Source organism: Rissa tridactyla, chromosome 2 (assembly GCF_028500815.1).
Source record: "Rissa tridactyla isolate bRisTri1 chromosome 2, bRisTri1.patW.cur.20221130, whole genome shotgun sequence".
Taxonomy (NCBI): domain Eukaryota; kingdom Metazoa; phylum Chordata; class Aves; order Charadriiformes; family Laridae; genus Rissa; species Rissa tridactyla.
Genome location: NC_071467.1, coordinates 25,293,654 through 25,582,011, shown reverse-complemented (window position 1 = coordinate 25,582,011; position 288,358 = coordinate 25,293,654). Strand labels below are relative to the sequence as shown.

General features: G+C 42.1%; 2 protein-coding genes across 5 annotated transcripts; both read left to right on the top strand.

Annotated features, from left to right (window-relative positions):
• Window positions 1-48,228: 48,228 nt before the first annotated feature.
• Window positions 48,229-108,930, top strand: SDC2 (syndecan 2). Its single transcript, XM_054191831.1, has 5 exons — window positions 48,229-48,522; window positions 97,403-97,514; window positions 104,370-104,503; window positions 105,297-105,432; window positions 106,688-108,930. Exons 1-5 carry the CDS (start codon window positions 48,463-48,465, stop codon window positions 106,849-106,851), a joined length of 606 nt encoding a protein of 201 aa, XP_054047806.1. The 5' UTR covers window positions 48,229-48,462; the 3' UTR covers window positions 106,852-108,930.
• Window positions 108,931-119,167: 10,237 nt separating this feature from the next.
• Window positions 119,168-281,258, top strand: CPQ (carboxypeptidase Q). 4 transcript variants are annotated; one of them, XM_054192635.1, is made up of 10 exons: window positions 119,281-119,324; window positions 127,261-127,325; window positions 141,948-142,402; window positions 154,073-154,280; window positions 158,318-158,473; window positions 178,830-179,037; window positions 219,666-219,777; window positions 236,742-236,833; window positions 246,864-247,065; window positions 278,801-281,258. In XM_054192635.1, the coding sequence occupies exons 2-10, from the start codon at window positions 127,294-127,296 to the stop codon at window positions 278,959-278,961; spliced, it is 1,626 nt and encodes a 541-aa protein (XP_054048610.1). In that variant the 5' UTR covers window positions 119,281-119,324; window positions 127,261-127,293; the 3' UTR covers window positions 278,962-281,258. The 4 variants fall into 4 exon arrangements, with proteins under 4 accessions (XP_054048612.1, XP_054048610.1, XP_054048613.1 ...); XM_054192636.1 differs by lacking the exon at window positions 119,281-119,324 and adding an exon at window positions 126,109-126,255; XM_054192637.1 differs by lacking the exon at window positions 127,261-127,325 and having other exon boundaries at window positions 119,168-119,324.
• The last annotated feature ends 7,100 nt before the right edge of the window (window positions 281,259-288,358 follow it).

Sequence of the window (288,358 nt, the reverse complement as noted above, 5' to 3'; positions counted from 1 at the left end):
ATCAGGGAGTGTAGTGATAAGACGAGGCGTAACAGTTTTAAACTGAAAGAGGGGAGATTTAAATTAGATATAAGGAAGAAATTCTTTACTGTGAGGGTGGTGAGACACTGGAACAGGTTGCCCAGAGAAGCTGTGGATGCCCCATCCCTGGAAGTGTTCAAGGCCAGGCTGGATGGGGCTTTGAGCAGCCTGGTCTGGTGGGAGGTGTCCCTGCCCATGGCAGGGGGATTGGAGCTACATGATCTTTAAGGTCCCTTCCAACCTAAACCATTCCATGATTCTATGATTTTGGCCTGGTTTCACATGCCACTTGTCATGGCTTTGGCTGGGATGGGGTTGACTTTCTGGCTGGCACCTGGTGTGTGGCTGGGTTTTGTGTTTGGGATGAGAGCCGTGTTGATAGTGCACTAGTGTTCTTAGTTGTTGCTAACCTCTCAAGGCCTTTTCTGCTCCTCACACCGCCCCACCAGCGAGCAGGCTGGTAGGGTACAGGAAGCTTGAAGGGGACACAGCCGGGACAGCTGACCCCAGCTAACCACAGGGATATTCCAACCATGTAATGTCATGCTCAGCATATAAAGCTGAGGGAAGAAGAAGGAAGCGGGGACGTTTGGAGTGATGGCATTTGTCTTTGTAAGTAACCGTTACGCATGATGGAGCCCGGCTTTCTTGGAGATGGCTGAACACCTGCCTGCCAACAGGAAGCAGTGAATGAATTCCTTGTTTTACTTTGCTTGCGTGTGCAGCTTTTGCTTTACCTATTACACTGTCTTCGTCTCAACTCATGAGTTTTTCCTCCCTTCCAATTCTCTCCCCCATCCCAACTGGAGGGAGTGAGCGAGTGCCTGCATGGCTGGGGTTAAACCATGACACCACCTCTGCCAGCTCGCTGGCTGCCTGAAAGCCAGAGGATGCCAGTTGACAAACTGTGGCAGGACAGACAGACAGAGAGATGAGCAGACAGAAGGGGAGAGGAAAGAATGGCAGATACAGGTTGCAGTTAACAGCTCCCTCGCCATCAGCTGTAGGCATCGCTGCCCATGGGTCAGGACCATTCATTTCACTTGTTTTTTATAAAGTGTCTTAAAAAAATCTGACAGCACTGGGAAAACAAACCTTGGGAATGATTTGCAATTATTTATTGTTCTGATGTTGCATGTGAACGGGTGACTCTGCAGAAGAGCCCACAAACGGTTAGCATTTATGATCTGGAGAAGACATATGGGAGGCTGGAAGATAATGACTGACACTGAGGAGGAGGGGGAAATATTATTATACCGATGTTGTGTGAGCACTGTAGAGGAAGTGAGCCTTTAAAGTGTGAAACCTCCAGCACTTGAAATGATAAGCAGTGCCTACAGAAATCAGCTTGTGGGATCTGTTTCTCTTGCTAAGCTGCCTTTGAAGGTTGTGGGGTTGTTTTGCTTTCAGTTCTCCCGAGGAAGTTTTCCCGCCTTTCTAGTCTTGCCCACTGATCAGAGCTACACCCCCAGATCCGTAGGCGTCTGTATTCCCCTGGCAGGCTATGATAAAGCCCAGTGGTTTTTTGCACAGTAGAAATGATTGTACTTCCCTGTAGGTCTCGAGTTCAACAGCCACAGGAGACTGAGCCTGTCAGCAAACGAGCCCTTCGTGGCTTCTGCTTTCTTATTGAAGTGTTGGTTTCGTGGCTCCTGACAAGTGCATCTCAATATAAAAATCATGTGTGCAAGCTGACTTTTTTCCCCCTTTTTTTTTTCCCCTATGAAAAACTTTTCTTTGCCTTCCTGTATTTATTCTCTGGCTTAGGGATCGAGGACTGAACACCCACCTGCCGGCTCCCCTGCTGAGCCCAGGACTCCATCTTCCTTCCAGGAACTGCACATACTTTAAGCAACAGGTTGATGTTCAAGTGGCCTTGGACAGACTAAAGATCTGGAGAAGCTCCTCCATCACATCCTGTTTCAGCCTTTCCAGCTGTCGCCAAGCTGGAATGAGATGTGGGCAGGTGCTGATCTAGGATAAGGCCACCAAAGCTGGGGGAGTTTTGCCAAAGGTGGATCCATCCATCCATTTAAGTGAATCTAAGGCCAAGTTACTCAGGTTACTTATTTACACCTATGATTTACTAGGTTTGCTTCAAACAATGAACTAAAAAATTGGCTGTCCTGGAGATGATCTGGGTACCCAACTCTTTTAAATCCCAGCTTCCCACCGGGAGGGAGTTGTTTAATGCAAAGCTGGCAGCTGGCCCCTGTGACACTTGACTGATCTCACAGCTCAGTATCTCCAGCAAGAGCAAACCCACCAGCTCAACAGGGATGACTACATCAGCTCCCCCAGCCTACAGCCACATAAACGCCTTTTCCTTGCAGAGCAGCCACTGCCTTCCTGAGCTGGCCTGGCTGGAACACAGGAGTCAGACATGCTGGGAAAACATAGGACCTGCTCTTCCCGTGCTGCCCTGGATATTGCATGTCACCAGCACTGCGGGATGTCACAGCCCAGCTGCCACTCCTGCTCTCCGCTGACAGCCAGGCACATGTATGGAGCCTTGAAACTCAACTCAGGCAACAAACATGGGGGTGGAAAGCAGACAAATCCCAGACATATGGCATTCCCCCTCTTTTCTATCCCCTAATCTTTCCTCTGGCAGCCTGTGTTTGACCACTAGCAGGTCCACATCAGCTAATCAGCTCTCACTGTGTGCCCTGAGTATCTCCAGCTGGTCCTCACCAAATGGTGAAGGAAATTGTGGAGCTTGGACTTCATCACAGAGACCCCTGGGCCCCCCTGGACTTCCCTACGAGGGGATGGAGGCAGCAAGCGGGACACTCAGCCTCTGTCAGAGGCGGAGAGGCTCTCCCCAGCACAGCACACGCAGCACCATGGCAGTAATGGGAAGTCCCATCAGGGAGCCCCAAACCATGCTTGACATATTCTCCAGGTCGGCCGGAGACTGCAGGAAAGAAGCACAGAGCCAGCTACCTCCAGGGGCGGGCAGTCATGCTCTGAGTGCTGGATAAGCCTAGAGCAGCCAAAGAGGACACCAGCTCCATCAGAAAAGCCTACGTGAACAGTCAGGATGGAGCCGGAACTTGAAGCCACATCTCCAGACGAGAAACTACAGACCTTGAGAGACTGATTCGGAAATGGGACAAAAGGTAGCAATTGTGTTTGTTTATCGTTGTAATGATCTGCCTCACCCTCTGACTTCACCCTTCCTGTTTCAGATGGGTCACCCTGACCTAATTTTCAGACAATATTTTTGGATTTCACAGAGCCACGATGAAATCTGGATAAGTAAGAGCACAGAGGGCTTTCCTAGGGGGTTTGCAAATGTCGGCAGGCTTGGATTCAGGTCTGGAGAACAACATGGTGGGAAAAGTCCTCAACTGCATTTCTTTCCCCTGGTCCTGGAGTATGGCATTTTCTTTACAAATCTCTCTGTTACGGAGGTGGCCGGTGGCAGGTTGCAGTGATGTGACCTAAAGGGCCAGTACGGGATAGCATGGGGCTACTGCTGGAGAAGCCTGACCTGGGATTTCCCGTTTAAGCTAAATTTCTTCCTCCCCAGCAGGGATGAAGGTTAACTCAGCTGCGCAAACTGATTTATATTCAGCTGCATGTGGTTGTAAACTGTACTTTTTGCTCCTGACAAATATGGATATGGTATTTGCTCCAAAAATTCACCATTTCTCATGCAAAATCTTTCCCCTTGCCATTTGTCTCTGAGATGTTGAATTGTGCTTGGCAGATGGATGGTGCAGGAGGGTGGCCAGGCTACATGAGAAAGAGTGAGTGCCCAGGATATGGAGAATCCTCTTTTCCTTTGAACTTATGTGCAAGTTTTACTCATTTAACTTGGTGAAATGCAAATGGGAAAAAAAAAAATCTTCTTCCAAACCGTTGAGCGCAAAGGGAAGATGTTCTCCAGTGAGAAGATGGACAGGACAGTGGTGGATACAGCCTGTGACAGAAAACTTGTTTCAAGTCATTTTCCAGCTTGGAGATTGGATTTAAATAAGGGAGCTGTCAGGACTTAGAGCTGTTATTCTAAGGCACAGTGTATTTTTTCAGCTGCCCTCCCTGTATTGCTGTGACTTTGTTCTGGATGTAAGGGCTTGGCGTGCAGACTTTCCTAACTAACTGGAAGGAAGCACCCACTTTCACTCAATGGATGGTTGTTACCAAAGAGCATCCATCGTGACCAGCATGTCACAGGACTCACAGGAATTTTTGGTAGCATTAAGGGAGGCATCTCAGGCACCTCTCTCAGTTACTCAGCCAGCTTTGCTACTGCATGACAGAGCTAGTTGAAATGGGTCTTTCTCAGTCTGGAAGCCACTCAATGAAGAATTTGTCAAGGATTTGAAAATTTAGTTTTTAAAAGCTTCCCACTCTCTCTCAAAATCGGCTGGCTCTGGCACCCTCTTTTTCTGGAGTTATCATCTCTATCCCGTAAAAACTATGAAATGACCTACATAATGTCAATCAGAAAAACTGTTCTAAGAAATTTCTGCTCGAGCTTGGGAAATAATGGGAAAACTCTCCACATGAATATTTTATGTTGTAATGTCAAAAAATGCATATATATATATGTGTGTGTGTGTGTGTATATATATATGAACATTTGCAAATCATTTCCCTTGCTCTGTGAGCTGGGAAAATGATGAAGAAAAATGATTAGATAATATTATGCTGTTGGCCACAGAGCTGTTTTGAGGTTATTATCCAGCCTGTTGCCCTCGGCACAGAAGAGCTGACTTTACATTCTGCCTGTTCCCAAACCCGTCACGTTAAACACAGGACTAAACCACAGGCTCAGAACTGAGGAGCACGGGAGACATGGAAAAGCTATTCAAGAAGCTGGCAGTTGACAGCAGGATCTTGAAAAATTATTTCCTTGGATGCAACAGAATTTCTTCTTCCCCTGCTCCAGACAGGGCTCGGCTAGGAGACAGCTTGGTCCACTGTGGTTAAACCAGCTGTTGGAACCCCAGCCAGCTCCTGAGTGAGCGAAAAACTAATCAGAAGCTGCCTTCAGCAAGTTCTGCTTTCCTGAGCACCGCCATCTCCTTGCCTGGGCAATGTGCTGCCCATCACCAAATCAATAGGTAGCTTATTCCTCCTTGGGTCTCAAGCAGATGCCTCTGCCTCCTGGCTCCATGCTATGCCCTGATTGCACACCCATGCAGCACACCCATACCTCCAAATGTCGTTGTCCCTCAGCATGGGGAACTTACCATGCTGGTAGAATCACACCTACTAGTTTGATGAGCTCTCTTTGAGGTGGGATGATCAAGGGATGCTGGGAGTTTTGTATCAGCACTATATCACACTTCAGCAGGTCAGCCCTTGAGGTCCTGTTGCAACCTTTAGGATGTATGTCAGGTCTAGGGCACCATTCTCAAAAGCACCATAGACATGGGTGCAGCTGGAAAGCTGGAGGAGATGTCTAATCTGAGGGTGCCTCTCCAGGAGTACCTTTATTCAGCCAGGAAAGCTCTTCTGATATTGGCACAGCTCTATTGGAAAAGCTTGGTGTTCTGCTAGGCTGGTAACGTGAGTGTGAGCCAAGTCATCTTCATCAGTGAAAACTTTCTGATATTCCTTGGTTTACTCACTAGATTTCTGCCATCACAAGACTATTGATCTAGGACCAGGGCTGTCTGCAGACCTGACCAGTGGTACATCTTTGTCCAAGAGACCAAGGGGCAGGAGGCAGAGCCACCTGCTCCAGGCTTTGATCTGATGATGGGCAGTGTATTACCTGGGCGAGGAGGTGGCGGTGCTCAGGAAAGCAGAGCTTACTGAAGGCAGTTTCTGATTATTTTTATCTCATTCAGGAGCTGGCTGGGATTTCAACAGTAGGTTACAAAACCTATTCAGAAGACGTCAGTTCTGCCTGCTCCTTTGCCTTAGTGTTAGGTATGGCTGCACACCCTGAAGATCAGTGCCAGCCCCAGGGCAGCCCTGGGTTCAAAGGCTGAGGCAGAATTGAGGCTTTTGAAGTATGAGCTCTCACTCCCATTAGTGTTTTCTGGCAATCCCAACCCCTGTCCTCACCTTTAAGCAAATGGAGGGCACTTCAAGGCAGTGGGACGACGATGGATGTTCCCTCTCTGTGCCATTGTTTGCAAGACCGATGTGGATGAAAAGGGCCCAGTGTTTCCCTGGTTGGCTGCCCGCCCTGGCTCGCTGCGTGGGTGTCCCCGCTGTGGCAGAACAGGGCACGGCGAAGCCGCCCCGTCTCTTCCAGCTGCACAAAGAGCCGAGCTCAAGCTTGCCTTGCCATATGGCTCTGCTGCTAATCCCGTGGAAACAACGGAGAAGCTGAGGCTGGACCTGTGGTTTTAGCAGTTTAAACATAAGCCCAGCTAGGGCTTATGCTGAAGTCCTGGCCCTGAAGTAGCACCCAACACGAGGACACCTGCGGCTGGCATACTTGGGGTCCTCCTGCCGCAGAGGGGGCCCCAACTGCAGCCCTCCAGCGGGGTCCTTCTCACTCACATGTGCTGCAAAGTCTTCTTCAATGATTAGATAAGAGGAATTGCCCATTTACTTTCATTTCAGTTGTGCGTGACTGGATCAAAGGATGTATGCTCTCTTTGCTTCAATTACGCATTTTGCTCTAATGTAGTCCAGATGGCTATTTCATCTCAGCCTTTATATTTATTCATGGCCTTTCCATTTAACTTTCCTAAAACAAATACTCACTCGTAGGCGTATATTAATTCAGGGACAAGAACTGCCTCAATCAATATGTTGAGGTTAAGTTTCTATACCACAATAGGTCCTATGTACATAATTTCTATTTTTATTACCCCACTGCTAGCCTCAAATATATGAGCAATTTCTTTAAAGGGTTTACTTTGGCTTTTTCCTAAATTTAAACAAATTACATCTTCCCCGATTATTAGATTTACAATATGCAGATATTCTTTCATTGACCTTTCAGTTAAACTCTTCTGCAAACTTCGGCTGAATATGAGTAAATTTACAAAAATACCAAGGAGCCCAAATGTTTGCCAACATGATATTGCACCACCTCTGACCGCGGCTCGCGTGTCCAGCAGAGGATAAACTTTGTCATTGAATTTAAGTGCAATCCTGTGACCAATATGTGAACGCAAAGAGTGGGAAATCTCCAGAGACCAGCGAGGCAAGATACCCAGACTTTTCAGTTGACATCTACATGCTCTTTTAAATGGGAGCTGAAGGCTGGGTGAATTAACTGAGATGCTGGTGGTGGAGACCCAAAGGCAAGAGACGCGAAGGCTGGAGATGTCCGAGGAGGGGCAGTGCCTGGCTCTGGGCTCAGCATCGAGACGAGTGCACGTGGCAGAGGGGACATGGGAAGTCACTCTTTAATGTGTCTGGCATTTGATTTGGGCTTTTGGTCCTTGTTTGGATAATGGGATTGCAATTCCTCTCCGTACACTTACAATAAGAACACCTGAAACTCGGCGGCAGCCAGGCAACAGACTTTCATTTCGGGTAATCTGATTTTAGCTTCGGTGATTAGCTGCTCCATTGTCAATGGCCAAATCTAATTGTCATTGTAGTTTCTCTTCTGGAGCCAATACCTGCTAACGTCTTACAAGCAGGGCTTTGTTTCACACCTTCTTTTCTCAAGTAAAGTCTCCCAAGGCATTTGCAAACACAGCAGAGGCGATTTCAGACTTAAGCGTTAGGAAGCTAGTAGCAATCACAGGTCAGTTTTTCTGTCGCATAAAATGGACAATGAGCCCCTTTTTAACATTCTGGGCGTTAATAACGGCCTGATACATAAACATAAAAATATATGTATTATATATATGTTATATTTTTATATATATATTTAACATTCCTAATACAAACCTACTTTTCGTGACATACATTAGATGAAGAGTTCCAGAATCAGCAGTGCTCTGCAGCATTTTACACTCGTATTTTCATGTGTGCGACTGACTGCTCCAGAAATCACTGTGAAACTGAGACTAGATGGGTCGTTCCCCTCCTGACCAAGTTGCTTTGGAGATTGAATGAAGCTTTAGGTTTAGATCTGTAGCCCAGCCTCCAGGCCCACCGGCTGCTCCCGGGAGAAACTATTCCAGCCTTTTCCTTGGCTAAAAGCAGAAAAAAAATGCTGTGATGGCTTGGAAGGGCAGATGAAAGACAGCCTGCTCTGTTGCATGTGGTGGGATAGCATTGCTAACACCACATGTGTATAAAACAGCATCCGTACAGCCCTGCTCAACAGCCTTTGGACTCTCCGCCCATGGAGCTCCCTTTGGGAAACCTTTAAAAGCCAGAAAAAAGTCACTCACAGTCCATGCTTCAAAGAAAACCCGAAAAAACCACACGTGAGAAAACAAGCGCTTTCCAATTAAATGACCTTGGACTCGCTGGAAAAGCGGGAACAGTACACAATCACCCTCCATACAGCGGCACAAGAGTTTGCCTGCACAAATTAAAGTCCATCCATCTGTCAATGTTCCTCCAAGTTCTAGGCCACCAGCGTGCTCGCCTATCCCCACCGCCACACCGGCCACTGCAGGCGAGCACATGCTGTGTAGGGCTACCAGGATGGACGGAGGCAGGACCTGCTGGGCTGGGCGCCATCCCCACCAGCCCGCTGAAGTTTCTGGGTGGCTAAACCACTCCTACCCCACTGCTAACGAACCTGAATGAGGCATCTTGTTTGCTTACAACGGCATGGGTAAGGCTGGGGCTGGCCTCAGGTGCTTGGGCCTGAGCAATCTTTTCCCCATCATCTGGGGACTGCTCCGCTCACATCCATTGGTCTGCCACGGGCAAGGGACCACCGGTCTTGGTGGCAGCATGCGCAGAGACGGTGTGGGAACAAGAGGGGAAAGATTTTGAGGGCTTATGAGATCGTCTTTCTAAAGGAAGGACAGGGAGATCGTTTCACTCCAAAAGTTCCATTGGCAAAGGACTCGGTGAAGAGCCTGGGCTAGAAATGCAAACTGTAGCTTGGCTTTGGAGTCGCTGTACATACCCTGAGCAGTCCAAATGCTTTCAGTTGCTGTGGCTATAAGAAGAACTGTTAATTAGTCAATTTTCTGGGTAAACAATAAATACACATGTTACGATCGAATCTGACCACAAATTTGCTGGTTAGAAATTCTGTCCCTTAAATAACATCTTTGTGAACATGTTTGTTTTCCAGATCCCTCTCCAGACCTACCCACACCAAACCACCCGGTATTTTGGAGGGCGTAGGCTCACGCGGGGCCAGCAGCGCAGGAGGACAGCGCGGCATTTTGGGTTACGGCCACCAGTCCCTGCATTAACAGCTGAAACCTCCTGCAAGAACTTGGGTTATAACTGTTTGATGCATCCTGCACACACGCCTGTAATGATCACATAGAAATTTAATAACTGTTAATGGTGTCAAAAAGAGGAACCACGTTTCTCACTGTTTGCTGTTATGCATGTTATCTTGGATTCACTTTCCTTTACTGATTTTCTTTTCTCCATTTTAACTTGGCCCCATGGGCCATCTTTAGCCAGAATATTGACAACTGATTTAATCGGGATGAACTCTGGGAGAGTCTGATGGTATAACGTGAGTTGCCTGGAGCTGGCAACCAGTCGTAACGTACCCCACTTAATTTTCCTTTTCTATTTATTTCCATATTGTTGAGCAATGGTACTCTTCTTCCTAAACAGAGGGTTTTTGGACAGCACCAGGATGCTACACGGTTTTGAGAGTTTGTTATTGTTTTTAATGAACATCACTGTAGTGCCAGATGGGAATTTAACTCACGGTTGGAAATCAAGAGGCCATCAGTCCTACACCCAGCTTGGCTGGACAGGCTGAGTCAGTTCTTCTTTTGGGTGGCTCTATGTGGCGTAAGACAGTGCGAGCACAGCGCTAAGGAGTTTGAGGTAAAGCAGGTCATTAGGAGCCACGTGTAGGGTGCTGGGGAATGGACTCTGTGCCGGGCTCCCTTGCACCCGGGGACAGGTTTGACTCCTTCTGGCAAGGAGGATCTCCACAGCATCACTGGGGAGAGCGACGCATGTGGGTGGTGCTGAGTCAGTGGTATCGCTGGCTCTTCAGGCAGGAGATCAGTATCTAGGAAGCATCAATTTTAGCAACAGAAAGTGACTTCGTGCTAAGCGGAAGTACACCGAGAACTTTGAGTAAAAGGCACATGACTACAAAGGAGGGTGATTGCTTCCGACTTGTGAAATAAATGAAAGTGGATTGTATATTGTCTCTCTTCGGTGGTACTTATAGACAGCAGTGGTACAGCGGCACTTGAGTTTCCTCTCTGTAAATATGCAGTAGACTCCAGGAAATTGCTAAGTCTAGATAAATGGGCTTATTAACTAAATAGGAAAGCTACCAAGTCTGGGCTCCCTGTGATCACATTTCCCGTTACGTTCTGGTAACTGTTTGAAACTCAGGCAAAAATCCTCAAACTCCAAGTAGCTGGAGCCATGTGGACTGTCCCCAACTTCAGCACAGCTGCACGAGGACGTGAGGAGGGACGGAAGCGTTGAGTCATGCAGCCTTACTAATAGATATCTCGCCCAACCTTCACAGCGTGGGATCTCACACGGCTCTGACTACCCAAAATTTTAAATTGCAACTCTCCCATTCCCTTGCCATTTTCTCACTTGTTACCGAGGCTAACTTCACACTGCGGAGCTAATTGCTGCTGGCACGTTGGAATGCGGTGCTTGTCATGTGCCAGAAATTGCTGCAAGCGAGCATGCCTGCTTCTGAGATCCCACCGAAATGACTTGACTCACCTTGGAAACACTGCAGGTAACGGCAGGATTGTATTAACTTAGTCCTGCCATGAGGGGAAAAACGAATCCCAGGGAGACAGGCACAAGAGGCTGGTAAAAGCAACTGCTGCCCACAAGACATATTGGAAAAATATCATGCTGAAAAAATGTTCTTTTAAAGCCATTTGATTCATTCGTTTCTTCCTTGGAAATGTGAAAGAAGTGGAGAAAAATAACCCAGAAATAGAACAGAACTAGGCAATACTTAAGTTCAGGAATAAGAAGGAACCTTTTGGTGCCATAGTGTGAGCAAGGATTGACTAAATGCCATCATCAAAGGCTAATATCTGAAAACAGCACTGACCAGCGTTTCTGTAGCTCTGCACAACACTCCAGGAGTTGGCTGTTTGATGCCGCTGTGGTCCACTGGGAGTACAGCTGGTACTGTACTGATGGGAAAAATATGGACCCTAAAGCTTCCTAGGACCTTGAGGCTCCCAAGTCACTGAGAAGTGATTCAACAACTCATTAAAGTCTTTTACTAAATGGATCAAGCTCCATGTTAAAACTCATCAGCGTCTTTTGTCCCCACTGCCCTGACTAGGAAGCTGACCCACAGCCTCCATGTCCTTGGCTAGAAAAGGATTTATAGGCAGCAGATGTCAAGGCCTTGCTTTGGTGGGTTGGAGGAGCCAGTCCCATGCGGTCCTGTCTAGTGAGGAGACTCAGGCAGCCAGAAAGCCAGAATGGTGGAAATGCTCTTCAGGAAGCTCTTGAGGTGTCATTCCCCTCATTACCCAGGTCAAGGAGCTGCCCAGCTCTGCTGCAGCTCCCCCATCTCATTCCTCCAAAACCCACAGTGTGGAAAGGAGGGGTGCGTGCTGCCAGCTCCCGCCCTGCTGTGGGTCGGGATGTGCCTGGCACATGCACCGAAGCCAGGAGCTGAAGTCCTCCTGGTTTGGACAAGTTAGATGTGGCCCGTTGCTCCTTCCTTGCACTTTTTCCAGGCTTAGTTCATCGTTTATGACTGCTGGTAGACAGAATTGGACACACACCTCTGGGTTACATCTTACCAACACCCTGAAAAATAGTATCAACAATTCCCATTTCTACTGGTCTCTACTGGTGTCTCACTCCTTACTGCTTTGTCATTCACATTGCACTTGTGATTTACAACCTGCTGGTAACTGAGACACCTACATCTTTCCCTTCCCCTATTCCATTTAATTCCTGGTTTATTGTACAAATCCTCATTTGTTATCCCTAAAATCCTGAATTTGCACCTTTCATTCGATTTCTTTAAGTCCCATCTATTACCTGTGCCTTCAAAGTCACCTCGTTCTCCCCATCCAATATCCCATTCCAACTTGGCAATATTCTGGGGCTCTATGTCACAATTAGGCTTTTTAAAGCCAATTCTGTGTTTTGTGTCAAGAACATTCATGAAGATATTAAAGAAATAATTAAAAAGTCAGCTCTCAGTCTCATGTCTTAATTCACCATTCATGCTTTTCCATTACCTATTTCTTTTTCTTTGTCATTGAGATTTCTCACTGAGATTCCCTCTTCCCCTTGTATTCAACAAATAATTCCCCTTGTGTCCTCCCATCAACTGGTTCACTGAAGTTCAGACAGATGAGATCTGTGATCCGTAAAAATTCCATCATCCATATGGTCGGCTCCTTATTAAAGAAGATTGTCAGCATCTACCATTTCATCCCATTTTCCAGTTACCTCCATGCTTGTAAATACCTTTCCTTGCAAAAAGTGTTTTAGATCGTGCAGAGCCTTCCAGAACTGGACTTAATGGGGGTTAGGGAAATAGCCTGGGGACTACCTCAATTGTTTTCCCCTCTGGTCCCTTTTTAAATATAGGGCTTTCATTCTCTTAATTCTCCAGCCGTCCAGTGCCCTTTCAAGTAGTTGTAGAGAGTGATGAGGTCTCTCCCCAGCCTCCTCTTCCTCAAACTATCAAATCATCACTTTTGCAGGGCAGGTCTTGGAAGAGAACTTGAGCAGACTGAGCTCTCCGCGTACTGCTTCTCCTCCTGACATCACGGGTGGCTAAACGATGCAAAAGGTGGGTTGACCGAGTATCTTCGATCAAAACTTGGAGGGGATATCTACACCCTGCAGGGAGAAGACAAAGCACAGAGCGGGTGGGAAAGGGCATGGCTCTGCCAGGATGGCACAGGGCCAGCCAAGAGGCTGTCCCTGGTCACCTTCAGGCTTCCACTGATTCTGCTCATCATCCTGGTCTAAGCTGTGATGGAGACCAACGCACCCATCTGCGTGCCGTCCTGTGAAGCACATGGCCGCGGAGGGCAGAGCCGAGCCCTGTGCTGCCGAACAAGACCAAGTCTCTGGCTCTGCCAAAGAGGAAATGAGTTCAGGCCTTAAAGATGACAGTGGCAGGTCACTCTTCCTTGGTGGAAAGGAGCTTTGATGTGCAGCTATCTCTCTGTCCAATTAAGAAGCAAGGCTAATGAGGACTGCCCTGCCAGAAGGCTTCTGTCCATCTGCAGAGCCCAGAAGCGCAGCTTTGGGGACGAACCCGATGGGACTTGGCTGACGTTTACCTAAACGCCCCGCAAACCCCTACGGAGTCAGCCTCTTACAGCCACTTTTTAAAGAGCCGGATCTTGACATTGATTTCAAAGGAGGTTTGAATCACTTACAATTTTGTATTACAGCCACGTTACGCTTGAAGGCAGAAGTGTCCACGAGGGCTGTTCAAATGCTATTTTTGCTTTGGCAAACAAAGGAGCCCTTGATACTAAATGAATGACTATATCCCCCAAGTATGCTGGCCTGTCTAAATATGGAGATATTAGTAAGCATTTGTTTTCATTGTCCGAAAAAGGAGGAATTACTGTTTCCATTTTTTTTTTCTTCTACATTTTAATGGAGAGAGGAAAAAAAAGCCTTTTGGACAAGGACACTTTTATATTTTCCCAAGAAAAATTACTTTTCTGTGTGCAATACTGGCCTTGCTTCTGCAACAGAAATATTCTTTCAGGATATTTTGATTATGTCCCTTGGGGGGACATCATCATCAGCTGTTTTCCAGATGTTTTAGTCTTTCTTAATCATACTTTCTCACTAGCTGCAAGATCTGATTCAAAGCTGAGGAACGTCATTCCATCCGGCACAGCTCTTCTGAGTCCCCAGGAAGTGTTTGGTTTTTGCAGCTTACAGATATGAATTTAATTAAAAGATAAACTGAAATAAATCTATTTACAGTGTAGTTATACAGATGACACGCCATTGGCAGTCTAGAGCTACCAGCATTGCCACTAGGAGATACATGTTCAGGAGTTTACCTCCTAAGTTTTAAGCATCGGGTTGAACTTTGCTACTCTGCCCTGGGGAATGCAGGCTGCCTTGCAATCGGAATACTTGCTCTCATCGGAAAACGCTTTCACCTTGCTGGCCACCTCCTTGTGCCAGCCTACTGAGCAGCAGATCCCAGCACAAATTGCAGAAGTCTCTTGGCCACCTTCCTCCAAAAGTTATGTTTTGTTTGCTCTTGTAACCAAGCCTGCAGTTTCCCCCAGGCACTGGTGAGGGGTTTTGTCAGAAGCCCTTGGTCAAGAAGGTCTGATTCTCTGCATCTGCCAGGAGTCAGTGTGCAGCGCTTCCTCCACCGGCTCCACCACGCAGGGAACTGCCTTTACCCCAAACACCAGACTTCGGCTTTTAGACTGAAGTTCTCCATCAAAAAGACTGTTCTCCCAACCACCCCACTCTCTGAGTAGTCATTTATTCCTGCACGTAATAGACGTAAACTGCTCCTTAATCAAAACCGTACCCTCCGCATCCATTTCCTATGGTATAATAATAACGACTCATTGTATACTTCTGCTCTTAAAAGTAAATTGGCTGTGCATGTCTCAGGGAGTTTACACAGGGCCTTGTTCAGTGGGGTCCAAGCTGTGAATGAGGCCTTTGGGATCCCCCTGAAAGCCTACCAAGCAGATGACAGCCCTTCTGTGTGACTCAGATCGCGTCTGCTGCACACATTGCCATCCCCACATTTTCCTTGCTCCATAGAGGGATGTAGTCCCCAACCAGCAAAACAAAATGTAGGAGAATTTTTGAAAAATTAAGCTCTGACTATTTCCTGAAAAGGGTGTTGGGTTTTTTTTTGGAAAAGTAGTTTTTTCCATTAGTTTCTGTAAAAATTGAAGTATTTTGTTTCCATTGTTCTTACATTATTCCTCCAGGGATCTTTGTTTTGAGGCGTGTTGAGTTCAATGAATTTCTCTTGTTTTCATTCATAAAGGACCAAGTGTTATAGGAAGCAGACACATACAGCTTCGTACTGTCACTCCCTGTTAGCTTCCTAGAAACATATCACCCAATATTTTATTTTCTTTCAGAAGGGAGGATTCTGTTTATGTGGACATTGAAAATAAATACTTTTTAAATGGATACCAAATGTTAGGCTAACAACCTTGAGAGCTTGGTCATGCCTCCTAAAAAAGCAGATGAAGGGAAAACTCTCTAAGAAGTTTCCCCATGTTTTACTTTGGGTTTTCCCAGTTATCAGACCCCTGGGATTTGCAGTTTTGGGAAGAAGGATGTGGTGTGGCCCCTTGGCTTTGCAGAGCCTGAGAGCGCATGAGGTGTCCTTTTGCCAGACTGAAGACAAGACCTACCACCTCCTTCCCACTCCCCCACCCCCTCGGCTGGGCAGAGCATGGCAGAGTGACCACAGCTGAGGTCATGATGCCACCAGCTTCCAGGGATGAGCCGAGAAATCCTGGCACTGACTGTAAGTACCTGTGTGGATGGACTGGGGAACTGCCTGGGAAACACGGCCCTGCTGGGCTGGTCTCAGCTGATGTCGTTGCTCATGTTTCTCTTCTTTTCCTCTGCCATATGTAGACACATGCGAATACCTTCCCAAGGCTTGTTACTAGCCTGGTCTGAGCACATACGCTGTCAAGGTTTCATCTTCCCCAGCCATCTCGTTGCCCAGGGAAGCTGTCGATGCCCCATCCCTGGAAGTGTTCAAGACCAGGCTGGATGAGGCTTTGAGCAGCCTGTTCCAGCGGGAGATGGCCCTGCCCACAGCAGGGGGCTTGGAACTAAATGATCTTGGTCCCTTGGTCTCTTCCAACCCGAACCATTCTATGATTCTATGATTCTTTGTCTTCAAATACACGTTGGCAGCCAGCTGGGGTAGCAGGTCTTATTTGTGAGTCCATACTGCCCTGGGGTTGTGACCCCATCTACTCCTGCCTTCCCCTTGACAGAATCGGAGAGGAGAAAAGATTCTCAACATTCTCAAAAGTATAAGGTAGAATAATTAACTTTCTGCCATTTATTTTTGTCGTCAGTCAACCACTGCTGTGGGAGGAGAAGCCCGCAGAAGCGGACGGCAAAGTAGGTGGATTATGAGATCCTGTGTTCAGTTCCCATTACTGCCAACCCACCTCTGGGGGCTGCAGAGTCCCACAGAATCGGAAAGGGAAGTTTTCCTGACGTGGGAATGCCTGAAATTTTTTGGGCACCTGCTCGCATACTTCCACGAGTCTCGGTTAGGGGGAGAAAGAACCACAAGCCACAGGAAGAAAACATATACATTGGAAAGTAAGAATTGCTGGATTCTTTTTGCTTTTGCAAAGGAAGCGGATGCAGGTAAGTGAAGAAAGGAATGCAGTTTCTAATTTCTTGACATTTGATTACTCAAGTGCATAAGAGGTACAGCAAAAAACTAACCTGCAGCTTGGCAGAGCACAATACCATTACCCCATAGGAAGTATAGACCATTTATTTCAGTGCCATGTCTTTCTGATTTACAACTCCCATGTAAATGCTATGCAGACTTCACAGAGCAGGACTGTGGCGGGTTCAAGGATTAAGGTCTTAACTGTACAGTTACATTAAAACAAACCTCACATTTGCCAGGGGCAGCCTCCAGTTTGTTTTCATATAGAGGAAGTGCAGTGAACTTCTTCATGGAGACTTCACTTACGATCTTCCTCATTCGATTTCCCCTTCGTCTTAAAATAGACCTTTTGGGCTGAAAGTTGATGGTTCCACTTTGTACATGGAAAGCATAACAGAACAGGGTGAGATGAAATGTAGGAGCTAGTCCAGAATGACGCAAGGAAGAAAACAGCTTCAGCTGCAAATGCTGAACCAGTCAGGATGTGAAAATCATTTCTCTCCTTCAAGCTGAAACAAAAATGTAACTGAAAATATCATTTTTGGGCGACGTGAGCAATAGTCCAGGGATCAGTTGTAAAAAAAGGAAATTCTTTAAATATGAAGTTTGTATTAGGAGCTGTTGGAGGGCAGACGAGCAGAAATTATTTGCTAATCTTGCCATACATTTTAGAGGTTCTCCTCATTTATTCTAGTCACATACGTATGCACCGATTCTTTTACTATGAAGAGCTATTTAGCCCACAGAGACCCACATTTCAACATGCATGCATTGTAAAACCACTATAGGAAGAGTGTTTAGTGAACAGTTAATGACTTCCTTAAAAGGATAATACAGTTAACAGTTGAGAGGATGTACAGCTAAATATGGCCCTTATAAAACTTAGCAGATTCCATTAAAAAACAGACGTGCAGGAAGTGTCTAGTTCCTATTAGAACTGATTGTACACAGTTGCATGGGAAGAAATAAATTTAGTGTACAGAATTTTACATCACATCCTTTGAAAGTGCTGAAATTCTCTGGGGTCCACAAATCTGTGCATCTGGTCCACATACACATACATACATACACACACAAACAATTAGCTGGCGTGCAATTACTTTAAAGGAAAATAGGCATCTAAAAGTCAGAGCCTACACATTCTGAAGCATCCTACTGCAACAGTCCAGGGTCTGGTTGCACCTGAATCTGTAAGTTGGGCTCTTCTCTTAATTGATACCTCAAAGTCATTCCATTCTCTTCTTGGATCTAATTTTCTATTTTGGATATTAAAACAGAGGTAATGCTAAGGTTTCGTTCATTAGATTCATCATTTATTATGAACAGCAATAATGCATTCAGCCTTACTCAACCGATTTTATGGGATTCTGCATGTTTATTTTCAAGGTATTTTCAAGACAAAAGATCTGGAGCCAGAATCATCTAGCATTGAAAGGTAGCTGTTCACGGGAGCCTGAACAACCTTTCTCAACTCCACTTGAAAAGATTTTTTAATTCATTTGCAAGGACATCAGACAATAATTTTGCCTCTAGCCACAGTCCTTACGCCGGCGGGTAAAGCCAAGGAAATGACCCAGAGAGCATCAAGACAAAACCCTGATGAAATTCAAGGCAAAATTGCCTACCAGAAGCCTGAAGAACTGGACCCAGAGGATGTTCATGGACCCCAAACCTGTGTTTTATTCCCCAGAGAAGACTCACTTTCCATCAACACTCAGTGAAGCTTCGAGCCTATGCTGTGGGGATGCTCCAGCTGGGATCAGGACCTCAGGAGGAGGGAGGTTTCAGGCGTTTGGGCTGCCTGCAGACTGTGCGGGCTCTCACCTTTGAGCGGTCACTCGGGCTGCTCTGCCGTTCACAGTGGGGACAGGAGTCCTGAGGGTCTTCCTTGCTCCTCATGCTGCCCTGTGGCCTGGGAGCTGAGAGTTCATCAAGGAAAGAAATATATAAACCCGAATATCCTTGAAACCTCTTACTCTGCAGCACCCCAAAATAATCCCCACCCTTTAGTGCCCCCTCTGTCACAAAGAGAGGAGTTAAAAATTCAGATTGACAGGAGAAAGCAGCAGCAGCTATCGTACCACGGAAAAGCCCTTCTTTGGCAGGTTGATAACAACGTATCTTCGGTAGTGAATTTTTTTTCACAACCTAAGAAGAAAATTAAACCAGTGGGGCAGACCCATCTGGGCTCGCAGTATCAGTAGGCAAGAGGGAAGTGAAGACTATCACTGTTGAGAAGAAGAAGGTTTAAAAAATGAAAAGAAGAGCGCTTTTTCATTGTGAGGTCTGGGTTTTATGTTGTATTTTTATTACTACAGATGGTTTTGTGTGGAATATGATGGCTATCCTGCTGTGTTGGAAGAATTATGTTCAATTTAAAAGCCTGAATTTCCAGTCTACAGTTTTTGTAGGAAATAAATAAACAGTTTCACACAGGAAATGAGCAAGTCTCTCTGCGGCACACAGCATTTACAAATCATTGATTTGTCATCTGATATTTAATGGACTACCTTGCATCAAGAAGGTAGAAAACAAAAAGGGAAACTGAGTGAATGACAGCGTCCAGCACTGGCTATCAGGGCAGAATTAGTCTTTTCTCTGACCAAAGGTGCTTGTTCCAGCCGTGCCTTGGCTGTTCCAAAGTCCATTAGCTGACAGCAAAGGGCTACAAAGATGATTAGGGGACTGGAACACCTCTCTCATGAAGAAAGACTGAGGGATTTGGGTCTTTATAGTCTGGAAAAAAGACGACTGAGGGGGGACCTTATCAACACTTATAAATACTTAAAGGGTGGGTGTCAGGAGGATGGGGCCAGGCTCTTTTCAGTGGTGCCTGGGGACAGGACAAGAGGTAATGGGCACAAACTTGAGCATAGGAAGTTCCACCTAAACACGAGGAGGAACTTCTTTACTTTGAGGGTGGCAGAGCACTGGCACAGGCTGCCCAGAGAGGTGGTGGAGTCTCCGTCTCTGGAGACATTCCAAACCCGCCTGGACGCGTTCCTGTGCAACCTGCTCTGGGTGACCCTGCTCTGGCAGGGGGTTGGACTAGGTGATCTCCAGAGGTCCCTTCCAACCCTACGATTCTGTGATTCTGTGATATGGGATTGTTTCCATTGGCATCTGCTGGCTTTGGTACAAGCCTGCACAGCAAAGCCTCCGTCCATGGCACTAGTAGGCATTTCTTTAAAATGATGATACTTTAAAGCTTTGGGGGCACGCTATGTTACAAGAATTCAAAGCAGTAGCAGAACATTATTGAACAGCATGCCCAACTCATTGCTATTATTTACCATGTGGTGAATGTTAAATATTATTAATAAATATTATTATTTACCATGGATTTCCAGAGCCCCTGAAGAACCACAGGAAAAGAGCTGCAGCAAGTTTTTTTCGTGTTCTTTATAACTGTTTCTTTAAAAAGCCTAAACAATTCTCCTGTTTAATACTACCCAAGCAACAGAAATGTTCAGTAACAGGAATATGTTTAATTTTGTACAGTGTTGCTTATAAGATTCCTCAGTTGAATTTATCAGGTGAGTACGTGATACTGCCATGTTAGAAGTATGACCTCCCTACATCAGCTAACCCATGTTGCTTCTTCAGACATCAGTAGATTAGAAAGAAATTTTAGGTTTACCCATTAACAGCAGCATCAAGCTTTTAATGAGCAAGCTTGTCTTCACAAACAGCACCGACAACCAGCTTCCTAAAAGCTCGTGTAAAATGAGTGGAGTCCCCAGCATTTCTTGTCACGTCCTTTTTCCAACTCTGTTGAAGTGCCTGGGCTAACCTGGGCTCTACCTGTGACTTTTGCATAGTTTGTCCTGAGCTGGAGTGATACCTTTATGTATTTCCATCTATAAAAATACAGGCAGGTTGTAGAGGTGTTGGTCAGAAACCTCCTTTAGCAACAGAATTGACAGAGATCTGCTTCTGCTGAGGCCGAGTCATAACTACTTCATGAAGGCTAACATGAGCTGCTGCACAAGGTGGCAACTAGCTCTGGTGTGACTCTTGTAGGGCTGTCACCAATCTCTTCCTTGCCCTTCCCATCCAAACCTAAAGGCCACTAACATTGCTGTTAGCACAACAGAAGTCCTAGCACACATGAAAAACATTATGATTTGCCATATTTGCCCAAGATGTCAGTGCAGGCTCAGGAGTTTCTTGCCTCTTCCTCCCCAACATCGGCATTTCTGGTGTGATTCAGGTTCATGGTCCAAGGGCAGGCAGCGGCTGTCCCAGTCCTGCATCAGCGCTGCTGCCTTCTGCAGTCCTCTGCCACGGCTTGGGCCTGCGAGGTTTCCCCAGTGTCATCAGGGAAGGAGTTCATGAGCTCCATTCTGTAACGTCACATCACATCATGTTCCCAGGCACAAGGACACCAGCGGCCACAGCTGTCTCTGAAGCCTTCTCAGATAGAGTGGCTGTCTCAGCAGCATTTCCTCCACCTCTTGGGGTCTGGAGAAGTTGCCACTTTGCCCACCCAAAGTGACATCCTCATATAGTCTGAGCAAGGTCCCCCAAGCACGTTCTCCAGCTTTGGTGCAGGAGATGTTAATTTTCTTTTCAGCCAATGGTTTGTTCATCTTGTCTTGCACCATTAGCTGTTGGTTGAAGCCAGCAGACCTCAGAATGGGTGCATGACAGCCATGCCCCAGGCTCATGTCATGCTCTTCACAATGTCCTTGATTTGTGGAGAACCTGTTCCGCCCTTGTGCTTTCCACGGTTCTGTGTAGGGCAACGTGGCTTTTCCCAGAATGGGAATGGCACCATTTGGTGACATTTCTGTGTGTAATCCCACTTCAGGTTTTCCAGACTTTTCTGCCTGATGCCTCTTTCTGACAGAGCCGTAGGGGCACCTGCTCTGGTTGCAGGACCGGGGCAACGCCTTTCCTCTGTAAAGCTAATTCTGCATTGAATGATTTCTTTTGCCTTTGACAAGATAAACCTGGGGCTTCCAGCTCCCTATTACAAATGTCTTCAAGACACGGGTCCTCTCAGTAAAGGTGATGAGGATCATAAATGTGTGGCATTCTTCCTCAGGGGTCAGTACTGGGACCGGTGCTGTTTAACATCTTTGTCGGTGACATGGAGTGGGATTGAGTGCACCCTCAGCAAGTTGTCTGATGGCACCAAGCTGTGTGGCGTGGTTGACACACTGGAGGGAAGGGATGCCATCCAGAGGGACCTGGACAGGTTTGAGAGGTGGGCCTGCGTGAACTTCATGAAGTTCAACAAGGCCAAGTGCAAGGTTCTGCACCTGGGTTAGGGCAGTCCCAAGCACAAATAGGGGCTGAGCAGAGAATGGATTGAGAACAGCCCTGAGGAGAAGGACTTGGAAGTGTTCGTTGGTGAGAACATCAACATGAGCTGGCAACATGTATTTGCACCCCAGAAAGCTAGCCATATCCTGGGCTGCATCAAAAGAAGCATGGCCAGCAGTTAGAGGGAGGTGATTCTGCCCCGCTACTCTGCTCTGGTGAGACCCCACCTGGAGCACTGTGTCCAGCTCTGGAGTCCTCAGCACAGGAAGGGCATGGACCTGTTGGAGTGAGTCCAGAGGAGGGCCACAATCATCAGAGGGGTGAAGCACCTCTCCTCTGAAGACAGGTTGAGAGAGTTGGGGTTGTTCAGCCTGGAGAAGAGAAGGCTCCAGGGAGATATTTTAGCCCCTTCCAGTACCTAAAGGGGGCTTACATGAAAGATGGGGAGGAAGTCTTTATCAGGGAATGGAGTGATAGCATGAGGGGTAATGGTTTTAAACTGAAAGAGGGGAAATTTAGATTAGATATAAGGAAGAAATTCTTTACTGTGAGGTGGTGAGACACTGGAACGGATTGCCCAGGGAAGCTATGGATGCCCCTTCCCTGGAAGTGTTCAAGCCCAGGCTGGATGGCACTTTGAGCAACCTGGTCTAGCGGGAGGTGTCCCTGGCCATGGCAGGGGGGTTGGAACTAGATGATCTTTAAAGTCCCTTCCAACCCAAACCATTCTATGATTCTATGATTCTGTGCCTGTGACCTCCTTGGAACCAGACACAGTGGGTGAAGATGTTGACTAAAGCAGTTATTGCAAAGACAACATAAAGCAAGCTACCCATCTGAGAACAACTGTGAAATGGGACAAGGAGGAGAAGGTGCTGGCCACTGGTGGTCATCCGTACAGCAGAGGCTGTCCCAGCAGCCCAGGCTCCAGGGCTTGGCTAAGGAAAGACTGGTAAGAAATCAGAGCTTTGCTCTGATCCCTGAGGAGCTCCTGGAGGAGGACGAGAGGAGCAATGTCTGAGGTCTCCCCCAAAGACAGTATCCAAGAGCCAGACCTACATGACACTGTGGGTCTCCACTGGCATTTCAGTTGAGAAGGAGGTTGGAAACTAGGATGTGGTGCAGTGACAGACCCTGACTCTAATGGCAGCAGATACGTTGACTGAGCATAAAACGTGGTCATCTCTTCTGTCTTCAACTTGCTCTTATATTCACTCTCTCTTGCTTATAATAGATGAATAGAGCCAACCTCTGCTAGACTGGGAATATAAACACATATTTTCATGCATATAAATTTAAGGCCAAGGAGTGTGGCCATGAAATTGGAGATGAATGGAACAAGCCATTGCAAGAAAAGAGACGAGACCCCCCCACCCAGGTCCTCAGAGGCCACTGGCTCCTGAGGGCACTGAGAGGGAGGCGGCATGCCCCTCCCGCCACCCTCCAGATGTGCCACCATCTGCATGTGTCCCAGGACTGGTGACAGCGTCAGCCCTTACCCCAGGCTGGCTGGGGCTCCTGTCCTTGCAGCAGCCACCCGGCCCCAGTGTCCTCAGCCCCACGTGCCCAGCTCCTTGCCCCTGAGCACAGGCAGCAGGGGCAGCACTTCGCCTTCACGCTTCAGAGCCCAAGCACACACAGGGTGTTGAGGGTCTCCCTCAAGGAACTGCTAATGACATTAACGGGTGCCTCCAAGAGGAAAATAGCTGCAGCACTGCACATTAGAGGCGGATCAGCCACTCAGGTGCTGCAGCTGCACCTCCGCGGCGTGTCACCCACACCGGGTCCCTGGGGAGCACATCAGGTACGGTCCTGGCTAATTACTGGTGACATCTGCGCTTAACACGGGTCAAGCCCTAGCCCTGCCTTTCTCAAAACAGGCTTAATAATTATTAACCTCAGGCTGGAGGAGGAGAAAACAAACGTTAACTAATAACCTTGATTTCCTAGTATACACAAAACCAGAGTGTTTTTTTAATGCTGGCTCCGCTTGACTTTCTATTTGCCTGGGAAACGCCGATCAGATGCTTTGCCTCCTTCCTGCAGTTTTATAGCGAGGGAAGGACAGAAAACCTGGAGTGATGAATCAATGATGCAAAGTGAAGTCAGACACATGGCCAAGTCAGCGGCTGCACGGCCGTGCTGACGGAACCGGGGCTTCTTTTCTTCCCCTTACCTTATGAATTAGTTTGCCATCATGTCAGTTCAATTGTAACTAACCTGGCTTCTTTTCTTCCTTTTTTTTTAATTTTTTTTTTTATTTTTTTATGATGCACTCTGCAGTGCTTCGCCTAGCCTGAGGGTCCGGAATGGCACATAAATGGATATTGCCCTGCAAGCTGCATTCTGCCATACAATCGCCAGCGTCTCCTAAGTCTTAAAAGCCAGAGCACGATGTGAATTATAGGCTTTTCTTCTCCATGTGGGGCTCACAGCTTATAGTCCTAAATTACATTTTGTCAGCCCGTTAACAAAGCAAGATAGAAGACCATTAAAAATAAGCTGCGGTTATGTAAGTGTTCATGAGTGCCTAAATATTAATGTCAGGACGCTGCATAATGGAAGTGCTCTAAATAATCCTTTTTAGCCTTTGTAGTTTAATCTTTATTCATATTTTATCCATTAGTTACCTTTAAATAGCAGGGTTCTTTTGATAAGTAAGAGGCTGCGAACGACATTCACTGAAATTTCAACATTCTCGTCTTTCCCTGCTGCAGTCGAAAATGACTGTATTCCCGGGGCTGCTCGGTCTTTGGTATTTTAGTTGCAAATGAACTACACAACCTGCAGCAGTTTAAACAAACAAACAAACAAACAAACAAAAAAGCAAGCATCCCTGTGACCATCTCCTGCCTCTATCTACCGTCTGCGGAGGTATTGGAAATCTCAGCCCACTCGCATTACCAGCGCTTAACTCATACCGCTTTTCTACATGCTGTTATTTACTGGCTTCCAAAGCTTACCGATAAAATGCTGCCTCAATGATGTCCAGGTGATGAGATAAAATGATAAAAGGCAGGAATTAGAAGCTTTCACGCTGTGCCTAACTGATCTATTATGTCAATGAATTGCCGGGCTTGGCTGGAGGCCCCAGCGGTGGGCACCACGGATGCTGCAGCATCCAGCTGTGGAAAAGGAGGGTTTCATTTATTTTCTGTGCTCTCTCTATGGTACAATCCCTACACTACCAAGGCTTTCAGCTAAAAATAAAATACATGAGCAATACCTGAATGCAAGGGGTGTAATATTTGCACACTGAAAAAAGGACCTGAGGCGATAATTCACCATGTCACGGTAGCAGGCTGGACCCTGTGCACGGGCGGCCAAAGCACCTGCTGGGGCCCAATAGGTCCTTCTCCTCCCATCCTCCTTACCTCTCAGCACACCAATTTACCATATTGTCACAGCTCTGCCATGACAGGGGGGTCCTGCAGGCTTCATCCTGCTGCATGGGCAAAGCACGTGGCCACCAAAGAGGGTTTCCCCCTGCCCACCACCTGGTGCTCTCCACCACGGCACCCAGAGACGTGCCAATATCCCCAGCACTACCTGAGGGCTTCTGGCTGGAGGCTTGGCAAGGGGGATGCATGGGAAGGAGCAGAGGCAAGACCTGGATGCGGCCAGGGGCTGGGTCTAACGGGAGAAGAGCTGAATTTGGCTCATGGCCCCATTTGCAGCTCTTGCTTGTAGCCCTGCTCAGCGAGGACAGAGTATGTGGGGCGGCACTGCCAGCAACTGACATCGAGTACTCCTGGGTTTGGTAAGATGAAAATGAATTCCATAAGTATCCCAGCCCTCCATTCCTCAACAAATGCAGGGAGAATCATAACTGAGTAAATAACTGATGATATCAGCTGGTTATAAAGTTTTGAAATCTGTTTCAAAATGCTCAATAACTTATTTGTTAATTTAGATTGCACTTACTTAAATAAAAATAGCCAAGCAAGAAGGATTTAAAACCTGCAAGAGGACTTACAGTGGGGGAACTGATACTGTTTAACTTTCTCCATCATCGTTGTTTGGGGCCATAGCCTTTCTCCTGTCCCCCCAGTGCCATGGGAATGCCTGAGAAATAGCTGTCGTTAAGGAATTCCTCACCGTTAGATTTATGGACAAGGGTATTTTCCAGGTTGAGACACAGTCTCGTGTCTGAAGATCCTATTGTGAAAGCTTTGCCGTTGGAGTTGGGTTTCTAAGGAAGTTGTGACAACAATACGCACCGATGAGAAAGTACTACAGGCTGGTGCCCAATGATTCACGGTGTCACGCTGGGGCCTGTTGCAGAAATAGCTACTGGTAGCAAAGAGCATCCCAAACTGTGGCCTACAAAGCAGATCCTACGGCGTGAATCACATGGCAGTGATTCTCCCTCCTTACTTCCAGCTGGTCAATTGCTTAAAACTTTGCTAAAAATATGACCATTGCTTAATAGTACCCTTATATGTACTCTCTCTGCAATATCATCTTGTAAGCTGTATGGGGAAATCCTCCCACCCATGTGACAAAAATTTTTGATAACTCTTCAGAATCTAAATTTTCCAGTGAAGGCATTCACTTTCCTTGTTTTAAACACATCCTTCCTAGTTTGGTAAAATGAATGTGATCATTAGATCACCAACGAGGTGAAAAGGAACCCTCAAAAGAAAACACGCCCAAACCCCCGCTTTTTGTTATCCCTGAAACGTGCTGGTGTGGGATGGACGTACTTGTGGGATGGATGCGCGGCTGAGCTTTGCTTCTCCACAGCCTCGAAATCCCGCTGGGCACCGGACCTGCCCAGCCTTTGGTGGGAAGAGTTGTGGAGCACTGAGGGAACACGGTGCGTTGCTGCCCTGCCCCAAAATGCCTGGGATCAATATCACCGTTTTTTGGAAATATCCATTTTTATGAATATGTTTTATGGTTTTATATTATATCAGGGCTTCTGTTGATGGTAATAACTTTAAATGACAACACAAATCTTCACTATCATTATCCAAGCTCTCTAGAGCACCCCAAAGTCCTGAATTAAAGCAGAAATAATTAGGTACCATTGCAGTGTCTAAATGTTGTTTGATTTTGAGCACCAACATTAAGGAAATCAATGACAAATAAAAATTCAGCGCTCTGATTTTTTCTGCCAGCACTAAATCAAGGCAGCATTCAGAGATTTGGTACCGTAACGGGTGACACTAAACATTTCTTCAAACATTTCTTCAAACACTGCAGAGGGGTTGCAATCACAGCAAAAGCCTAGAAGTTGCCCGTGCACACAGTATTTGCACAAGGTTAATACTTTCTTTTTATGTTTGTGTGTCCGCATGCACCCCTACACAAACGTGCACACGTGTATGCACACACTCAAGGCTCATTGGTAAAACAAATCTACATTTTTAATATATTTTTTAATACCCTGGGCTCAGTTTGCTGCGAATGGTGGAATTATCTTACTGACATTTTGACAGTGTTTAGACCCCTGTCGGTGCCTACAAAAATCCCGGGTAAGTTGATGATGAATTGTAGAAGAAATGTGTCTTCGCAGCAGAACGGCATTGTTTTCTGTCTGCCATTCTCGCCTCTTCTCTTTAAAATACTTCAGCCGCTTAATCCGGGATCAGAAATGACACCATGTCACTTAAATTGCCAATCCCACAAAACAAGTCCTGAGTAGGCATTGGCTGAAACAAAAAAAAACTTTATGTACAACCCGTAATCTGCAAATCTTCTGTCCAAGCAGTTCCGTGACCGCTTACAAATAAGAAATACATACGAAGAAATAGGTGGGGGCTCACACGCTGCCCTGCTAACCACCCTCCAGGACAAGGTATCCACAGCCCGCAGCAACAACCACTTTATTAGCATGGAAAAATCGGAGTGTGGTACCTAGGAAATACTTCTAGGGCAGCCTGCCGTGACCTTTCTGAGCTGCCTGAGATTCTGAGTTGGGCAAGGTTTTTGCGGTCATCTCCTATAAAGCTCTGATACCTCCCCGACGTGCCCCTGCCTTGGGGAGCAGGGCTGCGGGATAGAGGACAGCCGGCCACCACGTGCTTCAACACAGCTGGAAGCAGAGGAGCGACGATGCTCACCCCATGCGTTTGGATGTTACCAGCACTGGGCAGGATTTTTTGCTGAGAAATGCTGGCAAAAGGTACCGGAGACCTTTGCAGGAGGCACGGGGAGGGATGGTGAGGGAGGAGGGATGCAGGGAGAGGTTCAGCAGCACGGGCATGCGAGGAAGAGCTATCGCCGAAGCAAGGTCTGAAGCACTGTGCCTTCCGCGCAGCTCTAACCCACACCCCGGGGCAAGGAAACCGCTTCCTTTCTTATCGTCATGTCTTACACACGGCCTGCAAAAAGCATACACGAAGAAGCACGGAGTAGTTGCATTTTTCATCAACTGCTGCTTGCCTGCCAGAAATAGGCTTTAGCTCTTCGCCAGCTTCCAGTTCGTGTTAACAAAATCCAGTGAAAGCGATTGCTGAGCAAAGGCAGAACCGGAGCGAGCCGCAGAGGGCTGAGAGACTGTGAAAAATGAATGGCATCCCTGCCCTGCTACCCAGCACGAGTGTTGGCTGCACGGTACCTCTGGGATCCTACCAAGTACAATCACTGACCAGGCATCACGTATTTTTCACCTCCCTAACAAAAAAAAAAAAAAAAAAATTCACTATTTTCTCTTTGAAATCCTTGGAAACCCTGCTAGAATAAACTCTCTAATCCTGTTTGAACAAGTGTGATTTTATATTCTCGGTGTTTGCTTTGCGTTGCATTACAAACCCCCATAGCCACTCACTTGGAAAAATGCTTGTGGCTCAAATACATTGAATAGCTAAAAACAAACACTGTTTACTTTTCTGATTGAATTAAAAGCATTTTATTTAAAGTGTTTACAAAATCTCCTACACGTAATAGGAATTCACTGCAAAGTTGGAACCGCGCTTTTAGGACTTTTTGAAATCGTTGCCGAGTAATCATGGTAATTTGATTATGTTAGCAAGACCATTTAAAAATTCAGGAAATTGGGTCTCTATTCAGTAAAATGAAAATAGGTTGTAGGAAAGAGATACTCAGGCTTTAAATGCTACAAGACGTTCTGCTGTAAATTGCCAGATGTTCCCATGCAGCGTACCGAGCGTAGTGAAAAGTTTTGATTGAGAATTGCAACATGCTGTACGGAATAATCAAACCGCCCTCAGGCAGTGGGATGAAACTCCTCGTACCGTTCCCTGCTGGAATTACCCAGTGCAGCAAGTTCCCGTAATCTCCTGGCTCAGCGCGTGGAAGCGGCTCACACAACCGACTCAGCGCACACACATAGTTTGTCACTTTGGGTTTCATCAGCCTGTGCATGCGCTTGGCTATAGGTATCGGTTCTGGACAAACGTTTCTCATTCAAATTCTTGTTTATGTGACTGAATGCCCTATGCCTTGAGTTCACCTTCTGTACCTGCCCTGCCTGCATGCAGGAGCCATTTGTAATTAAAATTGCTGTGAAATAAGTCATGAGGAATTTGGCTTCTATTGCATTTTTCGCACTTGAGGTATGTAGAACTGCGGTGGAAATTCATCAGCTGGTAGCAATCATACAACAATGTTGTGTAGGTAATTCTCGGGCGCAGCAGCTCTGATGACTTTGGATGCCTATTTCAGCTTGATAAATGGTCAGAAGGAATTTCGGCGACATCGCTGGGGTTACACATTCGGTCTTCTTTTTTTTTTTAAGGAATGCCATGGGATTGATCTCTGACCTGGAGGGCAAGACAGAGGCAACCTCCACCTCTGACCCCCCTTCCTCCAAAGGACCCAGCTGGGTGATGGTCGGAGCAGCAGCACACCAGCCCTGGGATGCTCTGTGAGTGCTGCCCTCAAGCACAGCGATCTTGAAGCAAATTTTCCCACTTGCTTATGCTTCAGTTTTAGTAGCAGAGATACTGATGCAGGCCAGCCCTTTTCCCTGGTGCAGCCTGAGACCCTCAGCAGTTTGGCAAAGGTGTATCACCAGGAGGATTTTTATGCAACGAGCACAGGTGGAGAAGATACCCCTGCATTGTGCCTACTGTGGTTTTGGCCCCATTTCCAGCTGGGATAATTAACAGAGCTTCTGGAAATGCTCTGCGCCTGTGTGGTGTCTGGAAGGGCAGAACCAAGGTCGGGGAATGCCCAACAGGAGAGGAGCAGGGGTTTCAGCTGCCCTCTTGAAGACACTCAGAGTCTGGTTTTGGTACTAGAGGGCGAGTGAGGACTACCTGAGCTGGACGCCACTGAAATCCAGAAATCTATAAGAAAAGGTAATTATTCCCTGGGATAACTGTGGACATGGGCTGCCTGGGTCTCTTTTGAATCCTTCTTGCTGGTGTCCATTTCCACGGGAGGCTGAACCTTTCCCTGTCCCCAGCTGTACAGGTTTTGGGAACCTCTGCAGGAAAACCTCCGGTTTCCCTTAGGTCAGCTTGCCATCACTTGTACCTTCCCCGTGTCCAGCGTGGTGTGAGCAGGCATTTCTGGCTCCCAGTGATGCTTACGCACTCTCTCATCAAAGTGTACTCTTTGCTGGGTAAAAAAATGGATGGCCGTGCCCAGAGAGTTGTGATTAGTGGGGTGAAATCCTCTTGGCGGCCGGTCACCAGTGGTGTCCCTCAGGGCTCAGTTTTGGGGCCGGTTTTGTTTAATATCTTTATCAATGATCTGGATGAGGGGACTGAGTGCACCCTCAGTAAGTTTGCAGATGACACCAAACTAGGTGGGAGTGTTGATCTGCTTGAGGGTAGGAAGGCTCTACAGAGGGACCTGGACAGACTGGATCGATGGGCCAAGGCCAACTGTATGAGGTTTAATAAGGCCAAGTGCTGGTCCTGCATTTTGGTCACAACAACCCCAAGCAACGCTACAGGCTTGGGGAAGAGTGGCTGGAAAGCTGCCCAGCAGAAAAGGACCTGGGAGTGCTGGTGGACGGCCAGCTTGACATGAGCCAGCAGTGTGCCCAGGTGGCCAAGAAGGCCAACAGCATTCTGGCTTGTATCAGGAATAGCGTGGCCAGCAGGAGCAGGGAAGTGATCGTGCCTCTGTACTCGGCACTGGTGAGGCCTCACCTCGAGTGCTGTGTTCAGTTCTGGGCCCCTCTGTACCAGAGGGACATTGAAGTGCTGGAGCGTGTCCAGAGGAGAGCTACCAGGCTGGTGAGGGGTCTGGAGACCAGGTCATATGAGGAGAGGCTGAGGGAGCTGGGCATGTTTAGCTTGGAGAAGAGGAGGCTGAGGGGAGACCTCATTGCCCTCTACAACTACCTGAAAAGAGGTTGGAGAGAGGTGGGTGTTGGCCTCTTCTCCCAGGTGAATAATGACAGGACCAGAGGAAATGGTCTGAAGTTGTGGCAGGGGAGGTTTAGGTTAGATATTAGGAGGAATCACTTTACTGAAAGAGTGGTCAGGCACTGGAACAGCCTGCCCAGGGAGGTGGTTGAGTCACCATCCCTAGAGGTGTTTAAGAAACGTCTAGATGTGGCACTTCAGGGCATGCTCTAGTGGCAGAGATTGTAGGGGGGATGTGTTTTGGTTTGGGTTGGGTTTTTTTGTGTGTGTATGGTTAGACTCGATGATCTCAAAGGTCCTTTCCAACCATGAAGGTTCTATGATTCTCTAATCTCAGTTTCTACCTGTTTATCGAAATTTATTGTGAAGCTGATATACATGTGCATCTCTACCCACCAGCCCATAAGTGATGAAAATCCCTGCACCATTTATACTTACCAATGTTTTTTCTTTAGGCGCTCTTGTAAGAAGCACATTCGGCATCAATTTCAGATTTTCATTAAAAAGGCATACGCTTTATCTGTTATAGTGTCACTACTTGGTAAATCTTTCTAATACTCTTCAAAAAGCAGGTCCAGACTAGAAATATGTGATTTTTGTAGTATACCCTTTAATAGTTTCATCATGGAGTTGTATCGTGGTAGGGTTATTTTTCTTTATTCCTTTTCATTGCTGTTATGACCATAAACCCCAGCAAACTCTTGTGAGACAGGCAGGCAGGGAGGGCACCCCAGAAGAGCAGGTTGGCAGAGGAGGGCAGGAGGCCCAGTCTCCATGGCTGTCTTCATATTGCGCTGCACCATGAACCATGCAATACCTGGGCATCGAAAGCACAGTAACAGAGGCAGAAAAATACAGCATGAATTTACAAACATGGGTGTTTGTAAATGTTGCCATCACAAAGAGCTGGGGGTGCAGGAAGCTGCTCTCAGACATTGATATGGAGAAAAGCATCGTCGTGTGGCATTCATGGAGTTCATCCGTCCTCTCTCCTGCCATTGACACCAACCATTCAGTGGGGTTTGGGAGTCTCTCTAGGCAGAAGGGAACCATAGTAGCCTGCAGTGGAGAAGGACTCCCTGCAGGGGCTTGCCTGGCCATTGCATGTCAAGTCAGATTCTCAGCCAGCTACAGGTGGAGGGACTGAGTCCATCTTGGTCTCCAGCCTTTCCTGTAGTATAAACCCAACATGGATCCTAGCAGCAGCTCATTCTCTGCAAAGCTCTTCAGCTGCCAGTACTTGAGGGGGCTTGAAATCAGGCTAAATGTGGTCATTCAGCCTTGTCTTCTCCAGGCAGGACTGACTGGCGAAGGGGGTTGGAGTCACACACCACCGCTGCCCAATGCCACGACATTAAGGACTCGACACTTTACAAAGCCCTTTGAAGGCATCAGTTATACAGTGCTTCTCGGGCACAGAGCGATGTGCACACAGCTTTTTATTGATGTGGTACTGGAGCATCAAGAGCTAGCAAATTGAATTTAGCCTCTTAATAGCATTTATTTAGATTTGCTTTAGTAAGAGGCAAGAAAAAGGGCCTGAGAGCCCAGGAGACTATAATCCTTTTAGACACTCAAGCTCCCAAGCAGAGCGAGGTGAGTCTCCAAATGTCATGTAGAAGGCATGATTCAGGACTGCGTCCTGACCATGGGAAATATGGGGAATCCTGTTGCCTCTGAAGGAGGTGAGAAGATGATGGCTCAGAGGTGTTTTCTCTCCTGGCTTTTGGGTACTACTGGGCTTAAGAACAGGGGTCATAAAGACAGGGACCAAAATGGCATGAAAATTAACTTTCTACTTATCTATAATAAGCTGCCTCTCTTTTCCAACAATGTTGTGAGAAGCAAGGGAGATTTTGCAAAACCTGCACCTTGACTGTGAAGGCTCGAAGATGAGGTGTTCTAAGCTGCTGAAAAAACATCAAATCCTTCACCAATGGATTTATCAAAATGCTTAAGTGAACTCTTTGTAATGTGGAGCCAGTATCCTTGATAATATGGTTTCTTACTGAGATAAATAATGTAAGATTTTTGAAGCAAATCAACTCCTGGAGCCTACTCCTGTCACTGTGCTTTTTCATCTCAGGAAATTCTGGGGACTATAACTGGTGAAGATTTATTTCACTGTGTACTTCTGAAGAAAAATCCATGTTAGAAAACAAGGGCTGGAGCTGTGGCAGATGGTGCTTTTCTGGAGAAGAAATTAGTGTTTAATAAAGATTGTAATAGTGTGAACCAGATGTTCATCTCACATTTTATCTTTGAAAAGATTTGGGAGGATGCCAGATAGATACATGTGTGCATCACAGATCTTGAAAAAATACACAACTGGATCCCTGGGGGCTCATTAAGGGAGGAGTAACTTTCTGTGAGCCATCAAACCCAACTGAAAAAGCAAGGTCTGTTTAAGCTGTGACTAAATATCTCCTAGGAACTCCCTTTCACACGGACAGAGCAGCACTCCAGAAGAATAAGGGTAGCAGTGATCTGGTTTTCCAAGGACAATGGTGACTCTAGTTTCACGAAGTATTTTGGAAAATAATACTTAACTAAGTAAGGAAAGCTTCTAATGAAATGCTACTTTTATCGGTCTTTGTCTAGCTCTCTGCTGGCACGCAGAGGTAAGTCCCTAGCTATACAGGACAACATTTTCACGTGCCTTAGGTATTAGGCCTTCCGGCAAAGCACGGCTATATTTATCGTGCTTGAATTGCTCCTGCTACGTGACAGCCTCCCATTCTTCAGTGAGCTGCCCCAGTTTCCTCTCGCGTGCTGGAGAAGCGCTCCCACCCCTGCGCTCTCCACCTGCAGCTGAGCTACCTGAAGGCTCACCCTCACGCAAGGTGCTCCTGGCGGAGCGGAGGCGGGAGGTGAGAGGTCCCAGTCTGGTGCTGAGGTCTCGCACAGGATTATTTTAAATCCTGTGTGCCTGGTGCTGCCCTGCCTGTGTCACGCACGGTCTCCCAGCTGTGCCTGTACTTCTCCTCAGGCACGAGGTCCTCCCTCTGCCCGTTCCCCAGGGCTGGCTGGTGTGAGAGTGACTTCACTGGACGTGGCTGTAGCAGATCAGTTATCTTGACCTCGTTTCCCTTTCTCACTTACAGTAAGACTGCTTCCTTGATTCCAACCAAGATCTCCTGCCTTACTACCTTCACTTAGCAAATATACACCTTGCTGTAGAAAAAAAGCATGGATAAGAGATGGATAAATGCTTACAAATGCCTTCCCATGCTGTGACTGAGCCACTTGTGGTCCCAAGCCAAGGATGCTGGCATTGATGTCTCTAGGAGTTGGATGCAATACCCTTATTTTTAGGCGGAGGGTCACTCCCAAAAGAGCATGTGCAGTAAGCACCGATGATGGCAGCCGTGTTACCGCAGCTAGAGCGGCTGCCCATCGTAGGATGTAGCATTTATTATGGGGTCCTGTTGTTACCGTAAATGCTGTAAATTCTACATGTATCTGCGAAAGGTGGGGTTAATCAATGACCTGTGCGGTGGTTATTTAGCATTATCATCTGTGTATGTGTACATGTGACTATCCAACTGGGAAAAACCCAACCAAAAGTGCAGGTGGCAAATATTTCAGCTGCAGCGCAGCCTTGCAGTGCTGGGAGCAGCATCCCAGGAGCAGGCATCGGTGGGACAGAGGCACCAATGCACCCTCTGAAGCAGAGCTACTCCTTTGGTTGGGCTGCAGACCTGGCTCCTGGTGGGATGGGGACAATTCAGGGGTGTTGCCTTATTGTCAGGGGCCCAGCAGCACCCATGGCTGCAGGCCTGGGAGTTGGGGGAGCCGGGAGCCCTGCGGGAAGAGGCTGCTCCTCCAGCCATGGCTGCCGACCTGCTTCGGTCCTTCCAGCTGCAGCAGCAAGAGCTGTTCTTCATTCCCAGTTTTTTGAACAAGGATTTTGTCATAGCACTAAAATAATGACCAAGGGACTGCACATTTCTGTTAGGCCTGCTGTGATTTTGGGTCTCTTTCCTGCAAGCCAACAGGGAGACCAAGTGGGTACATGCAGGAGGGTCTCCATTATGTTGGGGGACATCCTCTGAGTTCCTGCTGCCCTCCTTTAGGACATCTCTGCAGGCCTGCCTCAGCATGCAAACAAACTCAGAAAGCGAGGATGCTCAAATTAAATGAGGCACATCGGATAAGCACATGGGAAATTATCTTACCTTAAGCCCATGGTGGACATAATCGCCAGGATCTTTTTTCTGGGCATGGCATTTGTACTTCTGCATACTGCTGGGGGATTCAATGCCACCACCATTTTTGCTGTTGGAGTTCAAGGTGTGCTACCTGAAGAACTTCACAATGTGTTTTGTATAAACACATGAATTGCATTAATTAATAGGATTTTAATTAAGAGGATGAGCCACATCGTGCAGACTGAAATTGCTTTAGAACTGATTTACATCAATTTCTTTGCTATTAGTCAGTTGTAAACCAATTAAATATGTCCACACAGAGGACCTGACTGGTATAAAACGCAAGACTGATTCACAGATTGCTTGTACTTACATTCCAGTTCAAGGTCTCCTCACAGTAGGGCCAGACGCTATCCTGTAAACAACACGCTTATCTTTTCCAGCTTATTGTTTTCTTGTGGCTCAGCTACAAAACTGAACAACTGCCATTCAGTTGTGGAGGAAAAGCTTTAGCTTAAAACTCTCCCACCAGTGTCCATGCTGGGTTGCCTCACCTTGCAATTAGAGCAGGTGAGAAGTGCATGTAAATGATTATTGACATCCCTGGGAGCTCAGCTGATGCAAGGTTAGTTACTTAACTGGGTTGTCTGCTGGAGCCCTTGAACTGAAATAAAGGTTATTCTCACTGACAGCATCTTTTGTGTATGCAAAAGCACAGGAGAACTCATTAAGGACTTTATTCTTTGAAATTCTTAGGAGTCACACCAAAACCCTGTGGCTGCTAGATGTGGCCTTCCAGAGTTGGAAGTTAATGAATTTAAAATGTCGTTCGTTACAGAAAAGAAGAAAGAGGGGGAAAAATCATAAGTGTCATCATATAACGTTAGTGAAGAGCTTGGAAGGGAAATAGAAATTTTTTTTCAATGTGAAGATATTTGCAAGGTTTTTCCATCTTTCCTGTGCTACTACAGAGACATTGCAGCTTGTACTGTCAAGCCAATCCTACTTCTATGAAGAATTTCATAAGAATATTAGAGTAAAAGGACCTCTGCAGTGAGGTTCGCTTGAGAGAGCGCACAGATATTCAGAGCCCTCCGGCACAACCTGGGAACATGGGCTCACGTTGACCAAGGCACAGCTAGCATTACACCAGGAAATCGGACACATCATCTACCTAAACCATCTGCGTGTCTCTAAGGCTTCAAAAAGGACAGTGAGATTCTCTTTCTTTGTGCCCATTGCTAACTGTTAACATGGGAAAGTCATACCTAATTTAAACTGTTTAGAACTGCGCAGAGACATCCTTCTCTGCTTGTTCTTGCCAGTCACGGTTGTCCATTATCCCCGATACTTGTTCGTGCAATGTCCAAACAGAGAACCCTGTGGGACAGAAGTAACAATTTTCCTTGAGCTGTTGCAGCATTTCAGGCAAAGTCTAAGGAGATAATTTGAATAGCACGTGTGTTTACAATTTTCTTGCCCACAGAAGACCTCTTTGTCACCTTTGTCCCAGGTTCTGTCCTGAAGGAACACGTCCAACGCTGCCCAGTGCCCAATGCACGCTAACGTGCTGGCAGGGCCAGCTACTGCAAGCCAGCGTGCAGAGGAAGTCACTCACAGAGCAATCCTCCTGGCACACACGTGGGAATATTCAAGGGACTTCTGTTACTCATATGGGTTGCCATTAACAAAACTGGGCCTTTATGATAGTGTTTATGACTGTGCCTACTGCCCCACATAAAGAAAGAGGGGAAGGAAGAAAGCACCCGCTGCCTTTGTCAAGGTGCAAGAGATAATTCCCACTCTAGTGCATGTTACTCTTTTTTTTCCTCCCTGCCGCTTGTGCCCTTCTCCCTCCCTCCTAGCCTCCCATTTCCTTCCGCCACTACAAAGCCCTTCAAAGATCAAAGTCATCATTGACCATGAGTTTGCACAATGTTTCTGCTTCAACACTGGCTGGGAGCCAGCTGGCATGTGTTAAAAACCATCATCAGAATCTGTTTAATTACTGTTCCCAATGCAGTATTTTAACAAAACACTGGAATGGACGCAGTTCCAGCAAGCTGATGCCGAATGATGGGACACTGCAGCAACGCAGCCATGACTTTGATGTTGGCTGTTTTAATTCTTTTTCGTTTCGTACTATTAATTCACTTTTTGTCCCACTTTGAAAAGATGCCTTTGCAAACACAGTAAAAGGAGATCTTTATGATTTTTCCGAATTTAGTATAAATTTATCACTAAAAGAGGTCCCGTGTAGATTTGGATTAAAAATATATCACTCACCCAAAAAAGCCCTCTTTCTGCTAGGGCTCCCCCCATCTGTGACCTGGTGATGGATGAGGATGCTCTCCTGGCCAGCTTTGGGGCTGAGGGTTAGAATGATGATCAGCTGCTCCAGGCAGTGCTTGCAATTAATCTACCTGTTAAATTAAACCTATTGTGGCTGCTTCTGAGCCTTTTCCTGACCTTTGATATATGTCTTGACTTCTGGTCCTGCCCAGAACCATTGGGTGGTTCCTCTGGATCACACCTTCCCTGGGTTCTTCCCTGATCCGTGACCATGTGTTCTTGCTGACTCTAGGGGATGACACACAACACGGGGCAGGTCAGTTGTGCCCCAGGTGGCCAGTGGCTACCTGCATTGAAGGACCTCATGCTGTGCATCTCTCTATCCAATGGCACACACTTTCCTGCCACCCACGGTCTCAACTACCTGCAGTCAGCCAGCCTGGGCATGTGCCAGCCATCCCGGTGAGCAATGCAGTCTGGCACAGGGGTGCTCACAGCTGCTGCTGCCATTGTAACAGGACAAAAAAAAAGCTCTACCCTCCTCAAACTGTGCAGCTGGGCACCCTCCACGTCATTCCCCGTTTTGTGTCTAAGATGTTGCACCTCTGGTGACTTTGCCCACACACCTCTGTGGTCAGACTCACTTGATCAGACTTGATCTCCTCGACTGGAGGAGGAAAGATCCAAAAAATCTGCAGGTGTATCACCTGTACTATCACCCAGAATTACACCACAGGGCTGACAGTCACAACACTCCAACCGAGTGCAGTTAAAATGTGGAAATGCAAAGACTGCATGGGGCAGGAGAAGTCTGAACTCTCTGGTACCAGAAGAGCACCCAGACCAATGTGCAAGGGAAAGGCAACAGCCTCGCTGTGCCACTTAAGTTGGAAATGACTTCTGTGATGCTGCAGCAGGGTCCACTGAGAGACATAATTGGGGTGGTCTCTGGCCGATGCATAAGTTGTCACTGTTTTGAGGAGTGTTATCACGACCACTTTGACCATGGCTAGGTACCTGTCGATCTTCCTGGCACCCAGGAATCTGAACTGCAAGTGCCCAGGGCTGGATGGGGATGACAAGGCAAGTCCCGCGGCCAAGGCCGTTGCTGTCCTGGCAGACGTGTCCTACAGCCGAGGCCATTGCTGTCCTGGCAGACGTGTCCTCCCGTGAGCCAGGGAACTACTCCTGCTGCTCTGCAGTGGACGGCCTCTTTGGCAGCTCAAGGGACTGTGAATAATTCTTTTGAGCTCCTGCCACCGGTCCCAAAATGTGATCAGTGTGCGATGACGCCAATGACATAGTCTGAACCTTCTTCCGCTTCAAGTGGCTGGGTTTGAACAACAGTGACAAGAAACAGCCGGGATGCAGGGGACATTCGAAAGGACTCTCCCCTTCACACAGGAGCTGTGAGAGGAACGCAGTCACCCCATCGGATCACAGGACAGTGTGGCACACAGATCATGCGTTAGGGATATATTGTGGCATCCCCACCTTGCCCCTGCCTCATGTGACAAGTGTGTCTTCTTGCCCCACTTCCCTCGTCCCATCACACAGCCTGATGTGGACCTCAGCCCCGAGAGGCCTGACTCCCAGTCTCTTGCTGCAGGGCGCTTGTCAATGCCCAAAGCAAAAGGCAGGTGGGGCAATTATTCATCCTACTCATCACTGCTAAAGCCGGGGGCCAAAACCTGTCTTCAGGATCTCCAGGATGCTGGACCGGGAGCCTCAGCATCCAGGGTCCCCCAGCAGGACGTGGCACGAGCGCTGGCTGGGGCACACAGCACTGTCCCCTGTGACGTGGTCATGTTTTCACTTCTCACTGATAACTCCTCTGCTGTTCTTCTTTTTGTCTATTAATAAGCTTCATCTCCTCCGTGGTGGATTAAATAGAGGGTTAACTGCTCAGGGCTTTTGTTCAAAAAGACATCAGGAGCTTCAAATACTTGGTCACCATATCTCAGCAACTGGGGTCTGCAAAACTAGCTGGGAATTATCGTGAGCATGAGGGTAAAATCTTGCCCTCAGAGAGGTCAAATGAGAATTTTACCATAGATTTTATCATATCCCTGGAGCTGGGATTTTCTCCAGTGAGATTTCTAGCACTTTAATCGAGTGTTCAGTTAGAAAGACCGCACATGATGCTGTCGGAATGGTGTTTAGCTTTTCTGCTTCCAAGCCTGGCTTGACCTAAGACGAGAGCCGTGAGTGGAGGGGAGGAAGGGGAGACAGGCTGGGCAGGAAACAGAGTCCAGTGAACTTTTACAAACCTTAAACAACTGCAGTTGGCTGGGATTCAGTGTGTGAGATGGACCGAGGTTCATGGTGATTTATTTTATCTGGAATTGTTTCACATCTCTGGACGTAATGTGTGGGGTTGGCTCCCCCTCCGAAAGAAAGTAGGCCTTCCGAAGAAGGCTTTCAAAACCACCATCCATTTATCTGTAGTGCAGCATTCGCCTCCTCTGAATTCACAAATTTGGAACTAATTCCCTGTACGACATAGCATTTAATGAGTTTGTCTCCTGAGTTCTGCAAAGCATTTAAAATCCTTTTGATGGCATTTTCTCCTTAGTAATTAATGTCTTATCAGTGAGTTTTGCAGAGAACAATGGCCTGATTCTCCTCCGATGCCATTTTACATCTCTGTAGCTTCACTGACTACAAATGACTTACTCCTGCTTTGCATAGTGGGAGAGGAGAATTAAGACCTTAAGCCTACCACCATTTAATCACATGCTTTGAACTCATTTTCTCTCATTCAGAATTTGTCCTTTGCTTGCAGCCCTGAATAATTCCCATTTTACTATCATTAGGAAGCTGGTCATTACTGAGAATTTGTGTATTACACTTTGATTTCAGAAACCCCAAACGAGGGATGCTCCAGCCAGGGGAAACCCCACACGGCGTCGTCTCATGGCAGTAGGTGGTGGCTCTTCTCCTCACCTGGGTGTCAGGCTTCCCTTGGGGACTGCTCTACAACCACTGAGGGACACTGGTCATTATTTCATTCCACCCCTAATAAGCAGCCTCTTCTACGTACCTGATGAGTTTGCAACTACACTTAAAAGAAGAAAAGCTTGTAACATGAAAATGAAGCTTTTCTCTAGCATAAGAAGTCCAGCTGCATTTTCTCTTAGAAACAGTCAGACCATTGCCTCTCCTTGTGCTGCAGACTAATTTGTTTTGATGCTCACAGGATGTGTATCCTGAGATTGGAATAAATATGCTGAAACGTGTATGACCTGGACACATCTTTATTTTATTCTTTCAGCTCCGGATCCAGTTCCATCCTGAGAAGGTAAAAACAACACCAATAGAGAGAGACGGAGAAATGCGAAAATCCTCCGGAGCTGTGATAAGGCTTGATATAGACAGATGCTCCCTTGCTGTCGGAATATATGTTTATTTTAAAAATATTTATATATTTATATCTGAACAATGAACTATGAGCAGGCAAGAGGTAGCAGATACTGTTTTAAAGTACTTTCATCAATTATACACAAATCTGGACTACCTTTAGCATGCTCGGTATATTATATGGCCAAGTCCTGCAATATCTGTTTACTCCCATAAGTCAGGAGGTGATAAGTGGTGTCAATTAATTCCAGTGATTTTTTCATGTGTGCAAGCATTACTCATATGGGTACAGATTTCCAGGGCCAGACAATAGAAATCAGTTAACCCAGCTATGACATGATGTGCATTATATTTTAAGAGTACCATTAAGAAGTACCATTTGCTATAAAAACATTTAAGCTACAAGGCAAAGTGCTTGGAGTTGAGAAACATCAGAATTAAGGTTGTCCTTGCAGCTAACACCTCATGATACCATCTTTAATTACAGTCATCTTTGTCATTGTCTCCGTAGCTTTCAACTTCTACGACAAAACGCTGCATGGATCTTACTGACAACATTATCTCTCACTACACAGACTATTATTTATGCTGATCAGCCAATGCAGAGCGTCAGGGCAGACATCTTCCCATTGCTATTTGCTGACAGCAGAAGAACGTGGAGCCTTAATGCCCAGCGATGGTAATTTTGAAGTCTGGAGAACGCAGTTGTCCGATGATGGGCAGTTATCACCCTTGTCTTTGGAAGGACCACCTCCCTCCCCTTCTTCTCCTGCCCACCCTGCCTTCCTCCTGCGGGTATCCCATACCGTGGGTTTGATGCCCTTCTCTGCCAGCGCCTTCCTTCACCCTTGCTCTTGTCCTTCCCCCACCGCGCTGCTTCCTCCCCACATCACCCCTCTTCCTCCTCACTCTCCGGCTCTTACAACCACTGCCCCTCTCTTTATTCCTCCCTGAGTAAATCAAATCCCCTTCTCCTCCCCCTGCCCATGCAGGCACACACAGCAGACCTTGTCTTGCAAGTGCCGAGAGGAAACCAACGGCCAGCCCTTTTATTTGGAGACCAACCACAGAAAGATTTCTGTGGCTCTGAGCTGGAACATGCCCGGCCTAGATGGGATTTTTAGATGTCAGAATTTAACAAGTCTCTACCGAGCACGTACAAACTGCAAAGACAGTAACGCTTAGACATGGTCCAAATTTGGGAATAATTTCCCAAATGTGTTGAAAAGCAAACTTCCGGTGTTTGGTTGACTCCCCTTGCCAAATTTTTGCCCTTTTACTTCCTTGCATGGAGGTAAAACATCTTCTCAGATAAATGTTTCAAGGAATTTTGCTTACCATAGACAAAATAACATACTTTCTCCTAACCTTGCTTTTGAATACAGCTGTACCATTCTTGATAAAACTTGCAAAACAAAAATAAAACGAAACAAATAAAGTCATCTGGAGGCTGATACCCAGCATAGGAAATTTCAGCTTGATGCATTAAACTTTGGCAAATATATAAGCAACTGACAACAAGATATAATAATGAAAAAGTGTTGTGTAATCTCTGCACCTATAATTCATAACTCCTACACATTTTAAGATAATGGAAATTACTCATGTTCATCAGGAATTGAATAGATGCCTGTGTTATTACTTGTATTATTCAGTTAGTAACAGCAGCCAAATGTATGTCTAACTGACTTTCATTAACTTCAGCAGTATACCTGGCAGAATTAAAATCTATTTCAATTCAACCCTTCCGTATTTTTCTCCTGATGTACCACGTACAAACCTTAACCATGATATCATCTTTTGGGATAATAAACTAAATCAACAATGCATTTCATTTGCAGGGATTATCACGTATGAGACACTTCCAGGTATGCAAATGTCCCAGGCAAATATTGGGACATGGCTCTAAATGAAACTTTCAGAGATAAAGAACTATCTTTTGTATTTTAAAGGTACATTTTGTCCCAATAAAAAAAAAAAAGAAAAGTGTAATAGCTTTGGCTAGAATGGCAGAGTGGTAAATTTTACCCTGTTCAGGACGCCAGCATGAACTGACACTGAATTTCTTACAGCAGTTAACATCCAGCGCCAAAAGTGGGAATATAATATTTTTTTGGCCCAGTTTCATAATTTTTGGTGGTCTTAGCTGTCAGTATTGTGTCATTGGCTAATAGGTTATGGTGCTTGGTAGGCCCTTCCCCTGGAAAAGAGACCCTCAAATCAGCATGGCCCTGGAGGCACGCGTTTTACATCTAAAAGCTTCAACGACTTGCTGAATAGCAGGGAAGGAGACCTGCTCCAGGAGCACTGCCAACGCCGGGCTTTAATGCCAGGTGTAAAGGCCATCTTTGAACCTGGATGAGTGATGGGTTCAGCTGTCCCCCTCTAGGCAGGGGTCATGGCTTCCTGAATATAACTCCTCTGGAAAGCTGGGTAACGCCGTTCTCTGGTGGAGCAGGAGGTTACACCAGGTCCCCCCCCGCCCGCCCCACCTGCAGCATCTCCCTCCGCAGCCACCCACACTCCCTCCTTTTGTTGCAATGCACAATGACAAACAGAAACCAGCCCCGTTTCCAGCCTGCTCCTGGACTGCTTCACCCAACCCACCATCTCTTAAGGAGGCCGCTGCTTGCGCTCTGCCCGTAATGCCAGCCTTTTATCGTCTTCTTTATTAGGCCTCCCTACCACTATTCTTTTCCAAGGAAAAGAAGCGAAAAAGTTTTGCTTGCCGCAAGTTTTCTGTCGCCCAGCAAAGTTGCAGGCCAAGCTCAGATCTTCCGTTGCATTCGTGTAAAGCCCAGCATTATAAACCACCTTATAAACCACACACAGTCCAACTGTTATGGCCCTGGTGGTGCCACAGCAGACACAACAAGCACTGGTTGCTTAATGGTGCCCTTAGCTCCTGCCCTGCTGTTGTTTTGGCTATCAGGGAGCGCCCGGTTCTGTGCAGACATATTTTGTATCTAACCAAAATAAACAGATAGAGGGAATAAAAAAGAGATAACCTGCCTAAGTCTATGCTTCAGCAGCTGCATGCAGAAGAGGCCTTTGAATGAAAGAGAAACAAAGATGTCCCAGGGTATTTTGGGGATGCTTAGAAGAGGTACCGTTGGAACAAGAGCCTGTTGAAGAAGGATGCATGTTGATATTGTTACACTGTTAAGAACTGATGCAGAAAAGAACCATTCAGTGTCACGTTACCAAAAATTGCTGCCACCTCTCCTGTGGCAGGTCCCATAAGCACCAGTCCCATCCTACTACATCCCTGAATTCAGATTATAATATAGAAATGAACACGACTGCACTTGCAAATACTTAGTGAGACGTTTTTATGGAAGAGATGGGGAGTTCTATTGTTCTTAAATTAGAAGCATAAAATTTGGGAGTTTAGGGATATAGAAATAAATCTTACCCTGAACTGTCCTACCGACATATTTTAGCAAGTTAATTTCAGATCATTGCTGGCATGGGTTCAAACAGATTTAATGTCAGATGCTTTCTTCCTTTTCACAGGTTCTGCTCCACTTTCAATAAGTTATTTGGGAAAACTTGCCGCTTCTTATGACTTTTGAAGGTGATGCCAAGCCTTTCCCATCCTGGGCACAAACACAGCCACTGATCATTTACACAACAAACGTCAGCTCCAGCCAAGGCCACCTCATCACCCACTTGACCGCAGCGTGAGGCTCAGGGTTTTGCTGTGTTTGCTGGTGCTTTGGGCCAAGCGTTCTCAGTCACACCTTGCATTATTGGCCAAATCTTAATGGGGAAATGGCATTATTAGGAGCTCTCCTCCCCATGTAGATCTCTTTACTTAGCCCTGCTAGTTCTGCAAGTCACCTGAAGGACTTGGCTACGCAGGATTGAATGTTTGGGAAGCACTTCGGAACTTGTTAAGCACACTTATCCTTGGCCATAGGCTGGAAATCTTTTCCCCAGTATTTCCAAACTTGTTTTTTGCAGAGCTCCCATCTCTTTCTAGCCATGACTCTTCCCTAAAATTCCAGTAAATCCGTGCCACATCGCACTAAAAGGGTCCTGCAAAGCCCTGTCTGTAGTCTGTGGTACTCCTAGATTTAGAAACATTTGCGTTTGTGTGAAATCACTCAGTGCTTTGACTGCACAGTGCGAATGAGCCAGAGCCAGGAACACACGCTACAAATCCAGAAGGTTTATTTCCCCTTAGGAGAGATCCAGAGCTGAATTTTCAAATTTGGTGGACACTTGGGTTGTAGTAGGAGCTTTTCTGTAGTTGATAACCACATTGCAAATGCTATATATGGGGTCCTCTTGCATCTTTCCAGCATATAACATATTTTGGAAAAATCATAGAATCATAGAATGGTTTGGGTTGGAAGGGACCTTAAAGATCATGTAGTTCCAACCCCCCTGCCATGGGGGACCTTAAAGATCATGCCATCCAACCCCCCAACACCTCCCACCAGACCAGGCTGCTCAAAGCCCCATCCAGCCTGGCCTTGAACGCTTCCAGGGAAGGGGCCTTTGGTGAAGTTTGTCACTTAATCCCACTCCATCCTGGTTTAACTCCACGTCGGCGTTGTGAATGGGTGGCTGGTGCCCGTCGAAGGGCTGGGGGGACTCGGGGTGGCACAAAGGCAGTGTGGTGATCGCGGCCTGACAGTCTGCATCAGAAACGCCCAGGCCTGCAGCTTTCTCTTGGCAGCTCTCTCTCATCGCCTGGCTCCGATTACCCTCTCGTTGCAGTTCTTATTACATAACTCCTTTGGGTTAAAAACACTTGGTTTCAGCTTCGTGCTGGGCTTTCTGATTGCCTCTATCCCTGTAAAATCAGGGCGACAAGAACAGGTGCCAGGGTGCTTGGTTGTGATAAGGGGGCACAGCCGTTCTCCATGGGTCCACGCGTGGAAATGCTCCTACCGCAGTGCGGTGTTCCCAGTCACACGGCTCAGGAGTGTGGGGAGGCAGCAAGTGGGTCCCAAGACAATCTTTTGTTATTTCTGTGACCTACAAGCGTTATTTCTTTTCTCTTCTTTCCTCTTTACACTCATTTCTATCTGTCCAACTTATCTGTCTGGCTTCTGGTCTTCAGTTCTGCTCTTCCTAGTATTAATGCGTGTGCTCAGCTTTGTGCTGGGCATCAGAGATTGCCCCCGCACAGGTTTAAGGATGTGTGTAGGCATTTGGAGGTTTTGCAGGTCTTAGCTCCGAGTTCTTCATGGGCACTGTCCGTATGGACACTCGTGGTCCACGAGGAGCCCATTAGTTGGTGTTGTCTTTGCCTGAGGAAGGCCTTCCCTTCGCTGTTTGCACATGTTTTGGTCTTGGATAGATTCTACCAAGTACATAAATCCCTGATAATCGTGGATTGCCACGTGAAAGAAAAGGTGAGACGGTTTATTTGTTAAAGACATGCCTGAAAGGTCTGAATGCTAAAAAAAACCCCTGCTGTAGTAAATCACCTGCCCCTTAGTGTCTGACAACCCTTAGGATGCTTCCTGTACTCAGCTCCTCTGTCTTCACATTTGCTCTTTTATGTTATTTGTTTCTAATGTGGCGTTCTGTTTTCCTGCTGTTAAGGATCCTGCCAGCATAAGGAATGCTATTGCTGGTTTCCGCTTTGACTTGGGGCAAGTTGCAACCTCTTTATCTCTCCCAGCCCTGCAGACGGGGGTGCCTGTAAGACCCCGTGCCTATGTGAGGTCCTACAGATTTGGCCCAACTGGAGTTTTCCTCCCTTTGCTTCACTGCGCTTCACTCACCCACATCAAACAGCGCTGAAACTGTTGCTTGGTTGGATTGCAATCCTGCTGCCTACAAAGGAAGAGGATACACAGAATAAGGTCCTAAGCATTTTCAACTTACTTTAAAGGAGAAGGATTATATTAAACAATCTGTTTAATATAAGGAATATATTAAGCAATCTGTGTATGACACCCACGAGGAGCAGACCATTGAAAATCTGATAAGAATTCAGTGGGGAATACAGCCTAAAAACCAATGACATGGCATGTCTGGAAGGTGGATCTAGAAATAGCAAGTGTGGTAACCATTGAGAGGTATCACGTTCCTGGGACTGGGCGGCGCGCAGGGAGAGCACTCTAGGCATGGCCATCGACCAATCTGGGGACAAGGGTCCCGCCGCTCCCCAGCACAGAGTCAGCCGCTGCACCCACACTGCACAGGGAGCTCCAAGCACGCGTGTTTGGCTGGGAGAGGCTGGGAAAGCGATGAGCGGGGTGAGAGATGGCTTGTGCCAAATTAACTTGATTTTATTTTCTTACATGGCATTCCTGTTTTGATAGGAAGGCAACCAGGGCGGGAACCAAAGGTGGTTGGGATCTCAACACCACCCGTCTGCTGAAGGGTTCCACAGAGCCCAGGGGAATAAAGGCAAAGGGTGTGGAAAACCAAAAACATCTGCCCATGGGATGTCCCTGGGCCAGGGTCCTCTAAGAGGGATAGGTTTTGCTGAAGCAAAAGAGACCATTACAGTCCTTGTGACCATTTGGCTCGGGCTATAAAACGCTGCCTACAGCCTTCTGAATTTAATCACAAGCGGTAGTTTGTAAGCGAGACTGATAGATTTTGCTGTCTTGGTTGTTGCTCCTTTCCCATGTCCAATGACTGATGTAATATATGGATGTGTTCAGCGGTGGAAACATGCTGGCATAGGCAAGTGGATCGGGCTGAGGCTCCTCAGCTCTGCAATACCACCATTTTCCCCAGTTGAGAAATACCATGGACTAGTCATAGCAAGACCTCTTGGTTTGGCTCCTGGAGCGCACATTCTTGGGGCTGTCAATTCCTGCAATATTTATTTTGAAGACATAGCTCCTGGATCCATGTAACTAGGTGCAAATTGCAGCCCTCTCTTGCTTGCCACCCCCTCACCCCTAAAAGTTTCTTGCCTTCTTGTTAAGGGAGAAAAGCCTGAAAAATGGAACCGTGGGGCCGAAAGCCAAGTGGGGATCCAAAGTGGGCTGGCATTTTGGGATATCCCCCCTCCCCGTGATTTTTAACCCCTCCGTTCTGCTTTTTTTCCGACACTTGAGGCTGCCACCCGGGCTAACCGGGGAGGGTGGCGCGGAGCAGCGATGCGAAAGCCGGCGGCCGAGCGCTAAGAGCAGGCGGCAGCGGCCAGATTTCCCTTGAAAAGCGGGAGCTTTTCCACGTCCCCGCTATAAACACCGGGCCCTCGCTCCGTCGGCCCGCGGCGCTGCTCATGTTTTCCACTGGGGGCGGGGGGGGGGGGGGGGAAGACGAGAGAGGGGAGACCGGGGCGGAGGAGGAGAGCGACAGGGGTGGTGTGTGTGTGGGGGGGAAAGTTGCTTGAATTTGCGAGGGGCGAGAGCCGGCGGCGGCGGCGCGCCGCCTCCTTCCACTGGCTGGGGGAGCTGCCAATCTGTGTTGTAATCCTGCAGGAATTTCTGCGGGGTTTAACTGGGAGCCGCGCCGCCGCCGCCGCGCACTCGGGGCGGAGGGAGGGAGGAGGGCGGCGGAGCCGGCACCGCGCAGCCTGCAGCCCGGGCGCCCCAGCGCCGCGCAGCACCGGGCCCGCCGGCCAGCGGCGGAGCGGAGCGCGGAGAGGAGCGGAAAGAGCGCGGCGGGGCCGGAGGGCGCCCGCGGCCCTGCCCCGCGCCCCCCCGGGCGCCCCCGCCGCCCCCCGGTTTCTCCTTTGTGGCCGGCCCCAGGCGGCTCCGCGGGAATAATGCGGGGCGTGTGGCTAGCGCTCACCGTCAGCTTCGTGGCCTGCGCCTCCGGGCAGCCGGTGAGTACCGGGGCGAGCGGAGGTGAGGTGGGGGGGCCGGCAGCCCCGCGGGGCGGGACGGGACGGGGCAGCCGCCTGGGCATCGCTGCTCACCGGTTGGCGGGGGCATCTGTTGATAGCTAAGCGCTCTGCAAACAGCAGACACCCCCCCCAAAAGAAAAAAAAAAAAAAAGAGACACCCCCCCCCAAAAAAAAAAAAAAGCCCACGAAGCCAAGCGGAGCACCCTGCCGCCCTCCAGCGAGCCTCATACGAAGTTTGCCGCGACGACCCAGCCGCCTGCCGGCCCCGGAGCCCCCCCGGTGCCGCTTTCCCTGCCGCCCCGGAGGGAGGGGGGCTGCCCGGCGGCCGTGGGGCGCCCGAGGGGCGGCAGCGCCGCGGGGCTGGCTCCGGGAGCCCTCGGGGCGCCGCGTCCCGCGGGGCTTTGTGCCCGTCCCGGCCCCGCTGGGAGAAACGCCGCCTCCCCCCGGCTTCGCGGGCGGTGAGGCGGGAGCGTCTCCGTGCAAGATCAACCCACCCCGGCCGGTTGCTAAAAAGATAAAGAAAAGAGGGGAAAAAAAAAAAGCCGTGACTAGCTTTGGCTGCGCGGCTCAGGACGCCCCAGAAGCTTCGCTGCTGCGCCTCTCCCTGCGCGGGTGCGCAGCGCTGCGCGCCTCCCGGGCAGCAGCCTGTCCCGGCCGCGGAGCCGCCGCTCGGCGGAGCCCCAGCCTGCCCTGTCACCGCCAGCCCTTTTCCTCCGCTCTTGCCGCGGGATGCTCGGGGTAATGCCGCTGTTGACACTTTGTCCGAGCCACAAGTGTATTTGCTAACCGGGGGCCTCTGCTTAATGCAATTAACTCGGTTGCCGGGATTTGTACCTCTGGAAGAGCCACTCTCCGGAGAAGCGCTCCCACTCTTCCGCGGAGCGGAGCTGGTGAGGGCCGGCTGGAGGGGTTTTCGTCTTTTCCATCGCTGGATCTGAGATTGTCTTGAGGGAAGGGGGCGTGCAGATGACACGGTTGCAGTGTTGGGCAAATATTAGGAAATAATAAATTGAGGTTTCAGTATGAAATTAAAAAACCATGACAATTTAATCCAATTAAAATGAGCTGCTCCACTGAACTAAATAATGTCACTAGCTTGGGTTAACTTTTGAAGTTGTCTAGCTATTGTATAAATTAGCCCAGTCGCAGCCTTCGTGAAATCTGACTCATCATTAGGGATTTCTAAGGATACAATTGCAAAACACTTTTCTTAAGGACTAATTAAAAAAGGGTTGTGTAGAACACTGACTCCTGTTTCCGCTAAGTATAACTGCGCTGCAGAAACACCCTGGCTAATGAGGTACAATATACTTTAATTTTATAGAAATGCTGTTATTACGAAGTCCTCTGATGGTGTAGTAACTATTAAACTGCCACAGTAATTAGTAAAGTATTAAGTTTTATGTGTTTTTGCCTTAGGATGAAGGTGCTGCGGCAGCGGGAGGCGGGTTGTCAGGGCGTACGGGGGCAGCGCGGTTCGGGGAGCAGGGGGGGAGCCTGCCCGGCCCTGCTGCAGCGCCCTCGCTGCTGCCAGAAAGTTGTGGAGAGACTGGAAAAGTAAAGGCGGGGTGGATTTTTTCCTTTTCTTTTTTTCCCCCCTCCTTTTTTCTTTTTTTTTCTTCTTTTTTTTTTTTTTTTTTTCCCCCACTATGCAGCAGCTACGTGGTCCTTTAAGGTGGATTTTGTAGACCGGTCTCTGGGAAAAGGTAGATGCTGAAACTGTTGTCTTCTGCAGAAGGCTGTCCTGATCATAAGAGAAGTTTTATGTGGATGCTGAAGAAAACCTGCTGGCTCTCTGGAGCACTGTCAGGTGGTTTTAGCTCTAAATTTCTTCCGCTTTGTTTGATTCTGCTATTTGTTATTATTATCTAGGCAAAGCTGCAAGGTAAAAATATAACTTCCGATGAAGTAAATTATACAGGAGTTTTTTGAGCAGGGAAGGGGAAGGCAGCAGGAGATTTTGTTTCCTAAGGCAGTGGGTTCCCTGTGTTCCCTTCGTGTAAGCAACAAGACTCTTCGTGGGGTGGGCCAAGTAGATGTCGGAGCCCTGTTAAAAATGCACTGGAACCCAGAGCTGCCCGTGCTGGGCACGCGCTTTGTGTGCCCTGGGGTGGGCTGTGGTGCCGCAGATGGGTTCCGCTGTGCTGTGCCAGCTCCCCCGAGGGAGTCGCCCTTTGGGGACACGGTGGGGACACGGAGGGTGAGGGGGAGCCCGACCTGTTCGTGCCGACCTGCGCATGGTGGTAAGCGTTGCCCACATCAGAGCTGGCGGATCGCAGCCAGGGCTCGCGGGGTGGTTTGCTGCCATCAGCGCAGCGTGTGGTGAGATGCCAGATTAGAGCGGGGTCCGGTAACCCCAGCGGGCCTGGAAGGATGTGGGGCGGTTCACCCAGGCTTGGCTAAATGGCAAAAAAATGTACTTTTTAGGTACTTTCAAGGCTTCCTGGTTTGCTTTTAGGAGAGGGGAAAAAGAGTGGCATGAAACCTCTGGAAAGAAAAGGCAAACTCTGTAATAGTGAGAGGCCTGATGTGCCTTTTAAGAGGTTGGGTCTGGTTCTGATGATAGCAGGAGTCAGCTCTTGCTGATTTTAATAGCACCAGGGAGCAGCGCCAAGCATCCAGCTGTACTTGTCAGCTCCCATTCGGAAGAGACTGGTAAACCTTTCCGTTTCATCCTGGGTCACGGCAGCGGGACGAACGGTTTTCCAGAGCTGGTGCAATAGTCTCATCCTCCCTGCAAGCCCAAGCGGGCGCTGGGGAACTTTGCTGGCTGGCAGGTTGCGCTGCTCTCCTCACAGAAGGCTGATTCTGGCTCTTCTCTTCCTCAGTGAGGTTTCTGGAGCCTGGAGACTTTGCTTCACGTCAGCAACGCGTGTGTGGGGTTGGTTTTTAGGCTTTCAGTAAAATAGAGCACTGAGGCATCAACAGCAACTGGGTGGTCTTTTTGTTTCTTCTGTAAGCTCTGAGCACTGATTTGTTGACATAAACGTTATTGAAAGATGATACAAAGATAATATTGGGTATTTTTTTCAGAAATATTTAGTATTTCAGAAGCACAGTGCTATAATTTTCCTGCATTTGTTCCTAATGTTTACTTTGCTTTTGGAATTTGGAAAATCAATAGTGTGTTGGAGAGGAGAAATGTTAGTTTTTTGAAAAATGCAGCTAAACTTTGGAGATAGTAATTAGAGGAGAAGAGAGATGAAGGGCTGAAGAGGTAGGGGGCGTTTCAGATGTATATGCTGTGCGTGTCTCCCCTAAGCATGTTAAATCTGCATTGCCAAGTAAGTTCCAAAGAAAGGTAGGAAATTTTTTTCGCCTTGATTTATTTCCACCCTTCCCCAACTCACGTGAGCTTTTTCTTCTCACTGGAGAATTAATAAATATCTGTCCGTTGCTTTTTGTGGCTTGGCAGCCCCTGCAATCAGCCAGCAGCATCTGCCATGGCTGCTCCCCTTGCTCTGGCTGAACATCTGGGTGCTCCCATGCAACATCTGCCTGCGCTGCCGTACGCTGGAAATTCGGGGGAGCTCTGGGTTTTGCCACCAGTTTTGGGTATTACAATTCTGGTGCTGCAATGAAGCCGCCCCTTATCTGGATGTTCTCAGGAGCCACTTTCTGGGAATAGGTTTCCCTCCCAGGTTAGCTTATCTTTTAAAAATTAAAGAACAGATGAATCTTGACCCAAGATCAAACACTGAAGCAGTTTCTCTTTTTAATATCTTAGCCCCGAGGTCTGCATTGGAACTGACTTACTATTCAGGCCCAAAGTGCAGAGATGTTTTCTCTGCATTTTTTTCTAGATCCTTATCGGGGAAGTAGATGAGAGCCTCGTCGTCGGGAGCAAGTCGGGACAAATATCTCAGGGTTTGAAGTCGGGTAGTGGGATTGTGGTTCTTGGGCAGACGATACCTCTGTGGTAGGTTTGAGGCAACCGCTGCAGCTAATGGTATAAAGATGGTGGACTAGGGAGAATGAGCTGTAAGCCTTGGGTTTGTTTGAAGTTTTGATGGATCTAAGTCTCTGTGGTCCTAATCTTAAATGTAATCTCAGGGTGACCAGATCAAGGCCTAATTTCTTGACTAGCAGAGGTCGAAGCCTAATTGCTTGGCTAGCAGAGGTGCGAGTTATGAAAAGCCCCACTTCAAACATACAGCTAGGATCTAAAGCCTCTGGAGGGGATGGTGGAGAGCTACCTGCCGTCCTTGGTGGGGAACATGGTGTTTTGGCAGGGAATCCTGAGCCTGGAGGAGAGCTCGTTCCTCCCTGCCACAGCTGAGCTCTCCGTGGAGCAGACAGTCGTTTGCAGAAAGGTCCGTTCGCCCTGCTCTTAGTGGCCAATTGTCTTTATAAAACGTCAAGCAGAGGCATATGGGTGGCATTTATTAATTACATTATCTCACCAAATTGACTTTTGCCATTGACCAGTTTAAACATTTTCCTTATGGCGAAGAATTACGGGCTTTAGTAAGGCTCAGTGGCTGAACAAAGGGCTGTTGTCTAGTTACGGAAAAGTACCCTTTTGTCTTCTCAATAGATTTGACTGACTCTGATTTTTAACAGAAATGTTGTGTTTGAGACTGGCGAGCTTATCTGAGGCCCCGTGTAAGAAGCTACTTGAATGTAAGTCATAAAGATGCCCTCTGTGCTGCTGTCTTTGAGAGAGGATGCCCAAGTCACGAGCAAGCAATTTGGTCCTCATTCAAGTTGCTTTGCTCTCCGTGTTGTAGCAAGCATGAGAGAATTCCTTTAGGCGGTTCTGCAAACAGCTTGTTGTTTGGTTATCTTTGGTTCATGCTTACAAGACGACAATAAACTGCTATCTATAATCTTTTCAGGACTATTAATTTATTCATAGGTTACATGGCACTATTCAGCAGTTTGGGAGCGAAATTTCTCTTGCTCACATTGAAGTATAATTTGCAGTCTCTCGAGTAAAGACCGCATTAGTGTTTGACCCTGTAGTAATGACAGTTCTCTGTATGTATGTTGTTTTCTTGATTAGCTCAGCCCTGAGGGATGCTTTCAAAAGCATACTAGATATTTAGGCAGAAATACAAAATACGTGTAATCCTCAAAAGTATTGGAAAACTGATTGCAGCAGGAGCGTTTAACAACAATTTGCAACAAGTACTTTTGCGCTGCACAGAAGATTTCTGTTGGCGTCTCAGGTAGGGGGTTCATTTAAAATGAAATAATGACTAATGGGGTGGTGATGAATCTGCAGAACTTGGCCTTGTCTGTAGATAGGCTCTTAGTGTTTACTTAAGCCGTGCTTAACTAAAACCTGAGCTGGACGCTCCATCTGAAATCACTATTTGTAGTTTATATATAAACAACTTCTTCAGAAATCTGCCTTCTAGGCTAAATTGTTTTGTTCCAAAGGTGAATTGATTTGGGAAAGTTCAAATAAAAACCTGTTTGTCTGTGTTTGAGTTGAGCGTGAAGAAAAATACATACTTTGTACTCTTATTAAGGGTGAGGAGACAAAGGGACTTGCAGAAGGTCAAAGAGCCTGTGGTATACACAGGAACTGAATCAAAATGGTTAGAAACCGGCATTGTGATTAACAACCGGAATGTGTTGTCTGTTTTTAAATATTATGTTGTCAGACATGTGTTGTTCCTGCTTGATTAGCCGTAATAAGGCATAATTTTCTCTAGAGGTGCTTCCACACTAATGGAGGTCGCTTGTCACCTTTCAGATCAGTGTGAAGTGGCCTATCCTTATTTTTTGAAAGGTATTGCAGAAGTGTAACCGTAATGGCCTCGCAGAGCTGTAGAAAACGGTGCTGCTAAAGTAATACAGCCTGGCATGTAAAGTATTTTTCGGGGGGGCAGTTGGGTGCATGACTGGTGTGGCCTCAAGACGAAGGATATTTTGAGAGAAGAAAAAACGTAATGTGCCTGCCACCACATGAATGAATAACCCAACTGGGTCTTCCATCTTTCCTACCTGCCCCAGGATCCTCTTAGGTATGTCTGCTGATGTGCCTCCATTAGTTACACAAATAGAAGTAAGCCTTCCTCTCTCTCGGGGCTGAGCTGCCTTAATTCCAGCTGTGGTGACCCTGCAGTACCTTCAGGAACAGCTGGCTGGATGCAGCAGCTGGAGGGCACAGCTGTGACCAGCCAAGCCCCGTGCGCTTGATCTCTTTTAGCTTTAAGAGCCAAGTCTTGTTTGCTTTTCGGACTGGGGTCTGCAGGGGAAGGCTAATGACGGGTTTGAATACATGCTGTATCTCGCGGGCCGAGGAGAGGAGATGTGTCCAGGAGACAGATCCTTCCTTTGCTCAGTTGTTTAGCCGTGCTCATTCTGGGAGTGGAGATCCCAGAATCAGTGCGTCACTTAAACTGATTACCAGGTGAAAGCCTCCGCAAAGCCTTTCCTTTCAAATCCCTTTCAAGTGCTGTGAGATTCCGCATTCAAATATGCAGGCGCGGAGGTGTGACATTGATGGTGTTCTTATTATTTAAAATGGAAACCTGCAAGGGAAGCAAAGCGGAAAGGTGAAGCCAGTTCAAAGTAATGGAAATACATCATTATTGGGACATCCGAAAATTGAGCTTCCATTGAATATAAATTTGTGACATTGCATAAATAAAACTAGGTATGGCTTAGCCCTATAAATAATAATAGTGTATAATTCCCGCAGCAAGAATGTGCATAGAATAACGTTGCTGAGAAGCAAGATTCTGAGTTTTCCGTGGAAGGAGGGTTGCAGAACATCCAGGTCCTGTCCTGGCTGTGGCACCGCGTCTCCTCCCAGTCAGGAGCTCAGGGGCGCTCGGTACTTGCCACGGGTGGCAGCACAAGCACAGGGAATGGAAGTGTGTGTGCAGCAAGGAGAAGGGGCATCCATGAACAGGGTGTGTGAAATTTGGTTGTGTTAGTGAGTGGCTTGCATAAGTCTCACTGAAAGAAGGTGAAAAGTTCTCAAGAACTGTTGTGGCAGCATACGATGTTAGAAGATTAATGCTTTAGGATCATTAGTGACTTGAGCATCTGTAGCATGTGGGAACTCACAAATCTCTTTCTCCATGGTAGAAGAAAGATGACTAGTCCTGGAGGTAGAAAGGAAAAGTTACTAAAGTGCCGTGAATATCTTCTAAAGTCTTGTCTTTGGTGGAGTTGCTTGTAATTTTCCAGTCGCGTGCTCTTTGGTTATTTCTCATCTGTGAAGGCTGATTTTTTTGAATGTAACAATTACATTGTCTTGAAATGAAACTTTTGGGAGTATGTTTGAAATTACATATTCCTGGAGACTGTCTTCCACAGAACGTTCAGCACTGAGCTCTCTGCAGCTGTTGCAGTTCTATCTCGGAAGGGCTTTGAAACTTTGTGTGTATTATATATAGGTTTTTATTCTACATACATCTCTATTTTACATATATTTTAATTTTATATACTTTTGTGTGCATGTCTTTTACGAAAGACAGTGTGTCTTTCAAGTGTCAGGAAACGAAGTGCCACGCAGAACATGAGGAGGACTCCCAGTTGAATAAACAGAACAAAATTGCTCTCAAAATCATCTTAATAATTCTCCTGGCCTGAATTAGGATAGGAAGAGCAGCTTCTCTGATATTACTTACTAGGAAAAAAGGCCTTAAACAGAAGGTGGTCTTTACAAATCGTTTTCCTCTTGTTTCTCCACTGGTGATTTAATACAGCAATTTCATAACAGTTTTCCTCCATAAGTATGATTTGATCCTCCGTGGCTCCCACAGGTGCTTTTGATTTGGTTCTCCAGCACAGCCTTCCCTTTGCCCTCAGAGCCCTGGTAGCGGGACAGGCATGTTCATCACTGTGAAATGTGAATGAATTGGAAAAATACCATTCTAAAGAGAAAAACTGGGAATAATGGTTAACATAGGTCTGGACCTGACCTGGCCAGGCTGGGAGGTCACACCAGAACTGTTGTGGCCTGAAGGGACTCCTGGCTCAGCTAAAATTGTCTCTCCGTGTTGAAGCTTGGGTTGATTGAATTTGTCTTTTGGTCTCCTGAGCAAAACGCCTTTGGTGGACGACACATCTGTCTGCTGCATGAAAACATGGCAGAGGTCTCCAGAAGTTTCCAGAGAGTTTGGCAGTGAATGAGAGGTGGGTGAGGAAGCCCTGTGGCAAACCATGAGATAGTTTCTGCTCTTCTGGTGGGAGCTGTGGTCCTCCCTGCAGAGCAGCATAGAGCATCCGTTGGGGTGCAGAGGGCACGGATGACATGAGGGCACTGAAGAAGTTGGCAACTCTGAAAACTGACCATAAAAAGGTATATTGATACCATTTAACAGCCTTACCTCCAACATGCTGAGTAACGATTGGAAACCTCATTGCAGCTTAATGGCCTGGCTGTGCAGGGTTTGAGGGGTGAGGGGAGTATGTACCATGGCCACAAGTTAAAAACAGATGTACCTGCCTAAACCGCACAGGTACAATAGTTACTGGAGGAGACTGGAGGAGACTGGAGGAGACGGAACGTTAAAGCCGAGTATGGCTGGCTGTGTCTCCAGCTGTGTTGCATATCAGAAATGCTTTTCTCTCTGGTGGCATTTAGCCCAAGCAGCCATGGCCAGTTGAAGAGCAAGGGGGGATCGCTATGGCTTTGCCGAGTCTCAGGCTCAGTAATAAATAGCCTTTCTGCTGGGGTGGGGAGGTGGAGGTGTGCCCATGCCACCGTGCCGGGGCTCACCGGCTGGAGGGAACTCCTGAGCTCCTGGTAACACAGGAGCATTGGGTCTAAAATGGTTTGGGACAGTACCCTCAATAGTATTGCCGTGCTGAAAATGCCACTTCTTGTCTGCTTTGTAACCGTAGGGCATTAGAAAGGGGAAATGACCTTTCTTCCCTTTTGTTCCTGTTCTTACTGTGATTCCAATCCTGAAAAGCTTATTCTACCCTTGGCTGCTTTGGGGTTTTGTGCTTTCACTAATGCTGCTTGCTTGACTGTGTCTCTCCCACTTAACCAAGAGCTGGAGACTTGGTATCTTGATGTAGGTTTCTTCTGGTGGACACCTGTAATTGGTCTTCTGCCTGGTGGAGTAAATTGTCATATGCCAAAGGCCAAATAAAATTAATAGTGATGAAGGTTCGCTGATACTTTTTTTGAGAACCATGAGTCTTGTCTGTGGGTTAAAGAAATCTGGACTTGCGAATATTTAGTAATGCTACCGAGGTCATGTGCCTATCATTTTTTTTTTTTTTCTGACCTTCTCTATATGCACTGGAAGAATTAGGCAGTTTTGTGTTATGATATAAAAAAAACTCAGCTTGGGAAAAAAATCTGGTGCTTCTATAATATACAGTTAGGAACCTCTGTGATACTTTCTCACTATGTTACTTCTTGCTGTCTCACATAACATCTGAGGATCTCCACTGGTTTAAGCGTGTAAAGGTATTTGACGAGAGGAACCTAAAGAAAACTGGGGAGAAAACTTCTTCTGGCAGATGCTGTCAGTCTCAAAAAAAATAGGTAGGATCCCTTGTCTTGAAGATTGTGGCTGTACAGACAGTCAGAGCTGGCACGGTTCCCGTGTAGTAGCGTAGCTCACATGGCATTTCTGTATTTGTGATCAGAGATGAAGGGGTCCTAAGGGAGGATTAGCAAGAGTATTTTTTTGGAATTTCTCTTTGGCTTCGTAGAGATGCATAGAAAAAGCTAATCTCTCTCTCTCTCTCTCTCTCTCTCTTGTTATTTAATTCAGCTAACCTAATTGGAAAACCTCCTTAGCGCAGTCGCTGGCAGCTAGCTGTAGCAGCTGTACAATTAGTAGTGTCACCTAACGGGAGAGCGAAACAAGGAGTGGTAGGAGACTGGAGGTGGATATTTCTGTGTATCTTAACAACCCTCCCAACAGCCAAGCTTGCTAGAGTGAACTCAGCTGTGAATGTTAAGAGTTTAAAAAAAGAAAGAAAGGAAAAGTCTGAGTTTTTAAAGACTTAAAATTCTGAATGCCTTGATTTTTCTTACCGCCGCTCTTGTTATGCGGTTAAGCTCCACAAAAGGAGCCAGAGTTACTGTTTTGGCTATGTAACCCCCTCTTACTCCTTGAAGCATTCAGCTTTGGGGTTTGGGCATTGTTGCAGTTAATTTACGGATGAATTTTTAATGAAATTTTACACAAACATGAGGGGATGTGGGGACTGGTGGGCTCTATTGGCCATTCCTTGAGGTGTAAGCAGTCAAGCTGCGTGGGGAAGAGGCGTATTATTAACTGCTTTATGTATCTGCGGAGAGTTCTTTGGCATTTGCCCTCCCAGCTGGGCTACTAGAGTGTGGTTTATCTGGGGATAGCCCTGGAACCCATTAAGATCAGGAGCTGGCGTGGAGGAGAGCATCATCCCCGGGGCTGACCGTGCTCCAGCAGGGCAGGAGGTGGCAGAGCCGGTGGCAGTGATGCTCCCTGGCCACACCGTTCAGGGCTGTACGGAGGCACCAGAGGGCAGAGACAGGTTTGCATTTGAATCGCCAGCTGGGCACTTCCCAGCTTCACATGATTAATTACCGCGATGCTAATTACGTATATTCCAGGGAGCATTTAGTTAAAGAGTATGTGTGGGGCAAGCCGTAATTTCCCAATCTGTGCAGAGTTATGTGGTCATCATATCTGAAATGTGTGACCCATGGTTATAAAGGATGGGTTTTGGAAGGGCTATTAACCGTGTGGCATATGTCAGGGACTGGAAAATGTAGGCTATTTATAATTATCCACAGGTGGAGAGGGAGGCAGCAATGCACAGCACTAGTAATAATTATCGGCAGTATAGAAGTTCATCTCTTAAGCCGTTGGGTCTAATGCACTAAAAAGTATTTGATCTGAAGTCTGGCACAGCCTTCAAATGGAGCCGTTCAAAGGCGTCCTGACCTAATTTTGCTGCGGAAGCGTGCGAGCCTTCCTCATTCCCCTAATTTCTTGCAGAAGGTTTCAATGATAAAGTCCTCATCCCCTACACGTGCATATATTTTACCGCAGAGCATTTGAATAAAAGCAGCCATTACAAGCCAGGTGGTAAATATAGCATGCAGCTTAGCAGAAATGACCTTCGATTAAGCAGAGGCGGAACCTTCTCCTGCGCTTTGCAGTTGTCAATTAGCTTTCCTTAAGACTTTTTTTTTTTTATTTGCTGGGTCTTTTTGTGACTAATAGCAAAGCCTGAAGTGCAGTGCTGGCTCTAAACGTACGGTAGAGACTTCGTGTTACACTGAAGTCCTATTTCAGTGAACATTTCAAAAATGTGAAGCAGCTTATAAATAAGAAGTTTGCTTGCTTTTCCAGGGAAATAAATCATTAGATTTTAAAACATTGTCCATGGAGCTGTGTAAATGTATCAGTTAAAGCACATAGCATAATTGCTTTGACTTTCCTTTGGATAAATCAAAGCAGATGTAATGATGTTATGTCACAATGGGCTTCTGTCTTCTAGAGAAAATGGGGAAAAAAGGAGTCTATTTTTCAGCAGCGGTACGATAGAGCGTGCTGCAGCGATGGGTAGTGCTCCGTGCTATTGTCTGCGTAGGTGTAGGCTGTTTTTATCAGAAGATAAAAACAAACAAAGCGACTCGAACTGAGGGCTTTTAAATTCTGTCTAACCTGTCACTTGTACGTTTTCTCATGCCATTATCACCACAGTGGTGGTGTAAGACTACCAGTTTCCTACCAGAAATGTCGCTTTTTGTTCAGCGTGGGTTTTTTGACTTGTGCTAATGGTATTTCTGAGCAATATTGCGCAGTACGTAGTAACTACAGTGCACTTAATTGTAATTTGTATCTTATATTCATTATTTGCTCTTTTTTTCTCCAATCTCTTGTGCTTCCAACCTCATTAGGCTGATTTTTTAATGTTTTTTTTCCCCTCTCTGCTGCTTTTGTGCTGTCAGGCAAGCCAGGTAACTGTTAGCATTGGCACCGCTCTTCAGTCTCGTGTTGCAAGTACAAGATCCAAGAGCAGAAGAAAAGGTAGATGAAAATCTGGGCCTGCCTTGGTCCTTTGCCCACCCTCCAGAATCCTTCTGCTCGCTCAGCTCGCCGCCATGAACTGGGGGAAGTGGGGAGGGGACGGCTGGGGGTGACTGAAGCACTGGCAGAGCTCTTGGCAGTGAGGGGATGCTGGGCTGCTGGCACATCTTGGGCAGACCATAATTCAAGGAAAAATCCTGGAGGTGACTGGTCTGGGGTGGAAAGGAGTCCCTGTATCAGGGATACTGGCTCCATTTTTGACTTGTAATCTGTGTCTGACAGTGCTGGAGCACATGAACCAAGTGTTTAAGCAGACGTGGATGATCTGAGCACTGCATCCCTCATCCCCTTTGGTTTTTGGAAAGTGAGTGTGTGGAGCCAAACTTTGCAGTTTGGCATTTCTTTCTGCTCTTCAGGTCGCCTTGGAAGCCTTTGTATTCTCCTCGGGGCCTGGGGAAGGACAGGAATGGTGGGTGCAAGGTGCTGAGGAAGCCAGTGCTCCTCCTCCGACCTACAGCATCACTTCAAAACTTATTTTTGTGCAAATCACCATTTGACTGTTTAAGTGATCAGTAAGTGTGCTGGCCCGAATGGAGGGGGAGCCGGCTGAAGTTGGGATTAGTTGGAGAAGTATCAGGTTGCTGAGGGCACTGTAATCAAGGTGACAGCTGCTTTCCTTATGCTGTACTGAAACAAAATATCCCAAACCCTTCGACAGAGCCTTACCAAATACATTAACCTCGTCGCTTTTACTCTTTCCACAAGTTGGTGGAATACTTAGCGCTGCTGGCTAATGAAACATTGGAGTGCTAATCTCTTTCCATGGATACCGGAGGGGAAAATGTTGAATATTGCTACCCTGAGAGGACAGGCATGGGCATATGCTTGCACCGGGGGACATTTTGGAGGCAGGCAGTGCAGGGAGCATTTTCTCCCAGGAGAAGTTTGTGCACCCTCAGGAGGTGCTGAGGGTGGCTGGGGCCAGGGGGGCAAGAGGAAGGGTGGGCTCCATCGTGCCCGGTGGGATTATCTATGGCCCAGCAGCTGCTGTCTGGATGCTCGCTTCTCCATACCCTGCATGGTGAGCATCCTGTTAACACAACCGTCTCCCTCCCACCCCTTCCCGAAGTATTTACACTTGCCCTTAAGTAACCATTTCTTTCTTTGGCTGCTTAAGCTGACACACTTCGAGATGCTCAGGAGTGAAAAATGGGAGGTGCTAACTTGAAATAGCCTTGATGTGCTGCTCAGGAGAAGCGTGTTTGAGGAGCAGGCTATGAGAGACCTCTCTGAGCTCTATTTATACCTCCCTTCTAATAATACCAGTTTATTTTATTTTATTTTAAACAAAAACTCCTCTGGGTATCTTAACCACAGAAAAAACACAAAAATACCTTGCTGGGTTTTGGGTGCAGTTTGTTTCCAGTGATGAAGGGCAAGCATGTGTGGGAAAGGGGTTTATGGGAAAGAATAAGATAAATGAAGACCAGGAGAAATTGCTAGTCCTGGGCTTTATTTTGGGACTGTGACTAAAGTTTTAGGAATTGTTCTCTGGTACAAAGCCTTTTCTTAATGGGCTTCTTTTCAGAGAAAGCTAGTCTTGGGCTTAGTTTTTGGATTGCCAGAGGCTTGCTCCCAGAGCTGTCAGAGGGCTGTAAGCCCTGGCTTTCTTCAAGGCAGAGGGACCTTCTCCCAGGCCCCTGCGGAAGGGTCTGCTGCGACAGCCAGCATCAGAGAAAGGGAGGTTGAACTGGGAAGCCTGAATCTGTAAAGGCAGCCGGGATGAGAGACTTAAAAATTGCGGAGAGGAAAGATGGGAGTAATCTTCTAATTGCTGAGTCTCACTCGATGGAAAGTGTAGCTTTAGCTGTTATGTGTCCACTGCCACATCCCCTTTCTGGTTAGGAAAAGCAAGAACAAAGAGTGAAAGGACTCCGAGAAAATCATCTTGATTAAACTTGACTGACACAGGTCTGATAAAATGCACCAGGAATTTGCCTGAGTGCATGTTAAGAGATGGCTGTAAAAGGCTGAGGCAGGTGATCTGCAGTAGGAGGAAGGTGGTCAGGCTCCAGGCTCCTTCCCCACCACGAGCTCCCTCTCCGCAGCCCCCCATTCTACCAGGCTGCCAGTGGGACTGGAAACCGCCCCTTTCCCTGGCTGCAGAGCCTTCTCCAGCTTATGGAAAAACATGCCTGTATCACTTCATTTGTGGTCAATGACGTGAAATGTTTCCAGAGTTGAGAGCACGCTCTGGGCAGTGCTGATGCTCCCGTCAGGGCAAAGAAACGGGGTGAGAGTTAAGGTATTGGTAGAGCAGGAACTCCCTATTCCCTGGCTTGCAGCTGCTTGGTTGTTGCAAAGCATCTAGTTTAGCCTTTTATCTTTTCTCGGTTGCACCTGGCTGGGGTGACAAAGCCTGTGCTGTGTGGAGACAGTGTTGGAAAATGTGCATTTTGAAGCAGAGAAACTGCTCAGTAGTGAGGGGGCGTGAATATCTGAGAAACAGCTTTTTACCTCGTGATTTTTACTCTTAGAAAGTCTGGAGCACTAGGTGCCCCATAACACATCTCCCACAAGCAGAAGGCTAAGTGGTGTAGGCCATGACAATCATGGTTACATCCAGGCTTTCCCAGGGGGACTAGTTAACCTGAACCCTTGCAAGAGGATGGCTGGGCTGTGCGAAGTCCCCACCATGCAGCAGAGATCCTGCACAGCTCCATTTTCAAAATTCTTGAGGTTCTTTTTTTCCTTTCAGTGCAAGTAGAGGCTGAAACTGCTAAGGGTGACCTCTTGCATGAGGTGACAGCTTCTTCCAAGGGAGAAGGAACAAACACCAAGGAAATTAAAAGGAGAAGTGTTCCAGTATTTTCCCTAAAATATTTTCTTTTTCCATAATTATTTTTAATCCTCTCCTGCTGACAGCGTAAGAGGCATCAGAAGAAGGCAGTGTGTTCATGAGGTGTGGTGCAGGACTTGTGAAGTCTGACGAAAATGAATAGGCTTCACCGGGTGGTCATTGAGTACATGCTCTGGAAATAACTCCTTCATTTTCTCTTGGGGTTTGGGAGATGAAGGGGCCCTTTCTTTCAGCCCTCCTACTTATTTGAAATAATATGCTGGGATGCCAATCAGAGCAGGATTATTTTTTCTGATGCTGGAAGAAGCAGCTCATGATTAAGAAACTCTGGCAGTTTGTGACTCTTACGTTTGTTTTCATTTATTTTTGATGCTTGTGTTTGTATGCGTTCAGAAAAGCATAAGAAAGTGTATTTTCGGGAAAGTTATGAAACGGGTGACATTTTCCAGAAGGACAGTGTATCTCTTTTGGCAGCGTCATGGTCAAACAAGTAAATATGTATTTTGGTAAGGAGCCTAATTTTGAAAACATCTATGGATCTGCCCCATCGTTCCCTCCTCAGTGTGTTTGTAACAGTCTTGGAAACACCACAGATGTCAAATCCAAGTATTTTTGTTCATATTTCATGAACTTAGAATTACTTTTTAATTCAGTGATAAAGGTCTGGATTGCTGCACAGTAAATACACTGTATTTCTAGTATATTTAGCACAAGTTAGGGATGAAGTAGCCCAGAACTCCAGTAGTGGTGTCTCAGCACTTTCTGTGGAGGAAAAGGGAGCCGAGTACCGAGTTCTGATCATTTTTTTACCTCTCAGCTGAAGCTGTTGCTAAACAGGGTGTATTTGGGTGCTTGTATTTCCGATGTGGAGGGATCTGCCCTCAACTAATGAAAAATGTCAAGCTTTCCTCTGCTGAAAATTTGGTAGAGGGGGATGGAGTAATGGTGCACTGCTGCTGCTGATCTCTTGTGGGTACGGAGCATATAAAGAAAGTCGGATGGAGAGACACAGGGAGAGGGGAGAGAAGAGCCACGGTGTGACTTTGCATGCTGAAAATCATTCTGTCACTGCTCCCAACCAACTAACGCCGTTCCAGAAAATTATGTGTGCTTTGGAAGTGGTTGCAGCAATGGATGGGAGAGTGGCAGCTTTCCCTGAAAGGAGGAAAAACCCTCAAGAAAACCCGCTTGCTGTAGCTTTTGATTACTTCTACTTCTCGTTTTTGTTGGGTTTTGGTTTTCTTTCGTTACATGGAGGATGTGACTACAGTCAGTTCCTCGTTGTACTCTGCCCAAGAGCCAAGGGAAGCGCTGATGGAGAGTGAGCGGGTACCTGGTGCTGTCACTCCCAGCAGAGGTGCCGGGAGGTGAAGGAGTTCCATCATCTCACCCGTCCCTGAGCCGCTCACCTCCTCCAAACCAGGGCTTCGTCAGGAAGGCATGGTAGTGTTGCAAGTAACGCTGTGGGAGAAGAGGGCGAAGGTAATGGTGGATTTATTTGTGGGACTCCAGAAAGATGACCCAGGGAGGTGGAGGTGCTCTTGTGTAGAGCTTGTGAAAGCAGAAGGCTGCTTTCACTAGGAGAAGCAGGGCAGAGTGGCAGGTTGGAGCTGACTGTTTGGGTGGAAAAAGACCAAATACTCTTTTTAGTATTTCACATCTGAACTGGTGTGAAAATACGCAAACCGATATGGCTGTTAATGTCCATAATTCAGCATAACATAAGAAATTTCTAGCTCCTACGGCAACAGCAGCAAATGAGTTACTGCTTTGTTACGGTCATGTATGAAGTAAAGTACCTGTATTTTATCGGTTTATCTTTGGAAGTCTGTATGATCGAGGGCTTTCGGCATATGAATTAACCAAGTTAAAGGTTATGCATCGCAGTGCATATGGTTGTAACATTCTTACTTACATGATGAAAATTAGCTAATATTTTATATGAGCTATTAAAACTTATTTAGCTTTTACCTAGTAAATATTTATTAGCTGCTAAACGTCAGTCATTCATGCCTGATAATTGAGGTTCTCCAGGAGGCAGCTTCAGCTGGGAAGGCATCTCTCTGCTGCCCTCTTTGCACAGTTCTACATTAAGTGACATCTTTTCCACCTGCTGCTTTTTGCCTGTGGTTGGAATGTACCTTTTCAGTGATTGTCACCGAGTCTGGATGGAGATGTGGGTATCTTGCACTTCCCAGCACTGAGAAACGGACCAGTTCTCCAGGACAAATCCTCTTAGAGATGTGAATTGGTTTGCTTCGCAGGGAGGATTGAAATGGATCATCTACTCAAGCGATGCTGTGATTTCTTCTTGGGAATTTAGGTGGATATTATGCATGTCACACAGCTGAGTTTCTGAACATGTTTTTCTTTTTAAAATCTGCTTTTAAATGTCAGTCTACTCATCTCTGAAGCTTAAGTATCCAGAATTGACATGTGGGTTTTTTTGGACTAGACAGTCTTTGTGGAGAGGCAAGAAGGAAGACAGTAGTAAAATAAAGCATTAGACTGTTTGGGATTGCTGGTTCAGCTTTAGTATCAGGGGATGAAAAGTCTGGGAGTACTATGGATGCCATTTTCCAGGACACTATGTGCCATGCGAATGCATGTAGAATTCGGGATGGAGGGGACAGGATTTTCTACAGAATAGGAAAACAAGAATTCGTGTCTATGCATTATGGCTTTTTTGATGGCAAGGGCAAATCTCCCTTTATATGTGAGAGCATCGTAAGTTGCAATGGGGATAAAGGCAGGACAAGGGGGAGCTAAAAAAAATTGGCCAGAATTGTATTGGTTTGTTGGTTAAGAAACAAGAGATTAGGTAAAACGCACCAAAAGAAAAGATCCATGTCAAAGTCCAAATGATTTTATCATGATCAGCGACGGCCTAGCAGGCTGGCCTCAAACAACAGCTTGGGATATGCTACTGGGTCTTTTCAAAAGAAATGATTGGTAAGTGGTATTTTGCTGATGTATTAAGTGGCGGTTTGCTGCAGAATTGCCTTGGGGAATCAAAACAAGTTAGGGACTTTACTTTTTCAAATGTAAAGTTTCTATTGCCTAGCAGTTCAGGGATTTCCATGCATCAGCATGATCTGCACGGATTATGGAGCTGGATTTAGTTATATGCTTTTACCATTTAAAAAAGTCAACGCTTCTTAGCAATTTTATATAAGGAATGCTAGATACTGTATTAATTTACTTTTCAGTCTGTGTGTTCTGTGTGAGGTTTTATTGATTTTTTTTTTAAAGAGACCACAGCATATGAAACTTTGTAAAAGTAACTTTCAAGGGTGTAATTATTACGCAGTTCTTCGATGCATTACACTTGTTTTGTAAACTGTCGCTATGCAGCTGAACGTATGCTTTGAATGAAGCCTTATGTACCACCAGAGTTAATATTTAAACCAAACCACCCGCTTAAAATTGGCTACCCATTACCCCAGTTACATTAAATTAGAAACTCCGGTAACAAAGTGAAAAGGTTCTTGTTTTATAGCATGAGCCGCTTTCCCACCCTCAGGCAGCAAACTTATTTTAAATCTCTTGCTCTGAAGAAAATAGAGTTCAGTCCTCCCGCTGCACGTGGCTGTCTCAGTGCTGCGAAAATAGAAACCAGTGCTATCCCAAATGCATAATTCATCCGGTAGCTAGCCGGCATTTGTGCCATACGGTCAGTGGCGATGGCTCCTTTGAGCGTGCCGTGGGTGAACAGTGGCACCAGAGCTGCGGTGCCTGCGCCAACGTGCCCCTTCCCGGCTCAGCCTCTTCCATCCTGCGCCCAGTGGGATGGGTGCCCTAAGGATGATGTGGGCAGCTCGGCAGCCTCACCGGGGCACCCAGGGACCTCTCTGCTTTTGGTGAAGTAAAGGATGACCATGCAGCCACTTACGTTATGGGGAAATTTAACCTGATGTGGTCTTGGTTGAATGCGAAACACAGAGTTGAAGAAATGAACAGACCTCAGCTCTGTTGGTATCCTTTGGATGAAAGTATATCGCTTGAAGCTTTACTGAGCATGCTTATGTTCTGAATTTGTATAGGAAAAAGCAGTTTTGTAAGCTGTATAAGTGCTGTGTAATGTCTTTTTCTTCCTTCCCTCTTTCCCACAAACCAGTATTTGTTTCTTCCCCTCCATCACATCAGTGTTGCTCGTTACTGCCATCAAAAACAGAGTTGTGATCAAGGTTGTGTTCACAGTTGAATATTTGAGAAGCGCAGCATAACATAGCTCATATTAATAGTGTCCTTTTCCTCATCTACTTCTGAGCAAAATTTTCTAGAGCATTTCTTAATTTCCATTCAGAAATTTGGGATACTCTTGCTTTTAGTGTTGGTTTTATCTGAGCAAATGCCATCATTGACTTGAGAGAAGTTTGTAGTAATTGGAGATCTTACTCCAGCATACAAAAAAAAAAATAAATAAAAAAAAGAACCTGTAGCTTTGGAGACACTGAAGGGTGGAATAATCTCAGGTAGAAAGGGGAATACAGAAAGGTGGTGGTGTTTTTCTTACAGAGTGAAAGCATGACAAAGGTAGCTGACCTGCTACTTGTTTTGATAATAGACACATACACATCTGTTTCTCTACTACTTTGATTTTTAGAGGAATAAACATTGAGCAATGAAAATAAAGGTGGTATGTCAGAGAACTGTAGAAGTTTAGGTGGCTTCACGGCAGAGAGGAAATGCTTTGAAGTCTGTCCTGTACAGGTGCAGAGTGACAAGCACGCAAGACTTTTTATTCATTATGATGCCTTTCAAATGAGATTCTTTTTAAAAAGGCTTCACCAAAGTGATTCTTAAAAAAAAAGGGGGAAAAAAAAGAGTAGTTCTTCACTTGCTCACAGCTCTCTTCATCCCTTTTCCAAGCTGTTTTTGTTGCTGTATCTCTGTGTGCACACAGGATGTAGATTCGGCAGCGCTTCATTTATTTAGGAAAGGTAAGTGCTTCGGTCATGCTAGGTATCTATCAGTGACTGTGGTGGATGCAGAGAGGTGTTGACTGTTTCATGGTTATGGCTTCAGGAAATTAATCCCCAGATTAAGCGGATGCTTGAACCAGTGGGAGAAGGGCATTCAGAGAAGTGTGGCTGTCTTCATTTCCCAAGTATGTCCCTAGTGCCAGCAGTGGGGTGGGCAGCCCTTCTGCCTAGAGCCCTGCCACCAGCTCCCCCTAGGGCTGGTGCCCCAAGTGCCTCTGTGGCACCTCTGCAGAGGTGGAGGAGGGCTGGGTTGGCTTGGAGGCTCCCCAGCTCTGCTGCCAGCTGGGTCCTTGCTGGGGAGCAGGTGGGCCAGGCACGTGGCCAGGAGCCCCACGCTGCCCTATGGTCCCTGTTCGGTTGCCCCACTGACCCTTTCGTTCTCCCACGGCAGAGGGTCTGGGTGGCCCTGCTGTTGGTGTGTGATGGCCAGGGGGGACGAGTGCTGCCTGGGGTCTGCCTGTGGGCCAGGGGGCATGGCTTGGCCATGTGGCCTCAGTAGCTGAAGCCAAGCTAAACTAGGGGGCTTGAGGATTTCAGTCATCAAGGGAGAGAGGTCAAGTTGGCAGCCATTCCTTGTTGCAGGAGTCTACATCTGTTAGTGCATGTGCTTTGCTCTGCTGGGTGATGGTCTTTGTTTTGCTGGGATTTAGGACAACCCCAGTCTCTACTTTACTTAGGACTAGGTGCTGCTGAAGAAAGTGTTTTGGTTGCATAACACTAAATAGTAGTTGATCCATCGCCTCCCTTATCTCTCTTCAGCTTCTGGTGATTGTTGACCTTTAAACAAAACTTTTTGCGACTGTGATACAGGTTGTATTGTGACAGCTATTAGCTGGGCTCCAGCTGTGCCTCGTGTTAGATATGTGCAGTACATGCTGACTCAGGGTGTTGGTGGTGAAGTTCAGGTTAGATGGATCCCATGTCTTATTCTTTGTTACTCTTCCATCTACCTCATTTTCTAGAGCCCCTTAATTTTTAATAGTGCCAAAAAAAAAAAAAGTGTAGGGGTTTAAATTACAGGCATGTACTCGTATAGTGTCCTAAAGTATTTTAGAGCTGCAAATAAAACAAAAAATGGAGAGAACTGGTGTTTTCAGAGCAGCCCTGTACATCATGAATTAAAAAAAAAAAAGTCAAATTGTGTTCCTTGGAGGGTTTGTTGGCACTGTTAAAATGCTCCATGAAGTGGTTTCACGGTTTTGGATTGATCCAAGGCAGGCCAGAACATACTTTTGTCTGCTGGAGATCTGTTTACTTATTTATAAATTTACAAAATAATGTCATCAATTGTAGTGCTCTGGAGGGAGGAGACAATGGTAAAAAATTCTGTATAAGCACTGAATGGCGCGAACACTTAGACTAACACTGCAGAGGTTGCTTTATTCGGTTCTGTATCTCAGTGAAAAGACTGTGAAGGAAGCAAAATCCACCAAGTGTTGCATTGGGAGGAGCAGCCTGCATGGCCCAGGCTGAGCAGGAGGAGACAAATGCAGAGAAGAGGCAGCTGGCTGCCTTGCAAGTTTGTCCTAGGAACTGTTGCTTCTTTTAAAAAATAAAATATGAATTGAATTATACATACCAACGGCAGTTTACACGCTGTGTTTGGCCATAAAAGTTAGGAATGCAGCTGAGAGGGAGGGATACAGATGACTGCAGACAAGCACAGAATTGTCTCAGTGGAAAAGATGAGTAAATCCGTAAGAGAGTCCTGTACAAGAAGTTCACTTATTTTGGTCAGCCCTTCAGAGAGGGAATGGAAATGACAGAAGCCTGTGAGTCTTGACAAGTTTCCATCCATCACGCTAACTGGAAGAAAGGATGTTTCTTCTGTGCCTCACGTGAAGGAAACCAGTGGTTGTCATTGCTTGTGTAATTCTGTTACCCGTCGTTCCTAAGTGTGACTGAAGCGTAACACGTGTGCGATGTCCTTGTTTTGGATAAGTAATACTTTCCATCCCAAGCTCTCCTTGCAGACTTATTTGTGAAGCACTGTTGTTTTTCTTACTTGATAACTGGCAGTTGCCTGCTCTTCTCTCCTCCCAAATCCTCACCCCCGCCCCAAACTCAAGCTACTAAGCAGCGTAAGCCTAAACCCATGGCACCTTGCCTGTCTCTGGAGCTGCAGCCCAGGCCTGGCTGAAGCCCAGGCTGTTGGATGGCCACCGCCTTGCTCCTGCTTGAGGATACTCCGCACGGCACAAGCAGAGGACGTTTGCAAGGGCTGGAATCACACTGTAGTGCCTGGGAATCTGCAGCTGTAGACTTCGGGCTAGCGTTGAGTTGGCTAGCTCGTACCAGGTATAGGTGCTGGTCTCACAGTGCAGAGGTTGTGCACATGAACCTCAGTGATGTTGCAGAATTGGATCCTCCAAAGTTGATGACACATACGACATCAACAAGCGCCTTAATTCTGCTCTTACATATTTGCCATCCCTGGAAGTTGTTTATATTTCCGATTCCGTTCTTTGTTTCCTGCCAGAGAAGCTTTGATGTCGTGTCCTGTATAGATCAGGCACAGAGGAGGTCTAGTTTATTGGGGTGGAGTACTGTGCTTGAAACTGTGCTCCCTCCTCTGTTCTTCCGAAGCCGGTTGCTCTGCCCCTAGACTGGGGAGCTGGTAGGAGTTGCCGGCACAAACCCTGCAGTGAGTGCAGTGAGGTTGTACCTCTGAAGCCCGTAGGCAGTTCTACTCCATTGCAGAGGATTTGGCTTTGCCGCTCTGCCGTTAGGCCTGGCAGGTGAATGTGATTAAAAATAGATCTGGCTGTTAACTGTTTGAATTCCCAGGTGGCTGAATTTCCATGTAATAGGACTTTCACCATAATTTATCCACTTGGGGTGTATTAGTGATGAAAAGCCGCCTTTCTGCAATCACAGTTTTATTCATCATGTTTTGTTTCTGCTAAGCCTTTATTTCACTCATCTTTGCTTCTAGGTGGCTTTTGCTACTGTAAAATTTGAAGTATTCTAATGAAGAGAAGCTATACTGGGAAATTAGACCTTTTATTACACTTGCTCTAGTATGTCCTTTCCTTCCTTTCCTTCTCTCTCTGTTTTTCTCATACCACTTCAGCCTCAGAGCTCGGGTGATGAGACCTCCTTTGGTCTCTGTTAGTGAGGCCTTCCTCCCGTTTGAGGAGTAGCTGGCAGGCAGTGACCTGCACCTGGGTGCTCACACCCGACATGGCAAACCCCAGCCTGGGTGTGCAAGGTGCTCGCTGTGTTACCTCCTTCTCCTCTGGGCAGCAGGTTTGTCCTTGGTGATGGATGGCAGGTCTCCTTCTGAGGCTGCCTCGCCAGCAGCAAAGGGAGGGTGGTGTCTTGGAAGGTAGAAGAAGCTGGTGTGGGCAACATGGCAAAGTGGGTTTTCTTTTTGGCAGCTCTGTTTTATTTGACTGAAATTGCCGCATCCATGCTTCATGAGTGACTCTTGGGGAAGCGCTTTCCAAATCGTATAGGTGCAGTGACTTGGCTGGTGCCAGCAGTTGATATGAGCTGTATTTGTCCCTCAAGGTGTGTGACACCTCATTGTGTAATATTGATAAAAGCAGAATAAGCAGAGGAAGTTTTTCCCCCTCCCCTTTTGCCAAGTGAAGCTTCAGTTTTGGACCTGTCTCCTCTCAGATACACCAAGGGAGTACACCTCAAAAAAGGTCTTGTGTGAGTTTGAAAGAATGGCATAATCTGCAGTGTGGGGTTTCTGGTAGCATGTCACCTCACCCTGCTTCACAGGCCTTTTCAAGAACTTGACAAGGAAAGTATAATTTATAGTTTATGACATATTTATATGGAAACAACAATATTTTACTATAGACCTGTATTTCTCACTCTCTTTCCATAACTCACCTTAAATTGCTCAATCTTAGAAAGTATATGCATTATAAAGTTATTTTTTCTGGGTTTATATCTTTTTCATATATTCTGTGGGAATTTTTTATAAAATATACTTTTTTTTAAATGTTGTTAGCTTCCTATGTCATTTTCTTGAGTGTTGTGCAGTACTGAATGAGCATTCCTCCTGTTTCTTGAAGCATCGTGCCTTTGTTCATGTATAAGGTTTCTGAAATTCATTAAGGTTTATAAGAGTTTCTTCATAGCGAATGAAAAGAATTGCAGGTATTTCAGGAATCTATGAATAGCTATTTCATAGTAACAGGCTAATAAGAGGGGAGCATTTTTTTCCCTGGTAATCTGAGTTTCAAGAGAGGTGAGTACTAAGAGCTCAGTGTTACGGCCTCCTTGCTAAAACTTGATACTTCAGCTGTGTAAAAGAAAGCTGTGGTCTTCAATGAGATTGCGGAGAGATAAAAATACAGCTCTGCGCTGTGTTAGAGTATTTCTCGCCACAGCACTGAGCGAGCACTGAGGTCTCTTTTGTCTAAACCAGAAGTGACAGCATGTTGCCTTCAGCATGGCCAAGAGCTAAGGTAGAAGGAGGGTGACTCCCATTTGAGCGCCTCTAAAAAGTAAATAACTAAATTACTTGCAAATTCTATAGTATGCTACAAGTCCGTCTTTGGTAAGGAGCGTTAAATAACTCTGATTTGGAAAGACATCTCAGGATGACCATTTTACCTTTTAGAAAAGTAATTCCGCTAGATTTGCTTTGCTCTGTATAGTGAATTGCAGTAGCTGCTGTGAGAGCCCTTCAACCTTAATGCCTTCCTTTTAGGAAGTGGTATTGCTAATGGGAAGTTGTACAGATTAGGTTATATCAGTGCCTGGTTTCTATCAAACAGCTTGGCGGGAATTGCTGCATTCTCTGCTAATAGATTCAGTCCTCTAATGGTGTATCTTTCTAAATGCAATCTCAAATGAGATGCTATAGTACGACTTTTGTTTCATGACTGTACTTAAGAGTATTGCCTTTAAATCGTGGAGGCTTATTGTGCTTCAGTTTACTTATGTTTAATTTTTAAGCAGGGATTCCCTTGAGCTAGGTACTCAGTTTTACTTAAGGCACATAATAAGGTAAGTATCAGATGTGGATGATTGTTTAACAGCCATGGATTTTCACAGTATAATTAAGGTTAATGTTTTCCTAAACTTATTTGGTTTTGTATCTTTTTCAATTAGTGTCCAATATAAAAGATAGGTTAGTAGGCTACCTCTGCTCTAATTTTTTTTAATTTTTCTAATGTGATTTAATTATTTCTAAGGGGTGAAAAAAACCCTTCCTGGTTTGGCTTCAGTGTTTCAGCAACCTATAACTTTAGAGGAATACGCTAAAGCCTGAATTTAGCTAAGCTTTTCTTTTTCCGCTCTCATTAGTAATGATCAGGAACAGGCTTCCATATCTTCCAAGGGCAGTAGTATTACCTGTGCTGTGAGTTCAACCCAGACAAGGTGGGTTTCATTATAGGTGCTGAAGAGGGAACATCTCTTAGACAAACAGTTCCAATGAAATAAAAGTCTTTTTCCCCATTGTCAGAAGCAGTCTTAGGGTTTTGCTATTGGAGGAATTTACCCCAAAATAAGTAAGTCTAAACTTACATGTAGTACTTATGCTGTATTATTTTTGAAAATAATGCTCATTCCTTCCTAAAGTAAGAGACATTTGATTTAATGCTACTGGTTCAAGACAGTATCGTTAAGACACAGACAAATCTTGTCCATGTGTTTGAATGCAGTAGAAACATTTAGACGATGTCTCGCTTCACACAGGAAAAATTTTAGGCCCAGATAATGGAGTTAACTGAAAAAGTTTAAACTGGAAACGTGTTTTTTGCTTTAAAAGGACAGAACATACATAGCATACGCAGCTTGCTAATGACTTCTAGTTGGCCTGTGACTGTTGTTATTGCAGCAACTACGCTTTATGTGATTATCAAGGAAATTTAGAAGTATATGCAAGTTTTCTAAAACAGATAAAGATAAAAAACTCCAAACCTCTGTCCCCCACACCCTGTGTTCTGATCCTGAAGCTGTCATGTGGAGGTTTTGTATTGTTTTCTGTTCCTTACAAGATGTACTTGTATTTAAAAGAAGTTAAAAGCCCCTGTGGGAATGCCTGTTCTGTAGGAAGCTGTCAAGGCTTTCTGGTTGTATATGCAGTAAAGCTTACGTGTTACTTGCACAAAAGTTAATTGCTCCTATGTTTAACTTAATCACAGACCTCAAGCATATAAAGGAATTAAAATCGGGGATTGTGCCTTGGTATAGACCCTTTTTTTTTTTTTTTCTAAAATTGTCCTTTTATCCCTTTTAGAATCATTGCAATAAAGCAAAATGCCTATTTTTAATAAAGTGAGTGCGGTATGGAGTACAGTCATGCATTTATTTATTATTTTTTTGACTGCCTGTACAAATTACATTCTACATACCATGCTGCAGTGTGTTGGTAGGCAGTCTGATTTATGGTTGAAGAAAAATACCATTGGTAGTGTTTTTGAGAGCCTGGGAAGGAAGGAAATAGGTAGCCTTTCTGGTTAGCTTTCAGTGGAGTGCTCTGAAATGCTTGGCCTTCAGTCAAGAGAACAAAAGCCCTCTTGTTGGTTTATGAGGTTTTGGGGTGTGCCTACACCCTAAAAATGTTGCAATAGCATTTATTTTGGAAGCTTTATTTGGAGCTTTCATCAACACCTTGATGAGGAGGGGAGAGCTACCATCAACTCCGCTACCTGGCCAATTTCTGGGTTAATCCAGCTGACAGGGAAACGTTGGTAATAACGCATCAGCCTTTAAAAATCCTGCTTGGACCTGTCTTTCTCGCCTTGAAGAAAGAATGAGATGTTCACCAAGATTTCCTACTAATCTCTGTATTGCTGGTGATCTGTACGATGAGGAACTCTGGAAGTAGATCTACAGGTGTTTTAACAAAACCAGCTGGTAGTGCTTCACTTTGTTATTTTCAGCTGCCCATCTAATATAGGATCCAGTTCAGGATTGCAACCTGCTACTCCTTTTTGAAGTCTTGTTTTTGCAAAGGGACTGTGTGGCTGAGAACTGCTGAAAAGTTACATGTAAATCTGTGCAAATCACCTCGTAGCTATGTGCACTGAAATGAGAGTAAAGCTTGCTCCTAATCAGAATATTTTCACCAGCTCTTATGCCATAGGTACGAGTACTGTGACTTCTTCTAATCCCATGCCTGTGTCTACAGGCATAAGACTGAAAATGATTTTCTGTGTAGTTGTGGAGCCTAAGGCTAGTGAAAATGCTGATCTCTCACTGTGGAGCCAGAATAGTGCAAGCCTGGTGAGAAGGGTACCCTCCTCTTTCCCACCGCGCCTTAGTTAGCTTTTCACCATGGCAAAGGGGAGGAGGATTGTTCCTTCCAGAAGAAGCTATGGCTGCTGTAGCAGCCAGTGCTCCCACAGCCTCTGACATGGATGTGTTGGAGGCAGCAGGGGATGAGGGGGATTTAGTGACCTGTAGAGAGAGTTCAACAGGCCACTGCAGAACTTGGACGTGTTCCTCCACTGGTGTAGGAACTATTGCTGGTTCTCAGGGTCTTTCCACAGCAGCAAGGGGAACCAGTGTAAGCAACACTAAGTTGTGGTGAGGAAGGCAAAGATTGGGGTTCTTGGTTTTCTACTTATTAGAAAAATTGTTTAATAGATTTGTGTTACAAAGACGTCAGTGTTCGTCTCACCTCTATAAGCAACAGGTTCTTTAAATTAGCTCTGAATGTTTGGAAACTTTCTATGCTGGCATATTTAGTTACAAGAGGGCAACAGGAGAGAAAAAAATCTTCAGTGTAGTTCTTGTATCCTGTGTAATCGTCGTGCACTTGGGATATGGAAGTCTGCATTGGCATCTGCTGTTGTGAAGAGCATCTGGGTGTTTGGCCCGGACCTCATCATCTGAGGAGTTTCTAGGTGGTGTAAGTGGGCTCTGACACCCTGGAGCGCTCTCCAAAGCTTGCCCTGCTGTGCAGGAGTTGCTGTCACTGACGGGTGATAAGCCAGGCTTCGCTCATGTTATATTCAATACCTGTGTATAGGCACTGTGTGCTGAGGTTACAAAGCTGAGTGTTCCAGAAGTGTTTCAGACATCTCTGCAGCCTTCATTCAGGGTCCTTTGTCTTGTATGCCACAGACCGGTCCCTGATTCAGAAACAGCCTCCTCCTCCCGTCTGCAACTCCTGCCCTCCCAGCGCGGGACAGAGAAGAGAAATGATCTTTACTTTTTGTGCCTTTTGGCACTGGGAGGTCCGCACAGTCCTAGAAGGTGCGACAGGACCTGCAGGAGGCACGTGTCCATCTGGAGCAGGAGCTGGGGACAAAACAGGGTGCCTGAGGCATCCCAAGCAGTGCTACGTGCCTGTGTTTAGGAAGCTCAACAGGGCTCCCCTGGCTGCAGAGGCTAGATTTCCACTGATTAAGATAGGATCTTGTACACTGAGCTCCAGGCAAATGCCTGCCTAAAAGTAGGTGTCTTTGGAGCTGAATCCCTTGCTTTAAGCCTGGCCCTCTGGGCAGCTGAGGCTCTCCAGGAACAGGTTTTAAATTCTCCATGCTTGTTTGTGCTTTTTCTCTTTTCCTTTTCCCCTATCTCTGACGAACAGTGATGGGTCTTCAGCTTGGGGCCAGGAAGCACACCGATATCCTGTAATTGCCACTCAGACGTTAGCTGGGAAGTTCCTTTTGTGTAATTGTCTTGTTTTGTTCTCGACTTGTTTGTTCCCACAGCCTCCTATTACATTAGGACAATATGTCCCTCTCGGAAGGTTTTCTAAGCCACTGTAAGGTAATTTCATCTTGCTGACCAGGACACCATTGTCTGTAAGTGCATTATATGCAGGTATCCTTAGGGGGTTTTCATACCGTCTGCGCATTTATCAATAGGCTGGCTCGAAAGAGAAGAAGGTGACACAGGAATAGGAACTGGAGTGCTGTCTTATGCTGGGGTAATAGGTCCTTACTGTCTGTAAGCAGAATAGGTGTATAATTACCAGAAATTTCAAGCACTTTTTAACACAAGCCCATCTCACATTTATGGGTTGGCCTTAGGTCAATTTTTCTGCTATTCTGTAATTGATAGGTATACAGTGCCCTTATCGAAGAGCATTACATATACTTATGGTCCATGAAGAATGTAGTAGGTAAAATGTCGCTGAAATGATAATTGGCTTGTTTAACGGCAGCAGTTTTCTGCCATGCAATTCGGATTTGATTCTTTTCACTGCTAGCAAACTCCATTAGTTTCTCATTTCACACCTGGGAGGTTTCTGATGCTAACTGTGTTGCAGAATTTCAAGAGGCTGTCTCACTCGCGTTTGGATGCCGGTCTTACTGCCTCTGTTGATTTTAGGAACGAAGCTAAATTTACATAGAAAAGAACTGTGAGTTTTGAACTGGTTTGGCTGCTTTCTGTCTCATTGCATGATAGATATGGGGTGTTTAATTTTAAGCCTTAATAGATTACAATTCGTTCTCATTGTCCATGAGAAAATAAAGTAAAATACAGTCTGCAGATTTTACAAACCATTACATCCTTCTGAGATAGCTCAAGTCTGAATAGTTGTGCTATCTTGTGGATTTTGATTATGGTATCACAATGCAGCTTCTCCTTTGGTCTCCATTCCTCAAAGTAGTACATGGAAAATCTTATTTCTAAAGCATTATGTTCAGCATGCATTCTCCTGTACACACTGGATAGCACTGAGAAAGGATCTGATATATGGTACCATTCATTTAATTACTGTACAGGGTAGAATTAACAACTGGAGAAGAGTTGCAGTTCTACAAGTGTGGAACAATATAACTTTCATAGCAGTCATCAAGCGACTATAAGCAGCATAAGAAGAGGTAAAAAGTTTACCTGGAAAAATTTTTTTGGCACATAGTACTGAGCTAATTAGCCAGCAGAATTGGTTTTCTGCACAGCCGGCTCCACACATTTAGTTGCATGACAATGATGTCTGGGTGCTTGTATACTTCAGAGCTGAAATAGCTGCTGTTGTGCATGGCCAGAGAAATACAGCTGTTTCGTTCTGAAAGAACTCTGCAGCCAAGAATTATGCTGTGGTTGCTTTTTTTTCCTTCCTTATAAAGTGTCCAGAGAAATGAGTACCCGCTGTCCCAGTCCAGGGACGAGTCACCTACTTGGTTGGGTTATACTGTGTCATTACAGATAAACAGAGGTCTCTTATTAGAACCGTCAGCTGCAAAAGTATGGGTCTGCAGCCTGAAGTTGTGGGGTTTGAGGTTTTTTTCAGCGCATCTTGTGGCAGCACTGAGATACTGAGTTTTCTTTCCAAGGCTCGTAAATGTGCTGTTGTCACAGTAATTGTTCCCTTGGAAAATGCAGAAGATCTGCTGGCTTTGCAATGTGCCTCTCTACTGTTTTATTCCAAAACTCATTCAGACCTACTGGAACCTGACGTTATAGGAGCCATTTCAGTCAGAGATTGACTCTCTTGCTTGACATGTGTTGGAAGGACTGTTCAGCTATTAACTGTCAACTGAGGAGTCTGAATTCAGACATAAAATCAGAACTCTGGAGAAGTACACCTCTCTCCATTGATCTGTAGAAGGACCTTTTGGTCCTAAATTTAGCTACTCTGAATTGAAATAAAGTTAGGTGCCTGAAATACACAGTGACTTTCTGCTTCCCCCTCTTCTTAGTCTCATCTGAGAGTGCCGCTGTATTAAAGCCCTGAATTGGATAATCCAGCATGAGGCCAGTGGGTTCAAAATTACAAGTGAAGCCTATTTGTAGTGATTATGCTAATTGTACAGAGATATTGAGAGGGAAAGGAATGTGCATATGACTATTTGGGGACTTGCTTTGATCCTTTGCCTCCCTGTGCCAAGCAGAGAGGGACACAGAGAGTGGGAGTAGATGCAGATAACATTGGAAAAATACTTTATGTTTCATCCAAGGCTGATGTTGCGCTTTAGGCCGTGTCACTTTTCATCAGGCCAGGTGAAACCATAAAGGAAGCACCGTTGAGGTTGGGTGGCTGCAGTCGGCAGGAGAGCTGAGCACTGGCGCTGCGAGGAGCAGCGTCCTTCTGCTGGGCTCCTTGTCCTGACCAGCTGCCATGCTGGGCACTTGCCATTAACTCAGAATTTATTGATGAATAAATACGTGGGACTGGAGCTACCCTTAAAGTGAGAGGTGTGAAATCAGCCGCTGATATCCCTGTTATGGAGAACTGGTTTCACTTTCGCTGCATCTAAATTGAATGATGTAACTTGTGCATTTGTGGGACAACCTGTCCGCCCACTCCAGATAAAACAAGGGGCTCTGCCACATGAAATCCTGGCTTTCGGGAGGGGATGAAGGGGCAAACAGGTGAGGGATGTTAGTCTTACGCTTTATATACCGTGTTGGAGAGCACTGTGCAACAACTTAAGTGCAACAGAATATAGGAGCATGGAAAGGTTCAGCATGAATCCACTCTGGAAGCCATCTTTTGTGTAAGAGGGATGGCCTGGGCCTGTTGACGTCCAGCTGGGAAGTGGGGCAATCCAGGTGTGACCCTGTCACAAGGTGCACCAAGCCTCTGTGAGCTACCTGTCTTTAGCTCTTGCCTCTCTGCAACTCAAGTCCCATGCCTGGGCCAGAGTGTCCACATCTCCTTGGCCTTCTCCCGCTTAAATGGAAACGCCTTTAGTTTTCTTGAGCAGGAACATCAGCCCCTGGTGTGCGTAGCTTTTGCTGGCAGGGTCAGTGTAGCTCTGAGAGCAAGGGACACTTACATCTTAACCAAAACGTGTCAACACAGATTACATTGTTAAAAGAAGTAAGCCTTTGAATCCCCAACACGACAGTTGTAATCCCACAGTCATTACGACATCAAGCAACAAGTCTGAAAAAGATGTCGAGTTTGATGCTGTTGGCTCGGGATGGCTTCAAGCCAGAGCAGCCGAGCTCCATGGGTGGCACAGGACCGCAACTGTGTCCTGTGCTCTCTTCTGAGGTGCTGAGGTCTCAAAGAGTGGGAAGATGAGGGCTCTGATGGGATACTCTGCTTTACTTTGGCAAGCCCTCAGGGCATTTATTGCAGTAACGTGTTCAGAGGGGAAGTAACATGGCAAATAGCTGCCATAACTGGAGGTTTCACAGTATCTTCTGTGCTTTCCTTTGGTAATACAAGCTGAGACTTGACGTGTGCCAGGATCACTGTGAATGCAGACTGAATCTGTGTTTAATTCCTCTTTAGCATTGGGGTATAAACAAGTAGTATGTGCCCTGGAAGTTTTTCCAGCTGCTTGCAGAGAACCAGTAATGGAAGCTCGGTGTTGAGATTGATTGATTACTCCCAGATTATAGAGCAGCAATTGCAGACAGTTTTACTGTTTAAACACTGCTTGGTATTAAACCACTTTTATAGCAGACTGGAAAGGCAGATGTCCATTTAATCTGTTTGGCTCCTTCAGCACTGCATAATGTCATGAATGACAGCCTTTTCCAGCAAAATGGAAACCTTCAGCTACACAATCCAGTGGAGCAGGCCTGGAAGTGAGAGAGAAGCTTGCTCCTCTTGGTGACTCCTTTAGAGGACGTGAGCTTTAACTTTCAGATGATAGGGCTGATTATAAATCGATAATAGGGTATGATGTAGCTGGTTATAAATCGATAATAGGATATTAAGTTGATTTCCTAATACATTATAAGGTTGAGAAGTGGTGTGAGGTATCCTAAACTATCCCTTTATTTGAATGTCAAGTATTCCTTTAAAAAAGAAAAGACAAAAAAGAGCAGTACTGTTGCAGCCTGTCCCTCAGTGTGCAGACTATATGTACTGAGGCTTTGTGGTCAAATCTTTAAGTGCCACTTTTATATTTTGCTTCAGCAAATGCTGAAGGGCTGCAGTTGGCTATTACAAACCCAAGCGCTTTCCATCTTGTGTTACCTCTGAACCGTGGTTGTAATGAGCACAGAGAAGGGAACAGCCCTTTCATCCTCCCAAAATGGGGTTTCACAAAACTGGGCCCCGTTGGCTCATCAGTGCTCACCGGACCTGCTGCAGAAAGCCAGCTGGGAGAGGTTCATGTCCATCTGGAAACTTCTCCTCGGCTTTCTGGTGACAAAACAAGGTTTTTCACTCTGAATGCAAATGGTGTACCACTTCAAACCGGCCCTACTGGAAAACTAATGAAGAAAACGTCTGTAAAGGCAGGTCATGGCTTGCCCGGAGGGTTGCCTTTGGCTGCTGGTGCCATTTGCTGCCTGCCCGAAGCCGGCGGCTGCCGAGCTGGTGTGTGTGGGGAGCGGCAGTGTCCCTGGGGCACAGGGGCTGCTGGCACCATGGGGCAGGCCCTTCCCTCTCCCTCCTCCTCCATGGCCTGACGTGGAAGATGGAGTGACCTCCAAAGCAGGTTTTAGGAATATTAGACTTGCAGAGCGCAGCCTGGTCATTCTTTTTGAAATTGTAAATGGACTCATGAAGGACGTGGTGTTTGAGCAGAAAATACAGAGCGAGTCCTGGCTTCCCAGCAGGCTTCATCCTGACTCTGCCCTCACCCCCCTCATGGAAAACTGAGGCGTTATCCCGCAGCTTTCCGCTGGGTTTGGGGGGGTTTATGTCACTTTTTTGGTGTTCTTCGTCACGACCATTCATTTTTTTCCCTTTCAAACTGATTTTAAAAGGATGAAATGGAGGCTTGTTAAGCCTTTTTGTTGCATAACGTGCTGTTTCTGAGCCGTAAGCCAGCAGTAATCTGCTCTCCCAGCCCATCGGGGCTTCCCCGGGGGACTGCAGCACGGGACGGCGTCAATGGAGGGAGGACGGGCCCTGCCAGGAGCTGGACTGGGGCCTTCGGCCTGCAGAAGGGCCCATGCTCTGTCAGGCTGTTAAAGCCAGCAGTTCCAGCACAGCAAACTCTTGGGGTGCCAGTTTATCTTGATAAGCCAATTATTCTGCAAGCGAAGTGCAGCCATGTATTTCACTGGATGAGTAGCATTAGCTTTCATGGGATGTGTCCAGTATGGACTCATGTTTTTAAAGAAATGAAATGAGCTGGTGACTCTGCGTTATCAAAATGCCGGTTGCTGTTGTGTTCTTCTGCCTAATGGTCTTTGTTCGTCCTGTCATTAAGAAGTCGAATCAACTTCTGAGTGACTTTTAAGAAGAGACGTCAGTTACTGTCATGAACTGAGCTTTCAGCAGAAATGATCTTCACCTTTTCAGTTCTCAAATGCTTCCTGGTCATCATCTGCCCTCATTCAATTATTGTCCCTGAAAATGGCATATGAAAGTATGTTTCTGATCTCTTCTATCTGGTCAAAGCAAATAAACAAATGCTACTTGCCAGGATATACCATATTGTAGTTGCCTCCTTACAGTTGTCTTCCCCAACATGCTGTAAAAAGCTGCCTCCATTTGTATTATTTGCAAAATTGTATTTATTGACAAGTTCTTGATCTAATTTGCTCATGTATGTTTATCAGAAAACCTGATTTACACCCTGGCCTGTGAGGAGAGGTTTATTCTTGATGAAAATGTCTGATTTGAGAAAAACTTAAATACAATATGTTGTGTGATAGAAAACTCTTCTATGCTTTTTACTAAAACCACATTACAGGCGCATTTTTATATCTAATTGTATAGATGCATATGTTAAAATGTTGCTTTGCATTGCATTGCTCTCATTTGAAACACAGTCCTTGACCACTCTGTTTTCTTAGTTATACATATGCAAATGTACTAGTAATGTTTCAAAACTGTTCTGTGTTCTCTTACTGTAGCAGATCTGAATGTCTTGCCATTTGGTCTCCCTAAGCAGAGTCTTTACACCTCCCCTCTTTGTCCTTGGATTATTTTTTTTAAGCTCCCAGAACCCGGGGAGGTGAGCAGGTTTGTGTGAGGTCAGGTCTATTAAGCAGACGATATCCATAACACTTAGGCTGATGAAACTCCTTTTCGCTTGTTCCATTTCCGAGTCCTGAGTGACCCTTTTACTGAAGCAAACAGAAACGGGAACTAAGAAGCTTTCTAATGCTGTCAGTGTAGCAAACTTTTTTTTATTGCTTGCAGAGAAAAACCTGTGGTTTGAATTAAACTTTTGTTATTAATCTGGGGATAGCCTTGTAAAGTGCAATTGCTTTGGACATATCTGCAATGAAACCTTAAGAGAATTTGTCCGTTTGATTGATGGCTATATGGAGCGGATTATGTGCTGTATTTTTGAAGCAGAACTGTCAGAAATATGGTGCAGATAATTGGAATACATTCGTGCCTTATCTGGAATAACTCAGGATTGACAGGTTACTTATCCATTGTGTCCACTATGTTTGCCAGCGCTTAACCATGTTAAGTAGCAAAAAGATGACAGTGCTCAATTAGTTGCTTCTGTAAGACATTGCTTAAAAGATGTTTGTGTGGTACTTGCAAACCTTACTGAATGGATAACTTAGAAAATATCTGTTCTTTACATTCACTGTGCAAGGTACAGGTTTAGCAAGGAAATAGGAAAGTTGATCTAACATCCAGAAATAAAGTATCACTAGCAGAGATTTTGTAGACTCATTTTGTAGCAGTTTAAACCTTTCTATTACCCTGCTCCCTGGGCAGCTTCCTCTGTATGCCTTTGCACTCAGCTGAGAGTCTAGTTATGCAGCGTGATACAGAAGCTGTTATCAAATTTAAATCTCTCTGTGCCTCCGTGGGCTGTCAGTTGAGTACATTATATAGTGTGCCCTTTGATTAAAACAAGGTAGGTCCTGTTGACACCAAGGAGTAGTATGGGTCACTGGCCACGCAAGCTTTCAAGATCTGAAACTTCAAAGTAAAAGGACGAGCAAGAGTTGCTTCCCCAACCAGGATCACCTCATAAATATTTTTGCTAAGTAGTAAAGTAGAAGAAGCATGGATGTGGCTGCTTGACTGTGGCTATTCATAAATTACAATCCAAGGAAGGCTGCTGTGCTAGCGCTGGCCTTCTTGGTTGATACGTCCAGGCACAAGCCTGCAGAAGACAATGAGATGTCTTTTTGATCTACGTGGATATAGGTAAGGTTGAGGTTTGCATCTCCTACCATGCCACAGTGATAGAATCCTTAAGCTGAAGACCTTTATCTGATAACAGGTTTAAAAATAAAGCAGAGTGTTTGGGTTTTGAGTTTGAAGTATGAAGAATTTACCTTCTTTTTTCTTCTTCCTTTCCTCACCCCCCAAGCCAGGTGGTGTGTTTCCTTACACATACACTTGCTAGCTTCTGTTTCTCTAATTACATATATGTGTGTGTGTGTGTGTATACATATATATATAAAAAAGTGCCACAAGGCAAAATAAAATGTGCAAGTTAAATAGCATGGTCCCCAAAATACGTGGATTTGGTCTGTTTTGCCTGCTGTACATTCACATTGCTCCCTCTCAGGAGGTGCTTAGATGCATAGCCAGCCAGGCAGTGATCTGTAGCATATTAGAAGCATATCAGGAAAATGGAGAAAAAAAGAAATAAAAAGGGAACTTGACAGACCCCTTTCTGGTTTCTGCTTAGTACTTCCACATTTTATGCTGTATTGTAAGCAGTGCTTTAGCAATAATACAGACAAAGCCTAACAAAGAGACTTGCTTGCTGGCAGAAAGTTGCTTAAAATAACTTACTGAGGATAAAGAGGCTGCCCAGGTCAATAATGCTGTGAAATCCTCAATGTGTAACAGCTCCAGGAGGTTTTGTAGGCATATGGATTTTTAAAAGATTGTAGAGCGTGGCTAACCTTGTATTGATGGTGCTGGGACAGTTTTATGAAGATTTTGTGTTTGGCTATAGAAATACTGAAATTTTTGTTCCCTTCAGCAGAACTCTGATTTAAAGTATGAATGCTAGAAAGAAAGGATTGTTCTTTGATAACAGATATTTAATACCATTAAGAGTCTTTGTTGTATTTTACTCTTCAGTCAGATCTATGACTGTTAAAAATGCTGTCAAACAGCTTACCTGGCTTGCTTTCCTTCAGATCAAGGGAAACTAATTTATCAAATGCAGTGTAATTTATCCCTACCTTCATTATAATGTAATTCATTTGGTTTAGTTTTATGTAGCATTTTTTTAAAAACATCAGCTGAAGGTAATCAATATGAAGCTTATTTCAGCCAGTTTTCATTAAAAGTAGCCACTCATGTTAATGGGGAGAGATTATGTTATCAGTTCACTAATCCTTCAAATAAAGCAGCAGTTTTCTTGACCATGCTTTAAACCAAAAAAAATGTAGCATGCTGTTTGAAGGTGGTCCCTTAGGTAATTCCATCTGAAACTTTTATTTCGAGAAATTCCTATGTGTTCATCTTCAGTTATTTAATCCATGTTCTGCCACATCCACATGCATAGCTCATAGGGAGGGAGCAGCACAGGGAAGAGGGGCAGGAGCTGGGGTTGTGGTGGGGAGGGCAAGCTCTGTAGAAAATCAAGTGCCAGACTTTCCACTGCTCATGGAGTAACTCTTTTCTTTTAGGATACCTTATACGAGGCGTTTTCAGCTTGATGCTTTCTATGTACGTTACTGGGTTTTTTTAAGAGCAGACATATGTTAGATAGTTCTTCTCAGCAATATGAGTGCGTGTGAAACGCTGTGCAGAAGTGTCTTACAACAGGTATGGATGCTCGCAGCAGACTGCCTCACCAAGGCTCTGCCTCGTTTTCTCTTGCTGTGCAGTTGATATGGGATCAGTCAGCTGCAAAACTGGGTGAAATTCCTAACAATATAGTTCAAGTTGTGGATGCCCCATCCCTGGAAGTTTTCAAGCCCAGGCTGGATGGGGCTTTGAGCAGCCTGGTCTAATGGAAGGTGTCCCTGCTCATGGCAGGAGGGTTGGAAGTAGATGATCTTTAAGGTCCCTTCCAACCCAAACCATTCTATGATTCTGTGAAATTCTCATTTAGTGGTTCTGCTTAGTATATCCACCTAGTTTCTGAATGCAGCCCTGATCTATATTTGTCTTCAGAAGAAATTGTCCCCTTAGTTCCCTTGCCCAGTCTGGTGCTTCACTGCAAGCCCCAGGGAGCTGCCAGGAGAGTCTAAGAAGGAGGGGAGGGCAGCAGGGAAAATCCTTCCTTTTTGCCTCGGCCCCACCTGGCTAGGAAGCTGGCTGGTGCTGCAGGGAGGGTGCTGTGTGTCCCCCCAGCCCAGCCCGTCTGTCATCTTTGGCTGGGGAGTCACGCGGGCTTGTGTCGGTGATGCACCAGTTCCTTCTCCCCGGTGGAAGGAGGGGAGTCATGCCTGAAGGGCAGCATACCAGACAGAAGACTGTTCCTGAAGCCACGTCGCCCGTACAAGCCGCCGTATCTCTGATTTCACTCAACTGCTTTTACAGTGGAAGTTATTAGAGTGGTGTTTTATCCCATCTGAAGTAAACTCATTTCTTATCTTTGCATGCATCAAAGAGGATATGAACACCAAGCCTTTGTAGCAAAAATTCAGTTAAGTAAGACAGGATCAGAGTGCTGAATCCAACAACATAATCTTGTACACCAGTGAGATGAGTGGGTGTTAGACTAGTTGGCACCTGGAAACAGCAATAAAGTCATCTTTGTTGTTTTACTGTTTGGGGATCTGGGATACTAAGAGGTATCTCACAAGGATGTACCTGGTCTCTCAATGCTTTCTGTGTTCGCTGTCTCTGTCTGAGAAGACTATACCAGTGGAAAGAGTAGCAGTGATACCATTTATCCTTTTCGGCCGCAGAGATTAAGGCTTCTGGCTTAATTTAACCCAGTTTTGTATTTACCAGTTCTTTTACTGCCAGAGGACAAGCTTATCACTTAGCTCAGCCATTACCCAACAAGTTGGAAGTAGTTACCCGAATAAATGAAGATGTGATTGTCTCCATGGACTGGAGAAAGAAGTCGGCACATGCAGCATCTTCTGCTGGCTAACACGAAGTTCACATTGATCTGCAGTTCAGTTTCCATTTTGCATCATTAGAGAAGATTTTCTGCTCAAAACTGGTACTGTCTGTCAGAACCTGAAGCAGTATAAAGATGATGATTTGGGGTTTCTTGTTTGTTGCGGGTTTTTTAAAGATACTTGTTTAAAGGGTGATTCTTTCTTCTCGTGCTGAGTGCACAGCCTGCGTATCCTGTTGTAATGAAACTGAGAGTCCTGATACAAAGGTGTTTCATTTAAGCATACTTAAAATTTATTTAAGCTCTACTTTCCTTAAGTAAGAATCTAGTGAACCTGTGATATGAATGTGTTACCACCAACATTCATCTCAGTTCCAGAGGATCCAGGATTTCTCTTCATTTAAAGTGGTTTATGACCATCTCCTGAAATAGGTTGCATGTGTTTGTGTGAGGAAGTTCCTTCAGCTAATTGCTACCAGAGCACACAGTTTTAGAAAGATCAAACAGATTTCAGATCTACCAGTGGCCATTTTTCCACCTATGGGGAGCTTTGGTGAGATGTCACCAAGATTCTGCTGGCTGCAGGTGGCAAATAGAAGTGTCCACTTCTTCTTCTTGAATAGAGCATTCAAGAATTGGAAATGCTCACTCCTTAAGCTCTGAAGTCTGATTCCTCCTCACCTTTGGCAAACTTCAGTTGCCATACATAACCTTTGCTAGTAATATTTAATTGGTGCTTAATGTAACTTTAATAATATAGTTGTTTTATGTGTAATTTCCCTGTTTATGCAAAAGGAATGCAATAGATTGAGGCAGTTTATTGCCAATTCTTGCTACTAATGGCAAAAATATCTTAATTTAAATGATTTCACGTTAGTTGATTCTAGGTTCCTCACATGGGGTTATTTTGTTGAAATCCACGGACTGGAAAGGAATCGATATGGGGCTTTTGAAACTGGCGGAGGTTTGCAGTGCTCCCACTACGATTGATTACAGCTGCTTTTGTAGGGCTTTAGAAAGAACAATCTGTATTAAAAACATCATTCTTTGGTATGAGTTCGAACAGCTCCAAATAGGTTTCCATGGGGGCTGCCCTGCAATTTGACCACTTCAAGGGATTGCAGTAATCACCAGTGGGCCAGGGCAGCGAGGCAGAGGAAAGGCTATTAGGTGAGGAGTTATTGGCATGCATGCCAAAGAGGTTACCCTGGCAGCTTTAATCATTCATCCACAGTCTCAAGAGGAGGGAGGAAAATATAAGTGTTAGTTCTTCTGATTGATTAGGAAAAAGGATCAGTAAAGCATGAAAGGAGAGGGGAGGTGTGCGTGGAAGAGTCAGTGCGCATTGGATCTAAAAGCACTGACTGGGTCAGGTACGTGTAGTTTTGACCTCTATACCAAAAGCTACCTGCATCACCCGTTACTGTCAGACTTGGGACTGGTGATTCAAAAGCAGGCTAACCTCTTCATTCAGCATTTTCAAAGGAGCACGTTTAGCTTCTTGGTCACGGCTGTGCCTTAAATTTAACCTGTCTGCACATGGGCTGATGTGTCCTTAAAAAACTGATTAGCATTTTGAGCTGTGACAACAATTTGCATGGTGGTTTTGATCCTATTTTTGGTGAAACCGATGGGTGCTTTTTGGAAAACGTGCAGAAAATTGCTATGCTAATTGAGATAAATCAACCCGTGATACACACTGCTGGCTGCTGGCTTCTGATACTGTTTTGCCTGCACATTGCCCTTTAATATTTCAGGCTGGAGTGGCACTTCGGAAGCTGATTCAGCTGTAGCCCTTCTAAAATAGTTTCCCTGTTGTATCATGCCTACGTCAAAGGCAGAGTTGAAGAATAAACTGTTCTTTGCACCAATTGGTGACTTGGCACAAAAGATGAGAGGGCTTTGAGTCTTTTTAATTTTGGGGTTCCTGGAGAAACTTTGCTATTAAACCTCTGCTTTTACATGGGAAACAAGAATTGCTGTGTGCTGTACCCTGACTGTTAAGAGGTCTTGAGGTTTTCAAGGTAAAGAAGACAACTGAACTGCAGTGTTTAATTCTGGGTTTCACGTGCAAGGAGAGAAAGGCCTGTTAGTGCGGAGTCAGGGAATGTGATATAGTGTCAAATCAGGGGGTTCATGTAAACAGCACAGCAGCACTGTTTGCTTGGGTTGGTGTATCAGATTTGCCGTGCCCCTCTATCATTCCAAATTAACCATTTTTGAGTTGGAGTAAGTTTATGTGGTCATTGGGCTAGGAAGGTCCCTTGGTCCTAACCTGTAGCCTATGTGGAGGTGGTCTGATCATGCAGCTTCCCTGGCTGTAGGTCCTGGTCCCCTTTTGAGCGTGGGCTTTCAGCACGAATTGCTGTAGAACCACAGGAAACTTCCATTGCTGGAGAAAGAAAATAAAACACTGCCGTTTCATATCCTGTGATCCAGGTAGCTTTTACTTACTGAGTTGTAAGATGAAACTGTGGGACTTCTTCTGAGGAGAGTCTGCCCAGGTGAAAAACTGCTCTTCACTGGGATATAGTGGTGGCACAGATGCACAGAGGTAAAGGTTTGTTGTTCCAGAACATTCCGCATAACTGAATGAAGATGTAGGTATCTTCTGCAGGGTGGATGATGAAGGCGTCTTTTCTTGAAGCAGACCCAATTATGGTCTCGCTCAACTAGCAGTCCTTTAATACCCGATGTGGGCTTGAGCCTAGTTAGATAGCCTAGGAAGGCTGTTGGGTAACTGATGAGTATCTTTGGTCATTTACTAAATATCTGTTGAGGCTAGAGAGCATGAGCAAATTGTTTGATCTGTCCTTCATCACAAATTGTGCCTTTGGTACTTGTGCATAATGTCAGAAAGCTCTGTCTGATCTTGCTGCCGTGCTCACTTGCCTCCCTCCTGCGTTTTCATACAGCAACCTCTGTCCCTCTCTGGGCAACACAGTTTTTGGACAAGGGATTAGACTGATAGACTGAAGTTTAGCCTCTGTGTACATCTACTACATAAATGATGCGCAACTGGAAATTAGACTCTGAAAAGAAATGGAAAGACAGAAGCTTATTCCATTGGAATTTACCTCAAACAGGCAAGAACTTTAGAGGATGGTTATCTTTCTCCTTAAGGCAGGACAAGCCTCAGCTCCAAAACTGTAAGCAGGCGAAAGACCCACTACACAGATCTGTGAGCCTTTATAATGGGAAGAAAAACATTTTCAGCTAAGCTTGAACAAGTTCTCCAGTTATCTTTTAAAGTTCTGTTATCATATAATGTGCCATATGGCATGTAATTACACATTAGGGAATATTTCTAAAGGCACAGATGACTGTTAGAAAACAGGCACATGAGTTTCTATGACTTTGTGGAGAGTGTGAATTTAAATTTATCAAGTGCAGCACAGTAATTTCTTTGGTGCATGGCTGTAAGTGAACAGTAGCTGACATGGTGGTGGCTTGTTGGTGTCTCCTTACCCTGGGGGGTCTTTGCCTTGGAGTGTTTCCCTGTGAGCACCATGGATGCGGTGTATTTTCTGTAGTCCGAGCCATGAGATAGACTGCTGAAATGCCTGACACCATCAAGAGTTTTTCTATTAATGCTGTCCCTGTCAAATACGCCTCTGTTTTGGTAATTAGTCTGGCGTAACAGACTGTGCGCGTCTTAAAAGGCAGCATATTTTGACTCTTGGCTCTGACATGAGGCAATCTCTGTAAATCAGCTCTTTTGGTAGAGTCCTCTATTGTTGAATGCTAGCAGTGGTAGAAGCAGTTTGCAGTGCTTGTGTTTATTTTGGGCTCTCCGCCTTTCCTCAGCAGCCACAAGCGGTCAAACCCTTTCTTTATCTGTCATGAGAGATTGGAGGCCTAAAGCTATAGTTTTGTGCAGCATCAGGAAGTTCTTCTGCATGAGGTACAAGGAGCGTGAATAATCTTTCTGGCATGTGTTCCGGCCATGGTAGTGGCTCTGCGCTGCACCAGACAGGGTCTCAGCCTGCCGCGCCGCTGCCGGCACCGGCCCCATGGGCAACCACCCAACTTAACAACGCTGGTAGGGACACCTGTACAGAGCTCATTTCCGCTTCCACCCTTACCTGAAGAAGGGCAGCAAATGTCTTCTGAGGTATTTTTAAAAATACCTTTGGAAACAAGCCCTCCAGAATGAGTCACAGCAATCAAAGGTTGTTATTTAATTGGCCAAAGCCAACGGTCCAGGCAGTTGCCATTGCAAGGCTGATTTTCACATTGGGCGGGTGGATGAGCAGGAAGACTGGCACAGAAAGGCAGAAGCTGTGGAGAGTGCTTTGGAGGGTTTTAAGCTGTTCTGCAGTAAAACCGGGAGATGGTAACCATGTCAAAATGATACGGAGGAAATGAGCAATGCAGATGGCTTCTGTATGAAACCCTGGCTCTCAAACTTGCAAGATTTAGTCTGGGGCCAGTTGTTATGGAAAGAATATTTTTGCTGTGATCACAGTTACCCAGATGGTGGTGCAGGGCAGCTTTCCTGGAGTCAGTACCCACTCCAATGACTGCACCGTTGCGCAGGCAGTATCATTTCTCCAAGGAAGAAAATGGGGAGTCCTTAGAGTGTTAAATTACATCACTAATTATTAGCATCTTATTTCTCAAAAAAAAACCCCGAACTGCCCACCATCATACTTTCCACCACTACTTCTGCCGAAGGCCCCACCGCAGTTGGCACAGTGCAGTGAAGTGGGGTTTGCTGGGAAGAGTTTGGCCTGCAGATACATGAAAGTGGCCACCACCACCTTGAAAGGAAATAATGGGGCCTACTTCTTTCCTTCCCGTTTCATCTGTGCCCAGCTGTAGTATCAGTGAGAGGAAAGAAAAGCATCTATAGTAGGACGATTAGTGGTAAACATGCCTCGTAACATAAAATCTTACTTCAAAATTACATGTTTGTAGCAGGGTACACGTGCTCAGTGTAGGGATGCACAGGCTGAGGGAAGTTGATGGGCACTGCCAGAGTTGACAGCAGCTCATCTCTTAGAACCAGTAATGCGATTAGAAATAAGAGGTGGATGCTCTTCTGGTTAGCACATTTCCCTGGAAGAACCTAATGCTTTGAGGTGTAAATGTGATTTTCAAGTTTTGTGCTGTAGATTTTTTTTGTTTAAAATCGTGACTCGCATTCCTGGACAAGGTTAACGAACTCTTGATGGGACAGTCTCACCAGTGAAATAGCTTTCCTGGTGTGATCAGGAAAGCAAAGAAATAGTGAACAATGATAGCAAGAAGCTTGCCAGCTTTGGGGTCGGCAGTGCTGAGGTCTGTTAGGACTAACTTCTGTTGAGCGGCAGATCAGAGTTCCTTTTGCAGGAAACTTAGGGGGAAATACAGCTCCTCCTTCACACAACTGCCTTTTCTCCTGCCTTCATTGGGAGTCTCTGCAATGGCCCTAGGGCTTTAGATGAATGCATTCAGGTAGTTAGCTTTCCAAAAATGTAGTGTGTATGAAGAATGCATCACTTCAGTGAACTCAGACTCACCAGCTGAACATGCTTTTATACAAGCACTAATAGAACGGCACGATCTGTTAATAGAAGAGGAAGATCTGTTTTCTTTTTCCTTCTTACGTATAAGACTGCCACCTAATCAACAGCTGTAACTCTTGCAAATTTTCAGAGCCTTCTGGCTTAGATATTTGGGATATAACATCACTTTTAAAATATTAATCTCTGGTTGTGTGCATACTAAACGGGTTACATCTAAAAGACTTCCATCTGGGGAAGAAGGGAGGCAATGTACCATTAATAACCCAGCTGCAAACCTCAAATTCTCTGTCCCATCCATATACCCAAAAAGGCAGAGAACAGACATTTCAGTGCATCTGTAAGTAATAAAATGTTTCCTTCCATATGTCAGTTACTCATTGCTCTTCCGTCTGAGTTTCAAACAGCCACGACAGCGATGGTAGACATTACTTCTTCACTGCTCCTCACACCAGCTTTCTTGGCTTCATCCACATGGCATGAAAGTCTTTAATGTCTTGCTCCTAAATCATCCCCACATGATGGGGAGACTGACTGTAATAGCAGCACTGGAAAAGGGAATGGCTATTACAGGGCCCTTTGTACTTTTTTTTTTAAATGAAGTGCGCCATCCTTTCCCAACCCTTCTATTGTCTGAAGATTGTTTTCAGTTTTTTGCCATTTGAAATTTTGATGAATGATTTATGCCTTTCATGAGATGACGAGTCAGAAAAAGCTTTTTTGCTTTGTTTCCTCTCTCATTTAGTGTCAAAATGAGGTGGTTTTTTTTAAAAAAAATATGTTCTGGATGATCTAAATTTATTATATTAAAAATAATTTAAAATGTAAGCTTTAGTAAAATAAAGACTTTGAGACTTCAACATATAACTGGTATGGGAATATCTTTTATCTAGTATTTAGTGGGTGCTAATCTACACTACATCCATGAGATTTAGATTTGTGCCAGTGTAGTCAATAACCAGACAGGAATCAGTGATCATTGGCATGTAGCATGTGAAGTATTTAGGTCACAGGATTTTGCAGCATTATATTCTTGGAATAAAAACGTAAGTGGGATAACAATGATGGACGAGAATGCAATCTCTGTCAAGAGGTAACGAGCAGTTTTTGTGGCTTCAGGGCCAGATTAAAGGACTGATAACAGAGACATCCTTGCCTGGTGTTCCTGCCGTTTTAATAGATCTGAAAATAAGGCTGTTACATAAAAGTGACATGAGGGCCCTCGTTTCACTTGTTAGCCATAGGAAATAGTCCCTTAAATATTTGGCCTTCATAATGGAGTTAGAATTTGCAAACTTTTCTTTTTCCTCCTAAGCATATTGAAGTGGTAGTACAGACCTTTCTCTGTCGAAGCCTACTGAAAACAAACTTGTTTTTCCAACTTATCTTTTGTGAACACCCTGGAAGTAGTCCATGGGCCCCCATGGATTCCCAGCTGACAAGCGAGAAAACATTTCTAGAGCAAATATTAAATCAAATTTATTCGTACACTGCATAAAATTGCAAGGCATGGCTTTGGTGCTTAATACTCACTTAAGCACCATGAAGTATTCTTTTATTTTCATTAACCGTCTCTCATTTTGCTAAGCTTAATCTTCAGAGAATTATTTTTAATGGCTGTGCATTTTTTGTTAACTGTTGGGCTTTTCTTTTTATGCTTAAATGAAGGCAGTTTTCATTCCAAGCGGCCTAAGGCAGCTACGTGCTTCTGAGCAACTGGGAAAAGAGGTGCAAGCTGTGGGTGTAGAGGGGGTGCCCCTACCCCAAGTCTACTAGCCAGCTTGCAAAGAGAGTCTCTCTGGGGACAGTGCAGTGTGTTTATCTATGCAAATGCCTGGGGATTTTTAAGCTAGAGTATGCTTCTTTGTGCCTTTGGTTTGAGAGGGTGCTCGTGTCCTCCCCGAGTTCCACTAGATGAGAGTCATTTGTACTGGAAACGGGCTGAAGCAAGGGGCTCTGGCCGGAGAAGCTGCAGAGCATCTTCCTCAAGATGAAGCGTGATGTCTGATCTGAATGCATTTGGGGTTCACTGGGTCATACATTTCTCCTTATAGTAAATATTGTACTGTGGGGAATAGTTTTGTCATTCTGATGGAGCTGTGCCATCCACAATGCTAGATATTAAATAATGTTTCACATTGTATCCTTTGGATGCCCAGAATAAAATACAATGGATGCTCAAATTGCTGCTGAAAACTACACAGGCTGCTCTTCCATTTCTGTTCCTCTGTTTTCAGCTGGTTTAAATCTTGAGAACATCTCAGCATAGCTAGAAAGGAAAGCTTTTGGCTGCTGAAAAGCCATAATTCATCGAAAGAAAGGGAATGAATATGATGGTGGGGAGCCTGGCTGACCAGGCGCTTGTAGCTTGGGCTGGATTGGGTTAGCTGCTCAACTGTCTTACAAAAAACGGATCTTTAGAAGAACTGTCAGGGATCCTTTCTGTCTTCTCTGACTCCTGTGAGGCTGGAAAGAGCAAGAAAACAGGGTTGTTTGTTTTGGAGGGGGGGGCGTGTTTTGGGTTTCTGTTCAGTTTTTGAATTCTGCTGTGTTCGTTTCTGATATAGACAGAAGTGGGAAATGGCCTAGGGAATAAATTGATTGGTAAGTTCATATTTTTATTCAACACAAAAAGTTCTGGGCATGGGGGTGTGGTGCTTCTGTTCTCATGCAGACTGGTTTTCATTCACTAACAATTGCAAACTCAGGCTGTTTCTCAGCTGTTGCCAAATGCTATTGGCAGTTTCCATTGTTAGGAAATTTCTCCAGGTAGGTCTTCGAATGTTTTTCCCAGCTTGGCGTTAGGTAACATTTACTACCTCTGATATCTTTTGAATATTGTATGCCTTTTATATACTCATGGTCAGCCACCTGCACTTCCTTTTAAATATGTTCTGTTTTTTCCTGCCTGATATTGAGGAGTGGGCTGGTTTGTACCGCAGTTGGGGCTGAAAGTAAAATGGGACAAAGTGGCTTGGTCCATTGTGGCAGCCTGATCAACAGCAGGATATTTGTCCCGTGAGAGGGAGTTGTTTTCCTATACGGAAACAGTTTCAGCTGCGTCTTAATTACAATACCACCTATACACCTACCAGGCCACTTCAGGCCTTTCTTTGGAGACATCTTTTAAAGGAATTAAGTCATTTGATGGTGACCAGACATCGTCTTGAATTTCTGCTTTGGACTGCAGCCAGTTCCAGGCAGACCGTGTGAACTAGCAGCAGCAGATGGGAGCAGGCCTTTTGTAAACCTATCTTAAAAGCAGGGCTTTTTTTTCCCTACACATCCCACAGGTAAAAACTGCCGTAGCAAGAGTAGACTTTGACCAAGTTTTCTTTTCCTCTTTAGAAGGAAAAAACGGATAATACTTTTTAGTTCAGAGCTGTTCAGAAAAGTGTTAGGTACCCCCAGTGCAAAGGTCTCTTACCCTGAAATACTCTAATAAATCAGGATGGCCTTTCTGCTTTCCATGAAGAATCATTTTTTAAATGTTAGATTGAACTGAATTGCAGTTTTCTGCCGTGAAGAAGCTTGAAACAGGAATCCATTGCCAAAAGCCTCCTAAAAAAAAAAAAAAAAAGGAAGGTCACAATTGTCTTCAACAATATTTTTTAGACCTCTGGGAAAAAATTACCTCAGAAAGTCAGATGTGGGTCTTGGCATACAGGAGTTACCCCTTTCACAGTTTGGTACCCCTTTAGGAAAGCTACAGCGAATGTTGTGTAGCATAAAATGGGCAATCAGTGCCATGCGGTAAAAAGTAAGGTGGAAACCCTTGGGATGCAGAGCACCTGGTTTGGGCAATTATATGATATAAAGAAAAGACTCAATTTGGTATAGTATCGCTTTTTGACTTGAAACTCCATTTGCAACTTTCATACTTTTTTCAACAAGTTGTGGCAAATGGGCAAATACAGAAATGCTGGTAAAAGTAATAGTAGTAATAGTGGCAGGTACCTTCTCAGTCATCAGAGATACACAACTCCTGTAACCAAGTTTATGCTCTGTTGAGAAAGCACAAGCTGCTGTGGAGGAAGACCATTTCTAGTCTTTCAAAGCCTGAGTTGTCAATCTAAAAAGATGACTGATACCTTTTCTATTATCAGCTCATTTTAGCAAAATCTTTTTTTAGTCGGGAAATACATGCAGACATAAAAATGTGGTGAAAGTCAAAAGAAGCCAACTTTTTAGCCTGTTGAAGCTACAGCTAAATTTTAGGAGAGATGTGTTCATTTAGGATTTGGAGTGTCTTGCCTGACCAGAATTTTGGAGATGTGCTGTCTGATCCTGCTGGAAATGTCATTCATAATCCTTGATCACCAGCACTGTCTTGTTAAACATTTGTATTTGGCTTGGTGTATATCTGAGATGGTTTTCGGTGTGTGCTCCTGTTGCGTCCCATTTGAGATCAAATGACAGACTTCACGTGACAGCCTATAGATTTGTGTATTTGAGATACTGACAGAGGGCTTCAATCCTGGGATTTGCTTCTTTCTTGTTACAGAAGCTCTGCAGAGTATATTGCAAATACTATTTATTCATTCATGCATTTAATGAGATGAAGTGTGATTTGAAGGGGGCTTCCTTCCTAAAGATTGCGTGGTTTCTTAGTTTTCATTGTGCAACCTTAGATTTTTTTTACGCTGTAATTTTACAAATTTCTTTAATATCTTAGATGAATACGTTGCGTAAACTGAAAGTATAAACTGTTCAGTGTGCCATCATCAACTTCGGAAATAGGAGTGAAGATTAAGAGACTGCTATGCTGGAGAACTGTTATCTTTTTAACCATTCCCTCTTATCTGTTTTTCAGAGAGCAGATTTGACCTCTGATAAAGATTTATACCTTGACAACAGCTCTGTTGAAGAAGCATCAGGCGTCTATCCAATTGATGATGATGATTATTCTTCTGGGTCAGGTTCAGGTGAGACAACATGTCACAATTTGATTTTGAAAAGTGCAAGATGTAATGCAATTATTTGAGGAAAAGCTTTGCAGTTTTCCTTTATAAGCTGGAGATGATACTTTTAGTGAATACCATGAGTGCTTGTCTCTCTATTTACAGAGCACTGAGCATCCCTGCGGGCTGTGTTTTAAATATTAACTTTCTGCTCTTTTCTCTTACTCCTTAGTTGCATCATTTCACTGTGGTATTTTCTGTCTTCTGTCCCTCCGGTTTCTATGTAGATCTCTCTGGAGTTTAGAAATAAGGATTAGAGAAGGCTTAGTTTTCCCATAGCATAATGCTAATTTAGTAGTCTGTAAGAAAACATAGCAGCGGCAGCCTTGTTTTCTCTTACATGCATTCAGGTTGATGTAAACATGGTGTCCACTTCTTTGTTGTTGTTTTTCTTTTAAATTTGGAAGTCTAGATACTGCCAAAACTATGACAGTTTTCTCTGAGGTAATTACATGCATATAGTGAATAAAGAAATTCATAAGCGTAACATACTGAGTTTTCAGACTTAAACACTGTCAGTGAAGCCTCATTAATCATTTCTCTTAGAAAGCCTCTTGTGGAGTGTCTCCTAGACTGGCTGGGAGGCTCCAGCCATTAAAAGTTAAGCGCAGAATTTTATGGTAGTTCTGGAAGAGAAATTTCTTCATTGTTGTGAGCATTTGCTGAGCTATTGTGGAAATCCCATTTGTTTTCCAAGTGTGCTACTTACTTGTTTGTTATTGCACTTTTTGTAATCTGTCTTTTGATGTTTATATATACTTGTGAATTTTTAAAGTATGTTTTTGTAGAACCTTGTCTTTGTTACCTTGTGAGCCACAGCTGAGATTTTTCGCATGTTTTTTTGTTTTTCCTTCCTTTTGGAGTTTCAAAGGTACGTTAAAATTAAGTCTGCAGGGGTTTGACTGTGCTGCTAGGCAAATCCAGGCCCATCGGTCATTGGCACCTGGGTAATACCCTTCATTTTGGAAGCCCTCCACAGAGAAAGTTTGACATTCCAATGTGATCGGAGGCTTAATTGGACATCCTTGCTGTACACTTCTTTGAGGGGAAATTTAACATTTTATTTGAAAAAAATAATAAGTCAGTGATTTCATGCAGTTTCCAGAACTGTCTAAGGAGAAGTCTGATTTCTGAGAAAATTGCCCCTTCAGTCAGCATCCTGTTCTGTCGTGACGTCAGATGCTGCTGGCTTTGTGTAGGCTTCAGGAAAGGAGATAGGTTGACATTAAATAGCGGTATGGAGAATGGCCTGGTTTGGGTTTATTTCATCTCTCTCTGTGGAGACTGGCTGTTTCTAATAAGGGTGACTCAAAATGCAGCCCTGCTTTTGAAGTGGAAAAGGCTATAGAAGAACTGGCTTCAGATTTTATTAACCCATCTCAGTGGTAAAGGTGGAGCCAGGACAGAAAGTACCCTGGACTTCAACAGTAACACCTTGGCTTTCTCATCCTGTTTTCCTGTGTTCAGCCTTGAACCATGGGTGGAGGATGGAATACATAACACACACTCATGCTGCCTCTGGCAATCTCTTTCTTTCCTGCAAGAAAGCAGAAGTCTCACTGTAGACTGAGACTAGCTGGATGCCGCTCCAGAGAGCTCATGTGACAGTATCAAAATCTAATTCTTTTGAACAAAGGAAGAAGTCTAAATTCAAATAATCTTCTAAGCAATCTGTGAGCCCAGTTTTATTGACTTAAGAAAAAAAGCTCGAGGGAAGCAAATTAGCATCCTCTTTGCCCTGCTCACCCTATACTTACTACTATCTCCATTTTATGAAGTAGAAAGTGTCCTGCAGATATAGCGATGATAAATTTTTCTCACATTGTGTTGAATATGTCTCTCTCAACTTGATACTCAGTGATGTAGTGTTCCTAGCAGGCAGAGCCTTCCCACTTAAGAGTGGTTTTCTTGCTATGTAATTGCACTCAAAGCCAACAGATCCAAGATGACAACATGCTGACTCCTTTCTTTGGTATGAAAATTGTTAGCTGCCACCAGGCCTATGGAGATAAACAGGAATTGTCAGCACCACCATTAATGCCCTTGCAGGTCTGCAAGTAGCATTAACATGGACAAATGTCACTGTAAGCATGACACATTTCAAACTAGAAATTGTCTGAGGGCTTTTTCTAAGGAGGAAAAAAAAGGTGATGGTGTTCTGTTTTTTTTCCTCTCATAGTCTCTTTAGACTTCATGTGCATTCAGCGACTGAGGTTTGCCTGCCCAAGTGTTCAGTACAAATCCTTCAGTTGACATTTTCTGAAGGGGCCGTGCCTGCTTCCTGGTTGTCCTGTATCAACATCAGAAAGTCTGTAGTGAATTAACTAGTCCATTGTTTCCTTCTTGCAGTCTCCATCTCTGAGGAGATGCCTCAGTCTGTCATCACTCTTTTTAGTGTAGGTGTTTGTATATTGCATAATAATAAAAGAGTAAAAATAAGTTTTCCTGCCTATATACAACTTGAAAGGCTTTTAAAACTACTGTTGCTTTTTCCTCTAGCATAAAAGATCTTAACTGAGCCCTGGTCTTGCAGGTACCTGGAAGTAGCTGCTAAGCAGCATGACTACCTTTATGTTAAGGGAAGCCACCATCTTTATTAGATTTATCTACACGTTCTTCTGAAAACTGATTCTTGTGTCTTAAGTTACTCCTGGTAGTCAAATCTATGCAATATGTATTAGAATCTGATGCATGTTTTCCTTCCCCTTCCTCTCTTCTGCAACCTAATATTTCTCATCAGCTTGAGTTGAGAAGGTTAGCTCAGGTTGAGCTATGTCTAGACTGATACTGTGACTGGGGACTGTTCTTGGAGGAAGGTTATGGTGGTGGGGCTAGATCTTCTCCAAGAAGCACAAGAGCAGATCTGCTTTGGCTTTTGGCCTAATGGGAAGGCAGAGTTACACTCGTAAGGCTGGAAAGCAGTCTAGGAGTCCGATGGCAGCGTGGCGTGGGGCTGGGTGACGGGTGGTGGCGTGGCTGGGGACCATGGCTCCAGGCGGGGGAGGCACGGGCGCTCTCCCAGGTGCTGAACAGGAGCTGCCGCGGGGGCCATGGCCGACGCTGGGTGCTCCTGGCCCTGGTGGCAGTGCGCCCGGCAGGCACTCCAGCTGGGGCGACACACCCTCTCCTGCTGTGCTTCCCCTCCCATGGTGCAGGCAACACGGCAAGTATTATTAATTTTTCTGCCTTCTGCAGCCCGACTCATATGTGCCTTTCAGATTTGCTTGGAGCAAGAGATTCTTCTGTCCACCTGCTACACCAGCCCCAAGCATGCTTTGTGACATTGACTGCCTGGTTCTCCAGGTCCTTCAACACAAAAACATACTGTGATATTGTTTGAAAGTGTGTTTTTGTTGTGCTGGACAGAATCTTCAGTATACTTCATTATAGTCAGGACTCTTCCTTTTATTTTCTTCAAGTTTTGTTGGATTTTTTTCCCCTCCTCAGGTGAGAATTACCAGAGACACAACATCCTTCCACTGTCCCCGTGTATTTCAGCTGCAGTTCCCTGATAGGGGACTAGTATTTTGTTTACAGTGTCATCTCTTGTTGCCTAATGCTGTGTTGATTAAGGGTTGCATTGGGGGCTTTTCGTGTGAATGGGAGTGAGATAAGCCAGCTAAAAATACATCATTCTGGTATGTGGCACATTGATGATGGAGATGGAAGGTATGAAAGAGATAGTGGGTATGTGTGTGCCCACCTCATGACAAGTTTGCTTGTGGTGATAGTACTCGCAGAGTGCGATGTGCAACAGCAAGCAAACATGATCCCAAAAGATAAGTTGAAATGATTGGATTTGTTTGGTAGGAAGAGTTAATCACTGGCTGCTTTGCAAGTAAGAGTGCTAACTACTGTGGGCTTTTTGTAGTATATAATGATTTAAGCTGGCACAGTCTTGATTTCCTGACAAGTTTCCTCAAGCACCAAGAGTGTGAAAGTATTTGCATTCCTGTCATCCAAGGGACAGTGAATAGACACATCACTGAGGGCTATATTACATATTTCCAATACTACAGCACAATTTAGGCTATTTTGACCACTATGAAGATAGCAGTTGTCCTGAAGAAGTTGCAGTGGATAAAAGATGGCCTGCAATGGTCGAGAGCTCTCAACTCTTTACCACTGAGATAGTTATGGGTTTAATTACGGCAGGGTTTTTTTCTGGTGTCCTCACTAAGGGAGTCCTTTCCAATCCTATTTGAATTCAGGGAGGGGGATAGTTCTCTGGTTTTTTTGTTGCCTTTTAGGGAACATGATACCATGTAAAATGGTATTTCTATGTTCTGGAGAGCATTAAAGAGGTTTTTTGATCACTCAGTCCTATTTATGGGTAATTCTGAGGATACTACTGTCAGTTTAGCAAGGGAAATGCCTTCCCCTTGTTTAGACTTACTCCATGCCAAGCAAGAGACCTGTCTAGATAAAGCTAATTAGAAAGCGGAAACCATGAGGATGAGCAGGTACCTGAGTCAGGCCTAAATAATAGGTGCCCCAATGTTTTGGGGATTGTCAGGATTCCCCTGAGGCTCCTGAAGCTGTACAGAAAGAGGAGTTGGGTACCTTTTGGTGCAAATCTAGCGACTAGTCCAGGAGTTAGATTAGTCGCCCGTTTGTTGAGAGACTGGAGATCTGCGTCCTCCATAGACAGCGATGTTCAGACCTGTAACGCTCGCCATTTTATCTGGCAGACACAACTATTGCCTGAAGTGAAGGTGGCATTTAAGGATTTGGAGGAGCAGTTGTGATTGAATGGGACTTATCATTTCATAAAAAGAAGAAAATAAAGTTCTGTACTCTCAAAGGCTGTTTTATCAGATCTCTAATCTGATCATCAATTTTAATTTCCTTGACTCTGAAAGTCTTGTGTAATTTGGAGGAACTTTGGAAGGTAAAGCAGGCTGAGCTATCCATTGGGCCCTTATTTCTCAAAGAAAACTCTTGAGGCAAAGCCAGAAAAATTTTCCTGTTGGATGCCTTTCCTCATCTCTGTTTTGAAGCAGGATGTTGGTTTTTTGATCTTTAAGTAGCATTTCAGGAAAATACCTGATTCTTGTTGTGAGGTCTTTATTCTGGTGGTTGCACTGTAATTGTGTTGTCTCTGAAGGTTTTTCCAGTATTATTCTGTGCCGGTAGCTTTAATGTAGTACTTTTTTAATGATTCCAAATTTTCCTTTCCACAATACAGAAGTTGTTTTAGTTATTGTCTTGTTAATGCCCTTCCTTTCAATGCCAAATCTATATAATTCTGAATTGTGAGTTCAAAACTTGGTTACTGTGATCATATTTTCAGCCTGTTTCCTTTCTTTACAAAAATAAGATAAAAAGGCTGTTTGGAATGAGTGAGTCATACTAGTCTGTTGTAAGAGGATACATTTTTATTTGTTAGGAATTACTCTTATGCACGTTTGCTGAATTTATTACCCAATAGTTACTTGGGTATCCGGTGTCTGTAACGAGCAGAACACATTGAGATTCCTAAGGAGTGGTCCGAGAATAGGTTGATTCTTTTCCTCTTTCAAGCCTTGCAATAATTTACTCTCTTGTCTGTGTCTTCTTCCTTCCAGTATCACTAAAGGATATTTATTAGACATGTCCATTATCTTATTCTAAAGGAGCCTTCAGACTCCAGCAGGACTTTGAATGTGGAGGAAATTAAATTTAAGGTCATCTTTAGGGAGTTTTCTATCCTCTTATTCTTTATTTCAAAATAAAAAGGCTTCTGAATTATGTGAAGTTTAAAAACATGTGAATTCCTAGTGACTGAAGTATAAAGTAATAGCAGACTTCCTGAAGATAGAAACTACTTGCTTTTTTATGTTTGAGGGTTTAACAGATTTGCTGTAGAGGAGAGATTTTTGTTGTTGAAGCAGCGTGTTACAGGGAAAAACTGTTCAGTTCATGTGGTTTAAGTCAAGTCAGGATAAAGTTTATTGATTGATTTATTTATGATATGCAATTAACTGGCAACCATTGAACTATGCCTTTGTGCTTAACATCAGCAATACAACAGATAAGCACAATACTAGCCACTTACCAAATGGTGACATGCAACTATAAATTTCCAACCCCCCTCTATAACTGATCCCAACGTGTGCCACACGCACACACAGATTTGTGTGCACACACACCCTCCCCTCTCACAGGTTGTGGGGTGTGAAAGCCCCCCATCATCTGGATGTGCAGGACTCTCTGCCCGCGCACCCCTGCTGTGGGAGACAAGGGTGCCCCCAGCCCCATCTGATCCCAGGGGCCCCGTCACCGCCTGCCACTCCCAGGAGGTGACCCTGCACCCTGGGGTATGAGTTCCAGGGGTGCCCCCGTGGTGGCCATGGGGGAGTTGGAGGTGGCTGCTGGGGGCACCCATGGGGTGGGGGATGGCACCGCCCAGCCCCAGCAGAGCCCCTGGTGCCATGGGGCCATGTCAGACAGGGTCACACCAGCCCTGACTCCAGGGATTTCCACTCCAGGGTTTCTCCCCCCGTTAAGTGTTATGGTTTTTTTCATACTTCTTTTCAGGCTGGTTCCTTCTGTTTCAAAAATATTGCGGTAATTTCTTGGTTGCTGCTTAATCTGGCTGATGTCCCCCTTTCCTCTTTCTTGGGATCACTTGGGGCAAATATTCCCCTGGCAGTTTGGGTCACAGTGTGTTTGCACTTGCATCTTTATCTTAGCAGTCATTGTCATCTAGGCCATTTGCCTAGGGTGGGCTGTCCAAGCAGCTTGACCTTGGTGTCATAATATACATAAAAATAAAAAAATGTGATCGGTCTGGAAGAATTTCATAGGTCAACGAAATGTCATCTCTTTTGTCTCCAGGTGCTGAAGAAGATGAGGACAGTTCAGTAATAACAACATCCAGAACACTTCCAAAGTTACCGACAACTAGTGATGCATCTAGGGCTGAGACCACTACGGTGAAAATGCAGACCAAGGTGCCTGCACAAACAAAGGTGCGTGGCTGGAGAGCAACACCATTTACAATGGTTCTGCTGTACCCCGTTGATGGCTTGATGTTAACTTTGTTTGATATATATGGATTTCAAAGCCCCCCCAAACTTTACTTAATGCTACTGCAGCCTGTTAAATGACTACAGAGCTGCTCAGTTTCATTCCTACTAGAAAGTCTGCGTAGGGATGTCTGGATTTCAGATGAAAGGAGAGATGCAAAAAAGAATATCTCATGATACACAAGACAGTTTCTCATGACACCTTTGAGCTTTTTTACATCTCTCAAAGAGTTCTTCAAAAATTCTGCATGAAACTTCCCTTCTCAAAGGAGAGGGTTGTGTGGTTGGGCTGCAGTTTGAACACTTGCCACGTTCCATTTACTATTTCAGTATTTCCTTCTACCACCATAAGTAATTGTCTAAATTACCCTCAAAGGTGTTCTGAATATAACATACCTGATGTGTTAGTTTTAGAATTCTTATTTCATTCAGAGGCCGTTATTCTAATAAACACAGGCAATATTTAACAGCTGTTTGCTAAATATACTTTTGAGGGTTTTAAACTCGTGGATAGTGTTGTTTTTCATTCCGACATTGTGACGACAGATAGATCCAGTTACAGTGTGTAGTGTGGCTTTCTGCGGTCAGAAAGCTTCCCATGTGTTGTGTTTGTGGGTATGGTGGAGTATGCGTGTGGAGCCACAGCTTCGTGGTTGCCTGTGACAGGCAGTGACAGTGCCAACTTGCAGTGCGCCCTGTCTCTGATCAATGCTCTGTTTTCCTTTTTGTGCCACAGTCACCTGAAGAAATCGATAAAGAGGAAAAGCCCGAGATAGATGCCAAGAAAAAGAGTGATGAGCCAGGGGATGACACTGATGTGTTCACCGAAAAGCATTCAGAAAACCTCTTCCAGAGAACAGAAGTTCTGGCAGGTGAGGCATTGCTTGCCAAGGTCTATCTTCCTGGAAACACCACAGAAAACAGAGGGGATCCGTATCAAATAATGCAAACTCAGCATGTGTGTTTTCTTGGTAGATTCTTAAACACGTTTGTAGGGGGTAGCCAGTGGTTGATTTGGTGAGAATGAGATGGGCATCTTCTGAAGTTCTTTAATAGTGAGGTCTTGCTAATTGCTTTGATGCCTACAAGTTCAATAATGCCTGCTGAATATATGGAGCTTCTACAGCCCAGAAAGGGAGTTGCAGTTTGGATTGATGCTTGCGGTGCAGAAATTTAATTCTCACCCACGCTCCTAAGAGCACATCGCTGTCTGGTCCGTCTGGTGCAGATGGACACTGACTGGGAGGAGCTCATGGTAGGGATGAGTGGATGGAGGGGGACGGATGAGCGCTGTCCTTAGGGTGCAGGAGTGTCTATTTCCATGCATAACCTAGGGAGGCGCAGGCTGGCCACCAATGTTTTCACTGCATGCGAGGATTTTTTGGCATAAGAACAGTGTTTACAGACATACTTTTTTTTGCTTGTTCTCGGAGCGGGTCTTGGGAGCCATGAAAGTCATACAGTTTCGGACCACATCTTCCTGTGAGCATCAGAATGTGAAATAGCCTTAATATCCACATCAGTGGAAGCATGTAGGTTTGCTCTTGAAGTCTAGTTGGAGTTGATACTTTCTACGTGCTTGGAAGTACATGATGAATGTAATGACTCGGTTCCTACAACTCCATGAAGTGTTCTCTCCTATTACTCGTCAATAGGAAATTCATTTCAGTCTAGAGTCAGAGTGAAAACTGATGGAGAAAAGGGAAAACTTATTTCTTAACTGGTGTAACAAAATAGTTCTTTTAAGGCTGAAAAAGTTAACTGTTGAAAAATGAGTTTGAAAGAAACTTAAGTGTTACTATTATAAATGATGACAACTTCATGCTCTGTCAGTATGGGTGGCTTTCTTAATTGAGGTTTTGGAAAATTTTTAATACCATTTTTAGAACTGTGAGTTGGTGGATCGCTCACTTGTAGGTGGAATGTCCTTTTAAATGATTGCCTTATAAACACAAACAGGCTTTCTGAGAATATATTTCAGGATACTAATAATCAAGACAGTTGCATAATGGGATCCCTTTTCTGTGATTTGAAAACAATCGCAAACTCTGTGTGAGATGAAAAAGAAACATGGTGCTAAACTTGTTTTTCTGGCATATTGTGAATCTCTTGTTTCTTTGATTACAGCTGTTATTGCTGGCGGAGTTATCGGTTTTCTTTTCGCAATCTTCCTTATCCTGCTGCTGGTATACCGCATGAGAAAGAAGGATGAAGGCAGTTACGACCTTGGTGAACGTAAACCATCCTGTGCTGCCTATCAAAAGGCACCTACTAAGGAGTTTTATGCATAAAATTCCTATTTAGTGTCTCTATTTATGAGATCACTGAACTTTTTTAAATAAAGCTTTTGCATAGAATAATGAAGATTCTTTTTTTTTTTTTTCATTAAAGAGCCATTACGGCACCTTTATGATAAAATCCCATTGTATTTAAAACTTTTCATGTATTCCTTTAAAAATGTAAAATTAAAACTTAACATTTGCAGTGTTCTGTGAATAACAGTGGCAAAGCATTATTTTATAAAACCATTGATGTTCACTGAATCATTTTTAAAACTTTATGCATAAATATAAAATAATGAAAATGATTGTTTTATCCTATGGTTCAATGAAAGTTGTTTAATTTTTGTCGGCATGTCTCAGATTGATCTTACAAGTTAGTTTTTATTTCATTAATTTATCTGTTTCCAAAAAAATGCCTTTTTGTAGTTGTCATGGTGCAATTTGTCTTCAGATGATTCAGATAACAGTAACTTTTAGTGTAAATGTAATTTTTCAGCTATGTAAACTTTAACCTCCACTTTGTATAAATTTAAGTGTCAGAATATCAATTTTACACTTTGCATTGTTTCTCAGCGTACCTGTAGCTTCAGTGAGATTTGTAACAGCAAATTAATGTGTAAAATTGGATTATTACTACAAACTGTATAGTCGTATTCTTACTAAACAAATCTCCTGTCAGGAAGATTTGGAGTAAGCTACTGACAAACCTAAGCAAACCCAAAGACTCTAACAGTATTTTGAGAAGTTGCTGCAGATTTCTATGGCCACTGTATTTGTTAATTATTTGCAATTTGAAGGTACACGTAGGGGTTTAAATTTTTGTTCTTTAAAAATGCATTTAAGTTGTAAACGTCTTTTAAAGCCTTTGAAGTGCCTATGATTATATGTAACTTGTCGCAGACTGGTGTTAATGAGTATATAACAGTAAAAGAAAATGTTGGTATTTTATAAGCACAGACAATTCTAATGGTAACTTTTGTAGTCTTACATGGATAGACATAATTGTAATTTGGGAACATAAACACTACTGAATAAATCATGTGGCCTAATACTGAGAATTCCATTGTGATATACTTTTGTATGCTTTTCATTTTATCTCTACTTGCTTATGTTTCTATGTTACAGAGTACATCTAGTAGATCTTAGAAATCCAGACCAAAAACAAAAAAATAGGCTGTTGATGAGGCTGATCCTCGGACCAGATCTATTGCTGAGAAAAGCGGGAATGTTTAAGTCTTGCATCTGGTGTATGAGTTATGAGTCATGCGACCTTTGCGTTATATTTAATGGCAGTATTGACACAGACCTATTCTTCCTGCAAATGTTGTTTTCCGTGCTGTAAAATTCAAAGGAGTACCCGGTTTCATTTATTGTGTATATTTGTTGTTCTGGTTTGTTTTTTCCCCGGCCTTTTGGAGAATTTTGGTTTATTCTGCTTGGACTCCAGCAGAAGAGTTGAGACAAGTGGAATATCTTCATAAGAGAAGAAAGAAATATTCCAAGTAGAAGAGAAAAGGCTCTGTTGCTTAGACCGCAGATAGGTGATGGATAGAGGGGCACGTGGAGAAGGCGACAGTCTGCCTCCTTATATTACGCTTTGTAACAGACAAATGGCTTCGTCTTCTGCCCTCTTAACCTCCTCATTTTTTATTTTTGAAATTTCCAAAATATAGGTGTTCAGGACATCAAGCTGAACTGCTTCTCAGAAATGGCAATGTATTGTAAATAAGATCTGGTAGCTCTTCAGATAAGAGTTGCGTAACTTGTATTTGTTGCTGTCCCAAGTTCAGTGGTCATTTGGGAACAAACGAACGCTATCCTGTGCTAAAATATTTAATATATTGCTTTTTAAATTACTTATACTTACTGGCAAGTTCTTTCAAAGCCATACAGGTTCAACAAGTAAAAACAGGGTAAGAATTTAACAGGTATATCTTATTGTGCAATATTTAGTGAAATTCAATTAGTAAAATAACTGCTTGAAATAACTGTGCCAAGAAAAGAAAATTTCTGGCAAATGCTGTGCCACTGCTGTAAAATAAAGCATTTGTTAAAGTGCCAAAATAAAGTCTACCATGCCTAAACTAATACTTTATTTGTATAGTCTGACATCCAGTTTTTTGAAGCCCACTTTGCTTAAGGTAGTAGATCTGAATTTTCTTTAAGGGTGCAATGAATATCACTGTAAGTATAGCTGTAAATATTAAACACCGGATAAATTGTCTCCTCCTTCTTCATAAGCAAATTGATTAAGAAGCTGTTTCCTTTGTATTTATAAATGTTAAACTCTGCTTGTATATCTAATGCACAGGAGACTTTATCCAACCTAGACGTCTGTTGTAACTATGCAGCTACCAAGTATTACACTTGTCGGGTTCCTCCTGCATCTGCTTACAGGCAGAAGCAACGGTAAAGTTTCGGCTCTATTTTACCACTTGCCTTTTTTTCCCCTACACTTCCATTATCTGCTCTGTTGCGTGCAGAAGAGGTTTAATGCTTCAGCTGTGTACACAGGCTTAAAGTAACGCAGTCCTCCCACCCTCCCTAACAAAAATGTGAGACTTCTGGAACACGCAATAGGCATGATAGTGGCATTTATTATCTTCCGATCGCTTTGCTGTTCTCTTTTCAGTGCCATGCCGTACTGTGAGGGAAAAATTCTAACAGAGCCGTCACCTCGATTGTAAACATTGGTTGATTTTTCATCAGTCCGAAGACCAGGCTGATACAGACGCCCGGCTTCCAGCAACGTGGTTCGGAAGAAATGGGCAGCTGAATGCGTTTCTCTTACACTGAGGCTTGCTAGCATGAGCTGGTCTTCGGTTTTGCTTCCCTTTTGTTCTCCCCTTCCTGGATGTGTTTCCAGCCATACCCTGGCTACTCATGGACGTTGCTGGGCAGCTGGGAGTCCTGGTGCCAGGCTGTGGATGCTGTGCCACATGCCCGCAGCTTGCAGCGACATCTGTACCTCTGGGATGGCTTTTCCTAAAGACCCTTGGCTCTTCTCTGCTGGAGCTGCTGTGGCAGCTCTGAAATTCCTCAAGCAACCTGATCTGGCACCTCCTTGTGATTGATAGGCTCTGGTGTTTATCAAAATGCCATTTTACTTTGATTTACTCTGGGTTATAAATGGTTACTTCCTCTTAGATTATTTGCAAATGAAGCCTGATGCAAGTAAGGTAAAGCTTATGTTAAAAGAAGTCTCTCGCCTTTGCTTTATTCGTGGAAAAATAACTTCTGAAGTTGAGTTCCTTGTTCCTCTGCTTTAAAAGTGAATTGTAGCTCATGTTTACAGGCTGCATTGCTAGTTTTTCTTCATTTTGAGCATTGCACTTCATTGAAATAGGATAAATTAAAACCAAAACTGTCCTCTTGTTTCTTTTAACAAGAGAAGGGTATATTTGTAATTTGGGATAGTTGTTGATCTTTTTTTTCCTTTGGAGCTGCGTACAGGAGTGATGGTAGAGTGCAGTCTTAAATGACAGATACTATTTTTAAGCAACATACAGAATACAGGAAACTTTTGTAAGGAAAGAAGTATCCAGATAAATATTAAATAAAAACTATCGGTATGAGGGAAATTATTATATTACGTGCTTAGTTTACAGTCTTTGTTCAAGTAAGCCAACAAGGAGAAGGGGAAACAGAATATGGTGGGGGGGATATCTCTAAGGAAGCTATTCTTACAGATGGAAATAAAGTAGCTTTTTTTTTTTTTAACTTGCAATCAGTTACATTTGTTACTTGGCATTTGCTTAATCAGACTGGCATAATTTCCTTTGAGGAATTTGCGATATCAGCGTCCATTTGTAATGAGCGTTAATAGTAGTTTTGTTACATTTAAGCTCTTGCCTGTGTATAGCAGAGCTCTGAACCTTGGTGTGAAACCTCCCTGCTGTGAACTTTGAGAGCATTGCCTTTCCAAAACTTTCTTCAGGTTGAGGAAGCACCGCTTTGCTGTACAGCTTCTCTGAGAAAAGATACAGCAAGTATCCCCCTCCCTGGCACATCTTCTGGTCCTGGGATGGCTCGTGGCTGGAGCAGGGAGCGGTTTTGCTGAGGAGCTGAAGCGGGAGAGGGGGCCGCGGACATGTGCATTTCATTTCCTCCTGCCTCTTGGGCTGACCAGGCGCTGGGTTCAGCTGCGTGGGTGGGAGTGGGGGGGCTGTAACCCAACCCTGCCAGTGGAAAAGATGCTTTGCTGAGATTTCTTCCCCTGTGAAGGAAAGTAAGTTAGTTGTGTATTTTTTTGCTTTGAAAACAAACAGATGATAAAACTTAAGCTCAGTAGAGCTAGAAATGGAAACGTGGGCTCCTGCCCTGACCCCTGCAAACCAATTTCACATGTGCATCGGATGTGCGGAGTAGCTGCTTGCGTGGGTGGAAATCTGAAAAACCCTCTGTGTGTTTGCAGTATCTGAGCTTAGTTTCTAGCAGGGATTGGGGGGGCGGGCAGGACAGGGCCCATGTAGAACTGCAGACATTAATTTGGGGTGAATGGAAAGAAGGCAGTAAGAGAAGCCGTCCTGACAGCCCACATTTTCCACTGGAACTTAAAAGGCATTTTGTGTTCTTGAGTGGTTGCCGTCGCACAGAATTTGCTCTTAACAGAGAGAATAGGGCAGATGTTGGTGTCATACCCCGAGAGATGCTCTTGGTTGCAGAAAGCTTCCCAGCGCGTCAGAGATCTGTGCTACCTCTTGCACATGTTGCCAGTCACGGCTTCTGCTGGCTCCTTGCCCCCCAGATTTGCAGAGGAACTGCTAAGGCAAAACGGGTGGAGGATCTACAAGGTTGACCCCGCGCACCCTCTGCTACCCGCAGGAGGTGCTGGGAGGGTGCCAGGAGGCAACAATTAGGGTGTTGCACATTGCACTTGGAAGGGTCTGGATTGTCTTTTCTCCATGGAAAGTGGGAAGAAACGGATGAGACGTGCAACCAGAGCTTTGCAGTTGAGATGCGCTGTTGCCTATTGAAGAAACTTTCCATTTCTTCTCCATGCTCGGGAGATGTCAAGCTTTCACTACCCTTACTCTCTTGATGTCAAGTGTACTTATGGCACAGCCTGCAGAGATCTTGAGTTTTTGAATTCACGTTGCAGCTTAAGAACTGTGCTGTAGTTGGGGTTGAGGGCCACTATCTCTCATGGCTGAAGGCCAGGTCCAAAGAATTCCTCTAGGCTGGCAGTTCAGCTCCAGCCCAGAGTGAGAGGAAGTAGGAATGCTTGTGAAAAACTTCCAGAAAAATATTGCAAAACCTGTAATAGTTTTTTGAAAATAAACAGAGCCCAAGTTCTCTGCAGGGGGTGACTTTAATTCATTTAGATTTCTTCTGGGGCATTATGCAATTTTTTTTTTCCCATGGATCTTTTGTTGATTTATTGAATGCAGAGGAAGCTTCTGATTTTTTTCTATTTTTAGTCCTAAAATGAACCAAGCACTAACATATAAGGAACAATAATTCAACCAGACAAGCTACTTGGAGCTTATCTAGTGGTGGGAAACAAAGCTCAGTAGAAGAAAAGTTCTGTGTCCTAGCTACCCACCCACCTTGTACAGCCATATGTAGTCCTAGAGTCTAAACAAAGTGTGGTGCCTATTTTCCTGAGCTCCTGTGGTGAAACAGGAGCTTTCTCTAAACACTACAGCTCCCCAGAGGATACCAAAGAGAAATGGGAACAGACTTACTTTTTGATGTTTTTGTGTCATAACCCATAATACTAATGCTCATCTCCCTCCTACTCCCCTTTCTAAATATAGCGGCAGGGGAAAAGTCAACAACCATCATCACACTAAACAGTACCGAAAGAATGTAAAACAGTCTGAAGTTCGGTTTTCATCATTCATGCCTATAATTTTCGTTACCGCAGAACTAACAGAAGAGTCTCTTGCGAAAGGAAGAGAAGCGGAGCGCGTGCTTCCTTCTGGACCAGCCCACAGTGCCAGCTGAGTTAGTGCTGACTTGGGGAAAAAACCCTCTTCTTGGGAAGGAACAGCTTCTGGGGGCTGAGCCTCGGGTGGCTGAGGGCACAACTTAACTCCTGCTCACACCAAAACGCTCAAATGAAGGACCCTGCCTTGACCTGGTGCCTCGCTGCCAGGCGGTGCCCCCTTCGTGCTGGCGAGGCAAGGCTTCAGGGGCAGCTGTAGTAAATCTTCATTATCTGAGCTGCATCCCGTAGGCAAACCTTCCCTGAGAATCACCCTCAGCTTAAATTATTGACTACAATCAAAGCAGCAGCAAGAAACTTTTCTTTAAATCATCAGCTTTCACCTTGTTTTGCATGAGCTCAGATATTTTCCTAAGGAAAACTGGTTTTCATTAGCTGGTAAACAAGATGACTTGTTAACTTTAAAATTAATTTAATTAATTTAATTTAACTAAATTAATTTAATCTTTACAGCAAATTTTGTACTTCCTTTTACTCTGCAGGAGCACACACAATTTACATATTTCTGCCATTACAAAGCTTAAATTCCATTTTTATATTCTAGTTTTTCCATTCTGTTAGGTTAAAAATGGTAAATAAATATTTATTTACCAGCTGATTCACTTCATAGCTTTTATTTGTTTCAACTTGATTTCCAATGGAAATTGAGATTTCATTAAGAAGGCATAAAATTAGCACTTCTTATGAAGTAAAATATATTAAGCACATCAGAGATTAGCAAAAACATTTTGACTTTAAAGCATATGTAATTATTGGAAGTAACTTTTAGTAATTAATATTATTTATTTATTAATTATTAATTAATAGTAACTATTATTAGGCAAAAGCATTTTTGCTAGTTATTGAACTGAATTGAGCAATTCCAATCACAATGTCTGTTAAGACTTTAAAACCAATCTTTCTTCTTTTTTTCCATAGCTTGGAAGAGTACAAGCTCTCCTGCTTTTTCAGCTTCTAAGAGGTTTTATAAAAAAAAGCCTGGAAAAAAAAGAGAGAATTTTATGCCTACAGAAAAGCTGTCAAAGAGTCTAAAGTTTTCTTTTATCATCTCAAAAACTGGTTACAGGTGCTCAGCCATGTCACTTCTCCCAATTCATGGTTTGATTTTTGTAACAGCTTTGGCAGTAGAAATAATCAATTTTTCTCTGCCAGTCTGTGCTTTTTATAATACACATTCAGCCACTAAAAGCTAAGTGGAGTTTTACTTGAGCCTTTCCTGATGGGACTTTTAATGCAGAATCTGAAACTCCATACACTTGTTCAGATCTGGCTCTTCTGGATCCTAAGAAATACCATACCTGTCCTTAAATAAACAATATACTCTTTTACACGAGCTCTTAGTATATCAGCTTCTCACTTTTCAGCATGTGCATCAAAGCTTTCAAACGGTGATGAAACAGGCATTACAAATTCGAATAAGAATCATGCCATCTTCTAAATAAATACTGTAGAGGATGAGAAGAGGACTCCAAAACTTTAGTTAGTTTTGATAGTAACACATTGACTCTCTTGTAGAATCACATTTGTTTGAAGTTTAGATGATTAATGATATATTGTCTCTGCTTGACTTGAGCAGCCTGTTCAGAGTGTTGTAGTTAAACCTAGAATGAGGTTATCAGTGAAGCTGGGTCTCAAAGCATGCATCCCCACGCTCAGTGGGGAGTTGTGGCTGTCTGCATTCAAAACCCATCACAAAATAAAACACCTCTCACTTTTGGGCACGTTCAGATGGTAACAAGCAATTTTGGCACTCAGTTTCTGTCCATTTGCCTAGTATCTACCACTCCAAGAAGGCTCCCCTTCCCCGTACAACGGCTGGCTTGAAGCATCATGACCCAGAGAGGTCACACTCCTGCTCAGCCTCCCATCTGCCTCCGTTAGATGGGTATTTTATTGGCTCATCCTGTATGAAGACAGTCTGTAACGTGTTCAACACAGTTCAACCCAGCCCAAGCTGTGCCCAGGGAGTAACTGTGTTTTCATGCGGGGTGCTGTGGTTGCCCTGGATGTCCTTTGAACTTGGGGCTCACCATCACAGTAGATGTGTTACAAAAACAGGGCTGCTTTGGTACATGGCAGGGCAGAGGATTCCCTTTACTGTAAGGCCATATATCCAGAATAAAACATGTATTTTATCTGCATTTTTAAAACTATCTATGGATTTAAACTTGCTTGGGACAAGTATGCGTTGAATGAGTTGAACCTGGATTTTGAGTAAACTGAATCTGGATTTTATCCTCACAAAAATATTGAGATGCATAAAGGTACTTAGCTGTAGTGGAGAGAGTTGCTGAGAGAAACTATTTATAATTTAATTCCTTCATCATAAGGAAAGTTATTTAGAGCAGTATTTAATGTATTTTTAATACAAATATATGATAATTGATGTTAGGCAGCCAATGCCTTTGCTTTGTAAACACAGGAGTGGAGGAGGACTTGTATATTGCTGGACCAATTGCTACCTGAAGACTGGAGATCCATAGGAATGCACAAAGAGGGCTCCTTGCACCTCTGGTTTTACATCAGGTGCCCACGCTCTGCTCTCTATCCATGGCACCAGAAGTCACCCAGTTTATAGGGAGATTCAAGTGGGAACACTTTCTGCCAATGCTTAACAAAAACCTCTCTGTGGCACAGCAAAGCCATTGCCCCCGTAAATAAACTTGTAGTAATCTGCAGGAGAAATTACACTGCCAGGCTCTGTCTTACCAGCAAGTTTTGCTGCCAGAACTTTTTTTGGGGAGGTAATGAGTTGCTGACATTTTTATGTCCCTGGAGCATGCGTGTTCATCACTGCTTATTTGAGGTGCTGCATGCCCTCGCTGTGAGAGGCTGTACCAGCAGAAACTGCACACTGGGTGAGGACCCAGGGCTTGCAGCTGCCAACATCGCTGTGTTCTTGGAGCACGTATACAGTGGCATTTTGCTAGTAGCTATATGTTGCCTTGTGTTGTTCGGAGAGGAGATTTCACTTCAGCAGGAGAGGCTGGATTTTGTTGGCTTACATCAACTTAGTATGAGAACGTGTAGAAACTTGGGGCAACTAATGCCGACTCCTGACGGTAAACCTGTATAGCACCGGACAAGCCCCAGCCAAGGTGTGTCCCAAGCAAGCACATCCTACCAACCCACTGCTGCCAGATGTTCTGCTCTCAGCTGATGCTGCTCTTCATACCTGAAAACAAGAGTCTCTGACAGCAGCAGAAAAGCTAGCAGAACCGTATAGAAGAATAGCTCCCACGATGTGCCTGCTGTTTTTCTTTCCCAACGTCCCCACGTTTTTCTCCATCCTATGCACTGTTAGGTATATTTATTTGCTGCCAGGCTGCATAAATGGAAAGACATACAAGTCCGGGTTAAGCTTGAACATTCTTCCTAGGAAGAACTGAAAAACAGTGCCTCTTGGAAACTTAGGAATATTTCTTTTCAGCTCTTTCAACTGAAAAAGAAGAGAAAATAAAAGCTGAAGTTTGCATTAATTAGCAGTCCATATTTACCTTCCTACAGTGCAAAGCAACAAAGCAAAACTCTGAAAGAAGAAAACACCTTCTAGTGGTACTGAAATACAATGTGGACCTAGAAGAGACTTTTGGGAGACAAAAAATGGAAAATGCTTTGGTAAATAAACGTCATAAAATGAAAATTGAGAGCATGCTTCTAAACAAGGGTAGCTGGTATATTGGTAATTCCTTCAGGCTGGTACAGTGTGCTCCCACTTCAAACACCTTTTGTGTTTGGACCTGTGCTGGCAGCTTTTCAAAGGAATCTCGTACTTTCTTCCCTCCCCCTCCCCACTTTGCATAATAATTAGTATGTGAATATGCTTGTGATTCCTTCTTGTTATTTTAATACAGTCAAATTTTAGAGACCTCAGTGAAGCTCGGAGCTCCACCAAAGCAGTCCTTGGTCCACTAAACAGACTGTAAAAACAAAGCACGGCGAAATAGCATCATCCATCATCCCCATTCTGTGCAGGGAGAAGCATGGTACCACGTGACTGTCCTATCAGAAGAGATTAAGGATTAATTCGGGCAATATCCTGTGCCTAACAGCAGACTCCATGAGTTGCTTCATATACTGTATAATAGAAGGTGAAAAAAATCCAGCAGTAAAAAGCGTCATCTTTCCTCACATTAGATTTCATCCCTCTTTCTAGGAGTTAGATACTGGCTTATTCCCTGAAGCACTAAGTTACCATCAGATAATTCTGATTATTTTTTACATTCATATATATCCAATCCCTTTCTTGAATATTAAGTACTTGACTCCGACACTGTTGCCACCAGTGTAATCACAGCAATCTTGTAAAGACCTTCAAACACCTGAATAGTCTTAATGAGTTCAAAAGTATGCAAGGTGGATCACACAGGTGATTTCCGGATGGGGGAGGATTTTCCCCGACATAGTAGCTTATAAAGTCTGGGAAACTGAGGACAAGTCTCCTCAGCTACAGCTTCTTCCTGATTTACAATTACAATTCTAAGGAGGAAAGAACAGTAATCCGAAAGTCCTGAAGCTGCAAACTAAAGGAAAACAAAACTATGTATTTAATGAATAATGCAAAATATAAGAAAATAATGTAAGAGATGGGTGTGATTGAAATACCTTTCCTGAGGCTAAGTGGGTATTGATGTGTTTCAAACCCACAAACAGATTTGTGCTGTTGCTGGCTGAAGAGGCTTGGCGGGGTGGAGCTTTAGGTTTTGTTGTTATGTCTCCTTACTTGCTCTTATTGCTTCTCAGGCAAGGCCAACAGAAGACGTGAGCAGTGTGCTCTTTTCCGTCTGACCTGGGATTAATGACAGCCATGCCAAGCATTCTCCATCCTTCCGACTATTTGATGACGGGGAAAAAAGATGGCTTATTATCACTCATCCTTCTGACTCCTTGGCTAGGAAAGGATTAACAAAGGAAGCTAATTCAGGAAAAAATAATGGGAAACCAGTTTTGGGAAGTGATTGAATTGTAAAGGGAGCAAATGAAAAGATAAGGAATCACTCTCAGGAGTCAACCAAAATCCTAAATTCAAATACTGCAAGTACAGTTTTACATGAGCTTGTACATGCAGACACATCCCATGTTCTATCTCTTGTGGGAAGCAAAAAGGAAAGTTGTACATTGGTGGTTAAGTTCAAGATGTTGTGGGTGCAACAGCCAGTCTTTCAGGATGGAATATTTTCTTGCATGACTTACAGCGACACATTTATAACTACTTGATCACTGTGTATAATCTCTTTCCAGAGATACAGTCTCAGATGGACACTTACAGCCTACAGGGCACAACATGTAAAGAATATAAAGAGTGCACAGGCAAGTGACAAGGCAGATTTCTAGCAGACATTGACTTGTGTAACATTTTTATTTAAACAGTTATTTTGTTACCCTCCATGGAACAGGACTCTTAAGGACTGCAGCAGTTTGAGAGAAATGTATTGTTCCATCCCACCAGCACGCTCCGTGATCTCTACAGCAGGACACAGCCCCCAGCTGCAAAAATGTACCATCCAGATTGTGCACTGAAAAATATGAGTGAAAAACACAAGTGAGTCACCTCAAATAAACGGGTGGAGGAGTCAGGTTGTCAGAAACAGCCATTATCTTATAATAATGTGTGTTTCAAATCCCTTCTCAAGGTACACGCCCATGTAGCTCATTAGTATTACAGTCTTTTCACTTAGGCAGAAAGATCATGAATATTGGAGCAGTGTTGAATATTAGAGGGAAATTCTTCACTGTCTTCCTGCTACAACAGCTTTTTGGAAATGCGCCAAGTGCTTTGATCCTCAAAACACTTACCTGTAAGCACCTGGGTAGTCCCATTGATTTAAACAGAACCAACTGAGAGCTTCAAGTGTTTGCAGATTAAGACCAATGTTTGTATTTTAAGATCTTATCTACAGAAGGAATTGCACTCATTTACCTAAGCGTTTTTATAAACACACCTTTACTTAAATGAGCACAATGTTACTTGTGCAGGAGGCCACTGTATGAGCAGTGGTGGCCTTACTTTGGTTCCTAGCAGTGTCAAGGCAGCGAAGGCCTTGGCCAGCTGGAAGCCATCAGTGGCTGATGCGGCTTTGCCCTCTCCAGAGTCCCCATGGAGAAGGCCGCTGCCACCTTGAAGGCAGTGGGGAAGCCTCCTCAGGTTTTGGCCGCTTGCTGTACATCTTCGCACCACCTGCAGGAGGGCAGCCCCGTGTAGCTGGCAGCCTCCGGTTTCCCCCCGAGAAGGGCTGGGGTCGGTACGTGGACGGGAGTTTTGAGGCCTCCTCCGCCTCAGAGGGGCCTACGAGACGCCACGGCCCGACCCGCCGGCAAGGCGGGGGACGCGCTCGGCCTCACCCGCAGCGCCAGGCCGGGCCGGGCCCGGCCCTGAGGCGGCTTCTACGCGGCTTCAGGCGGCCTCGGAGCAACTGGCACCGTCCAGGCTCGGGCGGCGGCCCGCCTCCTCTACAACCCCGGCGGCTCCTCCCCGGCCGGGTGGAGGCGGGGGCCGTGCTGGCGCCGCCGCGGCCCGCTCCGCACGGGGAAGGTGCGTGCTTGCTCTGCTCCCCTCCTCATCCTCCTCCATTTCCTCCTCGTCCTCCTCCTCCTCCTCTTCGCAGTGGGCCGGGGGCCCCCGTGCGGGGAGCCCTTGCCCGGCTTTCCCTGTCTCGGTGCCTCTCCGCCGGGCTGCAGCGCTCTACCGGGCCGCGCTTCTCGCAGTGGGGCCCGGCTCCGGCTCCGCCGCCTGGCAGGGGGCGAGGAGGGGAGGGCAAGGCCGCCATCACCGCCGCGCCTCAGCCCCCTCTCCTCCTCTTGCCGAGGCCTTGCTCTAAGGCCCTGCCGGCATATGTTGCTGGGGTTCCCCCACCCCCGAAATGCGGCCTTCAGCTGCTGGGCCGTGGCCTCGGGTGCTGCTGGGCCAGCCGTGCCATGGCTCGGTGGGATGGAGCCCCTCGGCCTGGCAGCGGGGTGTCGGGCCCACCTCACGCCGATCTTCCCGCTCGTCTCTGGCAGTGTCTGACCTTCAGGAACACGGACGCTCCATTGCGTGACAAGACGTGCCTGCTTACCCGCTCGTTCCTCTTAATTTAAAACCAAATATTGACCTTAAGTTGTAGCAGGCTGTGGGGCACGTGCCTGAGGGGATGCGTGGCCAACATTACGCGAGGCAGGGTGCTCTGCCGCCGTGTTGACACCAGGCAAGCTGACAGCAGTCCCGGGCTGGAAGCTGCAAACGGATGAAACCCATACGTACCAGATGGGTACGTTAGATATTTAATTACGTTTTTACGGCACGCTTCATAGTGAAAAGATCCAAGCGTGTAAAGTGGTTTAGTGCTTCTGAGTAGGAAATTCAAGTAAGTAGTACCCATTAGATTTGTTTTGATGGGACTTTAAAGGCTGTCTTTTTCAAATTGATGCAGAAGGGAAAAGCATGTAAGAAGAGAGGCATTTTTATGTATGTATATACAAATTTATATGTGTGTATATGCATATACATATTTTATAGAAGTACTAAAATATATATGAGGGAGAGAAAAGTGAGATGAAAAAAGATGAAAAAACATAAGTTCTGCAAGCTGAATCAGGTTTTACTAAGGAAGCATTAGATATAGAGGAGCCTTTTGTATCTAGTGGTTGTGTCTGACAAATCTGCGTGGAACTACTGAAGAGACGATTCAAACTACAAGCACTGGATGTCTGTTTATTTGTTCATTACTTTTTTCTTCCTTCAAACTGCAGAATTTTTGTGACTTGACTTTCCTAAGTGCTGCATGAGCACTCAAAGCACCTGCTCAGACAGGACCATACACGTGTAACACCTGAAATCATGATTTCTTGTATTATAAGCCTTAATTTTCAAAATTTTGCCTGTCTGTGGTTTTCACTGTGTTCAAAATTGGATTCATTTGTACTGTCTCTGGAGATTGTTCCATGTCTGCCTGCCCTTTTGCATCAAAAGAGTGTAAGAGTGTTGTAATCTGTTGATGAAAGGAGAGCATGTGGGTGTTTCTTCTTATAAAGCAATACTTGGTATGACTGTAGAACAGATTCCCTGTATGGGACTGGAAGGACTGCTTACATCAACGTCTGTCCAGAGTGTATCTCTCTATTTCAGCTTGAGAAATTCTTAGGATTTAAGCTAGGGTGACAAAATTTGCCTTGATTTTGCTCGGGTTATTTTTCTGCAAGGATGAAGGCTTTTATTTTAAAGTCTTTCTCATGCTTACTTACTATCGCTCCTTAAAATCACCTTCCAGCCTTGTCTGGTGCTCCCTCTGTTATATTATTATTTAGAATAAATAAGAAAGAAACCCTGCAAAGCCTGCCATATCCATGAGAGTTCTTACATCCCTTGTTTCCTTGTAAATTTTGACTCATTGTTTTAGACATATCCACACTATCTTGGATAGCGTCTATCAGTTGTGCCTTGCAATCAGTTTTACTTTACCCAAACTTCAATCTTTCAGATGAAGTCTGTGCAGATAAACTTGGATCAGAGCCACTGCAGCTTTAGAGCTTCATACTAAGCCTTTGTCTTACCCAATCTTGTTTCTCGGTGTTTGAAATATATATATATAATTCTTTTGAACAGCAGAACAATAAGATACTAAATCAGATAAGAACAGATTGCAAATCTGGGCTGGGGAAGAACAACCTGGCATTGACCCCTGTTGGGAGACATCTGTCAGTAAAAGCTCATATATATTCTTATTTGTTTTATAACACGGTTTTGCAAATGCCTGCATGTCTTTAATGCCAAACTGGGAAAGGAAGCAACCTACATAGTCTCTTATTGTTGATATAATTGCATAAACTCATAATGCATGTAGAATTCTTTTATCTATTCTTGCTATAGCATATAAAACTTTTATTTTAAGATTGAAAACTTTGTCTTGTCATTTCTTCCTTCCTTTCCAGTTGTGGGAGGATGAAGATGAAGGATGGCAGTACATCTAAGAGATAGCAGCTGCAGGGGTGAAATATTTTGCTTAAAAAAGTACTTTGTGCGTAGAAATGTACAAAACGATTACAATCTTGAAGCTCTACAGTTCTTTCTGTTCTGTCTCGACAGGAAATATTATCTGTCAAAAACTGCATTGCAGTAATCTTTCACATTTTTGTTACCAAACGTCTGCAATAATCTCAAAGTACGGAAATAAATGTAAGTTCTTTCTTCACTTGACCCCCAGTCACTTACATTTTCATTGCGATGGCAATAGTGAATTTTTAGCTCTGATTCTTAATCTCCTAAATGCCAATTGCTTCATTAAGTCAGTATTTCTGACGGAATCTGTGGAGAATGCTCTGTACTTTTTTGTTTCAGTTTTACGATAGAATAAAAAAATTGTATGTCATCTTGAGAAAAACGTTAACCTGTAGTTTTAAAAATGATACTTTGAGTGCCTTGATCTTTCAAGATTTCTTTTTGATTTCTTTTTTTGAGACAGAGAGAATGGACCAATGGTGGGGGGGTTTATCTATCTATCTACTACCTACCTACCTATCTATCTATCTATTGGGGGGGGGAGGGTGTTAGTGGATTGTTTTTTTGTGTCCTGGTATTAATAATAGTAATATTTTCTCAGAGTCTTTTAAGGCTAATTAACACAGATGTGTTTGATGAATTTTCTCCACAGTGGGTGTGAGAGAAAAATGGGAAAATCCCTTTCGTGTTGTTGCTGCCAAAGAGGGATTCAGTAGAAGTATCTAATGAACAGACATATGAATTAAAATACATCTCGATGTAGTTGTTTATATATTTTGGCAAAATGTTTCTTTCTACTACCCATTGCAATCAGAGGTATGGTAAAAGGCATGTGATCTTGAAACCTGATTTTAAAAGATACTAATGCAGTTTTAGAAAAGAAAAATTCCAATCAAATTTATCTCAATTCTCAATTGTCTGAGATTGATTTTAAATCAGTGATCTTTATGTTATAGTGAGAGGAGGTTAATCTCGGGTCACCTATCATAGACATTTCTTACATAGTACGAAATATAAACAACTAAGATTTATTTTAAACTTGCTTGAGTGATCCTCCTGCATTCAGTGTAACAGTGGCAGTTTGCACCAGCTCGGGATTAGCCCAGACCTGTTTTGTAACCCCCCCATTTTGTGCAACTGACAATTGTTGTCACCCTTGTGAAGTCTGTTTTAGTACTGATGTGAGAAAGTTCTGGTTGTAAGTATATGTGTGGTTTGTTCTTTTTTTTTTTTTTTTTTTTCCTCCAGTTGCTGGTTATGGTGTCTGATCTCTTACTCAAATGTAGTGATGGTACATTTCCTGTTAGAACTCTTTGTGTGAAAGCGAATGAGATCGCTCTTCCTCCTTCCCCCAGTTTTTCTAGCTTTCATCTGCTACATGTATATTGATATCTGTGTCTTTAATTTTTATGTTAGTTTTTTTCAGAGGAGGCACTTGACTGTTAATTTACATAAGACAAGTGAGTCAAAAGTAATTTTGTGTTTCAAGTAGCCCCACAAAAGGGGCTTATGTAATATTATGCATGTGCTGATAGACATTTGAGAAAGAAGTGTGCTTTTTGATGCCTTAAAATGAGATCTGAGCCAGTAACTTCCGTTGGGAAAGCATCCACTTTTTTATCTGTAACTTTTGAAGACCAAAGCATAAATTTGATTTATCTGTAATGGTTTCCCCTTCTACTCTCCACAGGTTTTGAGATTAGCATTTCTGATCTTGTTGATTTTTACTGTTCTGAATCACAGGACTCACCTTCTAGTGCTCTCTCTGGTCATGTTCTCCCATACAATACATGAGCGCTCTTCTGTGGCAGTCTGCGAAAACACTTCTTGGAGTTTTAGTTTAATGAAATTCTTTATTGCTTTGGAAGCCAAAGGAATTGCAAGTTACTGATTTCTTTAAGATTGATCATATACTGCAATGGGCTATTAATATTTTTTCTTATGACAACTAGATAAGGCAGAAAAATACATTACTAATCTCAGGTAATGTATTCAGTGCTGCTGAAAAATACACGGAGCAGACAATTTCTACCTTAGTGATGCACTGTGAGATACACTAGAAGAAAAACAAAGTCAACTTGACTTTAATTACTTGTTCAGTTTGGTTGTCTTGAAATAATTGTTGGGTAAGGAATCTCTAGAGGGTTTTCAGAACCAAAAAAGTTTCAGGAATAGGCTTGGAAAATTCTATGCAGGCTCGGAGTTACTTCCCTTTTCTAATTTACCTGCAGCTGCTGCAGAGGTTTCCACCCCAGCCACTCACCTCTCCCTTGGCCAGTGGTTGTCACCCAGGTGGCAGAGGTGGTGGAAAGAGCAGAGCTGTCTGCTCTTCAGGCTGCAGGAACTGCTGCAGTCCATTCTTCCTTTGAGTAGTACGTCCCCATTTTCTCTTTGGCAGTAACCTACTGGTGCTAATGTTCATGATTAATTTCTGCAAACAAAGAATAAATATTTTTCATTGGATTGGTTCCCAGAGCCAACTTGCCGCCTGACCATATGGATGAGGTTCTGGTGCAAGTGAGTGGCATTTTGGAGAGCAGAACCACTGTATCTTGGACCTAGATGGACTTAAGCCACAACTGATCTAAATCTTCTGTTCCCCACTCCACAGGCTGGTAAAATACACCTACGCTGATTTTAATATACATTACTGCAGCTAATATTTCTGATTCATGCGTCGTTTTGGACTTACCTCTTATAGCTGAAGAGAAAACTTTCAGAAAGGGCGGTAGTGAGCAGGAATATCTCTGTGGCTGCCCTTCAAAGAGTAACCGAATGAGGACAGATGTGCTTGTTTCCAGTAAGTGATGCCACCCAAGTCAGCAGACAGCACTGCAAAGCAAGATGTATCTGGTGTACGATACAGTTGTGATTGTTAAAAAGACCTAACTTAGCCAGACCCAGCATATTTGATATGAGTGGATCATACAGGGCTTGTTGGTAGTTGTCCTATTTTGGACAAGCAAATCTGGTAATGACAGAGGAGAAAGTGGTCGAACTGTAAGAAACTTGGAGAGAACAAGTTGTGCTGAATGTCAAAATATCTCTTAAGTTTGCTGTGCTCATAGCAGGTGACAATGGTGTCTTAAGCCTCACATCTAAATTTTGACTGGGACAATGAATGTTTTGTTTCATTGGAAAAAGAGGTGGTCAGAGTAGTATGATTATCTTTCTGTGTTTACATCTGGCAGTAGGTGATCTGAAAACTCATTTGTAAGTCTTTTTCACTAGAGGAAAAGATATTTCCCAGTGCTAAGTGGTAGCAGTCCTCTTGTTGCTCAACGTCGTTCTGATTTTTTGGCCCCAGAATATTGGTTTTGAGTAAAAATAATCCCTTTGACAAAACAGCGCGAGTTGTTTTGTGTTCGTAAGCAAACAAGGCTTGATGCTTTCTCGAGTATGGGAATTTTTGGCATGGCTAGAAATGACTTTTTTTTTTTTTCCTGCATCACACTCTCGCATCTGATGTTATTTGTGAAACAAATTTGTGAAAATTGCTTTATGGTTTAAGCTTTTAGGCTAAAAGAAGTCAATGCATGTTTTAAGCTTTATTTGAGGAGCTGTCGTTATCAATAGTGACACATCCTGTGTTTCTTCGATCTAGATCATATGGCAAGTTTTATTTAAAGTAGAAGCATTAAAAAAAATGTACAAAGTGAGTCCTGTTTTGCTGACCTTGATGTTAAGCCAGGAGATGAACCTCGCTGTTAAAATATGTATGATATATGTATCTATGAAGCATAACTAATGTTTATATGCTTGGTTTTTTTTCTTTTGTTTTTAAACCAGTGCCATTTTCTTGTGATTGGGGTGCAGCCCTCTCAGCTGTCTCATCATTGCATTTACACACCACGCTCTTGTCAGTGCCGCCATCACACATTTGCAGGCATCAAGGGTTTACCAAAGTCAGAGCAGTTATGTTTTGGGGGACTAGTAGTCAAATTCTCTAATTTTTTTCTCGCCTTTCACATGCTGCTTGAAACTTTGGCTTTTCCTCATTGTAATGCTGGCAGATATGGCACTTCTCCGTTGCTTCTGTTCTCAATGCATTGGTATTAAAATTAAATGTATTCAGATGCCTGTGTTCTGAAAATCCAGAACACACAGCCTGGTTGAGCAGCATGCAAACAGGAATGGGAGCATGGGAAAGTTCCTTTGAAGAATGTCATATAAAAACAACTATTGAGAGCTTATCGGTATGTGAACTGTATATACAAAACCAGATGCACAGTGGATAAATAATAATAACTACAGTAGGCATCTGTCTAATGCAGCCTCCCAAAATTATCAAAATGAAATGTGCTGCGTAACATCTCCTGTCCCTACAGACAAGCGGCATAGGAAGGATGAAAGTCAGCTAATACTAGCTTTTTTTCCTCGAAAAAATTTTCAGCTGTGGTGAGGTAACAGCTGGGCTGTTGGCTGCAAGCATAGCTGCAACTGTGAGTGGTGGTCTGTGCAAGCTCAGCTGCTCTCCTGAAAGCAGAAGGTAACTTTGCTGTAGAAAGAGCCTTAATCTACGAATTTAATGGGATAGTAAACTTAAGAAATGTAGGCTTCTTGCTGACGTTGTCTGCTCTCCAGGTACTTTTATATATATATATGTACTTTGTACTCAACAAGTAGGGCTTGTTGGCAAACAGGGAGTTGGGGCATAGGATTAGTGTTGCCATCAGATCTGTTCCAATGGATAACTGGGAAGTCACTGTCATCAGGGAGCAGACTGATACGTAATTTGTTGCCCCAAGCACTGTTTATGTTCCAGTCTGACTTCCATATGGTTTCAAAGAAGACTTTTCTGAGGAGTGACCCTAATACGGAAATCCTGGAAGCGTGGGCACGTGTGGTGACACTGTCAGCTTGAAAGGAGCATCGCGTCATTGAGAATTCAAAGATGGCTTTTTTGGCTGTTTCTGAATGAAGGAGCAGTTGTAACTTTATAAGAACTCTACCTCATCAGTTGTCCCTGCTCGCAAGCTGATATATGTCAAAAATCAAAACTGAGTGTAAGCGATCCTCCAATACCAGTTTCATTTTACTTTGGACTTGCATTTTAGTTCATGAGGAGACTGACATTTGCAACACCTGGATTCACTGAAGGAGGCAGAGGCTCCCTTTTCTCCTCATACTAGTAACACCGGACCCCCAAATGTTGAATAGCCTCTCTGCTCATGCTGTGGATAAAGCCCTCTGAATTTTATGCAATTATGACAGGGCAAATGTGTGGTTTTGAAAATCACCATTTATAGCTAAATCAAAGTAAAGTGCTCTAAGTGGGTTGATTCTGCAAGCATTTGTCTCCTTAATGATTGGTCTTGTGACTAGAAACACTTAAAGGCAGCGTTCCCAAAGCTGTGCTTGCAGAGGGCCATTTAACAGGTAGGATAAAAGCCAGAGGTGTCCTAACACCTGGGGTCCCTGCCCAGGTTGATAACACTGTCTAAATAGCAATTTAAAGAGTGTCTAAATAGCTTCACTTTTTATTGTGTTCCAGGCATAACTCCTCCAGCAGACCCAGAAGGAGCTCATGGCTGTCACATGGAATAGCAGAAGGACAGGGTGAGCAACTACAGTCTGGAAATGGAGCCGTGACCTCTCTGGGCTCTGTTTGGTTGAAGTTCCTGTGGACTTCCTGAGTTTGGGTGCAGTCACTCACCTGGGCCTGGTGTGTTTGTGGCAGCGATGTTGAGCTGGTTTTCTCACAGATGGCCAGTGTAAAAACTTTTCTGGAGTTTTGGAGCTGACAGCTGCATGTCAGCTTTGCCTTATGCAATCTGAACTGTGCAGATGCGTTTAAGACCTAAGAGGAAAATTTTGGCTGTTTTGTTTGCTCCGCTACTTTCTTGGCATAATTTAATCTCTGAGTATTATTGGTCAGGTGCAGTGTCAGAATCATGTCAGTGCAAAGACAGGGAGATGTCTTAACATAATATTTGCAGAGAGAGGGTTGATCACATTCTGTCTCTAATAGCGTTGCAGATGCTATAAAATGTGTGCCGGATGTGGTCCAATGTGTGCCAGAAAATGATATATATGTATACCTAGTCAGCTTATGTCTGCCAGAGTCAGTATCTTCCCTTAACATGACACTCAAGTACAGTATCAGCTTTTATATTGTCACATTCAAGACCCTGTTAAGCATCTGGATCAAACAAATGGTACCACAGATAGTTTGACAGTTAGAACAAAGGACCCGTGAGGATTTTAAAGGGTGGACCTCCATTTTTTTTTTCTTACACAATGAGATTTAAACAATAATTGTGTTGAGAAAAGGGAGTTTCGTAGTTCATTACACTACCTTCCTTCTCACAAATAGATTTTGCTGTTTTGGAAAGCTGTCTCCAGTGTAGCTCCTGAATGTGTTTTAGCAGTGGTAATTTTTTCGTTTATTGTAAAGCTGCCGTTGGTATTTATGCATATATGTTCTACAGTATCTCTGAAAGTATGGCTGTGCAAGAATAAGGCATTTATTTTTGCTTGGGCAGTTATCTGTATTAACAACATTATCTAAAATATAGTGTAGTATATTATAGTATAGTATCTTTTGATCTTTTGCTAAAGACTTTCCCTGTTGAAAAATTGAAAAAAAAAAAAATAAAAAATATTGCTTTCTGGAAACTGTTGGCTTCAGGTCTCTTGAAAAATGCTGACCAAGGGCAAATGGCTAATACTCCCAGACCTGAAAACTATACTGTAGGCATGTTTAGCTTTATAGATAATTCACTGTGTCAGGATTTTATGAAGTAGAAAATGTTTATAATATGTGATACCATTAGTCCAATGCTACTGCACTCAATTAAATATTTTAATTTGAGCATATGAATGGGATTTGAACATACAAATTGCTAATACAGCTACTTTTCCTGGTGACACTTCTGTTACGCTGAGAAAAAAACCACAGTCCTCTGAAAGGTGCTTTAGAGTCTTGATTCCACTTTGAACATCTGCTTAGGTTTACACTGTCACTTTTTGGCTACTTCAGAGAGAAGTTTCTTCTGTTTCAGCCATCTGCTTAGAATGGTAATTCATCAAAAGCTACTAAGAAATTGGTGTTCATTCAGGTGTCAGTTATTCTTTGATTCTGAGCAGGGTGCACCTCTCTTTCCCCTTAAGAAACAAAAGACCTGTAAGATGCTGTAGCTGGTAGCAGCAAGGTGTATGTTTGCAAACTAAGTATTAAAAATGAACTTTAAATCTTGCACTGAGGTGCTTTCACATGAAAAATGTATACGTCTGGGCTTCCCTGTACATATTTTCCCATGCTCAAATTTTGTCTATGCAGAAAATTGTCAATTTTCTAAACCTTATCTAAGGTTTGCTAACCTATTGCAGCTCAGTATAAGCTATCTCACAGGTCACCTGCATGGTGGATCTTTGGAGTCTGATCTATGGACAGAAACATGCCAGGTGTGTTCATATGCGAACAAAAATAAGTTGAGAATAGGCATTTTCAGATATTTATTATGAGCATACCAGATACAATAACTGTTTTATGTTTAGAACTGTTTTGCTATCTTGTATTAAAAAAACCCAACACAAACACATGGAAGTAGAATTGCATGGCTCAGAAAAATAGGAACTGTTTTACCCTGACTCACTGGTGTCAGCATTTGTCACTGTCCTCTCTATATAATTGGTGGGTTTTTTTTGGTATGTTCTTTGTTTGAGGCTTTTTTTTTTGGTTTCTTTTGTTTGCCTTTTTTTTCCCCACTTTGATTTCCAGTTAACTTTTTGTAATACAACCATTTGCTTCACTGCAGCAAGCTTTTGATCAGCTCCTCTTGGTAGTTTCAGGAGAAAGGGTTTGAGTGGTGATGTTAATGGAAGTGTCTTTCATGTGGCAACTGAATCGCTTGGAGATGTCACTTCTGGGTCCCTCCTCTTCCAATTGTTTGTCCATTTTGTCTGTCCGTAGTTGTAAGGACCTAATGGCACGCTTGTCTCAGTGTCTCTCTGCAGTGAGTAGTACTGTGGACCATGATCTTAACTGGGAACTGTTGAATGCCACTTGAAATAAAAAAAAAAAAAAGTTATTAATACTGATAGATGTGTTCTGTTGTAAGTGACGTCTTTTGTCCTGCAGTAGCAAAATCATTTGATAATTTTTTGTCTCTTAAATGGCAGTAAAAAGTAATTAGAAACTAAATGCAAAATCTGAACCACCTTATGCATGGTAGCTGTAGTGTTCTGTGATCGAAGGTGTGTTGCTCCGGGGAGTAGGTTTGATGACGAAATGGTGTTGGAGCTTTCCTCAACATCAGAAATAGGTGTGGGTTTGCTTATTTATTGCTCAAAATTGGCTAAACCACAGTTTTCTGTGAAGCTCTTTACTAAGTAAAGTGTATTTATCTTGCTTACAGTCTGTTCTTTGCCTTGGTTCTTTACATTTAAACTTCTTAAGATTGGTTTTGTTTGTACATTGCAGTGCAGTCTGCAGTGGGGTGGTAGCCCCAGTTTTACATTGGCACTGAGCTGTAGCAATTTATTTCTGATGTTGACATGTTGGAATACAGTATGATATTTGAGTATCAGTATTATGCCCTAGTGAACATGATGATATCATAAATGACATACTTCATAACATATCTCATTGAAATTAATATCCTTTCCTGCCCTTAATATAAGTAAAGAAATGTGTGCATCATAAAAATATTTTTTCTGTCAATTGTAATGAGAAATTCTTGATGCTATGCCTTTTTCATGTAGTTCTATTTAGAAATTCATCCGTTATTGCTCTGGAAAGGGAAGACTTGGTGGACATATCTTACAGTATCTTACAGTAAGGAGGCAAAAGACGAGAATATCAGTTTTCTTAACAAGTCTAGCAATATGTTCACCGGATTTCTCAGCTTCACAAAGCCACTTTAATGTTGATACTATAGCAGTATGAGGAACATACCTTTTCTTGTGACTGTAGAGAAAGACTGTATGAAAAAACTAACCGATAAAAAAGATGTTCAGAAAAATTACAGTTATTTTAATCTGGAAATTTTATTTATTAATATTCTTAAATATCTCATCATATTCAGCAATGCTGAATAATTATTGACTTAATTTGGAATTGTGGTCCTACTTATAGTCTGTAAAACGAGATTAGAGGTATATGGAATAAAATAGCTAAAATGGTTGGATACTTTTGAAAATGTTGATCTCGCTTTTTTTGGTCTTTTTTTTTGAAGCTTTTAGTAATGTGCATAACTTTTCTTTGAATTTGTTGACTTAAAATGAAAAACTTTGTTCCATATACAAAGCTAAAAATGCTTTGTAGCTGTGCTCACAGAGGAACACGGAGGAATATTATTCTTGTCATGTATAGAAATGCTAAGAATTTAACTTAAGAGTTTAGAATTCTAGAGTGGTATATGATATATGTAGGTGAGATTATCATGTGGTGTAATTTTTGTTAAGGCCAGACAGGTCACTTCATCAGAAAACTTGGCCTGTTGCACTCCATTACATAATTGTAATTAAGGTTACTTATTTTGGTGGTTCTTTTTGGCAAATATCCCAACCCTCAATAGTGTAGAGTCACCTTTAAAACTGAGATTTAATTGCTGGAAGGAGACAAAGTATTTGTATTTTCTGGCCAGAATATGGGGCAACATAAAGCATATATGTGTTCTGTAGGACTGAACAGCCTTTTGCTGGAACGCTGCTTGGAGGAGCACCAAGAAGCGTCTGTGAGCGCCAGATACTTGGCGGTTTGATGGCTTTCAGCTTTCATAGGGGTGGCAGACCAACTTGCGACAGTGACAGCCTTGCACTGGCTGTTGTCAACGACACTTGGTTTGCTCCTGCTACAATGTCCATCCATCAGCTTTAGCAGCGTTTGCTATTCATAGAGATGGATTGATCTCTTGCTGATAGCTCGTACCTTGTGTTTTAGGCTTTATCGTGGTATGAAGATAGGCTTCATCCTTTGGCTGGATGCAATCTGCTGGACTACCAGTAAAAACTCAGAAAGAAAATATTTAGCATCTTTAGCATCAGAATTGTGGGAATAATTTAATTCTAAGTACAGGATATAAGATGTCTTGTTGAACGTATTTTCAAAAAGAAACTTGGTTTAGAATTTTGGGTGATACTTCAAGTATGTGACCTTACTGGCAATTCTTGTCTTTGGTGCCCCTTAATTTGGGACCTTTTGTTTCTCTCTCTTGGGCACTTCATTCTTTTCCATAGCCTAATTCATCTCCTGATATAAGAAAATACAGAAGTGGTTGTAAGAGGAGATTTCTGTGGTTATATCACCTCAATAAAAATGAGGCGCTTTTCTCCTGTAGAAAAGGCTGAAAGAACAATATGTGATTCTGAAGAGTTTGTGTCTCAATTCTGTATGAATTTCAAGAAAAGATACAGATGTGTGTCTATCCCAAGGGTCTTTACAATCAAGAAAGGTAGCTTAAATTGGTAAGAGGCCACAAATGTTTTGTCTCAGAATGGGTGTATGTGAATATATTTTCTTTTTCATAAGCCAGTCTTTCTGTGTTTGAAGGCAACCTGTTTTGTTTTGGTTTTTTTTAACACTAGAGCAATAGTTACGGACTTGAAGGAAGCGTCACCAAAGTTGAGTATCAAAATACCAGATAATATAATTGCAGTCCTATTCTGTTATGTTTTGATTTAATTGTCCAAAATCATCTCTCTTGCCCCGCCCCCCAGTTGTCTTTCAATGCCATCAGCTGGCATTAGCTACGTACTTTGGCATTCACTGTAACATGAACAACACTGTATGTATCGGTGTCATTGTTTCCTAACTGCCTTTCTTTCATTGAGTATTTCTGTTCTATTTAGTTGTTCTCATGTAAAAATCAGCTGAATTCATGTCTTTTGCCTCTGAAAAGATAACGTTCTCCCTTTTGAGAAATGTTTGTATTTTGAATGCTTGTTAAGAATAATATCAACTGCTGCATGGTCTAGGCATTGTTTAGTGGTACTGTCTTTTTTACTTAATTTTTGTTTTAGCTGTCACTGCTTTTTAGGGAAGTAGCAGACTGGTCATTTCTGCAGCTCCACTGTTGCAGCACTCTGCACTTGGATTACGGTGTGATTCTTCAGGATTACTGACATCCGTTTTAGCAGCAGCTACTGAATAAGATTATATCAAGGTAGCCTGTTACTATTCTGAGGCTTGCAGGTGAAGAAAGACTTAAGTGTAGTTCCTTTTACTGCTTCCTTCCTATGTTAACTATAGTACTTCCACACTACAGAGTATAAATAGGGTATGAAATTTTTCTTCTACCAAATGAGGAGCTCTGACTGCAAGGTCTCTGGGCACATTCAGACTCTCTGTTTTAATCCTTAGCCGCCTTTAAACATTTCACTTCCTATTCCACATAAGTCAGTATCGCTACCTGGGCATATATGGGCATACACTACTAGCTTGCACTTTTCAGGATTTTAGGACATAACTTCATTTGTAGCAAATAAAGATAGTTCTTCTGAAGTTAGTAAAGGTTTTTCCTCTGGAGTTTTAGACTTTTTGGTCCAAGTAATAAGACTTTGTTTTTTATTCAAAGTCTTGTATCCATATTATATTGTACTCTTCCTTTCCTTAGCTTTAGATGTAAGAAGGCTCATTTTAAGGACTTTATAATTTAAATGGTAACTTTGACTGTGAGTGTTCCCAAAGATTTTCTAACTGATAAACATTCTCCCAGATGAAGAATCTTGACAATTCTGGAAAAGCAGTCTTTGGGGAATGTCTGGTTTTCAGCTTCACTCTTCAAGATCATAAAGTTTCCCCACCCCACCCCCCCTTATCTTTCTAAGTGATGGGAGAACTCTATGACTTCATTTTTAGGCAGAAATCTCCTCTTCATTTTGCAAGTCCACCTAGCCTTCCAGCTATCCTACTCCACAGCTGTCACAACAAACTTTCTTTCAGATGCTATTAAATGTATCAGACATCACTCTGCAGCATGTGAGTTTGTTACCCTGGGGCTTTTCAGTCTATTCTAATGTTATCAAAACCACTGTGAGATTTCAAGGTTTCCTACATTCCTTGGAGGAAAATCAAATGGTACATGGTTAGGAAACTGATAGATACTCTGCAGATTTAGCAGATCTCTAGCAATTAAGTGGTTAATAATATTCTCAATTTATTGTTTTCTTTACTCATTTCCCATAACCATGACTCCTGTGAACTCTCTGTATCCTTTTGTCTGTATTTTCAACTGGGATTTTGGGAAAACTTTGCCACACTGGAGAAGAAACATTGCTCTAGCTTTGTTTATCCTGTTTCTGTTCCCTTTGCTCCTCTTTCAGTTATCTGATTGCTGTAGACAGTGTTCTCAACTGAGAATTTTTTTATCCTCTTTCATTCTTTTCCATCTGTTACATTTAAGTAATTTGTATTGTAATGATTTTAATGGTGGTAACACCAGTTAGCCTGGTTACAGTCTGTGTGTGCTAAAGCTCTCATATATAAGGGCACCATAAAAGATGAAGATCCAAATGATCTTGCTCTGTAGTATCAAAACCAGTAGTTAGCTATGGAGTAATGGATCAGATAATAGGTGGAATCATCCTTAAAGAAGCTGCTTAGCTACTATTAAACATATCTTCTTATGACACTGTCTGCACTTCTAGCGTAGCATTGTGCTGTACATTTCATTCCCTTATACTACTCATTGGAGCTGAAAAAGACTTATTTCCTGCCTTTAATTTTTCTTTTTCTGCTGCATGCCTGGGACCTTTCTCCCTTGTTTTTTTGTAATCCTTTCATCTTGTGTTTATGGCTTCATTTCATATTCTGAATCACAGGTTGAGGTTGGAAGACATCTTTTGAGCTCACCTAGTCCAAACCCCCTGTTTAAGCAGGTCAGCTGCAGCAGGTTGCCCATGCCCAGTCAGGTTTTGAACATCTCCCCATATGGGCACTTCACAACCTCTCTGGGCAACCTTTCCAGTGTTTGACCACCCTCACAGTAAAAAAAGTGCATACTTGTGTTCAGATGGAATTTCATGTGTTTCGATTTGTGTGCATTGCCTCTTGTTCTGTTGGTGGGCACTGCTGAAAAGACCCTGGCTCTGTCTTCTGCATTCTTCCCATCAGGTATTTAAACCAATTAATGAAATCCCTCCTGAATAATATTTTTTTCTCCAGGGCGAACAGTCCCAGCTCTCTCAGCCTCTCCTCATAGGAGACATACTCCAGTCTGTTAATCACCTTTGTGGCCCTTCACTGGACCCTCTCCAGTATGTCCATGTCTCTCTTGTACTGGGGAGCCTAGAAATGGACAAGTACTCCAGGTGTGGCCTCACCAATGCTGAGCAGAGGGGAAGGATCACCTCCCTTGACCTGCTAGCAATACTTCCTATTGCAGCCCACGAGGCTGTTGGTCTTTGCCATGAGGTCGCCTTGCTGACTCATGCTCAGCTGGTCCACCAGGACTCACATGATCTTTCTCTGCCAAGCTGTCTTCCAACTGAGTGGCCCACAGCCCTTGGTGCGTGAAGGTTAGTCCTTCCAGATGCAGGACTTTCCATTTCCCCTTGTTGCACTTCATAAAGTTCCCGCCTGCCTGTTTCTCCATTCAATCTGAGTGGCAGCACAACTAGCATGTACGTCAGCCACTCCTCCAAGCTTCATATCATTTGCAGATCTGATGAGGCTGCACTCTGTCCAGATTAGATCTGGACATCCAGATCATTAAGAATATTGGACCAAGTATTGACTTCTAGGGGACATGTCCAGTTACTGGCTGCCAACTAGATGTCGTACCAATAATCAAAACTGTCTGAGCTTGGCTGTTGAGCCAGTTTTCAATCTACCTCACTGTCTGCTCATCCAGCCCATACTTCATCAGCTTCCCTAAGAAGATCTTATGGGAAAAGCATTACTAATGTCAACGTAGACAACATCCACTGCTCTCCCCTCATCTACCAGGCCAGTCATTTTGTTCTAGAAGGCTATCATGTTGATTAAGCGTGATTTCCCCCCTGGTAAATCCATGCTAAGTATTCTGAGTCACCTTCTTGTCCTCCATATATTTGGAAATAGTTTCCAGGAGCATTTTCTCCTATCACCTTTCCAGGGATCAAGGTGAGGCTGACTGGCCTGTAGTTCTCCAAATGGTACTACTTGCACTTCTTGAAGACAGGAGTGACATGAGTGTTCAAAGATAATTGAGAGTGGCCTCGTAATGACATCAGCCAGCTCTCTCAGCACTGGTGGGTGCAACCCTTCTGGCCCCATGGATTTACATATGTCCAGTTTGTTTAAGTGCTCCCTAACCTGGTCTTCTTACACTAAGGGCATTTTCTTTGCTGCAGACTTGCCCTCTGAAATATTCTGCTAGGATTTTGTAGGAAGAAATCTCTCTCTTCTGTGGACTATATTCAGATCACGTCCTTCCCTCTATATATGGATACAGGTACTGCCATGGCTGGATGCCCACTAGGCACTCCTCCTGAAGCTAGAAGAACTGGAACCATTTTATGTTACTGCCTTTTAGCTTTGTACTCATTTTGGACCACAGAGTTACCATGGTTCCTAAGCGTAGTCTTCAGAAAGCTGAAAGCCTATGTAACCCTTTAAGCTGGAGATGATTAAGCCCTGAGACCTGCTGAAGTTTCTAAAGAGATGAAATTAATCTGGCATAAACGTGCAGTGTCTGGTATGTGAATCGCTTCCAGTTCAGCTCAAAATGGGAAGAGGAGCAATGGTGGCTCCTGCTTTTTGCTTAATATGCCAGTGATGAGAAGTCCCTTTGAAGAAGTGAAAGGTGTGGGAGTTGTCGGTTTTTACGTGGTCTTGAGAGCTTCACTTTTTAGGAGAATATCCTAAATGTGAGGAGGCAGGCAAGGCTGGAATGGGACCACTCTGTGTCCTTTCCATGCATGCAAGATTTCTAGGGTCAGAGAAATAAAATAGAAGGACTGTAACCTTCTGATGAATATTCCTGGAAGGGCAAGGGAAATCCCAGATTCTTATCCCTAGTGTGGAAAATGGCTAGTTTGTACTAAAGATCCATGGAATGAGATGCATTAATATAGCTGGGAATAAGGACTACTTAATGAAAATATATTTTCTTCCTATCTCATTTTGCTCTAAACTTCTACTGAAGAAACTCAGTGAATAATTAAATGCATCAAACAATTGTGACTGTCCTTTTATTTATTTTTTTTTTCAAATTTGGCCAGCACCATGATGTTAATTTGCTAAGTCTAACCAGTAAGATGTGCAAAAATCAGTAGTCTCTTTTCCCAGATGATTCACTGGGGTGATAACGTTAATGTTGCAGAGACTGGGACAACAGATGTGCTATTCTTTCCCTGAATTAGCAGTGGAGTGATTCCTGTATTGCAGTCCAAGTGAGTATGATGTTACTTTACCTAGCAGGGAATTATTTTTGAGCACTGCTAGCTTTTGGCCAGATTATGCTGGACTATTCAAGGAAAGCACAATAAATTACGTTCCCATTCTTGTGTCCTTTCCCAGTGTTTGAATTTAGTTATGCTCCTCTTATAACGCAGCAGCAGGTAGTGAAACACTGTGCATGGTGGGAGTATGTTATATCCACAAAAGCTGTGGAAACATGTCTCGTCTCCTAGTGTTCAGTGGGAAATTCCTGGAAAAAGTGTAGCTCTGGAGCAGCCTTTGGAGTGAGGATGCTGCTGGTTTTGAATGAGGCCAGGAAAGGCAAGGGAAGCATTTCTTAGCTAAGGGAAATGTGATAACTATGGTTTCATTTCTCCATTGAAAAAATGCATGAAGTTGGTAGCTGGGGACTCTTTGACTTTGCCAATGCTAATTAAATGATCCCCCTGTGTTTTCTGTTTAACAACTGAATGTATCAGCTTTGTCTGGTAGATTTTGCAAACCATTAAACAAAACCCCAAACCTTAAGTTTTTTAAACTAACTGTACAAAGTTGTTGTCATACTTCACTCAGCAAGAATTTGTCTTATGGCAGAAATCAGATTATCTTTCTTGCTTCTTTGTGGATGAGGAATTTGGCAAAAATCAGGGAATGAGCATGGTCATCCTGAGAAAATTACTATTGTCTCTAGCAGAGGATGTCTATAAGCACGTAATTAACTGGTCCAAAGGGAAGCAACATGGGGAAAGTACAGAGCATAGCAATAAAAATACACCAATACCCTCTGTGTAGTATAACCACAAATAAACAGTAACTCAGACTAGAAAAGGCATTACACAGTTCTCTGTCACTGTCCTGAGATAACCCGAGTCTTCTGCTCCTGGTTGTTTAAAGACCTTTGCCCTGTCTGTCTCGCAGAGAGAGAGGAAATCTGTGTGATGGATTTGTCATTCATAGATGAAATCACAGATGATTTTTGTTGTTCTTTTGGGAAAATGATGCTTCACTGTGAAGAATTTGTTACTGCCTTGATCTCAAGTTTAGGGAACATTTGAATAGTTAAAGAGAATAGCTTAATATTCGTATATTGCTAAAGCTATTGTTTAACTTGCTGTTTATGAAAAGACCCATAAAGACCTATGAAAGGCTGGCAGTTTGTACTGGTTATCATATGAGCTAGGCTTGGTGACTCAAAAAATTGTCTGTGTGTGGTTTTTTGGGGGGGTTGTTTGCTGTTTTTTTGGGGGTTTTGTTGTTGGTTTCATTTCTTTTCTGGTGGTTTATGGATCCTAGAAGTGTGGTTTAATCCTTTCACTTTTTTCTGTGTCTTAATTCTGCATTGCACAGCCGGCATTTCAGGTGGCATCTTATGAATGCATGCCTGGTATGTCATCCCCCCTTCTTGGGAGCTGATCAAACAGCTCTCACAAAAATATTGTGGTTGCCTCTTCTGTTTACATTGACAAATCCATGCTTCTAAGTGCTTGTACACTAATAAACACAATGTGGGGAATAAATATGAGGAGTTGGAGATCTGCGTGCAGTTGCAGGGCTGTGATCTTGTTGGGGTCATGGAGACGTGGAGGAATAGCTCACATGACAGGAATGATGTCATGGATGGATATATGCTCTTTAGGAAGGACAGGCTGGGAAGAAAAGGAGGTGTGCTTGCCCTTTGTGAGAAGACAGCTGGTGTGCTTGGCGTTCTGCCTGGGGATGGGTGATGAGCCAACTGAGACCTTAAGGGTAAGGATTAAAGAGCAGACCAATATGGGTGATGTTGTAGTAGCTGTCTGCTATATGTCTAGCCTATAGCAGATCAGGAAAAACAAGTAGATGAGACCTGGACAGCTAGAAGTAGCTTCTCATTCACAGACCCTGATGCTCGTGGTGGACTTTATTGGTGACCCAATATCTGCTATAGGGTCAGAACATCATGTTATGAGCAATCCAGGAGGTTCCTTACACAGGTATAGAAAAGCCAGCAAGGAGAGGTGCTCTGCTGGACCTCATAGAAGCAAGGAAGGGCTGGTTGTGGAATATACCACCCTGATGGCAGGGTGCAAAGAGGATGGAGCCAGGTTCTTTTCAGTGATGCCCAGTGACAGGACCAGAGGCAATGGGCACACACTGAAACACAGGAGGTTCCATCTGAACATCAGGAAACATTTTTTACAGTGGTGGTGACTGCGGTGGAACAGGATGCCCAGAGGGTTTGTGGAGTCTCCCTCCCTGGATACATTCAAAAGCCATGTGGACATGGTCGTGGGCAGCCTGGTCTAGATGGCCCTGCTTGAACAGCGGGAATGAACAAGATGAGCTCTGGAGGTCCCTTCCAACTTCAACCATTGTGTGATTCTGTGATGTACACCTTTCTGGCTTTCCAGAAGTTATGCTTTAAAGTTACAAGCGCTTTCTTATAGTAACATATAGGAAGGGTAAACATTCACATTATCATATCAACTTAGGCTCTTTACTGAGGGTGGTAATTCAGCTTTTCCTAGCATGCTCTGCCACTGTTAAGGTGAAGCTTCTTTGGAAGAAAAAAGTGAATAAAAATCTGACAAAAAGCAGAAGTGAAGTGGCAACTGTAACTACCAAAGCTACATCCGAATTTGCCAGATTCTTGTTTATCTCAGCATGTTTCTTGAGCGAGGGGAAGTCAAATGAGTAGTTCCTGCAACCTACACTGAGACAAAGATTTCTAGGTGGAAATATAAATACACTGAAACTAAGAGAGGAAAGGAGAGGAAATGGGGCAAAATACATATTAGATGTGATGTCAGAATTCATTGTATATTAAGGTAACTTCATTATGTCAAAGGCTTATTTTTATTTATTTTTAGCAAATGTTGGAAAATGGTCCAGAATGAGCGTCTTCAGAAAATGAGTTCATCTATTTGTGGTTCGTTATAAAAAGCATCAGTGGAAAGGTGCTTTCTTACATTAGATCATTCAGAATGGAGCTTGCAGAAACTTTGAATACAACTGTGGCATGTGCTTGCAGAGGCGCAAAACTCGTGTAACCTCATCTTTACTTTCTCAGGAGTTGGCTTGACTGCTGGTTTGCTGTGTGGCTTCTGGTGGTGGGATTTAATTCAGGAATATCCTGCAGTCAGTGTTGTGTGGCACGCAGATGAGGTAGATAGTCTGGTCCCTTCTGGCATTATGGTTTACAAAGCTATTTGGTTATTGTGAAATTTGCCTACTCCATAAAATGACTGAAAATTAATGCTCAATTAAAGCTCCTGTAGTGTGCAATTGTCTGAAATTAAAGGAGGATTTTTTTGTAGTTTGCATGTGAATATAATATGTGGATATAATGTGTGTAAATACATACGTATAAATGTACACGCACACTTCTACCCTTCACCCTACCTTTTTACTGGCTCTCTGTATGCGTGTAATATCATGAACCAAAAATACAAGATAAGTATGTTGTCATGATTCCTCAGGTCAGTAATTATAAAATGAAGAGCATAACTCTCCAGAAATACTAAGTAAGTACAAACAGGGAAGAAAGATAATGTGGAAATCTTAACAGCAAAAGTTTTTAGTAATACTTCTGCCGTGCAGGTCTGATTTACTCATATTTTATCCATATTACCTAACTAATTGGTCCTTTGCTATTTGTAGAACAATTGTTTCCAAGAAAAACATGTTTTGTAGAGCAGGGGCTAACATTTGCCTTTAGTGTTACTGTTTTTTTAAGACAACTTACATTCTTTTTCAAAAATATTGGTATTCCCATGAAAATCCGTGAAAATGGCAAAAATTCTGAATCAAAATCTTTTTGGGCTAGTAGTAATTGTCACTTCACTTGGCTGTAGCTAATTACTATTGTTTAAAATCTCATAATAGCTGCAGCTATAGAGCTGTTTTAAAGGCCTGATTTCTTATTGCTAATTTTTATCATTCAAATTGCAGCCTGATTTAAATTCAAAGGACAATGAAACATTTTCATTTTCTCTTCTGTATATCAATAAAGACATTTATATTTTGGGTTTGGATAATCATACTTCCTGTGTTATAAAGGAGCTTTGCAACTACTCCAACTGATTCCAAAGATTTCTTTGTCAGTTCAATTAATAGTGTAGACAGACTGTTGCTTTTATGGGATTGGAAATTTGTAAGATCTTAAAAATGACAACTTTTAATGATAAGATGGATAAACTGTAAAGCATTAACAAAGATAACTCTTGGTATTCAACACAGGATCAGCACCCTTGGTGCTGCAACTCTCTACAGTGCTGCTGAAGTCAGTCCTTAAGAGATACACCAGTTAATAAGAAATTGTGTTTCTCTGGTAGTCATGGATTTATGCAATGAAGAAACTCATACTTTCTTCTTGGGGGCATTGGATCTAAATTGCTCGGACACCTTTCTAGTGCAACAGAAAGTGCTTTCCTCATTATAAAGATAGAAATGAAGAAGCACTTTTATTAATGAATGTTTTAAGAAATGTCCAGATGTTTTGTGTGAAGATATTTGATTTGGCATTTCTAGCAAATCCTGCTCCTAACAGAAAGGAGATGCAAAGCTCCTCCTGGACTGGAGCAGCCCTGGCTTTTGATTTGGTGAAGGATGTGATTATTTAAAGAGATGCAGCATTCCAAGCATGTTTCTGAAGACCACAACAAAGGTTGTGTCCAGTTGTTTAAGTATCTTTTTCATTTGCTTGCAATAATTGTCTCCAAGTTGAGTTTACTTTCCTGATCAAAGCATTTTCCCGATAAATGGATTTCTTCTCATTTTGGCCTGTCTGCCAATCCAAATAACAGAAAACTGGTATTGCTGATAGCTGTATGATTATTTTTTTGAATATTCTTTTTTTCTTTCCTTTTTGTCTCCAACAGGACATCTGTGGAAAATAGAAAAGAAAAAATGAAGTATGTATTTTTAATATTTTTCATGAATTTATTACCACAATATGCTGGGAAGTCATTGAGAAGAGATGACAGTAACCCAAAACCATTTGAAGATGTTAAAAATGAGATAGCTGGCTATACTGATGTTGCTAAAGCTATTATTGATCTTGCTGTTCATGGAAAAGCTCAGAACAGATCCTATGAAAGATTAGCAGTTTTTGCTGATACCATAGGACCTAGACTCAGTGGTTCGAAAAATCTAGATGCAGCCATCAAGTATATGTTCAGTGCTCTGCAGGAAGATGGGCTGGAAAATGTGCATCTGGAGCCTGTGAAAATACCACACTGGGAAAGAGGAGAAGAGTTTGCAATGATGCTGGAACCAAGGAATCACAGCATTGCTATTTTGGGGCTTGGGAGCAGTGTTCCAACTCCTCCAGAAGGTAACTCTTCCTTTTGGAATGAAGTATCACTTGCTTTTTAACACCAAACTGTATTATACTCCTAATACCTTCTTCTCTCAATGGACAAACTGAAGTTTTCTTTCAGCTATAATAGTTCTGCAAGACAAGATGCTATTTTTCTGGGTCTTTTCTGTATGACATGTCTGTGAATGATGCAGTTTGGTTTAATTCAGTTCAGTTGAACCAGTCTGTAAAATCAGAGTTGGTTCCTGAACTCTCCATTAATTCTATACCCTTTTGTTTAACACTGCTGAATCTCACTTGCAAAGACTCTGCTCCTCCTCTGAGGCTGGCTGGCAAGTTGTTCTTGTGACCTGGGTTTTTCCAGTCCTTCTTTTTAATTTTGTCCACAGAAGCTCTCCATGGGGTGTTGAGTTGACACGTGTTCTGCTCTTCTTGCCATGCCCTGTCCTGCGAAGCTCAGCAATTCACTCTGGCAAAAAACAAGACAGCAGGAAGAGGAGGAGAATCTCCTGCTGAGCTTGGAAAGTGCTAATATTTGAATGCTAAGGGGGCAGTTGCATGGCAATTGGTATCTGTTTGTCCATGCCTTCCCCTCTTCTCTCCACTTGCTCTCTCATGCTCACCTTGGAAAGGTCTTTGGCTCGCCTGTCACTGGACTGTGTGTTGCCTTTTAGTGGATCATATGTGATATGCTACTTCGGGAACAAGAATGATCGTCAGCTGTGCTCAGTAAAATTCAAGTGTTTTGAGCCCCAAAATATTAGCTTGCTTGCAAATGAAATGATTTATAGGATTCTCTTTTTGTACATATTGATATGGGGCTTTCTCAGGATTGCTATTTTAAGGCCGGAAGACAACCTTCCTCTGTGACTGCGCTCCATAAATAACAACAGGCTTATTCCTAGACCAGTTCAAAAGCATTCTTATCCCTTTATGAGAAAATAAATTTAGTTTAGGAAATAAAAGGTAACATGATACTTATAACTTTTTTTTATGAATCGTAAATTTTTGTGATAGTGAGCTTAGTATTTGAAATGAAACAAATACTGCATAAAAGCTGTTTCGTTTAGAAAAAAAATATATAGCCTTTTAGAACACAACAAATAAAACTGGGTAATTTAAGACATGTTTGGAATAAATCTTACTTGGTTTGGGAAACTACTGCTTTAAATTTTGTCTGAGGTATTTCTGTCATATTGAGGTAAACACATGCCTAAAATGCAAAACAACTAAAACCATTAATAGTATCTGTTTATCCCAGGATATGTCTAAGGCTTAGTGCTTTGACAGGAGAACATTTACAGCAAAGGTTGTTAAACCTACAACTTATTTTGTATCCTTTCCAGTCCTATTGCAAACTTCCTAGAAAGGAAGCTAAAATTAAAATGGCGTTTCTGGTATTCAGCAAGTGTTACTGAACCTGCAAAGAGAACGAGCAATTTCATCTTGGCGAACATCTTCACATCCCAAGTTGTCTATTTTTTGCATCCCTTTCTTAGCTGTGTAGTTATTTGCACTTGCCTTACTCCTAGGTTTGTCTTTTTTCATTTAAAGAGATACTGAAGTGAGATGTTTAGAAATGCTCGCAGAGGCTAACCGTGTCCTTTTTCACCTGTAAAGATCTTATTATACCAGTGACTGAATAGTTGGGGTAGTACCTGTAGCTGGTGGTGTCTTGAGATAAGACTGTATTATCCAGTGCTGGTTTGTACTGAGTAATGTTCAAAAACCCCACATTATTCTTCCTCACCTTTTTACTTTCCTCTGAGATGTGCTGTGTTTCTGAAGAGGTGTGTGCATTGGTGCTAGAAGACTGCATGGCAATGAGATCTCTCACAGAAGAGCAGGTAGTGTTTCTCACACTTAGTGGAATCATTTTGATTAAATTGCTCACCTTCTGACTTAAAATCCATCCTACTGTTTGTGGCTGTTAACGATTTCTGCTGGTCTCATCTTGCTCTGTGCAAGCTGTGACAGGTTGTCGTGCTTGAGGAGGTTATGTGGGGTAGCTCATCCCTGGTGAGCTCTTGGCTCTTGTTCTTCCGATTGCTGGACCGGCCGCCTGGCTGACGGAAATGCCTGGAGAGAGCTGCTCGTCATCAGCCTCTCCGGGCGAGAGAATTGCAAGGTGTGCTGCTCAGAAAAATGCCTGTTCTAAAACTCTCACTCATCCCAAGCGTGGAATAAAAAAATGTGTGGTTGGACTCTTAAAACCACTGCCCCATCACTTCTGAGGAATTCATTCCTAGATCCGCTCCCTCTGCTCTAACCAGAATTGTCACTGTGCCCTATTCCTGAGAAAAAGGGATAGACAGCTGCCCTAAATCACATCGGAAATATTTGAACAATTTCCCTCGGTGAGGGAATATCGGCAGTTCAGATTTGTCTTGTTTTAGCCAAGAAGCTGCGGCAGCGTGAGTCACCCTGTAATCAAAATCAAAATAATTCAACTCACCATGAGATGCCTGATGCTGATTCTCCTGGCACTGCACTGCTGTTGCTGCACAGGATCAAACCAGGGAGATCTACTGCTGCCATGCTGAGGTTTGCCAGAGGGACGCGTTAAAAGGTCAAGGACAGGCTTTCAGATGTTGGCTCCACAAATCTGGCCATTGGCGCCTGGGTTCTGCCCAGGAACAGAGACACCCTTCAGAGCTGCCTCTAAAGTGGACTGTGCAGGCAATCCCTGAAGGTGTTTGGTATTAACTTGATAGTTATTGCACGCTTAAAACCAGTGTTCCTGTCAGGATATATTTTGGACCCTTCATTTTATGAACCACTGTCTCTGTAGAGCCCCGACAGATCCCTTCCTTGACACTACTGATCCTTGGAGCCAGAGGACAGCACTGGCTGTACTTTTTGTCTTTTAAGGTCTGGGTGTGGGGTTAAGACAAGAGGGGGGGGGACTCCCCCATCCCAGCAGGAGGTACAAGAGACCATTTCTTGCTTTCTCATCCTCTCAGTTATGTCTTGTATTCCTCCCTTTCCCAGTCTTGAGACTTGATGAGCTAAGAAAATAGGAAGCATTGGCAGAAACTTAGAATGTTGTTTCTCTCTGGATGTGCTTAATGCTTCATGCTGGACTCGGTGGCTCCCAGTGCCCTCAGAGCTCCTCCTGGACCTCAGCTCCCCAAGCTAGTGTTCTGAAGGGCTCTTTGTTAACATGACAATAGCTGAACAGTGGTTAGAAACCTGGTTTGTATGTTGGAAATTCAGGGTTTATTTTCCCTTGTATCCACGGAAATTCAAACCAGTGTTTCCTAGAGTGACCCAATGGCCACAGCACACACTGAGGCTGCTCGCTTTCCATTTCGGCATATAACATGTGACTGTGTGGAAAAAAGTGAAAATGAAAAAAATATAGGAAGCCCTATATAGTAGCAGTGTTCTAGCCGTGGAGCCTGAGCCAGCATTGACTCCAGGTTACAAGGAGTATCTCTTCCTGCAGGTGTTCTGTCTATCTAACCCATGCCCGTGGGGTTGAAAAACTTATGGGACATGGACAAAGCTTTGCCCGTTTATTGGATTTGCTGGGATTTGCCCACTTTGTCTCAGATATGAGTTTGGCATAGAGCTGGTTGGCTCACTCAAGGTTGGAATAGTTCTGATGATGTACAGGAGGCTTTTCGGTACCTTGTGATCTTGTGGATAAAATCCACATTTTCCTATTTTTTTTCTTCAGGACTAGGCAACATGCCAGGATGTCAAGTTTCTAGATCCAGTCTGATTTACACAGCAAAAAGGGCCAGCACAGAAAAGGTTAGATTTTTTTTTATTGAAGAGGGAAAAAAACTTTTCCTTTCAATGTGTCCCAAGATTTGAAGGTGTTGGGTCAAAGAGAATGTTTTTCACTGCCTTTGATCTCCTTACAAGGAGGGAGTAGCTTTCATGCCTGTCTTAGTGACAGGGAGAAGAGAAACAGGAAACACAGAGTGACCTGGCTTTACAGAAGTCAGAAGAGACTGAGAATGGTCACCACCTTGAAGAAATGGATTCCTAGGTAACAGACAGGATTGAATGTTAGGAATTGCTCAGTTTAGGGAGCTGACAAACTGGAGGTTTACCATATTTAGTCAATGTCCTTGTTTCATTTGCAATGTTTCAACATTGGCAAAACATACAGATATATATAGAGAGAGTCTGTGTTGATTTCTGGTAGTACTGATTATATCCCCCAAATTCTGAGAAAAACAGATATAATTGTTGCTTTGAGAATCCCACAATTGAAGGAAAGTAGTAGTTTAGCAGATGTTTGACCATAAAGTATCAAAGAATTCATATTTTTTGCATGTGTTTTAAAATGCACTTTTTTTTTTTTTCCTGATGGGTGACCCTGCCCTTTCATTTTAAAGAAATACTGACAAGTAGAACCAGCCCCAGAATACAGCCTGCCTGAAACGTCTCCTCAAAAAAGGAACAGCCTCTGGTTTCTATGTACTGTTTGTTGCAGCAAAACTGAAATAATATAAATATGAAGATGATATATTGGCAGACTCTTTTCCTAGTTTTTGTGTTGAAGTCGTGGGTTTTTTTGTTTAACTATCAACAACATTTGGTCCAGTCTTGCCCTTATAGAAGGTGGTGGGAGTTTTGCCACTTAGATAAGATTAATATAGTTTCAGCCTGTTATTTATAAAATGGGAATAATATGTGTCTCAAAGCTGTTGAAGGCGTGTGCTCTTGCCGTAGGCTCACAGTTGCCTTAAACCAGGGATGCTGCTGAAAGAAGTGGTCTGGCCCCAGTCCCGGTTGATGTATTTTTCCCCAGTGATGACCCTCCTTTTTTTGTTTCTCTGTGGTGAAGTGGATTAGATTAACAAAAGGCCAACAAAAAAGTTAACTTTAATGCGTATCAGAGGAATTACCCTTGAGTTGCCAGCATCTTGGATGACCACTGACCTACTGGGAGAGAAGGAGATCCTTCTGTAGAGATATGGGTAGCCCCTTTGAGGAAGGGTTCAGTGCTGAGAACAGGGGTTGGAGGGACTCGTAGGCACGAGAGCATAGTGCAAAGCCCTCCTTCTGTCTTCACTGAATCCCTCTTTTTCTATGCGTGAGAAGCTATTGATTCACATCTTGAGACCATGAGCCTCAGTGTTGGGTCCCTGGATTGTTTATTATTACTTAGAGCAGCGCTGCTTGCGGTATGATAATTATGCTACTGTTTTTCTTGGAATGTAAAAGAAGATGTCCATGAAGGACCTCAGATGCTGTGGTGTTTAGTGGCCAGCATCTGGGCAAAAAGTTAGTTCAGTGGCATTTCAAAGACGTAGAGAGTAGGAGTAGCTGTGTGACTTTGAGGTGGACGTGCTGTCTGGGAAGAACACGGATTCCAGTCGCTGCTTTAATAAGTGTTCCAGTGAGCTATATGGATTGGCAACTGCAAAAATTTGAATTTTCAGGTCTTGGCCCTTTTCAGCGTCGCTGTGTTGAGGGTGTTTACCTCAAGGATGGTAAGCCCAGGCTGAAGCTCCTGCCTTACACTAAGGGAGGCAGGATTTGAACATGATTTTCTGCATGCGTGGGGAATGCATGTACAGCTCAGTGGCACTATCACCTTCCCTCCCAGGGGACAGCCTGCAGTGATTGGCATCTTGACTTTCTAAGGAGGGAAATGTTACCCTCGATACTTCCTGCCTTGGACACCTGTGTGCTCCAAAACTGCCTTTTCTGGATCCCGTTCTTGGGTGGCCGATTCTCTCCAGACATTGCACATTGCATAGCAAGCCTGTGTCCTGTGCAGGGCTGCTCCTGGGAGGTACAGACCTGTTGCCCTGCTCTTTTGGCGTCCAAGGCTTCGTGCTGGGGGTCAGGTCCAACCCCCTTGCTGCTAGGATTTACTGCTGCACAGTAGGCTACACGTTATTGAAACCAAACTGTTCTGGTGAGATCCAGTACTTCCTGGAAATTGTAAGTCATATTTGTCGGAAATGTAACTATTATACAGTGTTTATTTTTCTCTGTGTTCTTCTTAAAGAACAGAGTAATACATTTAGTCTCTGTGCCATACATCAGAGCTGAATGGCCTCATATCCTTTTTGGATAACTCTCACATGTAATTTTAGTTTCATGAAGTAATTCTCTTTGCTGTTCCACAGGGTAGGTGAGGTCACATTTTCCAGAAGTATATTCAGATTTTACAAAATCTTTCTTCCTGATAAAAGCCCTCTTTTTTGTTTCACAGTTCCCCTAAAATAATTAATCTCTTCTTCATATTATAATTTTTATACCAATGTATATTGATATGTGACGATAGAGCAAATGTGTTTTTAGGTGTTAAAGTATTTTAAATTTTCAGTACATGCTAATAATATTTGAGGCAGAAAAAAAATAAGTGATGACACAAATCTTTCATTTGCTTCAGCTTGACACCAAGCCTTAATTTGATGAGCTCATTATGGACCCAGAATTTGGGTTTGTTTTCCTGAAAACCTTGTTGAATTATGTGGGGCATTGGGGGAAAGCTGAACTAATTCCTACAGAGAGCTGAAAAGCATCATGTTTTTAAAAGAAGTAAGTTGGAGTTGAGGGGATGAATGTTTTCTGGGCTGATTTTAGAGGGTGCTGAATCTAAATAGGATATAATGCCAGGTCCCTAATCTACTTAGCTTTCAAGAATATATTTGCCTTCTCTCTCTACACCCCAAAACCTTGTTTTCTTTGACCTGTCCCAGCAACTCCCTTTCTTCCCGATCTCCAGACACAGATACCTGCTTTTTCCCTGTTGCATGCTTCATCTTCTTATATCCTCATCCACAGGTATGATCCTGGCACATGATCTGGTTCTCTGCAGGGTGGTGTGGCATCCGGGGTCCAAGACTGCCATATTTATCAGAGAACTCGCATCCCAGCTCCTACATTTTAACTTTGTATGTGCAGCTCTTTCCTATGACCTATGCAAAAAAATTTCTAGGTTCTCTGTCACTCTGTGAAAGAAGCTACCTTGCAAATAGGCACAAGACAGTGCATGTGGGCCATTTCTGAAAGAAGCAGAGGCATGGTTGAGTCTGAAGGACAATTGGACTAGCCAGGCCAAGGTCAGAAAAGCCTGGGGCTACCACCTGCATGTGCTTAGGGTCAGCATGGAATACAGTATACCTTGATGCAGCAGCTTCCAGGATAAATTAGCTTTGTGGGAGAGCTGAGGTGGAAATGGAGAAATCTGAGAAGTGGCAGCCATGGGGTAGACAAGAACCGAGGGAATCAATGTGATCAGATGTCGCTGTGAGGCAGGGCTGCGATCATCACGCAGGCTTCATGCACTGCTCTTGTGGCGTGCTGCTGCTCCTACTCTGTCTTCCTACCGTGAAGTGCTTTGATTTCCTGCTCCTGGTGTTCTGCTGCCTGGTTGTGATGAATGGGGAGGTAGCACTCTCCCTCCCTCTTGTTTTCATGACTGCAGAGGCTGGAACAAGTTTCAGATACGTTCTTCTGCAGTTTCAAAATCTCCACCAGTACCAGAACAATTAGATGTGTTGTTGACTTTTTGAGTTGGTATTTCAGGCAGTATTTTATGCTTAGGATGCAAAAATTTTCAATATGTAACACACAAGGAAGTTTATCAGAGACTTAGTTCATGTAGTTTCCAGGTTTACTGTGTCTAGACCTAAAAATAGAGTATTTTATTTTAAGAGAAAATTGCCTTGCCTATCACATTATTTATTTGACAGTGGCACCTTCAGTGCATGGGGATCAGCAGCATCAGTATTCTATAGTTGATTTGTAAGAGAAATCGTAATTCTTATGTTAACACAGGGTGAAGTAAATGAAGTTTGGAAGGTATGTAGGGGTGAGTTGTTCGCTTGCTGTTACTGAAAAAATTCATTCTCAAATTAATGATGTCCGCATTTGGTTTTGTAACTAGATCTCCAAGGGACTGTTTTCTGTTAAATGGATGACAAAAATGAGATTGGGGGGAAAAAAGAAGAGCGTTAAGGCCGTAATTGAGTAATCAGGAAGTTAGTATCCAGTAAGATTAAACTGTATGTAAATGGTATTTCTTTCTGGCTTTGCTAAATTCTTTTAATACAACACTTGGTTGTAACTAACTAGGTTGAATTTCTGTGTATTTATGAGTTGAGTGTTTTGGCTAGTCATAAATAAAAAACTAACAGAGAGTAGGTTCCCAAATCTCAGGAATTCCTGATACTCAATATGGTAAAGTCTTGCCATGTCTTGCCCTTGTGTGGCCAGAAACAGCAACAATATTCTGTACAAAGTTTCCTTGATGTTTTAATAGACGTTCATCAGTTTTTAGATACTAAAATGGCTTAAATGTTTGCTGCATTTCATCTTGGGGATAATAAGTTATCTCATGGGGAATTCGCTTTGAACTAATCTACTTCTGGCACAATTGCTGGCAGGTAAGACAGAATTGTTCATGCCAAGAATCAGACTTCTGATGTATGGCGATGCTGCAGATACTTGATTTACAGATGTTTTTATATATACGTACATACACACAAAGTTGTATTTTATGTAGCTAATAAAGAGTAACTGTAATCATTCTTGCCTTCATCCTGCCTGTGACGGATTTTAGACTGCTAATCCATACCATGCCATTTATTTCAACTGTCAGTGTGATCATCGAAGTTGCGGCATATTCAGGTGTTTAGATAGAAACATACGTTTCTGTGTACAGAGGACTTTGTAATATATAATTTTGTTGGTAAATTGTCTTCTTGTTCCCACCACTAACACCCTTCCTGTACCTTAATTCTCAGAAATGACAGGGTACAATTTACTGTTTAATATGAGAAATGAGGGGAAACCCATAGCACAGCATAAATTCTTTTGCTCACTTGCCCAATGCAACAATATGTATAATGTTTCACATGGTGAGAACAAATAAATAGTCTTCAGTTTCATATAGTCACCCAAGTTTATCATGTTCGTAATTCTGTCTTCTATGCTTCATGCCTTTTACTTAGCTAATTCCCCAAATGCTGCGTATTCATCTCTTGGACTGCAGTGGTTATAATCTTTATATCTTGCTTAAGTAAGCAGGCAATCCAGCTCCCTCCTTACATGGGTTTTCTGAAGACTTCTGTTCAATAATGCACAGCCAAGCTCTGGATAAGATAATGACAGGAGTGAGAAAGAGAGAGAACAGCTTTGGACATGGGAAGCAGAGCCACGAGGCACTGAATTGGTAGGAAATGCTAGGGGTAGAGGTCAGTTAATTTGCTTAAAGGCTTGGTAAAGTGAGGCATTTCACATTTTGAAAAGGAATAACTCATTTCCCTTAAACCAATAAACAGTTGGGGTTTTTGTTTCATTCTTCCCGTTGCACAGGAGGTCTTATGGTGATTTTGTATGTGTGTCCACGTATGTATTTAAGATAAACATGGGTCTTGTCACTTCAATAGATGATACTGAAATGGTATGAAATGGGACTCAAATGCAAACGAGACATTGAATTAGTCAGAAGTTACACAAGAAGGAAGTTTTATCTGGTTACACAAAGCACTGTGATTTATGCTTTATGTATACCATGCTGCCATTAAGTTAAACTTGCAGAGAGAGCCTTTGTTTTGTTTTGTCAAAGGATGGCTCTATTTAGCTTCTTTGAGTACATTCAAAAGTAGAGATACTGGGCTGGAGTTTGCAGCTCTGTGTTCTTTTCCCACAAAGCTCACCGTACAAACTCCTGATGCCTGTCATCTGGGGGGGGGGGGACATGAATGTAATTCTCCAAGATATTTGTTCCTGCTCTGGCAGGGGGGTTGGACTAGATGATCTCCAGAGGTCCCTTCCAACCCCTACCATTCTGTGATTTCTTAGGAATTATAGATAGTTGCTGTCTGTCTGTAGAATTCTTTAAAAATCATCCAGAGTTGGTGTGTGTTCATTAATACGGTAAAGTAATGCCAAGAAGAGTTACACTCCTCGCTTCCCAGTCACTAATAGAACGTGTGCCCGTCCAGTGCTGCTGCATGATCCAAGTGGAGCACTGGGGAGAGCTAATATGAAATACGAATTGCAGTCTCAACCTACTGAGACCATTGCTTTTCTTGTGGAAAATGAAATTTTGCAGATACCTGGCTTTATATCCGGTGGCACGGTTCCATACCCAGAATGATCCTGTCGCTGGGATGCTCCTTAGATAGGCAGCTGAACCTGCAGTTCATTAGAAGCAGCCGGAGTCTGCTAGCGTGCTCACCTACCTGCCAACAACAACTAGTAAAATTTGAAGGTGATTCTCTGGTTTGGCTCTCTGTGCATCTTTCTGTAAAGCTAAGAATCTGAATAGTTACTCAGTTAAAATTTTTACACTAGGTTAGTTCTGTAGCTAAAACTCACGGGCTTTTGCTGTAGTAGATGTCTCTTGCCCTCTTAGTGGTGCACTCTTAAAAAGCAAACTTTTTTTGTGTGAAACAGTTTCTTTAAGGTTTTAAAGCATACTACAGTTTGATCTTAAAGAAGCCAGGAGCCTAGATACTCTGGTGCTGGGAGAGATGATCTTCCTGTTTTTCTGTTAGTTCTTCTCATGTATTGCAGTCTCAAATATAAGTCTTTGAAATCTTCTCCAAATGATTCTTGTGCCACAAAAAAAAAAAAAAAAAAGAAGAAGAAGAAAGAGGACTTTCAAGGAGAAACATTTTCTTCTTAAAAACATGATAGTTTGACTTCTTTGAAAAATCCTTGCTAGACATTTGTTAATATTTTTAGTTTTCATTGACATATTTTGTGGCATTTAGGTGAAACATACAACACTTAACATTTCAGGCATCCATTACTATTTCTATATTTTGAAGAAAAGTACCAGCCCATATTGTTAAGTAATTTCTACTTATCTCTGTAACCAGTCAAAAAAATTGGGTTTTAAGCATAGTGGTCATATTAATGAATTCTTAAATGCTTTGAAATATAGTTCCTCAATGTTCTAAAAAGTTAGAAGGATTCTCTGCCTTTGGGAAGAACTACTTCTCTGTAAAATCCTTTGTTTTTTCAAGCAAGATAGTACAGCAATTTAAAACTATTCCAACTATTAAAAACAAAGAGCTGGGTGGGATCTAACTTACCATGTGTGAATAGTTCTGCAGAAGAACCTGCCTGTGTTCGATGGGTCCCTGGGAAAACTCCCAGAGGGAGATTCAGTATAACTGTGCTATTCTCCTGAATTAAATATGAAGGTTTTGGGTTTTTTTAGTTTATATGCATACTACAAATTTTGTTGAAACTGTAAAGCTTTAATTTTGTTTCATTTGTGGATTAAATAATTTTATGTGTTTCAGTCTAAAAATATGTGCTTCCAGTTGTCTTATGTTAAGCTAAGTTGTTTAGCAACATATCAAAACAATTCCATGAAAAGATTACTATCTTTTTTTATTAATCCCATAGGCAGTTTTTGCAAATGTTTTTGTACTATAAATGATTGCAGCGAGGCATTAAAGCACATGCAGAGAACAGAATTCCCCCTGTGTATCCCTCTTGCCCTTCAAGTTATGTTTTAATCCCAACCTGATCGCGTGGTTTACAGAACTGCGTGTACTTGGTTCAGGGTGCTAGTACAGCTATTCAGTACCAGTCCCTGATTAACTGTTTTACATGGTCTTCCTTTTCCAGTAAGAAGTTAAACCTAATGCCCTGTGTTCTGCACAGTCCATGCTTTTCTCAGTTAAAATTTGCTTTAGGAGAGTTGTAGGAAAGCAATGTTAAAACCACTGTACTATTTTCTTTCAGGAATTACTGCGGAAGTCATAGTGGTAGCCTCTTTTGATGAACTGCACAAAAGAGCTCAGGAAGCCATTGGGAAGATTGTTGTCTACAATGAACCTTTCATCAGTTATGGTGAAACAGTGCGATACAGATCGCAGGGAGCAGTGGAAGCTGCTAAAGTTGGAGCAGTGGCATCCCTCATTAGATCCATTGCTTCTTTTTCTATTCATAGGTAAGCATTTTTCTCTTTTCTCCCTGTGACTCACATTTCAGCCTTTAGTTCATGTGTCATTTCTGGGCAGGCGTTTTTGTTCTCTATGACTTAAACATTGCCAGTTATGAGTGGGTGTTCGGTTTTGAAACTATTGGCTGCACAATAGTTCTTTTCCCCTGTGCTTTGTCATTCTTTCAAAATGTTTTAATTTTTTGTTACTGATCCAAATGTTGTATGATATTTGTTTGAAAGAACTTCCTGCATTCTCAAGGCTACCATAAATATTCTGAGATCAACCAAAATAAAATGTCTTTGGTAACAACATGTACCAGACTGTCAGCAAGAGTATGAACTGGTCATTCTGTGTATTTGACTAGAATGTAAGTGCACAATTTTTATTGTATTGGTCATTTTCCTAGCACGAGGCTGACTTGTACTAGATGAAGGAGTAGTCTGCTTTGAACATAATTATTTTGAACACTTTAGCAGTAAGGTTTGTAATTCTCACTCTGCTTTTTAAGTAAGGTAGTTGAAATCATGATATATTAAAAATTAATTTTTTTAGATGTCTTAGTATGTTATTTATTATATATAGTTTTATATTTCTGAAATGACCACTTTTAGTTTTCTGTCAGCTGCTGTATTTTGTAATACCGTTCTTTTTTTGGACAATATATATTCAGAGTAGTACAGGCCATTTTTTTCATTCCTCTAGTTGCCCAGTGACTGTTTACCCACAGAGGAGCCATTGGCAGTAGCTAACCTGAGCCTGAATGGATGCCACATCATAAACTGGAATTGTATTCTGCTTGGATACTATCATGGTTTCTTTTTGATTTCCACTCCTAGATTTTCTTTCTCCATAAGTCCAGGCTGGGAAGTGGGAAGGGGTAGTATGGTTTTGGGCCTTGTTTAAGGCTGGGACATGCACTTGGACGCACGTTTGATTCCACCATTTCAGACAAAACCTAAGTGGTCACATCTCAGCAGTATGAGAAGTGTGCAAGCATCACCATTTGTGATACTTCAAAAAGTTTGAGAAATGCAGTAATGCCAGCTAACTGTGTTGGATCATGCGCAGAGGACCATTCTGCTGCCTGTGTAGTTGCTTGATAGCATTTTTATATGCTCCATATTCCCCTAAAGAAGCCAACATTACCGGTTTAAAATACTTTCTCAAAAGTAAAGTATTTTGAATTCAGATAGTATCCAGACTAGACTACTGTATTTCTTGGTGCCTGACAGACGCAGCAATGTTTACAATAAATTTTCTAATACCTATCATTTTCTAATAAATTTAATAATAATCAACAGAGTAGAATATGTTTCAAAAACAGTTTTATGAAAAATTATATGTTTTCAAAATAGTTATATTTGGTCTTATCAAAGAATATTGCAATCCGTAATCTGTTGATTATCCGAAAACCGGAGGATGATCTGAACTCTGATTTATCCAGTCCTTAGTTCTGGTGCCGTGCAGAGGTGTTCATTTGAAAGTGATTCTTTGCATTTTCTGTTTGCCAGACTATTTATGGAAGTGCATTTTAACATGTAATGGAAAGTTTAGAGATGAGGAACAGAGGTGGAGACTGCAGGCAGTAAAGCCTGTTTATTAGGTCTGGGTACTGGCATTACAGCTATTTCAGAATTGAATGAAAAGAGAGGAGAAACAGATGCCAAATACATGTTTGTTTAGAAGTATTGAATCCTTAATCAAGGCTGGGAGCCGAGGTATCATTCCAAAAGCAATTTCAAATTTAGATGCTGCCAGGAAGCATTTTTTCATGAAATGTACTTTCTGTCCTTTCTTCATTTACCTTCGCTTAGGGGTTTTTGGGTGGGGGGAGGGGTTGGTTAATGTATTTTTTTTCCTGTATTAAGGGAGGTATTCAGGTCCAGTCCGTCACTTCTGCCACTCCATGATGCCTAGATATGGTTGTCTTGTTTCTAACAGAAAGCAGGTATTGCTGGTAGGCAGGCTGGATTTTATCATCTCCATGCCTTCTATGTTTTCTCTTAATCACTAGCTCTGTGTCTCCTTGTCTGTCCTACTGATGTGCTGTGCTGGATGTGGTGCTTGCTGTCAATCAGTGTCTGGGGCCCTTTTTGTCCAAGTCACTTGCCTTTTTGATTGACTGATGGGAAATACTATGTTGCTGCAGGGAGCAGCGTGTTAGAAGGGTGAAAGATGAAAGGTAGAAAGACGATAAAAGACTTCTAAGCATTGTGAAAGTAAGTCTTGCATTCTTGTGATTTGTATACTGCTGCTTTGTTGACCAGAACCTTTACTTCTTGTGCCTGTGTGTTTACATATGCACCTAAAATATGAGTAACTGATAATGGGATTGTGGCAGTTCTCCAAAACATCCTGGAAACACCTTAGAAGAAAGTATTCTTTTTCTGATACTGCACTATCCTGCTCTCCTCGTGTGAATGAAGGGTGGAACTTCACAATTTCCCCTAAATTGTATAAGCTTTGGTGTGGTGGGTTTTGGGTTGGTTTGGTTTTTTAATTTTTTTTTTTTTTAATTTTTTTAAGATTTCAACCCCTTTTGGACAGAGGGTCGCTTTTTGTTATTTGCTTACTCTGTGTGCAACAAATTAAGCTGGCTGGAACAATGGAAGCACTTTGTGGTGTGATTTCACTATATATATTCATTGGTTAAAACTAGGTACTTTCTAGCAGATTAATGTTTTAGGTTTATTATGCCAGATTATTAGAGTTTACTGACAAGACAGAATTGGTAAAACCACAACATGAATGAAATCAGTGCTCTTGCTGGCAGCTTGGTGGCTGTTCCTTATTCCAGAGATGGCTGCCACATTGTCAAGGGCAAAAAGTGTGAAGGGAACCTCTGAGCAGGGATTATGTAGACAGCTTATTTTTCTTTAAGGTATGGTAGTATAGCTGCGGGGTGAATGAAACTGCTTGGGGACTCAGGCATCCCAACTCTGAATGAGGGCAAGAAGGGATGAACTTCAGTATACTTAGGAAAACTCCTTGCTGTGTTTTTATTAGGGCTTATGCCAATTCATGAGTAACAGTGAAGGACTTGAAGGATTTATTGTTGAGTTTCAAGGTGTGGATTCATTTGTTTAGGTCAGAAATGGTAAGTGAATAGGAAATAAAACTAGCCGCATCTCCCTTGGCCTATGAAGAGATGACAGTAGTTACGTGATTGGTATTACCATGTTGCGTGGCAATTGTGTCTCGTGGCATTGTCCTCATGCTGTGTTACAGTCAAATAATTCTCTTGCTACTTTATAGGTGTCATGTAAGAGTAGGTTCTGTTACTTAGGAGAAAGCCACTGTAACAGGTAGGTCATTTTCACTGCCCTCCACCCAAACGGTGTGTTTATGACAGCCTTTTTCCCAGTAACAATTTCCTGAAGCAGTGGCAATTTGGTGGTGAAAATATTTGAACATGGATATTAGGAGTTAAGAGTACCAGAACTATTTTTAATGAAACTTCTCAAATAACATGTATTACTGTAATCAGTCAACAGTATCCATAGTATTTGGCTTTTTGGAGAAATCCGGATGTTACCTTTTTTTTGCTTTAATAGCTTGACTGTGCTGTGATTAATGGTCTTGTAGAAGTTAAAGTAATATATACATTTACTGTTGTGTACAATAAATTCATGAGTATTTCCCAGTTTGTAGTGGATGTTTTTACAGCAAAAATAGTCAATTTACAAGGCATGATTAAAAATGTGGTTGTAATAAGCTAGCCATAAGTCTGGTTTTCTGCTTCCTATCTGTACATTTTAGAACATTTTATAGATAAAAGGTATCCTTTAGCGATTGAAATAGTCCAGTGTTTATCCTGTGTAGAATGTACTCTTATGAATCTAAAACTATAAGTAAATCCTTCTGTTCCTCAAGAACCACAGATTAGATAAAGTCGTAACACTGTGTCTTGTAATAATAACAGCTTTAAGAGCTCTAGAAAGAAGAAAAATCGAGTGTTTTTTTAAGAACTCAAAAAGAAGGTTCCCCAGAATTCTCAGAGATAAATGCCAAGAGCCCAATTATTATTTTTTAAATGCTGCAGAACAATCTCTCCAGTATATAAGAAATCCAACAGAGAACATATTACAAGGCCAAAGAAGACCAAGGAGTACTTTGACCCAGTCTGGAGACTGTTAACAAGGACACATACTTGGTCAAGTTCTTCTCTTTTTGGGCTCAATTCAGCATCTTATCTGACGTAAGTAATTTCCTTTACTTTCTTTCCTCTTCTTCAGGCTAGGGGTGGCCAAGGCACAATGTCTGCTTATGAAGTTCTAGTAACTCTAATCAAAAGCTGTGTCTGGACAAAAGTTGAATTTGAGTGGCATGGTGCAACTCAAGATTTATGGCAGAGGTTGCATAGATAGCCCGAGTGGGTGCATATGACACAATTAAGTGCAGGCATGACAGGGCTGGAATATCATTTCATGTAATGTATGTCAATTTGAAAACTATTGCTTTTCCTTTATCTTAATTTCCCCCCTTTTAACCCCACTTGGTTTATTTTCTTGTATCATGTATAGTCACGTCTAGCTTTTTGTATATACATTGTATTCTCAAAGTGCATTTTCTTTTCCTCTCCTGTTTTCCCGTTAATTCTTCACTGCTTCGTAAACAGTTCATTCCCTTCTCATTCTTGCTGGCAACATACATGAGTTAGTGTCATTTTTCAGCTCTCAAGTGCTAGCACAGTGATTTTGTACCACATCACCTCTTCCTAACGCTTGGTCTGCTGCCTTTGGTTCCAAATGTGAGACTTGCCTGCTAAGGAGAACTTCCTCCTTTCCCTAAAACTCCATATCTAAGGAGAGTAAGGGCCTATTCACGTCAGCAATGGCAGAGACACTTTCCTGCTTGTTCTGCCAAGTTTTCTGAAATCTGGGATCATACAGTAGTTTTGGTAGGATTTCTTTTGCTTTTTTTTTTTTTTTTTTTTTTTTTTTTTGTAGCAAAGAGGTGCATCTGGCCTTTAAAACTGTATTGTCTTTGAAATACTATATCCTCTGGTTGTGTCATGAGCCCTGAAGGCTCTTTTCCCTCCTGTTCTGCCCCTCCTACAATGAATGCCAGTATACCTAATTTTTTGGTACCATCTTAGGCGTCTTTCTTTCTATGACCCATCACTTTGCCCTAGAAGGCTTCCCCTTTTGCCCATTAAATGGCCTGGACCATCAGCTGTTATTTTCATCAAAAAAATATTGACTTGTGTATAAATTTCTAAAATTTAACCTACATCCTAAAATAATTTCAGAAGCTCTTCAGCTAAACACTTCATTTTTACCGTCTTCTTTCATTTTGATTATTTAATAAACGGTGCAATTGCTGTGAACAAGTGAGCCTATGGTAGCACAAAATAGGAATTAGATTTGTTATCACTTTTTCTTTAGCAATACTGTCTGTGGTAGCATGGGACTGGTCATCCAGGTTGCTGATCAACCAAAAAATTAGCTTTACTCAGGCCTTTGAGTATTGTTTGCTGCCTCTGGCACCCGTTGAAGGGAAAAGAATGAAATTGGATTATGAAATAGGAGTTTTTGTATAATTAGTTTTTGTAAGTTTTTGCAAGTTTTTGCTTCCCTTCCCTCTTTTCGCCCAAAATTCGTAAGCACCTTTTTCTGATGTGCCTATAGCACCCTGGTGGCTATGTGATTTTTCTGGGCTGCTGAAGCCATGCGGCCTCTGTGGCGTATCTGGCCACGTTCAGGAACCAGCCTGGCTGATGCTCATAGGATGCGGAGATGGAGAGAAGCCGACATGTAACATCTCCGGCTGCGTGTACATGCTTAGCTTGTGTGAGCTGCTAGTGCCCCGGTGCATTTGAATTTTGGTCCCCCTCTCCAAGTGCTGTGTCAGTTCAGGAATTTTGCTGTTACTCTGGCTTTTGGCCTGTTAACGGATGTGGTATGTGAGTTAATTTCCTGCAGTTCTGTTCAGTCCTCTCAATTTTTAATTTTCTTCTAATTAAGCTAGCCTTGTGTTCTCAAGTCTGCAGGGGTGGGATGTACCTTAGTCCATCTGTAAACCTACTTCCCTGGTTTTTGGTGAATGAAATAATCTTGTGTCTTGCTCTCTTGGGATTAGGGAAAATATTTTACTGGTTGTCCAAACTTTTTCCTCTTCTAATTGCAAATCATTTTTACATCTTTCAAAACAAAATCCTTTGTGTTGCAATAGAGTTTTTCCATGTTATGATATAATTACAGTAAAAATCACTTAAAAAAAAATAAAGCTGCAATTAAAATTTTAGGTGCAACAGCTAAGACTGAGCATATGTTAGCGGTTGGGCAGTGCTAGGTGTACTTATGGAATGCATCTTTTGTTTAGTTTCATCAGGAAGGAATCTACTGCTGGTGCTCAGACTGCTTTGTGATCAGCAGTGAAGGATTTTGGGAGGTTCACTTCAAAAGCCCATTCTTTATTCAAACTAAAAGACTAATATTGACATACCACATGAGACCTTTAAGAAAGTCACATCATCTGCACAATACTGCAAACTGTTTATGGTGTAATTTCTATTGTAGTGGCCGGAGATGTGCCCTCTGTGATACGAGGATTCACTTCACCAATGCAGATTGTGGCTCTTGATTATCCAATGGAAATTCCAAGAGGGAATGCAGGGCCAGAGACAAGGCTTTCTGTAAGTCAGGGAAGACAAGTTAGGGATATTCACTGCATGTCAGCCAAGTAGGTCTCCTTGATGCTGATTTGTATGTAAAATCAAATGTTATTATTATTGAAAACTTTTTGATAGAAATGGCTAAACCAGATTGCCTTTTTGTCAAGAAAAAGCACTGAGAAAGATCTGGTTTGAAGTGAGAAAGTTACTGGGCTAACTTTCCAGAAATAATGCTTTCCAAAGGATGTCTGTGGCACAAGACATTTCTCTGAGTATAAAAGTAAACTATTTCCATATTCCTTGAGTAAAAAAATCTACTATATTTACCTTTTTTTTCCATTTCATGGGACAGTGCTAAGCTGGTATCTGGAATTTTCCTTGACTGCTTGTAATGCTATGTTCTTTGGTCCTGGTGCATCCTGTTATGAGCAGTGCCACCACTCCTACTTCCAGGAAGCTAGCTCTTGCTGGAAGTACTGAAAATAAGAGAGTTTACCTGTATTATGAGTGCATTTGATGCCTTCATTTATTTACTGGAGAAACTGTCTTTGGTCATTACCATCTTCCAGTGACAGAGTACCTGTTCTTATTATTGCCTTCTGGTGTTTTTTTAATTGTGTTTTTTTTTTTCCTCCCTAGCATGTGGGTTTTATGCGCACAGGGTGCAGTGGTGAATGTGTGCGTTGAAGAGTTATTTTCTTTCAGTGGAGAGGAGAATGCAGTTGTGGTCAAGGTAGTTTAGAATTGATCTCTAAGGGAATTGGAAAACTGAACCTGATTCTCCCCCCCTTCATGTTGTATGTGCTCGCTTTTGACACTGCAGAATTGTTATAAAAAAAAAATAATCTCCTTCTGAGTAGGCAGCATCTTCTGCCCACTTTGTGCAGGCTTGGGGAAGTCACAAGGCATAAAGGCAGCAGGAAGCTGGGTGATAGCTGTAGAGATGTAACAGTAACGCTGTAGCATAACTGAAGAAATCAGGAGGCACCACTGATTATTTGGGAACAATTTTCACTTACGGAATTGGTATAGCAGCAGGAATTGTTCATAGGAAACATCTCAATGAGAGACTATCCTAAGGCAGTATCCTGTGGCAACAGGATACAGCAATATTGTCTTCTGTTCTACTAAGGGACCAGGAAACAAGGATAAAACCCCTTGTTTGTGGTGTAACAAGAGAAAATAAGAGGAAACCATGTTTTATAAGTCTCTGGTGAGCTCTTCGAAGATTCTAGTTATGTTTCATAGCGCTATGCGCGTTGTCTTGCTGCCCTTAGAGATACAAATTGGTGGTGTGCTCTGGGATTTATTTTCTTGCCCTGCACTTAGGGGCTTTCCCTCCAGGATGTCTGTCTATGTTGTTGACTGACAATTCATTAATTTTTACTTGGCTTCCTGTGTTCCCTGAAGGCCAACATGCCAGACTGCATTCTGCAGTGCAGTCTTTTGTGCTCATTTTGGGGCAAATCCTAGCTGTCAGCAAGAGAACTTAGATGTCCTTAGAAGAAATGGAGCCTGTGCTTTAGGAGATGATCATATTGTATAGCGGGCTTTTGCTATTTGAGCAGTGATTAAGGAGTCAAATTTCAGGTAACTTCTTAATAGTGAGAAATCTGTAGATGATGTTTCTTAAGTCGCAATCTCTCTTTGGCTTTTGCCAAACTTTTTGGCCCCTTTTTGCTTTGAACTGCGTAACTCTACTGTTTTGGTTTTTTCCAGTAGACAGGGTTTGATGTGACATCTGAAACCTCTGGGTTATTTCATACATCTGGCATATTTGTTTTCTTACAAAGTCAGTAAAATCCTGATGGAACTAACAAGGGCTTTCTCTGCCTCCTCCTAGTTTTGGTTACTCCTGTTCAGGAATATGTTCCTGTAATTGGGAAGAACTTAATCCATTTAATGTCTAGTAATATAAGCAGTGTCCTGTAATTTCGGTGGAGGCAGGTAATGGGCGAATAAAGTCTTTGTCAACAGACTTTGTTATCCATAAAGATGCTGTGAGGATAATGGTCCTTTTGAAATCCTTGCTTCATCACTACTAGCTTCCCAAGGCAACCCTTTATCAATGTAATATTCAAGTTTTTATCTTTTCTTCTCTTCTGGCCCACACACTCTCCTAACATTACTGACTCATGCATTTTGTTGGTAGCTAGATGGCCACCCATATCATGAATAGCACGTGTTAACGCTCGTCATATTCGGGTACCAGGAGCACCCACTGATTAGGTTTGGTAATATTACGGAGCTAGTAAAATTTAAAGGAACAGTGTATTCTGCCTTTGCATTGCTAGTCCATGTATATGAAGACGTTGAGTGTGTAAAGCTGCCAAGTGTTGGGTTTGTTGTACTGATCTTTAAGGAGTTACAGCTGTCTTTGCTGCTCACTGTTGAGCACCGTGAACTTTAGCAGTTTTCCGTGATTTCCTGTTTTACCCTAATCAACTCTGGCTTTCTTCGGTGCTGCCCAGCCTCTTCTGAGTCTGTGTGAGTTGCTGTGCCTACAAAAGCCCTGTCAGCAAGTTCAGAACCCTCTGACATGATTGAGTATCTTGATTCATCAATTGCAGGTTCTGCTTTAATGTTCTCGCAATATTCAGTTTTCTTGATTACACTGACAAGAAGTGTCTCACTAGTATGTGGCGACCATAGATGTAGAGGATTGAAGGAAAACCTGACAATGAAAATGCAGACAAATATTAGAGAGGGGTGTGAGTAATGGAATGCCAATGAATTATTTTCACAAGGGGTGTATTTATTTTCAGCTGCTGATAAGATCTGAGAAGTATGTGGACTGTCATTTCATTTCTCTGTATTTCTCCGTGTTTTTTCTGTGTAAGTGCAGCACCGAGGACTTTATCTGGAGTGTTCATCTCCAGAGCACATGACTCTGGACAACTGGAAGAGATTAAATAGTACCAGATGGTTGTGCCAGAATGGTAGAGAATTGGTGGTTGGCGTATCCTAGCCTAATGCTCTCCTTTTTAAATTTAAAAAAAAAAAGACAGTGTAAAGGCTGTGTTTCTTGATGTATTCTAGGATTAACTCCATTAATTTCAAGTTACACAGCAACTCACTTTTTGATTTTGTTCCAGGCAACACTGAAACAGCTTGTACAGAGGTCTAGTGTAGAGATTCACCTGCCTGTCCAATTTTATTATTCTCATGTCTTATAATTGGTTTTCTAGTTTGTACTTCCCACTGAGTATTGTTTCTACTCCTCTATTACTCAGGATACTTTCTCAGAATCTATTTGGTATTGTTCTTAATCTGATGATGTTACTAAAAATTATCTACACGTTACAGAACAGTTTTGGCATGTATATATTAAAGTTTTATTTATGAAACATATTGTGTCTTCTGTAAAACATCTGAAGTATTCTTTTCAAGGCTTACTGCTGATTTCCAAAAGGTTTATGTAGGGACTCTGGCTGGATTTGTGTGCTTCAGAATCTGTCTCATGCATACAACAAAATGTTTTATTTTGATATGTAACCTTTTACTTATGTCACATAAAACAAACAGGGAGAAAAATATAGGTGCCATTTTAAAAATATACTTAATGTGCTAGTCAACTGTTAATATCCACAATCTCCTGGGGTTTATGCCCCAGGAATGCAGAGGATTTGGAAATGCTAATTCCTAGTTTTGTTTTGCCTTGTTTGCTTAAACATGTGAGAAAATGTGTATGATTTACTCCAACATGTTACGATTTCTCTTCACAAGAATGCTTGCATTGTTTTTGAGGGGGTAGGGAGCCTCTCATTTTTCTGGTTCTTCCCACAGTCTTGCTTGTGGCTTGTCCATATGGTAGGGTATTTCTGTGTTATTTCATTAAATGTTGTCTTCACGTAGGATGGCCTCACCCTGCTGTGTTAGCTCTACTGTGATGTAAGTCAGGCATTTAAGTATGATGAGCTAGACCCGTTTGTATGACGAAACCCCTTACTTACGGCACACAAGTTTTGACTCGTGTTTTTAGGAAGTCGGAGCAAATTATTCCACAGTTGTTGTTTAGAATTGTTTTCTAATGTAGCCTGTTGTTGATGGCCAACAGTAATAATGGGCTCTTCCCTGTAGAAGTAATGTCCTGTGCCTTCTAAGTGTAACCATTTCAATTACTTTAATCCTTTTCTCCAGCTTTGTTTTCCCTTCAAATCCAATCAGTCACCTGAGCCTCTCTCTTACAATGCCCATCTTGTTGCATGGGATACTAATCCTTTGGCCTTGCCTGCAGGGTAGGGCTAAATGGTGAAAATCCTTCTCCATCTGGTTTATTAAATGAGAGGTGCCAACTCCTGTCTCTGCTCTGCCAGTGATGCCAGCTTTGATTACTTGCCTGTTCTCTTCTCCTTCAGGCACCTTGTACTTTCATTTTGTTTCTATATTTAGGAGGATGGTGCAAACCTAAAGCCCTAACTTTGTTCTCTTCCAACTTTTCTTTTTACATCTGACCTTTGGTTTGGTATTTATAGATCGTTCCCATATGTCGTTAGCTGGGAAGGTGACTAGGGCCTGTGACTTCTGCTAAACCGTTTCATTGTTGTCTTGCTTTCCTAGGCACTGTCTGCAGTACTTCTGCATTGGCGGCCTACTATGAATACTGCAAATACTCTGTGAAACAGAGAGCATTGTCCTTGATGATATTTCTGTTTGTTATTAGCAAGCAGGGTTGAGATTTGACTGCAGTTCCTGGCTTTTAAATGTACTGTGGTCACAAAAGAAGAGCACTTATACTAAGAAACAGAAAGGAACCACACGGTTTGTGATTTACTTATTTCTATTTGGATTTCATCATACTAGTTTGCTGGTGACTGTGAAGCACACAAAATATACCTCAACAAGAGATATTGAAACTATTGTACTGTTTAGCTCTGGAAAATTCAGACTGATTCTAGACAGTTGTGCACAGGACACCAAAAGACACTTTTGTCAGACGAGGGAGAATAATCATGTGAATTAACTAAACCCAGGGATTCTGAAGGTCCATTCATCACTCTGCCTCATGTCCCCGTGGGATCTTGAATAGCTCATGGTAATTTCTCTCTTTCCCTGTTTGCAAGCAGCAGTAATATTTTTTGAATGTTAATTTAGTGTAACATTTGTACATTTTTTACTGTAAAGAAGACAACATTAAAAGTTGACTCTTTTAAACTGTGATTAGGTAGTCAATAGTAGATTCTGCAATAATTTGCCTGTGCCAAACGCAAGTAATGGTTGTGTTGTTACATAACAGTGGGTGACTACTGCTGATGAGAATCCATTACATGACCATGGGTTTTTATTATGAAATAAAATGTAGTGTGTTTGATTGTTAACTTCTGCTAGATGGGAGATTTCAGGTTGACCTAGCAGAGATCTGTGGGAAGGCTCTGGCAGGAGGTGAATGACAGAGAATACAGGTTGTTACTGTGGAATATCATATTTTCAAATGTAAATATTTAAAATCAGTTGGCTGACTGTAGCTCAAAGGATTTGAATTTTGAGTTCAATTCAGTAACAAGTCACTGTGAGAGAGTTGAAGTCGCTGGAAAGAGCATGAAGGAGCTGGAATTTCATAAAAGTACCAGGCTTTTTCTTAGTAACAGCTCTTTATCATCAAGAACAACATGAACTTTAGAAACCAGGTCCTGGGATTCAAATGTGATTTTGCCAAAAGTCTGAGGTTTGGAAAGAGTGAGCTCACAGGTGGGATGTAAGGGAGGTTTTAGCTGTTCTATAATCTGTGTATTGCTTGTACCTTTTTCGGGGAGTAGATTGTGATTGTTCTTTGAGGAGGGTCTGTGTCTCCCTCTAAGTATCTCTCCTCGCAGTCTCCAAAGAAGGAAACAACAACTTTCAGGGCTCCCAGTTTCAGGCTCTGAGAAGGCTGTAGTCGCTGCTGGGACAACATGGGAGAGTCAGAAAGAATGCGAAGGGACCTGGCAGCTTGAGTACATGCTCTTTATCTCCAGAAAGGGTGTTAGAGGGATCTACGTTTGTGCTCAAGCCCAGAGAGCTTGAGCAGGGATTCAACACTGTCCAGATGCAGCCAGCACCTGGAGTCCAGAATCCTGGGCTGCTGGGTTTATCTGGGAGACCATCCAAGGCTGTAACTCCACAAAACTATGTCTTTTTTTTCCCCTCTTCCTTTACTTAGTTTATAATGCTGACAATCTAGGAAAACAGAAATGGTGTGCTGCAGTGTCTGAGAGAATTCTAACATTTCGGTATTGCCAGAAATGTGATGTGAATAGGCATACCCATGAGTAAACTCTAGCAGAGCTACTTGGAATAATCAGTGCAGCTGCAATTTATGATTTTGTAAGCGTAACTGGTTTTCAGTGCCTAAAATTACGTTTCAGTCATGTAAATCTTTGTATAGTACTTCTCAGTGACAATCAGTGATGGATTCCTTTAACCCTTTCCCACATAGAGCAGTACCTTTTATTCCTTGGATGTTTCAGTGTTACTTAGTGGAATGACTTAGGAGTTAATGAAAAGATGGCAGAATCCAGGCAGGTACAAAAAGATGACAAGGAATTGGAGAACACCATTGTAAAGCATCAGAATTCCAGGTAATGCTTGTCCACAGAAGTTTCCTAAGAAAGGAAAGGAGAATGCCGTTCGTTCCTCTGAGGGTCTCCCCCGTAAGCTGTCAAAACAACTGGTGTAATTGGTCGTCATACTTTTCGTACAAAATTAAAAAAAATTAAAAATTAAATGCTTTAGATCCGTGTCAGCTCATCATGCAATGTGCTTGGGTGTATGTCTGTATAAACAGAAAACGTACAGAAAGGGGATGTTTTTCAGAAGGACATTAACGAGTTAGCAGGGAGCAGAGCTTGTGAGCTGGACAGTCTGGCTGTCGGGGTTTCAGAAGGATGCTCCTAAATGGGTCTGCCTCCCCTAAATGTTAGACAAATCACAAATTTCCAAGGAAGAATACATTTTTATCAGCATTTTTTGTAGTCAAGCCACTCAGTAGTTTCGTAGCTCTGTCAGCAAGAAGTGATACTCTCTGATTTGGAGTGTACCGTGGGTCATGTCAACCATCAGCTGTTCATTGCAGGTGAACAGTTCAGTGGTTAAGTAGTAGATCAAGCACGGTCATGTTAAAACAGGAGTTTGTTAATATTGGTATTAATCAGTGTATGGACTACATTGCAAGATTTACCCGCAAGTCAGCGGACCTTTATTTTCATGTAGATGAAATTATTAAAAGCCCGCTTTGAGGGCTGGGTGTACAAAGGCTTTGCAGGCTGCAAGTGATCTTTAGGCTGCACTTACAGAACAACTGCTTTCAACTACATGATAAATAGTTATGCACAGCACACATTCGGCGTTGTTCTATAGAATTCAGTATCGGTTTATAGACAGGCTAGATTTGAAACAAGTACCATTTCCAGCGAATAATTTAAATAACTCCACTATACTTATGCAGAACTGTAGTACAGAGTATTTTACAGAAACAAATTTTTGCTTGACAGCTGCAAGTTAATTCAGCCGGTGCATATTATCTTGTAAAAACAGTTCTGCTTCTAAAATTATATGATACACTTCTTTCTAAGAAGGTACAGTTTTTTAACATATTTTCTATTTATATTATTCATGAAGTTATATACGTGGTCTCAGTGTTAACATTAATCATTAACAATCAGTAAGATAATTTTCCTGCATAGTGTTCTTCAGGGGGGGAAAAATCATCCCTAGTTAGCATTTGAACACTGGGCAGAAAATTACCACTTTTTATTCTGTTGCTGTCTTGCAGTGAAGCACTAGGTGGGCTTCAACGTTTTCGTGTCTTGAGCTCTAAGGCTGTGGTACGTACACGAGTCTATGAATGCAGGTGACTTGCTGCACACCCTTCCTCGTGGAGGCTGCCTGAGCAGAAGTGACACCCAGGATAGATGGGTGAGGAGGAAGCGGGGAAGCCCGTGGTCCCCCCAACAGCCCTCTTCTCCAGCTACCAGAGGTGAATTTGGAGAGCTGCAGCATTCCCATAGCTGTCACTTTTTAGGTAGTCTGGAATCTCGTCATGTCCCTAAATCCAGGTCACTTTCTCCATCACCACAGTTAATCTGATTTGACTGTCTGTGTGCCCGTATATCTTGATTAAGGTCCAAAAGCATTTGTGTATTTAAATTTATGTACAGACTATAAAAGTCATGATCATTATTGTGCATTCCAACAAAAGCCTACAGTCTGCTACCTTTTTTCCAAGAACATTTTCCTCAGCAACATGGATCAGCTAATGAAAAGGAAAGAAAATTGTGTTCTTTCAGACAGTCTGTCTTCCAGCAGAGACTCTCTTAGGCACTCTTTATTAGATATTAAAGAAATCCATAAAATGTAAGAGTGGGATTGAGAATAATCTTCTCTCCCCTTCAGAGGATGATGAAGGAATCAGTGTATCTCCAGGATTAAATTGGAAGAGGACAAACCTCCAAACAGTAAGCAAAATAATATGAGTATATAGTATGTATTGAAGAGCACGACAAACTTGATATCTAAAACAAAACAGTGAGAAAGTGTTGCCATTGACAGCAATTTCTCTTTTCCTTTTGAGGAAGGAAAATGACTTGAATTCTCAGGACTTAACTGTTTTCTCGGGAAAACCCTACATTCATTTCTTCATGGCAGCTGCCGTGTGCCGGGTGTTCCTCCTGTGTGCTCCCAAAGAAACCAGCAGCACGGGAAGATCCCCAGAAGTGATTCAATCATTCTCCCAACCAGGGTTTGCACTGGAACGATATTTTTTTTTTTTTTTTAGCCTGACACTCTTCATTTCCCAGACACAACACTAATTGCCAGGAAAGGAGCTGTTCAGAGGAAATATGTACCTATTGGGACATTTTGTATTTCATCTGATGTAGATGGTGAAGCTTTTGGGAGAATCTTCCACAGTCAACAAATGCAGCTGGGGAAAGAACGCTCACACTTGGCATGACATTTTGCCATGCGTCTCAATATTTAGTCCTAGATCCACAGGAGTTATTATAATGTTATAACAAGCTTTAAAAATATATTCTGTTGCTAAAAGGAACTTTTCTGCTTACAATGAATTTCAGATTTGAGACTGAAAAATTCAGGGTCTGCCTGTAATTTTGGAGCCACAGGCAAGACTTGTCCAAGTTTTGAAAAATTAAACCAAACCATTTCATTGGAGAATGAGTTTATCAAATCAGTGTAATGCACTACTAGATAAAGTATCCGTATCACTTAAGCATCTACATTGCATTTTACATTGCGTGAGTGTCATTGTATAATATGTGAGCTAGATAGGCAAATATAATGATCAGGTGATGTTCAAATAGTTCCTGTCGCGTGGCACTACTAAAATATCTCACTTAAGGGGAAAAATAAGTGTTACCCACTCTGTATTATTTTTACTAACATGCATTTTATTCTCTTGACCTGACTTTATTTTTTTTTACTTGAACAGAAGAAGTGTTGGACTGGTTAATACAACATCAACGAGGAGTTTAATATTCTATAGAAATTAGATCTGTGTGACTAAAAGAAGCATTTATTTAGTGAGGATATTTCAGAGTTTCAGTTTTCTTCAGAAAATATAGGGACTCACCCAGACAAATGTCTTGCAGTGGCTTTTGGCTTGCTCACTGCTTGAGGGCGAATCCAGTCAGGCCCTTTGCTCTGTCTTCTCATATACAGTCAGTTTTTAAAGCCTTTTTTTCCCCCCACTTCTATTGAAGTTAATGGAAGATTTGCTGCTGATTTTCAGTGGGAACAGGGTTATACTCACAAACAGCAGAAAAGATGACTAGATTTCTCCATTTCCTCCAGTTTACTCCTGGGATTCACTTCCATGCAATCTATTGTGATAATACCTAAGTTATTCTACTGTCTGTTTTTTTACTTTAAAAAGCTCTCCCCTTTTATCCATCTACATAGTTGCCTTTGGTGCTAAGATGTATCTTCATGAGGCTTTGTTTGCATTGCCCCAACCTGTTGTAGGGAAAAGCTATTCCTAAATATGTTTAAGACAGGTTTGTATTTCAGATTTTTTACGTAGGACAGTGTCCAAAGAGTGTACTCCTCTGAATGGTGTGTGGTGTAGAGAAGGAAGGGAAGAAGAAAGGCTCCATCCATGCCCTCTTCTGTGAGTTTGAAACTTTCCCCCGACTCCTTTCAGACCTCTCCCCCCTCTGTTTACCTCTGTGGTCAGCTGATTAAAAGGAAGAAATTTTATGGTGGGTAAGACCAGTATCCTCCATCCCTACCCTTTTCCTTCAGCTCACTGAAAGTGTTGGCTGCACATTACCCGTTACCATGACCGTCTTTCAGAAGAAGGAGGAATGTCCGTGTACCGTCCCATAATACATTGTATGACAGAGGAGGCTGAAGTTTCTGAGTGACCTAATGTATAGGTCTGTATATAGGAGAGATTGACCTTTCCTGCTACTGTCTGCAATGAAACAGAGACTTGGAAGCACTGATACGGTGATTGATCCTACACTGAAAGCTCTTGGTGCCTCTTCACACTTGTTTGTGCCTGATAATTTTATGTAAAAATTCATTATCAGTACTAACAAACGTCGTTAAATGGAGGAGGTATGAAGGCCAGATCAGTACTCTAGGCAGCTAGCTGTTGTGTAGTTTGCTTATGTATTGCTAACCCTGTGATGCCTCTTTGTCTGATTGTCTGCTTTCCAAATAAAGAAAAAGTAGTGTTTTGTTGTTGTTGGTTTTTTTTTTCCTTTGGATTTATTTATATCCTTCCTGTAGGTATAAAATATAACATCTGTTTCCAGTAAGGTTTTTTTAATTTGTCCTGTGTGCTCGCTAGTCTCTGGTGTTAGAGGGGTCACTGAAGATATAAATATGGCTTCTGCTCCAGGCTGAGAAGCCAGGAGTTCAACAAAAAATTAAAAAGAAACCCTGTGAAGCCAGAAGCCTTGCAGCTGCTGGCAATTAGGATTGTCATTGGCGTTCCCTCCAGGAGCCCTCTGCTCACATACCTATGGTAGCGTGCAGCAGGCAGCTGCGTTCCCACAAGGCGGGGATGTAAACACAGGAGGAGGGAACTTGGTTCTTCATATTGAGCAGAAGGAGGCCAAACAGGTGTATGACTTAAATGGCTCCCTCAAGGTATTGTCAGCTGCTGGAGAGTCATCCTCCTGTCTGTAAGATGCAGAAAGTTTCTTTTTCAGTTAAAGAGCAGCTGATGCAAGCCTCCATTTCCTACAGACGTTTGGAAAGGATTGTGCAGACTTTTCTACTTTCCCAGCAGTTGGATAGTCCCGGGGTGGAATTCATTGGACTTGCTTCATTTGATCATTTTACCATTCACAGTTGTTTTCTGCTTCTTGTTTGACAAACCATGTCTAATCTACGATATTTTTTAAAAACTTCTGTGGTTATTGTAGAATTCCCTTGGTGTGTGTGGTACTGAATATTATAATGAAATACAAACATATACGTGTTGGTTGCATTCTGTAGCCTAGCATGTATATAATTACGTCAAAGCTATTATGCTTGTTTGGTAAAGCCTAATTTTAATGAGTGCCTAGCACTGATTAGATGCAGTTTTCTAAATGTTAATTTAAATGGAGTCCATGTGGTAACAGGGTAATGCTGTACCCTTCCCACCCCCCCACCCCCCCCCCCAAAGGCAGTTTTCCTTGGTAAGGCAAATACTTTCTGGGGTCTCTCTTACACTTTATTACACTTTATTACGCTTGTGTAGATACTACATCAGTTAAAGGTTGGTACAAAGTAATCTGGAAGAGACTGTATAACTAGACTCCAAATATTCTGTCCTTGGTAACGGACTGCTATATTATATTATTTAATTCCATATTTGCACCACATCATGTTTTTGCTTCTTAGTTTTTTAAAATTTTCTGTGCATATTCATATTTTGCAGTCTTGCTATGGTTTCAGCTTACTGTAAACCAAGAAATCAAATCCTACAAAGCTAATATAAGGAGCAAGCAAAGCAGGAGAATCTTGGGACAAATGATGTCAGAAACACAAAATTAGGCTGAATTTATTTCTTTTATGTTTTGCCAAGTGGCTGTAAATGGGAAATAGTCTTGATTTTATTTTTAAAGACCTAATTCTTCTGAGAAGACTAACAATACTTTTGACATTTTGACTAATTCTGTTACGGTTCAGTTTCTCTATCCAGATAATGATGAGAATCTTGAAAGAATATACACAGTCTGTGTGTGCACAAGAACATGTTTTGTTTTGTAAGGACTTTATGGTGCTGGAAAAGGCGATTTACTTGAATGGAGTTCAGCCCTTGCCATGCTGCTCTAGATGAAGAGAAAGATAGAGGAGTGAGGCACTCATGAATAGCTATTATCCTTAGCTAACAGCGTACATTTCCCCTTCTGTATTGCTACAGGATATTCCATCACTCCTTTAAAGTGTAAAGCATTGCATGTGAGGGAGTTTTCTCTGATATGTAAAATACACAAGTGAAAAAACAGCCAAAGTGTGAAGAAGATGAGAGCTCATTACTGAGAGTCACAGCTGTGATCTTGCTATGGATATAGCCAGTGATTAGTATAGTCATGGTTCCATTCAGGAATCTATTTTATGATTTAAGTCAATAGTAGCAAACTAGCTGACCTGATAGGAATGTTTAGTTTACATGTGGTTGACACAGGGAATGTGGCATGGGTCCTGTAGGAAATAGACTGTCATGTATGTAATTAAGAGTCTCACAATATGTTTGTATAAGTGAGTAAACTAAAGATACTTGGACAACATTCATTTTGTGTTTCCCAACCCTAGATTGCTTTATGAGATTGGTGTGAAGAATTGTGCATTGGGGGGGTGTGTATACACATTATGGCTGAAGTAGATCTTTGTAAGCTTTCGTATAATCAAGTTTTGGTTTTATGCCTTGTAGTCACGTTAGAGTTTTTGTAATGTCATGCTTGCTTCTCCTTTTAGGAGATGGCTATCTTTGCCTGAGGCTTCAACTTGAGAAGTGTTTTTCATCAGAGCATCCAGTTTGGCTTGAAGCACTGGTTCTTACACAGTTTATTTGTCCTTGGGCATTTTAGCTTATGTTAGAGATAAGGGTTGGTAGTCCAGGAACAAAGTAACGAAGCATGCAATGTCGGCTGCCGCCGTAACAAGAGGCAGAACTGACCTGACACCAGCAGCAGATCTTTTCATCCACGCCTTTTAGTTTCTCCACATTTGATTATTTTACTCAAAAGAGAAACTAACTAGCTGCCTCTTGACTTTTTTATCCTTCCTTTACACTTTTCTGTAAGATGTAAGCCACATCTGTTTCTTACTAGTCATTTGATGTGCACTTCTCATAGAGAAAATGCTTTATTTTTTGGAGCCTTTCCTCTGCTTTGTTATTCATACTGTGATACCTCTCTTAAATGCTTTCCAAGATGTGAAATCTAGGTGTTTATCAAAAGCAAAACCCAACCATTTTATTTATCTGATTCCTGCCAGCAGGAATATCAAGACCAAATGATGATGAGTTTTTATTAACATTAATAGGTTTATAAAGGATTAATCTATCTAGATATGTTCAAGTTTTTACGTAGTTTAAATATGGAGATGAGGTGATCCAGTAGGTCTGAAATCAGAAGAACAGATGCTTTTGTTAAAGAAAACAAAAGTAAAATCCACCACCTCTCCTCTGCTGGACACCAAACCATGGTATTGGGGTATGACTATGTTAGATATCAAGTGGCCTAATTACCCTTAAAGTTTTGCAAAATGAACTCAGGCTTTGCTGGATGACAGCATTTTCAGAGAGAGGGTGGGTTTGAAGCAGCAGAAGCTGCCATCATTCCCAGGTATTACCAGGAAATGCCAGAGGTGCACCGTGCTCGCCTGTGGGTACCGGTGTTGCAAAGGTGAATGCTGATTCCAAGTCAGGGTTGCTTTGTAATCTCCCTAGCTGGTTTTATGTGATGCTTTTCTTTCTTTTCTTTTTGAAGGGACAGGGCATGTTAAATGCAAGTCAGATTTATTATTTTTTTTAGTAATATCCTTTTCCTTTAGAAAGAATAGCCACAAAGCCGTGTTTGTTCAGACTCAGTGGAAAAAAAAAAAAAAATCTTCCTTGCCCACCAATACCAGATTTTTTTCTCCAGAACTACATCCTCTTCACCCTGTTTTTAGCTAAACCCAGGACTGCTTCTCTCCATCTTCATCTGTTATACACAGAGTCTGCCAGTAATTTTTTTTTCTATTTTGTTTAGTTAACTTTTGCTCAGGTCTTGCCATAGGGCCAGCAGCCTTTCCAGTTTTTTGTTATCTCTGCATAAAAGGGGCTTAATTTTACTTTACTTGGAAATTATTTTGCTGTACTCTTTCACGCTTTATTAAGCAATTTATTATGTAGAAATACTTAATACATGGCATGTTTTGCATGCATGTAAACTTTAATCAGGTATATCCCAGGATGCTTAGTGTCTGCTGCAAACTTTTTCTATGCAAGTTCATCTGGTAGCCTTAGGAATATACAGTACTGTGATATTGCCTTGTGCCTTTGTATTGGTAACGCTTAGGGTCCATTTCCCTTTTTGTGGCAATCATTTGGCCAGTCGTCCATTCACTACAGGTCCTGGTATCGTCTGAACAGTTGCTGGCTCTGCTTGCCTGTGCCAAAATATCTTAATTTGGGTAGTTGGGTTTACCTTTGTAATCTTGGCATTGTAGTTTGAGCATAAAAATGGCAAGGTGACTTCAAGGTTTGTTTTTGGGGCTAGCTGGGGTAAATTTTGTACCTGCAAGCATTCGTTCATGTGGGGTGTGTAAGCGTGCGTGCATCTCAGCAGGTTGTCAGAAGCTTTATTCACAGTTGTGGTGGAGTGTCAGGAATAAGCGTCTGAAAGAAATGTGATTGCTACTTATATTGAAGAAACAAACATAGTTTTAGGGGTTTCTTTTGTTGAGCATCTGGGAAATAACAAGGAGAGTGAAATCAATACAGGTAGTGATGAAACTTGAATTACTGCAGTTCAGAGTACATGACATGTTAGTACTAAGACATAATCTTGCCAGAAGACACAGGTGAATGGATTCATTTAAAGTGAGCAGAACTGTTTGTTTCTACTCAGTTGTTGAATGTAGGGGTTTTTCTGAACATTAATACATGAAATTGTCATTTTTATTTTTTTTTTTTCCCGGTGTGGTGTTTATGTTATGTGTTTTGGAAAGTCTCCTGGTTAGCATGCTGGATATATCCCCAAACACTCAAAGAAATATTAAACATAAACAGCAAATTGTCGCAGTTTAAAAGTGGGGGTGAGGGGAGCCTCTTTTTTTTACAGGGACAAAGGGAAAGAAAAAATATAAGAGCTGAATTTATAAGTCTATGTGAGTTTATCCCACTCGGGGATGATTATGTGGCACAAGAGATTTTGAGTACCTGGGTAACTCTGTTATTTCAAAGGTGAGCAATGGGTCACCCAACCTGCAAAGCTGATGAGGAGAAGGGGCACCGACATTTGTGTGAGGTTCAGCCATAAACAACTGGGAGCAATAATTTCCTAAACTGTTGCCACCTAATAAACAGATCTGGCTACGCTCTGAAGCAGCTCCCGTAAGACCTCTGTAACAGATTTTTAGTATTTTCTTTTCAAATAAATGTTTATACGTATCTACTCTGTGGGTTATTTTATTGATTACAATATAACTTGTTTTTGTTGAGAAGGATTTATTCATCTAAACAAATAGAGCTGAATAATCTCTCCCATTTTACCTAATCTATATCCTTACAAAGTAGATTTCTCCCTTCCTCCTCACCACATCTCCTCCAGGAATTAAGTGGGGTTTTTTTCCGGTTTAGAAGTCTTAAAAGTCCCCCAAATTTTTTTAAATTTTTGTTTAAACGTATAAAAATGTGTCTGCTATTGTAAGTAGGCTTATAGGTGAAGATTTTCACGTATTCTGGGCATGGTTCTGGGCAACCAGTTCTGGGTAGCCCTGGCTGAGCAGTGGGGTTGGATAAGATGACCTCCAGAGGTCTCTGCCATCCTCAACCATTCTGCGATTCTATTATTAATATATGGCTAAATAGTATTAAAATTTGTAACAGCCGATGTGAAGAATGTCTGTAATCTGGTTTGAAAGCTTCAACTCTAGCCCTTCTTCATAGGATAACATGTAGGTAAAGATACTATTTAGCTTTAGAGGGTAACATGTAATAAAGGTATGATTTAGCTTTAGAGATTTCCTTGAGAAACTGAATTCTCTGGCATTTCACTGATAACGTCAGAGTTTAGTAACTGAGGCAAACAAACAAATATCATATTCATAAGAATATTGAAGAAGCCTCTAGATGGCTATTTTATGTATTTTGAAAACACCTCTGGAGTAGCGACTGAAACGTGAGAATTACAAAGTAGAACTGTAATAAAGGGTTGCAGATATATTATTTTAGCTTACAGATTTACTGCAGAAGATGGTGAGTACTGGAGAGCAGCTTATTCAGAGTTTTACCCTAATATTTCAATGCCCAGTTCTAACCTTATTTTAGGATTTAGGACATGTATACCAGTTGATTTCTGATCATTATCATGGTATCAGAATGGTTCTCAAGTGTTCACAGAATCACAGAGTGGTAGGGGTTGGAGGGGACCTTTGGAGATCATCTAGTCTAACCCCCCCTGCCAAAGGATGTTCACCCGGAGCAGGTTGGACAGGAACTCATCTAGGAGGCTTTTCACTGAGTCTGTCCTCTTGAAACAAAGCGTACTTTTATTCCCCTTCTTTTTTTTCCTGTCTGCAAAACAGAGAGTGTTTTTATTCCCTTTTTACAAGTGGGAAATGAAGGCAATGAATGATTTAATATCGGGAGTATTTGTGAATTTGTGCATACATCTAGATCCTGATTTCTCTGTTTTCCCACACATGTTTTTTCCCGCTTTATCTGGCTTTGTATGCAACTTCACTTTAAAAATGTTGACTTCAGCTGCAGCTGTGATACTGAGTACTTCTGCAAGTCAGATCCAAAGATCTCAACAGAAGCAACAGAAAATGAGAAATATGTAAACAGTGGCCAAATGTGAAAAAACATTGAAGGAACTTGTTAAGGAATTTGTCCCATTACCTTCTAGTGATCCTGCGACGTCAGATGTGGAATCACTCACTCCAGTTAGCTCTGCACACAGCGGTGGTAGAAGGAGCCTCTGGAAGGGAAATAATTGCTTTAAATAGTCATGAACCTGTCTGCAGCTTTCTGAGAAGAAAGGAGAAGTCACTCCATATTGCACTGTGAATGTCAGAGGAACCTTGTGATTATTATTTTTTTTTCCCTATTTTTATTTCCATAAGGCATATCTGTTCCTTAATGGAAGACACTGAAGCCTTACATATAGTGGTGCATATTTTTTTCTTTTTCTTTGTGTAATTTGTGTAAAGTTATTTGTTGGATTTTTATATTTTTTTCCTCTTTTGTCTACAGGTAGTAGTGGAAATTTTGAGTGTAATGAGAACAAATGCACGTGCATTTTTTTAATGGTCTCACTGTCTTATTTTTCCTGAAGTCTCTCATATTACTGCTCTTCAAAGAAATCTCCAGTCTGATGTTGAAATAGTTGAAGTAGTGAATTTTAATTTCATTACTTGTCACAGGATAAAAAATGCACTTCTTATGAACTGTTCACTTGCTGGCTTTTTATTGCTTTTTTTTTCATGATAAAGCAGTGAAGGAAGTGTGGTATCGGAGCATGTACTAGTGTCATGTTAAAGCATGGCAGTGATCTAAAGAGAGGTGACACAGAATAGCTTTCCAGACATGTAGAATGCTAACAGTCAGTTATACTGATTACTATAAAAACACTTGCTGTATTTTATTGAAAGGTTTATTTAAAAATAGTAAATATATCCTTTTTGAGAGTCTGTTGGGGATAGTAGTGACTATTCTTTTTAATAATTGTGTAATAGCGATGATAACTTACGGAGCTAAGTTGTTAACATTGTGGTTTTATTTTTCTTTTCACAGCCCACATACTGGGTGGCAGAGTTACCACCCTGATGTGCCCCGCATTCCCACTGCTTGCATCTCGGTGGAAGATGCTGAAATGATGTCACGAATGTCTTTACGAGGAACTAAAATCGTTGTGCACCTGAAGATGGGGGCTAAGACCTATCCAGACTCTCCTTCCTTTAACACTGTGGCAGAGATAGTTGGAAGCAAGTACCCGGAGCAGGTGAGTGAGAATATACAAAAGGAAAATTACTTTGTTCTTTAAAAATATGAAAAAACAAACCTGAAGAAATCCCTCAAATGAGTAACTCTTATTCGCCTACCTTTCTACTTTTCAGACATCTCAGCTTTTCAGTCTATTTCAGGTAGCAGATTTGAAACCTCCAGACTCATTTCTAACATGTTCTAAATAACTAATAGTAAGCTAAGGTTGCCGTAATGATTTGTGCTTGGGGTTTGCGTATTGTTCTGTTAATAGTCTTCAGGTGGTTTCTTGATCAGGCAAATAAGCCAGGTTCTGCTGTCCAGAAATAAAATTGTTTGCCTAAGTTTTTCTTCAAATGTAAAAGTGAATGCAGGGTGTCAGTTTAACTGTTTTGAAGATGGTTTTTCTTGTGCAAATCATTGCTGCGTTTAGCAGGAGTTGTGCGTGTGTGTTAGTTTGGAGGAATAAACCATTGGCACTAAAAAGTATCTGCAAATTCTGTTTTAACACTTGTTAATCCTAAATTGTTTGTTTCCATTTTAAGACTTTTTTTCTTGCTTTCTCTTTTCTTCCAACTTCTTAGCCAAAAATCATACAAACTAAAATTGTGGTGCAGAAGGATTTGTGCCTGGTATGAAGTCTTCTATGTCAGCTTACAACATGGAATGATTTTTCTGGCAGTATAGTGTATTGTGAAAATGCTGATGCAGCCTCAATTGCAGCAGCACTAGAAATTGCTACTAGAGTACATCTGCTGAGCCACGATTCTTTTTTAAATATTGTAGTTTTCTAACTTCAATGAAAAATACGAATTACTATCTCTGACATTTAAACCAGGCATAGCTCTTAAAAGATTTTCTGAAATGGTAGTTCTGTAGCTCCGGCTTGTGATGTCTAGAGACCCTCAGCGTTAGCACGAATGTACAGTTTCAGAAGCTTATCACTGGGCAGGGAAAAAGTAACTACCCTTATAGTTGACTGGTTTACATACCATTGCCTGTGAGTCTAACTTCATGAAACACGTATTTACCAAGTTAAAGACAATGCCCCAACTTCTAAATTAGGGTACAGTTAATTTAATTTTACGTCATCTGAATTTTTAGCCATACTTCTAACCAGCTTATAGGCTATCTTTCCTGAATTATGTTACGTGTATTTCAAAATTTGACATTTCATTTCAGGTTATGAAGTGTCCAAATGTACCTTCAAAGTTGTGTTAAGGTGCTTGCCTGTACTTGATTTTCTCTTTGCTGTCCTGCTCTGTTTCTTTAAGTAATGAAATGGATTGGGAGCTAGCTCTTCACTTCTTCCACTGAGAAGCTCAGTTTTTTGAAAACACTGGGTAAAGACTTATTTACAAGCCCCCTGCTGATGTTAATGGGAGTGGTAGTGGACACACTTTCAAAATGTAACCAAGAAACAGGAAAATAAAACAAGTGAATGTTTAGGTTTTTTAGTCCTCAGTTCCTCTTGGATCCTTAATGGGTGCTTCACCACGCTCATTCCATTGCGTTACTCTGGTAAAAATGGGAACCATCTAGCTATTTAGGCAATAAAATACATTGCAGACCCAAACTCTTACAATGCCTTTCAAGCCAAAGTGTTTCTAAATGCAGTACAAATCCAGGGGAATAGAAAGGTACCATTTCCATGCGCCAAAATTTCAATTTAAGTTTTGAATTGAAACAAAAGCAAATCTGGATCTCTGAACTCTGGGTGAGAAATCAGCAGCGGGTGGTATCGCTCTTACAAAGGTCTAAAGCAAAACAGTTTGAAATTAGGCTGAAGCCTGTGAAACTTAACCAGTCACAGGTATTGCAGCAAATTATAACTTAAAAAACTAGAACTTAATTGAAAATGAGGGTCACTGTAGGATACTGAAGAAATCTGGTGAGAAGTGGTACAGCTCTAGATGTAACTGCATGTTAAACATGTTTGTGTTCATCTGTATATTGACCAGAATTTAATATACTGCTTGACTTATAAATAATTCATTAATTCCTCCTGTGAGATTTTAGCATATTTATTAAAAATAATCACCAAGAACTGAACTAATATTTGTCTGAAAATTTTATCTGTTACAAGCAATGTTGAATATTATTATTAAAATCCTTTAAAGGCGAAAACGATTTACTGTTTTTTCTTAATTTTTTTTTTCTTTATTTGAGCACTCTTGTAGCATGTCCAGTTCAGTTCCTCCTTTTTCAGTCATTTTTCCAAGTGTTTTGTGTAGATTCTTGCATATAGCAATGGATGGAGGAAAAAAATAAAACTAGAATAATGTTAAGGGAAACAGAAGAAAATGTAGTTTAAATACTTCTGACATATTTTCCTAACAGTTTGTTGTATTTTAGACTTAGTGTTCTTAAAGTCTTTTAATACGTGCTTTGTTTTGCTGTTGCAAGAAATGTTTGATATCATCCAAATTGATACTCAGAATTGTCAAACTTGCAAACCTTTGTTTAGGCACCTGTGCTTGACTTCAACACTTTTACGTTTCTGCATAACTTAAAGCAGCAAAAGAACTGTAATTATTGCTTTGTGAAGCATCAAGCTCTCAGGGATGCATTCCTCTTCAGGAGCAATGATGTGACATGGGTGCAGATGTCCTGTTGCTTTTTGAGGCAGCTCTGCACCCAAGGCACGCAGGTGCTTTTGAAAAGTCTAACCCACTGATACTTCAAGTTTTCTGTTCTGCTTTATCCTTTCTGTTTGGCCAGCCAATAGCAGTAAGCAAATGCTTTAGCATCAATTGCTCCAACTAAGAAAAATGTGCTTTGAAACCTACTGTAAGTCGCGACTTTGCAGTGCCAAGTTTTCAGGTGGTGTAGAAAGCATCTGAACAGAAAAAGGAAATGGATTTTGTCATGCTGTCAGTAAAGTTCAGTGTCTCACCGGTGTCTCTGTTCTGTTTATCTTTGTATTATTCCTTCTAAGTTAGGGAAGGGCTGCTCTCCCTAGACAGGACGCTTGCTAATGTCAGAGCAGGCATGACCGTGCATGTTGAGCAGAGACATCCACCATCCTCTGTCAGTCCCGAGGTCCTTGTTTAGTGCTGTCTGAGGCCTAAGTACCTGTAGGTACCCAAAGGAGGCAAGCTTATACCTATAAGATAATAAGTTCGAGATCAAGCTTTTCTTCATATAAACAGATTGGAAGCAGTGGGCCCAAACGTGCTATGGCTTGATGTGCTGGCAGTGTTTCTAAGCTTCGGATCCCATTTTCACGGTGCTTGGGACAGCAGCGAGAGTGGAAAACCTGTGCGTTGTGGGACTTAACGTATTTAAGCCTGTATGACTGCTGACAGTTGAGCCAAAGAGTTTGTGAAATGAGAAAGGTATGGTAGCAGAACCTGCCCAGGTCCAGGCTATTGCTGGTTAGAGACATTTGCATTCCATTCCTGACTTTTAGCTTGGAGACGTTTTTGAAGCACGCTGTTGAACCTGGGACCGTGCCGTTAGCATCCTTTTGTACTGTATTGTGTATTGGTGAGATGTTTTATTTAAACTATGTAAGCTGACACTGGAGACTGACTGACTGAGAAATTCACAAGTTAACTAATGTGGTTTTCATTTGAAATTCAGGCAGAGCTGGCAGTAAAACATGTTTGCCTTCTCATTTTAATACAGATGTAACATGATTGGTCTTAAAGCGCAGAAGCAACCGTTCCCATCTCTGGGGAAACACTATAAATAGCGTCTGTTTCTTGTTAGTCTGGCTTCAACGTACCTAATGTGCCAAACACGGAACCACAAAATACTTGATTAACTGAAAAGGTATCAAAGTGGATGAAGATATAACTCTTCTATAATCCTGACTTTCAACCTCTTTCCGTGCTGTATATTTCTTGCTGTGCAGGGCTTTTTTACTTATCTCACAGTTACTAAGTGATGGGAAAACTGTTTCCTAAGTATCCTACAAAGTACATAAATTTAATGGTTGCTCATTATTTTGTGATCTAGCATAAATACTGTAGAGCAGAAACAGGGGAGTTCATAAGTGGCTTTTTTGGAATCCTGAAGATCTGTTCCAGGAATTCACTCTATACAGCTTTTTTGCCTCCTGTTTTTATGGAGTGCCATATCTACAAAATGTTCCATTTGAAAAGTGACTCTATTTCGAACACCACAGGCATAAAAGACCATTGAATAATGTGCTGTAGCTGTGAGCCAAGTTTGGACACCACTTTGAAAGTAGCAGTGCTAGGAATGACCTGAGAAACAGACATTCTAAGGTAATAGATTGTGAAGTTCTTTACAGATCTGTGACTGATGTAACAGAACCTGTTCTACAAAGGAAATCGCAGCTTATTTACTTTTTCATTCTTCTTCCTTTCCCTATTTCAAAAATCAGCCCTCTTTCAGAATTTGTGATACTGGGCAAAGCTCCAGGGAACAAGAGAACATTAAAATTGTCCAGGCTTCTGAGCCTGTTAGGCATTCATGCACATAAGGGAAGAAATAATTTGTAGACCAAAAAAAAAAACCCAACCCCAGGAAAAAAAAAAAAAAAAGACTTCTCTGAAGATGTGTAATACTCAGTACAATGTTGTTTTATGGCCTGGCATCAGTTCTACATATGTTAACAAAATGTCTATCCATTAGCCCTTTGATGTGGCTTCCAGATATCCCTATGCTCAAACTAAATCATGCATACAATAGGGCTTTGAGTAGAAATGTTTTAAGAGTCTGGTGCCATCACGTTATGGCTCCATTATCACATTTTCTCCATGTGGATTGTTTTGCTATTCATTCCAAAATGTTGAAGGATTTGTAAGTGCACTTCTGTGAGCCTCTCTTCTGTGACTGTAAGCTGATGCCTGTCCCTGCTAGAATTTAAGAGAATTTAAAAGAATTTAAGAGATGATTATGGAGATCGGGTTTTGAGAGTGCCAGCCCATTACTTCATGATAGCGAACTGATGTGAAAGAAGAAGAGAAGTGGTGAAAAAGAAAGAAGAGAAAGGGTGAAGAAAGAACACTGGCATTGTTAGGAAATATATTTTCTTTGAAGTTTTTATATAAATGTTTGCTGAAAGAAGTAGTACCCTCTCTGTGGGTGTTTGTTTTATTAGTAACAGGACTTTGTACTATTAATTTGGGGGGTTGTTTTTTATAGTGTGCCTTGTGGGATTGGCAATATTGCCATCAGTTGTTCTTAAACAGAGCTCTTGTCATGATGAAAACAATCAAATTAACATGAAACTGATATGGAGGAAAATTTTTCTTTGTAACTTAACCATTTTACATTTTTTTTTCTTTTTTTTTAACTCCTAGAAGGCCTACCAAATTTTAAGACTGAAGTGCATGCTAAATTTTGTGGCGTAGAGCTTGGCAAATCTTCTAAAACTTGAATTGCCCATTTGAAACCCAAGAGCTGATTGAAAGCATCTAATTCTGCTAGGAGAACTTGGTAACAGTTTGCCTTCTAACTCAGAATGACTGATGCCCCCTGAAGTAGGCATGTTTTTTGGAAACCTCAGTATCTGGGTATGCAACAAATACATCTTAAAAGTCATTTGTATATACATGGTTGATGTCGTTAAGGGGTAACAGTTAAAAAGCATTGTAGTACTTTTGTGTCTGAAATATTGATGGAACAAGGGAATGTGTATATATGGAAGAAGGACTCAAAACAACTTACATATTTTTAAAAATGATTTTGCTGGAAGGCATCAGGTCAGGTTCAGCAGTGTAATGTGACCTTTATAATGTTCAGATATTTTCAAACTGACTAGACCAGATCTATAAATGGGCAGCTGAGAGTGGGGGAGAGGGCTGGGGTGGTAGCAGGCTCTGCTGATCTTGGAGACACCGGAAGTTGGTGTGTCTCTCAGCTTGGTGATGCCGGAGCAGAACCAAGGGATGTGCTCTACTGGGTGGGGGCAAGCCAGCAGCTCTTTGAAAGGGTCTTCCTCTTGCCAACTGAGGCACAGTAGCTGCCAGTGCTATTGCGATATGAAGGAAAAACATATTAGCTTTACTTACCGTTGGCGCCTGGTCTCCTCTCCATGTGCTAACTCAACTCACTGGCATGCAACTGGTGATATCCTAGGTTACTGCAGCACCAGGGGGACAGTGACAAGGAATGAGGACATCTAGGTGTTTGGAGGAACTGAGTGCTGCTGTCACCCTGATAGACATGTTCCATTTGGATTCTCTTGATGTGAGCTCAAGACAGGGTGCTTTCTGCCTTTCACCCGAGCTTGGGCATAGATATCACCATATACATGTCAGCTGGCTGTCTACCCCAGCCTCTTCCTCTGTTTGAATCCGGTCTGGTGTCAGCCCAAAGCTACTTGCTAGACCTTTGCTCTATGTGCTACTCTTTGGAGCATTTGGTTGGATTTTAACTTCTCTGCTTCTTAAACTGCAACCAACTGAATTGTGAAACTAGAAGTTAAAAAGAAACACTTAACGGTGCTTGTTCTATTGGTCAGCAAATGTATCTGAGCACATAGTTTTGTAGTCCTTTTGATGATGTGAGTATAAGCAGATACACTGTAATATTTTTTTTCTTCCCACCCATTCCTTTGTCTCTACTCCCACACAGCAGTTTAAAGAATTACTGTGGGATTTTATTTTGGTAATAATTTACAAACACACATAGGGTTTACAGAATGGTTGTGAAAGCTTTTTCTCTCCACATTGAAAAAGTTATCTTCTAAAATTACACTGGATCCTTATTGCATTCTAATACGCAAGAGTATCTAAAGGGTAGTCCTGGGTTTGACAGATGTGGTACTTGCCTGAAGCATGAAGTAAGAAACCACAATATTGAGGAGGAAGAAGGAAAGAAACTGTATCGTAGTTTTCGTTATGAATAAGCAGGCGCCAGACACGCTAGTGCCAAGTGCCAAGGGTTAGTTTCAAAACAACTATTCACTACAGAAGTAGTCTGATAGCTGTAGTAGTATGTTTGTGTTTGTTAGGTGCGGACTATATGCTTGACCTTGTACGGCAGAAGGAGGACTACCAAGATAGTTCTTGTCCTAGTGAGTCTGCAGTCCAGAAGATGAGTACAGTGCTGTAAAAATACATCAGTACATCTTTTCCATGTAAGTCTGATGGAAAACTGCGTGTCTAAGAGTGTGTGGGCTGGATCTAGAAAGCTGTTGGACACAGATTCAGAGGTTCTCACACACGGAACCAAAGTGGAGGAAGACCTGATAGTGAAATTTTAGATGGCGGACAGAGCTAACATGGAGTGGAGGGATAACGCTAAAAGCAGTGAAATCTAAAATGTTCGGGCTGGGGCCCAGGTGAAAGGGGGAAAGAACTTGGTTGGCTCAGTCACACTGAAATATTGAGGGTAGAGATGTTATGCTAAGAAACATGTTGTTGCACCAGCTGAGAGAGATGGTTTCGCAAGGATGTAGCGGGGTTTCTAGCAGAGTTCATAGTTTCAGTGGGAAGAGAGACAGTATTCTTGAGAAACACTGAAGCGGCTGCCGAATGGTGGGTAAACTCGTTAGGGTTTCACGCATCACATTGCTGCTTTGTGAGAACAAGGAGTGGGGAGAGACAGTGAAAACAATAAGCTGACCACATTTGGTGTGAGAGTATTAGTTTCAAGACTTTGGTTGCTTTTTTAGTCCGTGCTTCAAAATGCTGATAGCAATTTGTTCTTGGTTTTTTTATACCATTTTTATATAGCTTTTGATACAGTTTCATTTGCCTAGAAGGAGTCCTGTAGGCTTCTGAGACCTGAAAGGCCTTGCACTTTGCCACTATAGCTTTACTGTAAATGTAGTTCACAGTGATGCAAAAGTTTTTATTACGGTTTGGCAAAGCAAAATACACGGTAAGGCATATTATACCAGTAAAATTTGTCCAGAATGATTGTTAATAAAATGTTAAAGATCTTGTGAGGCTGGCAGGCATAAATCTCAATTAGATCAAAGAATGAATTTTGTTTATAGAGTTTCTCAAGTATTATCAGTACTTATACCAACAATATATCATGATGTAATATGTAATTTATCTAGGACTTCATTGTGCACAAATGTAATTTTAATTCATTGTAACAGGTAAATGGAAATTTTGGTCAAATTCCTGATTTACATGGTTGACTTTTTTCAACAGCACTTGTTAGAAAAGTAAACTGGTTTATGTGTTTAGGACTGAGATTCCATTTCTTCTTTAATGAGGTTGCAAAGAAAAAAAAAGGGGTGTATTACAGGGTCTTTAACAGAAAATGTATTTTGCACCACAGGCTCTGTAGTTTTGCCTCTTTATACATGCTGAAAAGTATGTTCCTCACAGTCTGCATTTGCTTTTCCCACTAGTTTTTATTCTGTCACTTATTTAATAAACTGGTTTACAAATTTGAACAAAAATAAACTAAAATGTGTATTCTTCTGGTAGTTACATAGTCCCTTGACATCTGATTTCTATCACAGTGTTCGAATTTACAACCATCATTGTGAAATACTAGTCTCAAGAACAGTGTACAATGTCCTGTTATAAGTTACTCAGAAAAAATCCCTGTGTCCCATTTAATCTAATCATATGTACATTAGTCCATTCTCCACCCTATATATGATAATATGATGTAAGATGAAATAGTCTGTAAAGCATACTGCTTCAGAAATTGCACAAAAGTGGTGTTTTTTCCTAGAGTGCATATAAGCAAATAGAAGTAGGATTTTCCTTGTGTTTTAAATATTTCAGCTCAGCAGGGAAGAATATTAATGCTGTCTCAGTACTTCTGCATCACTTAAAATTCTGGGCTTTATTTTTCAATAGTGTTTATGATCTGGTGATCATTGCGTTTAGTTTCTGCTTTCAGTGATGTCAACTGGACAAAGATTTTTCTCCTCTCTGTGTGCCAAATTTAATGTGCTGCTTATGGGAGAAGGTATTTCATGAAATAATATTCCTTCACTCTAATGGCATTTGTTGCTGTAAGATACATGTATATATATGTATGTATGTACGTATATATGATAGTTTTAGGACACCTTCTTCTGTGGTATGCTGCTCGGCAGAGTAGAGCATATTCTACCATTCCAAATGGGAAATGTCTGTCATCCAGCTTCTTGCCAGGAGAATGATTACTGAGCTCTAAAACATGATGTCCTCCCTCCTCTTCTTTCCCCTTTCAAATAATCAGGAAGAGGACCTGAGATCACATTATTCTTTGTGAAGGAAAGGAAAAACAAGATCTTGGACTGTTGACAAGTATGTTCCTCTGTCTTATCTTGCAAGCAGATAATACAGCTCGTGGTCTGTTCTGCTTGTATGATTTTGTTTCTTGGCATTATAAACCTGAAGTCAGGGATGTCTTGGATTTATGTTCTCCACTTCTGCCTGAAGCCCACTGACCTCAGTTTATATGCTAAAGTGCTCCAGGGATCTGTTCACTTAGCTGGAATTAATGTTCAGATGATACTTCATTTGACTGTCTCTTAACACGTTCTGCAAGTTGTTCTGCAAGTCTTTCTGGAAGACTGCAGCTCTTCTACTGTGCATATAAATAGGCTATAGTTAATAAGCCTATTTATAGCAACCCCGCGTCTGATGATTTTTTTTCTCATTCATTAGAGTTTCCAACCTTCAAATAAGTTCGACAAAATAATTGGATTGCAGTCTTACCCACTAAGTGTGGTGCATTTACTTTTTCATTGATTAATTTAGTAGTTTAATTTAAAATTGCCTAGACAAATCTAAATGCTGACTTTCAGGAAAGAGATACAGCTAAGTTTAAAGACATATAAATAAGGTGACTTTGAAAGATTGGTTACATTTAAAAAAAAATCCTAAGAATAATACTCTAAATTACATGAAAATATATAAGCTTTTTATTCTTTTATTTGTGGACTTCGTTACACACACAGTTTCCTGCCTGAGATCAATATAACAGCCCTCCCTGCCCTGCAAAATACCCAGCAAGCCTTTCAGAATACTTGAGATTATTTGTTGCACGAAGGCAGCAATGGCTAACACTCAGATTACTTCCATTTTCATTTATCTGTAACAGGTTTTTCTGTGAATTAAGAAAAACTTGGGGCATGTTCACAGTCATGCGTCAGTGTGACCTTTGAATCTGGTGGTGACTGGACCAGGATGAGGGAATGAAGAATGTGATTGCAAGTGTTGCCAAGGTCACAAAGTACTAAATACTCTAGAGGAGAGAACAACGAATCAGAATAATATTGGCAAATTCATAGAATCTTCAACGCTCATCCAGATGAAATGTGACTTGCTGGTTTTTAGGAAGCAGAAATCGAATGTACAATGTGCCCCAGCCCGGTGGCTCATACAAGGTCCTTGCCGTATTCACTCAGAAACAGTTGTAAGGTACTTAGGATTTAGCAGGTGTGGTACAAATTATGGCATAAAAGTAACGAGATTACATCCTGCCCCGTGAGCAAGCATGTTTTAGACAGATCCACAAGTTGGAGTGTTGAAGAGTCACACTTGAAGAATGTGTTTCTACAGAGGCAAGCGGAGGCATCTAGAAAAACTTTCGTGAGTGCAAAAAGCTCAAGCTGCTGAGAGAGCATCTGACTGTTCAGCATGCTGCAGTTGCTCCAGTTTGTTTCAAAAGCCTCTGCACTAAAAAGTTGGCTTTGTTTTTCTAATTATCTGTCTAGCACATTTAAAGCTCTTTTAGGGACCTTTCATCATAGGATTCTACATCACAAAGCACAAATATTAGCTATTTAAGATCCAGCCAATAATATATAGATTGAAAAATACATAACTTGCGTGTCTGTCAAATTAAATCACTTGCTGCTAAATTCAGTTTTGCTAAAAGAATTCAAGTTTGTGTTAAAAGCACAAAGAAATCTCAGGTTTTTGTTTTGTTTTTTTTTTTTTTTCTAATGGATACTTTTCCCTAATTGGGAAAGGCTGTGTATGTTTAAATGAAAAAAACAACAAAAAATTCCAACCAAACTTTTCCCTCTTTAACTGAGAATCATTTAATGGATTTAATTAAGATGATCTTCGAAAGCCAGTAAGAAGTTGAAGAAAAAGCCATCTAGCTTGCAGTAATTTTAGCTGTTTAAATCAAGTGACGCTGAAACTGTTTAAATTGCTGTAAATACAGTTTTAGTGGTTTGAAAGAATCTTCTTTGTAACTGCATTTTCATTTAAATGTAATGTGCCTGGGAAGATCATGGAACTGATCCTCCTAGAAGCTATGCTAAGGCACATGGAGGACAGGAAAGTGATTCGAGACAGCCAGCACGGGTTCAACAAGGGCAAGTGCTCCTGACCATCCTCGTGGCCGCCTGTGGTGGAGTCACTACATCAGTGGACAAAGGAAAAGCATGTAACTCAAAGCCTCCATCTCTTGTGGTGTAGAATAAGAGAGATATTTGTCCCACTCTTCCTTGGTGAATCAGCTGCAGTTATAAACTCTATCAGATGATAATCCACAGAAATTATTTATCTGAAACGATTAGCATAATGCTGCGCAATTGCTCTGAAGCTGACCTAATGAATTAGTAATTAAGAAACCTTACTTTATCTAAGGTTGTCTAGACGGTCCTGTGAAGAACTTCCTTTTTTTCAGAGCTCTCTTCATTTTTTGTGCAGTGTCTCAGGTTTAATAAAACCTTTGCCTCTAGAAGAAAATAAAATGATTTTCTGGTACAGGTTTAGGAAATATGCATCCTTAAAGATTTTCTTCTGCAGGTGAAATTGGAATTGGTTGGATGTATGTATCAGTACATAAGATCAATATTTTAAAAAGTGATAAATTTAAAATGTTTATCACAATCTTTGAACCTTGGAAAAGGGATCTGAAAGTAACTAGCCTTTTTACAGTCTTTGTTTTAATGCTTTTTGAAAATAAGAAGAACAAAGGAAAACGGTAGCATAGGTAGATATCAAAATTGACACATAGATATCAAAATTGTCACGTGCATAGTAAATGTGAGGAAAATATTTATTTGTGATGAATAAAAACACTCTGTAAGTAGCTTACCTATCATAATCTTTTAAAAAAGAAATTAAATGTGAATTCAGGCCACCATAATGTGACCTGCTGTTTCAGTCTTGGACCTGGAGGTGCAATCTTCACCACTGGAACAATACCCACGCAACAGGTAATGCACTGCAGTGCTAAGTTTGTGTTGGTGGGGATGCCAAATTTCTCACTCCCTCCCCCTTGCGTCCTATCACTGTAAACCAGCAGCCTTCCCCCAGATGTAATCCCCACCATCTGGCTTACTGCAGTGCCTTTTTGAAGTGGTGTGGATAGTCTTTCCCCCTTCTCCCATTTGTTTGAAATTAAGTGCAGGAAGAGTTGTTTAGCTGTGTGCTACACCCAGATTCTCGCACCATGGCCTGCAGAGTACCAAAGCATGGAAAACTTTTTGGTGGTCGACACAATGAGTCAGCTGGTGGCAGGCTGCAGTTTTGGGAAGAGGAAGGAAGTGCTGTGCGGGTCTTGAGTCCGTGACCTGTGTGGCTCTTTGGCTCAGACAAAAATGGGCAGTCATTTTGTGGGCCAGGAGCATGTTTTTGAGTGAAGAGCTGAATGGAAATACCCATTTTGATTTTTTTCTGTAACCCTTACCTATTTGTGCTCCTGCTCTGCTGTTCTCCTGCTGAGTGCCTGAACTGGAGGTGAACACGCCTTCCCCAGCATTGCTGGTTTGGGCTGGGGTGAGCTGACTGTGCAAGGGCAAGTCCTGAGGAAAACTGAAGGCAGTTGGAGGTTGGGGTTTGCTACTGATTGTTTCTAAAGAGATTTTTCCTCTTCAGTTGACCACTTGATGTAATCCATGCAGTGCTGCCCATGTGAAGCACGTTTATTTCAATTACAAATTTGAAGTAATTGCTCATTGAGTTCAAGGTGACCCACAGTGGGTTGCCTCTCCTACCCAGTATTGTTACCTCATTTCTGATTTATGTGTTGTGAAAGGAAATGGGAAAGGGAAGTATTCGGAGAGTAGGTTCTCCTTCAGGTATTTACACGTTAAAGCAGCTCCAAAGAAACTGAATGTGCCAGCTGCTCTTCTGTCCTGAACCTCTCATTCCCAAGCAAAACCACAGAAGGACTACTCAAAGGCTACTATAAGCTTGTCTGTCAGAATTCAGCCTTGTAGAATTGGCATGGTAGGTGTCCAGGCCAGAAGATGAGCCACCTGTGTTGCAATGTTAATGGTTAAAAGAGAGACAACTTTCATGTCTTCCTGAGTTCTCTGCTAAAATGCTTAGAGTCCTTCCTGAAGCAGTCCCCGTGAGTGGTGATGAAACTCCTGGCATTCAGTTCTTTCTTCCTGCTTTCCAACAGCCTCAGAGAGTTGTGGGGTGAACTGTTAAGACAACATGGACTCAAGCACCAATAACACGTGGATGAGAAAAGTCTACATATTCTTCCTTCCTCACCATGTATTTCTGTAGTAATGGGACCAAGACTGTATTGATCTTGTGCTTAGGTGAGATCAGTTCATGAATGAAGAACAGCTATATGAAGGTGAACTTGACAGAGGAGAGTTCTGGTGGGACAAAAAGACATTCTGAAGAATCCGCAGACCTGGTACTTCTGTCTTCTACTGAAGATACGCATCCTAGACTGATAAATGTGAATTAGTCGAATGCAAGGTATTGATCCTTCTGTGCTGCTCTTTAATTTTATGGGCCTGTGCTATCTAAAAACAGAGGATGAAAACTGTAAACTCAGTAGGTATGCTCCTCTTGTATGATGGGCCACATTCTGACAAAGCTGTTTTAGGAGATGTTACTTTTCAAAGTTGGTCTGAGCCTGATAGGACCAGGGCCTGTAGCCTCTTCTCAGGAAATAAGGGCTTTCGCTGACCTTCTGTTCCAGAGAAAGGCAGCTTTCTCTGCCGTGGAAATACAGCACCATGTACATCTGCAAACACTGTTCCTCCAGCAAAAATAAACAAAACTTTTTAGAAGACGTTCCAATACATGTTTTTCTCCCCTTGGAATAGGTTAAAGGACAAACAGCATATAGCAGGTACTCATCCTGCAGAATGATACACTGACAGTGGGTGTTTAACACGTACTTGTTACAGAGATTAATAGACAGCCAGGGCTACTCTGATATTGCAGCTACAAATAAAGAATTTTTTATCTATCTAGTTTTGAAAAAAAAAAAAAAAAAGCAGTGAAGGATGGATCTAGTTTTAGATTTCAGTCCCTTACATTATGTCTTAAATGGCAGGGAAAGATCAGGCTTTTGGAGTAGGCAGTTCTACCTGACTAAGGAGCACCAATCCCATGAAAATCTGTACTGAAAATTTAGGGCCTCCCCGCAGTAGATAGGCTGGTAGGTGAATTTGGGATAAGAAGCAGGAAAATGGCATCTGGCTGAAGTTTTCTCAATTTGTGTCTGGGCTGCAGAAGCATTTGAAGAGACATTGTCTTCTTCCTGCTGGTAGCATCTGGACTCATCGAGCACTTGTAAATGAAAATCACTGGGGATTAGTCTGGCGTTTGTATTTCCCCGGGTAGAGAACTGCATGTCCAAGGTGGTATACAGCCCAGAGCGGCTGGCCCTGTGAGGGCTCACACGCGGGAGCCATCAAGTAAAAGAAACTGAAGTCCCCAGTCCAGCGTGCAAATTCTGCTCTTGGATGAAATCATTCCTTTGCCTGGGGATTCTCTTGGATTTCGTAGTCCTCACGGATGCCCAAATATTCGTGATGCTAGTAATCACTGTCTTAAACTTAAGTTTGCCAAAAGATGCAGCAGGCCAGATCCATGACTCATGATGATCTGTATATTTTTTTCCCTTTTCTTTCTTTTGCTGGAAATTAAACAGCTTTTCAAAGACTCAGCAAATACGAAATAGCAGCAGCCTGTGAGCTGAGCTCCCATCCCAGTGTTCTGCTGACTGCAGTAGTTTCCTGCTGAATGCAGAATCCAGATCTGATGTTAGTACCTTAATTCTAATGCTGTACATGATGCCACTGTCCATTTTTAAATGTACTCTTTAAAATCTCTACAGTTAGTTTGCCTGCCAGTGGACAGGTAGGAGACAACTGCCAGGGGAAATGAATACAGATGATGAGGTGGATTCACCCGAGTAAAAAAATCAGGCTTCATATCCATTTATTAGGATTTTAACTTTCCCTTCTGCTTGTGTCCTCCTTATTCAAGCATGCCTCTGAGTGAATAAGGTTATTTTTTTACTTACAGTGTCAGGAGGAGGGCTAGGAGGAAGAGATTTCTATTTTTGCATTCAGGAGAATGTGCTGGCACAATGATGAGGGGGATCTTAAGTACCAAGGAAAATGTATTCTAAATTTATTTTTATTAAAAAAAAAATAACGCTGTATGTGCTGAATCTTCTTTTTGGTTGCTGAAAGTTTTTGTGTTGCACAGCCTGGCTTATGTACTTTTGAGAAAATTCTTTGGCTAGAAATACATATTCTGTACTGAAATAGGAATATTGTTGTTCACTTAAACCTGCTTATTCCAAGAAGAGCTGGAAAACTTTGGGAGAAATTTTTGCTGCGTAAGTTGCTTTGTTTCTGGGTGTGATGGCTCACAAATAATATATATCTGACATACTTGGGTATGGACTTACATTGTTCTTGGCCATCTAATCAGGAAGATATTCAGTGAATGTTGTCAGAGCTGGGAATGGACCAGAGCGCGTATTTATAAAACAATAACTTAAGAACAATTCACTTTTCCTTGAAAATTGAATCCGTCTGAGTTTCTTAGCAGAGACTTTTATTTAAATTATATCTAATAACCAAAGTTTTATCTGCAAACTCCATTTCAACTAAGGTTTATAAAGCTATTTATTCAAGAGGCTGCGTGGAGGACAAGGTGCAGTGACTAAATCCAAGAGATTCAATTGCTGCTTGTTGGGGCGTATTTTTTCTGCTTTACCTCTACCACTGGTAACCCACGCAGTGTATTTTCTGCATTATTCTATATTAACCGAACATACTCTCAATATTTAACTGTATAGAGATGTCTTTTTGAACCTGTGACACTGGTTTTGGCTTTTTGCTATGTTTGCAACTGAAAGTAGATTTGATACTGTTGATTTACTGCCTTGTTCGAAAGCGTATGGGGAAGAGGTTCCCAGTGACGCTGCACTCAGGAGCTCAAATTCTCCTGAAGATAAAAGAAATTGTTATAGTCCTTTCACTAGCTAATTTCCGCATGCTGCAAATGGATTGCTGTGTATCCAGGGAAAATTGCTCAAGGGAAAAAGAGTTTGTAACATCTATTTAGTGCATTTTGTGCAGCAGTTACTAGGCTAGACAGAATGATTAATAAATTACTGGTTTAGTAACTTGGAGCGAATCACTTTTGCTGTAACGAACTACTAAAAAAAATCATGCAACAACAACAATAAAAGGTTTTTACAGCAAAATTAAATATTTTGAACGGTGCTTTCTGTGCTAATGTACCCTTTTTATGAAATAAATCATTTTACTGTGGCTTAGGAGGGGGAGACTTGGGATATCACACAGAATTTGAACATTGTGGAGCCCTAGATTTATTAAGATGCTACAAGTGATTGTGCTGCAGAAATGCATCCTCTTCTTTCTTTTTTTGATGCAGTTTCAGTACTGGAATTGCCTTAGCGCGCTGTTGCCCACCCGCCCGTGCCATGGCAGCGGGGCTGCAGGATCAGCTCAGGGGAGCTGAAGCTGCACCCTCTGCAGCTGACCAGTGGGGAGAATGAGGCCAAGTGGAGATACATTAAGCCTCAGTTGCACCCGTATAATTAGACCCGGTCTGCCCCACTTGTAGTTCGTAGAAGTCCACGGCACTGGCAGTGTCTTCATTAAGCTGGGAGAGCTGAGGTAGGTGCTGAGGAAGCAGCAGTTAGGTGGCTCCGTGACAAACAGTCTTATACCTGGAGCATCAGGCTGGCTTTAAAGAGTCTTTTGATCCTTATTTATTTTTCCTCCCGGAAATAAAGTGCAAAGTTTCTCCAACAAGGGTGTAGATCAAGCATTTGGAGATTCTTACTAAGTGCCTAATCTAGAATGGTATTTTCCAATACAGAAGCAGAACGAGAAGCATTCTGGCTTTAAAATTCCTGACTTGGTCTGTGTCCCTTGTGCTTTGTTTCCTCTAAGCTTTTGGCAATCTCAGCTGAAGTTCCTTTGTATGTACAGAACACTTAACATTTGTACATGCTTGTTGTTTAAGGGGTTTTTAAGCACGTTTTTGTCAGTAGAAAGCGGACTTAATCATGAACTGTGCTTTTTGTGATACTTCGAGCGAGCAAACAGGGTTCATACAGTTTACTTCTGTGTTCAGCGGTTCCGGCAGAGAAACCAAACAGCCGTATCTGTTTAGACTGCCTCCATTCTCCCGAGCCTTTGTAGCCCTGCCAAAGTTCTCCACATCACTGAGCCCTCCCCGTGAAAGCCAGAGACCACTTCACTTTGTTCACGGGGCTGAAAGCCGCTCACAGTGTGGGATTTGGGGAGGGAAATTCTTTCAAGAATGAATTACACTCAACCAGTACGAGTCGTCAGAGGAGGAAATCAAAGGGATTATTTGTTTTGACTGGTGCCTGATTTGTTTTTGCCAATATTATGCTCAGTCAGAAAATTAAAAAAAGCCCCTTAATTAAGTGTGATCTTTTTATAAGCAAAAACCAGGCAGAGGAATCTGGCTTAGCTTTCACTGTGCCCTCCGTGCAGGAACTTTATCATCTGGGTTTTTTCTATTACCCGTTGTAAGGGACAGCAACCATCCTTTAAAAATTGGGTGAGAGGAGTGCGGTTTGTATAATACAGTGATTAAGCAGAGGGCAAAAGAGTGTACCTATATCTAAAAATCTGATCATGGGAAATGCTCTGCTTCTATAAATTGTTTATAAAGAATTAAAAAAAAAGTGACAGAAATGCAGATGACCGTGATAGGAAGTGGGCAAAGCAGAATGATTTTAGGGGAAAAAAAAAAATCTTTTTTTGTTTTTCAGTTTTCTGAGCATTTGAAAGGAACTGTGATGGAACATAGTTTTAGACTGTGGAATTATTAGCAAATATCCTTACAAATAACCACCGAGGAAAGTACTTCTCATGCCAAGATTATTTCCAGCAGGTTGTGCTTGTAAAACTACTTAGGAGACTTAAGGAAAGAGAATAGGAATGAACTGTTGCTTTCAACATTGCTATACTATGTTAAAAATTGCACAAAAATAATCAATGTTAATAGCTCGGAATTTTCATTGCAGAGCTACAAAAGTAATTAATGCTTTGATTATGAACTTAAGAAAGGTTCAATAGAACTACTTAAATAGGCTATATAATGGCAAGTGAAATTTATGGGGAACTGCCACTGTATAACCTTTGGTAAAGAGATTTCAGGAGATAAAACAGGTAGAGGTCTTTATGATTTTATCATTAATACCAGATCAGTTGCACATGCAGTGAACTTGTAAAGAAACATATCTAATCAATATTAGCATTTTGACACTATTCGGTTAAATTATAGTGTTAATAGCTGGAAAATATTGATACTGTGAGTCCTGTAGGATTCAAAATAGATTTAAACATTTAACATAGCTTTATTAGATGGGATAAAATGTTTTTGAAAAGGCCAAATTTGGTATTTACCCAACATTTTGGTATTTTATGTTTTTACATTTTGGTATTTGGTATTTACCCAACAGCGGAGCTGAAGGAGGGGATGGGGCAAATCTGCAGCTTTAAAGATGTGGTGGATGCCACCTCTGAATCTAGACATAAGAGGGAATTGAATCTATGCGAAACTACCATGTTCATTCAATCAAAGTTGTGTCTTTTGGAAATTCAACTGGCAATGAATATTTTTTTAGGTAACCCAAATTTTTATCAGAAGAGAAAATGTTTTGAACAGTGCTAGCAGATGAGATTTAGAGCTGCATTATTTGCCTATTTGTTATGATAAATGTTTATAGTGTTTTAATTACAGTAGCTAATAATAACTACTTAAAGTTTTGTACACCAACGCTACTTTAAAATCAAGTGTGGGGAGTAAAACTGCTTTACATTCGCTGGGTCCGGCACTTACACTCTTTTTTTTGGAGAAAGTGTTTTTTCTGAAAACGGTCATGTTAACTTGAGCAACTTTCAGACATATTAAAGGGGACAGAAATTAGTTGTACTTTAACCAGTACCATGTAAATGTTCCATCATGGTGAATGTTGGTGGTGACAACACTTGTGACCTCAACTGTTCTGCTGTTTCCTGTGCCACACCAGCTGCAGCTGTGTCACACACAGCACTGCCTGCCGGCTTTGGGTCATCCTTGCTGCTTTTTAGGTTCAGGTCGCTGAGCATCTTGCAATAAGGACTGGTAGGCTGAAGCCGAGCAGATGTCGTAGAGGAATGAATTAAATGGGTTAATTGCTTTGGCTGTAGTCCATGTAGCTGAAAAGGTACCTTCTGCACTGGTAGAAGGGTGGAATTTCACAGGCACTGAAAATTTAGGGGCCAGGGTATCCAAATCTTGCAAACCAAATACAGTTATCTATATACAGTTACCTTCTGTGAGAATATTTGGTACCTGCTAAACTTACAGTCCAGTGGGAATATTTGGTACCTGCTAAACTTCTGGTCCAATAATAAGAAAAGGACACTGTGTGGTGTTCTCATCTAGAAGAAATAATGGGATTGCCCTCCTAATTTTGCTGTATTCAGATAGCTGTAGTTGTGTCCACAGTATCCCAAGTTTTCAGGACATTTAAGCAGAATAACAGGGTAGCTACTATCCCAAAGATTTTACAGTTGAAACTAGTGATGAGAGAAGAGTTAAGTGGATGACACATAGGGAGCAATTAAATGCTGCTTTGTAAAAAGTTTGTAAGTACAGATTTTGAAATAAAAGTTCCAGAAGTTAAGAACAAGTCCAGAAAGCTGATTGACAGAAGTGGGGGAAGCTGAGGGATTAAACTCACTAAGAGGATTTTGAGGCATGGAGAGTGACACGGTTGGGCAGTAGAAAGAGAAATCCTTTTACTCTGTCATGTTTAACTGAGGAATTAGGAATGTCGGGGAACATGAGGTTACAAAGGGGAGGAAACAGAAAAGGATCGAGAGAGGTGTGACTCACGGTATGTGCACAGGGAATTAAAACAAGAACGACTTCAGAGGATAGGGAGAGAGAGGAGACCTAAGTTTTTTAAATCCTGACACAGAGAGAAGAAATGAGAAATGGCAGATGATAAATTTGAGAGTCTCTTTAACTATTCAGCTCTTCTGAAACCGAAGTCTGTTCTCATAGCCAGCATTTCTTGCAGGCTCCTGTAGGCTCTAGAGGTGTCTGCCAGTTGGCCTTCTCTTGCTCTCACAAACTCTCCTCTTCGGATATTTTGTTCTTGATGATTTCATTTAGATTGAAATTCTCTATATGTAGTATTTTTTCATCCCTTTCTATGACTAATGTTTTCCAAAACAGGTCATTCCTTTTAATCACTTTTCCCCCTGGTTCATATAGAGGTTTTCTGGCATAGAATTTCCTGGAACTGCCACACCACCACATAATGCAGTTGCAAGGATTTCTTGCAATTTATGTACCTTAGGATGGGACTTCATCTGAAAGTCCATCTCTAGCTTTCAATTTTCAGTCCGGCAAAGGAATAGTATTGATTACTTTAAAGGAAGGCAGTGGAAAGAACACAAAATGTAGGCACAGGATGGGGAATGACAGGGGAGAATGATTGTAGAATAATTATGCATTTCTGAAGTGAGTGGGTTGGGAGGGGAGGAGGACAAAATGTCTGCATATAGCGTGAATAATTGCTTGAGAAAAACTAAGCAGGGAATATTTAGATGGAATATTGTGAAAAGCTTCCTGAGAGAGATGGTTAGCTGTCTACAGAATGGCCAATCCCTTTGCTCCCCAAGTTTCCTGCTGACAAGGAGAAAAGTTTGCTCTCATATTGCATCTCTTCTGCCTCTAGTCTGTTTTTGTTAGTTCCACTATCTTATTAAACAAACTTCTACTTAAAAAAGCAAAACAAATTCCAATGTATGAATAAATAACCTTTGCTCAGTGGTCTTCTTACTGGACAAGCCTTGGGATATGCCCAGTCCAAAGAGGACAAAGTGCTACAGGATTGTGGTCTGTCCTGTCCCAGTTTCCAGTCTCGGAATTGTGAACTGTTGCTTGTGCTCAAAGCTGAATTTTCCTTTTTCCTTAACCACAATGGTTTTGGTTTATGTTCACTCAGTGAAGATTACAGCAGCGTGTCAGTTAGAACTAGTGAGGAAGGTTTTCATTTATTTAATGTGTGGTTGTTTCCATGACCTGTAAAGTTTGGGAGAAAAGCACAATGGAAAAACAAAGGAACTTCTGCAACATCTGCATGTGCAGCCTGCAAAAGTGATGATCTTCGTTTGATAATTGCCCATCCATGTAGTAGATAGTGAATGAACCAAAGCTAGTAGTGACAGAAATTACACAGCTGTTGGGAGAAGACTCCCTTGCAATTGCCTTTATAAGACACTTCTGGAACTGGCTGAACTTTTGCTGGCCTTGCACTTGTAGCCTTGTACATCTTTGATGCTACTTTGGTATTCACAATGTGTAGTTAGTTTGTTTTCCTCTTGCTCATCCAACCCTTTGATCTCTTCTGTTTTGATGGAAATTGAAACTGGCCCGGACTCTTTCAGCAGCTTTCTGGAGATGGTGTCTTCCACCTTCTGAAATAATTAATCTTCTCCCAATATACATTTTGGTGACATGTTTTTAGGACTCCTTTAGATGCTTTGTGGTGTAGTAAAAATCCAACTCTCACGGCAAGGTATTTTGCATTTTAGGGCGGTGTTAACAGTGACTTGTCCAAACTGGATGCATTTTGTTGAGTTATGTGAAAGCTACAGCGAAATTATTTTAAAGACAATTTGTTCAACTTGGGGGTAAAGTGAGATCTAGCTATATTTACATCTAAACGTCTCATGGAAAAGAGAGGTGAATTGACTATCTGCTGTCTAAGAAGTGTTACATTATGAGGATACTGCAAATTTGAGGACATTTGCTGGACATTGGTCCTAATTGCTGGCTATTTACATGGAAAACTAATGCATGGAGCATGTTATATAAACCAAAAGAAAGAATAAATACTGTAAACATTGCTTGATTCAGATGGATGCAGCCAGAATAATCAAAACTATATTTAAACTATGTTAGCTGTAAGTGTTTAGACAAGATCCAACAAATTGCTTCTTAGCTGCTGTGGAGAAGGCTTACATCCAACTTCAAAAGCTTTTACACGGGGTCAGAGTTTTCTTATGCTTCCCTTCTATAAAAGCCATGAGAAAAAAAAACGGTGTCCTCTGCGTTCCCCCTCTGTTGATATGAATGTTCTTTCTTGCACTACTGTCCTGAATGCCTTGTTTGCTAGTTGTCTTATGCATCCCCTTTCATAAAAATGAAAGGGCTTCCACCCTTAGCCACGCTAGTACAGAGAAAATGTTTTAGGTTATTGTACATCTTCTACTCAAATTTTAATTCTGTAATCTGTTAGCACTGTCCCCTGCTTTCTTTTTGCTGCTTTTTTAAAAAAAAAATCTATCAAAATTTACATTTTCTTGTCTTGGTGTAGGAGATGTTTTTTAACACGCCATCTATTACACAATTTAGGTATGTGGCGAGTGCTCAGTTGCTCCAAATCCTGTATGAGAAAAGCCTTTCCAGCAAACACTGGCAGAGGGGAAGCTTCAGACCAAACCACCAGGCATACACAATGGCTTCTTTGTGCCTGTGGTTAACATGTTCTAACTAATAAACCTAACTAGTACTTTCATTTATAAAGGATGCTCTGCCAAAGCCCTTGACACCAAAAACTGTAATTTTTTTCAGTAAATATATATGAACAATAAAAAATTAAATTGCAGCCTAATTAGTAAAATGTGACCCTTGCAGAAAAAAAAAATCAAACCATGTTCCTTGTTTACTAACCTGCTTCCCACAGCGTATTGCTTGTAGTCATTCTCCGTAGAGATGTTTCTCTGGCAGAAGCTTGCAATCTGTCATGGTAGGCATCTTCATTTTGACAGAAATGAGCATATCGTCTGTATATGCAGGGAAGAGCTTTCTTGGGAATCAGTCAGACTCCATACTGCACCAAATCCAATCATTGTTCCCTACAGCTGCAAAGCACACATCTTTTACGTTGCCTAAAGTCAGTGTAATGTATGCAAACAAGTGATTTCCCACTGTGATGGGGAGAGGGAGGGAACATACAGCAATGCTGGACACATCACTAAACACCATGGGAGTTATTCTCATGGATTCTGGGAAACTCTGTGAAATTAGACAAAAAAATTAAAAAAAAAAAAACAACCAAAACCAAACTCAGAATACAGTCCAGACCCTGCAGATCTGGAGAGAGAATTGGGAGTAACATATTTTTAGCTCACATATTAATTTCTGTGAATGTCTCTGACATCGTGTGTTTTCTGGATTAAAAACTTTTGTGTTCAAAAGGTCTTTTTTTTCTCCTATATCTAAACAAAACCCAGGTATACGTTCACTGGAATTTCAACCACTGGTCATACGGTCACTGTTAAATATACTTAGTAATTTCCCTTCTATTAAGAGCCATGGAAAAGCAGTTTTCTTGCTATGGCTGATTGGCATGAAGAAAATGTCTTTAAAATATATATAATGGTAGTCTCGAGCCAAGAAATATGATTTAATATCTTGGTAATTGTGGGTTTATGAAAAATAGTGTATAAGGTCCTGGATTTAGGGGGAAGGCAAACACTTTGCAAAAACAAAATGCAGAAGCATTGAGGGTATATTCTTTGTTGTACTTTAACACATTGTTATTACTGGCCCAGATAGTCTCACCATCAGTATTTCCCCTCAAGTGTAAGAAAATGTATTACTCTGGTTTTGGTATGATTCTGGGTTCTGCAATGTTACTTCAGAAAAGGAATTTGCTGCAAATGTCACTCTAAATGAACTTTAGTCTTGTAACACTCTATTGTATTTTGTGTGTGCATGCACTTTCTCATATCGAAGAACATATGCATCTCATTTTATATATAAACTGTTGTTGATTTAAGTCTTTGATGATCTGAGATTAGATTCTGAAAGCTAAAAATTTAATAACTTGTGGGACATTTAAGGGTACTTGAAATGTTGCATGTTCTGGTTAGAATGCGTAGACACGTCATATCTGAAGATGTATGGCCCATTATGAAGTTCTGAAGATGAACGGTGCTTTATGAAGTGTTTTCTGTTTTTCTTCTCCGTTTCCTCCGTGGTGGTCAAGCTGTCAATAAATAGGTTCTAGGGGCTGAATTAATTGATGAATATTGGAGAGGCAGGAGAAAAGAATTAAATCAGATGATAAAATAGCTTTCCAGGAATGTGATAAAATGCCTGCATGTCTCATTTTCCCTGTCTCTGGTTGCCGAATGGAGCTTGCCCTCTTTGTGCCATCCTTACTGTGAGTATTTATTTTCCTGTCTTTCAGATGAAGTTGGTCTTTTTCAGCCTGAATTGGGCAGTGGGAGAGGAGGGGAACATCGTGAGGAGAGAAATGCTCGCTCTCTTGATTATCATGGTAGCCACGGTGACCCACTGAAGGTGGCTGACCCCTCACACCTGTGATGGAAACCCTGTCAGGTGCACTGGGCTCCAGATTCCTCCCCAAAGTTTAAAAACTTTGGGGGGGTGTGTGCGGTGGGGAGAGTGGAAGGGAGATTTGAGTTGCAAACTGATACTTAAGCTTTTCTTGCTCATGAAAACCAGAGTGGACATGGGGGTGCAACTGATGATCAAGATGGTCTGGAGAGCAAGCAAAGGAAGGTCCCCAGACGCTGTTACAGCAAGTATGGTGAAGGTGGGTGTGTGGGGACGCCAAGACAACCCCGTGATAGGAAATGATTGGCATCTCTCGCACAACTTTTGTTTATTACATAAAATGCCTGTTTAACACCTGTTGTTTGACAGTGCAGTTCCTGATCAAGGTACCTTGAGCTCTTATTGTGCTTTGTCCTCCTCAGAGGAAACTCAGGTCTCTCATAACCCCTTAAAAGCTTTTTCTGCAATACATTTACAGCCTGGTTTTCAGTCCCGTTTTTGTTTCTTGGTGTTCTCTTGGGTTCATTTGGAGAGATTGTGTCCTTAGAACAAGAATCTGCTGTAGCTCATTAGACAGAGATGACTGTTGAGGCAATCTAGCACGCTTTTTGTGTGTGTTCCATGAACTTCTGGTACTCAGTTGCGTGACCTGCTTAGAGCAAATGACACGTTCCAACGCCGCCAGCCAATATATGAGTTGCCACGATCTGTTCCCGGGCAGCAGTTTATATAAATTTCTTCCCTCAAACCTATGGTGATTTGATGATACTGGCAACAAGTCATGGGCAATTCTGGTGAAATACTTGGGTTGGAGGCAACACTTTCTACAGAACTGCAGACACTTTTTATCTGCAGCTTTCTTTTTAGCTCATTTGACTTCTTTATTGTTTCTACTAACTTCCCTCCTGGCTTTTTAAAGAAATATAACATTAGGTAGCTTTTTTGGGAAAAGCATGTATACTGGAGAATGTAGAATAGCACTGTATCAATTGTGGAATAGAAAGTAGGCATAAGGTCGTTTGTCAGATTACAAAGTTTGTAGGCAAAGTAATAGAAATATTTCAGTTCTGCTTCTTTTTGCCTGGTGTGTGGCTCAGTTACAATTATAATGGTGTAATTGTGGTAGCAGTGTCCGTTTAGGATGTCCTGCAGCTGGGAAGAGTAAACATTAGTTACTAGAGCGAGATCTGTAGCTACGCTCTGGGTTATGTGAACATAGGTGGTTTCAGAAAATGAGTATACAGCTTACTTGTTTTGGGGATGTATGCATTGTAAGGGACCTGTTCTTTGGAGCAGCTTTTCTGAGAGGGTGTCTTTGACACCTGTTGTTCAAGTAAGTTATCCTGCCAAGTGGAGGGGTTTCGGCAGGACAGGAGTAGCAGCCCAGAAGCAGAGTAGTATTGCCTTTTTTGCTCTTAGTAATAGAACAAGTTAATTTGCATTTTGGTTCATTTGTAACATGCACAATCTAGGTAAACGTTTTTGCCCAGTCTAAGAAATGTTCGAGTTTTCTGCTTGTTCTCATCGTCAGTGGGAGGAGAAGAGTTTAGAGAGAACTACAGATTCCTGTCAGTTATTCTGAAATTGTGTTATTGAATCCACTAACGTGGGAATAAAAATTGCTGAATGCACTCAAATGATAAACACATGAACCACATTTTTTGTGCATTTACTTCTGATAATAAGGACTGGAGTGGACGCGTTAGGAGAATTCTTGTTCTCCGTGCCCCTAATTCTCTGGGTGCAATCTTGTTGGAGGTTTATTTAAAGGCTAGAATAAGTTTCTTTTAACATTCAACCATTAAAATATTTAAGCAGGTACAGCCCTGATATAATCTTAACTAAACATGCCTTTCAAGCTTATTAATCCGGGACGTATAATCAGTTTTGTGTACTACTGTGATAACCGTTGTGTTTCATTTTGAAAGTTAAAGGCACAAAAACTAATAAAATTAGAATAGGAGCCTCCGAGAACAGTGCCTGAAGGAGAAATTAAATTCATTTCAACGCAAACAGATATGAAATGAAGTACAAATAGAACAGCAGTAATAATTTTAGTATGACACAAGTTTTCATTAAAAAAATCCAACAACATTTATTGCACGCAGTTTCAGGGTTGTGGAGGCTGAATGAATATAGGGTCTTTTTAATGCATGTTCCGGAGGTGGTTGAAGGCTGGTATCTAATAGCAGCCAGTGGTGTTTGCCAACTGGTTAGCCAGTGCTATATAGATGTCAGAATTTCAGTGAGCATACATTCCTCTGTCATGTGTGAAATTGGCGGGGTGTAGGGATGGTTAAGTAAATAAGTTATTTCAACTTGCAGCTGTAGGAAGAGAAACTAGAGGGAGGTGGCATCGGCAATGAGGCTCACAACCTTTCATATGAAGGTCAGAGATTCAAATCTAAGGTGAAGTGACAGGGAATATTAGTTAGCACTGACAGATTTTGAGTGGCCTAGGGACATAAAGTTGATGTTAAGTCCAAGTAGACAGAAACCGACATCGTACAAACTTATCCATATAACCTGGACCTAGCTGGTGTTTCTGGTGCTTTTCTTTATGATTTCCTCTCTGTAGCTGGCCACAGGGAAAAAAAATTCTGCTGTGAACATTTTCACAAGCTCAAAAGGTGGCGGGCATCATGCTGTAGTGGGCATGAAAAAATTAGTGCCTGTGAAAATGTCTGAGATGATACCAACATGCAGCCATTTCTGAGGTGCTTGACAGGGGGGAGATGGAGACCAATATGCAAAGCACGTCTTGGCTTGATTCCAGGCTGTGGCCATGAGGACACCTCTCTCACTTTTGGGATGAGCGCTATAATCACTCTGCCTGTCCCTTGCAATGAATACCCAAATGTTTCACACAAGCTGTACCGGTTCCAAATGAGATAACTTCCATTTTCTGGTATCCCTGCCTGTGGTAATCACACCGTGATTTTGGAAAGTGGAAGGACGAGGGACTTGTGTATCTCCTCCCTTTCTGTTACTGCAGTTGACTTGTTTTTCACCCTTTCTCCAGGGTTTGTCCAGAGCTATGAGTTATCCATCTGCTGTCTGCTCTGTGGAAGGGAAGCACTGGCTTATGCCTGGCACGTGCACCTATTCAAAGATGGCAACAGGCAGTAGCCACGCAGTGCTCGGACAGCCCATGTGCTTGAACTGCTTTCCAGCCTTGCGATATGCAAACGTCTGCAAGTGTGTGTTGCCGCTGTTTTTTCCTGCTTTGCCAAAACTGAACTTTGCACCAGGTTTTCTGAAGTCCCTTGCACTCCAAACGCATTCCAGAGCCTTCGCGTTACTGGTTCAAATAAATTGAATCTCTCCTGACTTTGAGCAGATATTCCACCCTGGGAATCGTCCTGACAACAGTTGTCTCATTTGGTCTTTTACAGAAATTATTTGAGTTTGATAAAGCAGCCTCTTCTCCATCTTGGTGAAAACTTGTGTCAAACACTTTGAGATTCACAATAGTATATAAACAAAGAAATTAAGGACAGATAAACATGAAGGGTGAGCTATCACTTTGTATCAAAACTCAGGATTTTTGAGATAGTAATGGGAACTGAGCAGGGTAATCTGTCAGTGTTACTTACAAGTACTCAGCTGTGAGTACAACTTCTGTTTCTGTGGGGCTGTGCACAGGTACTGGAGATTGTGGACTGAGTTTTCTTTTGTTTAAAGAGATACAGCTCCAGTAATTTCACTAGAAGACAGGGACTTTGAGTCTCCACTTCTTAGTATTTTCCATGAGTACTGTCATAAATATAGAAATAAATGTTAATCTTCACTATATCCCTACATAATAAACAGTTGTTTAGTCCCATTTTACTGATAAAGAGATCAATACAATGTAATTAACTAATCTGAATTTAGAAATGAGAAATTAATGATTTTCTAAGTCCACGTTTAAACCTCAATAGAAACGCTGTCTTAATTATCAGAAACTAAAAAAAAACAAAGGGACTGTTATTGGTGAAAGAAGAATTGTAATCTGAAAATGATGTTGAGACTTTGAAGACAAGTCTCATGCAATATGTAAAGCAATTCTTTCAGGGTCAATGTAAGATAAAGACTTTTTTTCATGTTGCAAGCCAAATAATGTCCTGTTTCTGTGGGTTCTTGAATCAGTTCGTAAAACTATTAGACAAAAATTGCAAATGATTCCATAAAATGGAACTTTAATTTTTACCATGATTTTGACTGCCCTAAGTAGAAAAGAGGTCTTTTATATAGTAAAATACTATATTGAAGATTACAGTTGTATTTTAGCTGTCTGGATCTTGAAGGACATACTTGGGTTTGGTACAATTGATTTCCAAGTTGTGTTCTGCTTTTTGGGTCTCTCTAATGAAATTTTCAGAGCCAAGAAAAATGTGGATTATTTTTAGAGCCAGAAGAAAATGTGAATTATTCATTCTGAAATCAGTGTCATAATTATAAAAAGAGACGTCTAGAGATCTTGTAGTCCAGCCCTGTGCTCAAAGCCAGGTCAACTAGAGCAGGTTGCGTAGTTGGGTGTTAAATATCTCCAAGGATGGAGACCCCACATCCTCTCTGTGTAGCAGTTTCAGTATTCATAGAATCACAGAATCGTCTAGGTTGGAAGGGACCTTTAAGATCATCAAGTCATCATTAACCTAACACTGACAAAACCACCATTAAACCATGTTGCTAAGCACCACATCTACCTGTCTTTTAAATACCTCCAGGGATAATGACTCCACCAATTCCCTGGGCAGCCTGTTCCAATGTTTGATAACCCTTTTGGTGTAGAAATTTTTCCTAATATCCAATCTAAACCTCTCCTGGCGCAACTTGAGGCGGTTTCCTCTTGTCTCATCACTTGTTACTTGAGAGAAGAGACCAAACCCCACCTCACTACAAGCTCCTTTCAGATAGTTGTAGAGAGCAAAAAGGTCTCCCCTCAGCCTCCTTTTCTCCAGGCTAAACATCCCCAGCTCCCTCAGCCGTTCCTCATAAGACTTGTGCTCCAGACCCCTCACCAGCTTCGTTGCCCTTCTCTGGACCCGCTCCAGCACCTCAATGTCTTCCTTGTAGTGAGGGGCCCAAAACAGTACTTGAGGTGGGGCCTCACCAGTGCCGAATACAGGGGGACAGTCACTTCCCTAGTCCTGCACACCACACTATTCTTGATACAAACTAAGATGCTGTTGGCCTTCTTTGCTACCTGGGCGCACTGCTGGTTCATACTCATCCAGCTGTCGACCAACATCCTCAGGCCCTTTTCCACTGGGCGGTTTTCCAGCCACTCTTCTCCAAGCCTGTTGTGCTGCATGGGGTTGTTGTGACCCAAGAGCAGGACCCAGCACTTGGCCTTGTTGAACCTCATACCATTGGCCTCAGACCATTGATCCAGCTTGTCCAGATCCCTCTGTAAAGCCATCCTACCGTCAAGCAGATCAACACTCCCACCCAACTTGGTGTCATCTGCAAACTTACTGAGGGGGCACTCAACCCCCTCATCCAGGTCATTGATGAAGATATTAAAGAGAACCAGCCCCAATACTAAGCCCTGAGTGGTGGGGAACACCACTCGTGACCAGCCGCCAACTGGATTTAACTCCATTCACCACAATCCTTTGAGCCCAGCCATCCAGCCAGTTTTTTATCCAGCGAAGTGTATGCCCATCCAAGCCATGAGCAGCCAGGTTCTTCAGGAGAATGCTGTGGGAAAAGATGTCAAAGGCTTTACTAAAGTCCAGGTAAACAACATCCAGAGCCTTTACCCTCATCACTAAGCAAGTCACCTTGTCATAGAAGATCAGGGTAGTCAAGCAGGACCTGTCTTTCATGAACCCATGCTGACTGGGCCTGATCAGCTGGTTGTCCTGCATGTGCTATGTAATGGCACTCAAAATGATCTGTTCCATAACATTTTCAGGCACTGAGGTCAGACTGACAAAATTATAATCTCAGCAAAATTCCGGAAAAACTAGTGCAGATGTCAGGAACGTAAGATAAGGCATAGAAATAAAAAAGGGTTACAGTAACCATATGAAAGACTAGTGGAGTGTTTTAGCATGCTTCGCAATGAAATACTTTATGTAGCAGAGGAAGAAATGGCAGGAACCTGGTGTACACGTGGATTTGTGGAGTAATAAGACAGCATCAGAAGAGCCTCCGTCCTAGGCTGGAGTGGCAGTTGTGAGCACAGGCCTCTGAATCTGTGACCGTGAAAATACTTAATGATGGAGAGTGGGAAGTTTTTGCCATCACAGCAGAAAGGCATGGAGCCCACCTCCCACTATAGAGTAGCGAGGACAAGAGACATCACCAGTTCTGATAGATCATTGTGACTGTGGAAGAGGGATGATGAGGCAGTTTTGGGAGAACTGATTATGTGATCAGGACTCCACTTAGTAAATATAATGGTGAGGGGCAATGGTGTGGTAAAAGGCAGGAATTTCATTTCCATTGTGTTCAGCTGGTGGTGATTAAGTAAAATTAAGTTTCTGGAGATGTAAAATTAGGAGACAGGCTTGTGAGCTGACCGTGAGCTGCAGTGAGGGCTCAGTAGAGCACATTTTAAAAAAGGCTTAGGATAAGTATTTGGAAAAATATTATCCTCACAGCAAACTTTGAAACAATTTGTCCAGAGAGGTCGTGGCATCTCCATCTTTGGAAATTTTCAAAACTCGACTGGACAAGACTGAACAATCAGATCTAAGGTGGCCCTGCTGTGAGCGAGGTGTGGAAGTTGATGAGCACCCAGAGGTCCCTTCCGACCTCTGGTATTCTCTGATGCTCAGTGTCCGGCACCGAGACATAAAGGTTATGTTTTGAAGCCTCCTCTTTTGTAGTCCTCTGATATTATTACAGCCATCTAAGGGTTGCTTTGACTTGCTTCCATTAGTAATCTTCTTGGGGGATTTGTACAAGAAAATCTATTTTCTTGAGGATAGTTCAGAGCTGGCTACACAGGATGGCTTTCAGGACGTTTTGGGTCATCACAATGCTCTAAGGCAGTGCTAGCTAGGCACGGGGGCTGACTTAAGGGGTCCACTAGTGTTCTGGAGAGGAAAAAATAGTTTTGGAATTTTTTTGAGACAAATCTACAATTTCTACAGTTTTGGAAAGTGATGCTTGCCAGTATTTCACGGTATCATAGTGTAGAAGTAGGACAGTTTTGTAAATGTTTCAGTTAAAGAAGTAGCACTAGCCATTAATGTTTATTTTAGCTGAGATTAATTTTGATATCTGATAAAAGAAATTGCAAAGATAAAACATTTGTGAATGTTGCTAGACCTGTAGTAATATGGTACAAGCATATACGTCCCTAAAGTGAAAAATATATAAATACAGAGAGTCTCTAGATTATAAAATAATCCCTTTCGTCATACACAATCATCTACTACGTGTCTAAGGGAAGTCTTCCTTCGGTAAGTGTAGAAAAAGGATTGTTTCTCCCTGCACATCAGGCCAGACACTGTTTCAGTTTTCATACGTGGGGGTTTGCAGATTCTTTGCTAATCTTTGAACTAGAAAAATAGCAGCTACAACACCAGTTTTATGCAAGGGTAGGCGACATTTTGGTGATAACCTGGTTTTGTTTAGGTGAAGTTATTAATAGGACTTTTTCCTCTTGAAACCTTTAGAGGTGGTCTGAAATGTATAAATTAAAATCCTTATTTTCAAAATACAGTATTATTAAGAGTGGTATTATTTCTGAAATGTTACAGCTCAGGAAATAGGAAATAAAAGATTCTAGGGAACTTAAATATGGAAATGCTAAGTCTTAAAATCCAACATTTCAGAAGAAATGGGTAGTCATTTCAGTATTTGGTTATCTTTTGAGTGCTCATATAGTTTCTATATCCCATTACCTTTACTACAATTCCCTTATCAGTAATAACTTATTTTCAGGCTACTTTTCTCCTTCACTGTCTTATATGCCATAAATGATATCAGCCCGTGCTGTTTTACTCAGTGGTTTTGAGATCCACTTCAAACAGGGAGGTTTGGTTGCAATACTTTCCGAGAGCACTTTATTTTCAATCACTTTTATAAAGTAGAGATTCAGCTTTAACGAGTTTACTGTATATTCTGACACAGAGGCTCTTTGAAGGTTAATCAGCTTTTTAGCAATAATAGGGTTGGATTCTTGTGTGACTAAGTGAGTCACTTCTGTTTCATGTGCAGATCTATCATTTAATCGGAAGCCTGGAAGACTTACTACACTACATGTTAAGTAGAAAAGACAGTTTTTGTTTTAATCATTTTTTTTTCTTTCTGAACTTCACTGTATCTTTAGGACTGTAAATTGGTTGAGACAGCCAGACTGATTATTTGAGAACCATTCCTAATGTGCGTGAAATCTAATAAAAGGAGCTGTACAGTGAAGTCATATTATTTGAACACCAAAGCTAAAAACTAATTTGAAGAAATATTCTTATATATACAAAATAAAATCCACTAAATGTGGTAATGTTCCTGATTTACATTCAGGGCATGATTTAATCCAATTGCAGTTTAACTGGAGGCAGTTAGTGTTTTCTTAAAGGCAAGTGCAGAAACTCACAAATCTTTTTTCACATATTTGTAGCCCAAAAGAAATATTTGGGAAAATGTCAGGGTAGGCTTTCACAAAGAGTTTTTACCAAGTAAGCATTTTTTTACAACTGAACATCTCTGATACAACTCCGTCTTGAATTTAGCTGTTGAAGTTGATGGAATTACACTCAAAAGAGTAGACCTATGTTTAAACATAAACATATTTTTTTCTGGTAATAATGAACTGCACATTTTTTAAAAACAGGAGAATTTATATTAAAATATATGTATATTATGTACGCATGTATCTAACCTTGCATGTAAATCTAATTCTAATCCCATACCATATGTTGCTGATGGGCACTCAACTTACTTTGTCAGTTTTGTCTTCCCCAAGCGTTGAGATGCTGAGCTTGAAACAATGGTGGTATAGATACAAAATGCAGTATCCCTGCAAGAACTATATAACCATTTTAAATGGTTGTCTTTATTCTGTAGGGCTTGAGAAGTTTCCTTTGAGACTCCATCCTGCTGTTGGAAGAGCTGGCTTGGATTCCAGAAAGGAAGACGATGTGTGATGCGTTTGCAGCAGTCTGTGTGCTGCTGCAGGATGTAGGATTACAACTTCTGATGTGTTCGGTTTTCAGAAGGCCTGTGATGGAAAAGACAGGGACTGATTTACAGCGTGATGCAAATAAATAACTACTGTAAATATTTTAAAACTTGAGGATTGTTGCTTTGTATAAAGGAATGGAGTTCTGCCTGGACATGAACTACCAAGTAGGAAGAGTTGATAACTGATAATTTGTCATTTTTTTTACTGTGAGTTGAAGAGAGAAAGGTTTGGGGAAGAAGGGAAGAGAATGGGCCAGGGCACAAAACCTGATTACACACTAACATGTTATTCCACTAAAATGACAGAACTTTCTCCTAAAACTGAGAAAGAGAATACAGTCTGCAGACTAAGAATTACTTTAAAAGAGGGAGATGATTGTGGACGCTAGTGTGAGCTTTGCTGAGTGGATAAGCAATAGAAAAGCATGTTGCTTGGTGTTGCCGTTTTCCAGAACATATTTGCAAGCACTGCTATGGATGATGCTAATACATCCTAAAACTGCCATGCCAGATTTACTACTCTTAATTTGCAAATCTATGTGTACGAAGACTTTATTTAATCATACTTTTGAAAGCAAGTTAAGCATGATGGGCTTAAATTTAGTTCTGCCAGCTGTTTTATTTGCCCACTAGTTTGGTACATGATATGCTGCCTTTCTCTTTTCCCTTATTCTCATGCTGTTAACACAATGAAATGAAAAAAATCTTTAGATCCTTACAAACTGAAGCCATCTGGTCGTTCATAGTTGTCATGCTATCCAAATGGGTAGATTACTTAAAATGTAATCCCCGTGCTTAAGAGCACAGGCCTGAATTTGGTGCTCGGTTCCTCTGCCTGAGAAGCTGGGATTGAGAGTTTTTAAGAAGTTGTGGTTTAATCAACGTCAGAAATTTTCATTGGGACTGGGGACAATAGGAAATTGTGAAGTGAAAGAGTGTTTGTGTGAGTAAAAAGAGTAATGAGTACCTGGGGAAGGAGAGAATTTATAGACATTTTTTTGATTTGATTGAATAGGGGACCCTAATTCTCATCTGGCTTCTGTTTTCCTCTAATTTTGGTCCAAACACAAATCAACTGTTTGTGCTGTTCATATGTGCAAGTTAATTATTGTACAAATATCCTATGCAGTGGGAGGGGATCCATGCAGAAAACATATCCAGTCAAATAATGCAAGACCTTATTGTGGTACCTAGAGCTTAAGATGGACCCATTTAGAAGCAAACTGGAGAAAAAAGAACCACAGGAATTTTAATATAAATGCTTTTCATGAGTTTCCAGGTAATTGGGAACTGGGCTGGAACACCGTAGACCTGTGTTGCCTGAGCAAACGACTAACCTGTGACAGTATTTGGCTGAAAATGTGGATGAGCAGTTGAAAAGAACTCAAGTTGCAATCTAGAGCACTTCACTGTTTTAGCTTGAAGTTTTGGCACACAGACACGTGGGGTTTGAATGTGTCTTGGCTAAAGACGCTTGATCTGGTTCTGATACCCTGTTTAGTTCTTGGTCATCTCATTCTCTGTGTATGTGATACTTGTCAAGTTTTCTGTCCTCTCCATGCACGTTAAAGTGCTCCTTATCTTCCCTGTCTGCTAGAGGAAGGTGTAAGCAAAAATGCTTTTCAGTCGTTTGGATTATTAAAGTTATTACTAAGCTTTTTTAAGAGAATGTGTTGATAGCCATATTCCATCAATATAGGTCCAACTTTGTGGACCCTAACCTCCATCCATGAAGTCTTTTTCATCCATGAAGGGCAAAGATGAATGATGACTTCATTACTCTTCCATTACCATCTACCTCAGTGAGAGGAAATAACTTTGCATGCTGGTATTCACAACTTGATACAAATATTATTCTAGATTAGATTCTGTGATTGAAAATGTTACTTACAGTTCTCTTCTAATGTTTAATATTTATGATCTCTAATGTTGCGTAGAAAGAAGCCTTGGCTGGACATGAGCCAACAATGTGTGCTTGCAGCCCAGAAGGCCAATCGCATCCTGGGCTGCATCAAAAGAACCGTGGCCAGCAGGTCGAGAGAGGTGATTCTCCCCCTCTACTCTGCTCTCGTGAGACCCCACCTGGAGTACTGTGTCCAGCTCTGGAGTTCTCAGCACAAGAAGGACATGGACCTGTTGGAGTGGGTCCAGAGGAGGGCTACGAAGATGACCAAAGGGCTGGAGCACCTCTGCTATGAGGACAGGCTGAGAGAGTTGGGGTTGTTCAGCCTGGAGAGGAGAAGGCTCTGGGGAGACCTTATAGCGGCCTTCCAGTACCTGAAGAGGGCCTACAGGAAAGCTGGGGAGGGGCTGTTTGCAAGGGCACGTAGCGATAGGACGAGGGGCAATGGTTTTAAACTAGAGCAGGGTGGGTTTAGATTAGACATTAGGAAGAAGTTCTTTACAATGAGGGTGGTGAGACACTGGAACAGGTTGCCCAGAGAGGTGGTGGGGGCCGCATCCCTGGAGACGTTCAAGGCCAGGCTTGATGAGGCTCTGAGCAACCTGATCTAGTTGAAGATGTCCCTGCTTACTGCAGGGGGGTTGGACTAGATGACATTTAAAGGTCCCTTCCAACCCAACACATTCTATGTTTCTATGATTCTAACTAAAAATGGAATAGACTTTTCTTAAAATTCCCTCTAACCAAGCAGAAGGTAACTACCTACATTTTATTAAGTTACTGCGTGACAAATGCAGTAGACATATGTGACTACATATGGAATGAGAGATTATTTTTTAGTGGCAAAAACCATCCTGTTCTAGAAATGGATAACTTCATGATAACTCCATGCAGATGCATGGGAATGGGTGGTTCCTCTTCCTAATCTTCTTGGTTTTAAGATATGAAATATATAAATAGATATTTATATAAATATACAAAATAGAATATAAATTTCAAAATATTTCAGTAGGCTTGATTGAAATGCGGGGCATGACTTAAAGGCATCCAACAGAGGTCATAATGCTGGTGCAGAAGGAAATAGAATAAGTCATCTTCTATTTGTAATGTTTCCTGCAGTTTCCCTTCTGTTGCACAGTCTCAGGATTGTGTCTAAGTAGCATTTCTTAGCTGTGTCGCTGCAGGAAAGACAAATCTTAAGTTGCCATGTTGCATGCAAACTGTCTTATCCTAAATTTTTTTTTGCCAATTTGGCAAATGTGTATTGCTGGATTTGCACTGTCCTATACAGTTGTTTGTAGTTTCTCTGTATATTTAAACCAAATACTTATACGTACATATACATACTCACATTGCCTTGCAATGCGTACATTCGGTTGGCATGTGCTGACATTTCTATGGGGATGTTTTGTGCAAATGTAAGTGATTAGTCTGTGTGTAGATTTGAAGCTGAGAGCCACGTAACAGGTTTGAAAGCGATGTGGAAAATGCAATAATCATATTTACATGATAGCTTTGACTGCCTTTGTTATTGGCCCAACTGTACAGAGAATTATAATACTATTATTTTATAATATTATTTTAAATAATGTAGTGGTTTAGAGCGAATTTCAGAAATATTTCCATTCCTTGCCCAGACACATTATATCTACTTAAAGACCAAGATAAACATAGTGGTTTTGTTATTTTATGACTGTGTCTTATTTTAAGAATGTCTATGGCTAGCTATCAGCAGGATCGTGGAAACTTTCATTTTAGCTGCTGCTGCAGAAGCATGATAGCTAAAAAAACAACTGTTCTGAAAAAACTTTCACATAGAAGCACATTGGTTGTATTTATGTAATTGCGCTTGGCATCAGCTTAAGTAAATTTAAGTAGAAGTTCATCCATAAAATTATCTAACTTTCTCAATCCATTTGAACCTTGATCTGTTTTGGTGTAATGTTCTGGAGCTGGTAACGATGCTTTGTGATTGGAGTCTGTAACCCCAAGTGGGATTACACCACCTTCTTCTGATTCAGAATTTCCTGCTGTTGCAATATGTGTTGTTTCACAGAAAGGAGGAGTAATTCCCTCTCAGATGCTCATGTGGAGATTGCTGCCAGGGAACAGCGTTAGTGAAGTATTCTTTCACTGCCAAAGACAAAGCGTTGTTTCTATCATAAGCTTGGTTCTCAATGTGAGTTTACAAACTTCTAAATAATTCACTTCAGCTTGAAGCTCTCTTTCCCAGGAAAGTGAGTAGTTACCTTCTTAAAATAAATTTTTGCTTTAAGAACAAACAAAGCACATGGTGATTTTGAAGTTGTGGAATAGACAAAATTTACACTGCAGACAGTTGTGCTTTCACTCAGAGCCTTTTCTGTGTCTGTTTGGTTTTGGTTTTGTTTTTTTTTTTTTAATTTGTTGTTTGCAAATTCTTTGTTGAGTGGACAGTAATGAGTCTGCATTAGTCGACCTCAAAGTGTGGTGGTGTTTGAGCCGTGTCCTCCCTGGGCAGGTTGCAGTGGGGCTGCACGTGCATCCCAAGCTCTCAAAGCAGGATCATACATGCTTTGCCTGCACCGCCTGCAAGAGTGTCTGCACGGGTGTGTCTGCTCAGTTCTCCCTTACAAGAAAACAAAAAGAGCAAGGAGTAAGGCAGTGAGCACTTCTTTTCCGCTCTTGTTCCCAAAAGGTTTCTACCTCCAAAGCTGGCATGGCTTTTCTTAGATTATCTGGTTTCAAGGTACGTTGCTATTGTAGCAGAGGGCTGCTGCAGATTAAGTACTTCTACTGCAGGGCAGCATCCCCGGAAAACATGCTGTTTGCAGTCTTTCACGCTGGGCTTGGGAGGATCATGACATTAAATTGCAGGAATACCTCCTGAGTAAACCTGAGGCTTTTACAGAGGGGCCTGCCATCCAAATTTAAGTGCTGTTGAAGGAGGGGACGTTTTGGAATAAAGACTGCAGCATGTCTGTCTTCTACCAAGAAAATCAGCTGGTGCTGGAAAGCAAGCACATGTTTAGTTAAGGCTGGGTAAGGCTGGGTACCTCCCCCCAAAAGAGAGTTGAAACATCTGAGAAGGAAAGAGTAAGCTGCTCTTCAGATTTTGATCACAAGCTTTTCCAGCTTCTAAAGCATGATGCTTCTGTTATTTATAATGCACACATTTATAAACATTTCATAGTGCATTTTCTAAATGTAAAGAGTTTTGGTGCATTCTGGTTGGACATATGGCAATACAATATATATGACTAGTAATTTGTCTTGGCCCTTGTTTAATGCAAAGGGGCCTTTTAGTTATGCTATATCACAGAATCACAGAGTCTTCATGGTTGGAAAGGACCCTTAAGATCATCAAGTCCAACCAAACAACCTACAATCTCTGCCACTAGAGCATGCCCTGAAGTGCCACATCTACATGTTTCTTAAACACTTCTAGGGATGGTGACTCGACCACCTCCCTGGGCAGGCTGTTCCAGTGCCTGACCACTCTTTCAGTAAAGTAATTCTTCCTAATATCCAATCTAAACCTCCCCTGCCGCAACTTCGGACCATTTCCTCTGGTCCTGTCATTATTTACCTGGGAGAAGAGGCCAACACCCACCTCTCTCCAACCTCCTTTCAGGTAGTTGTAGAGGGCAATGAGGTCTCCCCTCAGCCTCCTCTTCTCCAAGCTAAACATGCCCAGCTCCCTCAGCCTCTCCTCATATGACCTGGTCTCCAGACCCCTCACCAGCCTGGTAGCTCTCCTATGAATTCATATTTGCTGCACTCCATTGCCATGATCTGTTTGTGTGCTATTTTTAGTAATCGGTGGAAACTTACTAAGATTTCTCTCATGTGAAGTGGAAAATAGAGGTTTTCATGGTTGGACCCCAAGTTAGTTCCTTGCAATGTTAGCTGCACACTCGATAACAGGAAAAACTCATTGTGTTCTCATTATCAGTGCTAGAGTAGTTGTCCTGCATATATGAAAGCTGAGATGATATGCCAGGAGAGCCTCATCCCTTAGGGAGAAGAAGGTGGGAGGAGGAACAAGTATTTTTCACCTCATTCTAGAGCCCATAACTCTGAGAGCTGACTGACATCAGCTGACTGGGGAGTTGGAAGCATCCCTTCGCGAATGGCCGGTTCTGGGCAGCACACAGACGGAAGCTACGTGGTCTTCTGCAGTTTTTCCTCAGTGCTGAGTTATCATAGGTTGGATGCTTCTACTTCCACCCTATCTCAAGGGCACTTTTTCCTGGTACCAGTTCTTCAAAGACTCCTGGAGCACTGTAGCGGCTCCCTACTCTTGTTTTTGACCGATTGCATCATTGTACCACACTGCCTGCTCAGAGTTCTTGTACCTCCTTGACATCTCCATTGCAATCACAGATCCAGCAGCCCTTCAGCTTCAGGTCCAGTTAGGGAACGGTCTCGCTTCTGGTATTGGTCTGATGCTGCTTGACAACATTTGAAGAGTTCAGATCTGAAAGCGGGTGTTTCTGGAGAAATGTATACTGCTATACTCCACTGTAGCCATAAAGCTTTCTTTGCTGAAAACCCATCTGGGACTTACTACCCCGTAGTTTTTAATTTAAAATATCCTTATGACTAATGGAACTATAAAATATCTTGTCATTGTTGTAGCACGTAGGGGATCCAGTAATAAATCAGAGGTCCTCTGTGGCAAGTACCATAGATATATAATAAACCAACAGTGTCTGGGAACACTTCAGTCTAAGTTTATATTTCTTACTTATGCACCCAAAAATAGGGTTAATCAAATTTCATGCCTAAGGGCTTAAATAGCCATAACATGAAAGAAGTTTTCACCATTCTGCAATGTAGTAGTCCTGTATCTCTGGAAAGTGTGCACTTTGTTAATGTACGAGACAAAACCTTTCATTTAAACATTCCTTACAGTATATCTACTTTGATTCATGCAGTGGTTTGAAGCAGTAGGATGCATTTGGTTGTCCCAGATTTATATTCAGTGACTAGAGAACGAGAGTTTTATTTGAAATATTTCCTTTCTCCTGCTCTAAACTAAAAAGCCAAATTTATGAAAAAATTATTAAAGTGCTTAAATGCTGAACTGACTTTTCTGATTTGGTGTTTTCATGTAGATATGTTTTCTCATAATTGCTTTTCCAGATTGTATTGGTCAGTGGACATCTGGACAGCTGGGATGTTGGGCAGGGAGCTATGGATGACGGTGGTGGAGCATTTATATCATGGGAAGCATTATCACTCATTAAGGATCTGGGTAAATATTTAATTTTAAAGCATTTTAAATTAAATCAAAGTATTTTTAATGCATTACATTTCCAGAACGTTTTGTATGTTGCCTAAACTGTATTTTCTACTTTATCCTTTCCTCTGAGCACAAATATTCATACTTAGTATAAATATTTTGCAAATTTGTCTGTTAAACTCTTCCTTTCCCCACAGGGATCATCCAAAAGCAACACATCAGTCAATGATCTAGAAAGTACTTTGAGCTTGCATGGTCACCATCATCACAGAATGAAAGTTCAGTATAAGATATAATATCTAGGTAACTTAGAAGGAAGTCACTCCTTTTCATTTTTTCTTAATGAGTTCCTCCCTGTTAATGAAGATAAATCTTCATGAAATCACAGATAGCCTCTGATATTCTTCTCTAACTCTTAAGCAGACATTTTAATCAAACATGTTCCTAAATCTTTCACTGTCCTACATGTTGCTTGTACAGCAGCTACTCAGTTAATTTTTAATTCCCAGCCCGTTACCTCTCTCTTGATAATTTCTCAAGACAATTTTGTCTAAGTCTTTCTCAAGAACATGTAACTAGGACTGGATACAGGCAATGATCTTGCCTCTGGTCTTTTTCCTTTCATCTACGTGTAAAGATATTCAGTAAAACTGACTCAAAGTTTCACAGAAGTTTGCATTTCCAATGTATGTATTTCAATTGCTTTGTTTTCTTCCTTGAATGCTCTTCCTAAATAAATTTATATCCTGCCTGGACTTGTTCCACTGAATATTGATAGATACATCTATACCATCAAGCTACTGTGTTCTCAGCTTTGCACTTGAGGGCAGGTTTCCTGGTTACGCTGCTTTTCTGTTGCTGTGTGCTTGGGCTCTGCTTCGCGTTGTGACAGCTGATTTCCTTGGCAATGTAATCCAGGTCAGAGGAAGCACACCCTTGAGTCTCGTCACTACGAGAATACAGTTCTGTCAAATTTGGTTTAACAATGGTGTCCTGTCCAATGTTGTGGGCTCATCCGGCTCATCGAGTAACATTTGACACTGAGGCCTTGCACACCGTAATATCCTGCTACAATAGGTTTGTGGGATGCAGAGCCACCTTCCCTTTCCAGAGATCACTTCTTTGAATGTCTTTTGGTAATCAGCAGGATGACAAGCTGAGTGGGTTCTGGAGTTTGGTCTGTAGATCAGCTGGACATTTCCGAAGTTGGTATTCCAGTACACAGGCTGTCAGCCCTCACTTGCTCATCTCCCTCCTCCAGAATTTCTGCTCAGCAGAAGTGCGAGTTGAACTAAATGCCCATGTCATCAGTGGTAAATTTAGATAAAGAAGGAGAGAAAAAGGAAAAGGCAGCTTCTAGCCTGGATATGTCTGTTGCAGTGTGGACTTGCTCAGCCTACTGTCTCCTGGCTTGCATAACTCCCCTGTGTGGGATCTGAAAGGCCAGTTTCGTCTACTCATGGGCTTCATCTGACCTGTGGGTAGAAGTGGGCTGCAGACAGCATGTTATTGTAGAAGGGCATGCTCTACGTATGCCTACATAGGGTGTGTTTGGTGTGAGAGGTGGTCCACAAGGTAAGATGAGGTGGAGTTGCTGTACATGCAAGAGGGAGCTGTGGTTGCATAGTCATCCACCTGTGTTCTCCAGACACCCAACCAGTTTGGTTGGGTGTCCTGCTGTTCCCAGTCTGATGCAGCCTGATCTGATTTCTAGTCTCCAAACTGCAAATTCCAGTCTTACTGCTTGATCTGTAGTATTTTGCTGGTTTTACTTCCATATGGGCTTTTGTCACTATGCCCCTGAAAACTAGTTCAAAACAGACTTCTTAGATTGTCAAGTTGATAGCCAAGGATGCTTTTCCCCCTTAATCAGATGGAATCTATTTTTCTTCATCATTCCCATTTTCCAGAACTGTAACCTGTGGTCAAGAGGAATGCACCATGTGTTCATTAAAAACTAAAATCAGCTGCCGCTCCTGCTTTTAGCTCTGGCAGAGTTTAAATAAGAAACTAGCCTTCTCTGCTTCCGATCAGAAGGATTTGTGCACTTGAACAATCTCACTGTTTCTTGAAGAGCTCTTTGTAGACAAGCTCTGTTATGTGATTAGCCACTCTCATATTTCAGTGGTGAACATCAGACATCCCTGTGAATTCCTGTTCCTTTATTTTGCATTATTTGAACCTCTTATCTCTCATTTTCCCAGCCTCGGAATGATTGGAATATCAGTCTGTGACCAAAACCAAAGTGGATCTGTTTTAATTTTTGCTCTTTTAAAAGTAAACTAAAGAAGATTCCTCTACAGAAGAATCCAGGCCTACTCCTTCTTTTAGTGTTTTTTAATCTTTCTTTTATGGTTCTTGGAAAATTGTCCGTCCTCTCTCTACCTTCAGGAAAAAAGAAACAATTATGCTTCTGTGTTTGCTGACTCTATTCCGTTCAGAATAAACTGTTTCGTGTCTTTTAAGGGCGAATTCATGGTGACGTTGTGTAATTCTTATTCATAGGGTTTCCTTTCATGCATGACTGAAATGCATCACTCTCTGCTTGTTCAAATATTTGATTTCCTCTGGTAGTAGCCTGTGTGTTTGCTGTACAACCTGTGGTGAAACGCTGTTTTCTCAGCTGGGAGAATGCCGAGCCTTTGCTGATGCCCTCTGTTCTGGCCAGCTGTTGTGTTAAGCTCTTCTTCCTCTACCAGTCTTCTGCAGGAACGTAAGGCTGGGAGAGGACTTCTGGGTCATCACATCTAACCTGTAGATAACCATGTGGGATAGGGCCTTTCATAAACTGTCTTCCATAGCAGATTGGTTAATGCAGATTTTGTATCTTATGATGCACGTAGAATCTGACAAAAAGGAAAGCAAAATAGCAGATGTGCAGATTGTGTGAGAAACAAATTAATGAGTTTTATTTATTTTCAGTGAGCATTATATTTTGGACTGTGGAGACGTGGTTTAATATCCTTTTGGACCCTGATAAATTTAGTCTCAGACTAGTCCACCAAGTGCATTTGGCATGGTGATAAGACAACTAAACTGGCTTGTCTGTATGCACGTGTAGATTTATTTTACTGTTTACTGGGAGTCTTCAAGCCATGGTACATTGCGTAGCCATAAAAACTGTGTTTGCGTATGGTATAACTGATCTGTCAGATACTGAGATATCAGCTTAAAGCTGAAGTGAGCATTCTGAAATATGAATTTTTGAATATGAGATTTGTAACATATATAATGAGGACAACTGCCACTACTTCTGCCATGGTCCATTGGTTCCATAAAAGCGAGATATTACTACGCTATTTAAGCAGGTTTTTTCAGTGATGATCTAATAACACTTTGTCATGACATCACTGTGACCCTTGGATGTGGCTTGGATGGGTCCACCTTGGATGGCGGACACAAGTTATGCTGGTTCATTAGGATTTTGATAATTCCATGTATTACCTGAAGAATGATTATAGTTTAAATACGGTTCTGTACTTTCAACATAACCCCCTTCCCAAGCCATTTAATAGCTAGTGGCTTGGGGCCAAATACATGAATTTATTAAAAAATCATTAAAATTATAGTTTAACTTATGTTTTATATTTTATATATATATAAGTATAGGTTACCTTTTATTTTAAGCAGTGCAGATTTTCTTGCCTCAAGTAAAATTTTTTAACAGTTTTTGCTTTTATTTCTAAATAAAGCAGTTACTTAATGCGTTAGGGTTTATATTTCCTAAATCTTCAGTGTTGGCTTTTTTTTTTTAAATTGATCTAACAGATCTGTACCATGTTTTTGTAGCTTTCCAGACACCATAATAGTTACACGTTCCCTATAAGGACACATAACAGTAGCACAGTCTCAAGTAGTTTTACACAGAGTCTTCAGCACTTCAGCCTTTTGGTAGGACTTTTTCCATTTCACTTTTTGACTTCACATGGATGGTGTTTCTTTTTGAGAGAAAGGAAACTACAGGAAGGCCAGACTGAACTGAAATAATTCCATAGTATATTACCGGAGAGTGGAATAAAAAGATTTAATTCATGTAGAATCCCACATATACATTTCAAAAGAGTAGTACCTAAAAAACATAGGGCCAGATTGCGAACTACTCTAGTTTTTGAAGACTGTTTAGACCTATAATGATTCAGTTAGACCTGGAAAGTAGAAAAGCTAAAAAGTGGAAAGTCTGAAGTTTGTCTGAATGCTTTGCTTCTAATAGCTGTAATGTCTCCCTGCCTATCTCCCCCGTCGGGGTGACGGGAAGGGGTAGCTGCTGGTGGTGCCATTCCCTCTCCTTCTCCAGGGAGGAAGCACAGGCAGCAAATTCAGAGCAAACACCAACTTTTAGATGGTTATATTTCAGCATGGTGAATCTTCCTCCACATGGCTTTTCCACCACCACCCTGTGCAGAAAACTGAACCCCATCTCATCTCCTCTGTGCAGCTGCAGTTTCGCTCTGGAAACATCCCCTTCAGCAACTAATAGTTCAAGGTTAGCACCGGCTTGTGCACCTGTTGGTACCCACAGCGGTTGTAGACATCTCTGGACCTGAGTGAACAGAAGTGTTTTCCTTTGTGCACCCGTATCAGCTTCTCCATATCAACTCTACTCTTATGATTGCTTGTTTTTCTAGAAGCTAATTTCAGAAAAATTCACCAACTAGTGGCCGCATTGACAAATGTTATCCAAAGAGGTCTTTTCTCCCAGTTAACGGTGAAGTTTAATGAAGCACGAAGGAAAGAAAAACAGTATTTTTTTCCTGGAACTCTTGAAGCTTATATATGCTGCTGATCGGCATGATCTGTGGTGAGCTACTTTATGGCTTAATGTGCTTAAAAAGCGAAGAACTGGAAGTGTTGCCACAGAAGTTGTTTATGTGAAGAAAGATGAAAATTTCAGCCAGTTATCGCTCCTCATTCCATTTTCTCAGAATAAAGACATCTTTAGAGGGGCTGAGGCAGTTCATGAGCTGGTCTGAACTGGTCAACTCCCTTTCCTTGAGCAGAGCTGGGGCTGTTGCTATTAGCTGGGGATTTCTGATGCTGAAGAAATTACCCTTCATAACTGCAGGCGGGGTGTCGGAGGCAGAAAGCTTGTGCAATGCGCAGTTTGCCTGCAGCAGTGTCTGGCAGCTGCCGCCCTCCCCAGCCCTCTGCGGTTTTTAACCTTTTGATCAATTTTAACTAAATTTGATAGAGGCATAGAGATATTTAGAATATGTTCTTTGCAAATGGGTGATTGAGGAGAGATGGGCGAGTGCATTTACGTCCCAACTGAAGGACAAGCAGGAAGAAACCACTTTTATCCTTTCCCTCTGATGATGAACGCCTGGTTAACCAGCACACGTGTAGCTTTGGTGTAAGCATCAAATCCTCTTTCCTGTTAATCTGTCTGCAAACTCTGTGCGATAGGTAGCAAATATTGTTACAGCGGTAGTGAAAGCTTTGTTCGGGGTAATTTAGAGATGATGGGAAGGCGTTGGGGTATGTTATAGGGAAGAAGGGATGAGGGGTTCTTGTCTTTAAGCCAAGGGAATCCATGGGGCGTTGCATGAGCTGTGATGTGGTGTGAGGGCATTTGGAAGCTGTAGGAGAGGCAGCACCCAAGCAAATGGGGGTTTTCTAGTTTTCCACAATTAGCAGTGTTGCTAATTAGAGTCTAGAAACCTCAAACCCAACTTGTTTTCAGGTTGCACTTATAATTCTCCAATTTCACGTTTGTTAGTTTGAGTGCAAAAAAGGTGTCTCTGCAGATGGCCAGTTCCATTTAGCTCAGCATTTTCGTGTTAGTCTGGTTAATGCTCTGGTGTCATTTGAAACACAGTTTCTCTTGTCCCTGTGTCACATGAGGTTTACAAAAGTACCTGCCTTTCCAGGTGAGCTGAAAGTCTAGTTAAGCAGCTATTCATAAAAAAATCACCACATAATTACCCCAGATTTATTTTGGTGCCATATTTTGCCTTTAGTTGGCTATACAGGTTGGACAGACAGCCTGTGGGACTCGATCCTGCTCTGGATGTTGGTTGCCAGTTTCTGTGAAGGGGGTATTTGTGTTCCTCTCCCACCATTCCAAGCCTCCTGCTGCCGCTGTGCTGGTCTTTCTCAAGGCTAATACTTGTGTACAATCTATTTGAGCAAGAAGCAGGTAGTACGTATCCGATGATTTCAGAGCTTTAGCCAGTGCTGCCTCTTTGCTCCCAATCCATCGGTGTTCCTGCACCGCTTGGCCGAGGGACATTTCCCAGCCAAGGCCACAGGCGCTTTTGCCCTGCTCCCACCCCAGGGAGTGCCCTGCCAAAGCCACCTCCTGCTCCACCGCTAGAAACGTGGTACTTTATCCTTAAAAAGAGCTTGAGGGAACTAAATAGCTACCATAACAGAGAAAGGTCTTTAGAAGGTGGTCCTATGGCAGTGTCAGCTTTCCAAGCGTAGTATTTTAAGGCTCCTGACTGCAGCAGAGAGCCCACTGGAGTTAGAGATGCAGTCAGTTTTGATGGATGAATTTCACTGCTTGCTTCTGAAAAACTTCAGGCATGGTAACTGTTGTGTATCTTTTTAATTAAAACATCTGGAGCCTTTTGAGAAGAGAAGCTGATGGGGTCTGCTCGTTGACACTACAGTCTAGTTTATTCTCATAGTGTCACCTCTGCTAGCACAGGAGGAATCAAATAGTCAACACGTCCTTTGTTCAGGTCCCAGGTTTCTTTTAGCAACATTTATCCACCAGTTCTCTCTCCTTGTTCAGAAATGTGTTTTCTACCTTTCCCTGGCTGTGTTTGGGTTTTGCTTGCTTCACCGCTAGTCAACTCTTGGTGCCCTGCCAAGCCCAGAGGTTCACGTGCATCCACCAGCTACTGCCTGCTCTGTGTGTTTACGGGATCATCTTTACAAGAAGCCCAATGTCTGTGCTGTGAATTTGCCAAATCACAAACTTCCCCTCTTTCCCTTCAACTGGTTCAACTGCAGCAGTGTTAAGGCATTGCCAGTTATTGCTATCTGAACTCCTGCCTGTGTTGAGGTAGTCGGTATGGACTTCAGGAAAGGCTGCACTCCAAAGACCACTATAGTGATGGATTGTGGTACAGAGTAAACATTTCCCCGCTTCTGCTGTTGTCTCATGCACTGAGCTCATGTTCAGTCATGTCTGTGTGCCACAAGAGACCAGGAAGTCTCCTGCTCAGCCAGTGTCTCCAAGCGCTTCTGGGAACCCTGGGTCTTCCATGTAAAAAAATATTTGCTCTGGGGAGCTGCCAGAGCCAACGAATACCAGGAGTTAAGTAGATGAACGGGCACATTTTCCTCTTCCACACCCAGGGCAGGATGCCTGATGCCATTGCTGCTAGAGCAGCCTGATGAAGGAAGGATGATTGTTGACAAAGCCTAATCCCAGCCATCACACCTTTTACACGGCTTTCCTACATTCCTAGACGATGATCTCTATGCACACGAGGAAGGGAAAAATGTGTGGTGATAGGTGCTATGTGTACTTCCGCCTCTTTGTCGGCATTATAGGGAAATGGAATTTCATGAGTAAACTTTCCTATAGATGTAAACATGGATCTGGTACAACCAAATCTCTGTTTCGTAGGATAAAGACACAGAAAACTACAGAAATGTTTTTAAAACAATGCACGTAAGAATTTTAAGGTGCTACCTGAATTACATTTTATGTAACTCATAAGGAGTTGATTAGACAGTTCTTTTCCCCTTAAAACTTATTTAAAATTGAAACTGTAACTCTCATCTGAATTATACCCATGACTAATGAGACTGGAAAACCGTAAGACAGATTTTTATGCAGTTCACTGTAGTCTTTGTATGATGTTAAATTTCTCAAGTCCAAATTCACTGGCTAATATATGAGGACTAAAGATATGTTTTATTAAAAAAATGATCACTGGAGTCATTCCTTTTCTGCTAGTTTAATTGAAGTCATATAACTGCAATTTCAACCTACTTGACAAAAATTTTGTTATATGTTTTTTCTGAATTTCCTATAGCTGTGGTGGCATGGTTGTTTGCTGTCTGGGAGATAATGTTGTGAAACATGATTAAATGACTGCATTTACTGTAGGGGTTTTCTTATTTTATTAATTAAATATGCCTGATACTAGCTCCTTGTTCTTACATTCTTTCAACTTCACCAAAGTTGCATATTTTATTCTGAAAATCACCTTTTACAAATCTATTAAATCTACTTGGTATGAAATACCTGTGTATGCTATTACACTTCAACTGCATTTATTCCTTTATTTCAGCATTTGGTTGAATGCATATTTGGCAAATGCTTAAATCTTCAATTTCTATAGCAGGTTGGCACAGCAGAGGGGTGACTGCAGGCATACAGAATTGTTACTCCGGTGGTAAATTTAGGCATGCAGCCCTCCATACCCATGTTGCTTTTTGTTCTGTGGACTGCTGCTTCTCTGCAAGCTTTAATTTACCCAGGAGATTCAAGATAAAATGTGTGCTTTGTTTATCTATAAAAACATTAAAAAACTTGGCAACAGAGGCTGTTGTGATTTTGGTTGAAATCTGTAATGTGGCCGACATGGTGAAATGCTGAAATCCTTCCCGGGTGAAGTCAGGGGCATCTTGTCATTACTGTCCATTTTTTAAAGGTATATATTTTCAATATGGGGAGACAAGTGTGGCTGGTGCGTTTTGTGACTCATCAACTCTGAAGACAGTCTAACAGACTTGGGTTTTTTCTGATCCAAAGAGCAGGGCAGGAGAGGCAGAAGGCAGAGCCACCACTCGGTAAGGTCAAACCATGGTTGATGTTTATGATACAAGAGACTGAGGGAGTGGAGCCCTGCATTGCCTTTTCTGCTCCACAATTTGATGAAATGTCCAAATACCTTTGAGGAAGACGGTTTTCCTAAAGAGGAATAAGGTGCTTTTTAAAGGTGGACATTGTCTTCTTCCTTTTGCGGGACTTGGAGAACGTGGCAACAGGATCAGAGCAGGGCAGGAGGTGGAGGAGTGCTCTGCTGAGGGGTCCTTTGCTGTTTTACACGTAAACAAGCAAGTAGCGTGTTTCCTTTTCTTTTTTTTTTTTTTTGTAGACATGACTTATATTGACTTCACAACCCTACACTAACTGATTCTTTCTTTAAAACCCCATGTGCAGAAGAGCATGTTTGTCAGCGCTGCTCGTCTGAGCTCTCCCTGAGCTGGGTGGCAAGGAGGTGGCACCCAGAGAAACCCTGGCTCTGGCAGCTTTGCTGCCTGACTTGATTGCAGCCCATCAGACCATGTTCTGAGCTGCGCTTCCCTCTTCTCCCCCCATCTTCCCAGTCAAAAAGCTTAATCCGTGTTATTTTTAGTTACTAGACAGGCAAATCATTCACAGCTTTCCCCTCCACTCTTGTATATACAACTCCTTCCTTGACATTTCCTCTTGGATATTCCACAGCTTTCTTAAAATAAAGCTACTTAAAACCTCTGACATTTCCCACCTCCACTCTTCTGTAAATCTGCCCTTCCTATTCTCCCGTAAACTCATCAGCCTCCCTAAAACCAGAAAAAAACCCAATTGCTGCAGTGCCCAGCTTCGCTCCTGCCTCTGCTTACTTTTCCCACTCTCTGGCCCCTGTCTTGCCTGTTTTCCATCGTCTTCTTCCTGCGATCCCATGTCTCTTCTCCAGGAGACCTCATTCTCTTTACTCCAGACCTTCAAGACTTACAGGATTACTTGCTTCGCAGCACTATCTTACCCGAGGACCTCATCCTCAGTGCTGCAAACAGAACTGCTATCAACAACGAAAAATCAAGCAGATTGCATTGCATTAGACTGTTTTAAGAAGAAAAGAAGTTTCCCAAGCAAAGAGCTGTTCCCTTGTCTAATTTGAGCTTCACTAGCGAATTACAAATATATCATAGTCAGGGTTTAACTAATACTAGAAGTATTATAACGGTTGGACTTGATGGTCTTAAAGGTCTTTTCCAACCTAAAACATTCTATGCTGAAAAGTTGTTTTTTCTTAAGGTGTGCTTTGTCTTTTTGAAGCTTGTAAATTTTAATAGCTTTAAGATTGTCTCTGTTAAATTGTGTTTTTTCACTCAAAGCAAAAATATTTCTTTTTAAATAAATGTCTAACTAGACAGACACTATTATGCACAAATAGTGAGACTAGTTGTCTGAATCATGGAGGATTGTATTTCTAATAACAAAATGAAAGCCAAAATCCTGTTGTTTTAGAATGGAAACTTCTTGGTCTCCAGAGGAAAAAATCTGGACATCCTCAATTAATTGCATTATTACTGTAGTTTATTGTTATATGTGTATTCTTCGAAATTAGCCAGAGAAACAGGATACTAAGGGGAAGAGTTTTTTTCTAAAACAGAGCTTGCCCATGGTGCAGAATACAGAAATTGGGTAATAGTCTGTAAAATATTTGGGAATATTGAAATCTTCCTGTCTTTTATTTCAAAAGCTATCAGAACCCTGTCAGAAAAGCAATATAATTGGGTAGCAAATGTTAGGAATTTATGCATACTCAGCTGATTGGGACTTGAGTTTATTGGGACCTCCAGCAGACGCCAAAACTACAAAGTGTGAGCTTTTACTCTGGAAATACTACGGAAGACTGCAACACCCAAACTGTGCACAGTCTATTACAAAGAAAGAAAAGGGATTAAAAAGTTATAGTGGGTTGGTGAAAGTGACCTTATTTGATAGTTCACTTGAGGTCTAGACGAGAATAGGGAATGTTATGACTAAAAATATCATAGATATAAAAAATAGGCAGTGTAATGAGAACGCAATGAGAGCTAAAATATGTTACTTGCCATGAAGCCCAGCAGTTTAATTAAATGAGAAAATAAAACATTTGCTGAGATTATGGAAATTTCAGAAAATCTCCAGTTTCCCAATCTGTTAATGAGTAAAACAGTTTCCACTTTAGCAGATTGAATCTAAAAGAAAATGAAAAAAACCCTTTGAATGTTTGTCCAGATCAAAAAAAAAAAAAAAAATTAACAGAGCATTGCTAGTTTGGAGGGGATTTTAATGATGCATAAAGGGACTGCTAGTGTGATGTATGCAAAACAGAGCAATTAAGAATGACTATTGATACAGCTAATTTGACCCTAAAATATGCACCAGAAATTGCTTTTGTAGAAGGCTGCTAGTAAAGTCACAAGAGACCTTGGGAAATTTCTGTGAAAACTGTGCAACAAAGAAGGCACGGCAGGAGAGAGACTGGGGAAAGCAGGAGGCAGAGCATGGAGGAAACTCAAAGACACAGTTTTCTAAGACACTATTTTCAGACAAACCCAGTTGACACCGCAATAAATTAAAAAGGATGAGGACAAACCAGTAATAAAGGAAAGCGTAAGTGCCTCCTTAAAAAGAATAGTAGCCATGTGTCTGTTGATGCTGCGTGTGTTCCAGCTTCAAACTCTAAACCTGGAGCTTGTCGTCAAAGGATTCCTTTAAAACCAGAATGCCGTCACATGAACGAGCCATGGGTGACTGATGTATTAGGTGTCTATCAGGGCCCCCTACGAATTATTCGTGGAATAATTTCTAAGATAAATTTGTGGCACAGAGTATCAAGGGAGAGCATCAGTGTTTTGTAGTATGCCTGGGAGAAAGTTAATGGTGTCCAGCTAAAAGGTTCAGCTCCAAAAGGCAGTGGATGGGACATGGACAATAATCTGCTGCTGTTAAAAGCACAGAGTTTCAGCTTGGTGAGGTCATTGTCTTGTTTGAGTAATTTCAGCTGGTACAAAGTGCATTTCACAAGTGGAATTTCCCTGTTGTAACGTAGCTGAAGACAGGGAAGTGTTCCACATTATTGACACTACATCAGGGGCTTAACAGAGATCTTATTAAATGTACCGTTTCGTTCTTGTTTACAGAAAACTACGCTGGTACTTGAAACAGAAGCAGATTGTACCACTGTGTTTGATGCTGAACTCTTGTCGTCTTTAGCAAAATGCGCAGTACTGGTTTTATTTTTATTTTAAGCTGTGGCAGAGGTTTTAGAAATTCCAGGCATTTTATGAGAAGTGCTTGCATGATAGAAATATCCCAACTAATGTCACACAGTAAATTCCCTATGTCTAATCAGCTGCAAACCTGAAAAAGGTAGGGAGCGCATTAGGAATTTAATGATTGTCAGCAGCGTCATCGTGTATCTTACTACTTTTTGTATAAATACCCTTTTAAAGAAATTCCACGCCACAGGGTAATAATGCAGAAAAACGTGTAGCTTGTGATGTTAAATGCAGCAGTGGATGAGACTTGAGGATGACATATCGTTATGTACCTCTCCCTAGTAGCTCCTGAAGCAAATGCATCAGTGGCTTAGTTGGTGTTAGTGAGGGATCCGGTACTGCAATTGCTTCTGCTTTGATGCTCAATTCAGGGCTTTGCTGGGCATTTAAGTAGGGTCTTGGGAGGCTGAAGCTGGCAAAGCTCTAAGAAATCTCATGGTCTTCACAGTTTCACAGCGCACGGTGAGGGGCTACAGTCATTTTCCTTTGTATTAGTTACAGATGAGCTTCAGCCCCACTTTTGTACTGCTAAGGAGCTTCTCCTCTGTTTAGCTAATGCAACCTCTTACAAATGTTCTCAAAAATCAGGAGGGGTGGGAAATAAATATGTCTTTCAGACTGAAGAAATAGAAATAGACTTCAGAATTAAAAACCAGGAAGATAATATTTTAACACTGAATACACTATAAATGCAAGTTAAAATACTTGACCTTTTAATCTGCTCACATCCATTTGCAGTATGCTTATATGCCTCATGTAAGCTGAGCAGCTATTTGATTTGCTTGGGGGTGATCCCAGTGCTTTGGCTTGCAGGGGAAAAAATCCTTTTTCACCGAGGCAGGATACTTTTTATATTTTGAAGAGCTGATCAGTCGTACAACAACATGATGACTTCTCTTGAAGAGGTCTGATTAGCCATCATACAGTGTCTTCGTAGAAAATACTTTATCTTTGTACTTAATCCTCCTCATCAGTAAGGATTTATGTTTATAAAGTGGGAAAATATTTACTGAAGTATAAATATTTAGTATTTACACTACTGATCTCTATTTTGATTTTTTAAAAAAGACACAATTCAAGTTCTCCCTCCTGGCTTATGTACTATCTGGAGGGCGAGGCAGGTTTATTTTTTAACATTACACATGACAGACGAGCATAATTTGTCTGTGCTTGTACCAAACCATACATTTCAGTTTCACTATGTGAATTCTATCAAACGTGAGCAAGATATGTGGGACAAAATTCAGGTCTTGTATAGCATCCTTGTAAGTATCATCACAGGGAGATCATCCACATGGGTAAGAATATGTGTGGATTTAATAAACACTGTCACATCTAGAAAATATCCATTTTAGATTTAAAATTAAGGTAAATTGTGCATATATATGCTTGTGTGTGTGTTTAACACCTCCGTGTTATTTGTTGACAATTATCTTTTACATAAGTTATGAAAGCATAGCTTTTGGCAAAATACTTCATGGTTGTTGAGGTTGAAGTCAAACTGATTAGTTAATAAAGCTTAGTTACAAATTGTTTTTTACTCAAGCATTTGGTATTTTGGCTTATATAGGCTTGCTGCTGACACCTGCAAGCGTGAGCACTCTATGATGATTTAAAAGAAACAGAGAATAGAGTCAATAAAAGCCGCATCTTAGTATGACTGAAGTGTTTTCGGTACCCAAGGACAGAGAAAGGGCTAACAGCCACTCCAGCACAGAGGGCGTACAATACAGCAAGCGTCCTGGTGTACTCACTGCACACGTTTCCTTAGTCGTAGACTGACCATATTGATGTTTTTATTTCATCATTTAACTTAGGAGCACAGGTGCCTTATGCTATTTTTTATGCGTGGGATAAACCATAAGAACGTAGAGGTTGATCAGTAAAACGCACCTTTGTGGTAACCTATGACTATGTTTCCCAGTTAAGGGTAAACTAGAGGGGAAAAAAAAAAAAGCTACTTCATTTTTCTAATACGTTGGAGATTTGCAAATTAATCTGTAGGTGGAGGAGGCTCTGTAGTTGTTTTGGTTTTGGATTTAGTTCCGTGGGCTTAGAAAGAAAATTTATTTGAGTACCAGCTATCACCTTTTCAGTGTTATCCTCCTGTAAGCCCCTGCTGTTCTCTTTATTGGGATGCAGCAGTAGGAAGGAAACAGGGATTTTGGTGGTTTTGAGCAGGTGCTGAGCTCTGCAACTTTCCTTTGAGTACATAATCTCAGATGCCAGTGACCCTGGATCTCAGATCCCAGTGACAGTAGGATCCCCGCACTGATCTATTGATGAATGCCATTATAACCTGCTGCATTTGCCAAAATGATCTATTTGAATGGACTGGGTACCTTTGTAATCTGATTTTCTTCTGGTATCCACTTTTTTTTTTAGACTATGTAATATATGTCATTTATACAAATAAAAAGGAAAGAGGCACTATTTTATTTGTGAAACAGTTTTCCTTCATTTTAAAATTTGCTACCCAGCCCTCTACATGGTACACCCATCACAGAGCATAGCTTTCTAGTCCAAGTGCTATTTCATCATGCCTTTTCAATACATATTTGGGCTGTGATCTGCAAGAATTCTGATTTTGTGGAGATGACACCGTGCTTAGGAACAAGTGGTTTTTAGGAAGCAAGTCAGAATAGTTGAACTTCCTGAAAAAAAAATCATAACTTAAGTACAGTACTTCATATTTTTTAATAAAAACATGCATTGAAAATATTCTTAGCAATTTTACTTGTGAATATTGGATTTGTTTGATGTTCTTTGATCAGAATAGCTGTGCTTTTTAATAACAGGTAGATAAATACTTATCGCTTTCAGATTAAGATAACGAGGAAATTAAATTTTCCTGTGTAGACTTTGTTTTGTATTAAAATAACTGCTTCCATAGCTTATATATCTTTTTTTTTTTAACTTGCCCATTTAATTTCAGTAGAACACACAAGTGAATCTGCTGACAGAAATCTCTGAGATTGGAAAAGCCAATACACCATCTCTGGGACTGGGAAGACCAAAGCTCAGCAGGGCTTTTTTTTCCCCCCAGCTTTTACGGACTGATGCAATGACAGGCTAGGAGGGGGCCATAAGAATCTCTTCCCCACAAGTGAGATGAGACCTTCTGAAGCTCCTGCGGAGCAGGAGCGATCAGCTGGGATTACAGCCCATTGGGGCCCCACCTGACGTCCCTGATGACTGACCCAAGTCCCCTTAGGGCAGCAGTGACAGACTAAAGCATCTTGATTTTTGCCTGGGAGGAGCCAGGAGATGCTGCTCCCTGTCTCAAGCATCTCCTACCAAAGCTGCTTTCACAGCCTTGGCGTGGGGGGATGGAGACTGGGCTTCAGTGCTTTGGATTTTGTGGTATGACAAACACACCTCTTATTTTCCACTTAAACTGTGGTGCCATTGGAACCGTGCTCCAGGACAGGCTGCTCTATGCTTTATACCCAGCACCTTCTCTTCTTTAGAGCCGCCCCTTCTAACCAAGCTGTTGACACATTGGTGGTTATTTTGTGTCTAAAATCTTTCTAACTTCAGACCAATAGCTATTTTACTATCTTGATTTCACCTCATTGGCCATCTGGCTGATTTGAAAAGCAAAGGAGGCTAATCCTGCGCTGTCATGACTTAGGAGAAGAGCAGGAAATCCACTGGGATGTGTGCAGGGTGTTGTCTTTAAAATAATGAGGTTTGACAGCCTTTCTGTTTACAGTCAGCAGATCAACATTTAGAAAATACACCTTTAAACCACTTGTTTGCACCTCCTTCATCATGAAATACTGGAAAATCCAAGGTGTTTTCTTCAGATTTTGACTATTCCTTGTATACTCTGCCTTCAGTTATGAGGATTGGTAGTGTGTAGTTTTGGGAAAGAAATCTTCAGTTGGTTTTCATTGTGTCGAGAGGAAAAAAATAATGAAGGTCAGGTCTATTTGTAAACCTCATCCATTTCAGCTAGGAAATGAAATAAGTTTTGACAGTGATACCGATATTATTTCTCCCCAGCACAAAAGTGTAATTTATGCTTTACCGCTTGTGATAGTCTTCTCACTGGTTTTTCTTTTCTTTCTTTTTTTAATAGTTTTGGGGGCTTTATTTTTGCTTGAACATAGTTAGCATTACACAGCACAGAGAACACTATTCTCAATCTGTTTGCTCTTCCATGCTCTCAGGTTTGATGTTTCAAATGTATTAGTTTATGAACAGAATGAATCAAGTAAATAAAGGGCAACAACTTCTATCTGTTCAGTTCTGCCATGGCAGAGACGGTTTCAAAATTTATCTGAGAACTTATCTTTCTTACTGAGTTACCATAGCAAAATAGAAAATGGCCTTGTGTTTGCCTTGTTTTAAGAAGCCGTGCATACATTCAGCAGCCGATTGTATTTCAGATTTCAAAGTACTGATTGTAGCTTTTCGTTTCTCTGATAAAAAGCAAAATAATATTGCGGAGCCCCTCAGTTCTTGAAATGAGCAAACATTTCTCATATAAATCCAGCAGCTCATTTTCAATTAATTATAATAAATTAACCATGACAAAGCAATGGTAATTCTCATGAAAATTTGATTTGGATCTGCTGAAAGCGGACGCGCATTACTTACTGCAGACCACCACCATGACAGCAGCATATGTCTCAGAAATCTATCAAGGTAGTTGGTTTGTGTCGTGGTTTTCAGACACCTGCAGTATGTCCCCAAAACGGGCTTCTCTTGTGCGACCGCAGCTGGTAGCAGCACCACAACAGCCCATTCCTTCCTGGCGTGGGCTCTCTCCCCGCACCTCAGTCCTTCCCACAAACAAACAAAAAATACTCTCAACAACAAAACCCACACTTGAAGTGGGTTGCAATGGGCGAACGTAGAGATGAGTGAATGGAAACCCAGGCTTTCATCCATTGGAGGGGGGAGACCAGTGCTTTTTTTCTCAAATATATGGATATTGAGTACTAAATACAATATTTAAAATGCTGTTTTAGGACTTCGTCCAAAAAGGACTCTGCGCTTGGTGCTATGGACGGCAGAAGAGCAAGGAGGAATAGGTGCCCAGCAATACTACCAGTTGCACAAGGTAAATGATGTCTTCTGATGCTTGGCAGCATTTTTCTCCCTGGTCTTGTGCCTTGCATATTATTTTTGTCAAAATGTTCAGCTTACTATCTAGCCAAAAATAGTGATTCTAGTTCTGCCTGAAATTATATTTTCTGGTTTTAATTGTAAATGTAGACTTCATTTTACATTTAACAGAAAGTGATGCGACCACATGTATATGTGTTCCGCTTGACCTAAGATATCTGTCACAAAACTGTTCTGAAACAGATATTTCATGATGATATCTGCCATAGCTTTCAAACATAGCTTTCTGAGAATGAGTGACAAATGGTCCACATATGTTGGCAATATAAATAAATTTTGTTTGCCTTACGTATTTCTGCTTCGTTGCATTTTCCCATAATATTTTACTATGTAAAATATAAAATAATGCAAAGAAAAATCTTTGCTATCTTATCTTAATAGTATGTAATCTAAAATACTCTTTGACAGTCATTATTTCGAGAGGATCTGGAACATTTTCAATGGTTGATTTCTGATGATGCAAGGAACACACAAACTCTAGGCCTGGTTATCAAGACAAAAATACTGTGTATCGTCACATCTGTCTCTCCTGCCAAGAACTGCCTTTTCAAAGTACATCATGACATAAAGGGAAGTTGCATAAAACTATTTTGGAGATAAGTCTTTGGAATATGTGCGGGGGTTTTTTTCCCCGAAAAACTATACTGTAACTGTATAAGCTAAACTAGTTATCTTTTATGCTTTTCCCTAATTTAGTGTTATTGCACTCAGCAATGGTTAATATACCCAAGGCAGAGACAAGATGAGTGCAAACGTGTTTAGGAAGTCACCTGCTGTACAATAATATGAAAGCAGACTTACAATCAGTTCTAAGAGTACGTTTTTAATGGTAAGCAACCTATCAGAACAAATAAATGGAAATTTCACTTTGAATCAAATTCATCATCATGAACAAAACTAAATCAATTTGCATCTGCAAATAGAGCTGTCAGAGGTAGCATTACAGTGGTTGTGCTTTTCTGGCTAATTGATGAACAGTCAATTATTTCCCACTAACTTGTTTAACATTTACTAAGAAATGTATTTAACTACCCATATATAATGTAGTTCCTCCTTATATAATTTGGAAAATTATATGGATAGCTCAGCTTAGTCATTTGGAAGAGGAACATAAGAGCTTGCTTCTCAGCTTCAGGGAGGTGACAGGTTGCAATTTAGTGTGTGTTAAGGACTCTGGATTTACCACTGGTACTCTGGTGTTCAGCAGGATTAAACTAGAATGAAATGTTCTGGAATATGTAGCACGGGAAAGAGATGCTTCTCATGTACAGAAGTGCATTTTGGAGGAGCTGGAGGGATGCTCTGTGCGTAGTGCACGCCGCTCATGAGGAATGTATCAACATCCCTGCAGATTTCCATGTTGGAAAATAAGCTCTGTCCTATGGTGGTGGTGTCAACAACACGTGAAACTGTCTCATGCACGTCTCATCTTTTGCCAAAATGCCTGCATTTCACTGTTGTCACTAGGATTTCTATTCAGAAGTAATATCAAAAAGCAGGCTTAAGGATCAAAGAGGGAAATATAAAGCAGGCTGGGTGTTGTTTGAAAGATACTTGGTTACTTTGCTTTTAAAAAAAATGAGACAAAGATGTGTCTCAATTTTTGCTCTGCTGGTGCGATTCCGTCTGGATGTTGTGCTCTGCGAAGAAAGCCCAGTCTAACTTAACAAGGATTTGTAATTTACATGGAGAATTTAAGCAGAAATTACATCCGTCTGTTGTTTGTTGTTCTTGTTTCCCCCCTACTATGCGATCTGGCATAATTATAAATTGATATGACTATAGGACATCGCATTACTCATAATAACAAAATAAAGCAGATTAATACCGTACATTATATTTAGCATGAAAAATAACTTAACCTTTTAATGATTTACTTGCGCAAATTTCTGGCAATTAGGATAGTACGGCACAAACATTGCTTGCTGATGGTAATGAGTACAAGTTAACTAAGAGTGGTATTTAAAGATGCCTTGTTAAATGAAAGATGGCCTGTATGACTCATCTACATCGCTGGGCTTATTATGACTTTAGTTCGCTACAAACAAGTAGAAATATGAATGCAGTAATTCAGCACAGACAGACATGGATTTACTTGACATTGTAAATTACTTCCTCATGTCAGTGGAAATGTGGCAAGGGAGAAGAAATGAAGACAATATAGTACTGGACAAGTACAAATACTCTAACTTTGTAGCTTATTTATTATTTCTTTCAATTTAATTTCAGGTCTTTCTTCCTCATCCGTCATTATAGGTTGCCACTGCTAGAAAGTGGATAAGTTACTGCAGAAATAACTGAGATTGCGGGGGCAGCGTAGTGGTTTTACTATGGTGCCAATAATTAACTCATATCCCTGTACAATAGCATTATTTATATCACTCAAGTATTTCCGTAGAGCCCAATATTATAGTTTCTGATTTTTAAAACTAGTGGTAGGGTACACTGGCTGTTCGGAGCTTTGTGAGAATGTAAGGGATGCCATATTGAGTTGACCAAAAGCTCAGTCTAGCGCTGTCTCCTGTTTCTGATAGCATGCAGTAAAAAGATGCTTGGGAAAAAGCATATTTGCCCAACTGCAGCCAGAATACTCATGCAACCGTGCTTTCATTTTATCACATATTACTCTGGAGAGCATCTCATGGTCCTCATCCGTTGTTTCCTTTTTATGATATTTGTAAGACGTTTCCAGGAGTCGAAGGCCAAGTGTCGTCCAGCAGTTTCAGTGCCTCCATTTGTGTGGGGGTACCTGCCACCCACTGGTACATCGCAGAGCACCTGCTGGGTTTTGGCCATGGGGTAGAAGCCTCCCAGGTGAATCACCGGCATCTTTGCTCCCAAAGGAGATACCTGCCAAAGCGCTCACTGCTTTTAACTGTCAGCTAATAATTAGATTGAATCCCAGACTGGAAAAAAGCCTGATTTTCCTTTACAATGAAGACTCTTCATGAAGGGTAATGAAATTAAAAGATCTAAGTGTAAACCAGACTCCAGGTCTTGGGTGCTGACATTACATCTGAAGTCTTTGCCCAATGCTTAGTGTTGTGTGACCCAGTTGCTGAGTAGTGCTCTTACGTACAGACAATACAGTAAATAACTTCAGAAATGTGAACCATTGCAACTGCTTCTTTCCTTTCCAAGTTGAATGGAAGAAGCAGGGGGAACATAGTTTGGTAATTCTGCAGGACCTCGTGTTGCAGCTATTCAGTACAGATTCTCCTACAACCTTTAAAAACAGTACCTGAGTGCCCTCCAGTAGGGTTTTTGAGGTTTTTGTATGTTTACTCTTATGCTATGGGAGAAGGAAGTGTATGTAACGAAGTGTCTGTCCTCCTTCCGTTGCTTCAGACTAGTTCCTGTGAAAGATCTGTGTACCATGAAGACAAGGTTACAGTTACTTCCCCGGCTGAATTAACGGACTATGAATGGCTGATAATATTTATTTTGGAATAGAAATATTGCATACAGTCTCCTGGGAAAGCAAATACATTTTGTAATGAGAAGACTAAGAGATCCTAGGCCACATTCAAATTTACTTTAGTAACTCTGTTGTGATCATTGAAGGCATTAATGTGTTACGAATTTAATTCAAACCGCATTAGAGAAAGCATTCTTAAAATATTTCTGCATGTTTTTATTCATATCATAATGATGTTTACAGTACTTACCTGAATTTCTGGTTCAGAATGCCATCCACGGTTTTAACTTTTCAGGAAAGGTTTCACTTTAGGAAAAATATAGATCATCAGTGTGTACTATGGTTTCCTTTTTGTGTTTATTACCAAGAAGATTTGATGTTTTGCCCAAGCTGGGTCTGTATGAAAGCAGGACTTCCTGAAATGCTGGTATCTCATTGTTGCTAATTTAAGTACTCTTTGTTGATGCTCACTTGAGGTTTCTCCTGTGATTTGCTAATGAGTTACTTTCTCTAAGAAGCAAATATCCAAAAAAATTCTTGTTGCTTTCGGGTGAAATGATTCTTCCCCAGAAAAAATTGGCTTCTCAAAACCAGAGTTTTCAGAAAACTCATGTATTTCGACATTCTGTATATTTCCCAAGGTACCAAGTACGCTGGTGAAAAGTGAGGTGTGGGTTTGTTTCTGATTTGAACCAAACACATCAAGGACTTTAATGTGGGTTCTTTTATCCCAGAGAAATATGTTGACCATTTGCCTACTGACTGTTCTCAGGAAATATTCTCTGTAATCAAAAGTTCTGTAAAATTACTGCTTCTTGTTTTCACCACCGCTGTCCTGTTGATCCCTTTCATTAAGAAATGAAAGAAATGCATAAAAAGAGAAATGTTCAGTTACAAAACTACAAAAAGAGAATAATTGCACTGTATTCTCCAGAATCACAGTTAACAACCAGAAGCACCCTTGATTGTATTAAGCACAGATTATATTAAGCATTATACAATTATATTTTACACCACTTCTAGGTCAGTAGGAATTAATAATTCTTAATATCGTAGTGTTGCAGTCCTACTGAAAGCTGCAGAGGAAACCAGATTTTACTAAAACACAAAAAACGTTTGATTCCTTACCCTGCCTGAAACAGGGAAGACCAGAATCAGCCATGGCAGCATGTCTTATGTGTGGCAAATTTCATACACATCTAGTGTCAGGAGAACTTTTGTCTTTGTAGCTTTCCTCCCTTTTCTTTCCCTCATGCAAGTGGCAGGGCTGCCATCTGAAACGTTGTGAGCTGGTGGAGGCATCTTCTGAGGGTGGCTGCTCTGCTCTCGTGCTCCAGGCAGATGCACCCAACCACAGGTCCAGGTGCTTTGGGATGTTCTGCTGTAAGAAAGCTGGGCTCTTTCTATCCAAACTGCCTGCAGCTGTGCAAGACCCAGAAAATTGTCACCTCTTGTTGACTCGCCGTGATGAACTTTCTCCTCATTGACTTATTTTCATTTTAACGTTTCACCTCTTACCCAGAACCTAAAAGCGTTCTGCATAAAACCCAGGAAATATTAAGAATGTGTGTGCTGTGGTAATTTCCAAGGCATTGCCGATTTATTTTCATCTCTCTTTTATTGAAAGTTACAAAAGTATTCATTCGCTTACTGAAAGAGTAAAAATCATCTTTGGTTGAAAGATGTAAACCACAGTTTTTAGTTTTGGCAGTGTTGCCTATTTTCAAACAAAAACCTAAAACCTTTCAAAACGGGACAGCGGTGGGACACAGTTGTTCAGAGGCATAGATAGTGTTTTGATACCCTTGTATTTCAGCAATAAAAGGGCTTGAGTTATGGAATGTTTTCCAGGAAGAGGGCTTCTCTTTGATATATGGCTCTTTGTCGAAGAAAAATCCTCCCAAGACAAGGCTGCAGGTAGTGCGATGCATCCCTTACGTAGCCTGCTGCTGTCCTCAGAGCTGTCTGCTTTTTCTTGTCTGTCATCCCAGGGAGCTTACAATACTGAATGGTCATCTCTGTCAGTGCTGGCAAGTGCTTGCAGAGGAAACAGTAGTGGTATTGTACAAGGCAAGACATGCTACTAGTATGTTTTTACTGAGTGAAACACTAATAAGTACATGACGGAATCCTGCTCCAAGGCTGTTGAACTTACTGAGACTTTTGTCGTTGGCTTCTCAGAGGTCAGAACTCTGTAACTCTGATAGAGAACAAGCCATAAAATCTGTGGACCTCTTTACGGACTGCTTTCCCACAAAATGTGGCAGAAAAATATGTCATCTTTTAATAAAGTATGGGTTTTATTCTTGTCATCTATCAAAAATTGTGCTAATCTTAAGCTTTGCAGAGCTTTCTCCCGTGTAATGATGGGGTAGTTTACAAAAATTTATAACTGACAGTGTTCCTGATTTTCCGTGTCTTCACTGAAAAAAGCGTGTGAGTGGTATGATCACACTTGTGGCTGGTGGTTATTATGCCTTGATGCTGGCGCATCCCTGCTTCCTAACAGCTGTTCTGGTGTTTTTTCTCTCGTTTCCATTTATGCTGTTTTGCTTCATTAAATAATCTTGATCCTAAACAGCAACTCAAAATTACACTACACCATGTTTATGTATTATTAAATACTTAGAGGGTGTTATTTATTTTATTTTTTTTCTTTTCCAGCTGTCACATCCACTTAGGTGCTTCCGGTGTTTTCTCTTGCCTTTCCTGTAGTCTTCGTTGCCAGCCTAACAAACCTGGGTGTCTATTTAAACACACTTTTAGTACTGCAAGTGGGATGACCGTCATTTCACCATAGGTTCTGCAACATGGTTGTTGCCGTGCTATACTTGGATCCCAGCTGCTCTGAGTCAAATACTGGAATATAAGAATACAAGTGTTGATGTTTCCTAAAGTTAAGCGTAAATCAATAACAGAAAGCTGAAAATGCACTGTCGGATTAGCTGATGTCCCTTATTACTGGAAAAAATTAACCATTAGTCAAGGACAGTGCTTTGCCATTACAGACTTTAGTATTTTCCCTGTAAAGTGGTGATTTTTCTCAGTGGAATGAAAAAGAAAACCAGTAAATGGGCTATTGGACAAGCAATAGCACTCTATTTTAAACAGCTCCAAATTACTGAAGGCTTTTAGGACAGCTGTTCCCTCCCTTATCCTTTCAGGTACCTCACTGCTTTAGCTGGGTAAGAGGAATTGATGTCAGTGACTTGGTAGACGAGTCATGAGATGTTGGAGTCTAGTTTAACATTTGGTAAGAATTAACAACTGGAATTTTGACTGAATAAGTAGCTACCTGTATGCTTGGGATTGCCAGTGTCTCCTCTGGATGGGATGTGTTTACTACCAATAAAAGTACCAATCACGTGTATGGCAAGGGTTTGTTTTATTAATTGAAAAGATTTTGTTGTAATTTCATGTTTTCAAGTGTTTTCCTTAGAGATGAGAAGCACTTGTATTTTTAGGTTTGCTTAACAGAGATAAAAATAGATCGTTTATAGAGAAAACAGAAATAAAAGGAATTAAAATTAAAAATATAAAAATAGGAAAAGTATTGGCAAGGAGCATGCCTATTTGCATATTCAATGAAAATAGCAAGCTATAGAAAGCCAATTTTCCCATGCAGCAATTACTGTAATGTTTCATTTAAAAATTCAGTCCAAGAGCTAAGCTTGATAAGATCAAGGGAGGTGACTTCTGTGACCAAGTCATAGGAAGGTAAAGGATAAAAGTCTATTTTGATGTTCAGTGAGTTAGGCAGCAAGTTACACCAACAAGATTTAATTTTCTGGTATGTGCTAAGAGAAGTGGCACAGTACCAAGATGCAGCAAATGGGATTACTTTCTGAAAAAAGTGCATACTGAGTTTAAAATGCTTATTTAAATGATACATTCAATATGAGGAAAAGTGAAGAAAACAGCTGAGCCTGCAGTTATTTTAGAAAATCTTACTGGTTTGTTTTTCTGTTCCCTTGAGTTAGTCAAGGGAGCAACGCACGGTCTCACCCCGCTTTGCTAAGTGGCAGTTATCCCTGCACCATAGAGGGCAAAGGACAATGGAGCATCTTCTCTGTAGCATATTTCACAGCGTGTATGTATTTCTTTCTGTATAAGAAGAAATGCTAATATACATGCACAAAAGTGGGTACGGTGAAATCAACCTGACCTCCTTTTTTAATATTGCAACTTTCAACCTCAACAGTGAATAGAATGGTCATTAATCTTGTCTTCCAGTGGATAAAATAGGGAAAAAGCTTTCTCAAGGACATATGGTACTTCGAGGAGTGGTGACCTGTTTCTTTTTTGTCCCCCAACGAGTCTAGTTTCTCTCCCCAGGGTGTGTTGTTTTCTTGCCACTCCAGCACGTTCTAAGAACCGAAGAGCTTTCTTACAGAGCAAGAATATGGTGTAATGTATTGTGGGTGGTTTGTTTTCTCAGTTTCATATTAAAACCACATGTGAACATTTATTTGAGAAAACACAACTGAAGGCTGCAGTAATGCTCTTATACTAGCAGTTTATGAAGTTTTGGAAGTTAAGAATTCTTGGTTTTGGGGCAGTAGGTGAGATTTCTTCTGAGTAGCCGCACTGCTCCCGCCCTCGCTTTTCTCACCTCGGTGCCCTGGATAATCCTTCCCACTCGCCTCGTTGCTCCTCCTCATTGCAGCTTCTCTAAAAACAAGCAGACGTCCTGCTTCAAAGACTCAGCCAAAGAGGCCATTTCTGGATGTTTCAATCCTGGTATTTATAGAGTGCTCACTATTATTACGTTACCTTTTGTTGGCAATTCATCCGCACACCGGAATTATGTTGTCTACCCTAACTCCTGTTCTGAGACGTTCTTTCTGTTGTAACTGTGACTTCTGAGCATCGTTGGTCCCTTTCACTGCATGGTGTGCTTTTCTGGGCCTGCTTCTCTCACACTACATTCAGAGGGTCAGTGAATCACGATTTCCTGTTGAGACTCATGACCTGTAATACTGCGTTTGAAGCTAGGCCTAGATACCACGTGTATCCTGATTCTTGACATTTAATCTTGTATCTGAGGTTTTTTTCATTGTATAAAAATAGTCATTGCCAGTTTGGCAACAGCGTTGGTTATTTCCACCTTGATTTCCAGTAGCTGGATGGGTGGATAGGTAGACTGGTTATTTCAAGGTATTAGAACATTTACGATTGCTTCTTCATATGCAAGGGGTTTGTATTAATTTTTTAACTGCTGGATATGATTCTAAGTAAGAAATGAATACCTCTGCCATGCTAGAAATTGTTTCACTCAAAAGAGGAAAGTTCTGGGAAAGTCGTGTAAAACAGTTCTTGGCAAATTCTATGAAGAACTTCTGAAAACTTATGGGGCCAGATTTTTATATTTGTGGAATATTACATTCACAGCCATCTGTAGTTCATATTTGGTTTTATATCCAGAAAAATGTGAAGGAATTCTGTACTGAATTGTAGGCTTATGTAAGGCGTTAATGACATGGATCTGTTACTCACTGCTATCACGTATCTCTTGTAATGATTTTCTTGTAATAACCTATGACAGCCATAAAGTTCTGGAACGAGATCTGGGCATAGGCGTAAAACCTGCAGTAAGTTGTCTTACTCACATTCAAGATAGTCTGAAGTATAGCTTTTTCTCTGCCTGACCTGGCCATACACTGCTTTATTTTGCAAAAAAAAAAAAAAAAAGTGATGTGCTTCTCAAAAAGAGTGAGACCTTCTTTCATGTAAAGTTCCTCAGTACTTTATTCCAATTAAAACTTTGCATCAGAGTGTTCTGAGTGTGTGGGAAGCAAACAAATGCCTCTAGATGTGATTTTTTGTTCTTTTAGCTAAAAAGAATCTTCGGAGTGCACATAAAAGCAAAAGGGTTTATGCCATTTATACACAAAATCTTAAAATTTCATGTTTCCTGTAAGAACTTACCTTCCTTAAGGGAAGCACAAACTTCCCTTAAAATGGACATTATTCCTTCAGGTCAGGAGGAACCTTGGCAGTCCTCCAACCGAAGTCAGAGTTGAGTACATGTTATATTGAAAGTAATGTGTTTCTGAAGACACATCAGCTGTTTTTTTAAATGGGATGTCCTTCACAATCCAAGCAAGCTTTGAATGCATCTAATTTTAAATCCAAGCAGACTGCGTACCCTGCCACAGAATTTCTGAGTTCCAGGTCTAAGAAGAAAGTGAGAGCTGCGAGTGAAAACTGAAATGTGGTGGTAATGGCTTACCCTTCTAGGTGGCACTTCAGAAGTCTTATAGCAAGTATTTGGGGACAGCAGGCCAGTCATGTTGTGGCTCCTAGAAAATATTGATGCCTCAGAACTGAACTTGAGCTGTTTCAGCGTTTTCATACAGTAAGATTAGGTCCCTTCATTTATGCTTATATACACGCGATCACATTTCTCTGGAAAGAGAAGCATTTCTCTGCTGCTTAAACAAGTTTGTTATGTTATGGTACGCTTGCTCTGACATCTAGAACCCAGTATATGGTGCCAGTTAAAAGAGCAATCACAAAACAGTATCTTCTTTCCTTATATGTTTAGGAAAATATTTCCAACTTCGATATCGTCATGGAGTCTGATGAGGGCACCTTCAAGCCATCTGGACTGGGGTTTACTGGCAATGCTAAAGCTCGGGACATCGTGAAAGAGATCATGGCTCTGCTGCAGCCCATCAATGTTACGGATGTTTATGACAACGCAGATGGAACGGACATCGATTACTGGATGAGAGACGGTGTTCCCGGTGAGCGTGCTTTACAGCTGACACCGCTGCTCCCATGCAGTGGCACGTCGGATGGGTGGTTTGGTGTTTTGAAAATAGTAAGAAATGCTTTCTCTGGAGGAGTAAAATTTACCGTAGGTAAAATGCGGAAATGTTAAAAGGTGACCAACAGAAATAGGACATAAAGTGCATTTGAGCTGCAGTTTAATAATGGTATAGATTATACGTAGCATAACATGTCTAAAATCTTCTTTTCGGCTTTAAGGATTTATAATAATTAATCCCAGACTGGTGGTTTATAAATAGTAAACTAAGGCAGAGGGGAATTCTCCAATGCAGAACAAATAATTTTATTATTATTATTTCGACTTTGAAATACAGGGCTGTTTTTCCCTGCTTTATATGCTGAAGAAACAATGTTTTTGAGAAGTGACATTTAAAATGTTAAGGAGCATTAAGGTGTGTGAAAGGGGTAAAATTCTGCAAAGTTTCAACTGGTTTCCGGGTTTGTTTGGAGTTTTGTATCTGGCTCCCTGTGCAGGAGACCCCACACCAGCACGGGGGCTTGCAGGGCGCAAGAGCCCCAGTTAGAGGCCAGCCTGGGTGAAGCCTTAGGGAATTTCCATGGTAGTTTCCACACTTGAATAATAGTAGAAAGAAAAAAGTTTCATGACACTGATATTTAAAAAATTATGATCGGTTTTAAAATTTTAAGGTGCTTTTTCTCCGGTGTTTTATGACTGAAGGAGGTTGGCGCATTTCTCATGGTAGTTTAACTAGTAACCACTATATGCTTAGAATCACTTAATATTTGATTAACTGCCGTGTTTTTCACCAGGTCTTATGGAAGACACAGTGGGTCATGGAACATATGCTTCTTATTTATGGTCAGAACTCTTTGCTTCTCACTCACCTAGGGTGTACAAAGATACCATAAAGTTGACTGCTTCAAAAACTGTATGGCTATCTATTTTTCAAAGCAAAATATCTATGCTGGGCAAGAGGTATGGATGAAGGGATGTTGTTTAACAGCTAGGGATTCATCTTCAGCTGGTGTGCTGCTTTCCAGGTACAGTGCGAGCTGTTTGGTGCAATGTCATACAGCCGTGTGGGTTCCTAGGCTCTGTAAGCTTCTGTAAGATGCCTCTGCGCCATGTGTGAGCGTTAGGAGGATGTGCTGAGTTGAGCTGAGAGACTGAGCACTGCTGAGAGGCTGTAGCTGTGCATCGTCCTCCACAGCCTGTAAGTGCCCATGCAAAGGCACCTGGTCCAGAATTTCAGACCGACATGTCTGTGCTGTAGTTGGAATATGAGAACTCACCGTACAGCCCGTGTTTAGAAAATGCAGGTGTATCGGAATGATTTCCTAGGGAAGGTGTTGGGGACAGAACGTGGAGGACATTACAGTCAGTCATGAAGGACTTCTGTTGTGCTTCCTGAGAGCGACAGATTATGGAAGGAGAGAGAAGAATTTAGCATTCAAATGCCTTGTTTTCAGTTGTTAATGTGAGTGGTGCTTGTGATAACAGTGCGTGTTGAGCTCTTGTACCCAGCTTTTCATAAACTGAGTTGCATCTGGAGCATAAAGAGCTACAGTTTGCCATGGTCCTCTGATTAGTCACCTAGGCTAAATGAGTAAAGTACACTCAGCAGGAGGAGGACAGAAATGGGAGCCGTCTCCCATGGTCACCCATACTCCTCAGAAAGCATAAACTATGAAAAATATCGCAAACTATAAGTTCAACCTTGGGAAAATATAAATACACCAGAAACAACACCTGAGTTTTTAAATAAATCTGATTTGCTTTCTATTAAAATTTGGCGCATTAATTGATGGTGGATTTTTTTGCTGTCTGAAACTTTGATTCATTTAACTTCCCATTAAGCAAATAACAAAGTGTTCTTGCAGCATAAAGGAACAGTGATTCTTTTTTTCCCCATCAAGCCCCAGTGGGAAGGAATTAGCTCCACTAAAAGAATTTCGGTTGCTTTAGATTGTATTTCATACTGTACCAGGGAGAAGTCTAAGACATCTTGTAATCTTCACGCCTTGTCTGCAGTATTCTTACTGCTCGAGTGAGCCCTTATGGTATATAATAACATTGGAACAAATTGAACACACTGTAGCAGCTTTTATAATTTTGTCCAATTTAAACAAGCAGTCAAGTGTTGACACTTCATCAATTTCATTTAAATATTTTCTTGAAAATACACTTGGTGGCTTTGTTTCTGCACCAGTGAGAGAAAACGTGGTGTGCTTCTTGAACACTCAGAATGGTTTCTGACATCGTTTCTCTAGAATTTTTCTCCTTTTCAGTGGTAAATAGATTCTGGAATTCACCTTTTTAGATGCTATTAAAATTCTGCTCCTCCTGCTCCTTTTGGTCTGAAAGATACGCCGAGGGCAACAGTATGTGTGTTTTTCAGAGCTGTTCGTAGCCGCTCCTGAGACAGGCAAAGTGACTCTGGCTCCTTCCTCTCTTGCTATTTCCAGCATATTTATTTTTAATGGGCATGCAATGAAATGTTATTTGTAATGTTACTTAAGCGTATTTACAAGAAAAGACTATTCTGGGAGTTCAGAGTGCTTTGCAAACCATAGACTGAAGCTTAACTAATACCTCTGGAAGCACAAGCAAGGTGACCTGCACCAAACACAGCAGTTTAATGCTTTGTAACTGTGGAGTATTAGAAATATTTCCGTTGGTGGCCTTTACGTTGGATTATTTTGAGAACAGTTCAGCCCAGCAATGAGGAATGTCTGTGGCTGTGTTTTTCTAGTGATAGCCAGTTTTAAGCTACTGAAAATATTTGTGTAACATTTCTTTTGCTTTTTCATGAAGCGTAAATCAGATGAAATGGGCGCTTTGTGGTGTCGTATTTTATGCTGTGGTTTTGCAGTTTGAGGTTACCATTGGTCCTAAGACTGCTCCTTTATTAATTATGTAATTATTTTCCTCAGCTTTCTTTTTAAGGGTCCGATTGCGTATTTGTTTTTAGTTAGGGATACATCTAAACTGTGGCACATAAAGCTGTTCCTTTGCAGTACTGAGTCCTAGTCAAGTTTGGCCAGAATTTGCAAATATGGGTGGGGAGGCGGGTTGGTTGTGTTTATTTGTTTGGTTTCTTTGCGTGCTTTTTCACAACAGGCTTCTTCAGTGTTTGAAAGGGTTAAAAAACCATTAAGCAAGCCCTGCTAGACCAGCGCTCAGGTATTTTTGTTGAAAAAGCAAGGTATCTGGTGATCACAAGGATGCTTCGAACATGATTTAGACCAGTTCCTAAGGTAATAGCACCGGGGCTGAGTCAGTCTTCCCTGCAAACCTTTGGAAACTGAGAAGGGGGAATGAAGTGATTATATTTGTATTGCAGTATCCAGTGAACATTAGTTCAGCTTTAGGTGTTAGGGGAGAGGAAAATGGGTGCTCTCCTATTTTCGCGAAGGGCAGGCTGTTGTGACACTGTATTTCCAGGAGAGCTGGTACAAGGACACTCCTTTCTGCCGGGCTCATCAGGGAGGTTGTCTGTTGCCTGTTGCTGCAGCGTTTATGATGGGAACACTTGTCTGTTCGGAACTGAGCTGTATTTGAGATCGAGCTGACCCAGGACATCAAACAACTCCCAGAAGGCATGTGGTAACTCCTCTATTTAAAATTCAACCTGTGACCTAAAGGTGAAACTCCTTTTTACAATGTCACCCTGAACCTTGATAGCTGTTCATGTCTCTCTGTCTCCACAGTGATGGTGTCTTGCTGTTTTGTTACATTACACAAGAGGAGGAATTATTCTTCCAGAAACTAATAAACCAGTAGTTCATCTAACTTTAATGTTTCTTCAGAAATCAAAAATTCATTGCTAACCCAATCTATTAGTCATTTTCTTGGAGGTGGCAAACAAATACTATCATATATCATTTCTCTCGTTTTTATATTTTCATAGTGCTTCTTTATTACCTTCATCTAAAACAAGATGTATTGTGGCCCTTAGACACTGGACTTTGACATGCATGGTTTCCTTTCTTATAACATAAGAGGTCAAATCCTTCCATTCCACCCCTGTTCCGGAGCATGCTGCCCACCCGTCCCCCTGTCCCCATCATCCCTTGTAGCACCAAACTCCAGCTCCAGCCCGCCGGCATGCTTGAGCCAAGCCTGCTCTTCTGCTCGGTGTCAGCCAGGGATGTTTGAGAAAGGGGTGTAATGGGAAAACTCCCTGACTTCAGATTGCCAGCAGGCATGAAGAATTGAGTAAGCTCTCTATTTCCCAAATTCTAAGTAGGTAAACTCCTTTCACTCTTGGCTGCATTACTGTTTGGAAGTGATACTGTACTGTGATGCATAAACCACTGCCCCTCAGCGTACCTACTTCATCTTCTCTGCAGACTTGGACAGACTCTTTGGATGCAGCTTCTCAGCTTCTTTTTATTGCCGAAAGAAGAAAAACTGTAGGGAATAAAAGGAAAAATCAGATTCACGTAGTCTAGGACTTCATAGGCCAATGCTGAAAAGCCTTTGGCTTGATTGTGCACAGGTAAGGGGCATTTCACTTGACAGGACCTTCCTACAAGATGAGGGAAAGAGAAAAAACTTTCCTTGAAAATAGACATTAAACTTCACTTTCTCACTTTAATATGTAGCATTCGTGTGATTCATGATCTGAGATGTTTAGCGTAGGGTATCCCATGGAGAGCTCTAGTTATTTGACCAAATGACTAACACAAGTGAAATGTCTCCTGCTTGCTCATGCAGCAAAAAGCTGGACAAAACTCCTAAACACTACTCAAAAAACTAGCTTTACGTGTAGTGTTACAAGTACTGAGGTAATTTTAGCTATTCCACAGTTGCTACGTTTTCTGTACCTGCTGAGTTCCCGCTGCTCTGGACATGTGTTGAAGCACACCACCACCACCAGCCACTATGGGCCTGGTTTATTTGTGCCTGGAAGTGAGGGGTAAGGGGCTTATGGTCTACACCTATGTCTTGCCTGACTCTTGATCTCAATAAATCTGAGATATATCAGCACTATTGTGTGATAATTAGCAATACTGTATTGCTTTTTCCAGGTCATTTGTTTCCTTTTAAATATCTTATTTTATCATTCCAAAAGGAAATATGGTGAATGAGTGTGTTCCACTGCAGAAGTCAAATTTTCTGCAACTTGGGAGGTATTAAATTAAACCAGTATGCTAAAAGAACAATTATAATTGCTTGGCACTTAAAGAACCTACTATAAGTGCTACAGCTATTAGAACCATTTAAAATCTTGATTGCAGAAAGAACTGTGTGTATTAATCTGTAAAATAACTCATCTATGCTCTAATTTATCATTGTTCCATAAAAATGGGCTTTTGAAATTAGAAATTACTCTAGAGTAATTAAATAAATTTAATATGCCGCAACTTTTTATGAAGGTGGATACCTTAAAAGGCTCGTAGTTTAACATAATGTCTCAGTTATATTAGCCTTTCATATGACCTTCTCTGATTTTAATAAAGTTAATAAAGTCTTTGAGACTAATCATTTAATGAAAGGACTAGTCTGTAAATTACGGTAGGTTTTCTTATTAGTTGTGCTATGTGACTTCCAGACAAGCTTGACCGTACTTTACGTACAATTCTTTTCACTGCTTGGACTAGAGTCTTGTTTTGGCATATTGGAGTATGGGACTACATCTAATAATTAACAGGAAGCATCAGAATGGCATGTTTGTTTGTTTCATGTAGACTAGACACAGACCATGCAAATACTCAGCTGGGATAGCGCTGATGGAGAGAGGGATGGAGTTGGGTGATTAGGCACAATGCTTGAATACAAATTTTACTGGTAGTTGTAAGAGGGCTTCTGTAATATATTTCTCATTAGAGCAGGTACATTTCTAATGCAAGGGCACAGGGTGGTCCTGGCAAGTCAAAAATAACGTGTCGTCTTCGGGGCAAAATAATTCATGATGATAGAAAATACTTGAAAACTGCTCATTCACGCTTATTTTGACAAAAGCGAAGACTACTGCTGAATGAACTTGCTGAAATCTACCTTAGCTACGAACCCCCACTGTTCAGTAATATGTTTTAAGAGTAATTTATTAGAGACTCACAAAAATACTAAGAAGATAAAGGTTGACACAATCAAGGGTGATTGGTAGCAGGTAGTACTGAGTGGTTTTACTTCACTCGATATTAGTGACATTTGAGTGAGAGCAAGATCACAAAAGAACTGCAGGAAGACTCAAGAGTCTAGAAATCACACCTTACAGTGAGAAATGGGAGATGTTAAATCTCTCTCCATTTATGCAAAACTATGGTAAATGATGACTCAACCACAGCATACATATTAGGCTGGGAAGCGATTTTTCTAATTACAGCACCTTTTCCCCTTATTTTAAAAAATAGTCCATTAGCAATTCAGTCTGAGTCTAAACAAATTCAAAGTGGAAGCAAGCAGACGCCTTCCAATAAGGTCAGTGAGCTACAGAAGCACCGCGCAGACTTGGTGAATTCTCCATCATTTTGAAAGTGTAAAAGAAGACTTGGGTGTCCTTCAAAAAGTAAAGGGTAATTCAAGCAGGAGGAATGGGCTTGATGCAGTAGCTGTAGTAGCTAGTAGTAGAGGTGAGGTTCTTTGCCGTGTGTTATTCAGAAGGTGTCATTAGATGATAATGGGTCTTGCTGGCCTTAAAAAATCTGTGAATCTGCCGGTAAATCTTATAAGCATTTTCCATAATGAAATGCCTCCTTCCCCATTTAAGCCTTGCCATTTCAAACAGACTAGCTTTCTGAATATCAAAAGCTCTTGTCTTTGATTTGTACAATGTTTAGATAATCTTAATTACAATTTAAAAACTAGAAATATTGTTAATTTTCTGATCCCAGAGAAAATTTGAACTGTGAAACCAGAAATATTTCTGAAACTCTATCATACATTGCTAAACAGCTCAAATTTCTTATTTTATTTCTAGTTATTCTCTTTTCTTCAGTATCTGTGATGTAGTTAATTTGACAAAATTTTCTCTCTGGTCACAAGCTAAGAATTACAGCACATTAGTTAAGTAGCTGGTATTACACAGCACTTAAATTTATCTTTCAAAAAACTGAGGCAAAGGAGCTTTAAAATAATGTTATATGAAAATTACAATAAATTTGTTTGAAACACTGACATTCTGATCGGCTTTTAGAATCCTAGAAATAAAATTGTACAAATACTAAATAAACTCATTAATCTGGTAATGAAAACTTAAATTAAGGTGTTTCAAATAAAATTGTAAATTCTAATGGTTCTTTTTGGCTTGTGGACTTCTTTCTCTTGAATATATTTTTTCACTCTTCCTTCTGTGAATATCATTAAGGTTGAATTTTTTCCTTACTTTTAGATGCTTACTCTTCAGAAAATTAAATGAGGTGGATTCGTGTAAAAGACCCTGTTATTAAATAGGTTCTTTCTGTAAGCACACAAAATTCCTAAACTTTTCAAAAATTGTCAATAAATTTGCTCCTGCCACTCACCTTGTGAATAGGAGAATATGCTCTGTCTCAGAAAAGAAACACTGAAAATATCTAACTGAAATTCTCGTTTGGATTTGGGGTGTGGTTGTTTTTATTCTGGCTGTGCCTCTGAGAGGAATATTAATTCGCTATTGTTTGCTGCGTAGGAAAGCTGAATTCTGTTTCTGTGGGTGGGAATATTCCTTTCATATGGAAGCATTTGCCATTTGTTGATCCTAAAAAACTGAGTGTCCTACATTAACACACAGACCTCAGTGTTAACATGTTAAATATGCAGTTTCGAAGTACAAGTTAGTTAAGCCGTATTCCTAGAACTGTCCCCGACTTCACTGAAGCTCATGCAAATAATGAAGAAGTAGGAAAAAAAGAAAAGGGTTTAATTTGTGTTCTGTAAGGAAGTTGGAGGTGGAAAGTGTTTGCCAATAGAAAAGTGTGAAAGTTAAAAGTGTTTCTTTCCACCTTTTTTTTTTTTTTTTTACCTTTTTGGAATTTGACTGTATGAAAAATAAGACACATTCATAGTGTGGAAGTGTTGGGAGATTTCTCACCAAATGTGCAATGATCCAGAACGGCTGTTAGGAACAACAGCAGAAATATCTGTAGGTTCATGGATTTAATTCCTGGAAAACAAACTGTAATGGCTACAGTATTAAAAACTGAATAAAAAATAAACCGTTCAGTAGCATTCCAGGAAGACCACGTGTAAGCTGCTCTTGATGGGAGAGACACAGGTTAAATCGATTAAGATCTGGCTTGCAGCTCTCCAAGTAGTTTCCTACATGAAGTCATTTGATGAGTGTTTCTAATAGGATTCTTCAGGGCTTGGTACATCCTCAACTATTCAGAGTTTCCACTGGTGGTTTGGAATCACGTTTAAAGTTACAAGAAAACAAAGCTGATGTAATTGCTATTGGAATGATAAAGAATGATGAGAACAAGCTGACCATCCATCCAGGGAGAGTATGTTAGTGTGAGTCCGCTCTGTCCACTTTGGTCACACCTTTCTTGTACTGCAGTCCCAAAAGAAGATGCAATATTTAGAAAAAATCACTTCCTTGGACCTGTTGGCTACCCTATTGCTGATGTAGCCCCACACGTTACCTTTATTGCCACAAGGTCTCCTTGATGTCACTTGTCCAGCAGGGCCTGCAGGTCCTGTTCTGCAGAGCTGCTACCCTGCTAGTGCACCTCCGGCCCATACTGTTGCAGTGGGTTGTGTTGTTCCACTACAGGACTTTGGTTTTGTCTTTGCTGAATTTTCTGAGGCCCTAGTCAGGCCATTCCTGGATTTTGAGCCCTCTGAACAGTAGCTCAGCCTTCCTGCACACAAAACCGCTCCTTCCATCCCTTTCATCTGAGTCGTTGCTCAAGATGTAAAGGGTACTGGCTTGGTATTGACCCCTGAGGGTCACACCACTCACAACCAGCCACCAGTTAGACCTCAAACTGTTGATGGGCTACCCTTTTAACACAGCGGTCTGGACAGTTTTCAACCCAATTTTATTCCACCCCTCCGGTCCGTAATTTTCCTGGGGACTGAGGTTAGTTTGTCTGGCTTATAGTTCTCTGGATCCTGCTGCCTTTTATTTTACAAGCATAACATTTGCCTTTTTTCAGTCACTGGGGGCTTCTTCTGATTGCCACAACTTTTCCAAGATGATAGAAAGCAACCTCTGGCGGCATTGACAAGCGCCCTCACACAGCCCATCCAGCCCCATTAATTTTTATACGCTCCATTTACTTAATCCCTAATTTGATTTTCCTATACCATGGGTAGTACCTGTTCCCCCTTCTCACTAACTCTGCTGCCAGGCAGAACCTGAGAGTTAAAGTTTAAACCTCAGCAATTACTTTCTTACTACTCTTTTGTTACTCATTATAGCCAATGTAGCAAGTAGTACAGCACTTCCACAGCATTTTTTTCCTAAGCAGTCTAAAAGTTTTACATGGAAAGGGGGCTATAAAAACATCTTGACTGGCCATGCAGGGCACATTGGAGGTTTGAACCAAGTATGTTTTTGATCCAGGATCAGGAAGCTTTTTAGTGACAGACCTTTAGATGGTACTCAGAAAACTCGTCCCTTCCTTAAGCAGCAAACACATCAGGCTTGCATTTGCAGGTGACATTTTAGGTGTAAATGTCTGAGGCTTCTGAAGAATGCTTTTGATAGTAGACCTAGCTGAACAAATACAAAGCTCAGAAATCATTTATAGAGACATCTTCCTCAAGTTCAAAATTATTTCAGTGGCAATCTCTCCAGGACATGGTGAGCATTTATAAACTTCAGAATGGGAACCCTTCTAACTGTCTGTCTTCAAAACTGATTTTACAGATTTGATCTACAGTGCTACTGAATTTCTGAAGAGCAGAATTTATTGAGCGCCAATTTTTCTTTTCACAGATATCTCTCTTTCCAGTGGCATTATATGTGTTTTCATGCAATAATTCCAGTCAATTCCACCATGGAACAGACCACAGAAAAACTGAATATACATTTGTATTTTGTAGTGGCAAATCCTCAAGAAAGGACCATGGGCTGCGTAGGAAGGCAAGAGAGAAGGTATGGGATTACTGTTCCGGCTCTGGCATCAGCTGCTGACATCACCAAACAATTTCTGCTTCCCCAGTTTCCCTAATGCTAGCAGCTACCTGAGGGGTGCTGAGGAGCTGCTTTTTGTCTGTAAGGTTCAATAAAGAGGAAGAGGTCTTTAATACCTTCCTAATTAAGCTGGTCCATCTTCTGCTGGAGTCATCGGACCTTGCATTTATTTAGCACAAGAGCAGCTTTACCTGATCAAATGTTGTGAATGCGTGTAAAGAAAATAGCAGTGTACGTGGAAAGAGCTTCCTACAAATGTATTTTAGGGACATGTAAACGAAGCTGTTTGCAAGGACAAAGCACGCACCTCAACATGAGCAGCAGTTTATTCAAGTTCTCCATCCAAAGTGCCAGAAAACCTAATTAAGAGTTATTATCTATCAGGGTCGGTCTGTCCTCAGCTCTCGGCTGTTTGCAGTGCCCGTGACAGCGCTGTCTCAATCACCATGTAGGGCTTGGAAATCCACCAAAGAAAATGGGCACTTTTCCTGTTGCTCAGATTTTGAAACAGTTCAGTTCTATTAACTGTATTAAACCCAAGCAATGACCTTCTGGGACAGCAGAATTTTTGTAGTTGTTGCTGCTGTTTTTAAAGAAAGCGAAAGTAAAGAAGTAGCTGAAAGCAGGGATTTTCAGTCTGAAAGCAGATCTCCAGACTCCTGAGGGATTGTGGATTACTCCTAAAAATGTACAACTTCATCTGCTCCTAAGAAGAGAGCAAGTTTGTTATCAGTGGGCTTAATCATCCATCTGTTGCCGGTTGGGATCATCCGTGTGTTAGAAAATGTTTATGGATTTTAAAATTGGAAGCAGTTGAAAACCAATAATGTGGCATTCTGGAGGGGAAAGAAGTTGAACAGCTTGGTTTCTCAAAGAATAGATTCTCCATCCCTACGACCAGAGACATGAGGGTTTACAGTACTGGTGTTTCACAGCTATCCCAAATTCCCTTGGGAATATGTAACATACAAACACCTCACTGGCTGGAAGCTACTGGAAGCAACTTACAAAAGTACATTAGAGATACAGGACAGAAAAACTAAAATTACCTGAGGACAGAGGTTATTGTGAAGAATCTTAAAATAAAGTGGTTTTACCTAAAGGAGGGATGTCTGGATTGCCTGCCTGCTTCCCCCCCTCCCCAAACCCACAGCAACAGCAACCAAAGGAGACTGGAAGGTGCTGGGAGCAGGCTGAGAAATGTCAGTGCTCGGTTGCCCATCTCTGAGCAGATGCGAAGGAGCGAAAACTAAACTCAGCACTGGTGAAGTCACAGAACTGATTTTCAAAAATTTTTATGCCTTGTACTCCTAAACGGGAAACTTGTAGAGGTAGGACTTTTAGCAGTATTTTCCACACGCACATGCATTGCAGTTCATGTGTAATATTTAGGAGCAGGACATGTTTCTGATGTAAAGTTCTTATTTCTGAGCTGTTCATAAAATGCAACAAGGTTTCTCCAGAAGTTTGATGTCTAGTTTAATGCTGCATGCAAGGACTACTCGGAATAGGGATCCTGAATTTCCCTCTGCCTCGAAGGCCAAACCTGGCTGTAGTCGTGGGTCAAGTCAAGCACCAGAGAAAGATTTGTAGCCTTTAAGGAGCTATTTCAGAAATGCGTACAAACAGATGAGATTTCAAAGACTCACAGAGCTGGCACGAAGGTCTCTAGAGAGCCTCTAAACATCCTCCGTTCCAACATGGTCTCACCAATGCCTGGGTCATTTCTTTCACGTTTGTTTATTCTGTTCTTCAAGACTTGCTATAATGGAAACATCATAGACCAACAGGTCTGTCCCAGTGCTATTCTTAGTGCTTAGGGAGGTTTTTCTAGTATCTAACCTAAGTCTTTCCTACTGCAAATTAAGTGCATTAGCTCTCTTTTCTTTGCATTATGAACCCAGAGACATGGTAATTTCTTTCCTCTTGCAGCAGTTGAAGTTCAAGTTGATTTTTTCCTTTCTTGCAGTAGTTTATCCTTGTCCCTACTGATCAACATCCTGGGGTTTTTTAAGTGTCTCCAGTTTGAGAAGATCGCTTCACAAATTCTCATCTTGCCCTCAGTGTCCCTGCTGTACGTCCCTGGTTGGTGTCGCCTCTTAGGAAGACTCTGCTCCATCGTTGTGGTCTATAATGAAAATATCGAATAGCCTCAGACCTTTGTGGTGCCCCACTCCTTCCCTTTTTTACTCCCTAAGTACACTGTCCATCCAATTTGGACCAACCCTATAATATACCTAATTTTCTTTGTCTCTTCTGGTGTCCTCAGTGAATAACATAACTTTGAGCTTTTGTACCTGTTTTACGGGATCAGAAAGTTAGTCCAAAGTGAGCCATCATGTATACTGAGGTGATGGATCATACTATATTCTGGTAGCATCTGGAGATCACAGCGCTTTTGTGACTGGCATGAAAAGCATTGATCCCAGGTGTATGTTTCGGGGTTTCTTCGTAGTTAGAATGCATTGCAGAAGTAGTTTCTGTGGGTGGATTAGCTCTTTAAGCCTTTAAGGAAGGAAAGATATTGAGAAATGTTGACTTGCGTAAACGAGAACTATTTTGATGAAATTGTAATAGAAAATAAAACAATGGTGAATTCCACTAAGCACAAACAGTTAAAATTTAAAACAATTAGAGAAACTATTCCTTAAGGTTTTTATTTCACATATGTATTAAGTCAAGAAAATGTGCATGATTGGAATATTCTGTTTTACTGTTTTATTCCACTTTGTGAGAATAGTTTAGGGTGTCTTTTATTTTCATTTGAGTTTGGAAAAGAGAAAAGCAGAATTGTGTCATTTGCTGCAAAATGAAAAGCCTGGCTTTTCCCAACTCTGCCTTTCATTGTCTGCCTATCTTAAGGATTCCATGAAACGGCAGTTCTTTGCATCATGTATTACTACAACAAGATAATATGGGTTACAAATTATTAGTTTGATCAAAGCAAAACAGTCCTTATACTGTACAAGCTACTCCCTGGAAATGAATGCAGACACAAACCAGGTTAGTTCCAGGTTTTATCAAATTGTCCAGTCATATCTTTAGGTGGAATTCACCACCAAAACTATCATCATCTCTGGAAAAAAAATGAAAAGTACATGAGACATGTATGTGAATGGCAGAGAAAAGGTGAATAGTTATCCTCTATAATATATTATAGATAGTGCCCTATTACATTATAGAGAATAACAATCCACCTTTTATAATACACCTGAAGGATCAGGGCATCAACACTAACCAGAGAACAGACTTGCGGCAAAAGGACATGCTTCTGGACAATGGATAACTAATGAAGGGAGGAAATCGGCACCACAAGATGTTTTGGAGGCCAGGATCAAACACAGAATCATAGAATCATAGAATGGTTTGGGTTGGAAGGGACCTTAAAGACCATCGAGTTCCAACCCCCTGCCATGGGCAGGGACACCTCCCACTAGACCAGGCTGCTCAAAGCCCCATCCAGCCTGGCCTTGAACACTTCCAGGGATGGGGCATCCACAGCTTCTCTGGGCAAAAATATAAATTTAAAAAGGATGGACTACTGCATGGGAGAAAGGTCCAGCAAAGGCTGTGCAACACAGTGATAGGAATGCGAGTTCCTGTTCAGGAAGTCCATAAACTGTTGATGACTGAACACATGTACTGAAGGAAGAGACTCTGTTTCTCCTATTCTTTCTCACAACATTGTCTGCTATCAGAGACTGGCTAGAAGACTGGCCGAACTTTTGGTTTTTTTCCCAGTTCAGCTATTTATATGTTCTGAGTAGCGCTAGTCTGCGTATAGTCTAAATAGCCCTAAATAATCCGGGTAGGCAGGCTCACAGCACTCTTTACAGTCAGTGGCCCTTTAGATGCAGGAATGTTCTCCGTGTTGTTTAAAGTGTTAGGTGTAAGTTATAATGCAGTGTTTCCTTTGAGCCTTTGTTTCTGTATAATATAAATCCGAGGCCCTCGTCCTGCCGCTGGGTGCCTGCAGCTTCCCGCTGCGGCGCTTGGCCTGAGCTGAAAGGCAGCATAAGGCAGATGGGAGGGGAAAGGGGAGAGGGAAGATGAAGGGGCTGGGGTAGTGCTGTGAGTCTCAGGCTTTCAGCTTTCCAGGCTAGCTACTCTCAAATGAAAGCATCTTTTAGTTGGTTTCTAGGTTTAGGCCAGAGACAAGCAGGAAATAGTAATGATACCAGTGATCATTATTGGCTCCTTATGTATTGTTTATGTTCTGTGCCTTAAAAGTGCTAACCAAATCTGCAAGCAGATAAGACATTTCAGCAGCCCTTCACTTCCAAATTACAGAGACTCTGAAATAAGCTGAATGGGTTTCGACTGGAGGGCTACAAAGATGATCAGGGGAATGAAGCACTTCTCTTACGAGGAAAGGCCGAGAGACCTGGGTCTGTTTAACCTGGAGAGAGAAGACTGAAGATGGGATCTCATCAATGCTTATCAATATCTAAAGGGTGGGTGTCAAGACGATGGGGCCAGACACTTTTCAGTGGTGCCCGGCGACAGGACAAGGGGTAACGGGCACAAACTGGAACACAGGAAATTCCATCTCAACGGGAGGAAAAACTTCTTTACTTTGAGTGTGGCAGAGCACTGTCACAGGCTGCCCAGAGAGGTGGTGGAGTCTCCATCTCTGGAGACGTTCAAAACCCACCTGGACGCGTTCCTGTCCAGCCTGCTCTGGGTGACCCTGCTCTGGCAGGGGGGTTGGACTAGATGATCTCCAGAGGTCCCTTCCAACCCCAACCATTCTGTGATTCTGTGAAATTAAAAGAAAAAAGATTATTAGTGTCTTTTCATTTGTATTTCAGAGCAGAATTAGGGCCCTGTGTACCTGTAGCACATACAGATATCACCTGAAGAAGTCTTTAGAAAAATACTGCTGAAGGCTGGGCAGTTGTTGGCTTTGTAGCCCTTGGGCTTTCAGTGGTGCGCGTCACGACTGGCCTGGGGCCTTGCACGAATAGCAGCCCCTGGAGACGCAGGCAGCGCTCTTGTGGGCTGCGGTATGTGCCTACACAGTCTGTACCGGTTTCAAGCAAACCATAGCGCGGTCTCGTTTTGTTGTCTCTGTGGACAGCCTGCGCGCAGAATGCTGCAGAAATAGATGGTCACTAACGGCTGAAATCCCTAGTATTGGCAAAGCCGAGGTTCATTCTTGGGCTGTTCTTTTTTCCCCCGTGCTGGGGAGGTTCACGGAAGTGTCAGGGCCAGCCTTGAAAATGGTTATTAGCTCTCCAGCCACCATTGCTCTGGAGCCCGTCGCTGGCAGCGGTGTGAAGGAGACGGGCCCTGGCAGGGCAGCGCTCGCCCTCTCGCTGCGCCGGAGCGCGAGAAGCACAGGCCGAACGCGTCAGGGCTGCGACGATCCGCTGCCCCGGCTTCTTTTCTTGGCCCACGCAGTTTTAGCCCTTCTAACTTCCAGCTAAGAAGCAGATTTCATGGCGCAGCTAAAACTAATCGACAAATTTTTGGACATCTTAATCTTGAAAACGTCCCAAATTATACGCGTCTTTAATTTTAAATCCCTAAGATGTGCTAAATGGGAAGCATTGAGGAAAGTTAATTAGTGTGCCTGCCTCTTCCTAATTACTAATGAGTACTTTTCTTGTCCACCAAAACCTGCTGGCTGGATTTTAGGGCAGATGTTAATGTGCAGTTACAATTAAAAGCAGATGCACTGGATGCTGCTGAAGCCTCCAAGTGCTCTGCATTTATTTCTTTTATTTCAGGACACCTGGGAGGAAGAAGGGATCATCACACAGTTAAAAATGACATTTGATTTCTTTCTTCTTTTCCATGCAGCTCCTCTCTTTCAGTCAGATGAGTAGCTGCCAGGAAATCTGTTAATGGTAAAACGATTTTGAGACATGGTGCAGTGTTTTTGAGAACATTATCTTGGTGTCTGTAAAAACTTCTTCACTCAGTATACTCAACCTAGTAACAATTTCATTTCACTCTCCCTTGGCCCAAGTAATGACTTCAAGTTCCTAATTAGAGAGCCAGTGGGAAGGGACTGTGCGTGGTCCTGGGGGCCTGAGCTAAGAGAGCACTCAGAAACACTCCTGTAATAATTTAACAGGCGTGAGAGCTGCTGAGCCAGCTCTCCTGCCTCCGTGGAAACAGGCAGGATCATTGCTTCACCCGTGTCGTGCCTTTGCCTCCCCGAGCTGTGCAAATCGTGGCTGAGGCCCCCCTCTCAGCCCTCCTTACGGCTTACCTGGGCAAAAACATCTGCCTCCCTGTTTTAGATGTAGAGCATCCTTTCTGTGGCAAAAAAAAAGGACAGTATTGAATACATATCCCTGTCATGGATAGCATTATTCCATGCCTTTTACTGCTTTTCTCTGGTCTTTCTCTTTTCCTTTTTCATTTGCAGTGCATTTCAAATTCATTGAGACAGGAAAAAGTGTGATTGCTCTTTCATTGTTTCAAGAGGAGGGTATTTGACTGCTCCATTCGGTAAAATAGATGGCTGTAAAGGCACTGCGGGTGCCTCTTCTAATTCCAGATAAGCCTTAGGCTCTCAATACGCAGCACAAGACAGAATCTAATTATTGAAGTAATTATTATTGCCTTCTCTTCTGCACTGTGTTTTTCCAAGCCCAGAGCCACCTTTGGGGTCACAGCTGTGGACCCTGCTGGCAGCGGTGGGGACGTGATGGCAGTCTGTCAGCCTGGGAACGATTTGACTGTACTTACCTGGAATGAGTTACTTATTTAAAATCTCACTTGTCTATTTTTTGACCCTGAAAAGAATATGTGACAATGGAAAGTTTTCCCTTCTTCACTCAATGCATTCTGATTTCAATGGCTGCATTTCTGAAAAGGTGGTGCTTTTTTTTTCGACCTCTTCTGCGGAACCTGATACCAGCTAAGTCTGAGGTTGGGCTACCCAGGACTAATAAGAGCTGCTGGTTTTTCTTCTATGTCAGTCCTTGTAGGAGTGGAAAACAGAAACTATTCAACCAATGATCGTGCAAGACCATTTTGCAACAATGGATTTTAAAAAGAGAAAAACCAACCTCTTTTTCTTTACTATCAAATGCCTTTCAGTTTTAAAGTGAAGATGTAACAGTAAAATGAGGATGTAAAAGTAAAATAAATATTGGCCAGAGTGTAAAAATTTTTCACTCAGATGCTATTTTTAGGTAAGACCTATAATTCCAGTTTGACTGAATAGTCATTGCAGTCCTTTTCATTTTGCAGCATGCCATTCTATTTAGCAAGTGTACATTTGGCTCCTGGAAGTTTTTAAATTACATATGGGTTGTTGTATGTTTATGTATATGTATGTGCATGTCTTTGCTGTGTAAAAAAATTCTGCAATTTATGTATTTGAAAGGAACCAATTGTCATATCTACTCTTTTCCAATGAAACCCGAGTATTTTGAACTTTTTGATCGACTGGAAGGTTCCTCTATATTCTCAGACTTTTCTTAATAGAATAAGAAATATTTTAATTGATTAAGAAGTGCGTATTAGTACAGCAATCAAAAGAAAGGCAGGTTGGTGAGGACAGAGGTCTAAATCCATCTAATCTGGGTTTAATGCCCCAAGTGCTGGTCAGATTGGATTCTGGTTATGAAAACTTGCATTTGGGGAGCCTCCTATGAAAGGCAAGTGTAGCAATGCGGAGATTAACATTTTTTGAAGGAAAGCATTAAAATTCTAGCTTCTCTCTATTAAAATCAGTATAATCATTCAGTAATAATCTTGCATCACTTATTCTAGGTGATTAACTGCTGTCATCACTCGGTCTTTTTCCCCTTTGACTAGGCTGTAGGTGGTGTTTGCATGTAACACCATAAGCAGCTTTACAATAGCGTGTTTGCGCTTGATTTCTTTGACTACATCCAAATCGAAATGGCTTTGATTTATCCAGCTGTAAACACTGGTCTAAGTTTTATCACGGTCACAATATATCAGAGGGATGGTAGGAGTGTTTAAACTAACAGAGGTTTGTTTATTCTATGCTGTGTAGAGTCTGGTCACTGTTATCAAATTATCTACGTTGTATGTAAAGCACAATGTCATTTGGAGCTGCTCATGAAATTTTTGTAAAAGCTGCACTGAGCAATACAAGCATATAATTTAAAATGGGACCTTGGACACTTTTATTCCCATATGGTGAAGAAGATGTATTGATTCTTGAATGATGCAATGATGTGATTGTGATGGAGATAGTCAGGTGGCATCTGGAAGAGGATTTTCAAAGCTAGGCTTGCAGCTTGGCATTTGGGGCAGCTGGACACGCTGGTGCCTTGTTCTGCTTCTGTAAAGTTTCACCCAACCAGTCTTTGCCTTTTTTTTTTTTTAAATGTGGCCATCAGCCATATAGATTTAATTTGAATGAAAACAAAAAAAAACCCAACACAAACCTCAAATTAATAAGAAAACAGCATGTTCTGTGCATGTTAATACAGAGAATGCAGCAAGCCTGTCTTTAAGGCAGATGCTATTTCCACTAACTGGTATGACTGAGGCTCTGTCGCTGAAAGCAAGCAAGTTAACCTTTCAACTTAAAATTGATTGTTGGCTTCTCTTAGTGTTCTTTCTAAGCTTGTATGACTTCTCTTTCATTCTGAATATATTTGCATTTTGACAAGTCACTCACTGTGTTTGCTTCATGGCAAAATAGCTATCACAGCAGCCCAAATTTACAGATTGGAAGAATCATGCTAGTTAGGGACATTGCTTTATTTACTCTGTCATCTTCTAGGATGAGTTCTACTGTGTGGATTAGCCAGACCCCACATGCAGTTAGTGATATGCTGCAGAGTCAGAGCAGGTGGGAGGAATTTCTGTCCTTCCTTCCCTCCCTGTAATTTCTCCTTTTCTTTTCTGAAAGGGCCCCATGTAATTTCATGAAACATGGAAACAGAGAAAGATTCTGAGATTGCAAACAACAATGTTGCGGTAGGTGTCTTCATTGTACCTTAATTCTTCCTTTTTTGTTAAAATATGTTGTTTCTTTGCAGCTTTGCTGACAAAAATATGCAATTTATTGCTTAAGAACATTGAATCGTTAAAATTGCTTATTTTCCTTCCTGCTACTTTGTGTTCACAGCCCATGGGACAACATGATCTGTAGACCAGAGTGGGAAGGATTACTGCAGCTTTGTTTCAGAAATGGCTCAAAACTCCCAGATCTGAACAGCCCTGAACCTTGTGATAAGATCAGATCTGAACTTTGTTTCAAGTACCTCTCTTGTTTTTCTATTAATAATGAACTAGCTAAATATACACTGATTTGTAGATCAAATGAAAGAGCTATTTCATCACCAATATCTGGAGCATCTAACATTTATTAGGAAATAACTTACATAGGTTTAAAACTCAAGTATGCATTATGACCTGGACAGGCTGGAGAGCTGGGCAGAGAAGAACCTAATGAGGTTCAACAAAAGCAAGTGTAGGGTCCTGCACCTGGGAAGGAAGAATGCCAAACACCAGTATAGGTTAGGGGCGGACATGCTGGGAAGCAGCTCTGAGGAGAAGGACCTGGGGGTCCTGGTAGACAGCAAATTATCCATGAGCCAGCAGTGTGCCCTTGTTGCCAAGAAGGCCAATGGCATCCTGGGCTGCATAGGGAAGACTGTGGCCAGTAGGTCGAGGGAGGTCATTCTCCCCCTCTACTCTGCACTGGTGAGGCCACAACTGGAGTACTGTGTCCAGTTCTGGGCTCCCCAGTTCAAGAGGGACAGGGAACTACTGGAGTGAGTCCAGCGTAGGGCAACCAAGATGATTGTGGGACTGGAGCACCTCCCTTATGAGGAAAGGCTGAAAGAGCTGGGACTCTTTAGCCTGGAGAAGAGAAGGTTGAGGGGGGACCTGATTAATGTTTACAAGTATCTAAAGGGTGGGTTTAAGGAGGATGGAGGCAGGCTCTTTTCAATGGTTCCCAGTGACAGGACAAGGGGCAATGGGCACAAGCTAGAACATAGGAAGTTCCATTCAAATACATGGAAAAACTTCTTTACGGTGAGGGTGACAGAGCACTGGAACAGGCTGCCCAGGGAGGTTGTGGAGTCCCCTTCTCTGGAGATTTTCAAGACCCGCCTGGATGCAGCCCTGAGGGATGTGCTTTAGGCAATCCTGCTCTAGCAGGGAGTTGGACTAGATGATCTCTAGAGGTCCCTTCCAACTCTGAAGATTCCGTGATTCCGTGATTCCGTAATCAGAGTAACAACAGATATTTTGAAGGGTATTTTATTACCGTAGTCATAGTATTCTTCCAGCCTTGTCTAATGGTCTTACATCTAAAATCCACCATGACCTTGAAGAGTCTGATAATCTCAATGGGGTATGACAGTAAAGAGACAGTTAAAACCATTGCTCATCCTGTTGGTGTGGTTGTATAAATGCACAGTTGCTGTTTATGTGATATAAAATATAACAGACTTGCAGTTTGCTTAGGATGTTTTACCTACAGCAGGGTGACCGTTTATTTTTTCATAACTAGTTAAGCACCGGGATGGTCATTAGCAAGCTTTGTTCACTATCTGGGCAGAAGAGAGCTCTGCTTAGTTGGGTCTGATGAATATTGGTATTTCTGGGGGTCAGCTACCTGCTGGGGACAGCCCTAGAGGAACTTTGTGATTAAATATCCGGTTGTGATCCTATCTGGGAGAGGAGCTTAGAGCCCGAAGGGAACTTCAAGGGAAAGCCACATGTTTCCTCTCCATCTCCAGCATCCCCTGGAAAAGCAGACCTAAAGGGTTGCGTTAAGTTGGATTGTGACTTTGGCTTAGGAAATAGCTCCATTGATTGTAAAATACATGGAAGCTTCTTGAACTGATTGAAGTGTAAGTGAATGCAAACAGTTGCTACAGACAGAAATGCTGCTCAAAACCCCAATATGTGGGTCATTCTCACAGTTCCCTCTCCCCACATCTGACCTTCAAACCATCCAGAAGGTGACTATTTCCACCAAATCTCTGGGGTGGTTTGGAAGCTGTTGGCACAGGGTGGAACAAGTGTCTACCACTGGTCATTAGCAAGAAGCTCTTTGGCTAGTAGAGAGCAGTGAAGAAAGCCCTTAGAATCACAGAATCTGAATTTTCTAAGTTGGAAGGGACCTTTCAGATCATCTAGTCCAACCATCAACCTAACACTGGCAAAACCCATCACTAAACTATATCTCTAAGCACTATGTCTACCCCCTTCAATACTTTGGGTTTCTAAGCAGGTTTATAACAACGGCTACTCTACTCATAGAGACATACAGAAATGCATTTGGTTAGGAAAGATGGTTTACATGGGTCGGGGTCTTATAAAGTACTTCACTTGACCCTTGTGTGTGACATTTAAAGCTTAATGCCATTAAAATAAATCACATGCTCAAACTTTAACTGCTTTGCTGAGCTGAGGCATAAACACACACATGAAAAGGAATTCTAAATTAGAGAAAGTGCCAATTTTGCAATGACTTTCATCCCTCTTACACTATGTTTAAAAGAGCATGCAAAATATAAAGCATGTATAAATCCAACGACCAATTTTAAAACTATCAACTTTGGTAAGTAGTTTCTACATAATGTATGTAGCCATATGTTAAGTAGTCTCTACATGATATATATAGCCATATACCTCATTTTAAAGACAGCAGAAATAAAGTAAACTATATTGAAATATACAGCATGTATACATATATATACAGACATCTAATACGGGTATATAACTCTTCTAAATTGAAATGCCCTAAGTAGGGAATCCCCTAAATAAGGATCTGTGAATCACCAAACCAGGGTAGTCACAGACCCAAGATTAGGGCTGCAAAGACAGAAAATACAAAAGTAATGGAAGAGTCCGTGTAGCTTTTGAAGAAACAAGTCATGCCTCACCAATCTGGCAGGGCTTTTTCAGAGGAGTTTATAACCGTTTTTGTAGTTGGATCTGGTCAGCAAAGTACAGTTGAGTCTTCAAAAGCTCCTGGATCAAAGACCTTTAGAGAAATAAGCTACGGTGAGATAAGAGGTATTTTCCACTTGCAGAGTAATACCTGATTAAAGGGAGGTAGAAATAAATTGTCAGTCTTCATAATGGAGAAAGGCTTTATTAGGCTGCACAGACACATTTTTTGGGGGACTTTGGATGTTTGTCAAATTCAGTGTTAGCTGCAAAGGGAGTGAATAGCAAGTTTGCAAAGTTTGCTGATGACTACTACAAATATTTCATATCAAAACTAATGCTGACTGTGAAAATGTGACAGTAATCTCATGCTAGAAAATGCCAAAGTAATACAATAGCCAGCGACATTTCATTGTCAATAAATGCAGAGTATATGGGCTATGCATACACAGCAACAGGATCCAGATGAGTTGTTGTCAAGAAGAAAGATCTGGGAATCACTGTGGATAATTGTCTGAAATTGTCAACTCAGTAGTGGTTTGGTTTACCAACCAGGGATGGTAAAAAACAGTTTCGCGCTGCCAGGGAAGGAAAAGGGAAGGAACAGAAAGCATCCTTAGGTAAGGTGTTATGGTACGCCGCAGTCACATCATAAATCCGTTCACACACTGGCGTTTGTGGGCAGCTTGGGCTTCTTGTTTCAGGAATGGTGAAAGAGAATTAGAAAAGGGAGAAGAAGAGTCATCATCTGCCTGTATCTGCAGAGATATTAAATAGTTTCCATATGAAGAGGAGTCTTCAACTTGGGAAAAAGCTGCGGAGATAGGGTGTGATAAAAATGTATTAAACCATCAATGCTATGGAGAACGTGAACAAAGAAAGGCAGGGTGCTACTTCTGCAGCTCATGAAGCGAGAACCGTAGCGTGCCCCCATGAAATGCTGGGGGACACAGTGCATTTTCTCAGGGAGCTGTGATGGGCAGAGGTGTAAATAGATTCAAAAATGGGATTAGTGAGCCTGTGGAGGATCTCTCCATCAGAAGTAGCCAGACGGCAAGCATGGGGTCGCGTTTGGGCAGTGCTTGGCTGTTCAATACCCCGCTAGAAAGACTCACCCTTTTATTTTCTTTTTTTTTAAAAAAGAGCCTTGCTGATTTAAGACAGAGGGCGGACGAGTGGAGGAAGAGCTTCTGGTGCCTTTTACTGTTGAAGCTTCATCTGTTTGTTGGGGTTTTTTTCCAGTCAAGTGCTGTTTAGGATATTATTTTAGAGCCTAGTCAACCTGTGCTCTATGGACTAGAACAACTTCCTTCCCTGAGACCTCATTTCACAGGATTTTATGCGAGTTTAGATTGAATCCCCAGCTGTCACCGGTCCTTTGCCACAATGAGTGAAAGGTTAATGCGTTGCAAAAGTAACTGTGATAATCCTGAGCTGTAATTTAGTCTGTTTAATGTATCCAGAGGATTAATACTCAAATGCATTAAGCAAAGCAAGAAATAATGCACGCTTCATATTGTCTCCCTTACACTGTAGTCTCATTTAATTAGACACTGAAACAACCGACTGAAAGCTTTCCCTCTGCCTTGTTGTTTGAATCATGAATTTTAAAGACTTTTGAGAGAATGACTCAGGAGGTGAAACAGCAGGGCTTCTGATGTTATTTATAAGCTCTGTACTGGAAACTATTTCAGTGTCTGCAGCCATGAAACTCAACTAACTTAGCCTGTAATTTCATCATTTGAGACTAAATGACAGGAGAACTAATGCTGTCAGCGCTCCACTAAACAGCATTAGCATTCTCCATTGCCTCTGCTTACTTGAAAAATGGGTAATGAAATAATTGGCATTAAAGCCAACTATCAACTACAGGTTATCCCACGAAAGAAGAGGTTAATATGGGCACCAAAATGCATGCAATACAAGTCTGCAATAATTGGGTTTTCATTACAGTAATAGTTCTGCAGGGCTGCAATTAAGCGAGGGCGGCTCTCACAAAACATCTGTGTAACACCTCGTGCAAGCAGGCAGGCGCTCCGCGGGGCATCCATGCAGCACCGAGGAGGCTGTGGCATGGGACAGACCTTCCAGCCATCCCATCCCAGGCAGAACTGCTGTTGCAGCAGGCTTACTGCCTGACCATTTAATATTTGTGACTTTGTTGGGTTTTAAAAAGACACTAAATGAAAATAAAAAAGAGAATTAAATGATATTCCTGTTTATATCTTTTATCTGTTTCTTTTCCTTTGGTAGCTCTTTGACACATACCCTTTGAAGGAAGAATCATGCGTCTCCCCACCTCTGCCCTGCAGTTTTGGCCTTTTAAAATGCCCGAGGCAGCTCCCGCTATGAGAAGAGAGAGGCTGTTGATTCTGTTGCCGTAGGGACACATGTGTACCCCCACACCCGCGGTTCATAGGAGCACAAAGCTGAGTTAGCACTCTGGCGTGAGGAGGGGAATGCTTGTTGTCTTTAGTATTCTTTGCTTCCCTGGTACATAGCAGTTTTTAACTGCGCTGAAGGTTGTGATGCCTCTTTTTTTTTCCCTAATTCCAAGTACTCAGTGTAAAGGAAAAGGACATATATATTTCCTCAGGTCTTGCTTTATTTCCGAGGCATTGTAGTTTCTTAGTACATTCCTGAATAGGGTCATTGGCATTAAAAAGTCCAAGATTGGAATAAACTTGGCAAGGAGTTTTCCTTATTTCTTAAGGAAAAAGCAGGAAACAAAAGCAATCTTTAATAATGGGAATAAAAGGAATTTGTCTTTTGTAGCCAGAAAATCACTGCAGAAATAAAAATAAGTTTTCAGATCAGGTGTTTGTGTTATCTTTGATAGTGCACAGATTTGTTTTGACAGGGAGATGAAGCTCGAACACATAGGTACTTGGAAGGTGCAAGAGATGCACATAGTTATCTTGCAAAGCCTTTCTTTTAGCTTCGTAGACTTTTGGAAACATTGAGCAAAATATTCCTTGTTAAAGCATTTCCAACTTTGCTGTTAGGAGGTAGTACAGCTCGCTCAACAGGGCACTGGCCTAGGCTCAGATGTCTGGCATCTATTCTTTTCTCAGCAACTGTGAGAAAATGAACGTGCCATTTCATCTCTGCATGCCTCTTTCATCCTGCAGTCCCTCTTGTCTGTTTAGCGTGTATGTTCTTCTGAGCTGGAGTCTTTTTTATTTGGAGAGGTATATATACTGTGCAAAATCGTGGAGTGTCAATTCCGTCAGCTTCTCTAGGGACTACTGTAAAATGAAACCTGAAAAAGTTATACATTATTGTAATTCATTAGCATATTAATTTATATAATTTATATTCATTATATAAATTATTATTAATTATATAAACTTTATTAATAAATAATATATGGCAGTGTACATGTAGAGGTCAGTATCCCAAAAATCTAACTGTAATATTGAAGATTCAGCACACCCAAGAGAGGTTACACAACCAGTGGGGAATTTCATGTGTTTGAAAGTTTCGTGGAATAGTTGTGTTGCGAAGTTTACTTGAAAGCAGACAACTGGAAAGCCATTGATAGGGCTGTACAGCAAACATATATTGACTTCAAGACTCCTATTTGGCTTGCTTTGGCAATTAAATGCTATTCAGGATATAAAAAAAGAAAGAAAATGTAGGGAAGAATGTAATGCAAAATGTTTTACACTGAAAAAAATACTCAGGAGTTACTATATGCTATCCCCCTTGAAGATATCTGTGTTTTAAGGAGACAGCCTTTGTGATCATTCTGATAATCAATAACTAATTTTCTGTTCATTGTCGGCACAAATGACAATAATTTTAATGCTTAAATAACTGGCATGAGAGTTTAAACTAATGATGACTTATCGCAGGAGTGCATATGAAGGCATTAGTGCCTGACAGTGATTGACAAGAAGCAGTGGTCATCATTGACACGCTCATCATTCATTTTGTGGTTTATTCATCCTCTTATCTCAATAGCAGCATCGTATCTCCTCAAGTCTGTAAGAAAAAAATGCGGCAGACAGTTTATTAATGTGTGAAGAATTGGTGTTTAATGTGGACATGTTGTAAGGCAGGTAAATATTCTGGTCATCAGCTAATTAATATTCACATTGTGCATTTCATGCTGAGATCAGAAGCTAGAAGGGATGGGCTGTTTTTCAGAATTCCTCCACGTGTGTGTGTGCATTCTCATGAAGATACTCTTACACAGCTGATTACTGAAAATACACTGTCAGTATCAATTACCAAAGCAGCTGCTTTTACCTGCCTTATGCAGTGCATCGAATCAGGTATGAAATAGCTGGTTATGAAGAGACTCACGAAAGAAGTTCAGGACAAGAATGAGCTTGACTTGAAGAATTTGTTTATGGTGTGTCAGTTATAAGAGATGTCTGAATGAGCCAAGGAGATGGCACCATGGGTTAGAGAGTCCCACAGAAGAGTTGAGAGTGGCAGGCACCTCTTCAGATCATCTCGTCCAACCGCCCTGCTCAAGCAGAGTCAGTTGTAGCAGGTTCCCCAGGACAATGCCCACTCAGGTTTTGAGTATCTCCATGGATGGAGACTCCACAACCTCCCTGGGAAACCTGTGCCGGTGTTTGACCACCTTCTCAGTAAAAAAGTGTTTTCTGGAGTTCAGATGGAATTACGTGTGGTTTTTTTCATGGTCATTGTTTCTTGTCTTGTCAGTTGACACTGCAGAGGAGAGCCTTGCTCCCTCTTCTTCATTCTCTCACATCTGGTGTTTATACACACGGATGAGATACCTCCTGAGCCTTCTCTTCTCCAGGCTGAACAGCCCCAGCTCTCTCAGCCTTTCTTCATATGAAGGTTGCTCCAGTACCTTAATCATCTAAGCGGTCCTGTGCTGGACTCCAGTAAGGAGCTCCAGATGGGTAGATAGAGACATGTCATTTCTGGAGATGGTGCCCCCAGTGCAGTGGCACAGGAGTGGCATATCTTACTCCTACTCTGTGAGTTAGACACTATCTGGGGCTAGGAAACAAGGTCCTGATGGCACGTTCATAACAGTGCCTCAGGCAAGTCACAAAGAGGACAAACAGAGAAGGTGGCAGGATTGGCAACGGTAGCAGCAAAAGGTTGACAGACAACAGTTGTTACGTTTGGTTGTTGCTTCTGGTAACAGCGACCATAATTCACATTAACAAAACAAAAAGCAATGGACAGCTTTGGTGCAGCTTTATACCATTGTGTTATTTTTCTCACAACTACATGACAGTGAACCAATTCCTGAAGAAACACTTGCGCTTGGTGGCCAAGCTTGGAAGATGGCAAGTCTTAAAAGAAGGTGCAGCTCTTGGGGAAGGGAAAAGGGGTAAATAGTATTTATATTTCAATTGTGTGTAGCAGGCCTGCAATACCTAGTATCAATATTTTTCCTAGGAGCTGGATTTGATCCCAGGACGCCTGCCTGCTGTGCTGAGGGGACCCCTCAGTGACTAATGATTTCGTCAGCTCAGATGACACCAGTATCACCCCAAGCCCTAGAGTGCGATCTGGGTTTTCAAGGCATTTGGTCACAAAAGAACATATGCTGGTTGTGCATATTTTTAGAATTATTACATTTATGGAGTAAGTTGATCTGTTTGGCAAGTGCTGCCCTGCTTTATAACCTGAGGACAAAATGGGTTTCATCTGCAGCCTGCTCAGCGTGCACTAATAGGTTAGGTATAATAAGGAAACAATCTCAGAAGGAGTCGAAAGCAGAAAAACAAAGCACAATAAAACCACAACAAAGAAACCAGAAAGCCCAACCCGAGAAGTCAGAGGCATTACTGAGTGTTTGCCTCTGACCCTACTTACACAACTGTTTCTCACAGAGGGCAGGTAAGGCGGTGCCTCGCTGCGACAAGGAGAACCCTGCTTTGTGTTCCCCAAACACAAACGTCGTGCTAGCGAATAGGGGACTGCTTGGCTCCAGCAGCTGCTCTGGACATGAGATGTATCTTCTCTGGACCCTCGGTCAGACCCATGGCAAGGGGTCCCACCAGGCACAGGTGGCACTAGATACCTGCCATTAGGCAACTGAACTGGACCACTCTTCTAAAGAGGGTTTCCTGCCACTCTGTAATGGAACGATGAATTATCTTTTTATTATCTTATTGAAGCTGCAAATGATTAATTATTTTGGGTTTTTAATTTCCAGTATTTTTGATGCATTCAAATAATAAGTACAGCATTTTTGGCAGCGGTTTTTAACATCCCCTGTTTCCATGCCACAACATCTACTACATCCAGCTAGAAGCAGTTTCGCAGTGTTTGTTCCTCATGTGATTTGCATCACTGTGAATGTGAACAGACTGAAAAAGGACAATTAAAGAGGGTCGTTTGGCAAACGTCCCTTTTTTTTTTTTCTTTATGGGTGTTCTTGCTCTGCAAACGCGGGAAAGCAGCAAAGCACATAAAATGTGACAGTCGAGCACCCAGCCCGACGGTTGTTTTTCTGTTTGAGTATTGGTTCCACCTAGAATTAAATACATACCTACGTAGCACCTCCCATCTGAGGATTTTAAGGCACTTAATTAGACCTTTCAGACTCTTGTAAGGCTGTGTACTATCCCCTTTTTAGGTGGCTAGCATGGAGACGAATGAGTAATTTGTAGCAGGTCTACCAGACGTGGCTACTCATCTGTTTTACTTGACTGCTAGTTTATATAGCTGGCAAAAATAAAGCTCCATTTGTTACCAGCTCTTGTTCCTGAGGGAAATGTTACATAGTAACAACAGAAAAAAAAAAAAAAGCCCCCTTTAGATCAATTTTATGTGAAAGAACAAAACTGGAGCAATTGGAATTTTAAAACTTGCGTCTAGGTGAATTTTTCCAGTTTCTTTCAAGCTTCTGGAAGTGGTATGTTTGGCTTCCCGGCAAGTTTTGTTTGAGAAGTGTCAATAATACGGGGACTATCGAGGATGCAGTTTGGTCAGCCAGACGATGGACTTTGAAACCTCACTGTTTGAAGCGTTATGCGGAGTCCTTCTCTCCCCGCCCCTGCCTTGCGGAGGATGGCTGCTTGCGCTCACAGCCATGCTTCTTCTGATAGTTTTTTAGAAAAGGGGCTGTAGGATCCCACGGGCTTTATTTAGGTAACCCAACATGATTGCAGTCCACAGAGCCCTGCAGAACTTCCCTCTTCGTGGTCGTCTGCAGGGGTTGATCTTAGTCCTGGACGTATTTGCTGGCAAAAGGGTGCTGCTCAGTGTCTTGCTGCAGCCTGGTGACCTCTGGAAGCCATAAGTGTCTCCAGGCAGCTAACATCAACATGGAGAAGTCTCAAATTTGGAGCAGGAGACGTGAAAATTACTTGCAGTCATATCTGTGCCCTAGGTTGTTTCATGTCTAGAGGCTTGCGTAGGGCTCTCGGCTGGAAACTGTTCTTGTGCTCAACGCCAAGAACATGGATTTTCACTTTTGTTTCTAATTGTGTAGGGTAAAACTGCTTTCTTAGGGTCTTTCCCTTAGTCTCACAAGATGTTTGCAGGTCATTGACTTCAATGCTAGCCCAAGACATGAAAGAGACAGCACGGCCAGTTTAGGGTGCCTTCAATATTCTCTCTCCTCACACACTCTGATGTTTCTTGCGCAGTCATCGCTTGATGCCAAAGCCAGGTCATTTTCTGATTTTTAAGATCAATTCAGAGAAACAAATCTGTTTCAGCATTTCAGGGAGTTAAACGTTACTAAACAAAGGACGTTTATCCTTGTTCCATTCACAGACATAAAACACTACTCGGTAAATCTATAGTTACTATGATTACTGAAATGTCTACAACAAAATCCAGGCAACCAATTTTTGTCTTGAGTCTTATAAAAGTGTTCAAAAATTGTAATGGCTTTGCCTCAGTGGCTTAACTTCTAATGTGTCTGTAGTGCACAAGTCCATCAGTTAAAGAATTTATCATAGTTCAGCCCTTTTATGGTTGTATATATTTAAAAGAATTCAGAATCAAATTTTAAAAGTGAATACGAGTTGACATAAATCCAATGCTAGAATTATTGGAACGTAATTCAGCACCTGTAACCTACCCGGTGACTTCTGTGGGATTGCATTGCCTCAAATCAGTAACAAACAAGCCTCTTAGGAGCAAGAAGAGCTTCTTATAATAAAATCAGTCACAATACTGTATAACCATATGCTACAGCATTTGGTCTTTCTGCGTACCATCTCTCTCATGAAGGGATCTTAATCTTGGATGGAATTATAAAATGCATTACCTTTCTCTTCCTTTTCTCTAAAATAGCCGTGAAACAAGTAGTCCAAGTCAGTTCCCATTACAGCCACAGAAACATGCCTGTTAACCACGGTGAGAGCTGGACTCCGTCCTGAATGGCTATATGAGTGATCAAAAGATATGTATTACAGGAATGTACAGTTACGCTGTGAGAAATTTTGCTTTCATTCTCTTCAAAGGCTTCAGGCATCTCAGGGAAACCAAGAAAAATCATAACTGTAAGCCTTATGAGCACACATGAGTTTATCAAAGCCCTCATCATCTCTTACTGATTTCCACTGCGTGTAAATAAATACATGAATAATTTATTTACTTCATCTTTATAATCAAACGGTCCGGGGGGTTTTCTTTCTGTCTTACTTGGCACGGTAGGAGTAGCCTCAGTCAGTGTTTCCGCCTGGGGCCCACAGCTCGTACTCATGAATTCGCATCAGTGCTTGTTCTCCGGGCTGGATGACCAAGCGAGGTGGGGGTCCACTTGTGCTGGGTGGGAGCTGTGCACCTCCTAGCCCCAATCCGCAGGCAGACCAAGGGCATCAACACAAAGGAATTGCAAGCAGTGAAGCGGCATGGTGGGGGAAAATTATTTTCCAACTTTGGGGTGGAGTTCTGCTATGATGAGAGGGTTGTTGACATTAAACCAAAGCAGATGGAGGCTGATAAAACCAGAGAAGAAGAGGCAGAGATAATGAACTGGTAAAGGAAAAATTGCAAGGGGACGGGGAGGCAGAGAGGGTTGGTGGCGACCGGACCAGGCGGAGAATGGCCAGCGTGAAAATACCCCACTGCTGTCTCTGCTGCAGCGCCTGGTGGGGCAGCAGCTTCTCTGGCTCCTCTGGGCTTTGGTTTGCCTTGGGGCCTTGAGTAATGCCTCACCGGCATTATTTGTGCTTCCTGAGCCCACCTGGGCTGGGGAAGAGTAGTCCTTTCCCTACCTGTGTGCCCCCAGAGGGAGTCAGTTATTCCTGAATGGGATGCACTGTGGTTTCACCCAACTTGCTTCTGCCCTGGCTGATGAGGACTCCTGACTGCGAGGGTCACGTAGTCCTGGGCTGTCTGGGTTACCCAAGGTTATCTGGAAAACTGCTCTAAAACAGCACATCCTTGTGATGAGCAGAGGCTCAGAAGCAGAAGCAAATTCCAAAGCTTTCCCCAACATAAATAACAGCAAGGAAAGGATCCATAACTCAGTTGTCACTCCTCATCGGAGCAGTGGGATGAACGGAGGAAGCACTGCTGCAAGTGGGGTCACTGTAGGGATTTTCCTGCTTGGGCTCTGGTAGTCCTAGAGGGAAATGGATACATACTGTTGCTGAGGAAACGAGTCTCCCGGGGGAAGGTCGGCTTTTCCGCGGTGTGAGTTTTTGCTGCCTCGTGCTCACTCAAGTCAATTAACCTAAAACCTACAAACTGCACACACCACAGCTCTGTGCAGTTGTTATATGGAGCTTTATACAGCTGCATGTGGATTTAATCACAAACAGCCCAGGAATGGATTCAAGTTTATATTCCTCTTTAAATATTTGTATTGCTATAATGGAATATTGCCCGTTTTTCTCTGTAGGTGCCAGCTTGCGTGATGACCTCAGTAAATACTTCTGGTTTCATCATTCTCAAGGGGACACGATGACAGTTCAGGATCCAAACCAGATGAATCTCTGTGCTGCTGTTTGGACTGTTGTCTCCTATGTAATTGCTGACATGGAGGAGATGTTGCCAAGGTAATAAAACAGTGAGAAAGAAGATGTCTGTTCTTCAGTAAAGATTGTGAGTCCACTAATGCATGTGGTCTACAGCTGTGGGAAATTCCATTTTTCACCCTGATTTTGTGCATTATGATGTCTGTTTTCCTCAAAGCACATGCTCTTTAAAACATTCCTGTTTCTTTTTGCTGTTTTGATATCTTCTGTTTGTGCTTTTCACTTAAAATTTCTTCTTTTAAGTACTTTTTAGATTTCTGGTGAAGGTGTGATACCTCTTTGACTACGATATAATAATCATTTCTATGCAAAGATCCTGTTCAGCAGGAAAAATATGCCAAATAAATTTGTTGCATCAGAATAATTAATGAATTGAGTTAGTGTGCACGTTTGTGGGTTTGTTTTCTGTCTTTCACTCTATGCATTAGGATGATGTACTATTAATAAAACAGCTATTTCTTTTTACTCTCTTAAGATAATACTGCAGATTCTATATAGTTTTCAGGTTACAGGACAAATTAAACTTGACTGTTTTAATGGTAATATGTGGTAAAATGGTCAACTAATGGTCAAAACGCTAAAATAATATGGCTTTTAATGGTTCGTTCCGCTCCCATTGTTAAATCCTACTGAAGCCTTCATGCGAGGCTCAGATAAACCAGGACACCGAGGGCAGGAAGCCAACCGCAGGACTCCCAGATCTCCCGTGTTTCTTCAGGCACCTCCCCATTGAAAGCTGCGTGTGTCCTTTTCTTTCTGATGGAAGGCTCACCGTAGTGACATGCAGAGAATTTCATATGGCAGTTTTTCTCTGAAATGCTGTGATGTTTCAGAAATGACATCACAGCTGTGATTTGTGACCTTTACTACGTGCCAGCTGATATCCAAACTAAGTGTAAGAGCAGATTTCGATTCAGGCTGCTGAAGCCATTCCCAGCTTCCCTTTCTTGCTGGGGTGCCCGCCCCTGCTGGAAGCCAGGTGAGAGGATACTCGTACATACGCACTTTGACGGGGGAATTAATCTGGGAATTTGATTCTTGCATACTTTGGGTTTTTTGGGTTTGGGTTTTTTTCCTGCTCAAAGATTATGAATATTCAGATGAGTTTCAGGGGTATCTGTAGAGAAGATATAACTGGTGTTGGGGAATATTTTAAGGCGTATGATTTCTGCTCATTTCTTTGTGACTTGATCCCTGTTTGTGCTTTTAAATTTTACAACAAACAAATTTACTGATGTGAATAACTGCTCCAATATAATCAACACCAAACAACTAACAACACGGAGGATTAAACCAAACGGCAGGCAATGCCTGGTGCTGTTAATCAGTTTTGTAGGTGAGCAATAGCTGAGTGATGAGCCATTCATTTTTATAGAATTAATAACCATGATATCTGTTTACCATGATAATAGCGGGTTTACATCAAATTTATTAAATATTTCAATTTTCCCTCCAAATCATTTCAGGAACATAAAAGCTGCTTGGAGATAGTCTGCTCTTTCTTTTAAAGAACCATTGTTGAAATAAAGTTAGCAAAAATTTCCTCTGCTTTCAAGGCATGGTGCCTGTGCTTGTTTTTTCTGATGTGCTTGACAAGAGCATAGCTGGTGATGCTCACCACTGACAGATCCTCAGCTGTCTCTAAACCCAGCCTTTTGACCTTCACAGAGCATTCCTGACTGTTTCCTGAACCGTGTTCCACATCTTTTTCCCTCAAGGTATGCCACTTTGTACGCCAGATATTCCGAAGGGTTTTCCATGGAGTTACAGTTATTGTTACAAATCTTAACGTGTGCTAACTTGGAAACGAGGTTTATTTGTGTTTTTCTCCAATGCCGCAAGTCAAATGGAGAATCTCTGGAGTCAAGAATACCCTCCGTAGAGGAGAACGCTGCGGTACGCCCGTGGTGCCACAGCACATCCCAAGATCTGCTCGTTGGCTCCTAGGCTACGTAACATAGGTTGTAAGACCGTGATGCCCCTGAAGAAAATTTAACCTTTGCAACAATTTCAGATACACAGTTCTAGAGAGAAGCTCTGCAGAGTGGATTTGGAAAAAAAGGTTACAAAACCAAAATCGCCATCTTATTTTTTTATAAAGAGTGAAATTAAAAATCTTTCAGGTCTCAAATTGAAACCCAAAGATCTTTTTACATGTAAAAACAGGTTTTGTTAAAATAAGACATTGTCTTTTTGATTCACCAGGTCTTTTTTGTCTGATCTGTAATAGTTCTCAAATCTAAAAGTTCAGGTGTTCACAGTGCTGTCCTGATAACCAGATCAAATTCAACCAGATCAAATAAATGGAGAGATGCTAATAAATTTCTTACTTTTTCGGGTGGGTTTTTGTACTTTCTGTGCAATAGCTCATCTTTATCCCTTCTCAGTGAAGCAATTACGTTGTTTTAGTTGCTGGCAATTAAACTTATATCGGTTAGTCAATTTTCAATTCGAGAGCACTTCCGACGCGATCCAGGTATGCCAACAGAATTTTGCCTTCCACTTGCATGCCGCCTTTGGTATTTGAGAATCTTCTCAACTTTAGTGGAGAAAGTAATAGCTGAGGATATTATTTATATTACTGTGTTACCGTTATTGTCTGGGTCAGCTACCATAAATCTGTGCTTTTCGTAATTACTTTGACGACATTCGAAGAAAAAGGGACCATATGTGCATTTCTCTCCAATAAAATAAAACACTCTCAGCTTTGGACTAGATTGCTTTTTGCCTGCAAAGATCCGTGCACTGAGAGTTGAAGAAACAGCGGTAGTATTTAAATATATGTAAAAAATTTAAATTTCAAATAAAAATTTTCCTCAAGTTATTACAGATCTCTTGCATCTGCTGAGAAGAAGGGAGGCCCCTGGGTAGCCTTGCTTTCTGCTACAACTCAAAGCTTTCAGACATAGTTACAGAGGGATGAGGCCAATACATAATTCATTTACCCGACTAGACTATAGCACAAATGCTGATGAAAAGTCTCTTTTCAATACTGCATAATGTAACGTAGGTAATTTTGCCAGTAATAAAAGAGGAATTGCAGGATAGGAAACTGAGCTGGTGCTTTTGTCCTTCATGTGTCAAGACGTTATTGGAGTTTCGGCGTCTCTTTGAACGATTCCGTTCTATGTGATCCCACAAGATTTTTACGTCCCTTAAAATAATTAAAAACGAAGAAAGAGCGCTGTTTCCTGGAACAAGAGATGAAGCAGTGCTTCTGCTGCTGCTACACTGCAAACATCTCTGGCTGTATATTTAGTTAGTATGCTTCCCCCATAACAATTTGAGACACTTCCATTTACCATGAGTAAATATCAAACTGATCTTGATATCTATATCTGTCTCATGAAATATACATACCATCTAAATGTGCCCAAATGATTAATTTACTGCTGCGTAATGATTAGCATAAAAATCTCATCACTGCACAGGATAGAAATGTTACCACTAATTGCTGGTTGAAGTGAACAATGTTTTCTGCATAGAAATTAATGATGCATGCATCGCAGCTCACTCTTGAATGGAAAAACTCAAGACTTTCTGGAAGAGAAGCATCTTAATTTTTTTTTTCTTCTCTTTTCAGCTAAATGATAGGAGAGCCTGATCATGTATAATAGAAAGGAAAATTACTTCGTTCGTGGCTCGTTTTGTCTTTACACCACACTTATGGCAGTGTTTTAACTTACCTATTTTACAATCCTCTGTCTACAGCAAATGCATGGCAGCACCGTCCACACGCACACTGTAGTCTTTCATGGTTATTACTTCTGGGAGCTCCAGCCCTTTTGCACAAAGGAGCTGTGATTTTTAGTTACAATTGTTTAATAAATATATCGTGCTAGCACCTGATTAAGGCCTTTAGGCACCTCTGTTCTTAGTAATCCTCTTTGCCCTTGGAGGAGGGGCCTCACTCACAACTTTTTAACCAGCTCTGTGTTTAGCTTGACGTTTGATTTCACATCAGGACAGAGAAACCTCCTTTAGTTTTTGTTAAGTTTCTATTTTCTGAGTTTTTTTTCGGAATTTCCCTCTGTCTTTATCAGTGTCTGTATGGATATTAGGCATGACTGATCAACTGAAAAAATCTGTGTATGTTGTGCCTTGAGGCTCAGGAACTGCAAGATGCGACTGAGTTGACTTCAAAGAGCAATGCAGAAGTACATGGGTGACAGCTCCACCAGGGCCACCACTTGCCATTACCATTGGCCTATGTTACTGGCAGGCAGAACTTTGTTATCAGTGCAATGAGTTTTCATCACCAGTCACGACTGTCTGTATAACTAAGTGAAAATCAGGTTTATGGAATCCAAAGAGGGAAGCTCCCGAGGAGGAACCACAAAAATTAGAGCAAAGTAACACTAAGGCAGGGACCGTGGCTTCAAGTACTGCTGTTTTACCCTGCTTTGCTGGGTGAGTTGAGGAGCACTACCTGAACCTACCTCGGTTTCACGGTTAAATGGTGATAGTAGTGTTCAGCGCCCACGTTTGGTGTAGCCTGATTTAACAACACTGTCTTAAAATACATGATGCATTTAAAATGTGAGTTCATAGCAGAGGTGAGGTCCAATTGGAGGACAGGAGCAAGAAGTTAACACCTTTTAGCTGCATGAGGATTCATCTGTAAAATGTGTTTTTCATAATTACTGTTTGCATTTACATATACTCCCATTATTTGCATTTGCATTACTATTTGCATTTACTATTTGTTGTGGCAAACAAAAAGAAGTATCATTCCTCCAGATACTGCCATTTCAAAATGGAATTTGGACATTAGGCCTATCTGGTTTAAACTAACGGCACTTTGCATCCAGGGATGATGTGGGACAATTATGTATGCGAAATGGTCGCACACATACATTTCATCGTAAATGCAATCTATATATATATATCATTTCATAGCTTTGGACCATCACACACATGTTAAGTCTCTTTCACATCGTATTATCATGGGAAATCTTTTCGCATGGGAAAAGAGAGTAAGTCAAATGGTTTTCCAACAGCCACGCAACCAGTCAGTCCAGAAGCTAAGTTAAGGATAACAAAGTTCCTACCTCAGCCAAACCCTCCTGCCCGTAAATAAGTTGATACTTTCTGTTTATGCCACTGAGATAATTTTGAAGCTGAATTGTAAAATTTTGTGCAAAAGTGACATTTTTGACTGACCATATGCAATGATCTGGACTGCAAATTCAAGAGAAGGAAATTAAAAAATATTTTTTATGTTTTTTGTGTCAGTTAACCAAGTTAGTGATTTCTGGAAGGAAAATAAGTAGCCTTACACCATTTATATTAATCTTAAAACATATTAATACATCCTTCACACATTTCCCTCTTGATGCATAATATGGAAAAGCTTTCTTACCCTGAAGATCCTTTCATTTTTGCTTTATATGCAGAAGTTGCCAAAAAAATTCTGGATTTACAGAGTGGCAACTGTATTCTTTAGTCTTAGTAGGAGTTGAGATAAGATTTCTATGATCAGACTATGCAATCTTTGGGAAAGTCTTTGAAACCGTGATTTCACTGAGGCTCTTTGTGACTCGTGTTATAATCTCTGGAATATCTTGACTTCCCCTTTCTGAATGTGATTATTCAGTATGTTACTTACCCTAAATCGTCTATACCTTTTGTCTTTTCTATGGATATGTGTCAGCAATACCGCTGCAGAGAATTCATATCTTATTGCCTGTATTTAAAGCAACTTCCCCGGTTCTTTTACATTTCAAATCATCACGTTTGATTTTGCTTTAAATTTCTATCACTAGGACAGAAAGGTATCACAGCTTTTAATATGATGCACAATGCAGCATATGATTGTTCAAAAGCAGATGACAAAATACCCACATTTTTTAATAAAGCTGCTGTGCTGTTCTTTCTGTGACTACTGTCAAGCTTTAGCTCATCAGTAAATTGAGTTTAATAAAAGGAATTACTAGAAAGTGAGTCATGAGACATCTAAGCATGGAGAGTTTAACAGGCATAAATCACTGCATAGTTTCTGAATGGAAATAAAATGTTGACTGCTTTACCCCTCCAAATTGCTCATTGTAGAAGCAGAGAAAGCTATAAATATCTGGAAAAAGATGCATGCTTCTCTTCAGCAGCGATTCCCAGTGCTGAGTTCTGTTATTTTAAGTGGTTATTTTAAGCCTTTATAATGTAGCCTGAACCTTTAACATGAAACGTTGGGAAGCAAAAACACACTAGTTGTTGCGAATTCCTATATGCCTTTTTTGCAATGGTAAACAGGGTACAGCTCTATTGGAAACTCAGCCTGGCATTAATATTGCTGTCCCTCCAAGCAGGGGGCCTTTTGGGATATATGGAAAGCTTGGTGGGAGGATAAGTATGAGCAGTAGAAGAGATTACTGTAAAATGTTGTCTTGTTAGATCTTCATGAAACGATGAAATTGTTTTTTTTTAATGTACAAATACCTTTAGCTTGTTAATAGCTGAACTTAGTTTTTGACATGTGCAGTTGTTGAAGGCTCTTTTCATTCCTCTGGTAAACCATAGTGTTTCCATAGGTATGAGAACATAGTAAATTAAATAATTCAGTAAACTCTATATAAGTACCATATGTATTAAAGAGCAGCCTATCAATGTTACAAAAAATGCAATTATAAAGACAGGATTAATTTGGCAAGTTGTTGTAAGGAAGTAGAAGTGATAGAAGAAAGTGTAGACTTTTGATTGAGAAAAACCTCCTTTCAGTTTTTTTACACTGGGCGTTCACTTGGATTCAAAGAAGTTGGAGAAAATGTGTATTTTTCTCTGTTGATCAAACTCCGAACTGTGGTGGTATCAGCAGAGGCTGCTCCTCAGGAGGCTCTGGGGACAGGGGGTTCTCCATCCACTATGTGTTTAATAACACACTGGATGTGCTATGTTCCCAGAACTATGTAAGCTTAAATTTATGGGGTGAGGCCAAAAGTATTTGTTGGGAATGTTTTGCTAGAAGTGCATGACACAGCTGCTCTTGACACCACATCTTCGTGTTGCAAACAAATAATAAACCAGACGTTGGTAGCTCAGCCACTCGCCTCAGCCCACGTGGTTGCCCTGGGCTCCTGTGGAAAGGGTGATCACTCCAGGCCTCATCTAGAGAGAACTGAAGATCACTGAACAGAGTCCAGGTGTCTGGTTGACCCAAGCCCTCTTTCTACACAGCTAAGAGGTCCCACGGCATAACCAGCTGGTCAGAAGAGATGATTATCCCACTGTATTCAACGTTGCTGCGGCCTCAGCTTGAGCACTGTGAGCAGTTCTGGGCCCCACCATTGAAGAAGGATGTGAAGGTCCTTGAATGCCTCCAGAGGAGGGCAACAAAGCTGGAGAAAGGGCTGGAAGGAATGTCCCGTGAGGAGCAGCTAAGGTCTTGGGGCTTGTCTAGTTTGGAGAAAAGGAGGCTGAAGGGTGATGTTATTGCTCTCTACGGCTTCCTGAGGAGGGGAAGTAGAAAGGGAGGTGCTGAACTCTTCTCCCTGGGATCCAGTGACAGGACATGTGGGAATGGTTCAAACCTGCACCAGGGAAGGTTTAGCTGGACATTAGGAAGCATTTCTTTACCAAGGGGGTCGTCAGTCACTGGAACAGGCTTCCTAGTGAGGTGGTCGATGCCTCAAACCTGTCCATGTTTAAGAGGCATTTGGACAATGCCCTTAACAACATGCTTTAATTTTTTGTCAGGCAGTTGGACTAGATGATTGTTGTATCATCTATTTCCAACTGAAATAGTCTGGCCTATTCTATTCGGTTCTGTTCTGTTCTCCTTTGCATCCATGCTCTCATAGAGCTGGAATGAGAGGAGAGTTTTCGTGCTTGCTGACTGTCTGTAGGTGAATACTATTTTTCCCACTCCAAATGCTAGAAATTCGGGAAGAGCTCAGGGTCACAGGCTCTTTTTTCCTCCCAAATAGCCTGAATTATAGTTCAAACTGCAGTACTTGTATGTCTTTCAGACTTGGATTTGCAATGGATTTGTAATATGTAACATTGTCATCACGCTGTGAAATCACCAAAGCCTGATACTTTTCATGTTCCATATCTCTGCGTTTCAGAGCTGTGTCTAAACAAGCAGGAACAGTAATGGCTGTCAGCAGAGCGCTTGACAACGTCTTCAAAGCAGAAGAACTGAGTAAACATTTGCTGTGTGTGCTCTATTAGGTGTCAACGAAAATTTTATCCCTCCCTCCCTCATCTGTGAAGTGATGGATGGAGAAAACATTGCTGCTCTGTGTTTCTGCAGCAGCGAGTCTTAGAGTTGCTGCTACAATACTTCTAAATTGGTTTGAGGTGTAAGATTATGAGAGACACCAGGATTTGGCAAACTTCAGAGAAGTTGCAAACGTAGCAACGTGGTTTATTGCGCAGTGTTTATTCACACGGTAGTGGATGAGCCTGAAAACCAGAAGTATATAGAGTTTTGCACTATTTGCAGAAACATTTTGCTGATCAGCTAACGCTTTGCAAGACCTCTGTTACTTTATTCTTGTAAACTAACAAAGCGAAATTAATACCTGCTTTTTTTTAACTTATTACTTTTATATTCCTCTATGAAAAAACCCCTCAGCCCAGTTTAAAATAACTGTAGGAAGAGCTCCCAGAGTTCCTTTGATTTACACTGGCTTCAAATACAAAGAAACAAAGATTTCAGCTTCAGATAAGCATTGGTCAAGTCAGTAGGAATTTCTTTAAAAACATTTGCAAATGTGGGCAGATGGAGTTGGGTGTTCTGCTCTGTAGCAGAGCAAGCAGTTACATTAGACTCTTTCTTTTTCCCAAAGTTATCCTGATTTTTACAAAAATCCTCCTGTTGCCATTAATCTCCAACATTCTAACAAGCTTTAAATTAACTACCATGCTGTAAAAGTTTACTTTCTGGCCACTTTTTTCCCTCCTTAGAATAAGCTCAGTCTAGTGGTTTTAACTTAAGACAATAAACCAGGAACTCCCAAGTTCTAATTCTGCCTCTGTAACCATCTTGCTGGGTGGTCTTGGCACACCCTAAAGGTATGCCTTCTGTGCAGATTTAATTTGTCAAAAACTAAAAAAAAGAAAGGCCTATTTCCTAGCCTGGATGCAGCCAGAGGTGTGGGACAATCTTTGTTCTAATGAAATGTCTTTTATCTTCGGTCATAACCTGAAAACAGCTGAGATTTGGGCATCTTCTAATTTACGGTCCATAGGTGAATTAACCTTGCAGTTGAATAATACTTCAATTTGGCTGAAATCTGAATGCCGTTGCGGTCCGTCTTCACTGTGACTGATTCCCAGTTTGGAATGGAAAAGACATCAGAATTTCATGGGGTTTTTGACCTCAAAACAGATGAAACCTTGGCGTTGTGGAGTATTTTCTGTTGGTTAAAAGATTGGACCCTCTGCATGTGAAATTGTAGATGTCTCCCTTCAAAGTTCTGCAC

Excerpts from the sequence above, each read along its gene's own strand:
- CPQ (XM_054192635.1), top strand. The coding sequence starts at position 127,294 with ATGGCTGTCACATGGAATAGCAGAAGGACAGG. Across the intron at positions 154,281-158,317 it reads GCTTCTTTTTCTATTCATAG|AACAATCTCTCCAGTATATA; the intron begins GTAAGCATTTTT and ends TAAATGCTGCAG. Across the intron at positions 236,834-246,863 it reads AATACTACCAGTTGCACAAG|GAAAATATTTCCAACTTCGA; the intron begins GTAAATGATGTC and ends TTATATGTTTAG.
- SDC2 (XM_054191831.1), top strand. The coding sequence starts at position 48,463 with ATGCGGGGCGTGTGGCTAGCGCTCACCGTCAGCTTCGTGGCCTGCGCC. Across the intron at positions 97,515-104,369 it reads TTCTTCTGGGTCAGGTTCAG|GTGCTGAAGAAGATGAGGAC; the intron begins GTGAGACAACAT and ends TTTTGTCTCCAG. Across the intron at positions 105,433-106,687 it reads GAGAACAGAAGTTCTGGCAG|CTGTTATTGCTGGCGGAGTT; the intron begins GTGAGGCATTGC and ends CTTTGATTACAG.